At 40.1% G+C, this 288,358-nt stretch overlaps 5 protein-coding genes and 2 long non-coding RNA genes across 9 annotated transcripts in view; 3 read left to right on the top strand and 4 right to left on the bottom strand.

The window, feature by feature from the left end:
- sec24a (SEC24 homolog A, COPII coat complex component) overlaps window positions 1-17,938 on the bottom strand; it is a 51,353-nt gene extending 33,415 nt beyond the window's left edge. For 2 of the 3 annotated variants that reach the window (XM_052103748.1, XM_052103750.1), the window contains exons 1-3: window positions 17,694-17,938; window positions 12,223-12,657; window positions 9,275-9,391 (exon numbers count right to left, since the gene is read on the bottom strand). In XM_052103748.1, coding sequence (XP_051959708.1) covers window positions 9,275-9,391; window positions 12,223-12,657; window positions 17,694-17,748 — 607 coding nt within the window. In that variant the 5' untranslated portion in view covers window positions 17,749-17,938. The remainder of the gene's footprint in view (window positions 1-9,274; window positions 9,392-12,222; window positions 12,658-17,693) is intronic. The other variant, XM_052103749.1, reaches the window with a different exon arrangement.
- Window positions 17,939-20,484: 2,546 nt separating this feature from the next.
- LOC127627411 (GTP-binding protein SAR1a-like) lies at window positions 20,485-60,428 on the top strand. The gene is made up of 7 exons (XM_052103752.1): window positions 20,485-20,645; window positions 33,925-34,000; window positions 49,537-49,656; window positions 52,201-52,266; window positions 52,338-52,441; window positions 52,525-52,656; window positions 58,574-60,428. Exons 2-7 carry the CDS (start codon window positions 33,943-33,945, stop codon window positions 58,688-58,690), a joined length of 597 nt encoding a protein of 198 aa, XP_051959712.1. The 5' UTR covers window positions 20,485-20,645; window positions 33,925-33,942; the 3' UTR covers window positions 58,691-60,428.
- An 8,599-nt stretch (window positions 60,429-69,027) lies between these two features.
- LOC127627413 (uncharacterized) lies at window positions 69,028-118,245 on the top strand. Its single transcript, XR_007968546.1, has 4 exons — window positions 69,028-69,101; window positions 116,037-116,193; window positions 116,579-116,650; window positions 117,823-118,245. It is a non-coding gene; the product is annotated as an uncharacterized LOC127627413 (long non-coding RNA).
- A 6,647-nt stretch (window positions 118,246-124,892) lies between these two features.
- LOC127627410 (protein Jade-1-like) lies at window positions 124,893-257,646 on the bottom strand. Its single transcript, XM_052103751.1, has 12 exons — window positions 256,943-257,646; window positions 220,392-220,455; window positions 205,061-205,146; window positions 198,459-198,616; window positions 184,463-184,635; window positions 181,242-181,453; window positions 180,974-181,141; window positions 175,887-176,003; window positions 157,898-158,383; window positions 147,264-147,381; window positions 140,677-140,790; window positions 124,893-125,584 (listed from the first exon to the last, which is right to left on the bottom strand). The coding sequence occupies exons 1-12, from the start codon at window positions 257,027-257,029 to the stop codon at window positions 125,088-125,090; spliced, it is 2,280 nt and encodes a 759-aa protein (XP_051959711.1). The 5' UTR covers window positions 257,030-257,646; the 3' UTR covers window positions 124,893-125,087.
- LOC127627414 (uncharacterized) lies at window positions 252,588-253,249 on the bottom strand. The gene is made up of 3 exons (XR_007968547.1): window positions 253,100-253,249; window positions 252,890-252,953; window positions 252,588-252,769 (listed from the first exon to the last, which is right to left on the bottom strand). It is a non-coding gene; the product is annotated as an uncharacterized LOC127627414 (long non-coding RNA).
- Window positions 257,647-267,465: 9,819 nt separating the features above from the next.
- On the top strand, window positions 267,466-272,043 carry LOC127627593 (CDKN2AIP N-terminal-like protein). Its single transcript, XM_052104029.1, has 3 exons — window positions 267,466-267,736; window positions 271,830-271,938; window positions 272,032-272,043. The coding sequence occupies exons 1-3, from the start codon at window positions 267,489-267,491 to the stop codon at window positions 272,041-272,043; spliced, it is 369 nt and encodes a 122-aa protein (XP_051959989.1). The 5' UTR covers window positions 267,466-267,488.
- Window positions 272,044-274,583: 2,540 nt separating this feature from the next.
- ube2b (ubiquitin-conjugating enzyme E2B (RAD6 homolog)) lies at window positions 274,584-281,582 on the bottom strand. Its single transcript, XM_052103736.1, has 6 exons — window positions 281,453-281,582; window positions 280,005-280,085; window positions 276,547-276,572; window positions 276,178-276,267; window positions 276,004-276,092; window positions 274,584-275,398 (listed from the first exon to the last, which is right to left on the bottom strand). The coding sequence occupies exons 1-6, from the start codon at window positions 281,494-281,496 to the stop codon at window positions 275,270-275,272; spliced, it is 459 nt and encodes a 152-aa protein (XP_051959696.1). The 5' UTR covers window positions 281,497-281,582; the 3' UTR covers window positions 274,584-275,269.
- Between the last annotated feature and the right edge of the window lie 6,776 nt (window positions 281,583-288,358).

Below are 288,358 nucleotides of genomic sequence, written 5' to 3'. Positions count from 1 at the left end.
ATGTCCTGCTCTGATCTAACATTTGAAACAAAGTCAAACATCACAAAATAGGGGGTGGCTGTGGCTCAGGTGGTAGAGCGGGTCAGCAGGGTTGGTGGGTCGATTCCCGGCCCACACGAATCCACATGCCAAAGTGTTCTTGGGCAAGACACTGAACCCCAAGTTGCTCCCAATGGCAGGCTAGCACCTTGCATGGCAGCTCTGCTGTCATTGGTGTAAAAAGTGAGAATGGGACACAGTGTAAAGCGCTTTCGTAACCTCTAAGGTTAATAAAAGGCGCTTAATAAGTGCAGACTATTTACCAAATTCCAAATGAAACCTCAGGAGATTGGGGTTCTCCTACACTTAAATGACCGGAGGCATAACATCCAGTCTGGTTACATCCTTTTCTCACCAATCCAATACGAACAGGTTGGAGAAAGATTTGAGTTTTTACTCAGACTTTTGACAAGCCATGTAAGTTAATGCAACTGAAAACTGAAAAGAAATTAAGCAAGCCGTGAGCGGGGTGCAAAAGGTTTTAGGCAGTTGTGAAAAACATTGTTTAAAGAGGATGTTTTCAAAGATCAATGTCATGAATAGTTTCTATTTATTCTTTAACTTCATACTTCTTGTGCACAGTTTTATAAGTTGTTTAAGCATCTTGGAGATCTTGCAGAACACAGTTGTGTGTGTTTAGGCTTCTGTATCCTCGTGTAATCCCAGACTCAGTGATTCTGAGATTCATCCAATCTGTTGCAGAACTACTACTTCTATTCTATTTGCACAAGAGATGTTTGAAAATGAGAACATTTTGATTTCCTATTGACACACAAAGCAGAAGATAGAAATCACCATATTAAGACAAATGTTTTTGCCACACATCTATTGTGCAGAAGATGTTTATACTAGAGATGCACCGATTGCAATTTTCTTGGCTGATTCCGATTTTTTGCAAGTGTGACCTGCCGATACCGATTTTTTCAGATTTTCTAAGAACTATTATTGACCGCATTTACAAACAAAATCTACCTTTCTTCAATGCTAAATTTTATTTTCATAATTTTTATTTCAAAATAAAGTGCTCTGTGACTGGAAAGAGTTAGAAATAACAATTAACTGCAAATGAGTTGCTTTATATAACACCAATTATTCCAAGGTAGTCCAGTTGCCAGATCTTGAATGAAACGCATCCTACTCACACAATCGACATATCATACAAATTACAAATCATTTATGACCACAACCTGGCAACCTACAACCCAGTTGCGCTGTTGATATCTGCACAGGCAGTAGACGCGGGATGTTAAATCAAGCATCACTGGTAGAGGGGAGGAGAAGACTCAGCTGGTGCTCCGGTGAAAAAAAATAAATATACATGTACATTTAACAACGGCTGGATGGAAGAATTGAATTTCATGTCCCGAAGCCATATCGACAATGCCCACGCCTTTTGCAATGTGTGTCGCACTGATTTTAATATTGGACACGGTGGGAAGAATTACGTTAAATCACAAAGGCACAATTTGTATGTATTTAGCCTGCCTCTGCCATCCAGCACCCCATTTCCCCTCTCCCGGATTTGTGTACCCAAATGTTGACAGATAACAGGCTGCGTGTGTAACATGACACAAGATTAAACAACTCGGGCAACGCAACGTCAGAAAGTACCTCCTACTCTGTATCGAGGAAATTTATCAGATTTCTGATCCCTCTGTCCTCAACTATGGAGAACGGCTGGACATCCAGGGCCACGAATTCCATAATTGTCCTCATATTTGCTTTGGTCTTTTCGCTGCTCATTCCAAGGAATGATAGGAGAGGCTGCTGACTTGTGACTGGCTCTGAGCTCTGGCTAGCTTTAGCCGCTTCCACTTTTTAGCTTCATTTTTAAAATGGGCATTTTCAGCTGGGTGATGGTGTTTTAAATGTCTAATTTGGTTTGTTGATCCGAAAGTTATTGTGGTGGTTCCCCCACGGTTTACTTTGGCCTTACAATTATTACACATTTCGAACTTTATATATTCTTCACAGTAAAGATCTCCCACGCCAATGATATGTTTACGAGCGGCTGTGAAGTTATTCCCTGCGCCGCTGGCAACAAAACGGACCGGCTTGGAATCGGTAAGACGTGAGGCTGACCGGCCGGTCACCGATCCGGCAGAGCATGCGGAAAATCGGCTAATTCCGGTCCCTGGCCGGTTGATCGGTGCATCTCTAGTTTATACAGTGCTGATCCATGTAAATGACTTCACACTATTGTATGTGAGAGTCTACATTTGATTTAATAAATCACATTTCGCTATTCTGTTCACTTATTTGCTAAAACGATTTATTATAATGATACAAGCTGTTCACTGTTTGAAATGTCATGTCAGCTACACATGTTAGAACCTACAAATGCAAACAGAAGTCCATTTAACATTAAAGTGTAACTATTTTAAAAGTAAAAAAAATAGTTTGGGTCTTTGCATTAGTTTCACACTAGGAGCATACTTGTTATATTTATAAATATTTACAGAATTGAACTAAAATACTCCATAATGTAGAGCTGTCAACAGAGAACTGAGAAACTAGGCTCAATTTTCAGTGACATAAAACCAAAATTCAAATGATAAAAACACTTGTTTACTGCAAAGAACATATCTGTCTGTTAACAAGTGCCTAAAAATATCAAGTCAAAGGATTTAGCCAGTTCATATTCTCACATCTTTACGACTGCTACAACGCCACTGACACACAGCTCTACTTGTCTTTCCAGCCCAATGACACCACAGTGACTGCTGGAATCTTTGCCTGTTTGTTAGACATCTCGGCCTGGATGAAGGAACACCACTTGCAACTTAACCCAGCCAAGACCAAACTACTTGTCTTTCCAGCCAACCCTGCTGTTGAACACAACATCACCGTGAAGCTGGTGTATCTACTCATCTAGAGTAATGCCTTCCAAAATGGTCAGAAATCTAGTGATACCATCGATAACAAACTAAAGTTCACAGACCATATCTCAAAGACAGCACAAACATGTAGATTTACATTCTACATTATCAGGAAGCTAAGACCCCTTCCTCTATGAACATGCCACACAACTTCTTGTTCAGTCATAACTACACTGGACTACTGTAATGATCTCATTACAGGCCTACCTGCATGCAAAATTAGACCCCTGCAAGTGATCCAGAATGCAGCAGCACGTCTGGTCTTTAATGAACCAAAGATAGTGCATGTTACACCACTTCTCTTTTCACGGGCTGCCGATTGATGCACGTATTAAATTCAAGGCCCTGATGCTGGCATACAGAACAGTCACTGGGTTTGCTCCAGCATACCTAAAATCATTTTTGCAGAGCTACGTTCCCACCAGAAGCCTGCGGTCAGCTAAGGAACGTCACCTTGTTGTACCAACACAGAGGCACCAAAACTCTTTCCCAAAATTTTGCTTCATCGTACCACATTGGTGGAATTACCTTCCCAACTCCATCCGTGAAGCTGACTCACTTTCTGTCTTCAAAAAACGGCTAAAAATACATCTTTTCCATGAGCACTTAACCAGTCACTAATAATAAAACATGAAACTATTCTTGGCTTGTACTTTTCTAATACAATTGAAACTTTTTTGCGTTACCGTCTGCTTAAGATGCATCACTTATGTTGTCTCCTTCCTCTTCGATTTTGGACACCAATTTCAATACCAAAAAAAGGGGTAATATGCTATTGAACACACTCCTTTAGGTTATTTAACGAAGTTAAATGTATTAATGCAAATAATATATTAAAACAATTGCATGTTTCCTTGAAGACTTTCTCAATTAAGTGAACATTGCTTCAAGTTTTTTTATTTATTTATTAGTCTTGGCTAAAGTTTTATTCAAGTCAAGTGGTTTTTATTGTCGTTTCAACCATATACAGTTAGTACAGTACACAGCAAAACGAGACAACGTTCCTCCAGGACCATGGTGCTACATAAAAACAACAAAGGACCAACACAGGACCACATGAGACAACACAACGAAATAAAATACCTATATAAAAAAACCTACATATACCTATATAAAGTGCACGTGCAAACATGTGCAAAAAGTACAGGACAGTACAACAAATTACTGACAATGAACAGGACAATAGACAGTGCAGCGCCGACCAGTACTCAGTAGTGCAAAAAGATGACAGTTTCTAAAAATGTAAACATAACATACTATGAGATAATGTTCTATGCACATAGCAGTTATTGAGGTAGCAGACAGTTATAAAGTGACAGTAATTAAAGTGCAACTCAGGACACGTGTGTGTCAAACCAGTCTCTGAGTATTGAGGAGTCTGATGGATTGGGGAAGAAGCTGTTACACAGTCTGGCCGTGAGGGCCCGAATGCTTCGGTACCTCTTGCCAGACGGGAGGAGGGTAAAGAGTTTGTGTGAGGGGTGTGTGGGGTCAGTCCACAATGCTGGTTGCTTTTCGGATACAGTGTTTTTGTAAATGTCTTTGATGGAGGGAAGAGAGACCCCAATGAGCTTCTCAGCTGTCCTCACTATCCTCTGCAGGGCTTTGTGGTCCGAAACGGTGCAAGTCCCAAACCAGGCAGTGATGCAGCTGCTCAGGATGCTCTCAATAGTCCCTCTATAGAATGTAGTGAGGATGGGGGTTGGGAGATGTGCTTTCCTCAGCCTTCGAAGAAAGTAGAGACGCTGCTGGGCTTTCTTGGTGATAGAGCTGGTGTTGAGGGACCAGGTGAGGTTCTCCGCCAGGTGAACACCAAGGAATTTGGTGCTTTTGACGATCTCCACAGAGGAGCCGTCGATGTTCAGCGGAGTGTGTTCACCTTGTGCTCTCCTAAAGTCAACAACCATCTCTTTTGTTTTGTCCACATTCAGGGACAGGTTGTTGGCTCTACACCAGTTCGTCAGCCGCTGCACCTCCTCTCTGTATGCTGACTCGTCGTTCTTGCTGATGAGACCCACCACGGTCGTGTCATCGGCGAACTTGATGATGTGATTCGAGCTGTGCATTGCTGCACAGTCGTGAGTCAGCAGAGTGAACAGCAGTGGACTGAGCACACAGCCCTGGGGGGCCCCAGTGCTCAGTGTGGTGGTGGTGGAGATGCTGTTCCCAATCCGGACTGACTGAGGTCTCCCAGTCAGGAAGTCCAGGATCCAGTTGCAGAGGGAGGTGTCCAGGCCCAGCAGGTTCAGCTTTCCAATCAGGTGCTGGGGAATGATTTATTACTTTAAATAAGCGATTTATATTGGCATGGCTGCGCTTCAAGTTTCTTTGTCATGAGAAAACAGCAGAGAGTAATTAAAGAATCACTCATTCATGCAATTTGATTTCAATGGGCTATTTTCTCACACCACTGCTGCTATCCCAGGAAAAAACAAAGTCTCCTCACCTGCTAGAAGCCAAAAATCGAGGAGGACTGAGTGTTGCATTACTGAGTATGTAGCAGAAGTAGCAATAAATGTAATGTTTCTTTAAACGTAACTCTCTCTCTCTCTCTCTCTCTCTCTCTCTCTCTCTCTCACACACACACACCCTAATGAAGTGCTTCAGTAAAGATCTAATCAGTAAAGATCAAATTCTTCTGAAACACAAAGAATTTGACATTTTTGTCAAATAAAGTGCAGCACAAAAGAACATCATATTATAAATGAAAAAATTATTTTAAAAAAAAACAAATATTTAGATATTTAGAAAAAAAGCACTCCTGCTTGAGATATTTCTTAAATGTAATTATTATTACTACAGTAAATACTGCATTTTACTATACAGTAGTTATACATTTCTGTACAGAACTTTTATTTTCATGTGAAAGCTTTTCGGTTGTGAGTTTCACACCTCTTATATTGTGATTATTAAAGTGTAAAACGCTGTGATTTAATGGTATAAATCTAGTCTGCAGTTGCTGAGTGATTCATAGTAAATGTGTACAGTCTTCTACAACAAGCACAGCGCGTGACGTTCATTACAATGTCGGTGTTTTCAGCATATGAGCAGCTACAGTCAGGACACGACCGCCAAGACCATAACCTAAGTGGCCGTTCACTCCAAATGAGTCAGTCTTTGAAAAAAAAAAAAAAAAAAACACATGAAAGCATGCGCTAGAAGAACATCTTTGATTGTTGCACTGCGCCTTTTTCAGCGTCTTGTGCAGGAGCGATGCATTTTTTTTAGCTGCTGTCAGTTTAATAGGAAACCCAGCCTTTAAAGCATGTCTCGAGACACCCGTGTTGTGTTTTATGATTTAGCCCAAGAATGCAATCGGTCTGAACTTTAAATCCAAAATTCGACTGCTCATTTTACCATTCATATGTGCATTTTTTCTTCAATTCTACGAATATTCAACATTTTATTTGACAGTCTTTTCATAATGTATGATTGCACCCTTAACTATTTATATACAACCTCATTTTGTTACAGGTTTGTTGATTATATTAATAATTTGTGTTATTTACTCTCATATTGTGTCTTGACTTACAATGTTCTCAAATTTAAATATGCAAGCTCTCGACCACAAACACATCTGCTGTAAAACTGAGAAAGTTGTGAAACAGACGGTGGGCAAGTTTAACAAAATCAGCATTGACCTGTTAAATGTAGTGTAAATAGAACTATGGCATATGGAGGCACGGCAGCCAAATAATGTTTGTTTCCTTCAGAGTGAATTCTGAAGCAGCACAACACGCATGTCTCCTTCACAACTCACTCAAAGACAAGTGACATCTGAACTTTTACTAGCCCGTGGCTTATGACAGACATGTTTAAGTGACATTTGCAGAGAACTGCTGACTAGGGTTGCCAAACAGCACTGAGGAGGAAAAGAGCAACACGGTGATATTATACATCATCACCTTTACAAAATTATGTCACAATGTTATATTTTGACAAAATGTTTCAGTTTCAAAAGAAATAATCTAAAAGGTAGAATCTATTAGATCTCATTTTAGATCAACAGTGGCAGTTTTAGTTAATGTTTCAAGATGTGTTTCAGCTAGTATTTATTTTTCATAAATACATTCATTTATTATTACTATTATTTAAGACTAGCACACTGACCTAACCATGGTAATGAGGAGCCTTTCCTTCTGTGTAGGGCTGGGATAAACGATTATTTTTTAAATGATTAATCTAGCGATTTATTTTTCCAATGCATCGATTAATCTAACGATGAATTGTTTTTCAGTCCGATTCGATTTCGATTCGATTAATCGATTTGTGACAACACCGGTAATACCGGTTTCATCGGGGGTGGGGGTGTATAAAATGTAAAAAAAAACAAACATTTGCCGGGAGTTTGATTGACAGGCGATCTGATCAATCAATCATAATATGCCATTTTTGTCCGACAAAGTAGTCAGCAGAGAGAAGATTAACGTCGGTGGATTTGAATTTGAATAATGGATTGTAGGCTACCGTACTGACATCTTTCCGCGGATAAAACAACAGTCCTTCTGATGTAGGCTACATTCATGTTTAGCCTATTTGATGCTATAAATTAACCAAGGAAAAGATGATCGGTTCACGAGCAGCTTTAACTGAGGCAATCTGTCACGACACATTAAAGAGCCACAAAATAGTAGGCCTATTTATGGTTTAATTTTCTTTGAATGACCAAATTTGAAAGTTGAGACTTTATTAAATGTTACCTGCTTGGTCCTGTCTGTCCAGCGTTGTCAGTGTCCTCTATGTATTTTTCACGACATTCATAGCTATAAGCGCATTATTAATAGCTATAAGCGAAAACTTTAGGTGTCGACAACGTATTATAGCCTACTCCAACATCGAGTGCAATGTGGGGATTTGAAAAAAAACTTACGGTACTCTGTCATCTGCAGCTGCAACCGGGTGGCGCCTCTTAAGGTGCAGGTGCATTGCCGTGGTGCTAGAATGGAAGGCCATCTCCATTTTGCAAAGACGACATATCACGGAATTGTTTCCTTTTAAATTAAAGAATTCCCATACTTTAGAGGAACGAGTGCATGCCGCCTTGCACTTCTGATAGTCTGAGGAGCCACTCGTGTTTCTACTACTCGCCGGCGCCGTCATCTTTGTTTTGGGTCCGACGAATCGACGTCATTGCGTTGTCCCAGCCCTACTTCTGTGTTCTGTTTGACATTAGAAACAAACAGGATAATAATGGGCTCATTGAAGTAAATATGCTCTTTAATTTTTAAAAGGGGGGAGAGAAATCTTCCTGTAGTTTTTGACATCAACAACTAAAATAATGTAATTTGATGCATGTCCTTGAACTGGAAAACCATGTTCAAAACTATGCATCATAAAAGGAAATGCAACCCAGGATACATTAAAGACAGGTTCTGTTTTTACTATGGTGGTTATGTAAAATCTGTCCTGAAGCAAAAGCAGTTGAGAACCTCTGAGTTAAAGGTACACACAGGCACCTACAGTATATGTAATTATGAATAATCATAGGACATTACTTTAAAAGCTCACACAGCTCATGTTATTTTTCAATTAACATGCTTTAGTCATAGAATTTTATCATGTTTACTATTAGAATTCTGTTAGCTTTCTTATATATTCGATTTATTTGATATATTTTTTACACATACTTTCAAGTTTCAATTATAATAAAGTGTTTGTTCAACTAAAAAAAAAAAAAAACTTCTGTTTTCACTTCTTTAATGGTTATTGTAACGGATAATAATAATTGTGTAATATCGTATACTGTGATATTTTCTGAGACTGTTAGCGTATCGTGAAAATCTCATACCATTGCAACCCTACTGCTGACTGACATGTCTTCTCCATTGCCAATCAGTGAGTGTAACAGACCTTTGACTGAAGAGAGCGTTATTGTCGAAAAAACAGTCGGTGTCACCCCCCACCAAGATCAAAGGTGTACAAACTCTGGTCCACTACACAGCTAATTCTCCCCAAGAACTGCCCACTTAGATAGTAAACACGGTAGATTTTATTTTGACTTGCCATTTAGAGGCAGGCTTATTTCAAATGGGTTATACAACAAGACTGGCATGGGAAAAAATCATTTCATTGATGGTGCAGCAATTTGCATAGAAAAGAGAAACACTATTAAATCGGTACAGATCAGATTTTCTGTCCGTTTAAAATAAGAAAAAAATTTCACTAACATTATTCTTAGCCTGATTCATGATATCTAGACTATATGATATCTACTTTATTTGCATTTTTTTTATTTGAGAGCGTGCTGTACATTAGCATGCTAAGCCTCGCCGAGAAGTTGTCTCGCTAAATTCATCATCTTCAAAGAACCACCAAAAATAAAGTCATTACATTTCCTCAACTACGCACACTCTTACCATCGCTGTGTGTGGCGAGGGGTGGTGGTGGTGGTCCGGAGGGGGGTAAAGTTCCTCTCAGGGCTGCTTGTGGAGGGCCGAAGGACTGATGGGCCACAACGTTCACTGCAGGTGCTGCTGGGACAGATTACACAGGTCTCAATTCAAACTTTATAACCCATTCAATAATATACTGAACACACTGCGTCACATTACCCAACCATGCATACAAAATACATATTTGTACATAAAACCTCTTTGCAGACTTTTTTTTTTTTTTTTACGCAGGAATCAAGAATCATCAAAAAGCGAACAATTTTTTTTCTATATAATTTTAGAACAAAATTCACAAGTAATGCAAATCACAAATTGGCCAAAAAAATCCTAATCTTCCCATGGTTTTAGAAACATTGAATGTGTTAATCCGAGATGTTTTATATATACGTATTATTGTTAGAAATGAAATAACTAAATTCCCCTACAATAAGTCTTCATTCAGAGCGTTTTATTCATTGAGCTGTACGATGTGTCTTGAGGTTGGCACACTTGAGGAGTAACTGATTACAGATTTAAAATACAAATATAAACTGTATTCCACTACTGTTACAATCGAAATAATTGGTAATTAGAATAGTTACATTCAAAAAGTATTTTGATTACTGAAGAGATTACTTTGCATTGTATTGTCATTTGTGTCATTTAATATTTAGTCCTTTCAGATGGAAAACATTTATACATATAAATGATCTAAAGTGCATTTGAACAGCGGTGAAACACTTGTGATGTGTTCATTCATACGAGCAGACAGAGAAGTATGTTTGAAGTTTGGGGCAGAATAAATTGTCAGCTTTATGCTAAGCTAAAATGCTATTTCTAACCATTTTACATGCATGTGAACAGGCACGATCATATTTTTTTTATCAAGAAAATTCACGTTGGATAATATTTTTTTTTCTAGTAAGACCTTTGATATTAGGGCAAAATGTTTATTCTTGATAATAATTTTTGTATTGCTTTCCTGTAAAAATATCTAAAAATCCTTAAAACAAGATACATTTGAATAAACTTGTTTTAGAAACAACACTGCTTAAGATATTTAGGTTTTTCAGAGAATGTATTTTTAACATGTGTATTTTGTCTTACTGTACTGGCAGAGTTTTTAGTCAAAACAAGTGAAAAAAAAAAAAATCGCAAAGTAATCCAAAGTATTTAGAATACGTTACTGACCTTGAGTAATCTAATGGAATATGTTACAAATGACAATCTGTAGTGGAGTTCAAAAGTTACCCTCCTAACCTGCTGGCAGATACTGTATTGCTGCATGTGAGAGAGTGTGTAAAGAATAGAGATGTGTACAAGTAATCGATGAATCAAGTACTCAGATTACAAACACTACTGGAATATTGTAATTTGATTTTTCTATGTGCCATCACCTTCTGTGGGCAAAATTAAAACGTTTCTCTCTCTTAAATCTTGCCATCACAACTCAATGCATAGGTTGGCACTGTGGATGCATGACGTTGTTAAAGAAATGGTTTACCTAAAAAGAAAATGGTTTGTAATGCTTTAAAATACTTGGTATGATTCAATGTGTGAGTGCAAATGTTTTTTGTTGTCATTTTTTAATCTTAATGTTGTTGTTTATGCACAGTGCTCATTTTTAAATAAGAAAAACAGGTTCAAGGTTGAAGCTTGAACTTCAATTCTAAATTTCACACAATTGTTTCCTCATTTTCTTTTGTGTTAGTGCACTGAACAACAGAATTACTAATAATCCCAATCCCTAGTAAAGATACGTTTGCAGATCAAAACTAATGGCTGTATAGAAGCGGTTGTTAGGAAGGCTTTATATGGAGATTCCTGACCTGCACTGCACATAAAAAACTAATATTGGCATTATATTCATGATGTTAGCCAGAGGGGAACTGGCCCCCACAGTAAGTCTGGTTTCTCCCAAGGTTATTTTTCTCCATTAATCCACATTTTATGGAGTTTTGTGTTCCTTGCCACAGTCGCTTTCAGCTTGCTCACTGGGGGTAAAAATATAAATATAATTATAATTACGACTAAAAGACATGACTATATTACAGCTTTTTCTGTTAAAGCGTAATTTTCTGTAAAGCTCTCATAAACACTTCAGCACAAAACTGCGCATGTATATGCTCTGAGTTTTTGAAATGAATATCTCATGGCTGAATGTTTTCTTTTTGTATTATTTCAACCTGACTTGGAATACAGCACATGAGTAGTATGGACTACTTTTACAATGCTTCATTTGGGTTTGACAGCCCCTGGTCACTACATGCTTTGTATGGAGAAGAGCAGGATTTTCATGTTTGGATGAACTAGCTATTTCTTGAACAGGAAAATGCATTTTAGTTCAGAAATTGTTTTAGTGTATGTAAAGGCATTAGTGTGACTCTGGATTTAAACAGAGTTCCCAAATTTTTCTGACCACTGAATTGTATGTCAGCTACTAAACGTATGAATTAATAGATGTAAACAGTTCTACTTATTAGCATACAAATGTCTGTACTAAGACTGCCAACAGTCAAAATGCTTCTTACCGACTCGCAGGCAGGTTTTACTACTCGCAACATATCTAACCCCTGATGTATCCAGTCCAAGAAATCACAATTTTCTAAGTTTCCCATGACTGTTCCATGACATGTTTTTAAAATGGGCTGCTGTACATGTCGCCCATGCCTAAATCCCCCACTGGAGGTTTGTCTGAATGTACGGCTGTAGCGACAATGCATTAAAGGGATGCATTTTATGCCATAAAAACAGCTAAAGAATGCACGCCAATTCAAGCATGATGCCAAACATATCAAAAGTTATAATATAATAAGAAAACAAATCTAGACAAGTGAATTTCTTTAATCAAATAGTCTGCTGTTGGACAACTAGTTGCCCATTGTGACCCATCCCTACCCTGCATTCATTAAGTGATAGTGAGGCTGCTGTACCAGGCATATAAGCGTTGTTCAGAGAGGAGTATGGTGGCACCAGTGCGGGAGACTGCATAGTGTTCTGGAAGACAGGAGGCGTGCTGGTTCCTGTGTTGTAGGGCTGTGGAGGCGCTGGGCTCGGAGCGGGACTCGCCTGGTTCACTGCAGGGTGAGGCCAGCTGGGTGGCTGCTGCGGGTGCTGGTAGAAGCTATTGGCCAGCGGTGGGGTGTGTGTGGGCGGGACCAGGGCTGGTCTGTGGTTGGGAGATGCCGGCAGGGACAAGGGCTGCTGGAACATAGCGACTGGTGATGGCTGCTGCCGGCTGGGGTTGTAGTAGCTTGGCGCGGGTGGCGTCGGCTCTTTGGCTGGCATAGCATTCAGGTATCCTGGCTGAGGTGGTGCCATGTAGCCCTGATTTGTGGGGTAAAGTGCAACTGGATTCTGCGACGGACCTACAGATTCAAATAACCATAAAACAGTCAGTTACAAATGAAAACATCACAATAAACCTTATTCACAGTAGTGCGATCTTTGATTTTTGACATGAATGAAAACGAGGATGTGAGGGATAAACTTTCTGTTCTTCAAATGGTATGCACTGTATACGGCTAAATAAAACTTCAACATCACATCTAATTTTCACACAACTTTCCCACAAAAGATTTTTGTCTACTGAAATTCTTAGAAAGGTGTTTTTCCCCCTAATGTTTTGAACAATACAAAACAACACCACAACCCATTAAAGACACTAGAGGTAGACCGATATATCAATTTTACCGATACATTGGTGCAGATAGTTGCTTTTTGGAAGTATCGGCAAAAATCTGTTCCTAGTTGCCGATAGTTTTTTTTATAATTTCAAAATAAGGGTCCGCACTGTTTTTTGGGCTTATTCATACTTAAAAGTCCCACGTTATACACCATATCATCATCTTTTTTTGGTTTTGGTTATTATTGGGATTTTGGTTGAACAAAAACTGCATCTGGAATTTTATTTATTTTGGACTCTTTGTCTGTGCCCGCCATAGTAAATAAAGAAACGTTCCTTTTTCAGGACACTGTATTTTAAAGATAATTTTGTACAAATCCAAATGACTTTACAGATCTTTATTGTAAAGGGTTTAAACAATGTTTTTGATACTTCAATGAACCATAAACTATTAATGAACACGCACCTGTGAAACGGTCATTAAGACACTACCAGCTTACAGACGGGAGGAAATTATGTTCTCAGTTATAAAAACTTAGAACACTAAAGAAACCTTTCTACTGACTTGCTAAAACAGCAAAAGAAAGATGCCCAGTGTCCCTGCTCATCTACATGAACGTGCCCTAGGCATGCTGAATGGAGGCATGAGGACTGCAGATGTGTCCAGAGCAATATTTATTTAGTTTTAATACCATGTCAGCAACTAGGCTATTCACATGGCAAACAAGGGTTCGTCAATACATATTTGCAATATTAGATAAGATACTTGAAATTTATACAAGATAAAAACTGTAAAATCTGTTCAGATGATACTTTTTTTTAAATATCTATTACACAAGTCTCTGTAAAAAAGCGTTGTCTGATAGTTCTAAAAGTTTTACAATTTGGCCAGAGCAATAAATTGCAATGTCTGTACTGTGAGACGCATCAGACAGCGCTACAGGGAGACAGGAAGGACAGCTGATCGTCCTCGCAGTGCAGACCACGTGTAACAACACCTGCACAGGATCGGTACATCCGAATATCACACCTACGGGACAGTTACAGGATGGCAACAACAACTGCCTGAGTTACACCAGGAACGCATAATCCCTGAGAGAGGCTGGACTGAGGGCTTTTAGGCCTGTTTTAAGGCAGGTCTTTACCAGACATCAACAATCACGCCAATGGGCACAAACCCACATTCGCTGGACCAGAAAAGACTGGAAAAAATGTCAATCCCATTGAGCACGTCTGGGACCTGTTGGATTGGAGGGTGAGGGCTAGGGCCATTCCCCCCAGAAATGTCCGGGAAAGTGCAAGTGGCTTGGTGGAAGAGTGGGGTAACATCTCTCAGCAAGAACTGGCAAATCTGGTGAAGTCCATGAGGAGGAGATGCACTGCAGTACTTAATGCATCTGGTGCCACACCAGATACTGACTGTTAACTTTTGATTTTGACCCCCCTACCTCCTTTGTTCAGAGACACATTATTCTATTTCTGATAGTAACATGTCTGTGAAACTTGTTCAGTTTATGGGTTAGTTGTTCAATCTTTTATGTTTTTTTTGCTGAGTTTATATATTTGAAATTCTATAAATTGATTTTAAAAACTATTGGGTTTTTATCCATTTTAAATCCTCTATCGGTCGACCTCTAATAGATACCGCTAAGAAAATTCTGTGAATAAGGTTCATTAACCCTCGATTGCACACAAGATTCAAGCGGTGTTAATAAAATACTAAAAAAGTACTGCTAAATGACAGAATCTAATAGATTTGGCTTCCAAGTCAACTTTAAAGTTTACTTAATTGTTAAATAAATGCAAATCTAGCTATTTGATAATGGACAATAACAACATATGATAACTGCAATTTTTCTTGATGTCTATTCCACCATCACACAATATTTCTTCTCAGCAAACACAAAAGCAATTCTTGAGAATGTACAAATGATATAAGACTTGAAATGTCACTAACAAACAAACTTCTTACTGGATAGGTGGAAAAACAACAATTATTTTTCTGAGACAGTTCTCCAGAAATGTGTGGAATCCAGGTGTCTCAGAAACATTCCCCCATTATTAATGATTTAATTGCTCTCTCTTGTCATGTGATGTCAATTTAACACGGTAATTCAGTGTGATTGATTATATAAAAACACCAGGTTAAAAAAATTACGCAGTTAATCATGTCCTGAGATCATAATAAGAACTCTTGTTCAGCAGTGGGCAGTAGGTGCAACTCTAGCTGTACACACAACAAACCACACTTAAAGCCTGGTTTATACCATGAGTGTCCCTTGTTCACCATCCAAAAGTATAAACAAGGCTCATTGCCTGCAGACCGCACAAGATGAGAACGCGTTCTTGTGTTTAAACACAGCTGGACAGAGAGTCACTTATCACAGCGACTTAAAAATGCCGTGTTTCTGACATGATGCAAACAAAGTGAGACGTCCCAAAATTATTTTATTTGGGGGGCCTGTCTCTGCAAATACTGACATATGAGATCACTTTTTCAATTATTTATTTTTCAATAAATGTTACATTTTCTTTACCAAAAATGACTAGGTTTCGATTTGCAATAATAGCTAGCGCTGAAACAATTAGTCAACGGTATCAACAACGTCGATAAAATTTTTTTCCGACAACTTGTCGAATAGCCTAGTGGTTTGATGTCATTTAACGTAACATGAGATCATATGAAACTCTAATGATGACGCAAGACAGCAGCACTACAGTTCATGACTTACTGAGGAGAGGAAGAAAACATGTCCAGATGCTCTCTAAACTTTCCAAACAGCTTCAGGTGATGTACATTACAAAATATAACATGGAATATAACGCCACGTCTATGAGTCGCGTGAAGGGGGAGAGATTGAAACTTCACGTGACTGAGGCACCCTCTGGCGCGGGACGCCCATCCCTCGTGTGTGTTTGCGGTAGCTAGATTAATAATGTGATGGATTGCAACGTATTGAATCATACTATACTGTAGCTTTTGTGTCACGTGTGTATCTTACTGTTAAGTAAATCAGCGATACGCAGCTCTATTAAGAAGATGGGAGTTAAAGATGGATGGAAGTGAAAATAAATGTGAGAGAGAGTCTTAGGCCATTATACACTGCAAGTCTAAGATCAGTCTTTTTTAGCTTGTTTTCCAAAAATTATATCTAACCCTCCTTTAAAAGACATACATTTACATCAGTAGCTATACAGCTGAAGTATAACATATTATTGCAGAATGTTAATACAATATTTAATATCTAAATATTTTCAAATATCTAAAACAGCCTACTTAAGCAATGTAGAAGATATTTAGACTTGATTTTAGAGAACATGTGGAAAACAAGATAAAAACACTTGATAACAAGAGGATTTTTACTGAATTAAACTTAATATAAAAAATGATTTCCTTTAATTCAGTATTATTAAAAGATGATTTTGTCCTCTTTATTGTTAGTAAACATGTTTAATACAACCTTTTACGTGGAGACAGAAGTCGACTAATCGGTTGAGAGCTAACGTTTAACGTTGCAGTATACTTGTTCTAATAATCGATTATCAAAATAATCGTTAGTTGCAGCCTTAATAATAGCAGGAAATTATACAACTATAACGGATAGCTATGAATTCATAAACACACTTTTGCTGGAAAATGACAGATACGAATACTGCTTTTTTTTTTCCTTGGAGTTTTATAACTGAAACCACAGTCACCTTTTTATATCGCTGCTACTTGAACATGTAAAGAACAACCGCACAATCTGTCAGTAAAAGCTGCTATGAACTATAGCATACACAGATAAAAGAACAATCACTGCAACTCTGAAGATAACACTCAAGAAGCAACTTTGGCCCTACTTGCGCAGAATTAACAGGGAATAATCCACCAGTGCAAGTGAACGGATACTGATTGTCTGGAGCTTTCTGAACAGAGTAATGGTTTGGCTTAAAACAATTCTAATAATAATCATCCAACATGTGTGATTTCACTGAACTTGTATACACGAAGTACTGTTACTGGTACAACAGTATCTAATACTATGGCACTATACGGTTTTCATTTACATAGCACTATATGGTCCTTCAAAAGGTACTACCACAGTACATGTCCCAAGAAACAACACGTAGTAGTACTTGTTTTTGCTACTTTTTTACCCTCGCATGAACAAGTGGTATCCTCAGAGAAGCTTTGCTCGTGTGAAATGTGCCACATGTACATGCTGTCTGCCAGAAACACGGACAATCTCATGTCAACTGAGCTGAAGAGGAATCCGTTCATGAGAGTATCAGATCGTTCTGACAGAGAATACATGAGGGGACGAGATTCACAAGTCGGGGGACTTTGGCTGCACGTTTTGCATTTCTTCCACGATTTTAATCAAACGTTATTCTCTGAGTGTCTGCTGAGAGTTGCGTCACTATTATCCATTCAAGAAGCTGAAGTGAGTTTAACCCGTGGGCTCGGATTTACTCGTTAGTTATGAGCTACACTCGGGTAATCACACGGGATTTGACCTCACAACGCATCGATCACATTCCAATTTTTACACTGTTGTTTACACGGTCGCGTCTTTTGTTGATTAGAAAGGAAGCGTTATAGACGCGTCCCTTAGTGTTGACGCTACGTTCAAGAGTTGAAACTTAAGAGAACTCGGCCTAGAAGAAGAGGGTTGCGAAACACCTCACTGTCTACTGGCACCAAACATAGAAAGAGCCCCTAAGTGATGCGTACTATAATAACGCGTTAAAAATGAAAGTTACGTATCATACTGAGTAATCATTGAGTTTATTCACCGTTAGCGTAAGTCGCTCCAGCGCCGTTCTGTGACGCGAAGCCGCTGCTGGACATCGTGAAACTCGCGCAGATCAGTCTGATCGATAACGCAATGAAACGCGCTTCTCTTCTCTCCGCGCGGCTTTCCGGACTGTCGTAGAGTTGAGGTGAGTGTCGGGCGTGTGGATCACAGGCCCGTGTCTCCAGCCATTCCTCCGCTACTGCTGATAATCGAGCACCTTCCGCTCACCGGAAACCAGCTAGAGCTCTGATATCACGCATGCGCACTCGGTACACGTGGCATTTCCTGTGGAAGAGAACTTTCGGCCGTACTGGAAACACAACCCGATGAGTGATGACAGAGATAGTGTGATAATGCCCCTGAAACTATATTCCTCACGTACACTATGATTTCTTCAATTGGTGGTATTGCAGTCAAAAACTGTGTTACATATTTGGGTATACAAATAACTAAAGATAACTCTAGATGCACTGCTAACTTGAACCCAAGTGTTACAAAAACAATAAAATGGCTTAATTGCTGGCTGCAGAGAGATCTTTCTTTGAAAGGCAGAGGGTCTGTCTCGTCTAACTTATACCGCTCAGTCATTGTACGTAAGAAGCCCACATGTAAATTAATCGATGGAATCTTAATTACATTTTTATGGAAAAACAAATCCAAAAAAAAAAAGTCAGTGATACTAAATTCTCACAAAAAGGGTGGCTCAAAGTTCATTGATTTTAGCTCACTAAAAACACTATTAAAATAAACTGGCTTAATCGATTTCTCAAAAATCCCACCTCTATTTGGAATATTTTCACCCTCTTTCCAATTCTCACAACTTGGTGGGGCAAAGCTTGTTCTATTATTTTATTATGATATTCTGTCAAGCTATCTAACTTTCACCAACAAGTTCTTTTGCCATTGACTCTCATTTACAAGCATCATTTTTCTCCTCATCGGTGTTACATATGGAACAATAGGAACATTTTATTTGAGAATAAATCTTTGTTCTGTAATCACTGGTTAGGTAATGGAATATTTCATGTTAGACAGCTCTTTAATAACAAAGGTCTGCTTTTTAGGTATACTGAATTTCTTTCAGAATATAATATACCATTAACTCCAAAAGAATTTGCCACAATTATGGATGCTATTCCATCTGGCTTACACTTGATTTTCAAAAATAACACTCTCTTTAGGTTCATTACCCTCTCCCGAAACTGTAAACACACCTATTGGTGAGATATGTTTCACTGAGGAAAAAAGGAAGAAATCATAAAGTAAGAGCTCTATTCCTTGAGAACATTGTCTCTGCCCCGTCTGCAATCTCATATTGGAATGGACTCTTTGATCATTTAAATTGGAAAAATATATGGTCCATGCAACAAATATGTTTCCTCACAAACAAAGTAAAAGAAATATCTTTTAAATTAATTCATAATATTAACCCTGTCAAAAAAGTCTTAAAGAAAAATTTCAGATCTGATTTTGACACTAATTGCTCTTTTTGTCAGAATGACATTGAAACACATTTGTTTTGGTCGTGCAGTTATTCTCTGCAACTTTGAGAAGATGTTAGTGTGTTTATCTCAAGCAATAGTTCAAAGTTTTTCAATGAATCCCAAAACTGTTATTTTTGGATTTGTTGAAGCGGATCCAAATGCCTGCTTTATAATAAATCGAATTATTTTCCTATGTAGATTTTATATTCATAACTGTACGTTTTCGAATTGTAAGCCTATTTTTTTTTTATTATTATTCTTACCAGAGATAAAACAGTATTTGATTACAATTTCATCTTCTCTTAACAAAAAAGCATTCAGAACATGCACAGTTTGCACGGCCTACAAACGTTTTACTTTAATTAGAGTGTAATTTTCTTTTAATTTAAGTATTGCCCTCTTTCTTTAGCTTTCTTTATCTTTTTTTCTTTCTTTCTCGTTTATTATTTTAGTTACTGACTCGTTTTGTTTCCGTTTTGAGTTATGGTGTTAGTAAACTGTTTTCTTAATTAATTGATTTTGTTGTACCACACTGTAAACTGAATCAAATAAAGCATATCAGATCTATATTACGCACGTATTTTCAGCTTGTCCACAAGCACACGCACTTTAGAATTATGAAAATGCGTATCCAAAAACTATGATTCATTTTAAATCAATAGATACACGTTGAAGCATGTTCCAAATGCAAATAATGCACGTTTTGTGTTTTATGTGCCTTAATTAGGCTACTATAATTATTCGAAATCAAATGGAAAACATAATAGATATAACATGGAACACGTTTGCTGAGTGGGATTTATTTCACGACTCCGTTTGTTGTACTCAAAGTCGGTTTCATGAGAGAAAAAAACGAAATATAGTTTCCCGGGAAAATGTGTCGCTAACATTCAGCATGACAATCACTTTTCACTACACATGTAAGTAATGTCACAGGCAATACAAACCAATTATACAAACAATAAACTAAGTTTTTGGCAAGTCACTTTCCTGATCTTAGTATATCACTAAACAAAACTACAAAAAAACAACAACACAAAATAACCCATATTCAACAAATGTGTACATTAAATTGAGCAATATCAATTCACTATTTCAAAAACGAAAAAGGAAAAAACATTATTAGGAAAACATAAAATTATACAGAATGCAATTTTCTTTCAAAGATAAAGGATAATACAGACCGATAACGGCCTATTAAACAAATATGTTCTTTTGGTTCTTATGTACCAAAATGCATGTATATTGTATATTGTTTTCATCTTCTCCAAACAGCATTAGTTTCTGATGAAGTTAATTTCTTAGTGTTTCCGTCCGGTCGGGCTCGAGTGACACACAGGGCGGAAGTGGAGCCATTGCTGTGTGTCGTGGCTTTGAGCTGACAGGATCTTCGCTCGACTCTACTGTAAAACTCACTCATTGAACAGCACTGAGGAGAGCTCGACCCGTCTGTACACACATTCTAGGTATGTGTTTCTCTCTCAGTGTGTTGAAACGTGACGTGTATGATGTTTTTACTCGCGCGAAAGCTAATGCATCAGTGTAGTCACCTCACAACACACTCATATGAACATTCATCTATATTCAGAACGTGATTCTAGCATTTGAGGACTGTCAGTAGTTTGTGATGTTTAAACGGCTTTAGCTCTATTGAGCATCATCAACAGTGACACGTACATACACACACTACTCTGTCAAATAAAACCTCAACATTATTACAAATACACAGATTATACTGTCAGATAAACAGTACTTCCACTCAACAACAACCTCGAATAAGATTATTTTAGTGACTTTTGTGCATCATTTTTGGCACGTTTAATAGGTGCTTGTTGTTGTGATGTTTATGTTATGCTGTCACTTAAAAACTAGCCTAACTTTGAGTTTTGTTTTTAGCCCTTATGTTTCATAGAGGTCTGAGACAACAAGGCCAAAAAATAATAACATACATTGACACTTGTTCAAGACTGTTCCTATACTTCATAAACATGCAGAATGTTACATTACAGGTGTAAAAACCTGAATAAATGCAGTGAATTTTCACATGCTAAGATTTTAAGCTACTCCTGCCTGCAGTTTATTTTTAATTTTTTCTGTAATTTTGCTCAGAGTTTCTTCTTTTAGCCACTCTGATTTCCTTATTCAGTGTGTTCCTGGCCTGATTGTACAAGACTTTATCCCCACCCCTGTAAGCATCCTCTTTGGCTGACAAAGCTGCCTGAGTTCTGCTCTAAACCACGGTTTGACGTTGTTGAACTTTAAATAAGTCCTAGTAGTAGGGCTGGGCAATAAAACGATATCAATATTTATCGCGATATAAAAACTCCATGATATCGACGAAAAGCTTTTGAGTAATTTTCGATATTTAGCCTGTGTTCTACATCTAGACATGCGTGTTGCTAAAAACACTAGCAGTTTGGCTTTCTTATGGTATGTTTCACTGGCGCGTGCAGAACGAATGTGAGCGAGCGCTTTCAATTCCTACCGATGGAAGCCGAGCATCAAGCTCGCGAGGTGGATGGTAAAATTGACAGCAGTGTGGGGCAAGTGGTTCCCTAGCGTTGCGAGTGGCTTTGTGCGGATTTCTTCCACGTCAGTGGAAATGCAGCATCAGAGTGTAAGAAGTTGCTACTGCCCTGCTACGCAGGTCACTGCGTTCTGGATCCGGACCCCAGATTGATTCCATCTTGACTGCAAGACATCATGACGACGGTTACACCCTCTCATCGTCTCTAGTGAGCAGCGCGACAAAACAACAGTGCCGGTTACATCATATCTGATCTTTCTGCGCTGTATTCTTGAATATTTTTCTCTAGCTCTAAAACACGCTTCACTGATGCCCTATCCTGGTCCGCACCCGCATCCTCTTTTCCCCACATGTGCGTAAACATGAGGTGCATGTTTCCAGAGTGACTTTAGACCATAAAGTTTTTTCTTTCTAAATTATTTTTATTAATCAGCATGTTCCAAGACTTTAACCCTCTGGGGTCGACGGACGCGCCGGCGCATCCTGCTGGATATTTTCGTAATTACAGCGGAAACAACTTAAAAAACTCAGTCATTTTGGGGCATACAGATAAGTCTAAGACATCATTAGAGACTATAAAGTGTCTACTTAGTACACTCACAATAACAACAAAATCTTGTGCTCTTGTAAAATAAAGAAAATAAAAAGGGTGAGCTGTCAGCAGTCTCTGTGTTCACGAGCATATTTCTGAAACACGTCACAAAAATGAACTGAAACTCAGCGAATACTTATCACACAAACATGAAACATATGTCTAAAGAAAGCTTAAAATGTCTACTTTTAAATAAAACAATTCAAACTTAAAACAAATATTCTCCTGCAATGTAATCTGTATGAAACAAAGTGATGTACAGTTTCTTCTGGCTCAACTCATTATCTCTAATGTGACCACTCCCACCAGCAGAGCTCGCTATTCATACGCTAATGTGCTGAGATGATCAAGGGAAATGTGCATGCCCCCGACAGTGAGGTTGTAAACACAACACAGCTCAACTTTTCTGCACGTTTGTAATGATACACATTTGAGGAATCTCCTGGATATTAAGGAAGGGTTAACATTTTCCTCAGAAGAAGAGCGGGACTCCGATGAACGTTTGTATTTTGAAGAGCAATTTGATCCAGCCGAGGATACAATTTCAGACGAGTAAGTCCTTTAGTTTTCATTAGCTGTCATGCTATTTTATGAATGTTTAGATTATATTTTAACTAGCGTTTATGCCGCCTCATTATCATCAACAAAGCTTGTGCTTGCAAATATGTGTTCATGTTAAATGAGTAAAATGCACTTTAAATATGCCCATATTAGAAAATTAGCATATTATAATGATTTCTGAAGGATCATGTGACACTGGAGACTGCAGTAATGATGCTGAAAATTCAACTTTGATCACAAATTGCCTTTTACAATATATTCAGATAGAAAACTGTTATGAAATGAGTTATAAAAGTCTTTTAAATTGTAAAAAGGGTTCACACAATGTTTTTACTGTAAAATTTTTTACTTTTACTGTACCAAATAAATGCAGCCTTGGTGAGCAGAAGAGACTTCTTTTAAATGGTAGTGTAGGTCTAAAATTAAGTAAAGTCTTTATGTAAAGAAAATGTATAGTCAGACTTCTTTTAACTTAAAACTTGATTTTGATCATTAAGTCTCCTCACATTCATTCTCTTTCGGTCACATTCCTCATTGATAGGCCCAGGGGAGGCGTCTTTTTTCTCTTCAGGTGTAAATTACCATAATATTCATGATCGTTCACGCCTCCTCGCATATGACTTCCAACACGAAAAGTGTCTTACAAAAGTTAAATTAGTATATTGTTTTGTATGAATGAGTGATCAGGATGGTTTTCACATCATTTTGTAGCATAAACTCTAGGCTACAAGATCCAGTTCTCAAAAGTCTTGTGGACAAATGTTTAGAATGTGTTATATGACCTTATTTCAGTGACTTAAAATTTTAGTTTTTTCAAAAACCATGCATAAACGTTATTTTCTCAAAAATACAAACCTGTACACACATGTTGCTCACATATTATTGTAGCCCAGTTTGTGCTGAATACGGTGCTATCAGACTTTAGCCATTAGTGTGTTTTTAAGCAACTGAAAAAAGCACAAATATCAAGGCATGTCAAAATTTCTCCAGGGCCCAAAACACCCTCAGACCCCAGAGGGTTAATTGTAATGCTCCTTCCATCCGTTTTTTTTTTTATGTATAATTCTCCTCAGGAGCATTATTAAAGTATTTCGGGACAGGACCACAAACCACCTCCACCGATGACACTGCTAGTGAATGGCCCTTACTAACTGTTCTGGTAACTTACTGGTAAAATTCTCTCTCTGAAATGAGAGATTTTTTATTTAAAAAACATCTAATTTCTCTTCTTTTTGGCTGGTTCAGAAACCTGTAGGGCCCCAAACACAATGTTTAGGGCCCCCAAAACCCTAGGGCCAGCTCTGCATATTTGGTTCAGATGGTGTCAAGCGTGTGTGGCGGCAACCAGGTGAGGAGTACAAAAGACAAGTGTGTCTTGCCTACAGTCAAGCATGGTGGTGGGAGTGTCATGGTCTGGGGCTGCATGAGTGCTGCCGGCACTGGGGAGCTACAGTTCATTGAGTGAACCATGAATGCCAACATGTACTGTGACATACTGAAGCAGAGCATGATCCCCTCCCTTCAGAGACTGGGCCGCAGGGCAGTATTCCATTATGATAATGACCCCAAACACACCTCCAAGACGACCACTCCCTTGCTAAAGAAGCTGAGGGTGAATGTGATGGACTGGCCAAGCATGTCTCCAGACCTAAACCTTATTCAGCATCTGTGGGGCATCCTCAAACGGAAGGTGAAGGAGCACAAGGTCTCTAACATCCACCAGCTCCGTGATGTCGTCATGGAGGAGTGGAAGAGGACTCCAGTGGCAACCTGTGAAGCTCTGGTGAACTCCATGCCCAAGAGGGTTAAAGCAGTGCTGGAAAATAATGGTGGCCACACAAAATATTGACACTTTGGGCCCAATTTGGACATTTTCACTTAGGCTGGACTCACTTTTGTTGCCAGCGGTTTAGACATTAATGGCTGTGTGTTGAGTTATTTTGAGGGGACAGCAAATTTACACTGTTATACAAGCTGTACACTCACTACTTTACATTGTAGAAAGTGTCATTTCTTCAGTGTTGTCACATGAAAAGATATAATCAAATATTTACAAAAATGTGAGGGGTGTACCGTAATTTCCGGGCTATAAGCCGCAACTTTTTTCCCACGCTTTGAACCTCGCGGCTTATACAATGACGCGGCTAATATATGGATTTTTCCCGCTTTCAAATTTTATCAAAAAATGTTTTTAAAAAAAACATTCTGTGACGTGCTCAGTTTTTTGGCGGCGTGAAGCTTTCATTAGACCAATGAAATTGCCGAACGGGTTAAGGTCAAAACAACTTTTTTTGTTTACTGTTTAGATTAAATCGAGCGCGCTCAAACTTCCCATCATTATGATTACGGTAGTAATTTTGTCACCCTCACCATGGCAAAGACATGGAGAAACGCATATGATGCTGCTTTCAAGTTGAAGGCGAGTGATCTGTCTGTTGGAAAAGGAAATAGAGCTGCTGCACGGGAGCTTGGTCTTAATGAGTCGATGATAAGACGCTGGAAACAGCAGCGTGAGGAATTGACTCAGTGCAAAAAGACAACTAAATCTGAGGTTATTCAACTCCGACACCGAAGGAGATGACTTCAGTGGTTTCAGTGCACAGGACGAGGAAGATGGTGACCAATGACTTTCTTGGTAGGCTACTGTTTACTGCAAATGTTTTATTACAAGCCGTGTGTGGCAGCGGGCGTGGTCAAGCGCCGTCCGGAGAGAAAGCGGTAAGGCGCTTACACCTGCGCTTAAATTATGTCTAACACCGGTGTCTAATTTCAAGTGCCCTGCTTCACGTGTCCTTCTTGGGAAAACTGTCACACGGGCACCAGTGTGACAGTTTTCAGCAGGGCACTTGATGTTCCAGGTAAGGCTTTTAATGGCCACAGCAATGTTTAGAATCAATTTTATAAAGTTTCTCAATTCTTCTATGCGCCAACACTAGACTGACGTGTGTCACTCTCTCAGCTCTGTGGCTGCTGCCTTTTTATGCCGCTCTCCCCATGCTTACTGAAATTAGACACCGGTGTTAGACATGATTTAGCTCAGGTGTAAGCGCCTTTACCGCTTTTCTCTCCCGGACGGCGCTTGACTACGCCCCCGCTGCCACACCGTGTTTCGTTAAAGCCTATTTATTTTTGTTACAAGCCGTGTTTCGTTAAAGCCTGAGTAAAGTTCATTTGTTTCAATGTACCGGTAGGCACCTGCGGCTTATAGACAGGTGCGGCTTATTTATGTTCAAAATAATATTTTATTTAAAAATCAGTGGGTGAGGCTTATATTCAGGTGCGCTCAATAGTCCGGAAATTACGGTATTTAGACTGTTTAGGATTTAGTTTTTTCTTCTTTTTTTGGAAATTTGCAAATATGATTGAATATCGTGATAAATATTGATATCGAATTATGTGAAAAAGAATATCATGATAATATTTTTTGCCATATCGCCCAGCCCTACCTAGTAGGAATGCACATATCCTCACAGAAATTGTTATATGATGTAAGAGTATCTGTGAGCTCGTCCAGGTCTGTGGCTCAAAAACACTCCAATCTGTGCAATCGAAGCAGGCTTGTAGTTCCCGCTCTGCTTCATTTGTCCATCTCTGTACAGTCCTTTCTACTGGCTTGGTTTATTTTAATTTCTGCCTGTAGGTTGGAAGAAGATGAACCAGACAGTGATCAGAGATTCCTAAAGCTGCTCTAAGGACAAACTATAAGGAAAAATATGACTAAACACAGGACAAAGAAACAAAAACAACAAAAAAACTGAAGAGCTGCACAACGAGGCGGCCATCTTGTTACGCAGTCCGTATGTAGGCCTCAGTCAGGCTTTATGACTGTATGTAGGCCTGCTTTTGTCTCATATCTGAGTACATGAGACCCATCAGTTATAACTAATGTAGTAAAGCAACAGGCAATATATTCACTTATCTGGTATGCACATAAAAAAAAAAATATTCGAAGATTTACGCATTTTCATTTCATAACAAAATTCCATCAAATTGAATTGAGCAATCTTTAGTAAGAAATTAAATAAACCTTAAATATTTTTAAGTTGTATTAATAGTTTTATAAATTACTTTAAGTTAAACATTGCACAATTTATTTTGTGTGGCCACTAGGGCTGCAGGATTTGGACAAAAAGTCATATTGCGATTATTTTGAAAAAGTTTGCGATTTGAACTGCGATTATGATGGTGATGTTTTCCACATGTTCAACTGCAAAAAGGCAACTGGGGATTTCACACTTGAGCCCTCTTAAAAAGAACAGTTCACCCACAAACAAATAAATATATAAACAGTGAAACAAAGTCTTCTTCATATCCAAATGTTACCATCCACCGTGTACCTGTTTTTGTCAATTTTGTGACAGGATCTCAGCCCACTAATCATCATTATTAGTTTTTGAAATACAGTCAACTTGAATATTAGGGATGCTCCAATCAGGATTTTAACATCCGACACTGATCTCCAGTTTTCATCTCATCAATCGATGCTGATCATTTAACTTTTTATCAGCAGCTCTGTCAAAACTGGTTATATGTAAGCTTTCTGCTCAATGTCACTGTTACAGGGTGATACAGGGATAGAATCTGCAACCTAGTTGTGATTAGCACCAGGAAGGCTGTTGATAGTATAGATCAAGATGGCGGCGCGAATGCATCGCGATGCTCAGTGTCTCCAGATTCTGCAAATTAGTGGTAATATGCTTGTTTATCTCAAGTATTCTCAGTAAAAACAGTTTAGCGTACATTTCGTACACCCGACAGGAACTTTTGGTCATCGGTTCCAGCAATTCTGACATCGTTATTAGCGTATTTCCAGAGATCGCTAAACCAACGGGACCTCCGAACATCCCCACACCAACTGGAGGGCTCTTCAGACGGACACGCAAACAACGCCGTAGGGGATCACGTGGAGGAATTCGAGTGAGGCTAAAGCTAACCCCACATCGACTCGCTCTTTCAAGCCTTTTTGTCTCCAATGTTCGCTCGCTGGTGAAAAAAATGGATGAACTGCGGCTGCGGATCACCACACACAGATTGATTGCAACATCATGATTTTCACAGAAACCTGGCTTAACAGCGGAATACCCAACATCGCTATCGAGCTAGCTGGACGCTGCCTCCTCCGTGCGGACAGAACAGCTGTTGACTGCGTTAAGACCAGAGGTGGGGGTTTGTGCATTTATGTCAACAAAACGTGGTGCACGGACACCACCATCGCCGAGAGTAACTGCTCAGCTAACCCTGAGTATCTCATTAAGTGTAGACCTTTCTATTTGCCCAGAGAGTTTATATCAACTGTAGTAACAGCAGCCTACATACCACCGGATGCTAATGCAAAGATTGCCATGAAAGAACTGCATTCTGCTATCATTAAACAACAAACTCTGCATCCCGAGGCAGCCTACATTATCGCGGGTGACTTCGACCACTCGAATTTAAAGACTGTACTGCCTAAATTCCATAAAAATGTATCATGCCCCACAAGAGGAGGAAAGATTTTAGACCAAGTCTGCACAAATATAGCTGATGCATACAAAGCTACTCTCCTACCCCATCTAGGACACTCAGATCACCTCTCTTTGTTTCTACTGCCCAAGTATTTAGCACTCATCAAACGTGTGAAACAAACAATAAGGACAGTAAAAGTGTGGCCAGAAGGAGCTGACTCAGCACTTCAGCAACGTTTTGGAAACACTGACTGGAGAGTGTTCGCAACTCAGGCCACCCACGACTCCCACACGGACATTGTTTCAAATGCCTCCTCCGTTCTGACTGCATAAACTCAAACATCAACAGTGTCACCACCCTCAAACAGATTACCACTTTCCCTAACCAGAAGCCATGGATGAACAGTGAGGTCAGACTCCTGCTGAAGGCACGAGACATTGCATTCAGATCAGGTGATGCTCAAGCCTATAGCTCATCCAGGGCTAACCTGAATAGGGGCATCAAAAAGACCAAGCACAACCACACGCTAAGGATTGAGGATCACTTCAAGAACAACTCCGCATGTGGCAAGGCATCCAGGCCATCCAGACCACAGACTACAAAGCTACTAACTCCACCCCCGTCACTGACACCTCCTTGCCTGATGAGCTGAACCACTTCTATGGCTGCTTCAATAGGGACAACAAGGAAGTGGCCATCAAGGCTGTGGTCTCTGCAGTTCACCAGCCCCTCACACTCTCCTCAAACGATGTGTGTGTGTTCTGTTCTGAGCAGGATTAATGCACGCAAGGCTGCTGGTCCTGATGGTATCCCCGAACGCGTACTCCGGGCCTGTGCTGTGCAGCTGACTGAGGTTTGGACTGACATATTTAATCTGTCACTAGACCAAGCAGCTGTCCCCACGTGCTTTAAAACCACCTCCATCGTGCCGGTGCCAAAACACTCCAATGCAACAAGCCTTAATGACTTCCGTCCAGTTGCACTCACCCCCATCATTATGAAGTGCTTCGAGAGGCTGGTCCTGGCCCATCTCAAGACCTGCTTATCACCCTCACTGGACCCCTTCCAATTCGCCTACCATCAGAACAAGAGCACAGAGGATGCCATCTCTACGGCACTTCACTCTGCCCTATCCCACCTTGACAATAGCAACACCTATGTGAGAATGCTGTTCATTTAACTTTAGTTCAGCATTCAACACCATCATCCCCTCCAAACTGATCACCAATCTCAGTGAACTGGGCATCAATTCCTCCCTCTGTAACTGGATTCTGGACTTCCTAACCAACAGACCTGTTTGTTATGTTAGCTAACCACACCTCCTCAACCATCACCCTGAACACCGGCGTACCACAGGGATGTGTGCTGAGCCCTCTCCTTTACTACCTCTTCACCTACGACTGCACACCTGTACATGGCTCTAACACCATTGTCAAGTTCGCAGACGACACTGCGGTGATTGGTCTCATCAGTAACAACGATGAGATGACATACTGGGAGGAGGTCCAGCACCTATTATCGTGGTGCACTGACAACAACCTGGCTCTCAACACTAAGAAGACCAAAGAGCTCATTGTGGACTTCAGGAAGTCTAAAGCTGGCACACACACACCCATTTCTATCAATGGGACTGAGGTGGAGTGTGTAACCAGCTTCAAGTTTCTGGGTGTCCACATCTCTGAGGACCTCTCTTGGACCCTAAACACCCCTACCCTGATCAAGAAGGCTCACCAGCGTCTCTTCTTTCTGAGGAGACTCAAGAAGGTCCACCTGTCTCCTCAGATCCTGGTGAACTTCTACCACTGCACCATCGAGAGCATCCTCACAAACTGTGTCTCAGTTTGGTATAGCAACTTCTCTTCCCATGACCGGAAAGCACAGCAGAGGGTGTTGAAAACTGCCCAACGCATCACAGGTTCCTCGCTCCCCTCCATCGAGGCCATCCAGGGTAAGCGATGCTTCCGTAAGGCGCGCAGCATCATCAAAGTCTGTTCCCACCCCAACCACAGACTGTTCACCCCACTCCCCTCCGGGAGGCGATTCAGGTCTCTCCGCACCCGTACCAGCAGGTTCAGAGGAAGCTTCTTTCCTGCAGCTGTCACCCTACTGAACTCTAGCTCTGCATCCCGGTGACAATTGACTACCCACCCCCCGGACACTACCCTATTCCACCCATTCTGTTCTATTATTTATTTAAATGTACATACTGTAATTACACCTATACATAGTCATATTCTACTGCTCTTCATACTATTCATCCTGTACATACACTTATTCTTACTGCTCTTATAATGTTACCACACTGCACATAGCTGTACATACTGTACATATCTATCTGTATGGTTTATACAGATTATCCATATTTACTGTTTTTCTTACTATATATTCTGCTAATACACTGCATATATCTATATTATTCTACTACTATTTTAAATTTCACTGCTACTACATTGCACATATCTGTACATGTTGTTCATACACTGCTCATATTACATAGCCATATTTATTCTGCTCTTATAACACCTGCCTATGCACCACCTGTCTATACTTGATTATCACATTGCTTTTTTGCACTTCTGGTTGGACGCAAACTGCATTTCGTTGTCTTTGTACTCTGCACAATGACAATAAAGTTGAATCTAATCTAATCTTAACTACATTTCCCTGTTGGTAAAACCATAGATGTTGACTAGTTTTTGCTGTCAAAAATAATGTTGGTTGATTAAATAATTCAGTATACACAACACATAATTTTAAAATATACATTTTATTCCTTATACTAGGGCTTAAAAACTAGTTGGCTTATACAAACTATTCTTTACTGTATATACAGTAGTCCTAAAGAATGAGGCTTAATGTCAAACTGAAGTTGAACTGATAACCCATTGGTGTACTTAAATTTAAAGTGACAGTTTTGGTTAGTTTGTCACCATTTAATTATTTTATTATACTAAATTTAGCAATGCATTATATTATAGTAACTAAATATTTTATATAGATTTATTATATGTATGTTCCTTCCTTTTCATTTTGTTGGATGTTGGTAATATTAGTTCCGCTTTCACTTGTTTCCGCAGGGACTGTAATAAGGGCGTCACGTTCTCTCGTGAGGTAAACAAATGACAGGAGAAGAGATAAAGAGATGTTTCTGGACTCTACAGGTGTTCCTGTTAATGCTGTTTGCTCAATCATTTAATAAAGATATTTGAATTATACCCCATCTTGTAATCTGCGTTATTATTATGATGCCTGTTCCTTGCGGAGACCGAGATGCTGCTACAGCGGATAATAATAAAAACCGCTTCATGCAGGACGCGCATGTTTAGTGTAAATAAAGTGTTTAGCTCACATAAGCAAACGGAACTGAACTCGGAGCACTTCTGTTACTCTAAGCATGAGAGGGAGTTGTGGAGCACAGAACCGCTCTGAAAACACTGTAACAATGCGCTAATTTAATATAGACTGGACTGAGCAGCGCAAATAAACTTTGAATGGAGCAGACTATTTATTTATTTATTTAATTAAATCTCAGCCCTTTGCAATTTAATAATCGCACAAGTTCATATCGCGGTTTCGATTTTATTTCGATTAATTGTGCAGCCCTAGTGGCCACCATTATTTTCCAGCACTGCTTTAACCCTCTTGGGCATGGAGTTCACCAGAGCTTCACAGGTTGCCACTGGAGTCCTCTTCCACTCCTCCATGACGACGTCACAGAGCTGGTGGATGTTAGAGACCTTGTGCTCCTCCACCTTCTGTTTGAGGATGCCCCACAGATGATCAATAGGGTTTAGGTATTGAGACATGCTTTGCCAGTCCATCACCTTCACCCTCAGCTTCTTTAGCAAGGCAGTGGTCGTCTTGGAGGTGTGTTTGGGGTCGTTATCATGCTGGAATACTGCCCTGCGGCCCAGTCTCTGAAGGGAGGGGATCATGCTCTGCTTCAGTATGTCACAGTACATGTTGGCATTCATGGTTCCCTCAATGAACTGTAGCTCCCCAGTGCCGGCAGCACTCATGCAGCCCCAGACCATGACACTCCCTCCACCATGCTTGACTGTAGGCAAGACACACTTGTCTTTTGTACTCCTCACCTGGTTGCTGCCACACACGCTTGACACCATCTGAACCAAATACGTTTATCTTGGTCTCATCAGACCACAGGACATGGTTCAGGTAATCCATGTCCTTAGTCTGCTTGTCTTCAGTAAACTATTTTTGGGCTTTCTTGTGCATCATCTTTAGAAGAGGCTTCCTTCTGGGACGACAGCCATGCAGACCAATTGATACAGTGTGCGGCGTATGGTCTGAGCACTGACAGGCTGACCCCCCCCCCACCCCTTCAATGCAGCAATGCTGGCAGCACTCATACGTCTATTTTCCAAAGGCGACCTCTGGATATGACGCTGAGCACGTGCACTCCACTTCTTTGGTCGACCATGGCGAGGCCTGTTAAACCGCTGTATGGTCTTGGCCACCGTGCTGCAGCTGAATTTAGGGTCTTGGCAATCTTCTTATAGCCTAGGCCATTTCATGTAGAGCAACAATAATTTTTTTCAGATCCTTAGAGAGTTCTTTGCCATGAGGTGCCATGTTGAACTTCCAGTGACCAGTATGAGGGAGTGTGAGAGTGATGACACCAAATTTAACACACCTGCTCCCCATTCACATCTGAGACCTTGTAACACTAACGAGTCACATGACACCGGGGAGGGAAAATGGCTAATTGGGTCCAATTTGGAAATTTTCACTTAGGGGTGTACTCACTTTTGTTGCCAGTGGTTTAGACATTAATGGCTGTGTGTTGAGTTATTTTGAGGGGAAAGCTAATTCACACTTTGCTACAATGTTAAGTATTGAATGTACAGCTTGTATAACAGTGTCATTTCTTCAGCGTTGTCACATGCAAAGATATAATCAAATATTTACAAAAATGTGAGGGGTGTACTCACTTTTGTGAGATACTGTATGATGAAAATTGAGCCTAATGACACGTACTTTAGGAAACGAAATGGCCAAATAAATGGCATATTAAAATCATCACAATATTCACAATGTTTTTTATTGCCAGCAAAATTATCGGCAATCACGAACCATGGTTATTTAAAGACAGTCTAAAAGCTAGTCTGTTTGTGGTACTTAAAGCAGTACCTACTCAACTGCAACAACGATGGAGGCTAGAGTTTCCTTGAACTCAAGCAGTGCTTATAAACACCATCTATCCATATTCTTACACAATACTTATGTTTATAAGTAAATGATTAAAAAGAAGAGTTAAAATGAAAATCAAACAATACAAAAAAAATAGGATGGATAAAATAAACATATTTGCACAATAAACAGTTACAGTTATGAATTCCTAAAATACCTAAAATGATTTCTACCCACAGTTCTAAATGGTTACGCCCACTTGCTAAAAATGTGACAAAAATAATTACTTGGAACACCGTTAAAATCCAGTGATGAGAGAATACTTTACAGGCTTACCAACACAATCACCCGGCCCTGGTTTAGGTTACTGTAATCTTTTCTACAAGACCAAATGATGATTGTTGAAAATGCCAAGTTTTGTCCTGGATAATGTCTTCATATTTTAATATTTCAATACATTTGCTTTCAGAATTCCCACAGCCTGGATATGTCCTTCATATTTGACTGGATTTATAGTGGATTTAGTAGTGTTCTACAGTTCCTAGGTAAGTTCTTCTGTCACTTCCACAGTGTAATCCTTTAACATATTTGCTTGATAATTGAACTGAAGCTTTGTAGATCTGTACAATGCTGAGTACAGGATATCTTGTACTGCGCAATTATTGTTCCTATCAGTAATTATCAGCAGAAGTTAGGGCTGCACGATTATAGCAAAAATCACAATTGTCAATTATTGAACTTGATATTGGAATCGCGATTATTAACGTCCATAAAAATATAAAATTACCGTGATGTCACAAAGCAAGCAATCATGTGGTTCTTACAGTAGCAGATTTCAATGGTGGATATGAGCTGCGCTCCAGTTTCTTTTAAGCATTATATTGTATTGTATTTTATATTGTAATAATGTTTGTTAAGGTAAGGTGATTCTTTTTTTATTTTTTTTTTTTTTATGGATATCTATGGTATGGAATACATTAAATTATTGCTAAATTACTGCTTAAATTATCACGTACAGTAAATAATATGGCATATTCAATATTCAAACTTATTAACAGCTTTGCGTTCAGTAAGCCCTATAGTGGCGGGACGGGATATAAATTCTATCTATTCTAAATCCTATAAGTTCTACAAACAATACCCCATAATGACAACATGAAGGAAGTTTGTTTGAAATCTTTGCAAATGTATTAAAAATAAAAAAATAAAAAATTCACATGTACGTAAGTATTCACAGCCTTTGCATGACACTCAAAATTGAGCTCAGGTGCATCCTGTTTCCACTGATCATCCTTGAGATGTTTCTACAACTTGATTGGAGCCCACCTGTGGTAAATTCAGTTGATTGGACATGATTTGGAAAGGCACACACCTGTCTATATAAGGTTCCACATGTCAGAGCACAAACCAAGCCATGATTTCCAAGGAATTGTCTGTGCACTGTGACCTCCATCATCCGTAAATGGAAGAAGTTTGGAATCACCAGGACTCTTCCTAGAGCTGGCCGCCCGGCCAATCTGAGCGATCGGGGGAGATGGGCCTTAGTCAGGGAGGTGACCAAGACACACTGACAGAGCTCCAGCGTTTCTCTGTGGAGAGAGGAGAACCTTCCAGAAGAACAACCATCTCTGCAACACTCCACCAATCAGGCCTGTATGGTAGAGTGGCCAGACGGAAGCCACTCCTCAGTATAAGGCACATTACAGCCCGCCTGGAGTTTGCCACAAGGCACCTGAAGACAGACTATCAGACCATGAGAAACAAAATTCTCTGATCTGAAGATTGAATTCTTTGGCCTGAATGGCAAGCGTCATGTCTGGAGAAAACCAGGCACCGTTCATCACCTGGCCAATACCATCCCTACAGTGAAGCATGGTGGTGGCAGCATCATGCAGTGGGGATGTTTTTCAGCGGCAGGAACTGGGAGACTAGTCAGGATTGAGGGAAAGATGAATGCAGGAATGTACAGAAACATCCTTGATGAAAACCTGCTCCAGAGCGCTCTGGATCTCAGACTGGGGTGAAGGTTCATCTTCCAACAGGACAACGGCCCCAAGCACACAGCCAAGATGACAAAGGAGTGGCTATGGTACAACTTTTTGTATGTCCTTGAATGGCCCAGCCAGAGCCCAGACTTGAACCCGATTGAACATCTCTAGAGAGATCTGAAAATGGCTGTGCATCGATGCTCCTCATCCAACCTGATGGAGCTTGAGAGGTCCTGCAAAGAAGAATGGGAGAAACTGGCCAAAAATAGGTGTGCCAAGCTTGTAGCATCATACACAAAAAGACTTGAGGCTGTAATTGGTGCCAAAGGTGCTCAGAGGGGTTACCAGGATATCATGTTTGGGGGGGGCATTTGGCTTGTTTGGGGGCAACATAAACAATTGAAAAACCGGCGCAAAATTAGGCTATACTACACAATCTGTTTTAGTGCATATATTTTTCTAAGCCAGGAACCCAGAGATAGGCACAGGGCCCCTATTAGACTATAGGGCTTAAACTGGATTTTTGTTGTGTCAGACCTCACTCATCTGCTAGCGATGGAAACATATGCACAAAACAATCCACTTTTAAATTGTAATTTATCATCAGATGCAGAGGCGTTTCCAGCATTGAAGGACATCCGGGGCTTAGCCCAGACAATTTTATTTTCATTTGATTTTATTGAATCATCTGTGATGCAAAAGAACAGATACAGCACATAACTTATTGCAAATCAGCTTCAAACAACTAATTCATCAAGTGCTACATATGTCAAATTGTAGACCAATACCATTGAAGAAAATGTATTGGGAAGAACAGATCAGTGGGATTGCCCTAATATCTATCATGATTCTTGAATTATCATGTACATTAACATAAAGTCATCACAAAAGAGTTATATTAAAGTGAGGTAAAAAAAAATATTGAATATAAATAATTTATATTTTTTGACATAAATAGTCAAAATGATGTATATGATCCTAAGTTAAAGCAATACATGAATGACTTTAGTCTAAGTTCATTGACACACTATGGCATCGAACTGTATATAATTCTCATCATCTCTATGAGAATAATTCATCTGTCAAAATCCTTTCATTAGGATCATTCAGATAAATAATGTTTCACTTTTAACTTTCTCTAAAGTAAAGTGACTTATTAATTGTTACCAGTTTCCATGCCTGATTCTGGCACAGCTGCTGCTGCTGCTCCTCAGTCTGTAGCTCATCTTTGCTACACTCTACAAAACCATTTAATCAAATCAAAGTGTATATTTCCTACAAACTAATATCACAAAACAAGTCATACATACATTTTATGTTAATGCTTATTGGTTAACCTTAGCGAAAACAACACCTGATAAACAAGAAAAGTACGCTGCGAACGGGGCTCGAACCGTGGTCTCTGGCGTGAGAGGCGACTGCGTTAACTCGGAGCTACCAAGCAGCGTCAATTTAAACAAGCAGGTTAGAGGCTACAACTCTTGAGGTTTAGCCTACTGTGGGTGAAAGCCAGCTAGATGATGATCTTAAGACTTTAAGGACAAAAACAAATGTGAATTCTTACCCACTGACTTCTTTCGGAAAAATCCCCAAAGCCTCATTTGCTTAATTTTTGCTGTCTTTCCTGCTAATTGCCGTTAACTCGCCACTAAGTAACGTTAGTTGATGTCAACGACTGTGCAAGCTCCTCCTCTACCTGCTGCATATTCAACAGAGGAAGAAACGGAGTTGCCCATAGACTACTGACAGCAAAGGAACTTATTCTATAGGCTAGATTATGCCTATGTCTATTTTTACAGGCTGTATGCAGTATGTGCAAAGCCAAAGCAAAATGAAATAAGGCAACTTATGATTTCGGGGGTTTACATAGGCTTTTGTCCGGTTTCATATTTGTCAGTCAACTATTCAAAATACATTCGGGGCTACACTCAAAACAACAGATGGACAGATTATTTCTCAAATTCTCAGGGGAGGCAGAGCTTATCCTAGGGGAGGCACAGCCTCCCCCTAGACACGCCCCTGCAGGTGCTTCAACAAAGTATTGAGCAAAGGCTGTGAATACTTATGTACATGTGATTTTTTTTTTTTTTTTTTTTTTTAATAATACATTTTTTAATTTTTATTTTTAATAAGTTTGCAAAGATTTCAAACAAACTTCTTTCACATTGTCATTATGAGGTATTGTTTGTAGAAGTTTGAGGAAAATAATGAATTTAATCCATTTTGAAATAAGGCTGTAGCATAAAAAAATGTGGAAAAAGTGAAGAGCTGTGAATACTTTCCGGATGCACTGCATGTTCAAAGCGAGCAGTGCAATATGCGATGAATCCAAAGTTCTTTTCGCTCTTGTTCTACAGGTTATTTTAAAGTGTCAGGTGATGTTTCTTCATTATTAGTTTTTGGGTGCCATGTGAACAGAACTAGAACATAAAGCAAGCATCTGGGCATTAAGACGGGTTAAAACTTGTGCATTAGGATCAGTTGTCTTTACTGATGACGGAGGACTAATCTATGTGGCTCTGATTGGCCACTGCTGTTTCGTTGCTCAACAGACATGTTAGTGATTGGTTATAATACTCAAATATAAACCATTGATGCAGCAGGAGCAGACTTTAATTGAAAGCTGTAATCATCAGTTTTCACAATTACATTATCGTTGCAGCCGTAATCGTAATTGCGATTAGTTTTCGATTAATTGTGCAGCTTAAACAGAGGTAATTATCGAGAATCATCAGGCCCTCCATTTGTTAAATTACAGACATTACATTTTATTGATCTTCTGGTCTGTAGCCTTCTTCAGATAATGTATAAAACAAATCATAATTTATTGTCAAAGAATTTACAAAATGTTTGAAGTGAGAGAGTCAATGCCACCTTAAAGTGACTTGGATGTTCAAAAGTGTGGACGTATTTAAACAATATATGGTATTCTATTAAAGGGGTGAAATTATGGATTGAACATAAAATTGAATAAAACATGTGCAAAATGACTAAATTTATGAAAATGTCTCAAATTAATCTGTCTAAAAAGTATGAGTAAAACATGTGCAAAATGACTAAATTTATGAAAATGTCTCAAATTAATCTGTCTAAAAAGTATGAAATAGTGATCTCTGACAATGTTCACTGTATTTTTATTTTTATGGTAATTACCTTGTTTACTTTTTTTGATCTGTTAAAATAACTATTTACTATGGAGTAATACATTTATGCTGTATATCCACTTTGGGCATTCAACTGATCACAATGTATAGTCTGTTAATATTAATAATATTATTAATAACGTGAAAAATTACTATTACACTTTGAAAAAAAAATTCAGAACTTCTTAAACTACTTCAAAGCGTTATCATCAAAAAATCCTCCACGTGCAGCAATGACAGCTTTGCAGATCCTTGGCATTCTAGCTGTCAGTTTGTCCAGATACTCAGGTGACCTTTCACCTCACACATCCTGTAGCACTTGTCATAGATGTGTCTGTCTTGTCGGGCACTTCTCACGCACCTTACAGTCTAGCTGATTCCACAAAAGCTCAATGGGGTTAAGATCCATAACACTCTTTTCCAATTATCTGTTGTCCAATATCTGTGTCTTTGCCCACTCTAACCTTTTCTTTTTGTTTTTCCTGTTTCAAAACTGCCTTTTTCTTTGCAATTCTTCCCATAAGGATTGCACCCCTGAGTCTTCTCTTTACTGTTGTACATGAAACTGGTGTTGAGCGGGTAGAATTCAATGAAATTGTCAGCTGAGGACATGTGAGGGGCCTACTTCTCAAACTAGAGACTCTGATGTACTTCTCCTCTTGTTTAGTTGTACATCTGGCCTTCCACATCTCTTTCTGTCCTTGTTAGAGCCAGTTGTCCTTTGTCTTTGAAGACTGTATTGTACCGCTTTTGTAGGAATTCTTCAGTTTTTTGGCATTGTATAGCATGCATTCCTCAAAACAATGATTGACTGATGAGTTTCTAGAGAAAGTTGTTTCTTTTTTGCCATTTTTGACCTAATATTAACCTTAAGATATGCCAGTCTATTGCATACTGTGGCATCTCAAAAACAAACACAAAAACATTAAGCTTTATTTAATGAACCAAATAGCTTTCAACTGTGTTTGATATAATGGCAAGTGATTTTCTAGTACCAAATTTGCAATTTAGCTTGATTACTCAAGGATAAGGTGTTGGGGCACCTGGGTAGCTCAGCGAGTAAAGACGCTGACTACCACCCCTGGAGTCACAAGTTTGAATCCAGGGCGTTCTGAGTGACTCCAGCCAGGTCTCCTAAGCAACCAACTTGACCCGGTTGTTAGGGAAGGTAGAGTCACATGGGGTAACCTCATCATTGCTATAATGTGGTTCTCTCGCTCGGTGGGCTGCGTGGTGAGTTGTGCTGCGGAGAATAGAGTGAAGCCTCCACACGCTCTGTCTCCACGGTAATACGCTCAAGCCACGTGATTAAGATGCGTGGATTGACAGTCTCAGACTGAGATTCGTCCTCTGCTGCCATGAGGACCTAGAGCACATTGGGCATTCCAAATTAGGAAGAAAAGGGGGGAACATAAAAAAAGAAAAAGAAAAAAGGATAAGGTGTTGGAGTGATGGCTGCTGGAAATTGGGCCTGTCTAGATTTGATCGAAAATGACTATTTTCACTTTGGCTTTGACCACAGGGATATTTGTTGAGGGTTATGGTGGGGTTGAGAATTGGGAAGGGGGAAGGGAATAATTGGGGTTAAAAGTTGATTCTGTGTATATATGTTTTGCTTTTCTGTTTAATTTGTTAGAATCAATAATAAAAAAAGACTTCTTTCAAATAGTGATTGTGCAGTTTTTTACATCAGTAATGTCCTTACTGAATGCCACTTTGGTGAATTAAAGTACCAATTTCCTTCTGAAACAGTATGTATACATATAGTACTGTGCAAAAGTCTAATAAGGCACATAAGATGTTTAACAAAAACATTTGTCTTAAGGTGGTTATTTATATCTTTAGCTGTAGTGTGTCAATAGGAAATATACATTTTAGACTCCCAAACATTACTTTAGCAAAGAGAATAGACTTTAAAAACATGTAGCCCTTCAACAGATGGTATGGCTGGGATTACATGAAGAGACAGAAGCAATTGAGACAGCCGAACTTTAGCGAATTCTCCAAGAAGCTTGTTGAGTCAATTTTATTTGTATAGCGCCTTTCACAACACACATCGTTTCAAAGCAGCTTTACAGAAGATCAGCATTAACAGACGATAAAACTGTAATGTCTATAATGTCGATGAATCATCATTGTGTAATTAGATAAAATACGATTTGTTTATCATGTTAAAAATAATTAATTAATAATTGTATTAATAACCCAAATGAGCAAGCTGAAAGCAACTGTGGCAAGGAACACAAACTCCATAAGATGTGGATTAATGGAGTAAAATAACCTTGGGAGAAACCAGACTCACTGTGGGGGCCAGTTCCCCTCTAGCTAACATCATGAATATAATGTATTACTATATGTATAGTTATACAATAATATTACTTATGTATAGTTAACGTCATGGTTTAAAATGATTAAGCAAGTAAGTGTTAAGGGTCAGTGTTTAAACATCAATTTTGTTTGAACTGTAAGATTAATGACCACAGGCTTTGAAGTCCATACTGGATTAACTGCAGAAGTTCACATAGATGCAATTGTCCTTGTTAATTGGCTGATGAAGGCTTTTGTTGGCAATTGTTAGTCTATGCGTTCCATTTCAAGATTGTAGTTCATCAATAGACCGAGGTGATGCAGGCAGAGATCAGGGATGTGAAACGCATTTCAACCTGGCTGGTATTCAGACAATGACATATGAAGTATCCCATGTCTTATGGTTGGAGTTGGCATCAGTTCGTCCTCTGAAGTCCATCATAATAGACTGAAGTTATGTTTGACTGGCACCGGCTGCATTTAGTCATCATCATGTAGCAGTGGAGTCCAACACGAAGCATGAATGGTGCTGGATCCAGCCGGTTCTGGTGACCTCAGGATAGGAGTCCCGATGTTTAGACAGGGAAACAAATTAAATAATATAAACATAGATGCCATTCAATTTATTGCAGAGTTAGATCATGCTCAATGTTTCTGGTTCCGGCAGACCCAACTAAAGCAGCCTAATTGTGGGTTGGAGGATAAATTAGGTGTATGCCGGGCTAAATGGATGAGTCCTGAAGTGTCTTTAGTGTCTAAGTCCCGAACAGTGTTAGGGAGACTATTCCATAGTTTTGGAGCCAAATATGAAAAGGATCTACTTTTGTAGATTTTGATATTCTAGGAACTATTAACAGGCCAGAATTTTGTGATCTTAATGAACTTGATGGAATATAGCGTGACAGAAGATCACTTAAGTACTGCGGAGCTAGACCATTCAAAGCTTTGTACGTAGTTAACAGAATTTTAAAATGAATATGGAATTTAACAGGTCGCTAATATAATGATGATAAAATGAGGCTAATATGATCATATTTCTTGGTTCTTCTATCTATTTGATTTTCAAAGGACAGATTGGTATCAAATATAACAGCTAAGTTCTTCGCTGTTGAAGATGATGTAACGGTACATCCATCGAGAGTCAAATTATATTGTAGTGGCTTTTTTTTTTTTTTTTTAAAGAGTTTTTTGGTCCAATAATTAGTACCTCTGTTTTGTCAGAATTGAGTAGAGGGAAATTTCTGGCCTTCCAATCTTTTATTTCATTGATACACTGCTAATTTCAAGAATTGTGAAATCTCATCAGGTTTTTGAAGAAATATAAAGTTGTGTATCGTCAGCATAGCTGTGGAAACTTTCAGTCCCGCTGGCACAAGAAGCATGCCAGACAGACCTGTCTTGAGCTGGGGTCTCAACATGAAGTGGTATAAATGCCACATCATTTCAGGATGTTTCTGCTGCAGTCCTTAAAATGCCTCTTCTGTGCACCAACAGCACGTTTTGCTGTAGGGAGTTTGACATACAGGACTTGCAGTGGTAGCCAGTGTTCCAGCATGTAGATGACATGTCCAAGCCAGCGAAGATGAAGTCTGGCCAGCATTGCTTCCATACAGATGGTGTTATTTTTTACCAATATTTCTGTATGAGGTGTCCGATTCCCCCAAGACAGACCAAGGATTTTTTTTAAGACGTCATACATGGAAGGCCTCCAAGAGCACAATATGCCATCTGTATGGTGTCCATAGAGGAGAGTGGAAACACATAGCGTGTTAGCCACCAGGGTTGGTGTTTATATTCTCAGTTTTTTCTCTGGAGGCTTTGTTTATGCAGCAGTTTATTTCATGGGAAAGGGAGCAATTTGCGGAGAGTGTGGAGCCAAGATAGGTGAATCTGTCTACCACTTTCAGTGGAACAACATTAATGTGGATGCTCGGAAATATGGCTTGGTGTACTGAGAACTGTGCAATAATTTCTGTTTTCTGAATATTGATTTGGAGACCAAAGGACTGGTAGATGCTGGAGATTGTATTGAAGGCATGCTGCATGGATTGAGTGATATGGGCTATGACTGCACAGTCATCTGCATATTGCAACTCCTGTATCTGAAAGGTAAGAGATTCATTGAGGGCCTGAAACTGTCGAATATTTAAGAGGTTTCCATCCAGGCGGTATTGGAAATGAACACCATCTGTGTGTCCAAGTGCATGATGGAAAAGGTGTGTGATGGCTGAGAGCAGCAGGTTGAACAAGATGGGGCCAGTTGACCCCAACCTCAACACTCTGATTGTAGGCCTACAGTGATAATACTGACACACACACACACACATACATACATGTATGATATGTTTAAAAATAAGAGGGGAAGTCTTCCTTCAGGTCTCCCAAAGTGCAATAATGTATAAATATGTCATGTACATTTGTAAATTCACTCATATTTAATTAAATAACTGTACATACCCCTACCTTGCATATACATTACCACTTGCACATGTACATACGCCATTCATGTCTATTGTTATGTCTATTTATACTCTTACATTGATTTATATTCTGTGTCTCAGGGTAATGTTCTATGTGCACTTGCTTGTTTCTCCTATCACCAAAAGAAATTCCTTGTGTACGTGAGCATGCTTGGCAATAAAGGTCATTCTGATTCGGACTCTGAAACATACTGCTAATTTGGAGAATGGTGGAATTTTTTGGGTTTAGAAGAATTTATAGTTAGGGTCTCTGTTTCATGGCGACATGCATCAATTGCTGTCAGTGTGTTACTGCAGGATAATAAAGTTCAACAAAGTCAACAAAGCATTTTCATGCTTGTGTATGCATCCGCCTTTTCGCATTTTCCGATCAGATGGTTATTTCCTTTTTAAAGGGTAACTAAACCCTAAACCAACTTTTTTTAGTTAATGATCTGTAAGCATGGGGCTTTATTAGTACTGGTCATTGATTCAAGTAATTTTTTTGACATTTGTGTATAAAGTGTTTTAATTCTACAATATATGGTGTAAAAACGTCTGAGTGCTGCCCTCTTCAGGTTGAACGGTGGCTACTGCAGTTGAATTTTCCTATTGGCTGTTGCGGTACTCGTGACGTAGCGGTGACAGCTGACGTAAGCAGGTTCCAGCTCACCACGCCAGATTCATGTACATGTCGTCTTGCGACCGAGTGAGGAATAATAATAACATAGAGTCTGACTGCAGCTGTCAATTAATCCGTCACTACGAGTCTCAGGTGCCCCAAACCCCAAACCACCCAACCCCCCCCCCCCCCGCTCAGCCCCGCACTCGGTTCGTTCCCTCTATCCCCGCCGGGGTATGCCCACTTTTCCAGCATTTTCCGATATTTCTAGTGGGTGGAGTCAGACTCTGAGCAGGTGTTTAGTTACCCTTTAAATCTGCTTGTTACCAGAAAGGTTTAAACTCTTGTTTTAAGCAGTTTATTGACAGGTGAGAGGTGGTGCTTCGCTGTTGTCCGGGATGCATCCAGGATGGAAACCATTTACACATCAAATGTGGTCACATGCGTTCTTGCGTATATGTTTTTTGTGGTTGGATCACCCGATAAGCATCTTAATACCAGGTGGAAATGGGGTCATAGTTGTCTCTGCATATTAAGATGGGATAGGCAAAATTATCTGAACACTGAAGAAGTTACACATTTCAGCTTTAAGGGCATTTTACACTGTATCTGGCAAGCGACAAGCAGGGCACATTTGTGAGGTTGACATTCTAAATAACATAATTTTGGGGTTCTAAATAACATTATTATTTTTATACACAATTCACAATCATAATTAAATCAAACTATATGATGACTAAGACTTTATAGATATTGGTCTCATTTTCTGTTCAAGCTTGATTTTCTGTAAAGCTGCCTTTAAACGATGTTTGATGTGAAAAGCGCTATACAAATAAAATGGACTTGAATACACTGCGTGTCTCTCTCTGTTCTGTCTGTGTTCTGTGGGGGATGGATATTGATTAATTAGACCTTATTGATTGTCACAATTTGTTGATAACTTACTATAGGCTAGGTTTAGAGAATTAAAGCTAATGTCACTTTTTTTTTGGTGTTAAAAAAACTTTTTCTATCCCAGTTTAAAGGGGATAGTTCACCCAAAAATAAAAATTCTCCCATGATTTACTCACCCTCACGCATCCCAGATTTGTATGTCTTTCTTTCTTCTGCAGAACACAAACTAAGCTTTTTAGATAAATATCCATATCAGAAGATATGGATTTAACCACTGAAGTCTTATTGATTACTTTCATGCTACCTTTATTTGATTTTTGGTGATTCAAAGGTCTGGTCACCATTTACATGCATTGTAGGATTCCCTAAGTCATGTTCACTTTAACTGACTGTTAGATTAATACTTTGCCAAGACGGGCATTTTTTAAGTGTGATTATTAAATTATCATCTGATTGTATTTTATTTTTTTTTGTCTAACCACAATTATTTGAGAACCACAATTATTGTGCACTTCAAATTCCAATCACAATTTAATGCCCAAATAAGGGAATTTTAAGCTAATATTTAAATGCCACAAACAGTCTTTCAGTTTGACTCAGATCTTCACTGAGCCGCACTGTGGACGTCAACAGAGCAGCTCCTGACCGGAAGAGTGTGTGAACTGCTTCTCAAGCATTCTGATGCACGCGCCGTCAGCATAGGCTCACATTAAATTCCCGCGAAAACAAAAACAAACAAATATAAACTAGTGAACGCAAAGCTCCGGCTTCACTTTAAACAATCGTGTTATGGCAAATGTTTCTGGTCATTGTATGTTCATACATGCAGTGTCAATGTGCATGCCTATTTCTGTGGAGTAATAAAATAAAGGATTTTTCAAAGGTTTTGCTTACTGACAAAGGGCTCGTGGGTTTAATCATGCATTAAAATAATCTGTGAATGTGAAGAAATTAGGACAGAAATATAATAATATAATTTCATATTAATATTAATAAATATAATAAAATATGAATAATAACATATTTGAGTTCCAAAATACAACCGTGTAAATGTAAAAATTACCAAAACTAGAGTTGACCAAAAGGAGAGATACATATTTTAAGCATTTAGAAATATTTTGATATTTAAAACATTATTTTTCATGTTATTCATTAGTATTTCATAAGTGTTCCTTGCCACAGTCGCCTACAGCTTGCTCACTGGGGTTATTAATACAATTATTGTTTAATTATTTTTAAACACGATTAAGAATCGTATTTTATCTAATTGCACAATGATGATTCATCGACATTACAGTTTTATCGTCTGTTAATGCTGATCTTCTGTAAAGCTGCTTTGAAACGATGTGTGTTGTGAAAGGCGCTATACAAATAAAATGTACTTGACTTGACTTTTTAATACCTTAAAAGGAAATTCTCATTTTAATATTAGATTTGTGAATTTGTAGTACAATATGTAATGGCATAAATTACATCTTACGGTATATGAAGCACACATGCACCTTAAGAAGTATGACAATTTATATGACAATTAATCGTGAAAGTCCTATGTGGCAGGGCGGAGGTCGGGGCCGGGTTGTGATCATACACACCCGGTCCATTATCAGGCTAATCAAGCCTTCGAGAGGGATAAAGGCTGATTGCGGAGGATCGTGTGAGAGAGAGTTTACGGACATGTCTGTCATGTCTGTGTTTGTGTCTTTTTAAGTTTATCATTAAAACTATTATTTATATTGTCAAGCCGGTTCTCGCCGCCTCCTTTCCATTGACCGCTTTACACCCTAAAACAGATAATTAATCATAATCGCAATTATTTGTTTGACAATTAATTGTCAGCCATATTTCATAATCGTGACAGCCCTATCTATTTACTCTTTATTGACCTGTTATTGAGATGGACCAATGGTTGCCTTGCAATTGAATGGTCTATACAGTATATTCATAATGCTGTTATGTTTTTAGCAATGACGTTGCAAAATCAATGACAATAATAAATGAAATAGCTTAGCCTTTATCATGGCCAGTGTTTGAATATTTGTCATATTTCACACTGTAACCTGTACTACAAATGGTGCACTAGTGTACTGTGCTGCTACTTTTAACGTTTCCTACAGGTAATGTGATAACCATTGCTTTTTTTCTTACTGACAAGCATTGCTTGCGATCTGGGTAGTACAAGCACAAGAATGCTCTCGACTGCTGTAGCTCGACTTGAGTGAAAATATGTATCTCTGAATGACGCAATTACTGTGAATTTTGTATTCTGTGTTGCATGTATGTGATAACCAAATAAAATGGCTTTATAAAATATTTTAACAATTGTATGTAGATATGAGGTGAATATATTCATACAGTAGAAGTCGATGTTGATCATGATTTGAAGCTCTATTACACTGTCTAGCATTTGACACATGTGCAGAGGACTATACACATGCTCTATGCATGTATCAGTTGTCGGAGGATATTTTCAGGCAAGTTGAACAGCATTTGTAGGATTCCAATCGAAAAAACAATTGTCACAATCCAAGATGACAGCTACTGTAATTGGTGGAGTTTTAATTTAAGGGATTAATTACAATCATCATGAGAAGAGAAATGAGACAAAAATTATTGTTATTATTGTTTCTAGGCAAAATGGTTCAAAAGTTATGTGAGAAAAACTGGTGGTGGCACTATAGAGTTTGGCCTAGATAAACGAATACAATACGTGCTTGGCACCTAACAAAAACATCAAACCTCATTGGTTCTCATCACATCTCATGAGCAAAGTGCATCATGAGACTTTCTAAAGTTTGCCTTTTGTGTCTCATGGAAAAAAGTAATCCATATTGGTTTGGAGTGACATTAGGGTAAATAAATAAAAACAGAATGTACATTTTTGTATGAAGTATACCTTAACCTGTATTTGGGAAGGGAGGATGAGAATATGGGTGGGGTCAAACATGAGGCAGGTTGTCTGTATTGACTCATGTTTAATAAGATGGCACAGCATTATGTATAGCTGTTGGGTGGGATAGATGAGTCATATATCAAGTGTCTTCTGCTCATAGTTCAGTTTCTACAGCACACAATCAGAGTCTCATCTGCTCTTGCTGGCCTTGCTTTTCTTGTTCATCCAGCACACCTTCACGCAAGCCCTGTGACTGATTCTCATTTACAGTACTTGGTCAAAACTGCTGCAGTTATTCTTATTTTTTTTTTCTTCTGCTTTATCCTTTCTCAAGAATCTGAGTTTTTTTGTTTTCAGTTATCAGGGGGTTATCAGGGAGTCATTAGCTCATCTCTGTGTTCAGTTATCAGGGGTCATTAGCTCATCTCTGTGTTCAGTTATCAGGGGTCATTAGCTCATCTCTTTGTTCAGTTATCAGGGGTCATTAGCTCATCTCTGTGTTCAGTTATCAGGGGGGGTCATTAGCTCATCTCTGTGTTCAGTTATCAGGGGGGGTCATTAGCTCATCTCTGTGTTCAGTTATCAGGGGGTCATTAGCTCATCTCTGTGTTCAGTTATCAGGGGTCATTAGCTCATCTCTGTGTTCAGTTATCAGGGGTCATTAGCTCATCTCTGTGTTCAGTTATCAGGGGTCATTAGCTCATCTCTGTGTTCAGTTATCAGGGGTCATTAGCTCATCTCTGTGTTCAGTTATCAGGGGTCATTAGCTCATCTCTGTGTTCAGTTATCAGGGGTCATTAGCTCATCTCTGTGTTCAGTTATCAGGGGGTCATTAGCTCATCTCTGTGTTCAGTTATCAGGGGGTCATTAGCTCATCTCTGTGTTCAGTTATCAGGGGTCATTAGCTCATCTCTGTGTTCAGTTATCAGGGGTCATTAGCTCATCTCTGTGTTCAGTTATCAGGGGGTCATTAGCTCATCTCTGTGTTCAGTTATCAGGGGTCATTAGCTCATCTCTGTGTTCAGTTATCAGGGGGTCATTAGCTCATCTCTGTGTTCAGTTATCAGGGGGGTCATTAGCTCATCTCTGTGTTCAGTTATCAGGGGTCATTAGCTCATCTCTGTGTTCAGTTATTAGGGAGTCATTAGCTCATCTCTGTGTTCAGTTATCAGGGGTCATTAGCTCATCTCTGTGTTCAGTTATCAGGGGTCATTAGCTCATCTCTGTGTTCAGTTATCAGGGGTCATTAGCTCATCTCTGTGTTCAGTTATCAGGGGGGTCATTAGCTCATCTCTGTGTTCAGTTATCAGGGGTCATTAGCTCATCTCTGTGTTCAGTTATCAGGGAGTCATTAGCTCATCTCTGTGTTCAGTTATCAGGGAGTCATTAGCTCATCTCTGTGTTCAGTTATCAGGGGGGTCATTAGCTCATCTCTGTGTTCAGTTATCAGGGAGTCATTAGAGCTCATCTCTGTGTTCAGTTATCAGGGGGTCATTAGCTCATCTCTGTGTTCAGTTATCAGGGAGTCATTAGCTCATCTCTGTGTTCAGTTATCAGGGGTCTTTAGCTCATCTCTGTGTTCAGTTATCAGGGGGTCATCAGCTCATCTCTGTGTTCAGTTATCAGGGGGTCATTAGGGGTCAATTAGGCAAATGACAGTAATTAAAAAATTCACAATAATGGTTGATTGTATAGTATTGACTGCATTTTGAAGGAATTTTGCCTGATGCAGGTCTTGAAGTGTTTGCACTGAATTCTTGACTCTCTCTCTATTTCAGGGCTGTATAAGAAGTCTGGCAAATTAGTATTTCTTGGACTGGACAATGCTGGCAAGACGACGTTACTTCACATGCTTAAAGATGACAGACTGGGTCAGCATGTGCCAACCTTACACCCCAGTAAGTGCACACTTTCCCTCACTAACAAAACAGATTACTCATCAATACTTTAAACTGAACAAACATCAATAGTAGCGTAATGAATGTGTTGACCAATATCACCAATTTACGAATACCGAAATCGAAGATCGATTGGGTGTGACGTAATTTTGACAAAAATCTGGATAAAAATGTTTTTGAGGTTGTTTTCAGTGGTTCAAAACAGCTTGCCTGCGTGAACTCTTTGTGACCTCAAAACTTTGTACCAGCTGTTTAACACCTTACTGATATTTGTCCACCTCATCAATGGGTGTCCCCAGTTCACCTAAATATTTAAGCAGACTCTTAAATATAATCCTTACTCCATGTAGCTCATCAATGCCGGAAATGGTTGTCTCACTAGATGTTGAGAAAGCTTTCGACAGGGTAGAATGGGACTACTTATTCATAGTTCACAAAAATTTTGATTCGGACCTAAACTAATCTCATGGATACGTCTACTATACTCCGCCCCCTCACCCTGTGTGGGAAAAATTTCTGAAGTGTTTCCTTATTTTTCTGTCTTTTGTGGCATCCGTCAGGGATTCCCACTTTCACATTTACTTTTCGCTCTGGCTATAGAGTCTCTCTCTATTGCCTTAAAATCTACTTCAGTATTTTCAGGTAATCATAGAGGAGGAAGGGAACATTATGTCTCATTATAAGCAGACGATCTCTTCGTTATATGTTCAAGACCTGCTTAACTGCATTGATAACATAATACATCTGTTGAATGAGTTCGGTTTTATTTCAGTTACAAGTTGAACTTTGCTAAAAGTGAGTGTTTTCCCATAAACTAATTGGCAAAACAAATCCCTTCTTCTATGCTTCCCTTTCACATGTCTCCCACAGGTTTTCTTTATTTAGGGGTTCACAGCTCAAACTCACTCCAATCACTATACAAAGACAATTTACTAAATTAATGGATTGCTTTCAATTAGATCTTCAGTGGTGGAGCATTCTTCCACATTGCTTAGTAGGCAGGATTGAATCAGTTAAAATGAACATCCTACCACGAATCCTATGTATATTTCAGACCCTTCCCATTTTTCATTAATTCATTCATTCATTTCAAAAGTAATTTGATGCCATTATATCTTTGTATATCTGGGCTGGTAAACGTGTACAGAAGATAGCTCTGCAAAGAACCAAACTAGATGGGGGTCTTGCGCTGCCAAATATGCTTTTTTTACTTTTGGGCTGCTAACATCCAGAAAATATATGCATGGTGTATTTCCCCAGAGATTAACTGGTGTATCATAGAAGCTAACTCCTGTAAGTCCTCCTCGTTACTCGCATTGGTTCTTGACTCCAGTTCACTATGCCCCTCTAAGTACACCAACAACCTGATTGTGCTTTCCTCGCTATGAATTTGGGAACCGTTTCCTCAGCATTTAGGATTAAACACACTATCTGTGGTAACCATTTATTCGTACCTCCCACTTTGGATTAAACTTTTGTACAGTTCAGGGAGAAAGGCTTAAGAGTAATTTCATGTGATCTTTTTTCCAATCACACATTTGTGACATTTCAAAGACTTGTTAAGTATGTTTAATATTTCTAAATCCAATCTATTCAGATATTTTAAATTAAGGGACTTTGCTATAGTACAATTTGCATCCTTTCCTCAACATCCCAAAAAAACTTTGATAAAGGATCTAATATCACTTCTGAAATCACATAGCCACATATCTTCAATATATGCCCTGCTATACTCCTCACAATCACATTCTCTTTCTGGTCTCAAGGAAACCTGGGAGAAAGAGCTCACTCGAAACAAAAACACAGATTATGCAGTATACTCCACAAAATGCATCAGCACCATGGAAAGGACATAATGAAACAGTTATGCCAAATTAGACATATAAATGCTTTAACAGAGATCAATATATTAATCTCTAGCTCTGACTGCTGGGCAGGGCAGGAGACTGGTATAAATGTTTGTAGAAAGCAACAGAACAGCCTAATATACAGGTGGTGAAATAGTTTTTCTTTTCATTTTTTACTGTGTGAATAGACTTTTTGTCGTAAGTTCATCTTGTGAAATGGCTTGACGAGTAGAGTTTCTGTCCTTGCTGATGAACATATTGAATTTCTGACAAACTTTAGTTTACGGAACAGCCGTGAACCATTATTTTCTACTTGTTAATGCTACTCCGAGGCAGGTGGTATTAGGGGAGAGACATTCTGATTGTAGAGAGCATTTGATTGGGCAAAATTCTTTTTTTAAATTTTTTATTCTACTTTATATAAACTAGAAATAATTTTAGTTTAAATGTAAAAGTTTATATTTAAAAAAGAGATATTTTCCAGATAATATTTAATCATTTAGATTGTCTTCAGCACAATGACAGTATAAAAAGCCTGTTATTAAATTTTGCACAAAATGACACAAGTCTAATTTTGTTTTCATAGGGTCCTTAAGAGAAATGAACAGGTACATGATGAATTTCCAACATTGAGTGCATTTTTTTCATTGTTCATTGATTTTTGATGACTGTTGTTGTTTGATTTTTTTTCTGACAGCCTCAGAAGAGCTGACGATTGCTGGCATGACCTTCACAACCTTTGACCTGGGTGGTCATGCTCAGGGTAAGTATCCCACCTCACATGTGTTTGAATGAGATGACTCGTGTGCTGATTTGTTTTATCATTCTGAACAGCTCGACGTGTGTGGAAGAACTACCTCCCCGCCATCAATGGCATCGTCTTCCTTGTTGACTGTGTAGATCACCTCAGACTGGCTGAATCTAAAACGGAGCTCGATGTGAGTCATTTCAGCAGTTCTATCAATACTCATAATGTACAAATGAACATGATGTTATAGCTGAAATTGTGTTTGAATCCCAGGCGCTCATGACAGATGAAACCATTGGAAATGTGCCTATCTTGATACTTGGCAACAAGATTGACAAACCTGATGCCATCAGTGAGGAGAAACTGCGTGAAATCTTTGGACTGTATGGTCAGACAACAGGCAAGGTAAGACACAGCACCTCTTGTACAGTCAGCACAGTAACACGGTTCAATGCTGTTAATCTAGACATGGATGCTTTGGAGCTATAGGCCTGTTTTCTCAAACAGAAAGCGAAAGCAGTACATCTTTTTTTGGCACCTGTGTTAATAGGTTAGAGTATTCACACTGGTAACGCGAGCCATGCATTGCCACGTAGTGCAGGAGTGTCCCAGAGTTTTGGTGCTGACCCTATATTTTGCTGCGAGTAGCGCACCGAACGCAGCTGAAAATACAATGAAAATGCATTACAAACCTATTTTACCTCATAATCTTTTATAATATAGTGTTTTATAAAGCAATGTGAAATACTGGAGCAAACTACTTGCCTGTTGTTTGAAATCAGACATTTGTTGGGCATGCAGTGACATACAAAAACACCCTTTCTGTTCATTAAAACTGAAGAATCCAGATGATTTTAGTAGTTTAAAACTATGGTTTGAGGTTTAGATTTATCACCATTTGCTTGTGGCGTGATCCCTCACCTTGTGTAAATTAGATTACACAACAATCATGTTTGTAGTAATCCTCAGTGTTCAACTCCAGATAATCATTTTACAATTTGTGTCTTTTATTAAAGAAAATGTACATGTGGGGGCCTGGGTATCTCAGCGAGTATTGACGCTGACTATCACACCTGGAGTCGCGAGTTTGAATCTAGCATGTGCTTAGTGACTCCAGTCATTGCGAGCTCCGACACAACACTTTATTGTTTGTTTTGTTTACAGTTTTTTGTTTGTCTGCCTTATTGTATACGACAGACAAATGCTTTTGGACATTGGTTCTGCAATTACACACCGAAAACTGGACTTCAAATTCCTCAATGCCGACCCGCTGTTTACAAACACGCCAGCGGAGCCCTTTGTCTGGGCTGCCCGGCTGCGGAAACGCAGAAGGAACTGTATGGGAGCTTAAGTGAGCAGGAAACCGCGCACCCTGAGGCCGCGTTCATTGTTACTGGGGACTTTTAACAAAGCCAATTTGAAAACAATCGCACCAAAATACCACCAACACATCAGCTTCAACAGACGAGGAGACCAGGTTTTGGACTATTGCTATTCTCCTTTCCGGGATGGCTTCAAATCCCTCCCCCGCCCACCAATTTGGCAAATCAGACCACTCTTCCGTTCTGCTTCCGTCCTGCTTACAGGCAGAAACTGAAACAGCCTCAGAACGATCCAGTGCTGGTCGGACCAGTTAGACTCTACGCTACAAGTCTGTTTTGATCACGCCTCCTATGACAACATCAGGAAGTGCGTATAGGACGTTGTTCCGACCAAAACAAGACGGATCTACCCCAACCAGAAACCATGGGTTAACGGCGATGTTCACACGGCACTTAATGCGCGGACCTCCGATTTTAATTCCGGGAACGCGGAGTAGCATAAACAAGCCAGTTATGCCCTCCGTAACTCTATCAGAGCAGCCAAACGCCAGTACAGGTACAAAATTGAAGGACAGTTCAACACCACGACTCTAGAAGTATGTGGCAGGGAATTAACATCATCACAGACTACAAAGGGAATAAAAACTCTGCCGTGAACACTGCTGCCTCTCTCCCGGATGAGCTTAATACATTTTATGCTTGTTTCGAGGACAATAATACTGCCCTCGTGGAGAGAGCACTCACGGCTGATGCTACAGATGATGTTCACTCTCCGTCTCTGTTGTGGATGTAACCCGATCCTTCCGACAGGTGAACATCCGCAAAGCCGCGGGTCCAGACGGCATTCCAGGCCGCGTCATCAGAGCGTGCGCGAACCAATTGGCTGGTGTTTTTACGGACATTTTCAACCTGTCCCTCTCCCTGTCTGAAGTCCCCACATGCTTCAAAACGTCCACCATTGTGCATGAACCGAAGCAAGCCAAAATCACTTGCTTAAATGACTGACGCCCTGTTTCTCTGACCCCCATCATCAGCAAATGCTTTGAGAGGCTAATCATATATCACATCTGCTCTGTGCTGCCCACCTCTCTGGACATTGCAGTTTGCCTACCGCAACAACCGCTCCACTGATGATGCCATTGCATCTACAATACACACTGCTCTCTCCCACCTGGAAAAAAGGAACACTTATGTGAGAATGCTGTTTGTAGACTACAGCTCAGCATTCAACACCATAGTGCCCTCCAAGCTTGATTTGAAACTCCGGGCTCTGGGCTTAAACAGCTCACTTTGCTGCTGGATCCTGGACTTCCTGTCAGGCAGACGTCAGGTGGTTAGAATGGGCAGATTACCAGTCATGTGCTTACACCACCACCACTCGACTGTGTGGCAGTCACACAGCTTCAATGCCATCATTAACACACAGCTTCAATGCCATCATTAAGTTTGCTGACGATACGACGGTGGTAGGTCTGATCACTGACAATGATGAAACAGCCTATGGAGAGGAGGTGCACACTCTGACACGCTGTGCACTTTATATAGGTATATATAGGTAGTTTATATAGGTATTTTATTTCGTTGTGTTGTCTCATGTGGTCCTATGTTGGTCCTTTGTTGTTTTTATGTAGCACCATGGTCCTGGAGGAACGTTGTCTCGTTTTGCTGTGTACTGTACTAACTGTATATGGTTGAAACGACAATAAAAACCACTTGACTTGACTTGGTGTCAGGAGCACAACCTCTCCCTCAACAGAGAACACGGCCCCATCACCATTAATGGAGCACCGGTGGAGAGAGTCAGCAGCTTCAAGTTCCTCGGTGTCCACATTACTGAGGAGCTCACATGGTCTGTCCACATGGTCTGTCCACACAAGCCGTTGTGTAGAAGGCTCACCAGCGCCTCTTCTTCCTGAGATGGCTGAGGAAGTTTGGAATGAATCACCACATCCTCACACGGTTCTACACCAGCACTGTAGAGAGCATCCTGACTGGCTGCATCACCGCCTGGTACGGCAATAGCACCGCCCACAACCGCAAAGCCCTGCAAAGGGTGGTGCGAACTGCCAGACGCCTCATCGGAGGTGAGCTTCCCTCCCTCCAGGACATATATAACAGGCGGTGTGTGAAAAAAGCTTGGAGGATCATCAGAGACTCCAGTCACCCGAGTCATGGGCTGCTCTCACTGCTACCATCAGGCAGGCGGTAACGCAGCATCAGGACCCGCACCAGCCGACTCCATGACAGCTTCTTCCCCCAAGCAATCAGACTTTTGAACACTTGATCCCTCATGATCTATAATCAGCACTGCACTTTATTAATCTTATATCTCACAATGGACTGTCAAATATATTCTCCACAATATAACTACTGTATATATATTTTTTTTTTCATTTACTCTTTTATTTTTTATTTTTGTTGTATGTGTATTCTATATTGTGTATTGTTTATTGTACATTGTATATTATTATTATTATTGTGTTATTGTGTAATTATGTGTACATTAGATATGTAATTTGTGTTGTGTAATATGTTGTTTATTGTAATTGGTATATGTCTCGTCACTGTCATGACTGCTATGTTGCTCAGAACTGCACACAAGACTTTCTGTTGCACTTGTGTACATGGTAGTGTGACAATAAAGTGAGCTGATTGATTTGAGGTCTCCTAAGCAACCAAATTGACCCAGTTGCTAGGGAGGGTAGAGTCACATGGGGTAACCTCCTCATGGTGGTGATTAGTGGTTCTCGCTCTCAATGGGGTGTGTGGTGAGTTGTGTGTGGATCGTGGAGAGTAGCATGTGTCTCCACATGCTGTGAGTCTCTGCGGTGTCATGCACAACGAGTCACGTGATAAGCTGCACGGCTTAACGGTCCTCGAAGCTGAGGTGACTGAGACTTGTCCTCCACCACCCGGATTGAGGCGAGTAACCGTGCCACCACGAGGACCTACCAAGTAGTGGGAATTTGGCATTCCAAATTGGGAGAAAAGGGGATTAAAAAAAAAAGAAAATGTTCATTTGTGGCACTGAAATAATGACGTTCATATGATCCAGTGTTTACTATTTTAATACTATATGCATTTTTTTTTTTATAGTTTGTGAATATGTATCTTTGAAATCAGTCAAATGTTAATTCTGTAATTGCTCTGATTCAGTGTGTAATTTGTTTGAATTTCTTTAGACTGGAATCAGATAAAAGACTCGCAAACTCATGAGATTCCAAAGTCCCTTTAAAGAAAATCACGTCACTAGATGGGCATATAGGTATTGTCAGATGGTCTGTCAATTTCCTACTCTGGTCATACTAAGACTGTAGTCTCACAAACTGTTTGTCAACCTTACAGTTTATTGCAATTTTTAAAATGAGTAATTTCAGACAATAATGGTATCATTAATGTTGTTTAATCTCCCAAAAAATTATCATTCTCAGGCTAATGCACATGCAGTTTCTAGAGTAAACAGAGAGGGAATGTCTCTTTGAGCTGCTTTCCCATATAAAGCATTATGATTTCTTCTATTAATTTTTTTGAGGAGTCTGTATCCTTTAGAGCAATATTGTTGGAGCTCTAGACTGGTTAACCACTGAAGCTAAGCAGGGTTGAATCTGGTCAGTACCTAAATGGGAGACCTCTTGGGAAACCAAGGTTGCTGTTGGAAGAGGTGCTAGTGAGACTGGAAGGGGGTGCTCACCCTGCGGTCTGTGTGGTTCCTAATGCCCCAGTATACTGTAAAAAGGCACCATCTTTTGGATGAGACGTTAAACCGAGGTCCTGACTCTCAGAGGTCAATAAAAATCCCAGACACTCCTCAAAAAAAAGAGTAGGGTGTGAACCTGGTGGCCTGGACAAATTGGCCCTTATTAATCATGACCTAATAATCCCCATCCCTGAATTGGCTCTATAACTCTACTCTCTCCTCTCCACCAATAGCTGGTGTGTGTTGCGTGTACTGGCTTACTATGGCTGCCGCCGCATCATCCAGGTGGATGCTGCCCATTGTTAGTGGTTGAGGAAAGTCCTCTGTTCACTCTGTAAAGCACTTTAGTGTCAGAAAAGCATTATATAAATGTTACGTTCATTCATTCATTTAGACTGTGTCTGCTGATTCATTCCAATAAGCGCTTAAGAGCAGGGGTGAAAATTTCATCAAAATGTTGGGGGGGGGGCAATAAACATAACAATTCTCAAGAGCAATTTTTGAAGGGGACACCAAGGGGTTTTTTGTTGTTGCCCCGTTTGCATTTGTATTATTTTATTTCTTAAACAATTATTTTAAGAATATATCATTATATTATTTACAATACACATATTTTAATGATATTTTAGGGGGACAACCCTCAGATAGGGGTCAGTTTTGAGGGTTTAAAGACCGAAATGTGAAGCTTTTAATTTTATAAAAGCACTTACATTAATTCTTCTGATACAACTTGTGTATTATTTGAACTGTAAAGTTGTTTAAATTGTCATTTTATGGTTTATTTACATTACATCATCATGGTAGCAAAGCTGTAAATTGTCTATATCTTCACACAGATGTGGTCAGTGTGTGATTTAATGACAGTAAAATCAAGTTAACACACATATTGTTTATGTCTTGTGTCTGTACTTTTGAAACAGTGAGTATTTTAATGTTTACAAATTAAATCCCATTGACGTCTCACTGGAACACAGATTTTTGCTTTTTTTTTTTTTTAAGAAAAGGAGGGATGAGTTGAAATGCATTTTATTGTGCCACAAATGCTGTTGATTGAGCTGAACTTGTTTTAGACTCAGAATATTCCTTTAAACGTCTGTTTTTGCTGTTGCACCATTAGTGTCAGAGAGTGAAAAATAGTCATGAAGAACTACATTCACATTTTGTTTTTGTTTGCCAACACTCCCAGTGATTTCTGAGGGGAAATATAGTATAATATGAGCCGTTTAAATACATGTATCTGTTAGCAATAGGATGGAATTGTGCAGTGTATATTAATGTCTTATGGTGGTTTAATGTGTTTCAGGGCAACATCCCCCTCAAAGAACTGAACACGAGACCACTGGAGGTGTTTATGTGCAGCGTGCTGAAGAGACAGGGCTACGGCGAGGGCTTCCGCTGGCTCTCACAGTACATCGACTAGAACAACACACACACACACATGCACACACACACACACACACACACACACACACACACACACACACAGCCTGCCTTCACTCTCAGAAACACACAGATACTCACCTCCAATAGACTGTTATTGGACATGAGCGTTCGGTTCAGCAACTCTTTTCTCACATTAGTTCTTAAGAAAATAACAAACTAGCAGTGATTCTGCAAATGTGCTAAATCCAAAACCATTCATCTTTTCATTTACGTCACTTTTATTTACGCTGTAATTTGATGTTTTTTTCCATTCATCTGTTTTCTGTTCTCTCATATGAAGCTGCAAAAAACATGCAGCGACTGTAAATGATGCTACATGTGTACTGGCGAACACAGTGTAACTCTACACATCACAATACATACTTCAAACAGGAAATGCTTTTGACTTCTCTCCAGTGTTTGTCTTCCTGTCACATGTGGCCTCAGGCTTTGAGATCAGTGTCCATCAGTGTGGTCTGTCTGAACTCCATATGTTTTTGTTTCAGCAACTTTGGAAATTGTACTGCCACATTATAATCTCATTCCCAAAGCCTCTTTAAATGGATACTGAACTGTAGTTTTTTTTTTTTAATTTGATATTGAATTTAGAAAGTTATGGCAATAAACTGCAGGGCAGAGTAAATGGAAGAATATCATTCTGACCACAAGTGTCTGGTAGTTGTCAGGGTAGGTCAGAGGGGGGCAGTGCGCCTTTCACACAAATACATAATTATATTTAACCGCTAACAAAATACGTAGTAACAAAGTGGAAAATCTTATTGAGGCACAAATACAATGCTGATGTTTAAAGCTTTTCTATTGCTGGTTAACAGATCTTGCCTTGATGTTTTTGCATAGGGTGAGTTGTGGTGTGAGAAATACTTATGCATGGTTATCAATGACATGGACCATGCGTAATTTATATAAATGCCATACATGGATTTTTAAAAAAATCTGTCTTGAATGGCTCTTAATTTGATTAATGTGGATTAAAAAACTATTATGCATGCCTTGTTCCATGGTTATTGATTTTTTTTTGTTGAGTTTTTTTAATACAGAGAGTGCAAATCATCCTACGCAGGATGAAATGCCACAGTGCATCTTCATGCTCCTCTTCTATTGAGCTCTAATGGAATGGCACATACATCAATGCATTTGATTTAGTTTTTCTGTCCCTCCATGTATCATCTATCATTCCATGAGCGGTTCCATTTATGAGAGATAACATTGTTTGCATCAAAAATTGTAATAAATGTTTGCAATGAAAACAAACTCAGTCTGTAACCGTTTCTATAAATATTATTTATTGATGTCTCAAGAATGATTTAATTTTGGTTTCTGTTTTTTTTAATGGCCGTAGCAGCTGTTCGCCATATTACTTGTTTATTGCTGTACACAATCAGCTTGGGATGTCACGGTACCTAAATTTCAGTAGTCCATACCATGATAAATCATATCTGTAAAAAAACTAGATACATAATTGTCTCCTTACGAATACATCAGCCCAGCCAATGTCAGTAAAAAATATCCCAAGAATCTCTTTATTTTAGATGCAGTTTGGCTGGCAGCAGAAGGTAATAGCTGTTTGCCGATAGATGGAAGTGAATGGGACTGGTTAGCTACAAGATGTAAACATTATACTGTACATGTTAACATGATTTTAGTGTAATAAAATCTCATCTGTGTAAAATTACATTTGCAAGATAAAGTATGTGAACCATTTGAAATTACTTGCATTTTTGTATCAATTTGTCTTAAAATCTGGTTTTATCTTCTTTTAAGTTATAACAGTGAAGAGACACAATCTGTTTTAACCAATAACACGCAAGTTATTGAATTGTTCTCGTACATATTGAATACATCATTCAAACGTTCACTGGGTAGGTTGGAAACCGTATGTAAATCCCTATGCTAATGGTGTCAACAAAAACTCAGAGCCAGGAGTCGGCAAACCTGGGATCCAGTTAATGTAACCAGATTGGAGGTGTGGGTTAGAGCTACGTTGCCTTATAAAAAGCACTCAAACATTTTGTGTTTGCTATTTTATTTACAAGAAGCATCTGCTGACGAGAACCATGCCTTGCACAAAAGAGATTTCAGAAGACCTACGATCAAGAATTGTTTCTTTGCATGAAGATGAAAAGGGTTAAAAAGTTAACTCGAAGAGCTTAGATATTCATCTGTCCTTAGTTATACAAATTGTCTATAAATTGAGATGATTTAGTACTGGGGCTACTCTCACTAGAAGTGCCCATCCAGCCAAGATCCAGCTCAAAGTGCACAATGGTAAAAAGTACTCTAGAGTGACAGCTAAAGACTTGAAGGAATCAGTGGAACTGGTTAACATCTCTGTTCATGAGTCTACTATACGGAAAACATTAAACAAGCATGATGTCCATGGCGAGACACCACGAAGGAAGCCACTGCTTTCCAACAAAAACATTGCTGTGTGCCTTAAGTTTGCCAAAGACCACCTTGACGCTCCACAATGCTACTGGGACCGATGAAACTAAGGTTGAATTGTTTGAGGAAAACGTAGCAGTACGTATGAAGAAAAAAAAGGAAACCGCATACCAAAATGAAAATATCATCCCAACGGTGAAGTGTGGTAGAGGAAGCATCATGATTTGGGGCTGCTTCGGGGCCTGGACCATTTGCCATCATCAAAATAATTCCCAAGTTTATCAAGATATTCTACAGGATAATGTCAGTTTGGCTGTGTGCCAGCTGAAGCTCAGTAGACGTTTGGTGATGCCCCAGGACAATAGCTTAAAAAAAAAAAAGAATATCCACCTCTTGGAGTGTCCCAGTCAGAGCCCAGACCATAACCCAATAGAGATGCTGTGGAATGAACTCAAGAGAGCCGTTCACACCGGATATCCTAAGGATATGGCTGAGCTCAAGCAATTCTCTAAGAAAGAATAGTTCAAAATTCCTTCTGAAAGTTGTTCAGGTCTAATCCACAGCTTTAGGTAATGCTTGGTTGAGGTTATTGTCAAGGCAAGTCATTTTCATTTGTATAGCACCTTTCACAACACAAAGCAACTTTACAGAAAATCATGCATTAAAAGAACATTCAACTGTAATATCTATAATGTCTTAAGAGTCATTGTGTAGTTTGATAAAATACTATTTTGAATTGTGTGTAAAAATAAGTAATTCAATTATAACTGTATTTAGAAACCCAGTGAACAAGGGGGCCTAAGTAGCTCAGTGAGTAAAGACGCTGAGTACCACCCCTGGAGTCGTGAGTTTGAAGCCAGGGCATGTTGAATGACTCCAGCCAGGTCTCCCAAGCACCCAAACTGGCCCGGTTGCTAGGGTAGAGTTCTGACTCCTCATGAGGGTAACCTCCTCATGGCCACAATAATGTAGTTCTCGCTCTCAGTGGGGCGCATGGTGAGTTGAGAATGGATGCTGCAGGGAATAGCATGAAGCCTCCACATGTGCTATGTCTCTGCGGTAATGTGCTCAACAAGCCACATGATAAGATGCGCGGATTGACGGTCTGAGATGCGGAGGCAACAGATTCATCCTCCCAGATGGAAGCGAGTCACTACGCCACCATGACGACTTTGTGGCACGCATTGGGAATGACAAATTGGAAAGAAAAGGAGAGAGAAGGAAAAAAAAGAAACCCAGTTAGCAACCCAAAGGTGACCGTGGCAAGGAACACAAAACTCCATAAGATGTTGGTTAATGGAGAAAAATAACCAGATTCACTGTGGATCCAACCGCTTCTGGTGACCTCAACTCAATATAGGAGTCCTGAGGTTGAGACTGGGATACAAATAGAATAATATTATCATAGATTCCATTCAATTTATTGCAGAGTTATATATCATAATCAATGTTTCTGGTTCTGGCAGACCCAACTAAACCAGCCTAATTGTGAGTTGAAGGATAAATTAGGTGTATGCCGGGCTAAATAGATGAGTCTATAGTCTAGACTTAAACAGAGTGAATCTGTCTGCAACTTGAACAGTGTTAGGGAGACTATTCCATAGTTTAGGAGCCAAATATGAGGATTTTGATATTCTAGAAACTATTAACAGGCCAGATTTTTGCGATCATAATGCGGTAGAAGGTCATTTAAGTACTGTGGAGCTAGACCATTCAAAGCTTTGTATGTAGTTAACAGAAGTTTACAATTAATATGGAATTTAACAGGTAGCCAATGTAACGATGATAAAATGGGGCTAATATGATCATATTTCTTGGTTCTTGTTAGCACTCTGGCTGCTGCATTTTGAACCAATTGAAGTTTATTTATTGATCTTGCTGGACATCCTCCCAGTAATGCATTACAATAATCTAGTCTTGAGGTCATGAATTAGTTTTCGGCATCAACAACATAGAACATTTGTCATAATTTAATGGTGGAAGTATGCTGTTCTACAAACATTGGTAATTTGATTTTCAAAGGACAGATCGGTATCAAATTCTTCACTGTAGGAGATGATGTAACAGTACATCTATCGAGAGTCAAACAATATTTTAGACTTAATTTTAGAGGCTTTTGGTCCAATAATTATTACCTCTGTTTTGTTGGAATTAAGTTAAAGGAAATTTCTGGCAATCCAATCTTTGATTTGTGGAGAATTGTGAAATTTTCGTCAGGTATTGAAGAAATATAAAGTTGGGTATCGTTGGCATAACAGTGGGAATTTATTCCATGATTCCTGATAATATCTCCCAGGGAAGCATAGAAAAGCAGAGGCGCTTAATTTTTGTTTGGTTTGACAATTCCTCATTTACACATACAAAGTGGTAGCAATGATATTAAGAAGAGGTTCTGAGATTACAGGGAATACATCTTTTAAGAGCTTAGTTGGTATTGGATCTAACATATACACTCACCTAAAGGATTATTAGGAACACCATACTAATACTGTGTTTGACCTCCTTTCACCTTCAGAACTGCCTTAATTCTACGTGGCATTGATTCAACAAGGTGCTGAAAGCATTCTTTAGAAATGTTGGCCCATATTGATAGCATAGCATCTTGCAGTTGATGGAGATTTGTGGGATGCACATCCAGGTCACGAAGCTCCCGTTCCACCACATCCCAAAGATGCTCTATTGGGTTGAGATCTGGTGACTGTGGGGGCCATTTTAATACAGTGAACGCATTGTCATGTTCAAGAAACCAATTTGAAATTATTCGAGCTTTGTGACATGGTGCATTATCCTGCTGGAAGTAGCCATCAGAGGATGGGTACATGGTGGCCATAAAGGGATGGACATGGTCAGAAACAATGCTCAGGTAGGCCGTGGCATTTAAACGATGCCCAATTGGCACTAAGGGGCCTAAAGTGTGCCAAGAAAACATCCCCCACACCATTACACCACCACCACCAGCCTGCACACTGGTAACAAGGCATGATGGATCCATGTTCTCATTCTGTTTACGCCAAATTCTGACTCTACCATCTGAATGTCTCAACAGAAATCGAGACTCATCAGACCAGGCAACATTTTTCCAGTCTTCAACTGTCCAATTTTGGTGAGCCTCTTTTTCCTATTTGTAGTGGAGATGAGTGGTACCCGGTGGGGTCTTCTGCTGTTGTAGCCCATCCGCCTCAAGGTTGTGCGTGTTGTGGCTTCACAAATGCTTTGCTGCATACCTCGGTTGTAACGAGTGGTTATTTCAGGCAAAGTTGCTCTTCTATCAGCTTGAATCAGTCGGCCCATTCTCCTCTGACCTCTAGCATCAACAAGGCATTTTCAGCCCACAGGACTGCCGCATACTGGATGTTTTTCCCTTTTCACACCATTCTTTGTAAACCCTAGAAATGGTTGTGCGTGAAAATCCCAGTAACTGAGCAGATTGTGAAATACCCGTCTGGCACCAACAACCATGCCACGCTCAAAATTGCTTAAATCACCTTTCTTTCCCATTCTGACATTCAGTTTGGAGTTCAGGAGATTGTCTTGACCAGGACCACACCCCTAAATGCATTGAAGCAACTGCCATGTGATTGGTTGATTAGATAAATGCATTAATGAGAAATTGAACAGGTGTTCCTAATAATCCTTTAGGTGAGTGTATGTTGTGGCTTTTGATGTTTCAATAAGTTTTGTTAGCTCTTCATGACCTATGACAGTGAAGGATTGAAGTTGCATGTGAGGAAAATTTGAAACAATGTTTTCTGAGGTAATGTGACATTACTATTGTGCTGCGATGGAATATCTGGTTCAGTTGAGGCTTTATTCCCAACCAATTTAGCCACAGTACTGAATAAATACCTAGGATTGTTGTGGTTATTTTCTGTGAGCTTGCTAAAATATGCTGACCTGGCAGCTTTTAGTGCCTGTCTGTAGCTACAGACACTATCCTTCCATGCACCACAAAATACTTCTAATTTTATATTCTTCCACTTGCGCTCCATTTTCCGAGCTGCTCTCTTGAGAGCATGAGTGTGATCATTGTACTTGTGAGGCTGTTGTTGTGGCAAAAAATTATTAAACAACCATTATCACTGCGTAAGAGACACTCTGAATCAAACAGTCTTTTAAAAGAATTTATCCTTGCAAGAAGGACCCAGTCATTACACAGGAATTAATATATGCCATGAGTGAGACGCTGAAGGGGAGGGCTGACTTATTTTTTATACCTCTTTTCCCCAAGGTCTCTAACAGAAGCAGATCCTCCCCCTCTGCATTCCTCAGACACAGGGGCATTCCCTTGCAATGACTATTACTGATCAATGAGTATTAACATTTCTACAACAATTCACCGCTTTTTATCATTCAGATTACTCAATCGCAATAATAAACAATAAGACAAATTTTAAGTCATATCATCACACTTAACTCTTCTTCTCTGATTTTCGCATAAATGATCACTCTCTTAAACATTTGTGAAATAACATTTGGAAAAAGTATAAAAGCTTAAGCTGTTTTTTTGTTTTGTGGGGATAGTCCCTTAAGTATTAGCAAGCAAGTAAAGACTTTATCTGGAGCCGGGCTAAATGAGTAAACACTGTTACTGCACTTTTGACATAAAATCAGACCCTCAGAATAAACAAGAAATAGTGCACAGATTAAGTAGGAAAAACACATCAATTTAACATTTTGGTTATGTCAGCAGGCTATAAAAATACAAAGAATAAAAGTAGAATAAAATCCCTCATTTCAAACCCTCTCCTTGTACGTCATCTTGTAACACGGATGACCGCTGCTTATAACCCTCTTTACATATCAAAACATTCTCAGAAAAAAAGACATACCTTATTTTAACACATTTCACAGTAGCTCTCGCTACTTGTATCATCATATTTGTGTTCATCATCCTCTGGATAGACTGTCATTTTTACCAATTGAACAGACATCCCTGCTTTAACCAGTCTCTGTACTGAGCTGGAAACACATGTTATAATGCATGGTAAACATAACAATATCAACAGTCCTAGCACTGCAATTGGTAACACAGTTTGAATCAGCCAATACTCCCATCCTCCCCAAAGATTCATAAACCAAGTAAACCATGTACTCTCAACATGTTCTGGCTCCTGTATGGCTTTTCTCATGTGTTCAATTACATTCGTGATGTTGTCACTGTAATCTGGAATATTGAAACAACAAGACATTCCCAACATTGTGCAAGCTCCCCCTTTCTCTGCAGTTAACATATCAAGAACCAACGTGTTTTGAATGACCACATCTCTTAACTGTTTCATTTCATCATTTATCATTGTCAAAGCATTTTCTATGCTATTAGCTATTGCTAATACTGTCCATGCTAGCCCATTTATCTTATTAATTGTTACCGTTGTACCCACCCCTTAGAACAATGACCACCCCACATTTGCTGCATAGTGCTTTGGTAAAACCCCAGGCAAAATTTCAACATTTCTTTTTTCCCTTCCCACCCCAGGTGCCTTGTTTGGCAAATGTACCCACACAGATGTACCCACATTCATCAAAGCTGGATAACAACACCCTGACCATTTCTTTGGCATCCGATGAAATGCCTTGTTGCCACACACCCACACTGCTGCAGGTGAAGTTGCATGTGGCTTGCTGAATGGGCATGTGAAGTTGACTTCTTTGTCGTTGATGACGGCTGTACAGTTGTCCGCTGTTCTGTCCTACACGTTGATTCTGACCCTGCAGTCAAACCATCCTGCTTTAAACCGTCTCACATTGTTCTTGAATTCTATTCAGTTCGTACCTTTTCACGATGATTACTGCTTGTGACCACACGATGGGGTTCACTCTGCACACAGGCTGTGTTATTCTCTGTGGTTGGCCTTGCTCTTCCACTGATAGTGGTACTTGGTGTTCAAACTTGATCTCGGCATTTATTGACATTCACTCGGAACAATCTCCTCCTGTTGCTGATTCTCCTGCGATGTGGGCGGAACTTTCCTGCAGTGGTTGGCATGAACCCACGTAGCTCTCTCTGCGACCTTCACCGCCGTGTGAGTCGTCAGTAGTACTTGGAATGGTCCCAGCCACCTTTTCGCCTTCCAGCTCTTTCTCCTCAGGTCACGAATCACAATGAAATCGCCAGGCCAGATCTTATGCAGGAAGGTTTCAGCAACCTTTCTCTGAGCAGCTTTCACCTGAACACAAACATTGGACAACAGAGAAGACATTTCTTTGCAATAATTCAACATGTCATTCACAAATCTGTTGATGGCAGCCTTTGTTTCCCCCCCTCTATTCCCATGAATGGTGGTCTACCAAAGAGTATTTCAAATGGACTTAAATTTGTTTTGACTCTTTTTCTCATTCTGCATACATCAACACAATTGGGAGTGTTTTAACCCATGTGAGCCCAGTTTCCTTACAGCACTTAGCCAATTTGTTCTTGATCGTTTGATTCTCCCTCTCAATAGCGCCTCCACTGGCGGCGTGGTAACTGCAGTGTGTTCTAATGTCAATTACCAAAAACTGACCCATCTGCTTTATTGCGTCATTGACAAAGTCTGTCCCATTTTCCGAGCTGATTTTCCTTGGAATTCCCCATCCCAGAACAATCTTGGTTAAAAGAGCTTTCGCTACTGCTGCCGAGTCTTGTTTCGAGGTTGGGAAGGCCTCAACCCATTTGGACCACATGTCAACCATCACCAGGCAGTATTTCTGTTTCCCACAAGGGATTAACTCGATAAAATCCATCATCAGATACTCAAAAGCCCCCCCTGATGGTGGTTGAGATACTATAGGTGTTTTTATCCCTCTTGCCACGTTATGTGTGTTACAAATGTCACATCTTTTGCAAACATTTTCAGCAAATATCGTGAAACCCTTTGTAAACCACAATTCTTTCATTTGCGCAACCATCCCTGCTTTTGATACATGGTCTAACCCATGTATCAACTTTCCATAATGAGGAAAGAAGTGTTTGGGTAAACAAGGCATGCCATCACAGCTCATCCACACATTCTCCTTAAAGCTACAGCCAGCCGCCTTCCACTTGTTTTTCTCCTCGCCTGTGGAAAAAGTTTGCATGCTCTGTAAACAAGAAGAAATGTCGAGGTTATTGTCAGATATCAAAGCACATGTAGTTTCTTTTGTCTCCATCGCTGCCTCGGCCTTTGCTGCCGTGTCTGCTCGTGTGTTTCCTGTTGAGACTGAACTGTTATCGTTAGTGTGCGCTGCGCATTTGCAAATCATGAACTTGTCTGGTAAAAGAATGGCCTCCAAAAGCTCAGACACAAGAGATGCGTTTAATATTGGACGACCATCTTACTTCAAAAATTTTCTGTGCTTCCATAAAGCACCAAAATCGTGTGTTACCTCAAAGGCATAACGCGAATCTGTGTAAATTGTCACACATTTGTCTGCCATAAGTTTACATGCTTCTGTTAATGCAACCAGCTCAGCTGCCTGAGCTGAATAATTTGATGGCAGTTTGCCAGATGTCACGACCTCAAATTCAGTGGTTATCGCGTAACCAACCTTATTCTTTCCTGTTTGTGGATCTTTGGAAGCCGACCCATCCACAAAGAGGATATTGTCACAATTGTCTAATGGCATTGTAGCGCAGCCACATAAGTATGGAATATATATATATATTGCTGTTAAAAATCTAAATTGTTCTTAGAAAACAGCCTTAATTAATATATGTTATTTTCCTGTGTTTATTGCCAAGTTAAGTGTTTTGAGTTCCCGTTTTACTCACGCGAGAGTTCTGTCGCGTAGCTCCAGGGAATTCCCCGTGACGTCACTCCAAATCAGCTGTATGACTTTTTCTTCCGTTTAAGGCGTTCAGGAGCGACACGTTGATGCTCAAGGGGATTTGCGATCGATCGCGCGAAAAACCTCCACCATAGGCTGTTACAGACTGTGAATGAGAAGACATTGTGGGATTATCTTTTTTGTTGATTTTTCACCCTTGGATTTCTTCACAGAACAGCGCTGCTTCACAACGAGCTCCCGGTTTCAAAACATAACCACCGGTGAGGCCGATTCAACAACCACACACACACATAAACAGGACATTGTACGGGACTCGTATAGTCATTTAATCTACTTTTCATTTATTATTTATCTTTTTTCTTGCTTTCTTGTTTGTCTTTTGTACATTTGTATATATATATTTCTGGATTCACTTTGATGTTTTTTTCCTCTACTTATTGTAAATACACTTTGGGTTTAAATCGAGTTGTTGTCTTCCTAGCCTTTTTTTTTTTTTGATAAACTTCCCATCACCTTACAAACTTAGGGTCAAGACCGTATTTTTTTGTGTATCATCTCCTATAATCTAGGCTGATCGTTACAGCGTGTCTAATAGATAGTGGACGCGGTGTGCACACCTGTTCAAGCGCTGACAGACAACAGTGATGTTCCTCGCCATCCTGCTCTGTGGGGAGGAGGGTGGCAGGATTCAAAGTTGTGCATCTTTTAACAGTTATGTTTGGCATGTCCAATAAAATTGTGTGGTACCTCAGCCATCGGGCTGTAGATAAATGTGACGTTCTCTGTTCTTGCAAAATCATGGAGACTGCATGTGGAACCATCAAAGTTAAATCAGAATACCCCACAAATTCCCTGGATGCCAGTACTGCCAGTTCAGCAGCTGCCACAGACCTCAAACAGTGTGGTAGACCTGCTGCTACTGCATAAAGTTTGGTTGAAAAATATGCCACAGGTCGCAGTCTGTCTCCATGAGTCTGCAAAAGAACAGAAGTCATAACCCCATTTTTCTAATCCACCATCTGAACAAACGGTGTGTTTACATCTGGCAGACCCAAAGTGGGAGCCAGAACCATTTGTACTTTCATGTTAGCAAATGCCTCCTCGGCTTCGCTTGTCCAAACAAGCTTGTCACATGACCTCAGCCCTTTCCCTGTCATCAGGGCTCATAAAGGCTGTTCAAGAATGGCATAATTAGGAATAAATGTACGACAATAAGCACACGTTCCCAAAAATGACAATAATTGTTTTTTTCGTAATTGGTTTTGGCACATCTTTTATGGCCTGTACACGTTTGTCACAGATGGATTTACTGTTTGGTCTGATAACATGTCCCAAAAACCTTATTTCCTGTTTCACAAACTGCAATTTTGAAAGACTGACTTTGTGTCCCTCTCCTTCTAGGTGCTTCAAAAGGGACACAGTGTCAGCCACACACGTAGCTTCATCACATGCACAGATCAACATATCATCCACACACTGTACTTCAATCTCAAAATCATATTTTGACATAAATGCTCCTACACTTCTGCTGTGTTTCACTTCTGCACTTATTTTAGCCCACTCTGTTGCTTTCATGCATTCTCTCACAAAGGGGCCCAGATCTGTACATAGCTGCTCTTTGGCCTTGGTCGCTTATTAAGTGTGGCTCAGTGCCTCCTGCTATCAAATAGAACTGCATTTGTTTTTCTGTCAGGCAAGCTGAGAGCGCACACACATTTTCTGTCCAGAAAATCGTATCAAATTTCACAGTCTCATTTTCTACCCCGTTAAACCACCACTCCTCATATTGTGGTTCCCGTTAAATTACGACATGTGACGTGCAATGCAATTGGTCAGGCGTCATATTTTCTGTGTTAAATGACATTGTTCGATCCTTTGCCAATTTCAAGATCATTTTTGCCCAATCATCATTTTTCACACGCCATTCATATGCCCACTGCGGTTCAAATTTAGAACAACATATTTGTGGTTCTTCAATTTTGGGACACATGGCAAGTCACATGGTCGTATAGTAAAATTGCTAGCCCCAGAATCTACCAAAAAATGTACTAGTCTCCCATCAACAAACATTTGATATCTCAGCATTTGTAAAAACCATGAACTTTTGTACATTCTCAAACATTCATCCGAAACATTATCACATAAAGCTTCATCAGTCACACTCAAAGATTTGCAAGCATTGTCTTCATTGCAGAGAGCAGTATGTAAATCAGTGTATGTGTGTGTGTTGTATGTGTATGTGGTTAAAAAAAAATTCACTTCCCTTTTCTGTAGCCAACAGCTAATCACCCTCAGCTCGACCCCCTCCCTCGCTGCTCTCTGTTCTGCTTCAGTCCGCCTTTTCCTTTCCCGGACAGTCTGTAGCCCAGTGTCCCTCTTGTTTGCACAGTTTGCATTTCGTGCATTCTCTGAACTCATGGTCGTCAGTCTCACACAAGCTGCAATTCCACTTCTGCTGATTTCTGTAGCCTCTCTTCTTTTTGTCGGCCCATTTCTGCTGCGGTTTCGATGCGCTGACATTAGATTGTAGTCGCACAACTGCCAGCTGAAGATCTTTCTCCCCCTTTGCCTTGACTTTGTCTTTCTTTGTCAGCAGCTGTTCCTCTGCTTGCACAGCGTGTGCCAGGGTGGAGGTCAGCTGCCCGCTCTTCCATTCAATGTAACTTGCTTTCACCGCTTGTGCGATCTCAGGTCTCAGAAAATTTTTCATTCAGGTCTCCTTCTCTGTCTGAGTCAGGAGAAGCTGCTTGTGGTGCTTGTCTTCTGGGCGGAGAGCAGTCGAGGTCAGGGTTCAGTTTCAGGGCTTTCAGCTCCGCCACGGGATAGTGATGATTATACGCCGGCGGTGCTGGCACAATCACTGTTGCATGTGGGGAAATACAAACATAATTTTCATTAGTCGGTTCTGGTGGTGCTGACACACAAACAGATCTTTCACACATTTTATTTTTGTTTTTTCCTACACTTTTCAATACTACATACTAATTCTTTCTGCATTTGCTTTTGTTCTCTTCTATCTGCTTCCTTAAGCCAACAGCCCACTGTCTGTTCACATTTTTTACAAACATGTTGAACGCAGCCACAACAACCTTTTTGTGCCTCGCTGCCCTGTTCCACTGGCTCTCGCACCACTCTCAAGACAAGTCAAGTCAATTTTATTTGTATAGCGCCTTTCACAACACCCATTGTTTCAAAGCAGCTTTACAGAAGATCAGCATTAACAGACAATAAAAACGCAATGTCTATAAAGTCGATGAATCATCATTGTGCAATTTAGATAAAATACGATTCTTAATCGTGTTTAAAAATAATTAAATAATAATTGTATTAATAACCCCAGTGAGCAAGCTGTAGGCGACTGTGGCAAGGAACACAAAACTACATAAGATGTAGATTAATGGAGAAAAATAACCTTGGGAGAAACCAGACTCACAGTGGGGGCCAGTTCCCCTCTGCCTAACATTATGAATGTAATGTAAATATTACTTGTGTATAGTTAAAATCATGGTTTAAAATGATTAAACTAAGTAAGGGTTAAGGGTCAGTGTTTAAACATCGATTGTGTTTGATCTGTAAGATTAATGACCACAATCATTGAAGTCCATCTTGATTTATTGCAGAAGTTCACACAGATGCAATTGTCCTTGTTAATTGGCTGATGAAGGCTTTTGTTGGCAATAGTTAGTCTATGCATTCCATTTCAAGATCGTAGTCCATCAATAGACCGAGGTGATGCAGGTTGGAGTTGGCATCAGTTCATCCTCTTAAGTCCATCATAATAGACTGAAGTGATATATGGCTGGCATCGGCTGCATTTAGTCATCATCATTCAGCGACATGTAGCACTGGAGTCCAACACGAAGCAGGAATGGAGCTGGATCCAGCCGGTTCTGGTGACCTCAGGATAGGAGTCCCAAGGTTTAGACAGGGAAACAAATAAAAAGATGTAAGCATGGATGCCATTCAATTTATTGCAGAGTTAGAAATCATGATCACTGTTTCTGGTTTCTGGTTCTGGCAGACCCAACTAAAGCAGCCTAATTGTGGGTGGGAGGATAAATTAGGTGTATGCCTGGCTAAATACTGAGAGAGTGTGTCTGCATCTCGAACAGTGTTTGGGAGACTATTCCATAGTTTAGGAGCCAAATATGAAAAAGATCTACCTCCTTTTGTGGATTTTGATATTCTAGGAACTATTAACAGGCCAGAATTTTGCGATCTTAATGAACGTGTTGGAATATAGCGTGGTAGAAGGTCACTTAAGTACTGCAGAGCTAGACCATTCAAAGCTTTGTACGTAGTTAACAGAATTTTAAAATTAATACGGAATTTAACAGGTAGCCAATGTAACGATGATAAAATGGGGCTAATATGATCATATTTCTTGGTTCTTGTTAGCACTCTGGCTGCTGCATTTTGATCCAATTGAAGTTTATTTATTGATCTTGCAGGACATCCTCCCAGTAATGCATTACAATAATCTAGTCTTGTGGTCATGAACGCATGAATTAGTTTTTCGGCATCAGCAACAGAGAGCATATGCCTTAATTTAACAATATTTCTTAGGTGGAAGAATGCTGTTCTACAAACATTTGTAATTTGATTTTCAAAGGACAGATTGGTATCAAATATAACACCTAAGTTCTTCGCTGTTGAAGATGATGTAACAGTACATCCATCTAGAGTCAAATTATATTTTAGCGGCGAGTTTTTTGGTCCAATAATTAGAACCTCTATTTTGTCAGAATTGAGTAGAAGGAAATTTCTGGCCATCCAATCTTTTATTCTATTGATACACTCTGCTGATTTTGATAATTGTGAAATCTCATCAGGATTTGAAGAAATATAAAGTTGTGTATCGTCAGCATAGCAGAGGAAACTTATTCCACGATTCCTGATAATATCTCCCAGGGGAAGCATATACATGGAGAAAAGCAGAGGCCCTAAAACTGATCCCTGTGGCACTCCATATTTTACTTTTGTTTGGTTTGACAATTCCTCATTTACATAGACAAAGTGGTAGCGGTCTGCTAAATATGACCTAAACCATGCTAATGCAACTCCACAAATTCCAACATAATTCTCCAGCCTATTCAAGAGAATGTCGTGATCTATTGTGTCGAATGCAGCACTTAGATCTAAAAGCACTAGAAGAGAAATGCAGCCGCGATCAGATGATAAGAGCAAGTCATTTGTAACTCTGATAAGTGCAGTCTCTGTACTGTGATGAGGCCTAAATCCTGATTGAAATTCTTCATATATACTATTTCTCTGTAGAAATGAACATATTTGGGAGGATACTACCTTTTCTAGTATTTTTGACATAAACGGGAGATTTGAAATCGGTCTATAATTAGCAAGTTCTCCAGGATCAAGTTGTGGCTTAATAAGCGGTTTGATAACTGCCATTTTAAAGTTTCTTGGGACATGTCCTAAGCATAGCGAGAAGTTAATGATATTAAGAAGAGGTTCTGAGATTACAGGAGATACGTCTTTTAAGAGCTTAGTTGGTATAGGATCTAACAAACAAGTTGTGGCTTTTGATGTTTCAATACGTTTTGTTAGCTCTTCATGACCTATGATAGCGAAGGATTGGAGTTGCACATGAGGAAAATTATTAGACACTGTTTTCTGAGGTGCTATGACAGATGATTGCATAATTCTTTACTCTTGTGCTGCGATGTAATATCCGGTTCTGTTGAGGCTTTATTCCTAACCAATTTAGCCACAGTACTGAATAAACATCTAGGATTGTTGTGGTTATTTTCTATGAGTTTACTAAAATATGCTGACCTGGCAGCTTTGAGTTCGTATTTGTAGCTACAGACACTATCCTTCCATGCACCATAATTTTGTATTTTTCCACATGCGCTCCATTTTCCGAGCTGCTCCCTTGAGAGCATGAGTGTGATCAGTGTACCATGGTGCAGGGCTTATTTCTTTAATTTTCTTTAATCGAAGTGGGGCGACAATATCAAGAGCGCTAGGGAAGACTGTATATATATTTTCTGTTATTTCATCAAGTTTTTCTAGACTTTAGGGCTTATTGAGTGTATGAGATAGATCTGGAAGATTATTGGTAAAGCTATCTTTAGTGGTCAAAAGAATAAATTCTACGTAAGTGCAGATTGAGTAACATTAGCTGATTGCAGCATCCAAGAGACAAGGTAATGATCCGAGATGTTATCGCTCCACAGTAGAATTTTTATAGTGTCAACATCATGACATGACTGAATTATCTAGCGTATGATTATGGCAATGTATTGGTCCTGTCACATATTGTCTGACTCCAAGAGAGTTTAGAATATCAATAAATGTTAATCCCAATGTATTATTTTCATTATCTATGTGAATGTTGATGTCACCAACAATTAAAGCTCTATCTGCAGTAACTACAAGATTTGATAACAAAATAGCAAATTCACCAAGGAAATCAGAATAATGCCCGGAATAATGGAAATCAGAATAATGCTCGGGTGATCTATAGATTCATTTAAACTAATATATTCATCTGATTTAAGCCAAGTTTCAGTCAATCAGAGCACATCCAAACTATGATCTGTAATCATTTAATTTACAATTAGTGCTTTGATAGAAAGATATATAATGTTTCACAAGTACACTAAATCATTTAGAACATTTTTTATGATTTTTGATCTTTGTTTATTTTTAATTTCTTAGTTTTTTCAAACTTGACCTTAATCAAATTTTTTGTAAATGATTTAGTGAGAGTATTGTGTTTGGTAGTTCGGGGGACAGACACAGTCTCTATGTGATATCTAGGTGATACAGTCTCTATGTGTTGTTGTTTATGTGCCCTGTGTGACATCTCAAGAAAGCTAGATGACGTTCGGATTAAACAGTTTTGTCTGCTTTGTGACCTGGGCCCCAGTTAGTCAAATACTATCATTATTAAGACTTTGAGCCAAATTTCTATAGAGGAGAGTGGCACCTTCCCTGGAGGGATGGAGTCTGTCTCTCTTTAGCAGGTCAGGTCTACCCCAAAAACTCTTCCAATTTTCTTTAATTCCTATGCTTTTCTCCGGACACCACTCAGACATCCAGCCATTCAGTGACACTAATCTCCTATAAACCTCATCACCACGATGAGCAGGCAGGGGGCCACAGCATTTTACAGTGTCTGACATAATTTTTGCAAGTTCACACACCTCTTTAACATTATCGCTAGTCATCTCTGACTAGCAAAGCCGGACATCATTAGTGCCGACCTAAATAACAATTTTAGAAAATCTACGTTTAGCAATAGCCAGCTCTTGTAAATTTGATCTGATGTGAGATGCTCGAGCCCCGGAAATGCATTTAACAATAATGGCTGGAATCTCTATTTCCACGTTACTTACTATATAATCACCAATTATTAGAGCTTTTTCAACATGAATCTCAGTGGGTGCATCACTGAGTGGTGAGAATCGATTGGAAACCCTAACAGGAACAGCCGCAACCACAGTGTTTGTGCTGCTCACAGTTCTACCCACATCCAAAACCGTATCTACTGGCTTCTTTTTCTCACTGACCTCCACTAGCATTCGAATGTGGGTCTCAAACTCATTAAACTTCTCCGTCAGCCTGACTTATTCCTTATATTTATCAAATGTGAATCCCTCACTGCTGATAGAAGAAGCTATTGTAAACATGTGACATGCAATGCAGGAAGAAATAACATGAGCGGATGTCATGACTTACCGAAATGGATTGTTGCGTTGTTGTTGGTTGTTCCTGAGCGGTGAGGGTTTGAGATCGATGTGAATCCCTCACTCAATTGTTTGTTGTTATGGTTGTTCTTGATAAGTGGTGGTTTGAGATCGATGCAATAATCCATGTAACACAGAACAGAAAATGAGTTTTAATCACGATAAATATAGAAAGCGGATTCATGCGGAAAATGCACAAAGTTGAATCGCGTTAAGAGAATAACGTGGGGGGAAACCTGATACACACTGAAAAATGGCAGATGTTAAGTATTAAAAGCCTAAAACAGATGCTAAAAAAGCTTGAGCTAGGCTCCAACAGCAACAGTTATGAAACAGTAGAAAAGTGTAAAAACACACAGTAAAATGACAAAGGATAAAATTATGAACGTATAAGAATAAGCAGGCTTGCAGGCAACAAACACTCGTGTAGCATGCCGTCAGCAACAGGAAAAGGAAGATTTATTTATTGCTGTTAAAGGAGGATCGGCCAGTTAATAAATACAAGGGTTCATTACATTTTCAACAGCACTGTGAATGTTTAATGGGATAAAGACTTGAAAGATTATAACTGATTGTGTGTTGTTAGCTTAAACACATTGTGCTTTGTCTATACTTGTGACTTTGATGACGATAACATTTTATGACCAATTAATGCTGAAAATCAGCTAATTCCAAAGGGTTCACATACTTTTTCTTAACACTGTATATCAAATATTACAACTTGTTGCCAACAAAACCCTGTTATCCCAGTATTGAATATAATGTTACACAGATGATAATATCCATATCTGTGGTTATAAGGTTATTATAACTAACTGTAAGCAAATTTATCACACTAAAATCATGGCCGCATATGTATAATTGTAGCATCTTCTAGTTATTCTTTTGAACCTGTGTGATTTTAGCATTTATGTACCGGCCCCATTCACCACCATTGTAAGTCCCTTACTGTAAGCACTCTTTATTTTTAGTTTTTTATAAGGGATGAGTTTAAACAATTTTTTGTGTTAATCAAGATTATGCCACAAAATCTGTTGATAGAGGTTAACTTGAATTGAGCCCAGAACATTCCTTAAAGGACCTTTTTCTTTACTTTTGTTTACTTTTTGGGTCACCATAGTCTGGAATCAAATCATTGGATTAGGCTGTATTTTTCAACAAAAACAGAATAAGATTTCTCACAAACAAAAAATAGATATATTCCTTGACAAAGCCCTTTTGTATTGACGTAAATGTCACTGAAGGTATGCACATGTAAGTATATTGATTTGTATTGTAATGCATTGCAGAAATGATTGCAACATACTTGCAGTTGCTGTCTGTAAATTGATCACATAACATTAATGACTACTCCATCAGAGACACAATGACATCAAACTTAAAAACTGTCTTTTTGCAATGCTGTAGCACTGAGGGCTTCTCATTTCTAACCATAATGCCATTTATACAAACAATCAATTGTTCTTGATTTATCAGAATGTGTTTTCTGGAGTTAAAGTCCACTCTCACCCTCAACACAAGTTTCTGCTGGCATCATCTCGTGGCCATAACAGATCATTTTAAATAGTAACTAGAGTTTGTGATATTTCATTCCGACACTAGGTGTAACTGTGGTGCCATGTCTAAGGTAGTAAACTGAGAGCCGAGTTGACGAGTTTAGGAAAATAAAACAATTATTTAAGTTCATCGTACATTCTGTTGTCTTATTCATGCAACGAGGTACCTGCATCGAGTTGAGTGAGAATGTCTGCTGTTAATGCTGCATTTCCATGCCCATTCCTCCTATACCTGGGTGAGCCATACCATTCGTAACGTGAGAGATTTCTTATTTTTTTTGCAACTACAGTACCTACAAATCATCAATGCAACTGGAGATGACAAGCCAGAAGAAAGGAAACAAGCTCTCATTCTTCATTGTCTCGACATGGCAATCACTGCTTTGCAAATTGACTTCAACCCCAAGATTAATGTTAATGTGTAGCAGAGAGAAATGCATTTTGGAAGCATGCTCAAGCCCCAGGCAGTGAATCAGTGCTGCAGTATGTTGTCACTTTAAAGGTTTATAACACCCAAAACTATTTTTTGTTTAATGATATAACTAATCATGTAAAACCCTTAAAGCTCAAGCCCGCCGAGGAAGAAATAGTTATCAAAATATTAATAACTAATCAAACTGATCAAATAGCCATGTTTCATATGCTGTTGGAAAGTTCTCAAAGAGTAGAATACAAACAGCCAATTTGTTTTACTAACAGATAAAAATAAAGCAAGTAATGGCTAAGTATATATGTCTTTGAAATACATTGAAATTACTTGTAAACTGGTGTTGGTTATAAGCCACATTTTAACTTTTAATTTCAATTCCCGTTAAAATGAGCTCACACACAATTTAATCGAATGCATAGATCATTAGATAATCCACATGAACCACAATGTGCACACAGCACATAATGTGCTATATGGCTGAAAATAAGTTCCTGGATCAGATTTAATCGGAAATGATGTAGTATGTTGTCAAGCATCATTGAATGCTAAACCAATCGTGTTAGTATTCAGATCACTGCAACCAGGGGTGGAAGTCATCCAAAAATGGGCAGAGAGGAGAACGTTCACTGTAATTACATATGACCACTTGGAGATGGTGGTCACAGTTTCAATGATCTCTCAAATGACACAGAATGAACTGAATGAGTTCTTGTTACTCATGCCTGCATGCTTTGGCTGCCACACGATTGGCTGATTAGATAACAGCATGAATAAGTAAGTGTACAGGTGTTCCTAATAAAGTGGTCGATGAGTGTATATATCCCTTTATTCTTTGAACAGCAATGGTGATGTGATTAAACAAAATAATCAATTTATCTTAAAACATTGAGCACATAACCGAATATGGGCACATGCACATGAAACTCATGGCCAGTAGATGGCATATTTGCAATGCACAGATGGAGAATTTAAAAGAAGCAAAAATGATTATGTAGCAAGCACAAGTATTCAAAACGAAAACTAAATATATTTCATGATAATTTCTATTTAGTTTTATGCTATTATGTTAGTTCCCCGTCTGTCGCTCATTTCGACGTTGTGTCGAAGAAGCGACACAAGGGGTCTCTCCTGAGTGCCGAATATGCCTCTGATCTATGAAAAAAGGCCAATGAGAATTAGGCAGACAGTATTTGCATACCCGCCCCCGGACATACAGGTATAAAAGCGGAGAAATACGTCGAGTTCATTCAGAAATTTTCTTCGGAGCCGATGGTCGTACTGTATATGCAGTCAGCTGCGAGTCACACACCTGTTCCTCTGACGCTTTGCCTGCTGTTGGATCTACGGCGCACTTCAGTGGCTTTTCTCCTTCTCTGCACGGCCCCTGGGCGCTTCAACAGTGCAAAAAACTTAAAAGAGTTTATTTAAAAGAGTGATATTCTCTATAAAAGAGTATGCTGGATGTGGTAGAGTGCTCTCCGCTTCAGACGGCCACAGGCATTGTCTCGTGTGTCTGGGTTGCGATCACACCGAGGCAGCGTTTGTGGATGGTTCATGTTCTCACTGCGAGAGAATGACCATGGCAACGTTGCGGTCACGGCTCGCTTTCAATAGAAAGCATGCCACTTCAGAAATGCCCTGCTCCGCCTCAACCCAGCCCAGCTCTCAGCCCACGCGTCCAGCACCCCGCAGGAAGTCGGCGCCCCCCATCTCATGGACCCTCTCGAGGACCCACAAGGCTCCCAGGCGCTCCTGAGACAATCAACCCAGGGACCAAGACCTTAGTTCCGGAGTGGGTAAGCAGACCGCTCCGTCCCCCGGTGGAGGGCCGGGAGGAGAATCTTTTGTTGAATTTAGACCACTAGACGGGGCTGCGGTACCCATATTCTCAGTAAAAGAGCTATTTCCTTTGTCTCTGGGTCACCTGGCCCGCAAATGCCATTCTCACAGCACTCTGCCGCCGCACCTCAACAGTCTCGGCACGCTGGACGCGGACCCCCCCGCCCTCAGCCCCATGACTGTTCCCCGGTCGGACGGTTCTGACGAGTCCAGAGGACGCTGCTACAGGACCTCCTCCTCAGTCACTAACCCGCCCCCTGCCGGGTGTGTGGAGCAAGGTAAGTGCTTCAAGTCTCTTCTCAGCACCAGAGCCTTGGGAGACGTCCGCACCTCTCGACACCGTACTACCTGCTCCGCCCCGCTGCAAAGCCCCGCTGGGTACGTCAAAAATAATCATCCCTTTGGTGCCCCTAGCACTGAGCTTGGATGCATGGCTTTCACTTCCCAACCAGTCACGCTGGCTGGCCCGGACCATTCGACTCAGTTACGCAATTCAGTTTCTCAGACCTCCGCCACCCTTCGCGGGCGTCCACTTTTCCACAGTACTTGGCAAACATGCCAAATCCCTGCACGGGGAAATCGCTACTCTCTTATTCAAAGACGCGATAGAGCCTGTCTCTCCAACCGAGAGGAAGAAGGGTTTCTACAGCCCTTATTTCATCATTACTTACCTTACTTCATCAAGGCGGCAGCTTACGACCGATCTTGGCGAGTTTTCAACTGGGCCTTGCACAAACTCCCGTTCAAAATGCTCATGCAAAAACATATCTTAAATTGCATCCGGCATCTAGATTGGTTCGTAGCGGTAGACCTGAAGGACCCGTACTTTCACGTCTCAATTCTGCCTCGACACCGACCCTTCCTACGGTTCGCATTCAACGGCCAGGCGTATCAGTACAAAGTCCTCCCCTTCGGCATGTCTCTGTCCCCTCGCGTCTTCACGAAAGTCGCAGAGGCAGCACATGCCCCGCTCCGAAAAGCCGGCATCCGCATACTCAATTACCTTGATTCTGGCCCACTCCCGAGAGTTACTATGCACTCACAGAGACCAGGTGCTCAGGCACCTCAGCCGTTTGGGGATTCAGGTCAAATGGGAAAAGAGCCAGCTCGCCCCGGTTCTCTTTTCTCGCCATGGAGTTAGACTCATTCAGTGCTGGAATGCCTCGCCACCTTCAAGCCAGGCACAACGGTCCCTTTAAAACTTTTCCAGAGGCTCCTGGGGGATATAGCGTCCTCCGCGGTGGTCGCGCCGCTGGGGTTGATGCATATGAGACCGCTTCAGCACTGGCTTCAGACTCGAGTCCCGAGACGAGCATGGCGCCACGGCACACACCGTGTGATGGTCATCCCCGCCTGCCGCCAAACATTCAAACCCTGGACAGACCTCTGCTTTTTGCGGGCAGGAGTGCCCTTGCAGCAGGTGTCCTGGTCACGACTGATGCCTCCAGATCGGGTTGGGGCACTGTGTGCAACGGGCACGCAGCCGCGGGCCGTTGGAAAGGGGCCCCGCTGCACTGGCACATCAATTGCCTAGAGTTGCTGACTGTTTTCTTTGCCCTGCGTAAGTTTCTCCCATTAGTTTGAGACAAACATGTCCTAGTCAGGTCAGACAGCACCACCATGGTAGTGTACATAAATCGCCAAGGCAGCGTACGCTCCCGCCACATGTCGCGACTCGCCCGTTGTCTCCTCCTTTGGAGCCAGCGTGCCACTCACATCCCCGGCGACCTCAATGTGGTAGCGGACACGCTATCACGACAACGCTGGCCCGGTGGAGAGCGAAGGCTTCACCCCCAGTCGGTCCAGCTGATTAGGGAACGATTCGGCAAGGCCCAGGTAGACCTGTTTGCCTCCCGAGAGACCTCCCACTGCCCACTCTGGTATGCCCGAACAGAGGCTCCCCTCGGGGCAGACACGCTGGCACACAGCTGGCCCTCTGGGCTGCGCAAGTATGCATTTCCCCCACAGGTGCTGTGCAAGGTCAGGGAGGACAAGGACCAAATCACCCTAGTGGCTCCCTACTGGCCCACCCGGGCCTGGTTCTCGGACCTCATACTCCTCGCGACAGCCCCTCCCTGGCGAATTCCCCTGAGGAAAGACCTTCTTTCTCAGGGACGGGGCACGCTCTGGCAACCGCACCCAGACCTCTGGAACCTCCATGTCTGGCCCCTGGACGGGACGTGGAAGATCTAGCTGGTCTACCACCTGCCGTCGTAGACACGATCAGCCAAGCAAGAGCCCCTTCTACCAGGCAACTTTACGCCCTGAAGTGGCGCTTGTTAGCGAATTGGTGTTCTTCCCGGGCTGAAGACCCACAGAGGTGCGCAGTTAGGTCAGTGCTCTTATTCCTGCAGGAGAGGTTGGAGGGGAGGCTGTCCCCTTCCATCTTGAAGGTGTATGTTGCTGCTATCATGGCCCACCACGACGCAGTAGACGGCAAGTCTTTGGGCAAGCACGACTTAATCATCAGGTTCCTAAGAGGAGCCCGGAGGTTAAATCCTTCCCAGCCAAGCCTGTTCCCCTCCTTGGATCTCTCAGTGGTCCTCACAGGCCTTCAGAGACCCCCCTTCGAGCTGCTAGAATCAGTTGGACTCAGGGCCCTCTCTCTAAAGACTGCCCTGCTGATCGCGCTTGCCTCCATCAAGAGGGTCGGGGACCTGCAAGCGTTCTCTGTCAGCGACACTTGCCTGTTTTTATTTATTTTATTTTCAAAAAGGTTCCAAATTGTATCTGGTCTTTAAATGATTCAGTTCTCTTTTTTTGTTCAATTTAGTTTTCATTCACAGTTATTTTTGGAACCCATTCAATTGAAATATTGTTATAAATTGTAAACCAATACTAATGATGACAATAATAATAATTATATATATATATATATATATATATATATATATATATATATATATATTAAAATGCAACCGTAATATATTTAAGTTGTGCACTTTTTAAACCCTCATGCTTTTATTTTGACATTCTGAAGTCTCTATGAAGTCCTGTAAGTGTGTCTGTTTGTAGGCAAGTTCACAGTAGTTTAATTCACTTCTTATTAAAATTCTGGTAAAATGCTCCTCAGGTGCCGTTCTAAATGCATTTTGAGCATCTGCATCTGAGATGTTGTTCGGTAGTGGCGCTCAAATATTGCGCACCACTAAAAATAGCCGCGGGTGTGTGTGTGAACAGAGCAGCATCATTCACTTACGTGCTGGCACTGTGCGTGCATTTTATAGATTTACTTATTAAACACAGTCTTTTGTGATTCACAGAGCTATCGCACGTCTTCAAGTGGCTTTGAATAAAATGCACGAGTCATATGAACTACTTTAATGGTCCAAGTATCGGATTGGTGTATCCCTACTCAAAATGTATTATAATTAATTATTTAATTTACTGAAGGAAGATGTTATTTGTCACATATTCCCTGTTGTCTTTTGTTTTTGTGCTTTTATGTTGAAATTATTGTTTAGTTTCCTTTTTCCTGTGTTAGTTTTGTTGTCCTTGTAGTTTTATTCCTTGATTGTTTCTTATTCCCTGACTGTTTTCCTTCTTTTCCCTTGTATATTTAAGCCCTTGTTTCCCTCGGTTAGTTTGTCAGTTTTTGCATGTATGGTCATGTTCTGTGCCTGGTTTCCTGCATTTTGTTATATTCTGAGTTACTTTGTTCATCTTTTGTTTGCATTAAAGCTGCACTTTAAAGCTCCTCATTCTTTGCCTGCCTCGTCACATTATTGCATTTTGTTTATATAAATATCTCAGAGTGTGTAATGAATGTTCAGTGTATCTGTGTATTTTATGGTTTTGTAAGCCATTTGAAGGGAAAGTTTAAAGATAATTTGAAATTAGTTTAAAGATATTGCTATTTGAATGTTTATATTGTCCTAAACGTTTGAGTTTTCAACAATTGAGATTGTAGTTTTGATAGTTTTAAAAAGTTTGTTTTGGTTTCAGGAAATGCATCTTAGCAATTGAGGAAAAACTGTTAACCAAAACATTCCTTGAAAAAATAGATATCTATGAATTTATGTACAGTCTCTAAGCAGTCCTGGTTTTGTCTGCTCTGAGTGCTGTTCTCACTCTCAAAAGTTTGAACAAAACAACCAAATCTTTGATATATAACGGTTACATCATCTTCAAACATTCAGCAAAGTGCCCCAAAACATGTTCAGCCATTTCTGTGGTCTGTAGAGTGGTGGTGGTGTAGTGGGCTAAAGCACATAACTGGTAATCAGAAGGTTGCTGGTTCAATCCCCACAGCCACCACAATTGTGTCCTTGAGTAAGACACTTAACTCCAGGTTGCTCCAGGGGGATTGTCCCTGAAATAAGTGCACTGTAAGTCGCTTTGGATAAAAGCATCTGCCAAATGCATTAATGTAAATGTTCTGTTGTGTGTTGTGGAAGTGAGTTGTTGTGCTTGACCCCCTCTTATTAGGCATACAGAAGAAGATCCCTAAAGTTATTTTTTTAATTTTCTGATCAGAAGGTTATTTCCTTAAAATCCACACGTAACCGCAAACGCAACATCAAAATGCATCTTAAAGTTACAATTCCGACATTCATTCACAAACTCACGCAATGGGACTGTTTATTTGTGATAAAATGTCAACAATCAATAAATAATAATAATAATAAAAACAGCTGAAGTAATGATGGCAGAGCGGGTGGGGAGATGCAGGCGATTTGTTTTTATTACCATTTTTTGTCTTCTGCTTCTCAATGCACTGCTCTCTCTCTCTCTTTGTATTTCATTGGCTGTTGTTTATTGTCGGTCTCTCGCTCATCAAACACCTGACGACTTGTGGGACAGATTTCAAGCAGGTTTGAAATCCATGTCTGGGCAAGTCGCAAAAATGTGCACACTACATGACCATCGGTCCTGTAATGTGAGACTTCACACAGCAGACCAGACTCAAAACATCAAAGGAGATGAGCTTGAGTAGTGTAGCATGCGCTAGGCTTAAAAAGATTGGTCACTAAATATGAATTCATTGCTAATAGAGATGAAATGTTGAGATGCTGAGCATGTCATGAATAATTGCATACGCAAGAGACTGTTGCTTGAAACTGACCTGAATTTTCTTCGAGGGCAATTATGATTGCCACTCTGATTAAGGCTGTGAGTGAACAAGTCAAGTGTATTGCCATATGCAACCCGTTTAGTGAAACATCTAATTACACATCTAAAACTATGCTTCTCTCTCCACAGCCCCTCCCAGAGAGTCCCCCAAAAACACCAAATAACTGCCTGATTTCATTCACATCAGTCCCATAGGTAGGCTACACTCTGTGAGGTCACAGGTGGCAAGAGCGCTAAATGAGTAATGAAAAAACAACAAATTTGCTTCTTTTCTAATTTGTAGATTTGTTCTTGCAATGCCACAATAAATTACAGGGATGCAACCTCATGAGGCAAATGGTGAGACAATCACTGGTTCACAAAATCTTTTCAATTTTTTTTAAGAATAAGCTAAAAGCATCAATACCAGCTATTTTAGTGATTCAAGTTTATTCAAGTTTACAATTGTGCAAAATTAGCTGCAAAATAAAGAGTATTTTGGTGGGGCTTGCTTCTGTTTCACAAATTTGTTCAATTTTATGAACTGATTAGTTTAGTGACCCCATCTGGAAATGCTATGAGTGAGTCAGTGAATCAGTTCATGTCCGAAATCTTCCAAGAGAATTTATTGTGATTTAGCATTAACAGAACGGCAAATCTATAGACTTCCTTCAGTCTGAGCATTATTTTTCATCCAAAAACACAACAATAATAATCTAATAATAGTGAGTTTCAATAATGTCCTTACTTTCTCCTTTATTAAAACTTGCATGGCAACAAATCTACTGACTTCGGTATAAGAATTATAAACACGAAGCAGATCTACAGGATAATTTTCCTACAGTATTTAAACTGCTGAGAATGACTTTTATCAGAAAAGACCACAATAATAATAATAATAATAATAATAATAATAATAATATTGAGTTTCAATAATGTTCTTCGTTGTAAAGCACATTTGACATGAGTTGAGTCGAGGCGTCAACGCTGCATTCAACGCCAGCGTCAAGCGGCGCATTGCCCTCCACATGACAAGAGTTGCAGAATGCGTCACGGAGGGGTGAATTTACGAGTTTGCCACGTAAAAAAGTGGAGGTGTGCACAATAAACATTGAAAACTTATTTGGAAGAGAGAAAAAAAAGCTTGTTGTTGCTTTGATAGCAGAAAGTAATAAAATGACTCATTTATGTTTAGAAGCGTTTTCTTGATGAATTTAAATGAGTTCAATAAGTGGGGTCTCTGATATTCGTAAACGATAAGGTAATATTTAAATAAAAGAAATTATGAGACATTCAATGTCTCTTCACAAATTTGGACAGTTTTTAAATATTTCTTGTTGCTTAGTACACTCAAAGCCATTATTAGTGAAGCTAAAATGTGTGTGTGAAATACACTTTGGTGTGAAGTGCATTTTATAGACTTCAATGTCTGCAGCGAAGATGTGAAAACTCATAAATATCAGTCACTTTTACACATTAATCATTGCTCTTCACAATCACAAAATTGTCCGATTGTAGTTTCAAATAGAAAGGTGAGGAGTTTGATCCCTGAAATATTTTTTTTTTCATGCATTTATTTATTTTGTGGAATTTGATCATTTTTCAACCTAGTGTGCCATGGCATAGTGGTTGGGAAACACTGTTCAACATGATACCTCCTCAAAAGCTGCCACCCTCCCCATTTCCGCACACCACTCCCGAAATGAGGGTGATCCAGCTGACTTGGTAGCTCATTAAATAAAGACACTGTCTACAACACCTGGAGTCATGAGTTCAAATCCAGGGCATGCTAAGTGACTCCAGTCAGGTCTCCTATGCAACCAAAATGGCCCAGTTGCTGGGGTGGGTAAAGCTATGTTGGGTTCACTTCCTCATGGTCGCTATAATGTGGTTCTCGCTCTTGGTGGGGCATGTGGTGAGTTGTGCGTGGTTGCCGCGGAAAATAGAGTGACGCCTCTACACACGCTAGGTCTCTGAAGTAACACGCTCAATAAGTCACTTGATAAGATGTACGGATTAATTATCTGAGTCATGGAGGCAACTGAGATTCGTCCTCCACCACCCAGATTGAGGCGAGTCACTACGCCACCACAAGGACTTAGAGCGCATTGGGAATTGGGCATACCAAATGGCGGAGAAAAGGGGAGAAAAAAAAACCTGCCTGTCATTACACTGGTCAGGACCCAATTTTGTATGTTTTATCTCCTATATCGATGACTGCCCCATTGCCCAAATCACAGTCAGGGGCAAAATGAAACCCGAGTGCCCAATATGTCAAACACAAAACTCTGAACCTTCAACCAAATTTCCTGGATCTCAACACACCACCAGCTTACAGTTTCTGGGTCACACAGTTACAGTGCAAGGTATCTAGCCAGACAAAGACCACTTGTCTGCCATCCTACATACACTGGCTATGACTGCCACTGCCAAATGGCACTCTTTCCTTCGATTGCTGTCTATGTAAGTTAGTTCTTTAAGAATTGAGTATAAACACCCACTGTTATGATTGGCTCTCTGCTCATGACTTAGATACTCTCTCCTTGCCATCTCACTGGTCACTGCTACTGGGTGGGCTATGCAAGTAGGCGGTCAGATGCAAATGTGGCATTTATAATCGAGCTACCACTGGTTTTTGTGTAATCAGCTGAAGGATAACATCAACTGAGGAAATTATGTAGACCAGCTGTAACAGGTAGAATTTGGTACTGCCTCTTTGAGGCAGTTTCACGTGACTCAAGATGGTGCCGACACAATGCTGCAGTTTATTGTTTTTTTTGTTTACAGTTTTTTGTTTTTTTGTCTTGAATGGTGTCTGCCTTATTTTATATGACAGACAAACGCTTTTGGACATTGGTTCTGCAATTACACACCAAAAACTGGACTTCAAATTCCTCAATGCCGACCCACTGTTTACAAACACGCCAGCGGAGCCCTTTGTCTGGGCTGCCCGGCCGCGGAAACGCAGAAGGAAAAGGGAAAAAAGAGCTGGCGTTCTCATCAGAGTAAGACGACATGCAAATCGACCCCCACTACCCAGAATACTACTGGCAAATGTTCAGCTCACGGACAACAAGCTGTGAGCTGAGAGTGAGGATCTCTTTCCAATGAGAGATGAGGGATTGCTGCGTTATCTGCCTTATGGAAACCTGGATGTCTGCGGAGATTCCAGACTCAGCCATCGAGCGGACAGAGCAAAAGACCTCTCAGGTAAAAGCAGAGGTGGTGGTGTATGTTTACGCTGATAGTGTAATGTGTTTCATCAGGAAGTGCGTAGAGGACATTGTTCCGACCAAAACAATACGGATCTACCCCGACCAGAAACCATGGGTTAACTGCGATGTTCGTGTGGCACTTAATGCGTGGACCTCCGCTTTTAATTCCGGGAATGTGGAGGAGCATAAACAAGCCAGATATGCCCTCCGTAACACATCAGAACAGCAAAACACCAGTACAGGTACATAATTGAAGGACAGTTCAACACCACCGACTCTAGAAGTATGTGGCAGGGAATTAACATCATCATGGAATACAAAGGGAATTAAAACTCAGCCTTGAACACAGCTGCCTCTCTCCCGGATGAGCTTAATACATTTTAACACTGTCCTCGCGGAGAGAGCACTCGCGGCTGACGCAACAGAGGATGGTTCACTCTCCGTCTCTGTTGCGGATGTAACCCGATCCTTCCTACGTGTGAACATCCGTAAAGCCGTGGGTCCAGACAGTATTCCGGGCCGCGTCATCAGTGCGTGCGTGGCTGATGTTTTTATGGACATTTTAAACCTGTCCCTCTCCCGGTCTGTAGTCCCCACATGCTTCAAAACGTCCACCATTGTGCCTGTACAAAAGCAATCAAAAATCACTTGTTTAAATTACTGGTGTCCTGTTGCTCTGACCCCCATCATCAGCAAATGCTTTGAGAGGCTAATCAGAGATTACATCTGCTCTGTGCTGCCCACCTCTCTGGACCCATTGCAGTTTGCCTACCGCAACAACCGCTCCACTGATGATGCCATTGCATCTACAATACACACTGCTCTCTCCCACCTGGAAAAAAGGAACACATATGTGAGAATGCTGTTTGTAGACTACAGCTCAGCATTCAACACCATAGTACCCTCTAAGCTTGATGCGAAACTCCGGGCTCTGGGCTTAAACAGCTCGCTGTGCAGCTGGATCCTGGATTTCCTGTCAGGCAGACGTCAGGTGATTAGAATGGGGAGCAATATCTCCTCATGACTGACCCTCAACACTGGAGCCCCGCAGGGCTGTGTTCTCAGCCCACTCCTGTATTCCCTATACACACATGACTGTGTGGCAACACATAGCTCCAATGCCATCATTAAGTTTGCTGATGATACGACGGTGGTAGGTCTGATCACTGACAATGATGAAACAGCCTACAGAGAGGAGGTTGTTGGAAACTTTTTCTTCGTCGTCGAAGCAGAGACCAGGAGACGTTGGGATATCTTTTAAGCAGAATTTACTCTTTATTGAGAAGTCGCTGTTGCATCGCTGTAGTCATCCAAGTCTGACTCTATAACTCAGTACGATAGGGTTTTATACCTTTCAAGGGTGAGAGGACTTGATTATACATAGAGGTGGAGACACTCTGAAACAAAGCATGTAAATGAGGTACAGGAGTCAACTCGTTACAGGAAATTCCCCAGTCCTGATCTCATCAGCATAACAGTGTGATTCGAATGCACAGAAACTAATCTATTCAACGACTGGGTCAGGGGCTCCAAGAGTCATTTAAAGACAAAAGGTGATAGTCTCAGCAATCCGACTCATTTAACTTACAATAGAGAGATCAGGACAGGCAGGAATCTCCTGCTGGAAACCCTGACAGGCAGGTCAGTGACATCATTTATAACTCAAATAGTAAATTCAATCTACTAAACTTTCTCAGTTTATATACTATTGTATTGGAACCTAAATTAAACATTTAATAAATTTGTAATACAAGAGTCCCCTCTTTGAGAGTGCTAATAACTCTCACAAACTACAAATTTAGACACCTAAAAGTTCATTCATGTAACCTGTGATCCTTACAGGCACATAGTGCATGCTCGGTGTTGATTTTCTGTAATTGCATGCTGACACCGAAACAAACGTGCAATTAGGGTCCGTGAAGTTCTTACGGGTAATAGTCTTTTCTATTTGGAACTGTCATTTCTTCGTGATGGGCGTGATTCATTGGTTGAATGAAACACTTGATACTGTGGATGCATAGATAGTACGCCAGTAGAAGAAACAACAGCAGAATTTCTATTTCCTTGATCCACAGCCAGGGTTTACCTAACAAGTTTCCGAACCATGAAGAATTCTCTTCAGTCATCTGGTGTAATTTTGCTGAAAGATCAAGAATGTCTTGTTGGATGGTTATTAGTACGACAATCTTGATCATGTTGATGGATGACTGAAGGTTCCCGTATGTGAGTCTCTGCGTTGTGTATTTTTTTCCTTTTCTTTTGTGATAGTTGGCTTGGCAGTGGGACTAGTTGTTTTCTGGAAGGTTGTGGCTTCATACACAGATGAGGAGGTCGGTGCGTATGGGTCTCGGGACAGCCATCAAGTGGTACCTGCACAGAGGAAGAAAGAAAATAAAAAACAGTAGAGCAGTATTTGTTCAAACACTATGGTTGTATCCTTTTCCGAGTCTGCTATTGTTGTCCCTTCTTTCCCAATTTCTCAATTCCTGTGACACCTAAAGAACAGTGAGGTAAGGATGGACTAGTGGATGGGGGAGGTCTATGAGGGAGTCTTCACCACAGGGTTGGCCCCCGACGCCTGTTGCATTCGGTTCTTCTCTGGGCTCCTCACTGGTCTGTGTCCTATCCTATCCCTGTAGGTGGGGGAACAACTTTACAGTGTGACACATGAGTCCATGTTTTCCTTCCCTGACACAATACTGCAGCTGCTGTAATCAACATCACTTGATGTGGTCCGTGCCACTTAACACAATCGTGTGTCATTTCTCCTTCATCCTCTAACAAAACTTCAGTCATTGCAGACATCATACATGAGGATGGGTTTGTGACTGGTGCACACTGTAAAACAATGTTCGGGGCTGTGAGAGTTGCTAACCAATTTCCCCAACGAGAGGAAGTGACAGAAGTGGCTTGATTCATTAGTGCGAACACTGCGTGAGGGCATCTTACGTTTACAGTCTGTCCTAACACCATTCCTGATGAAGCCTGAAGCGCTAGATGAACTGCCTTTACTGCTCTGAGGCATAGGCCCATACCTTGAGCGACTATGTCAAGTTTACCAGAATAGTAATGAATTGGGCCAAATTGTACATCTATGGGCGGGGTTTCATACGAAACAGAATCTTCACCTATTACGCCAGTTAAAGAAAGTTTGGTTTTCTTGTACAGGATGTCTAAACCTTTAGCCAATTTTGTAGGAATTACTGTAATTTCTGTACCTGTATCAAGCAAAAAATCAATCTCTTTCTCTTGTATGCTACCTTTCACAAAAATTATTTTGTCATTATGATGGATTACAGGGGAAAGGTAGCTACTCACAGCCCCAACAATTAGTTTTTTCCTGGTCTTTTTGTGCTCATAGAAGAGCCTGAACGAGCTGTCCTAAAGTTTCAGTGGACACTTGCGGAACTGCTTCAGGATTGTAAGCAGGCTGAGAAGGAGCAGAATTATGCATAGCATTTCTTTTTGTATCTTGCAACTTCTTCCTACACTCTTTCTCCCAGTGTCCTAATTTTCCACAGTAGTGGCATTTGCCTTCTTTTTTAGACCACCGGTTTTCTTGTTTTGCTGTGCTAAATGTAGCTGCTGCTGCTACTCTCACTTTGGCTTTAACATCAGCATCTCTTTCCCATGTAGCCAACCTGTCTAAATTACTTCTGAGAGTTCTGTTAGACCAAGTTAGATCTAGGAATGGCAAAGCTCTTTTGTATTCGGCTACAAGGTCATCTGACCAGATACGAATTAGTGGTCCTTTGTCATCGAGCACACTTTCAGAATCATTCACTATTCCACTGTTATATACCTTTTTGTTATCTCTTATTCCACTTTTTATCTCTTATTCCGCTATTTGACCAATGGGCATGCTGCTCGTGTCCTTTCGTTTGCCACCATTATCTTTTACATGCCTTCCTTTTTAACTATTGGTGGAAAGTCCCTCACCTGTCTATTTTTTTGAATTTTAAGTATTTGCTGTATCTGTACCTTGAGCTGTTTTTCCATGCATTGTGCATATATCACTGTTTGCATAAGGGACCTGCAGCTTTAAAGTTGTCCTATCTGCCCATGGGTCCAATAGTATACATTGCATACTTGTGCCTTTTTTCACAATGTCATGTTGGTTACATTCATTTGCTCTCATATAATATCAAGTCAAGTCAAGTCAAGTCAATTTTATTTGTATAGCGCCTTTCACGACACACATCGTTTCAAAGCAGCTTTACAGAATATCAGGATTAACAGACGATAAAACTGTAATGTCTATAAAGTCGATTAATCATCATTGTGTAATTTCGATAAAATACGATTTTTAATAGTGTTTATAAATAATTAAATGATAATTGTATTAATAACCCCAGTGAGCAAGCTGTAGGCGACTGTGGCAAGGAACACAAAACTCCATAAGATGTTGATTAATGGAGAAAAATAACCTTGGGAGAAACCAGACTCACTGTGGGGGTGTAACGGTTACCCTGTCTTGTTTCACTGTTGCCCTCTTGTTTTCCATCTTGTCACTTTTGCACTTCTTAGTTTTCACTTTAGTCCCTTATGTAACTCCATAGTCCTCTGTTAGCGTTCGTGTTCCCTGTCATTGTTTTCACCTGCCCTTGTTAATTTGCCTTTGGTTTCTGTTAATCACCTTGTTATCTTGTTTGAGTTCTGTTCTTTCATTGGCCCCTTTTCCCATGTTTGTGTATTTATACCCCGTGTCTTTGTTCAGTCTTCGTCGATCATCGTTTGATGTTAACCTGATGTATCTTTCCTTCCCGAGTTCCCTGTTCGTGTCTACCTTGGTCAGCTTATTCAGTTTATGTTTCATTTCCCCATCGTGGGTTGTTCCTTTGTGTTTTCCTGTTTTATTCATTTAATAAAGTTCAACTGCGTTTGGATCCGCATCTCCTCGTCTGCCTCGTTACTCAAGCGTAACAGGGGGCCAGTTCCCCTCTGGCTAACATTTTGAATGTAATGTAAATATTAATTATGTATAGTTAAAATCATGGTTTAAAATTATTAAACTAAGTGTTAAGGGTCAGTGATTAAACATCGATTGTGTTTGAACTGTAAGATTAATGACCAAAGTCTTTGAAGTCCATCTTGATCAATTCAGTTGATTAATAAATGATAATACACTACATTAAAAGAAAATACACTATATATTTAAGGAAATACACTATATACAGTGCCCTCCACAATTATTGGCACCCCTGTTTAAGATGTGGTCGAGGACTTCTAAAAATTCTCCTTTTTTTTTAAACAACATAGAACCCAAATGCAAAAAAATAGAAAAATCCAACCTTTTATTTAAGTACATTACTTTGGTGGTAAAAAAAAAAATCACACATTTAGAAAAAAAAATAAAATTGAAATCATGTGTCCCACAATTATTGGCACCACTTATGTTAATACTTTGTACAACCCCCTTTTGCCAACAAGACAGCACTTAATCTCCTCCTACAACATTTCACAAGATTGGAGAACACAGAGAGCGGTATTGTAAAATGGCAGGCAAAACTGCTAAAAATACATAGATTTGCCCCTTGAAGGTCTCTGCGTTGTTCTGTCTTTTCTGAGCACTGAAGTAAAGCAATTATTGTTAATAATTTGCACTTTACAAATTCATCCCGTTATTAATTTTATCTGACTCCAATTTTATATTAATCTGACTTCAATTTTAAGTTGACCTCTGATTTACATTAAAGCTCTAAATTCTTTCTGATTATTCTTTTATTTTAATCATTTAAGTTATTGATTACTCTGAATCCTCTTCTATTTATTTACCTTTTGATCAGTTTCTAATGAGATTCAAACTGATAGTCTTTAAGTGGCTTCCTCCTACATTAAAGCTTCAGTTATGATAGAAATGATTCTTAAAATGGGATTCTCCTGCTCAGTTCCTCCAAAGCGGTATCTCCTATTTTAAAGACCCAGTATTGATATAAATGATTTCAGAGGAATACAGAATAAATCAAAAAGTAACACTTTATTTGCCAGGTAGGATTTAAAACACAAGTAAAAGAAACAAGTCAAAGAACATACCTGGCAGTTGAGAAAAGTACATGTAATTGCAAAGCATGGGAAATCTGAATGCAGATTCCAATTATTACAGTTACACACACTGAGGTGTGGGATCATCTGGCTACAGAGAACCATGAGCTCTGGGCCAGCTTTCCTTAAATACCCAGAGGGAATACACATTGTGTACCAAATGGTATTACCCTTTGATCAATGAGAATTTGGGGGTAAAAGGGTTCTTGGCTTCCTGGTGTTACACCTTCAAGGAGGGGTTAGACCTCCGGAATTATTCAGTATTTGGCAAAGACCTTATAACTTTGTTGTCATTAAGTTTTACAAACCTGGGGACCTGGGGACAAAACACTATACCAGATGCACCGAGACATTTTAAATGATACCAAACATGTTACACAAGCTACATTATTTGTATACATCAGATATGGTCTTTTGTTACATACAGATCTTAGGTGAGTTTGAGGTGATTCTGGGCTGGAGTGGAATGGATGAGGAGGAGAGGGGAGAGAATGGGACAGATATGTAAGGGCAACAACAAGGTGTGATTTTACAGTCTTCGCTCAGTGGGGTGTGATGCCTCAGGAAGAGTTGCTAATTGTGAGAAAGTTCATTTGTTGATTTTCTCAAAGATCATACATTTGCTCTTTGCCTTTGGATGTAAACACATTGGCACCCCGCCTTACAGTATCTTTGACCATTCTTCTTTGCACAATCTTTCTAGATCATCCAGTGTCCTGGGTCCTCTCTTATGCACTCTCCTCTTTAGCTCGCCCCACAGGTTTTCGATTGGGTTGAGGTCTGGAGACTGAGATGGCCATGGGAGGACCTTGAGTTTGTGACGGCTGAACCATTTTTGTGTAGATTTTGCCACATGTTTTGGATCATTATCCTGCTGAAAGACCCAATGACGACCCATCTTCAGCTTTCTGGCAGAGGCCATCAGGTTTTTATTTCAAATGTCCTGGTAGTTCAAAGTGTTTATAATGCCATGCACCCTAACAAAGTTCCCAGGGCCTTTGGAAGAGAAACAGGCCCACAGCATCACAGATCGTCCACCATACTTCACGGTGGGCATGAGGTGCTTTTCGGCATACTCATCTTTTGTTTTACGCCAGACCCACTTAGAGTGTTTGTTGCCAAAAAGCTCAGTCTTAGTCTCATCTGACCAAAGCACACGATCCCAGTTGAAGTACCAGTGCCGCTTAGCAAACTCCAGACGTTTACATTTGTGAGTGTTAGTGAGAAAAGGCTTTTTCCTTGCATGCCTCCCAAACAGCTTGTTGGCATGTAGAGAGCATCTGATGGTTGTTTTGGAGACTTTGTGACCCCAAGATGCCACTCTTTGATGCAATTCTGTGACAGTGAGCTTAGGACGTTTTTTACATCTCTTACCATCCTCCTCACTGTGCATTGTGGCAAGATAAACTTGGGACCTCTTCCAGCCTTGTTTGTCACTGTTCCAGTTGTTTTAAACTTCTTAATGATTCCTCTGACTGTAGATACGGGCAAGTTAAGGCGAGTGGCTATTTTCTTGTAGCCATTGCCTGACTTATGAAGGTCTACACACATCTGCCTTACTTGAATGGTGTGTTCTCTTGTCTTTGCCATGTTGACAAATGGGTAAGAGAATTAGGCCTCTGTGTCACGTCATATTTATACCCCAGGGAAACAGGAAGTCATGAATTACTAATTAAAAGTTCCTAGATACCCTGACCAACTTTAGCAACTACAGAAAAATATATTTAAAAAAAAATCAATTAAATTTTTTAGCGGAATTGTTAGGGGTGCGAATAATTGTGGGACACATGATTTCAAGTTTTTTTTTTCTAAATGTGTGATTTTTTTTATTTTACTTAAATAAAAGGTTGGATTTTTCTCTTTTTTTGCATTTGGGTTCTATGTTGTTTAAAAAAAAGGAGAATTTTTAAAAGTCCTCGACCACATCTTAAACAGGGGTGCCAATAATTGTGGAGGGCACTGTATTTCCCCCCTCTGAGACTTTACGTTGTCTCATCCTATTGCCCTCACCTAGCTAATTTCTCCCTGGGGGGGGGTTCTGAAAACAAATCTTGCAGTCTTGTAGCCTTGCGTAATGTAGAGTACAATTGATTACACAGTTTACCAGTTATTCCTACTTAACAAATTATTAATAAAGTTAACTCAATAATATTCATCAATTCAGCGTGTTGGATTAGACAGCGAGCTTTTAAGCCACCAGTTGAATCTTTTGCTCTTGTAGCAAGCACTGAGGTGCTCGGCGATCCTTTCTTCATAATTCTTTCTCACATGTCTTCTCTCTTGGCACTTCTTTCACATGCAGATTTTGCTTAAACATGATCATTAACATCACTACTTCTACTTGATTAAGTACATTGTTGTACATATATACTTCATTAGACATAATAATCGATTTGTTACATTGAAAGTATTAGGGGTATGTGTCAAAATAACAAACAAAACACCCTCTAACTCCTTTGCTTGAGTTGCTATCTATTTTGTTATGTAAATGAAAGTACAATAGTCATGCTATCTCCCTTACTATCAAAACCAGGAGAAAAGTTTTCAAAAAATAAAGTTCCCCTCTTTATTAAATTTTTTAAATTGATTGTCTAAAACTCTTCCAATTCATCCAGCCCGGGGCCGATGGTAAGCATTTTGGCCTCTACACTTGTTCCAGATGGTCTCATTGATACAGTTACCATTTGCTTAGCCACAGTCATTATGGATCTAAGGATGGGTATAATACAACAAAACAATAACGCAAATAGGGTCACTCATACCGCTACCATTATACCTATTTTCATTAGCCCTATCTTCCATGACCCAAAAAGGTCATCAAACCATTGTCCGAACATCTGATCTCTTCCCGCATTTGATTGAACTTCCTTTCTTAAATCATGTAATCTCTTCATTGCCTGTGTAAAAGATCCTACTGGGGCTGTATTATTTGGAATATACATACAACAATCAGTTCTGAACATTACGCACACCCCTCCCTTATCTGCTAACATCCAATTTAATACCTGTCTATTCTGCCATGCCATTTTACTAGTAGCCGCTAATTGGTCTCCCAATGCCTCCATTGCCTCATCCGTGTACTTTATAAATCTCTGCTGGTTATAGAAAATATAATTAATCCATTCCACATTTTTGTTAGCTGTTATCCATACAAACATTGACTCAAAGCCTGATTCTAGCTTTACATTTTTGAGGTATTCCTCTTGGTTGGCCAATTGAATCTAAATAGACATTAGGATCTGAAACATATGCCTTTTTTACTCTGTTTCTGTCCTGGACAATTTTCTTTGGTGCAGTTTGGATGTCTAGTTCAAAGGGGTCCCATGTTACCATATTTACGACTTGTATAAGCCTAACTCTGGCGCATATTCCTTTCCAGACTTTCGGTAGGGTAATTTTTAACTGATCTCCCCCACATAGCCAGAAATAGTCTGCTAAAGTTTCTGTTTGCTCCTCATGGACTCTTATTGCGGGAGAACTAGAGTCTGGTTTTCACAGCCTGTAAGACAATGTCCCATAACTACACCTAGACATCCGGGAGTTATATTTGTGGTAAAATTATGTTCCACTGTTGCCGTTGCATATTATGGCCCAGCAGATTTAATCACATTCCCCTTATAGTAAATTATTTCACCTAAGTGCCATGTTACTACACAATTTCCCTTAAACCTTCCTACATATATTTCCCCTTTAGATTTGTTAAAGCATTCATAATCCAATTGTCGATGTATTGTATAAGTTAGTGGACTCTCTTTTTTCTCATTATTTACACGGATGTCTGTTTTTTACATTCATCTCCCCACCCTATCATCTCATAGTATTTATATCATATTCTGGATGTCCCAAAAACGCCAAACATTCTGCTGAGCAAAACACCGTTCTTTCTGTCTTACCACAATTTTTAGCATAGTACCCAGCACAATGCTTGTAATCATACTGATTGGGAACTACTACTAGTTTTGTCAATGTAGAGGGTGAACACATTATGCAGCTCGTCATTTTTGCTTGTTTGGCTGTATATTCGGCCCATTTATACCAGTCATTTTGATTTGCATGCTCTAGTAGCCCTTGCTTTCCTACAAATTCTATGAGTATCATATTCTAAATCCATTGATGGGGTACTTTTTCAGGTATCTTTTTACACGGGTCATTCTGCTTGCCTTGTTTTGCTACATTTCTTACCCAGATTCTTTTCTTTTCAGGTTCATCCCTGTGTGGTGGTCCAAGTGCTCGCTTCTTTCTGATTACCTGTTCTCTAACTTCCTGTTCTTGTTCAGTCTCCTGGTGCATACCACTCAAGGTCTTCGAGGTTAATTGTAGGGAAGTCATCATATAGTGTGCCTCCTGAGTGTTGTTCACTTGAGGGTCCTGCTTCTTCCTGGGACGTTTCTCCGGTCTTTCTTCTGCTTCCCACAGCATTTCGTCCATCGTCTGTGTTCGTTGGCTTGTCTCATTTCTTGCAGCTGCTTCTGTATCTGATTCAGCACGATGATCACTTTCTTCCTGTCCTTCTCTTTCTTCATCTTCCTGGTCCTGTTCTTCTGTGACATGTGCTCCAGTTTCTCCTTCTTCGTTCTCCTGTTCCTGCTCCTCTGCGACATGTACTTCTGTTTCCCTTTCCGCCTCAGAGTGCTCTTCCCCTACATTCCCTTGTCCTTCTTCTACTTCCTCTTCTCTTTCCTCGGGTTCTTGATCCAATACTTGCGGGCCTTCTTCGTCTGCCTCCTGCGTACTCATTTAAATGATACCACGTGTTGCTGGCTCTTACTTTTACTGCTGTTGGAGTCGCCTGTACCACTTCGTAGGGCCCTTCTCTCCTCGGTTCATTCCACCTTCGTCTGAATACTCTCAGATGCACAAAGTCCCCAGGAACTATTGGACAAGGCGCGTTCTCTTCTTGTCTGGGTTGTCTTCTTTGTTCCTGCGAACAGATTTTTTAAAGTATGGCAGTCAGTTGTCTTATATCATGTTTTTATTCCATTTCTAACTGCTCCAAAGATGGACCCTCATATGGTCCACTTAGATAGGGCACTGGCATAGGTCTCCCTGTCAGAATTTCATGCAGGGTTAGATTGGTAATTCTGTTTGTTTGCATGCGATATTTCATTAGTGCCAGTCGAAGCGCATCAACCCAATTGAGCCTGGTTTCTTGGCAGATTTTCAAAATTTTTGCCTTGAGGTTTCCATTTACTCTCTCCACCATTCCCTGCGATTGCGGATGGTAGACACATCCTAATCGTTGTTTTATTCTCAGTTGCTGTATCACTGTTTTTACTGCTCTCTGAATAAATGCCGAGCCATTGTCTGAGCTAATTTGAGATTATGACTTCTCTTGTCAGGAATTTGATTACCGTTTGTGATCCCTGATCTGCTGATGGCACAGCTTCTACCCATCTACTGAATCTGTCTATTATGACCAACATGTATCTTTTCCCTCGGACTGGTCTTATCATATCCACATAGTCCATTACTAAATGTTTGAACGGCCCTTCCGGCATTAGTATGTGTCCTATGGGTGCAGATGTACCTTTCCTGACATTATGCTTTTCGCAAATTTCGCAGTTTGCTAAGAATTCATCTACCAAGGCATGCAAATATGGGGACCAGTAGCCCTGTTGTTTTATTTTCCTCATTACCTCCCCCCTCGTGCAATGGTCAAACCCATGCGCATCAGAAATCAACATATTAAGGAGTGCTACTGGAGCCAATATTGCCCTTCATGTGTTCTGCACGTTCCGTTCAAAATAACCACAATTTTGGGTATTCCTACCATCTCTGTAGTACACAACATTTTTAGGTATGTTTTGTCTGGTGATTCCAAAATAAGAGGATTTTCTGTCCCTTTCCACTTAACTTTTTCTGCTCTTTTCATCATTTGTCCTAGGTCTTTTTGCTCTCTTCCTTTGCTCACATGGAGTGTTACATGTGGGACAGAGTCTGGTATCTGAAACCATGTAGCTATGAAGTCATTGTTTTCTACCTTAAGTGCAGCCCCCTCTTGTCCCACAACTATGTATTTTGATGTTAGTGAGATTTTCTGCTGTCTTGTTTTATTCAGACATTCTTTTTCCAGGTCTGAGTTTCTTCATATATAAGTGTGCAATGGTGTTCTGCTCCTGGCACATTTGGCTCACCTATCTGTGCCCTGATGTATCTTCCCCATTTATCTACTGTGTCATCTACCTCTTTTCCTAGTTCTCCCAACCAATATACGTTCACTTGTGGATTCTGAGGTTCTGGTTGCTGCGTAACTGCCATTTGTTTTACTCCTCTATCATCTATGTAAATTCCCTCTGGCGTACACCATATCTGTAAGTTCATTTTGCATATAGCATCTCTTCCCAATAAATTGACCGCCGTATTTTCTGATATTAGGATTGGAATTTTTACTGCTTTCCCTTTTATTTCTATGTTCACTGGAGCCGTCATTGGAATCAGCTGCGTTTGTCCCGGGAGGTGAGAGGCATAATTTGGCATAAGTATACACGTGAACGTGGCTCCAGTGTCTAACATAACCAGTGTTATTTTGCCCTCTATTTTAACCTGCAGTATAGGTTGTTGATCAGCATCAGTTGATATTATTGGAAGCTGACCCCTCCCCATAGGATCCTCTGGGCATCCCTAGTAGCCCTGTGGTGGTCCACGCCATGGATTGAGTGGACCTTGGGCTTGCTGCTGTGGGCCTTGCTGCCAATTGTTGATATTTGCCAGGTGCGTCTGTGGCCAGGGATTCATAGGACAGTCTCTCTTCATATGTCCCACTTGGTTGCAACCCCAGCATATGTTCGCAATTCTACTGTCATTGATCTGTCTTCCTTGTTCTCTTCCCCTTCCTCCTTGAAACTGTCGATTCCAACCTCTGTTCATCTGTTCTGGAAAGTTATATACTATGGCTGGCATGGGCTGTTGAAATGTCTGTCCTTGAATTGGCATTAAGTTTTGAACATTTGGTACAGGAATCATTGGTGCCACCTGAGTTGGTGGTACAGGTTGGTACGTTTGAAACCATTTGGGCCTGTGCATTACTCAGGACCTGAGGTGCGGCTGCATTCACTGGTGCCATTACGGTGGTTGGTGCTTCCTTTTCTTTTAATGCTGTTTGAAGTTTTATCTTCTTTTCCTGTCAGCTCTTCTAATTGCAACTGTTCCAGTTTCTTGCGTATGTCTTTCTCTTGTTGTTTTATTCTCTACTCATTTCTTCTGTGCTGTTCCCACCGCATCTTCCAGTTTGTCTTTGACTGGTACAGGCATGGCCACTTGTAACACACTTTTTAACGGAGATAGCTTGCACATTTAAATGTAGCAGAGTTAGTCAGTGACTCACAACGTGGCTGGAATTCCACAGGTGGCATTTATTAGTAATAGTGAAATTTTCAGTTAGCAAGCACTCCACTGTCAACTGTCAACAGTGAGTTTCTTCATAAACAAAAATAGAGCAACAGAAATGTGAAAGGCCCCTGTGTCCCACAGACATGCAGTGTGCACAACTTGTGTTCACTACGTAGACTGAGCATTCAACAGAAAAGTAAACAGTAAAGAGCATGCTGCTCTTCAAATCAATCAAATCACTTTTATTGCAACACGACCATATACACAACTGCAACAGTAGGTGAAAGTCCTGTGTGCATTTCTGAGCAACATAGCAGTCATGACAGTGACGAGACATATACCAATTTACAATAAACAACATATTTACATGAAACAATTTACATATCAAAATAAAAATAAAGAGTATATATTAAAAATAATATATATATATATATATATATATATATATATATATATATATATATATATATATATATATATACAGTAGGGAAGAAGCTGTCATGTAGTCGGCTGGTGTGGGTCCTGATGCTGCGATACCGCCTGCCTGATGGTAGCAGTGAGAGCAGCCAATGACTCGGGTGGCTGGAGTCTCTGATGATTCTCCAGGCTTTTTTCACACACCGCCTATTATATATGTCCTGGAGGGAGGGAAGCTCACCTCCGATGATGTTTCTGGCAGTTCGCACCACCCTTTGCAGGGCTTTGCGTTTGTGGGCGGTGCTATTGCCGTACCAGGTGGTGATGCAGCCAGTCAGGATGCTCTCTACAGTGCTGGTGTAGAACCGTGTATGGTATATTTCCTTAAATATATAGTGTATTTTCTTTTAATGTAGTGTATTTTCTTTTATTAATCAATTGATATTTTATGTGAGCAAATGAACATAACCAACATGACATTGTGAAAAAAGGCACATGTATGCAATGTATACTGTTGGACCCATGGGCAGAAAGGACAACTTTAAAGCTGCGTGTCCCTTATACAAACAGTGATGGAAACCAATGTATGGAAAAACAGCTCAAGGTACAGTTTATGCAAACAGTGACATATGCACAATTTATGGAAAAACAGCTCAAAGTACAGATACAGCAAATACTTTGTAAGAATGAGTTTTTAAAAAATAGACAGGTGGGGGAATTTCCACCAATAGTTAAAAAGGAAGGCATGTAAAAGATAATGGTGGCAAATGAAAGGACACGAGCAGCATGCCCATTGGTCAAATAGTGGAATAAGAGATAACAAGTGAAATAAGAGATAACAAAAAGGTATATAATTGAGAGCTTGGGACAGTGTATTCAAAACAGACAGCTGACCGGCTCAAGCTTGTTGGTGTTTTCAATAAACTACAACTTTGGCATCAGGAACCCAAGACTCTGAGAGTTTTTCTTGCATCTTAGAGAGATTCTTCGCAATTTTCCACGACATATCCTGGCGACCACGAAGGGACTGGCATTAAGGTCGAGGGGAAGAAAGGCTGCTGAAAGGACCACCGACACGGGTTACACAAAACGACCGGCACCAAAAATCGATGTAAGCACTTTGCTTAAAGGTGTTTTTGTGTGATCTGAGGTGGCAGGTCCCAGTAAGTAGTCTCCCTGAGACTTTGCCAGTCCAGACATAGACTAAATTTGAACTAATTGGCTGAGAATAGAGGCGAGTTCCAGATTCCAAAACTGGGGGGAGGGATTATTTATAGAAACTAATAAAGGCCTGAGAGGTGAGTCTGTGAAGCGGCTGGCGCGTGAAAATTCCCGTATCTAGGTGTGTTTATGCCAGAAGAGGGCGGAAAAACCTGCGCAGGTGCAAATCCTAGTAGGGGTGTGAAATTCCTGACTCGCAGTGGGAGCAGGTTAAATTCGCGCAAAAATTCCTCCAGGTGTTAAATAAATTATTTAAAGTTTGAAGTATTTAACGAAACCCGGACTGTGTAAGAAACAGGGAGTTGTTAAAACGTGTGCATGAATGTGATAATGAGATATGTGCATGACTAACCATGTTGTCTGTGCATGTGTACTCATGGTACTAACCGTGCTATTTCTGTTTTGTTTGAAAACATGATTTCAGTATCGGTGAAACATTGTGCAGCAAGGGCAGAATAACAAAAGTTGCCAAATAAGGTTAAAAAGTAGAAGATATATAAAAAATTTGTCAATTGATAAAACACTTGTTAAAATGACAGAGACACGAACGGGGCCTGTTTCTCTGATTTTTCCCTGTCTTGCTTTCGCTCACTGACCGGCTGAACAGACAGCCCCATGGGTGAGAGGAAGAGGGGACTCAGGAAAAGGGGACAGTAGCTTGAAGGGACGAAACACAGTAGTTGGAAAAGAGATAAAGACAAAGAAAATGTTTTCCATTACAGTGATCAAGACTAGAGACAATGCGGAAACAAGCAATTTTTGTGAGACACGAAGATCATCATAGATCTGAAGAATGGGAGAGAGAACTGGAGAGAGTATTGATAGAGTCAAAGGGGATCAGTGATTATTTCTGGAAAAAGCAGTAGACAACCCAGCACTGGATGAGTTGCCATTCAACTGATGCCGAAATAACGTCTGGAAAATCCTAAGAGCAGAATTTCCCACAAGTCTAGATCCAAAGGCACTAAAAGGAGAACCACTAGGAGGAACTAAAAATCTGAAGGCTTATATTAACCGAGAACTGAAAAGATGGAAATTGGAAATGGAGAAGGACCCAGAAAAAGATCCCTTGATAACAGCCATGTTCCGAACCTTGTTCTCCTCTGCGGTACACAGATTATTGCATCGATCTCAAGACACCGCTTATTAAGAACAACCACCACCAACAACCAACAACAAACAATTGTGTGAGGGATTCAAATCAATCTCAAACCCTCACCGCTCAGGAACAACCAACAACAAACAATTTGCAGTAAGTCTTGGCATCCGCTCATGTAATTTGTTCCTGCATTGCATGTCACATGTTTACAATGGCCTCCTCCGTCAGCAGTGAGGGATATTCTTGTGATAAATGTAAGGAATTAGTCAGGCTGACGGAGAAGGTTAATGAGTTAGATACTCGCATCCGAACGCTAGTGGAGGTCAGTGAGAAAGAGAAGCCGGTAGATACTGTTTCGGATGCGGGCAGTACAGAGAGCAACATACACACTTTGGTTCCGGCTACAGAGCCCCTGCAGCAGGGCATTTGGGTGACGTCTCGGCGGCATACTCGGTCAGCAAAGAGATGCCACTCTCCAGTTCCTGTTAGGGTTTCCAATCAATTCTCCCCACTCAGTGATACACCCACTGAGAATCATATTGAAAGAGCCCTTGTTATCTGTGATTCTATTGAAAGGAACATGGAAATAGAGACTCCAGCCACTATTGTTAATTGCAAACTAATTGCATTTCGGGGGCCAGAGTGTCTGACGTAAATCTAAACGTAGATTTTCTAAAATTGTTATCCATGTCGGCACTAACGATGTCCGGCTTCGCCAGTCGGAGATCACTAAAGATAATGTTAAAGAGGTGTGCAAATTTGCAAAAACGATGTCAGACACTGTAATATGCTCTGGTCCCCTCCCTGCTCGTCGTGGTGACGAGGTTTATAGTAGATTAGTGTCACTGAATGGCTGGATGTCTGAGTGGTGTCTGATAAATAAAATAGGATTTATAGACAATTGGAAGAGTTTTTGGGATAGACCAGACCTGCTAAAGAGAGACGGACTCCATCCCTCCAGGGAAGGTGCCGCTCTCCTCTCTAGTAATTTGGCTCATAGTCTTAATAATGATAGTAATTAACTAACTGGGGCCCAGGTCAGGAAGCAGACAAACTGGTTAATCCGAACGTCTGCTAGCTGCCTTGAGACGTCACACAGGTCACAAAAACTACAACACATAGAGACTGTATCACCTAGATATCTCATAGAGACTGTGTCTGTTCCCCAAACTACCAAACACAATACCCTCACTAAATAATTTAGAAAAAATTTGATTAAGGTCAAACTTGAACAAAACAAATATATAAAAAATACAAATCATATAAAAATAGGGCTACTAAACATTAGATCTCTTTCTACCAAAGCACTAATTGTCAATGAAATTATTACAGATTATAGTTTGGATGTGCTTTGTTTGACTGAAACCTGGCTTAAACCAGATGAATATATTAGTTTAAATGAATCTACTCCCCCCAGGTTATTGTTATAAACATGAGCCTCATCTGAAGGGTTGAGGAGGAGGTTTGCTACAATTTACAGTGAAGTTTTTGGTGTTACTCAGAGGACAGGATATAAATTTAAGTCTTTTGAACTAATAATGCTTAATGTGACACCGTCAAATATAAATAAAAAATCTCGGTTTTCTTTTGTCCTTGCTACAATGTATATATAGATCACCCGGGCCTTATTCTGATTTCCTTGGTGAATTTGCACATTTTTTAATAGATCTTGTAGCTCCTGTAGATAGAGCCTTAATTGTTGGTGACTTCAACATTCACATAGATAATGAAAATGATACATTGGGATTAGCATTTATTGATATTCTCAACTCTCTCTTGGAGTCAGACAAAATGTAACAGGACCAACTCATCGCCATAATCATACGCTAGATTTAATTCTTTCATATGGAGTAGATGTTGATTATATAGAAATTCTGCAGCAGAGCAATGACATCTCGGATCATTACCTCGTCTCTTGTATGCCGCAATCAACTAATGTTACTCAATTTACACCACGCTATCGTTCAGGTAGAACTATTCTTTCGACCACTAAAGATAGCTTCTCTTATAATCTCCCAGATCTATCTCATACACTCAATAAACCCCAAAGCCCAGAAGAACTTGATGAAATATCAAAAAATATAAATGCAGTCTTCTCTAGCACCCTTGATATTGTCGCCCCACTTAGATTAAAGAAAATTAAAGAAATAAGCCCTGCACCATGGTACAATGATGCTCTCAAGAGAGCAGCTTGGAAAATGGAACGCATGTGGAAAAATACAAAATTAGAAGTATTTCGTGGTGCATGGAATGATAGTGTCTGTAGCTACAGCCAGGCACTAAAAGCTGCCAGTTCAGCATATTTCAGTAAACTCACAGAAAATAACCACAACAATCCTAGATGTTTATTCAGTACTGTGGCTAAATTGGTTAGGAATAAAGCCTCAATAGAACCAGATATTATGTCACAGCTCAAGAGTAATGACTTCATGAATTTCTTTACAGATAAAATTGAAATAATCAGAAATAAAATTGGAATTATGCAATCATCTGTCATAGCACCTCAGAAAACAGTGCCTAATAATTTTCCTCACGCGCAACTTCAATCTTTCTGTTATGATGAGCAGGAAGGCAGATGAGGGGCGAGGATCTAAGTGCAGGGTTAGCTTTATTGACAGGGTTGAAAACTAAACAAACAAAACCAAAACAAAGGAAACACCCGCAATGGGGAAACACAACAAAAACACGGAAAACATACAATGGGAACTGGCAGGATAAACATAAAGGAACACGAAAACAAGCATCCATATACATCGACGATCGACAAGGAAATGGAGAGGGAGGCTCTGGAGGCTGGGCCGAGGAAGGCTCAGGAGGCGGAGCCGAGGAAGGCGGCGCTGTAGGAAGCTTTAGAGGCAGAGCCCTGGAAGGCTCAGGAGGCGGAGCCGTGGGAGGCTCAGGAGGCAGAACAGAGTGAGGTAGCGCCGTAGGAGGCTCTAGAGGTGAAGACCTGGAAGGCTCTGGAGGCGGAGTCATAGGAGGCTCCGGAGGCAGAGCCGAGGGAGGTGGAGCCGTAGGAGGCTCGGGAGGCGGAGCCGAGGGAGATGGCACCATAGGAGGCTCTAGAAGCGAAGACCTGGAAGGCTCTGGAGGCGGAGCTGTAGGAATCTCTGGAGGCGGAGCCGAGGGGGATGGCGCCGTAGGAGGCTCGAGAGGCTCAGGGTGCTCGGGAGGTGGAGCCCTGAGAGGCTTGAGAGGCGGAGCCCTGGGAGGCTCGGGAGACTCGGGAGGCGGAGCCCTGGGAGGCTCGAGAGACTCGGGAGGCGGAGCTCTGGAAGGTTCGAGAGGCAGAGCCCTGGGAGGCTCGAGAGACTTGAGAGGCGGAGTCCTGGAAGACTTGGGAGGCGGAGCCCTGGGAGGCTCGAGAGGCTCGAGAGGCGGAGCCCTGGAAGACTCGGGAGGCGGAGCCCTGGAAGGCTCGAGAGGCTCGAAAGGCGGAGCCCTGGGAGGCTCGAGAGGCTCGAGAGGCAGAGCCCTGGGAGGCTCGAGAGACTCGAGAGGCGGAGCCCTGGGAGGCTCGAGAGACTCGGGAGGTGGCACCCTAGAAGGCTCGGGAGGTAGAGCCCTGGAAGGCTCGGGATGCGCTGGCTCTTGGACGGTCATGGCTACAGGTGCTGGCTCTGGGACGGTCGAGGCAACAGGTGCTGGCTCTGGGACGGTCAAGGCTACAGGCGCTGGCTCGGGGACGATCGAGGCTACAGGCGCTGGCTCACTGACGTTCGAGGCTACAGGCACTGGCTCACTGACGTTCGAGGCTACAGGCACTGGCTCATTGACGTTCGAGGCTACAGGTGCTGGCTCACTGACTTTCGGGGCTGCAGGCATTGGCTGGTTGGCCGTGGTTGGTGGAGGCTGGAGAGCAGAGGCCTTTCTTCTCCTCCTCCTCCGAGCGGATGAAGTTGGCAGCGCTGGTTCATTGACCACGGCAGGCGTGGGGGTTGGCTCACTCACCGTGGCTGGCGAGGAAAGCCCAGAGGCGGGAGCCGGGATCAGGAGAGGTGGCTCCCCGGCAGCGAACTCCTCCACGATGAGTCCCACATACTCCCGCCAGGTGCAGTCTCCGGTCTCTGGCAGTTCCCAACACCGGTGTTTGGGTACACCGAACCGGTACGCCACCTTCAAGGTATGGTCATCCCAGCCGGTGTAACTGGCCACGCTGGCAAAGAAGTGGGAGAATTCCCGGACAGACAAGTCCGCCTCCGTCAGCTCTTTGAGGAACCCTGCTAGATCCATTTTGAGTCGATCGTTCTGTTATGATGAGCAGGAAGGCAGACGAGGGGCGAGGATCTAAGTGCAGGGGTAGCTTTATTGACAGGGTTGAAAACTAAACAAACAAAACCAAAACAAAGGAAACACCCACAATGGGGAAACACAACAAAAACACGGAAAACATACAATGGGAACTGGCAGGATAAACATAAAGGAACACGAAAACAAGCATCCATATACATCGACGATCGACAAGGGAATGGAGAACAAACAGGGTTTATATACACTTGGAGACATGATGATGACAAACTACAATCAGGTGAGCACAATGACACAGGGCTGGCAGTGATGAGGGCCGGGGATCATGGGAAGTGTAGTTTTTTAACAAGGACAAGTGAAACCCAGGGCAGACAACAAGGGAATCGTGACACTTTCTCTGTCATAGGTCATGAAGAGCTAACAAAACTTATCGAAACAGCAAAAGCCACAACTTGTTTGTTAGATCCTGTACCAACTAAGCTCTTAAAAGAGGTATCTCCTGTAATCTCAGAACCTCTTCTTAATATCATCATGGAGATCTTGCTAATTATAGACCGATTTCAAATCTCCCGTTCATGTCAAAAATACTAGAAAAATTTGTATCCTCCCAAATATGTTCATTTCTACAGAGAAATAGTATATATGAAGAATTTCAATCAGGATTTAGGCCTCATCACAGTACAGAGACTGCACTTATCAGAGTTACAAATGACTTGCTCTTATCATCTGATCGCGGCTGCATTTCTCTTCTATTGCTTTTAGATCTAAGTGCTGCATTTGACACGATAGATCACGACATTCTCTTGAATAGGCTGGAGAATTATGTTGGAATTTGTGGAGTTGCATTAGCATGGTTTAGGTCATATTTAGCAGACCGCTACCACTTTGTCTATGTAAATGAGGAATTGTCAAACCAAACAAAAGTAAAATATGGAGTGCCACAGGGATCAGTTTTAGGGCCTCTGCTTTTCTCCATGTATATGCTTCCCCTGGGAGATATTATCAGGAATCGTGGAATAAGTTTCCACTGCTATACTGACGATACACAACTTTATATTTCTTCAAATCCTGATGAGATTTCACAATTCTCAAAATTAGCAGAGTGTATCAATGGAATAAAAGATTGGACGGCCAGAAATTTCCTTCTACTCAATTCTGACAAAATAGAGGTTCTAATTATTGGACCAAAAAACTATAAAAATAAGCCACTAAAATATAATTTGACTCTAGATGGATGTACTGTTACATCATCTTCAACAGCGAAGAACTTAGGTGTTATATTTGATACCAATCTGTCCTTTGAAAATCAAATTACAAATGTTTGTAGAACAGCATTCTTCCACCTAAGAAATATTGCTAAATTAAGGCATATGCTCTCTGTTGCTGATGCCGAAAAACTAATTAATGCGTTCATGACCTCAAGACCAGATTATTGTAATGCATTACAGGGAGGATGTCCAGCAAAATCAATAAATAAACTTCAATTGGTTCAAAATGCAGCAGCCAGAGTGCTAACAAGAACCAAGAAATATGATCATATTAGCCCCATTTTAACATCGTTACATTGGCTACCTATTAAATTCATATTCATTATAAAATTCTGTTAACTACGTACAAAGCTTTGAATGGTCTAGCTCTGCAGTACTTAAGTGACCTTCTACCACGCTATATGATTCATTAAAATTCTGGCCTCTTAATAGTTCCTAGAATATCAAAATCCACAAAAGGAGGTAGATCCTTTTCATATTTGGCTCCTAAACTATGGAATAGTCTCCCTAACACTGTTCGAGATGCAGACACACTCCCTCAGTTTAAGTCTAGACTAAAGACTCATCTATTTAGCCCGGCATACACCTAATTTATCCTCCAACCCACAATTAGGCTGCTTTAGTTGGGTCTGCCGGCACCAGAAACCAGAAACATTGAGCATGATCTCTAACTCTGCAATAAATTGAATGGCATCTATGCTAATATTATTTTATTTGTTTCCCTGTCTCAACCTCGGGACTCCTATCCTGAGGTCACCAGTACTGGCTGGATGCAGCTCCATTCCTGCTTCGTGTTGGACTCCACTGCTACATGTCGCTGATGCCAGCCAAACATCACTTCAGACTATTATGATGGACTTCAGAGGATGAACTGATGCCAACTCCAACCTGCATCACCTCAGTCTATTGATGGACTACGATCTTGAAATGGACTAACTATTGCCAACAAAAGCCTTAATCAGACAATTAACAAGGACAATTACATCTATGTGAACTTCTGCAATTAATCAAGATGGACTTCAAAGACATTGGTCATTAATCTTACAGTTCAAACACAATCAATGTTTAAACACTGACCCTTAACACTTACTTAGTTTAATAATTTTAAACCATGACTTTAACTATACATAAGTAATATTTACATTATATTCATGATGTTAGCCAGAGGGGAACTTGCCCCCACAGTAAGTCTGGTTTCTCCCAAGGTTATTTTTCTCCATTAATCTACATCTTATGGAGTTTTATGTTCCTTGCCACAGTCACCTACAGCTTGCTCACTGGGGTTATTAATACAATTATTATTTAATTATTTTTAAACACGATTAAGAATCTTATTTTATCTAAATTACACAATGATGATTCATCGACTTTATAGACATTACAGTTTAATCGTCTGTTAATGCTGATCTTCTGTAAAGCTGCTTTGAAACGATGTGTGTTGTGAATGGCGCTATACAAATAAAATTGACTTGACTTGACATTTGTGCTTTTTTCAGTTGCTTAAAAATACATTAATGGCTAAGGTCTGATAAAACTGTATGCAGCACAAACTGGGCTACAATAATATGTGAGCAACATGTGTGTACATGTTTGTATTTTGTAGAAAATAACATTTATGCATGGTTTATGAAAAAACTACATTTTTAAGTCATTGAAATAAAGCCATATAACACATACTAAACATTTTTCCACAAGCCTTTTGAGAACTGGATCTTGTAGCCTAAAGTTTTTGCTACAAAATTATGTGAAAACCATCCTGATCACAATTGTTTAGTATGTGTTATATGGCCTTATTTAAATTACTTAAAATTTAGTTTTTTTTCAAAAACCATGCATAAATGATATTTTCTCAAAAATACAAACCTGTACACACATGTTGCTCACATATTATTGTAGCACAGTTTGTGCTGAATACAGTGTTATCAGCCATCAATGTGTTTTTAAGCAACTGAAAAAAAAGCACAAATGTCAAGGCATGTCAAAACTTCTCCAGGGCCCAAAACACCCTCAGACCCCAGAGGGTTAACATTTGTTGGAAATCAGGATTTTTGAAGGGATTCATTGAAGCACCAACTAAATTATTTCTTTTTCACTATATGTGGCAACAACTCAACAGGGCATGATCTGAAAATAAGATGTATCCAATTGAGCAATCGACAACAGATGAGGGTCTTAAATAAAAAAAAGATATTCTAGAGTAAATCTTATGGACTGATGAAAAATGTATAGTCTCTACCAGATGGCTTCAAATGTCTCCAAATATCTGGAAGATTTTTACACATCCTGAGAAGCGTCAATGTTTCTCTAGGGCAGACTTGGGCAAAATACGCCCCCAGAGCCTGAATCGGCCCATGGACCATCTCTATCCGGCCCGCAACATCCTCAAAGGAAAACAAAACGACCCCCAAAAAATCTACAAAAGGACTATGTTAATGAATCTCGAGGCGAATGACTACAATGAGTCTGTACTGCTATTTAAGTCAATTCCAACAGAGGGTGCTGTCTACAGTTAGATTGGACTAAAGGCCTCAAGTTGACTCTTGCTCACCTCAATTTGGCGGCTGTGATGACAGAATCAGTTAGGATGAATGCTTCAAAAAAGAGAAAAGTTCACTCTAAATGTCGCATTTGTAACCAAGAATGGGCATCTAAATATTTTGTCACAAGTTTTGGTTCAAAAGCGGTATGTTTGATATGCCAAGAGAATATCACGGTGTTCAAGGAATACAACGTCAAGAGACATATTCGACCAAGCTTGCTAACTATGCCACAAACTTTTCATCGCGGGAAAGAGATGAAGAAGCCCTGAAATTGTCTTCCAAATTAATTGCAATGCAGAATATTTTTACAAAGCAGTTGACCATCCAAGAATCGGCAACGAAAGTTAGCTACATGCTGTCACACAAGCTGCCGAAACAGAGCAAGCCTTTCTCTAATGCTGAATTTTTGAAAGACTGTATGATAGAGGCGGCTAGCATACTGTGCCCTGACAAAAAAGATCAATTCGATAATATCCTCTCCCCTTTTATTTGATAGCGAGAAAGCTCCCCAGATGTGCAGCTAGAACTGGCTGACATCCAGTGCCAACATGTTCTCAAACAAATGTTCACTACATCCACACTAGACAACTTCCAAACACAGTTTCCAAACCTGCGCAGGCACGCACAGAACGCCAGACTTTGAGGGTCTTGCAAAGAGAGGTGACCATCTCAATTGTTCCCATTAGGCAAACAAATTACATGGGTAGGCAATGCTTTTCATGACACACAGTGTCATTCATAAATATCTTATAGTTATAATTCATTCTCATAGATTAGTTAGTTACACAAGTAAAACAAAACAGAAAATTATTTGAATAAGTAATTACTTTACCGATGTAAAAAAGTCAATATTTTCTAAGAGAAAGTTCTTATTTTTTGAAACAATGACCTATGCCTTCTGGCCTGGGAAATAGTGTATTGTAAAGCAATCTGTCATTTCTACAAAATTCATGTAGTTTAACATGATTGAAACATGTTTCAATTCAATTGTCCAATGTGTGGCCACCCCTGCTCTAGGAAGCTTACACACGTTTGCTTCACTCTGATCAAGGACTAAAATCTCCTCCCAATATTATATCATGAGAGGTGCCAGTGGCTTGCAGCATCCTTTCAAGATCTATAAAAAAAGCCCTGATCATCAGTGTTAGGTGCATAAATATTAGCCAAAATCAACCTTTGCCCCTGAATTTCTGATAAAACAATAATGACTCTTCCTAATTTATCTTTAATCTGTTTGAGACATTTGAATTGTAGATGTTTACTTTTCAATGTAATGACTCGTCTGCTCTTATGAGCCAGCACTAAAGAAAACATGTCCACCCCATATCTTTGACATTTTGAAATATTAGAAAAAATATATGGTGTGTCAAAAACTAAATTATAAAGACCACATTCCAACATTAGTGCAATAATCAAACCACTAACTTCCCTCAGAACCAAACAAACAGAAAAAAGAAAAATATGCACTTTAACTCCACGCACGACAGCGCCAACCAGCATCCTTCCCTCTAAACTCAATTTTAAACAGATTTTGAGAGACAGAATTACATAACAGAAGAAAATCTATAGAACAAATTCCAGCCAATAGGCAAAGAACATGTAGATTCATCCACTTAACTGTCCCGAAGGTGTGCTCCTCCAAAAAAACAAACTCCAGCCGCTAGCGGAACCAGCACACACACACACACACACACACACACACACACACACACACACACACACACACACACACACACACACACACGTTGTGTTTCCATGTTTTATGGGGACTTTCCATAGGCATAATGGTTTTTATACTGTACAAACTTTATATTCTATCCCCTAAACCTAACCCTACCCCTAAACCTAACCCTCACAGAAAACTTTCTGCATTTTTACATTTTCAAAAAACATAATTTAGTATGATTTATAAGCTGTTTTCCTCATGGGGACCGACAAAATGTCCCCACAAGGTCAAAAATTTCAGGTTTTACTATCCTTATGGGGACATTTGGTCCCCACAAAGTGATAAATACATGCTCACACACACACACACACACACACACACACACACACACACACACAAAGGTCCATTCAGTTTCCTTGGATAGTCAAACAAATGTTCAGTGAGCTGGCTGTTATATGAGTGCAGCAGATGACCTAATCCTTCCAATGTCCTACAAAAAAAATTCTACAAAAAAACTAATTCCAGCCAATAGGAGGCACAAGTCTGTTGGGGACAAGTAAATTATTTGCGGCCAAACTTAACATCCATTCCCAGCCTGGACGAGAACGTCAATGCAAATGTTTCTTGAAGGAGTGTTGTTCCACAAAACAAACTCCAGCCGTTAGGCGGAACAGCACAAAAAGAAACACAAAAGGTGCCAAGCTTCCTCGGACAGTCAAGTGAATGTGCAATGAGTCAGGCTCACTTGGCAGCAACATGAGAATCATACCATGGCTTACTCATTACAATGACTTTATGAAGGACAATGCTTGTTGTGGACATGTAAATATTTTATCCTTAGTATCTATTCTCAGTTTCATCATCAGAGAAAAAGCGACCTTCCATTGATGTAAGAATTTCTTGCATTCCTAGATCAAGTTTCTCTCTTGTCGAATTCGCCAGTTCTTTGGGACCAGGAACGTAAGCAATTCACTGGCTTTGTTACTGATAAGTTATATGTTATAATGTATTGTTCTTGATGTTGGGTTGACATTTTTTACTGTTGCGGAACTCGATTCCGGCGACTAGGCAAGCTGTTCCTCAACGCAAAGAGTTCGGGGGTGGGCCAGCAAAGTTCCATAATCAGGCTCTTTCGAGAAGTCCGTGGGAAGTGTTTAATTGGGGAAGGGAAGAGGGTATTTTGTTTGGGGAAATACCTGTTAGTTGGCTGACTGTTCTGTTCGGCTGTAATGTGTCTATATATTATGGGTTTTCCTTTTTGTTTTTTCTCTCTCCTTCACAAGAAGAATATATATGTCTTCTTTGGTATTAATCCTCTCTACAAGACTGGTAATATGTATATATTGTAATAATGGTTTCCCTATCTGATATTCAATTTACTTCCTGGAACGTGAGAATTCTAAACAAGATTGTAAAGTTAAAGCAAGTGATAAACAGAATAAGACAAATGAAAGCTAAAATACTGTTTCTTCCGGAAACTCACTAAGTTCCAGGGGATGTTGCTATGGTGAGGAAGAGTGGCCAGGGCAAGTGTTTCAGCCTCCTTTAATTCTCATTCTAGGGGGGTTCTTACCCTTATACAGGGCGGCTGTGGCTCAGGTGGTAGAGCAGGTTGGCCGCTAATCGCAGGGTTGGCGTTTCGATTCCTGGCCCACATGACTCCACATGCCTTTTCCTGGATCCTGGATGTGGATGTGGATGTGGATGTGGATGTGGAGGTGAGTGTGAGTGTATGTCTGTCTATGTGTGGCCCTGCGATGGACTGGCGACCTGTCCAGGGTGTCCCCCGCCTTTCGCCCAGTGTTAGCTGGGATAGGCTCCAGCCCCCCGCGACCCTGTACACAGGATAAGCGGTTGACGATGGATGATTACAAAAGCCACCAGGGTGTTTTCTGCATTTCAGCAAATTACACATTTTGACATTAATATCTGTCCCGACCAGTCCATGATCAACATATTAAAATGCATTTCTTATGTTAAAGAACAGAGCTCATCTGTGAATGGGTAAAATATGTCAGTGTCCCTTGCGTTCATTTACAATGTGACATTGGCAAATTAATCATTTTTTTAATGTCAGTGCTGATATGGGGTTTCTTTGTAAAGTTTCAGGTGAAACACCGGGAAGATGTATTCACCACTGGATGATCCGCCTTGAGGGGCACATCATTTGTGAAGGTATCCATCCAACTTTTCTGTCTGGGCTTGCTGCTGCCTTTTCTACTAACTACACCTTAAATCTTCAGTACCAAGATTATGCTGCATGCACACTAGAATTCATTCAAAGTTTAGCTGTTTAGATGCTTACATCCTTCAGCTGTGTGATGTGGGTATTTTGAGGACCTTGTGTTGCTCACGTCTCATTTCACTGGTCACGTACAACTGCCCACAGATCTAATTGCTGGAGCTTTTTAAAGAAACTTTTTACCCAAAAATTTAAATTATCTCATTATTTACTCACCTTGATACTATCCCAAATATATATGACTCTTTTTTTTTTTTTTTTCTTCTTCTTCAGCAGAACACAAATGAAGACTTTGAGAAGAAAATCCAAGCTCTGAGGGGCATAAAGTGCAAGTGAATGGGTGCCAAAACTATGAAGTTAAAAAACACAGAAAAGCAACTCAAACGACTCCAATGATTTATTAAATGTCTTCTGAAGCGATCTCATCAGTTTTGGGTGAGGACAGACCAAAATTTAACTTCTTTTTTACTATAAATCTTGACATCAGCAGTCTCCTTGGCGATCATGATTTCAAGCTTGATTAAACGTCCTAGTGCTTGACACATGGGTAGAACCGCTAGATGACACAAGGAAGTGTAATCAAGCTTTAAATCGATCATGCCTGTAAGCTGCAAGATGTACAGTGAAAAAGGAGTTACATTTTGGTCTGTTCTCAACTAAAACCAATGATATCACTTCAGAATACATTTAATAAATCATTGGAGTCATTGAATTGCTTTTCTATGTTTTTTGAACTTCATAGTTTTGGCATTCATTCCCTTACATTGTACGCACATCAGAACCCTATTTCCTTCTAAAAACAAATCAACATTTGTGTTCTGATTATGATAGAAAATCATACACATCTGGCATGGCATTAAGGTGAGTAAATTATTTTTGAATTTGTACCTTTGGGTGAACTATTCCTTTAAGAAAACTCTCCTGACACTAATCAGTGCAAAGCTTTATGTTTATATATTGATTTACCAGTGACAATGCATAACTCCTAGAAAGATGCTAAAATGTAACATTACTGTAGTAAAGGGCAGTTTTCTTGATACAAAATTAGACTTTGCTATATTTATATAATTATCCATACTAATTATGAACACACATTTATTTTCAGGCGTTTCATCAGGATAAATCCTGAGAGAAGCATCAAGGATGGCAGAGGCAAAGTCCTGTCAAAGCATACGGGGAAAGTTGCCCAGAAAAAGATGACATCAATCAACCCTCGTGTCTCCAGACTAAAGAAACAAATGGACTTTGAGTGGGACTTTATATAAGTCAGTGAACCCAGTCTCACACACACACTTTTAGTCATTCATTCAGCCACTTTCTCAGTTATTTACATTATTTGTTATAATATATATGTATTATTTATATGGCTGAAATGTACGTTTATTTACCCCAATCAGTAAAAAAAGGTTTAGAAAAAAAAGGTAAACAAATTGTAGTCCTTTTTGCTAGCAATCCATTACTCAATAGCTCATACAGTGGCATGTAGTGTATTTGTACTGTAGATTACAGTAAAATCCTGTAAATATAACTCGAGGAAAAAGTGCAAATAAATCGTAATTAACTGCTGATCCTTTTGTCAGTATTTTACTGTAAAGGTAGTAAAATAACAGCTTTATGCTTTATTTGCAAAAACAGCAGGAAATTGTAAATTTCAGCTACAGCAAGATACCGTCAATTTTACAGTAACTTGCTGGCTAACCTGCTGCCAGTTCTTTACTGTTTTTTTTTACAGGAACATTTTTAACAGTGTACGGATGATGGAGGTCACTGTACTCATTGGGACCTTCAATGCTGTAGACATTTTTTTTTGTACCCTTCCCCAGATCTATGCCTCAATACAATCCGGTCACTGAGGTCTACAGACAATTCCTTGGACATCATGGCTTGGTTTGTGCTCTGACATGCACTGTTAACTGTGGGACCTTATATAGACAGGTGTGTGCCTTTCCAAATCATGTCCAATCAACTGAATTTACCACAGGTGGACTCCAATCAAGTTGTAGAAACATCTCAAGGATGATCAGTGGAAACAGGATGCACCTGAGCTCAATTTTGAGTGTCATGCAAAGGCTGTGAATACTTACGTACATGTGAATTTTTTTTATTTATTTTTTTTTTATAAATTTGCAAAGATTTCAAACAAACTTCTTTCACGTTGTCATTATGGGGTATTGTTTGTAGAATTGAGGAAAATAATGAATTTAATCCATTTTGGACTAATGCTGTAACAACAAAATTTGGAAAAAGTGAAGCGCTGGGAATTCTTTCCGGATGCACTGTATAAAGACTAACAATTCTTTTAAAAATACGGTACTAACTTAAAGGTGCTGTAAGATACCATTTTGCACATGTCTGCCAAACTGAATTACACGAAGACTGGTTTCTTTACATTCCCTGGGTCATGCAAAGTAAAATAATACCCATTTTGCCACAGTCAGCCATACTTCCTGTCTGCCATTTTTTTTATTTTATTGAAACTTTATCAATTAAATATCCATATCTCTATGTAGCTCCTACAATATTTTGATCAGATCATCTTCAGACATGCTGGAAAAAACTTTATTAAAAGCATTTTGATAGACCAAATCGTTCTTGCGTAATACATTATTGATGCCAAAGGATCTGAGGCTGTATTTTTGCACTGCTTAATGTACTGACATGAAACTTTGCATGTCCTTGCAACCATGGCCTGATAATACCATATACCTTTTGTGACAGCGCCATCTATTGATCAAAATTTACAAGCAGTTTTATGTATGTTTTAAGAAATTCTACATATGGCTTTTAAACAACCTTGATTATACTGGAGATCCTTTTAGGCAAACAAACATTATTGCCATTGGTGTACCCCATAATTGCTGCTTGCAGATATATTTATACTTTATTTCTAATACAAGCAAGCATCCCATTTCTGTTCATAAAAATATAGATTACTGCTGCAATTTATAACCCTTGGGTCTAAAGTTGAACAAGTCATGCTTTAGTGTAAACCGCAGTAATGTGTGGGGTGCGTGATGAGCATGTTGTGCAGTGACTGCAGCAGCACGGGTATGTGAGGATTTGAAGCACAAATTTATTGACTGCACTGGTCGAACACAACTGAGTGCTGCCGATGATTAAAGCATCATAAAGAGCATGCAAATACAGTCACATGAACATTATATTGCTCTATACGACTGCTTAACATGGAAACATTTACAAAAAGAGAATGTTTTTTTTTTTTCACTGAAGAAAAATACTTCCAATACAAGAAAATAAATATAGCAAAAAACTAAAATAATTTAAAACAGCTCTTCTTTGTTCTATGTTCATATATGTTTCAACGAATGTTGAAAACTATAAGGATAAGGAGAAACTCCTGCAACATTCATATGATAATCCTCTCCAGATCCTGATCTACTCCTTCAAGAAGAAAAACAAAACACCAGAATGCTCCTGATATTCAATATTCAATATTAAACAGGCGGGAGAGAAAATGGACCTAAAGCCCACTATCATATGACAACAAAAATGTGTTGGAGCAGGTAAATCTCTCTCCTGACGAGCACACAACATTACCGGCGGATGAGCCTCCAGTTCATGGAGGTTTATTGAGACTGGATTAAATCCCGCAAAGAAAAGAAACATACAGGTCTATAGTTAACCCCACTTTTTTTCATTTCTGGATTACAAGCATTATGCTAATGATATTTATTTTGTCACAAAAATAATGTATTAATGCAAAACATATTTTTAATCACGGGCCATTTTTTGACCACTTTATTGAAATGGTCCTGCGGTCTAAAAAATGAATTTATAAAATAAGAGTCTGTCAATTAATGTGAAAGCTGCATGAATAAGGATTATACCAGAGTTAGAAAATGATTTTTTTTCCTTTTGATTGTGAGGTGAATAATAAATTCCATCAGAGGAATGAATTGCCGTCACTGACCTCATTTGGCCAATAAACATCTCCTATTAAACTTAAACCCATGCTGTGGTTATAACGAAGTGATCAAACCCGCAGAAAAGATTTCATGATATTCTGCCTTTCTACATTGCAGGAAAAAGTAAAAGTGGTGATCTAAAGACTAACATGTGCAGTAGTTAGCCTTTGTGTTCGGAGCCGTCAGCACTCTCCACAAATACACGTGTAATGATGGGATTTTTCATGTTACTCTATTCTGGTACAGCAGCGGTTTGAGGGTTTGTGGGTAGAAAAACTTGTATTGACAAATGCTAAACACGTACAGTGGTCAAGCAGTAATCCGAGTATATGTTTCAGTTTTGGTACTCAAACGGCAACTGGGCATGAAAAAGCAGCATGAACCCTTACAAATGGGTTTAAACTAGATCACTAAAGGCACAGTATCCATGTCTGTGTGCGGTGTATACATGAGATATGAACAGAGTGTTTAACCACTGTAAGACAAACTGAAGGAAGAGTCAGAGAGCCGCTTGATTCGGCTGGATGAGTCAAGCAGTTTAAAGGGATAGTTCTGCCAAAAATGACAATTCTGTCATCATTTACTCACCATCGGGTTGTTCCAAACCTGTATGACTTTCATATGCAATACACAAAACAAGACGTTAAGCAGAATGTTCACACTGCTCTTTTCCATACAATGAAAACATACAAAAAGCACCACAGGCCTTAGTCAGGGTAGATGAAATATTGAATTTAATGCAAATTAAAACAAGGCTGTTCACTGGATTAAGATACCAGCAACCAACTCATTGAACAAACGTCAAAATAAATGTAGATACCCTGATAGGTCAATAAGACTTGATCCCGGTAGTTCAAGTCCTCTCAAGTCACACGACAGCGCTGTGTGCTGAAGAGTCTAAGATATGACACATGCTAAATGTCATTTGGTGACATTGGCAATGTTTCCATCCAAGTTAAGAATTTCATATGTGAGAAATTCGGAATATCACAAAACAATTTGCGAATAAAGCAGCATTTCCTTGCCATGTGTTCAAGAGGACAAAATCGTCACTCCTGGGGAAACTGCACAAAATGGAAGTTGTTTTCCAAGTGGCTTCCACGGTGGCTCTTTTCTTTAATATACACTGCCTGACCAAAAAAAAAAGTCACATATTCTAATATTTTGTTGGACTGTCTTTAACTTTGATTACGGTGCGCATTCATCGTGGCATTGTTTCGACAAACACATGCAGCATCACAACATTTATTTCCATCCAGAGTTGCTTTAATTTTCAGCCGAGATCTTGTATTGATGGAAGAATAAATTGATCATTCAGTACATTCAGGAAGTCAGAAGACCCAAAAATCTGATTAAAATATGTGAATGGAAAACCGACTATTGACATCAAACTTACCATGACATGTCGTGTTTAAATATAAACATGCACAAATGTATTTATTAGAGCTGCTGTAGCTGGGAAAATGACTTCAGAAGACACAAATCTTATGGACTACTTCTATGATCCTTGTATGGTGCTTTTTCCATCGCCTAGTTAGCATTCAATTTCATTGTATGAAAAAAACAAAAGCAGCATAAACATTCAGCCAAACATCTCCTGTTGTCTTCTACTGTAGAAAGACATATGGTTTGGAATAAATCATTTGTGTTCATCATTTTTTGGTGAACTAACCTTTCCGTATGTTTAAGGGTTGACAACATCATATCTGTTTGTAATAAACGGAGCATATTTGAAAATGAAAGACATCACTGAGCCTCTGATCGATGATGCGTCCAGGAGTGTTTACATCCTTTGCATTCCATATACATCCATCTACCAGGGTCACAAAGCTGTTCACTAGGCATGATAAGAAACACTGTACACTTTGACATGAATATGATTCCCATCATTTCTACTTTGTAACCCTGAGATAAACACAATGGGTTGATTCATTACATCAGCCGTATATGAATTAGCAATGACTGACAATACTTTGGAATTGTACAGTTCAATAAAGTACTCATTGAAGCTGGTTAACGGTCTGGTATTTGTATTTCTATGATTTTCTAGGCACTGCATTAAACCTCAACACTTCAAATGAAGATGTTCATCAATGTATTGAATAGGTTAAACGAGCCGATTGTGACCTTATTTTGGGGAGCTAAAGAAGGCACGCTTATTTTACAGGAGATTGTGGATGATTTTTTCCGAACAAAAGCCAGTGTTCACACCGCAGCTGAACGTGGCCAAATCAGATTTCTCTCCCTCAGGTGTTACACAGAACTGGTTTTGGATGACAGTGTGAGCTGTATATTAAAAAAATATAAAAATAATCACATCTGACATTTTCAATTCAGATCTTGTCACTTTCATATGCAGAAATAAATATGATATGTATCTTATGTTTTGCACTGTGACTTGAATGCAAACAGTCCAGTTGCAATTCATGTCATTTTTACGTCAATCCAACGTGATATTCATCATAATTGTGCACTACATTTACCTTTGGCATGAAGATGTACTAAAGGCTTTTTTCACAGGCATAAAAATCTGTTTTTTTTTAGCATACATACAACTTAAATCCATTTAGTTGTTTTTAGTCTGGACAGCAAACTCAGAGATTCCTGTTTTTACAAACTCAATCAAAACTCCATCCATATGTGGTTTGAAATCCAATTAAAATCAGTTTCAAGTGAGTGGTGGTGGCGTAGTGGACTAAAGCACATAACTGGTAATCAGGAGGTTGCTGGATCAATTCCCACAGTCACCACCATTGTGTCCTTGAGCAAGGCACTTAACTCCAGGTTGTTCCGGGGGGATTGTCCCTGTAATAAGTGCACTGTAAGTCGCTTTGGATAAAAGCATCTGCCAAATGCACAAATGTAAATGTCGTTTTTTTTTGTCATTCGGGAAATGACACCCATGAAACATCATATGAAGTGCGCAAGAAAGTCTTGAACTGTCTAAGTGCAAAACATTTTGCTTACTTTTTCCTCAAATTGTGAATTATAAAATAACAGTATTACACAGTATAATAATAGTGAATAATATTTGAATTATTCAATATTCAAATGTAATGAAAGTCACATGTTTAGGTTAATATGTGTTGCGGTGGTGGCGAGAAGGGGTCGTGTTCATCGCATTAGATTCTACGAGGAGATTGTGTTTATATAAGATCACCATTAGATCTTATTTGGCCTCATATCTGTCAAAGCAATTGTGATTTAGAAATTAAAAAAAAGATTCAGATCAAGATTATTCAAAATTTACCAACAGCAGCTGCAGGACAATCAGGTCTTAATAGTGCAGAGGCGCTCACAATGATGGTCATCTGCCACATTTCATAATTGATGAGTTTGTCCTGGTCCACTGGTCCTAACTGAAATCTAAAGAAGGCCAAACACAGGGGGTTTCAAACCCACAAACAGCACTTTTTGGTCATTTTGAATGAAGTGATCATCTAAAACTACTCTATACCAGAGGGCTATATGAACCTTGGAGCGTTTGTTTGTCAACAGTAAATGCATCTATAAAGATGGTGAAGATCTCATAATTAATCCACATGCAATTTATCGGCAGTCTTTAGCTAAATCTAGTCTAGCATTGACTCCATTTGTTTACCTCTGATAAACATGTCAGATTAGCAAATGGGTCGTTTTAGGAGTGCATTTAAATCAGAAATGGACACCTTGGATTGCGGTGTGAATGAAGCCTTAAAGGGCTGCACTGGCGGTGGTCTAGTGTGTATTGGGCTGGAGTGTACACTTGGTACACTGGTATGTCTAGTCCTGTCTCAGTCATTGCAAATGAAGCACTTGGGTATGACAGGTACGTGTGTGCTACATTCCCCATCACTATTTGTGCTTTCAAAAATGCACCATACACCATTTCTCTGTACATCATTATAAAATGAGTGGCTGTATAAGCCACATCCTCTGCAGACAAACAACATATTCATTGAAAAGCAGACTGTGATAATGCCCACGTCATCAGCCCTAATCCAGGACAGATCCCATTGGTTCACAAAACGACACATCCCACAGAGATTTCATTTCCACAAACCAAGCATTGTTTTCGGTTTTGTTTTGTCAAGCGCAAATAGTAATGCTTGCAGAAATGTAGGGAACTGACTTACAAAGAAATAGAGAAAAAAGATTTCACAAGCTATTACAGTTTATGTATCTAGAAATTGGCATGTCCTATTGATGAAGTACTGCATATACTATAGTAATGGTACCGTGGCATCCAAAAACAATGTCAGCATTGTGTGATTTGATGGTTTTAGGAGGCGAGTATGCTTTGCCACACTACTTCCTCATTCCCTGCATGCAGTTGGGGCAAGCTAAATTTTCGGCTGTTGGAGCGCAAATCTGGGTCACTGTGTTCTACGTCGGAGAAATATGTCCGTTTCAGTTTCCTGTACTGACAAGTTGTTCCCAGCACCATTCTGTGGCGAGACCACTGTCATGTGACTTTTAAAGCGTGACTTGCCCTGTCTCGGCTCTTGCCAACATCTGTGTCAGGGCGTGAGGAAGTGGTCCCAGTGCTCACAGCAGCATCACAAGAGCTGCAATCCTCAGAAATGTGACAAGAGTCCATTTTGGAGCAGGGAGGCTGCAGAGGGTCATGTTTGCCCTCGCCGCTGCATGCGCAACGGTGACGCGATCGCTCTCCTTGCCGGCCCCCGGCTGAAATCTTGCCTGTAACGGTGGATCTGGTCCGTGGAAGCGAGCCGGTCTTCCTGCGGCCCCTTGTCCTGCGGCCTAACTGTGGTGTCTTCCAGGTGGATTTGATGGAGTGGTCCATCATGAGGCTGAGCAGGTTCTCCTCACGTTGCAGCAGCTGGTCTGACCTGGTCTCTCCTGACCAGCGGCTTAACATGTTGTCAGCACTGATGTGGACAGACTGAGCCAGCCAGCTGTCAAACAGTGAACCTTCCAAAGGGAATGATTTGGAAAAACCTGTGGAAGAGACAGCAGACACTGAGGATATACTGTACATTCAGGAATTTATGTCCAGGAAGTTAAGTTCAATACCTAACTGAATCATGTCTACTTCAAACATTTCTTATACCAGTTTTTCCTTCACCACAGCAAAACAAAGGATATTTTAGTTGAGAGCTTGCAGTCTGGATTACATGTGATGGGATAAAAACACCAAAACAACATGTCTTTCTATTGCAATGTATTTGCTGACTGTACTCAAAAGTAAACATACAGTGTGACTAGTATAGTCCGATTTACAAACAAATGACTTGTATGAGCCAGTTCTTTTAATAATGAATGAATCCTTCACTGAATGAATATCTGACTTTCAGACAAGCGGACTTAAAACAACTGCTATGTGTACTTAAATCAGTCCTTACTCTTGATGTTTAAATGTCAACTTGCAGCCCAAAATACACATTTGAACAGTTTTTTTTATAATGTTATATTTTCATTATTGCATGAACTCCGAAATATCAGAGGAATTCGATCTACCAGACTCATATCCACCAAAAGAGCAACTTCAATTGGCATTTGGGAGCATTTGAATGACTGAGGTTTAGGGCTAGGCAACATGGCTTCAAAAATGATATCTCGATATTTTTCAGCCTATTTATGAACTTCAATATTTATCTCGGAAATATGTATTTGCTCTGAAACGGCTAGAGGAACCATCAGAGGAACCATCAATTCATCAATATTTTTGAAGGCATTAAATAAAAATCTATTTCAAATGTATAAAGGCATGTTTCCCACACTTTTTCCACAGGAGAATAAGACTTAATCATTTTCGTTGCTATGTACTTTTATATTTACATTTCAATTTACAATGATAATAGTAGCTTGACAAAAATCATTATTTACCTTCATATCATTTTAAGCATTTTTGTGCATTAAAAATGCATCCAAAGATTTTTTTAGAACCCAATTTAATACTCTATAATAAAAAAAAATATATATATATATATTATTATTAGAATATAATACTTATCAATGAGTATTATTATCAATATTATTAAGAAGATTAGATTTGTATTATGCAAAAGTAATATATTTCTGTCCTATTTACTTCACTATTAGTGCATAAGTAGTGTGGTGCCCTATGCTGGAGCATCTCTTATTATACACCACCTATTTATTTGGATTATTGCAGGGACATTTGCAAAGTAAACCCAGCTACACATCTGAAAGAACCAATTACTCAATGGTTAAACCAGACAGTTTAATCATGCGCAGACAGCATAGTTTAGAACATATATAATACAGTATGTCCATACCACACCAACCTCACACATTATCAAACTAAATCACAGATTCTTTAATTTAATTGTCATGAATCCCCCCTAACTCAGCACCAGTCGTTCACACCTCAGACTTGAAATAGGCATGAAAATAAGTAGAAAGGTGGGAGATTAGTTGGTGGGAATGAGGAAGACAGGAAAATGTCAAGCACAGCCACTCATGCTCACTCACAATAGAGATGGCTCAACATTAACATATGTGAAGACAAAAATGTTTTCCGGAACTTTGCTGTATATCAATCATGGAACAAAGTGGGAATGTGTGAAGAGTGAAGACGATAGAACTGTTTGCAACGATATCCTTTTGAGAATGAAGAACAGCACTATGAGCAAAGACTTTTTATTACAAAGATTGTTTTGTGTTTAATACAAGTTAACGTGCAACATGTACAAAACTGTTAGCATCTAAAAAAATGTTTTATGCCTCTGTACTGTGGTTGTCAAAATGTTGATGATATACACAAAATTGAAAATGTCTTATTGATGACACTTATATCTAGATTGAGTACCTGGCAACCGTGTGCTTTATCAGAGCATCATATTCTTGTAGCCTGCACTGTTCCTCTCGGCCCAAATATCAAGATGTATAGTGAAAAAGGAGATGCATGTTGGTCTGTTTCTCACCAGGAAATGACTATCACAAGATATGAGCCAAGATGATCAACAAATCAACTGCTCGTCCAACCACAGGTTCAATGGTAAGGATTTTTTCTACTGGCCCAGTTGGTCCAGTGCTTCATATTTTTACTGGTCCTGCCAACATTTTCACTGGCCCCAACACAATAATTATGGCTTTAAAAATGTGTCAGATAATAATTTTTTACATAATTATTCATACATGTGTTTTTAATACAATGTCCCCCCAAATTGAATCACATTTATAATTTGCAAGATATGATTTATACCTTATTCCATTTAAGTGCTTTATAGATATAATTCATAAATACATCATATTAACCTCAGCCGTCCTGCCATTAACACATGTGTTTTTAACCCTCTGGGGTCAATATACGCAAATTTATATATATAAAAAAAAAAATAATTAAAAATAAAAATCACATGTACATAAGTATTCACAGCCTTTGCTCAATACTTTGTTGAAGCACCTTTGGCACCAATTACAGCCTCAAGTCTTTTTGTGTATGATGCTACAAGCTTGGCACACCTATTTTTGGCCAGTTTCTCCCATTCTTCTTTGCAGGACCTCTCAAGCTCCATCAGGTTGGATGAGGAGCATCGATGCACAGCCATTTTCAGATCTCTCTAGAGATGTTCAATCGGGTTCAAGTCTGGGCTCTGGCTGGGCCATTCAAGGACATACAAAAAGTTGTACCATAGCCACTCCTTTGTCATCTTGGCTGTGTGCTTGGGGCCGTTGTCCTGTTGGAAGATGAACCTTCACCCCAGTCTGAGATCCAGAGCGCTCTGGAGCAGGTTTTCATCAAGGACGTTTCTGTACATTCCTGCATTCATCTTTCCCTCGATCCTGACTAGTCTCCCAGTTCCTGCCGCTGAAAAACATCCCCACTGCATGATGCTGCCACCACCATGCTTCACTGTAGGGATGGTATTGGCCAGGTGATGAGCGGTGCTTTCAGGACAAAGTTTTCAATCTTTGTTTCATCAGATCAGAGAATTTTGTTTCCCCAGGCACAATCTGGTAATCAGAAGGACACTGGTTCGAGCCCCACAGCCACCACCACCATTGTGTCCTTGAGCAAGGCACTTAACTCCAGGTTGCTCCAGGGGGATTGTCCCTGTAATAAGGGCTCTGTAAGTCGCTTTGGATAAAATGCATAAATGTAAATTCTCCCCCGATCGCTCAGATTGGCTGGGCGGCCAGCTCTAGGAAGAGTCCTGGTGGTTCCAAAACTTCTTCCATTTACCCTCATTGGGACCTTCAATGCTGTAGACATTTTTCTGTACCCTTCCCCAGATCTGTGCCTCGAGACAATTCCTTGGACATCATGGCTTGGTTTGTGCTCTGACATGTGGAACCTTATATAGACAGGTGTGTGCCTTTCCAAATCATGTCCAATCAACTGAATTTACCACAGGTGGGCTCCAATCAAGTTGTAGAAACATCTCAAGGATGATCAGTGGAAACAGGATGCACCTGAGCTCAATTTTGAGTGTCATGCAAAGGCTGTGAATACTTACGTACATGTGATTTTTTATATTTTTTTATTTTTAATAAATTTGCAAAGATTTCAAACAAACTTCTTTCACGTTGTCATTATGGGGTATTTTTTATTTTTTTTTAGAATTGTGAGGAAAATAATTAATTTAATCAATTTTGGAATAATGCTGTAACATAACAAAATGTGGAAAAAGTGAAGAGCTGTGAATACTTTCCAGATGCACTGTAAAATACTCCGTCATTTTGGGGCATACAGATAAGTATAAGACTATAAAGGGTCTACTTTTATTTGTGTTCACTCACAATAACAACTAAATCTTGTGCTTTTGTAAAATAAAGAAAATAAAAAGGGTGAGCTTTCAGCAGTCTCTGTGTTCACAAGCATATTTCTGAAACACGTCACAAAAATGAACTGAAACTCCGTGAATACTTATCACACAAACATGAAACATATGTCTAAAGAAAGCTTAAAATGTCTACTTTTAAATAAAATAATTCAAACTTAAAACAAATATTCTCCTGCAATGCAATCTGTATGAAACAAAGTGATGTACAGTTTCTTCTGGCTCAACTCATTATCTCTAATGTGATCCCACCAACCAGCAGAGCGCGCTATTCATATGCTAATGTGCTGAGACGATCAATGCAAATGGTAAACATCCCCGACTGTGTCTTAAAAACAAAGTTCATTCACTTTTCAGCATGATACACAGGCAAGGAAAGTCCTGGATAGTGACGAAGGGTTAACATTTTCCTCAGAAGAAGAGCGGGACTCCGATGAACGTTTGTATTTTGAAGAGATTTGATCCAGCCGAGGATACAATTTCGGACGAGTAAGTCATCTAGTTTTCATTAGTTAACATGCTATTTTATATAAACATGTACATATTTTACTAGTGAAACTGTTTCCAGACTTGCCAGCCAGGATTCAGAGTACTGAAATTTGAAATATGTCCTAATAAGCAAGTTTTAGTTACATTTAAATGCTGTTTAGGCTAAAGCAGGTATTTACATTGTATGCTGTATGATATAAATATGATATGTAATATGATGTAAAAATAATATGAATGTTTAGAATATATATTAACTAGTGTTCATGCTGCCTCATTATCAACAACAAATCTTGTGCCTGTAAATATGTATTAGGGTGTAAATGTGTCAAATTTGATGTAAATATGCCCATGTAGGGCCTCACCCAATCAAAATGGCAGCGGAGACCTCATGGCCCTTTGTTCTATGATCAAAGGTGAGACATTGAACTCGGTTTCCCAGAATGCTTCACAGCTGGATGAGAAGTCCCGCCCATGGACCCAACCCAAATGGAATTAAAACAGACAACCCTACTGAAATCACACAGGATTTCCCAAGGCACAGAGTCAATAAAAGTGATCAGATCAGCCTCACCGGGGTTTTCGTATAGTCCGATGAGCACGATCTTGTGTTGAATGATGATTGAGCAATGTCCTCAGAATAAAAGTAGAGAATTGTCTTTCATGTCTTTGGGAGGAGGATATTCAGCTACCGCTCTGGTCTTTTCAGGATCGACCTCCACTCCTTTCTCTGAGACTATATGTCCAAGAAACTTCAGCTGCTTCTTAAAGAAGTGACACTTCTTCATGTTCAGTGTAAGCGAAGCTTGGTTTAGTCTTTGCAGAATGGTGTTCAGATGTTGTACATGTTCTGGTAAAGACCTTGAATAGATTATGATGTCATCAATGTAAACGAAACAAAACTTCCCTCTCAACTCTGCTAGGACCTTCTCCATCAGCCTCTGGAAGGTGGCAGCGGCATTCCGTAATCCATACGGCATGGAGCGGAACTGGAATAGACCTTGGGAGGTGATGAAGGCTGTTTTCTCTTTACTACTTTCCTCCATTTCTACCTGCCAGTACCCTGACTGCAAATCTAATGTGCTGAACCAGGAGGCGCCTTCCATGGATTCTAAGATGTCATGAATGATTGGCATTGGATAAGTGTCAGGTACGGTCTTACTATTAAGCCTCCTATAGTCCACACAGAACCTGTAGGAACCATCGGGTTTGGGGACCAGGACTACAGGTGATGACCAAGGAGAGAAGGAAGGCTCGATGATATGGTCTCGTAGCATTTGTTCTACTTGCTCATCGATAATCTTCTTTTTGAACGGTGAGACCCTATAAGCTCTGGATCTCATGGGCATTTCGTCAGAAAGTATAATTTTGTGCTGTTCCACAGATGTTTTCCCAAGATTTGAGAGGTGGTACGAGGCCAATTTTCCATCAGCATTTTTAATTCCTCCTGATTGTCGGAGTCCCATCTGGGAACAACTTGTGTGTGTAAGTCAGGAATGGATGAATTCAAGGTTGGAGGTAAGGCATAATATAGACTCACCGCAGCGGTCATACCTAGGTTTTCAGCCATCAGACGTGAAGACAGCACAGGATTTAGAAGTGCAGTTAGAAATGGATAATAAATATATCCTTTGCCCATTTTCAGTCCATATCTCCGTGCTGACAACCCTACTGAAATCACACAGGATTTCCCAAGACAGACTTGATATCTGGGAGATTTAGGTTTGAAACTGTGACTTTTCTTATAAAACTAAATCATATATTTGATGCTGAATGTTTGATGTTTTGATAACAATTGTATGCTTAACTACGATCGCTGATTGCTGTTTTGATTTATGAGATCGTAATTTTTTGGTAAAATGTTATTTTATTGAGTCTTGATCTGTCACTTACTATCATTTTTCTCTTGTCAAAGAGTGGGTGCCCAGAGGATAGAATTTAATGAGTTAAATTCTTTAATGAATAATCATTAATTTGTAACACTCCACAATAATATTTAAGTGGAGTTTCACACTATAATGGGATCAAACATCCAGTTTCTATAGATAGGTTATGGTGTAGAAAAAATCTACTCTTCCCAGATGAAACCAATAAACTCAAGTGTATTTACAAACCCAATATAATATTTACAATAACTACAAGACATGAAGTATTTATGTGGAAAGGTGAAGTCCAGAGTGCACAGAGTCAATAAAAGTGATCAGATCAGCCTCACCGGGGTTTTCGTATAGTCCGATGAGCACGATCTTGTGTTGAATGATGATTGACCAATGTCCTCAGAATAAAAGTAATCCTGGCAGCGAGCCAAATGTATATACTTCCAGAGGATCGGCGACCTCGCGCTTCCAGGTCAGTCAACAGTGTAAATCCAATTGTGAATGAACGATTGATAGAAATGAGCGTACTCGTGAATGAGCGTTCTCGTAAATGAGCGTTCCCCCCGAAAACCGGCATACCGGTTCCTTAAATAGAAAAGTCACAGATTGTTCCTGTTTACGTGGCGATTAAACACGTGATGCAAATCCACGCGAAGTTCTCGCGTGAACAGAAATCAGGGACAATACACACCAGATGAGGGAATAACAGGTATACAGGGGAAAGCAATATAACTAATAGGCAACAATGACTCAACATAATTAGTTTGATGTCATAAACCATATATATAACATCCCCTTATGTGGCCACGCTACAAATTATTAGTTATATCTGATAGTAAAACTGATCTAAACAACCAGTGCACCCTACACCCATATTAGAAAATCAGCATATTATAATGAATTCTGAAGGATCATGTGACACTGAAGACTGCAGTAATGATACTGAAAATTCAGCTTCAATCACAAATTGCATTTTACAATATATTCAGATAGAAAACTGTTATGAAATGAGTTATAAAACTCTTTTAAATTGTAAAAAGGGTTCACACAATGTTTTTACTGTAAAAACTGTTTTACTTTTACTGTATCAAATAAATGCAGCCTTGGTGAGCAGAAGAGACTTCTTTTAAATGGTAGTGTAGGTCTAAAATTAAGTAAAGTTTTTATGTAAAGAAAATGTATAGTCAGACTTCTTTTAACTTAAAACTTGATTTTGATCATTAAGTCTCCTCACATTCATTCTCTTTCGGTCACATTCCTCATTGATAGGCCCAGGGGAGGGGTCTTTTGTCTCCTCAGGTGTAAATTACAATCAATATTCATGATCGTTCATGCCTCCTCGCATATGACTTTCAACACTAAAAGTGTCTTACAAAAGTTAAATTAGTATATTGTTTTGTATGAATGAGTGATCAGAATGGTTTTCACATCATTTTGTAGCAATAATTCTAGGCTACAAGATCCAGTTCTCAAAAGTCTTGTGGATAAATATTTAGAATGTGTTATATGACCTTATTTCAAGGACTTAGAATTTTAGTTTTTTCAAAAACCATGCATTAATGTTATTTTCTCAAAAACACAAACATGTACATACATGTTGCTCACATATTGTTGTAGCCCAGTTTGTGCTGAATACGGTGTTATCAGCAACTGAAAAAAGCACAAATGTCAAGCCATGTCAAAACTTCTCCAAGGCCCAAAATACCCTCAAACCCCAGAGGGTTAAGCAAAGAGTTCTGTTGGCAGATGTTGGGTTTTCGGACACCAGTTTAGTCATGCTGTCATGCAACATTTGGCCATGTGTAGTGTTTTCATAAGAAGGATCAATGATTTAATCACAGAGTTAAAGATGTGATTATTGAGAGAACAGACTTGCTACTAAATGGGTTGTGATGTGCAATATACAGTAGGTAGATATTAGGCCTAAGTTGTGAATTAAGAATGTGCATATAACATGAAATCAGACCCAAACAAGACCAACACTGACTGATATATAAAGATCAAAAACAAAAATACCTGTATGGTCCAGAAATGAGAAATATAACTGGTGTTTCATCAGGATGATATGAAGTAGACTGTTTTGAATATTCATAAAAAAAAAAACATTCATCTTCACCCTGCAGCTAAACAACTCTGATGATAATAATAGCCATAGTGATATTGCTTCTTTTCATATTAAATGCCATTATCATGTCGAATTAATGATTATGTTTTGAAACCAACCAAATTAAATGTATACTTACATTTTGAATATTGAACAGCTCGTGATTTCCAGACACGTGTATATCTGGGGTTTACAAAGTTTATTACGTCTCATTCGGCGCTTCATCTCTAAAGGCGAATTAATGAGAAAAAATGTGATTTGTTTTACAGTGGGAAGAAAAAACAGACTACGCTGAACAGAGAGAGAGATGATGATGATATATTATGTACGGAGAGACATGGATTTTCAGTCCTATAGAAAGAAACTGTTGATTTCTTGTGTTCCAATGTGTGTATTACTGCTTTTCACCAACATGTAAAAATGTAAAACTTTGGGATTTCGCGCACTGTGAACACTGAATGTGCAGGGATACTTAAAATGTTGCGTAAAACGTTCAATCCCGCTATGAAATTCATTAAGTGGGTTTTTTTTCCTTCTATTTTCTACACATTGGCAATAGTTGTTGTTAAGACACTTGAAAACAGCAAGGACAGTGCTAAAAGAGTGCACTCGATGTCTGCATGATCTTGTGCATGCACACGACTGTACCTTGGCGCGTCCAGTACATTATGCGCTCGTGCATCTTTCATCTTTGTGAGCTAAATACAATCGCGGTCACTCGGTTAGAAGACTTCGTTCGCTCCATGTAATTTTTGTGCTCTCTCGCTTGTTTGCTTGCACTGATGTTAGAAATACAACACTGGCCCGATCGGGCAAGTGACAGTTCCTGCAACTGGCCAGAAGCTCTCTCACACTGGCCCCGGGCCATCGGACAGTCCTTAACCCTCTGGGTTCTGAGGGTATTTTGGGACCTGGAGAAGTTTTTACATGCCTTGACATTTGTGGTTTTTTCAGTTGTTTAAAAACATATTAATGGCTAAAGTCTGATTACACTGTATTCAGCACAAACTGGGCTACAACAATATGTGAGCAACATGTGTGGACATGTTTGTATTTTTGAGAAAATAACGTTTATGCATGGTTTTTGAAAAAACAAAAATTTTAAGTCACTGAAATAAGGTCATATAACACATACTAAACATTTGTCCACAAGACTTTTGAGAACTGGATCTTGTAGCCGAGAGTTTTTGCTACAAAATGATGTGAAAACCATCCTGATCACTCATTCATACAAAACAATATACTAATTTAACTTTTGTAAGACACTTGTAGTGTTAGAAAGGTCATATGCGAGGAGGCATGAACTATCTTGAATATTGATTGTAATTTACACCTGAGGAGACAAAAGACCCCTCCCCTGGGCCTATCAATGAGGGATAGAGAATGAATGTGAGGAGACTTAATGATCAAAATCAAGTTTTAAGTTAAAAGAAGTAATCTGACTATATATTTTTTCACATAAAGACTTTACTTAATTTTAGACCTACACTATCGTTGAAAGAAGTCTCGTCTGCTCACCAAGACTGCATTTATTTGATTCAAAATACAGAAACAACACTGATATTCTGAACTCTTTTCATTGTAAAATGCAATTTGTGATCAAAGCTGAATTTTCAGCATCATTACTGCAGTCTTCAGTGTCACATGATCCTTCAGAAATCATAATATGCTGATTTTCTAATATGGGCATATTTAAAGTGCATTTTACTCATTTAACCTGTACACATATTTGCAAGCACAAGCTTTGATGATGAAAATGAGGCATTATAAACACTAGATAAAATATAATCTAAACATTCATATTTATATCATACAGCATACAATGTAAATACCTGCTTTAGCCGAAACAGCATTTAATTCTAACTAAAACTTGCTTTGGAGTCGGGTGCGCTGCCATATGGGTGGCAGTGAAGGCCGTGGGCCTCGACGGACCAGACCCGGGCAGCAAAGGCTAGCTCTGGGGACGTGGAATGTCACCTCACTGGGGGGGAAGGAGCTGGAACTAGTGAGGGAGGTGGAGCGTTACCAGTTGGATCTGGTGGGGCTTACATCGACACACAGTTTTGGCTCTGGATCCGTACTCCTGGATAGGGGATGGACTTTATTCTTCTCTGGAGTTTCCCAGGGTGTGAGGCGATGGGCGTGTGTGGGGATACTCACGAGCCCCCGGCTGAGCGCCACTACGTTGGAGTTTACCCCGGTGGACGAGAGGGTCGCCTCCATACGCCTACGGGTTGTGGGGGGGAAAACTCTGACTGTTGTCTGTGCATATGCACCGAACAGCAGTTCAGAGTATTCAGCCTTCTTGGAGACCCTGAATGGAGTCCTGAATAGGGCCCCAGTAGGGGACTCCATAGTGATGCTGGGTGACTTCAACGCACACGTGGGAAATGACAGGGACACCTGGAAAGGCGTGATTGGGAGGAACGGCCTCCCCGATCTAAACTCAAGTGGATGTTTGTTATTAGACTTCTGTGCTAGTCATGGATTATCTATAAAAAAACACCATGTTCGAACATAAGTTTGCTCATAAGTGTACGTGGTACCAGAGCACCCTAGGCCGAAGGTCGATGATCGATTTTGTAATCGTGTCGTCGGATCTGAGGCCATATGTTTTGGACACTCGGGTGAAGAGAGGGGCAGAGCTGTCAACCGATCACCATCTGGTGGTGAGTTGGGTCAGGGGGTGGGGAAAGACTCTGGACAGTCCTGGGAAGCCCAAGCGAGTAGTGCGGGTGAACTGGGAACGTTTGGAGGAGGTCCCTGTCCGCGAGATCTTCAACTCACACCTCCGGCAGAGCTTTTCAGGCATCCCTGCGGAGGTTGGGGACATTGAACCGGAGTGGGCAATGTTCAAAGATTCCATTGCCGAAGCCGCGGTGGAGAGCTGCGGCCTCAAGGTTTTAGGTGCCGCAAGGGGTGGTAACCCTCGAACACCGTGGTGGACACTGGTGGTCAGGGAAGCCGTCCGACTGAAGAAAGAGGCCGTCCGGGATTTGTTGTCCCGGAGGTCTCCGGAGGCAGTTGCAAGGTACCGACAGGCCCGAAGGGCTACGGCCTCGGCCGTTAGGGTGGCAAAGCAGTGGGTGTGGGAAAAGTTCGTAGAAGCCATGGAGAAGGACTTTCGGTCCGCACCAAAGTGCTTCTGGAAAACCGTCCGCCACCTTAGGAGGGGGAAACGGGGAACCATCCAAGCTGTATACAGCAAAGATGGGACGCTGTTGACCTCAACCGAGGAGGTTATTGGGCGGTGGAAGGAACACTCTGAAGAACTCCTAAATCCCATCACGCCCTCTATGCTAGAGGCAGAGCCGGAGGCTGATGGGGGATCAGATTCTATTTCCCTGGGGGAGGTCACTGAGGTAGTCAAACAACTCCGCAGTGGCAAAGCCCCGGGAATTGATGAGATCCGACCAGAAATGCTGAAAGCCTTGGATGTGGAGGGGGTGTCATGGATGACACGCCTCTTCAACATTGCGTGGAAATCTGGGACAGTGCCTAAGGAGTGGCAGAACTCCTTAGAGTGGTTCCCCTCTTCAAAAAGCGGGATCAGATAGTGTGTGCCAACTACAGGGGTATCACACTTCTCAGCCTCCCTGGTAAAGTTTACTCCAAGGTGCTGGAGAGGAGGGTTCGGCCGATTGTCGAACCTCGGATTGAAGAGGAACAATGTGGTTTTCATCCTGGCCGTGGAACGACGGACGAGATCTTTACTCTCGCAAGGATCCTGGAGGGGGCCTGGGAGTATGCCCATCCGGTCTACATGTGTTTTGTGGATCTGGAGAAGGCGTATGACCGGGTCCCCCGGGAGAGACTGTGGGAGGTGCTGCGGAGTACGGGGTGGGGGATCCTTCTTAGGGCGATCCAATCCCTGTACGTCCAAAGCGAGAGCTGTGTCCGGTCCTCGGCACAAAGTCGAGTTCATTCCATGTGGGGGTTGTTCTCCGCCAAGGCTGCGCTTTGTCACCAATCCTGTTTGTGATATTCATGGACAGGATATCGAGGCGTAGTCGGGGTGGGGAAGGTGTGCGGTTCGGTGGGCTGGGGATCTCATCGCTGCTTTTTGCAGATGATTTTGTCTTCATGTCATCATCGGTCCGTGACCTTCAGCTCTCACTGGATCGCTTGGCAGTTGAGTGTGAAGCAGCTGGGATGAGGATTAGCACCTCTAAATCTGAGGCCATGGTTCTCAGCAGGAAACCGATGGAGTGCGTACTCCAGGTAGGGAAGGAGGTATTGCACCAAGTGAAGGAGTTCTAGTACCTCTGGGTCTTGTTCACGAGTGAGGGGACAATGGAGCGGGAGGTTGGCCGGAGAATCGGGGCAGCAGGGGCGGTATTGCACTCGCTCTATCGCACCTTTGTCACGAAAAGAGAGCTGAGCCGAAAGGCAAAGCTCTCGATCTACCGGTCAATTTTTGTTCCTACCCTTACCTATGGTCATGAAGGCTGGGTCATGACCGAAAGAACTAGGTCACGAGTACAAGTGGCCGAAATGGGCTTCCTCAGAAGGGTGGCGGGCTTCTCCCTTAGAGATAGGGTGAGGAGCTCAGTCATCCGTGAGGAGCTCGGAGTACAGCCGCTGCTCCTTTGCGTCGAAAGGAGTCAGTTGAGGTGGTTTGGGCATCTGGTAAGGATGCCCCCGGCCGCCTCCCTAGGGAGGTGTTTCAGGCATGTCCAGCTGGGAGGAGGCCTCGGGGAAGACCCAGGATTAGGTGGAGAGATTACATCTCCACACTGGCCTAGGAACGCCTCGGGATCCCCCAGTCAGAGCTGGTTAATGTGGCTTGGGATAGGGAAGTTTGGGGCCCCCTGCTGGAGCAGTTGTCCCCGTGACCCGACTTCGGATAAGCGGTTGAAGATGGATGGATAAAACTTGCTTATTAGGACATATTTCAAATGTCAATACTCTGAATCCTGGCTGGCAAGTCTGGAAACAGTCCCACTAGTAAAATATGTACATGTTTATATAAAATAGCATGTCATAACTAATGAAAACTAAATGACTTACACGTCCGAAATTGCATCCTCGGTTGGATCAAGTCTCTCTTCAAAATACAAATGTTAATTGGAGTCCCGCTCTTTTTCTGAGGAAAATGTTAACTCTTCCTTAATATCCTGGAGCTTTCTGGTCTGTGTATCGTTGCAAACGCGCAGAAAAATGAATGAAATGTGTTTAAATCAAACCTCACAGTCGCCCGTGTATCATTACAAACACGCAAAAAAGTTGAGTTGTGTTGTGTTTACATTAAACCTCAGAGTCGGGGGCGTTCACCATTTGCATTGATCGTCTCAGCACATTAGTGTATGAATGGCGCGCTCTGCTGGTGGGAGTGGTCACATTAGAGATAATGAGTTGAGCCAGAAGAAACTGTACATCGCTTTGTTTCATACAGATTGAGTTTCAGAGTTTGTTCATTTTTGTGACGTGTTTCAGAAATATGCTCGTGAACACAGAGACTGCTGAAAGCTCACCCTTTTTATTTTCTTTATTTTTCAAGAGCACAAGATTTAGTTGTTATTGTGAGTGTTCACAAATAAAAGTAGACAGTTTATAGTCTCTGATGATGTCTTACACTTATCTGTATACCCAAAAATGTATTTTAAGTTGTTTCTGCTGTAATGGCGAATATATCCAGCAGGACGTGCCGGTGCATCCGTCGACCCCAGAGGGTTAATGTCAAGCCCTGAACAACCTACCTGTAGATTAGTGGGGTCAACTACTAAAATTAATAAGCACATCATTCTACGTGTCATTATGCATTTAGATTGCTATAGTTATAGTTATTTAGCCTATTTATTTGTTAAATATCCTTTAGTTACCACATTGAAGTGCTGTGATTAGCTTATATATTTCCCACTGAAATGTGTTTGATCATGGTCATGTGAATATAACAGACTAATTATACTTTTATGGGTTCATTAACAAAGACTTGATGACTTTTGCCCGACCGATATATTGGTCGGCCGATATTAGCCTTTCACCGATATATCGGTCTCGGCATATATTTTCATATCTGATATCTGATATGCACAGATATGAAAACTTTTTTCAGAACATTTTCAGACGGTGGCTCTGCACACAGGGCGGAGTTAAGCAGTGGGGTGTCTTCTCGGTAAGTTGCTAACTAGTTTGTGAAATACATACTGGAAAGTTAATAAACAATGACCCTATCATTTTTCCTCTTCAATATAACTAATATAACATTAACACTAATATAATTACATTAACTAATATAATTTCTGGCGAGATTCTGAAGTGGGTGTCCAATGGACTTTGTAATTGAAATGTCATTTTCAAAACCCTGAACAAAATGTTCTTTTTTTTCAGAACCACGAGTTGAGCAGCTGTTTTTAAATGCAAGTGCAGTATATTGTATACCAAGAAAGTTGTTTCTTGTGCTTAAATTGATCTTGCTTAACAATATGAGTCATGTTTAGTCATACAAGATTGAGACGGCATGTGGGTGAGTAAATCAAAGAGAATGATAATTGTTTTTAGACTTTTATGGCTTGATAGTCACATCGTGTTCATGAACTGACAACTCATGAGTTGTTTTGAACAATTTTGGAATTGGACTAATCAGGTCATGCTGTGTGTTTTTGTATGCAATAGAAAATGTTGTGGATTTATTCTCTTGGTATTATTTCACAGATCCCAGTCTTTTTTCATTCAATTCAGACTGCAAACTCCCAACTAAATAAAATAATCTGAATCATTTTGCTGTTGCACTGAAGATTCAGTAGTGGCACAGGAAAAACTGCAGTCATGAAGCATCTTTGCACATGTGCATTAAGAACATTTCTGAGCCCTTACCGAGCTGTCTGAAGAGAGAGTTGGTGTCTTTCTTGTCTGGACTTCTTTTCCTCCGCTCTTTCCCACGCTCTCTGACCCCATTACGATGACCTCTTTCACCTCTCAGAATTCTTTCTACAAAGCACAGATCACATATCACTCATTACACTTTAAATGTTTAATAACATGTTGAGTAAGGAGATATATTTCCTCATTGTGAGGCTGGACTGATGCTTGAACATTTTTATGGAGGTGTGTAGTCTCTGCCAGCCTCATTTAAACTCATACCTACAAACTCAGAACAGTTGATAAAGATGAATTTTTCCTTTGCCAAAATTCGTTCCATAATAATGACAATGAAGTGCACCCTTATTATAGAGACTTTTCTTTTTGGCAAAACAACACCAAAGCATTCAATTCTGGTGACTTTGAGAAAAGCATTTTTTATTATCATTATTTATTGAGTATGTATAACATTTAAGTAACTATTGACTAAAGCAATTTTAAAAGAGGCTATTTAGACTAGTGTTAGAATTTAACATTTCTATTAAGAGGCAACATTTTCATTTTCAGGGCAGTTATTGACCATTATGAGGGCATTGTTAGGGCATTTTTTATAACCATACAAAATGGGACCAATTCATTGTGTTTTTGCAAATACTTCAAATGAATCAATTCCTTAAAATACACATTCAACCTGAATAACCAGATAAGCGGTTACCTATAAATTTAAATGAACATCAAATAATTTCATGTAATATGTATATATTAGGTCTAGAATAGAAAAAGTAACACATCCAATGTTACAAATAAGAAATAGAAATCATAAGTGAAATTTGTTTTTTTGCTCCCACGTTTTTACTTTCGGGGACTTTTTTGTCACCTTCAGTGGCATTTTTGCCCTAAACCCTTGTTCATTTCTGACCCTGGTTCAGACCAAATGCGTTCTTGCACTCAAAAAAGCAAGATGCAGCCCAATGAATAAGGCAAAACGTCTCGAGACGTGTTTTTAACAGTTAAAGTTCAGACTGTCCAAAATCACAGCAATATGTGGCAAAAAGACATTAATCTAGCACATTTATATGAAAAACTATTGAAACGATGACAGTGGAAGCATATTGAGGAGGCATGAGCGACGATGCACAGGTGGATTCGATTGAAAATCTTTTGTGTCAAAGCATCTTACGCACACATAAATACTCCTCCCACTTCACATCTGACACAATAGTTCTAATTCATGTTTCACCACTGATGACCATTGAAAACTGAATATATCAATAAATCAAATTTGAACAACATAATGGCAAGCGCTCTGAGGGAAAGCAGCTGCACAAAGGCGATGCTCTGAATTGACGCTTAAATAAGCAAATTAATTTCACTTGGATTCCTCTGTCCTCGTTTCCTTTCCTTGCATCTTTTCATCGTACCCAGCTGACAGGATGCAAATAAAAGAATGCAAGTAAATGGGACAGTTTTAGAAATGAGAAGCCATAGACGAGAGAGTAGCTGAAATGTTTCTTTGCCAGTTCTGCACTATATGTGACTGCTTTTAATGTCTTTTTTTAATCAACAACTGACAGCAAAGAACACAAGAGATATTCAAACAGACATCATAAAGCAAGTTCATGTGTTACTAAAAGCCAAATATTGTGGCCATTTTACAACATTCACAGAGACATTCGCAAGTGGTGTGCGGCGTGCAGTGAATGTCAGTTGGTGAATCCACTGGCCACCACAAAGCATCCTTGTGCCCTCTTCCACTAATTGAGGTCCCCTTCGAAAGAACTGGCATGGACCTCATCGGGCCATTAGAATGGACCGCGCATGGGCATCACTTTGTATTAGTTCTGGTGGACTATGCAATGCGATATTCGTAAGCAGTGACCCTGCGCAACATATTCAGAATAATCTCCCAAATGGGGATTCCAATAAAATCCTCACTGATCGAGGCACTACATTTATGTCATGAACACTATGCAAACTGTAAGAATTGTTAAGTATTACATTTATTCGTACCAGTGTTTACCACCCACAAACAGATGGGTTGGTGGAACGATTTAATAAAACCTTACAAAATATGATTCATAAGTTCATACATGAGCATGCTAGAAATTTCGAACCCCTGATATTTGCAATGCGAGTGGTCACACAAGCCTCCACAGGATTTTCCACATTTGAGCTGCTGTATGGGTGTCGGCCGTGCAGCATGCTCAACATGATGCGGTAAGCTTGGGAGGAGGGACCTTCAAACAGTAAAATGAAATTCAGTACATTCTTGATCTTAGAGCAAAACTCCACACTTCAATTAACACAGGAGAATTTGCTCTGAGCTCAGGAACGTCAAAACTGACTGTATAACAGGGCTCCTGACTTCGGTAATTCACACCGGGAGATAAAGTACTTGTATTACTGCCCACCTCAAGCTCTAAATTACTCGCCAAATGGCAAGGGCCCTTTGAGGTCACACGGCGAACCGGAGATCTCGATTATGAGGTTAGGTGAATGGAAAGGGGCAGAGCACGTCAAATTTACCACCTCAACCTAAAATCATGGGGGGAGATGGTCCCTGTGGCCATGGCAACATTAGTTCCATACAGGGCGGAGCTCGAACCAGAGGTGACTCTCAAACTAAATGCCCGAGGCCCAAGACCAAATGGGAGGTAAGAACGTTTCTGGGGCTGGCTGGCTACTACCGAAGGTTTGTGCCTAGTTACTCTGATGTCAGATGTACTCTGACTGATCTTACTAGAAATGGGTCCCCCGATCCGGTCCAGTGGACAAAGTCGTGCCAACAGGCTTTCCTAAAAGTAAAGTCTGCGCTTTGTGGGGGGCCACTTTTACATGCTCCTAACTTCTCTCTCCTCTTTATTTTACAGACAGATGCATCCGACAAGGGGCTGAGGGTGATGCTCTCACAGGAATTGGGAGGGGAGGAACGGTCGGGACTGTTCATAAATCACAAGCTCTCCTTGATGGAGAAAAAGTACAGTACCACTGAGAAGGAGTGTCTTGCGATCAAGTGGGCTGTCTTCACACTCCGCTACTACCTGCTAGGGTGGGCCTTCACCCTAGCAGGTATTCATCAATGCATGGATCACCCGTTGGTACCTGGCACTTCAGCAGTTTAAATTCAAGGTGATCCACAGACCGGGTGTGTAGATGGCTGTGGCTGACTTTCTCTCCAGAAATTGGGGGGTTGGCAGGCCGGATGTTGCCCCAGCCTGAGTCGGGCAGTGGGGGTATGTGGGTATGGTCATGTGTCTGTCTGCGGGAGTGTGGTAAGGCTCGTCACCTGGGCTGTAATTGTCATTAACACCTGTCTCTTGTTATAGTGATGGTGGAGAGAGACCTGAAAAAGCAGACAAAGAGCATCAGTCGGCAGAAAGAGAGGAACCACAGAGAAACTCTTCTTGTGTGTGCAACAAGACTGTTTCACTCGTTTGCGTGTGATTATTTGGCCACTGAGTGCCCTTTTTGTTTGAGTTTTGTGAAAGCTGCTGCAGAGTAATAAAATACTCACGTTGACCGTTTCCGCTGCCTCCTGGCTCCTCCATTTGCCCTGAGAATACAATCTCTGTTACACTCACTTTTGCGAATATGCACTCGTACATTTGAGTTTTATGCAAGAGGGAAACCCCACTATTGAAGCGCAAAACAACAGGGAATAAAAATAGTGAAGTCTTCCTCTGATACCATTGTGGCAGCAGGGGCATAGTCAAGCATTCGTCCGGAGAGAGAGAAAGTGGAGAGAGAGAAAGTGGTAAGTGTGCATACACCTGAGCCAGATAATGACTAACACCTGTTTCCAATTGCAGTAAGCTTGGGGAGAGTGGTATAAAAGGGACCACACCAGCGGCAAGACGGGGAGAGAGTCTAGAGTCGCTACCTGGGTGCTTGATGTTGTGAAGCTGATGTGTTATTGTGAAGCTGAGAAGCTGATGTGTTAATGTGAGGCTGAAAGCAGATATTTTGTTGAGAGATGAAGACACATTAAAGGTTGACTCACGTAGACTTTGAACTGCCTCGTGTCCTGCCTGCTTGAACCTCTTTACACTGGTGCTGAAACCCAGGAAGGTTGGAGGAAGTACGCATCATGGATTCCTCGCAGTTGGCAGAAGTCCTCAAGTCCCTCACCGGCCTACACCACACCCACCATCAGGCCCTGCTTGAGCTTTGACAAGACCAAGATCGGCACTTTCATGAGATGCTCAGAGCTCAAGCAGGGCACTGGCATGTCGGAGGGGAAGTTGGAAGGAACCAGCAGCCCATTTGCCTTCAACCAAAGGCTCCGAGACGCCTGCTGGAAGTGGCTGCTGGTGGAGGACCGTGACGTTGAGGGAGTTATCAACCAGGTGGTGCTCGAGCAGCTGATCCGTCGGCTACCGAAAGGAACGGTGGAGTGGGTCCAGTGCCACCACCCGGAGTCACTGGAGGAGGCTGTACAACTGGGGAGGACCATCTGATGGGATATCAGAGGGCGGAAGAGCCCTCCCACTATCTCTCTCCTCGCCCTGTGTTTTCCCCGATCTCTTCTACCACACCCCCCCTCCCCCCTCACTCTCTCTCTCCACAGCCCATCCAAGTACCACAGAGGCGTGGGATTTCCAGCTTCTCGTTTGTTCTACCAATGTCTGGTTCAACACGGGGCTTTGGACGCAAACAAAAGGGTGTGGGTGAAATGTATGCATGGGGATATTCACAACTACCCTGTAATGACCCTCGTTATCAAATTTCTTGGGAAAAAGCATAGAGTGGAGGTGGCAGTTAGTTCCTGTCTCACCCATCTACTAATTCTGGGGACCAATTGCGGATGGGTCCTGCAAGAAAGCGGCTAGATGTGAAATGTGCGATGCTTTGGCAGGGGAGGCGGAGCCAGGGATGTCTTCGTCAGCTCCACGTCAGGCAGCTCACTATAAAGTCATGGCAGGTCACTTAGGGGAGAGAAAAACACTGAACCAACTAATGGCAATATTTATTGCCCGTGCATTCACGGGGATGTTCGCAGGTGGTGTGCGGCATGCCGTGAATGTTGGCTGGTGAATCCACCGGCCACCCTAGAGCACCATTGCGTCCTCGTCCACTGATCGAGAAAGTCCTGGTGGATTATGCAACGCGATATCCGGAAGCAGTTCCTCTGCACAACATCTCAGCATGCAGTGTTGCCGAGGCACTCTTCAAAATAATCTCCCGGGTGGGGATTCCGAAAAAAATCAACACTGATCAAAGCACTACATTTATTTCAAGTACACTCTGCAAGCTTTATGAATTAAGTGGATTCGCACCAGTGTTTACCATCAGCAAACAGATGGGTTGGTGGAGCGATTTAATAAAACTCTAAACAATATGATTCGGAAGTTTGTGCATGAGGATGCTAGAAATTGGGATAAATGACTCGATCCCCTGTTATAGGCAGTGAGAGAGGTCCCGCAAGCCTCCACAGGGTTTTCCCCATTCGAGCCACTGTAAGGGCGGGGCCCGCGCTGCGTGCTCAATGTCATATGGGATGCTTGGGAGGAGGGGACTTCAAATATTAAGAATGAAATTCAATTCGTTCCTGATCTTAGAGATTTGCACCGGGAGACAAAGTACTTGTATTACTTCCCACATCGAGCTCCAAATTACTCGCCAAGTGGCAAAGGCCATTTGAGGTCACACGACCAGTGGGGGATCTTGATTATGAGGTGAAAGAACCGATAGAGGGTGCACATGTCAAATATACCACCTCAACCTCCTGAAATTATGGAGGGAGGAGGTCTCTGTGACATTAGCTACGGTAGTTCAGGAGAGGGCGGAGCTCGGGCCTGAGGTGATCACAAAACCCAATCATATCACCCCAGTCACTTGTGGGGTCTGCCTCTCACTGTAACAAGTCACAGAGGTGGCCAAGTTGCAGGAAGAATATGCAGACGTGTTTTCTCCTCTGCCGGGTCTTACAAACCTCATACAGCACCATATCGAGACTGAGCCAGGGGTAGTGGTATCTAGCCATCCCTACCGACTACCCGAACACAAGAAAAAAGTAGTCCGGGAAGAAATAGACTCAATGCTCGAGATGGGAGTAATAGAGGAATCCCATAGCAATTGGTCCAGCCTGGTTGTTCTGGTTCTTAAGAGCGATGGGTCTGTATGGTTCTGTGTGGATTATAGAAAAGTCAACACGGTATCTAAATTTGACGTTTAACCAATTGATGAGTTACTCGGTTGGTTGGGCACCGCTCAATTTTATTTGACACTGGATTGATGCTGAGAAGCTGATGTGTTAATGTGAAGCTGAAAGCAGATATTTTGTTGAGAGCTGAAGACACTTAAATTAAAGGTTGACTCACGTAGACTTTGAACTGCCTCCTGTGTCCTCCCTGCTTTTTACAACCATGTTGGTTATTTACTCAAGAGTCATGAGGAATTTACATTGCTGTGGAGAAAGCTGCTTACTGACTGTGCCACATTTACAGGAGTAAAGAGTATGCCGCTTAAACAGTGCATGTAAACAGGAAAGCTCTTTCTCGCAATAAGCTGCTTTCTGGTGTCCATGTAAATATAGTCAGTGTAAAAACAATTGTGTCTGTGTGTGTGTGTGTGTGTGTGTGTGTGTGTGTGTGTGTGTGTACCTCCATTCAGGTCTTCCTCTAAGAGTTGGATCTGCAGGTTAAATATCTTCTCCTGCAGGTTGCATAGGGAGTGTTTGATTTTCTCTCGCCGTGTCACCATGTAGCACAAGTTCCTGACCTGAAAGATAACAGCATTTTCAGAGAAAAGCTTTGACTTGAAACCATATCACTTGAAAGATAAACATTTATTGAAAGGAAAATAACAATTTGTCTCCGGTAATTAAACAGCAATATACATTTTTCAACATTTATAAATAGAAACAAACATTTTGCTGCCTTTTTGGCCAAACTGCAGCACACTGAAGGTAAGTGAAGTTTTTGACAGAGCGGTCATACAGCCAGACTTCACAATAAACAGGTCAAAAGCTCAGACAATGCACAGACTAGTTGATTATGTAAACTGGGGATTTTGCACATCCCTGCCTTTAACCACCAAATTCTATATTACAGAGTGAAACAAATGTCATGTCAGACACAACTGTTCTTCAATAAAAATTTCTTTCTGAGAAAAAGGGGTTAACACAGCTAAATATATCCAATCAAATTACAATACATACAGAATTGCAATATAAATTGAATTGGCAATTAAATATTATTGTAAGGTCGAATCTGACAATTCCTAGCACTAATATTTAATATTTTGTAATATCTTTCTTAGAAGGTTTTAACTTAAATGTGCATGGGATACTATATGATGCACTCACAAAAGATGCAATATGCAACCTTTAACTGATGGAGTGGCTTGAGTAGGGTTGAATGATTAATCAAAATAAAATTTAAAATCAAGATATGACAGTACAATTATGAAAGAGCAAAGGCGGTGATTAAATTAAATAAATAGCTGCACGCTGTAAGTGCGCAGCCCTGTTCTCTGAGGTTAGGTTAATGAGCTGAGCGAGATATATTTACAGTGCTCTAGGTCCACTAACTGCACCTTTGCGTAATTCCAAATATACTTGGAATAATGCTGCGGATCAGCATCTGTCCCAGCCACCATAAAGCCAAATTGATGATAGCTAATATACTTCTGTTTTTTACAATTAGAGGTTTGTGCTGACGACGCATCATCGCCACAACTCCTTTTGGCACATGTGATGACCATAAACGTCTTACCAATACGGAATCCGTTCGGCTGACATTCTGAAAAGTGTCTGCACTGACAGATAGATAAAAGGCAGGCTAAGTTCTGCCTCTCCTCATCAAAAAGAAAATGCAGAGGGTGAGGGAACGTAGCTTTTTTTTAATACAGAGCGTGTTTTTTTCATTTATGTACATTCTACTTGAAAAGCAATAAAATGCACTGAGTACCCAAATGATGCCCCGTCTCTTTTTCTTGAAACCAATTTGCGCCCCCCCCTTCCGATCTCTCCACGCCCCCCGTGTTGAGAACCACTGGATTACGGCGATGGAGGCAAAATTCTCAGAATTGGTTAAAAGAAACAGGGATGTCGAGAAACGAATGGATTATCTGGATTCATCGGAGAGGGAATTACCTGCTAATCTGCTAGTGACCAAAGCAGATTTGCAGCATGTTTGGGTAAAGATGGAAGACCTCGAGAATTGTAATCGGTGAAACAATGTCCGAATTGTAATCGGTGAAACAATGTCCGAATTGTTGGAATTCCTTAGAACGAGGAAGGCCGTGATATGGTGAAATTCCTAGACAAGCTCTTCCCGAGTCTGCTTGACATAACAGGCCATAAGCTGGAAATCGAGCAAGCTCACAGAGTCCCCGCTCGCAGATCCGCTGAGGGAGACAGGCCCGATCAATTCTGGCCAAATATCTGAGATCATCCGATAAATATGTACATGCCACACAACTGCTCGTTCAGTCCCTTGTCATAACTAGACTGGACTACTGTAACGCTCTCATTGCAGGCCTTCCTGCATGTGCTATTAGACCTCTCCAAATGATCCAGAATGCAGCAGCACGTCTGGTCTTTAATGAACCTAAGAGAGCACGTTACACCACTCTTTGTCTCTCTCCACTGGCTGCCGGTTCATGCCCGTTTTAAATTCAAGGCCCTGATGCTGGCATATAAAACAGTCACTGGGTCTGCTCCAGCATACCTAAAAACATTTATGCAGAGCTACGTTCCCACCAGAAGCCTGCGGTCGGCTAAGGAACGTCGCCTTGTCGTACCAAAACAAAGAGGCACCAAAACACTTTCCCGGACTTTCAGTTTCATCATACCACGGTGGTGGAATGACCTTCCCAACTCAATCCGGGAAGCTAACTCACTCTCTATCTTCAAAAAACGGCTAAAAACACATCTTTTCCAAAAGCACTTAACCGGTCAATGAAAAAATAAATAAATAAAAAAATAATAATATATATATATATATATATATATATATTTACATTTCTTGTTGCGCTTAAATCTGTTTTGTATACTATTATGATGATAGCGAAACTTTGTAATATGGCACTTTTTGTACCACCGTCTCCCTAAGATGATTCGCTGATGTTCTTCCTCTTTTTTGTAAGTCGCTTTGGATAAAAGCGTCTGCCAAATGAATAAATGTAAATGTAAATGTAATATCTTGTGCTATTTTTTCTGACATGTCAAAATGTCAAATGTTAATATGAGTGGATTATCTCTCTCCACGTGGAATGGGTTGGGCACCCCATAAAAAGAAGGAAGGTTATTTATTTTCTTAAACGTAAGAAATATGTAGTATTTCCTGAAGAAATGCATCTTTCCCTGCATGAAACTGAAAAATGTGGGACATGTTTTCTTTAGTGCTGGCTCAAGTAAGAGCAGGAGAGTCATTACATTGATAAGTAAACATATACAATTCAAATGTCTCAAACAGATTAAAGATAAATTAGGAAGAGTCATTATTGTTTTAGCAGAAATTCAGGGCAAAGCTTGATTTTGGCTAATATTTAGGCACCTAACGCTGATGATCAGGGCTTTATTATAGATCTTGAAGGGATTTTGCAACTGGTCCTCAATACCCTCTTTGGGCATGGCTTGGGAGGCACTAAAGGTGGTTCGTAGGGGCCGGATGCCAGTATGCCTCATTAACCAAAAAATCCAAAGCCCAAGAACTTGTGGAATTGGAAGGGAACTTTAAAAGTGCCGAGGCAGGGCTGAAGCGCTGAGCTGAATGTCGTATAATGGCCTCAGAGAATTGACCCGATTGAAATACATATAATACAATTTTGTCGCGGAAGGTGGAGTGTAGGGTATTACATATATATTTAGAGATGTGGACGGGATCAGTTATGTAGGGTATTTTGCACGTATTCAACCACCATTATATGTAAGATATTTGGTATGCTAAATTTAGAAGGGAATCTAGAGTCTTGAAATATGTGAGCTATGGACTTAATTAAACTGTCCTTATTGTACCTTATTAGGTAAGGAAATGTATAACAGAATTAGTCGCAATTATGATTAATTCACTTATTGGAGTGATATTATTCTCATGGCTTATTGAAAGAAATATAACATGTATTTAGGTACAGCTTTGAAGCTAAATCTTTCAGAAACAGGGATGAGATTATTTATCAAAATATAGCACAGTCACGTCGTCTTTGAACCCAGACAAACTTTATTATTATTCTAAACATAAATCTAATCTAACACATATACATGAGACAGGTTGGTGAAAAGAGTGATCAGTACAGTGAAAAGGGACTTTATGGAGTCTGTTGACAATACCTTAAGAACCATTTATCCTTCTTTGAGTCTACATCGATTTGCTATCGGATTACCCAAATTATTTAATTAATACACCAGCACTTTGAGCACAATACTGGAGATGTACTTGCGTTCTTTGTGTTGCTTGGTTCTCATGGGTTTGTGGACCGTAGAGTGTGACAAGCTTTCTAGCTCCCTTGGGCCTCACGTGGCATGGACCTGGCAGTCAGCGAAGCGAAGATGAAGCACGTGAAGGCAGAAGAGCAGAGAGGAGGGAAGACAGCGTGTTCTTCATGTTTGGAACTATTTTAACTGAAATTGGCCGCATGCCCCAAAGGTGTCCTGCGCCAATCAGAAGTGACTTTTCAGAGTCACATGGTCAACTGGGGTGTCTTTCGCAACAGTTGAGTTATAGTCCTTTGTTTCAGACTCTCAAAATGTTCCCGCTCAAAAATAGTGCATTTTTAATCATGAGCTTTTATATCTTGAGAATGGTACAAGAGACATGATATTCGTTGTCATCAGCTTTCTCTGCAAACGCCAGCGAATGCTTACATACTAAGCATGAAATTTTTTCATGGATGTTATACGTGTAGGTAACAAAACACTAAAATCCCTGGTTATAAAATCATATTGGTTTTACACATCATTGCATTTTATCAAGTTAAGGCTTATAGTTACCATTCTTAGTAGAATGAGATGAATCATACAAAATTAAAGATTCAATTTATCAATTATATGTGATTGCACATCGCTACACGCATTTTAAAGAGTTCCATCAGTCTATAATCATTAATTTGTCAAGTACAAACTTCACCACATTTCAAAGTGATTTTCAGCATTATCTAGCCAGGCTAGATTAAGATGAAATGTCTTCGAGTTGTGCAAATCTGATGGTTCTTGTAACATTACACAGAACAGCCTGGTGTACCTGTGTGGGGGTTCTTGTTGAAGGCCTGTTATTTATGATGTTGCAACATTCCAAACTGAAAAACTGGGTTTTTTTCTTGTTTCACATAATGTTGCTGGAATTCTTTTGCATATTTAATCTTAGATGGAGTTTAGGCAAATTCAGGGCGAGACAGTCATACGTTGAGTCGGGGGACAAGGCAGGGAAACCTCTGGCTAGATATATAAAACAGAGTCTTTTTCTACCATGAAATCTGCTGGTGGTGAAATATGTACCTCAGCCATTAATATTAATAATGCTTTTAACCCTCTGGGGTCTGAGGGTATTTTGGGACCTGGAGAAGTTTTGACATGCCTTGACATTTGTGGTTTTTTCAGTTGCTTTAAAACACACTAATGGCTAAAGTCTGATAACACCGTATTCAGCACAAACTGGGCTACAACAATATGTGAGCAACATGTGTGTGCAGGTTTGTATTTTTGAGAAAATAACGTTTATGCATGGTTTTTGAAAAAACTAAAATTTTAAGTCACTGAAATAAGGTCATATAACACATACTAAACATTTGTCCACAAGACTTTTGAGAACTGGATCTTGTAGCCGAGAGTTTTTGCTACAAAATGATGTGAAAACCATCCTGATCACTCATTCATAAAACAATATACTAATTTAACTTTTGTAAGACACTTGTAGTGTTAGAAAGGTCATATGCAAGGAGGCATGAACGATCATGAACATTAATTGTAATTCACACATGAGAGACAAAGACCCTCCCTTGGGCCTATCAATGAGGGATAGAGAATGAATGTGAGGAGACTTAATGATCAAAATCAAATTTTAAGTTAAAAGTAGTAATCTGACTATACATTTTTTTTACATAAAGACTTTACTTAATTTTAGACCTACACTACCGTTTAAAAGAAGTCTCTTTTGCTCACCAAGTCTGGATTTATTTGATCCAAAATACAGAAACAACATTGATATTCTGAAATCTTTTTACCCAATTTAAAAGAACAGTTTTCTATCTGAATATATTGTAAAATGCAATTTGCGATCAAAGCTGAATTTTCAGCAGCATTACTGCAGTCTTCAGTGTCACATGATACTTCAGAAATCATTATAATATGCTCATTTTCTAATATGGGCATATTTAAAGTGCATTTTACTCATTTAACCTGAACACATATTTACAAGCACAAGCTTTGTTGATGATAACGAGGCATTATAAACACTAGATAAAATATAATCAAAACAATCATATTATTTTTATATCATATTACGGATCATATTTATATCATACAATGTAAATACATGCTTTAGCAGAAACAGCATTTAAATGTAACTAAAACTTGCTTATTAGGACATATTTCAAATGTCAATACTCTGAATCCTGGCTTGCAAGTCTGGAAACAGTCCCACTAGTAAAATATGTACATGTTTATATAAAATAGCATGTCAGCTGATGAAAACTCAATGACTTACTCGTCTGAAATTGTATCCTTTGCTGGATCAAATCCCTCTTAAAAATACAAATGTTCATTGGAGTCCCGCTCTTCTTCTGAGGAAAATGTGAACTCTTCCTTAATATCCTGGAGCTTTCTGGTCTGTGTATCGTTGCAAACGTGCAGAAAAATGAATGAAATATGTTTAAATCAAACCTCACAGTCGCCTGTGTATCATTACAAACACGCAGAAAAGTTGAGTTGTGTTGTGTTTACATTAAACCTCAGGGGCTTTCACCATTTGCATTGATCGTCTCAGCACATTAGCGTATGAATAGCGCACTCTGCTGGTGGGAGTGGTCATATTAGAGATAATGAGTTGAGCCAGAAGAAACTGTACATCACTTTGTTTCATACATATTACATTGCAGGAGAATATTTGTTTTAAATTTTAATTGTTTTATTTTAAAAATTTAAATGGATTTTAAGATTTCTTTAGACATATGTTTCATGTTTGTGTGATAAGGATTCGCAGAGTTTCAGTTCATTTTTGTGACGTGTTTCAGAAATATGCTCGTGAACACAGAGACTGCTGAAAGCTCACCCTTTTTATTTTCTTTATTTTACAAAAGCACAAGATTTTGTTGTTATTATGAGTACACAAATAAAAGTAGACACTTTATAGTCTCTAATGATTATCTGTATACCCAAAATGACGGAGTATTTTAAGTTGTTTCTGCTGTAATGATGAAAATATCCAGCAGGACGTGCCGGCGTGTCCGTCGACCACAGAGGCTTAAAGAATTATGTCTTAATCTCCATAGTTCCACGTCTTTGTCTACTGAAGACATTAGAAACTTTGTGGAACTATTAGAACTTAAACTGACGACTGAGCAAAATAATTATCTTGATTCTGAGATAAACTTGGAGGAGCTTGTCAAGGTAATTAAGCCCTAACCTGCAGGCAAGGCTCCGGGGCCAGATGGCTTTGCCACAGATTTCTTAGATCTTATTCTACAGAACTGGCTCCACTTTTGCTAGAAGTTTATACAGAATCATTAAAGAATGGAAAGCTTCTGCCAACCATGACACAAGCCCGGATCAGTCTGATTCTTAAAAAGGACAAAGATCCAAGTGAGTGTAAGAGTTAGTCCAAATTCCCTGATCCAGCTAGATGTTAAAATTGTCAAATATTTTGGCAAACCCATTAGGTTATGGCATCTCTTATATATACAGTATATGAGGTGGGGTGGTCTATATCAGGTGGTGTTTATTCGGGGCCGTAGCTCTTCTGATAACATTAGGTGTTTTATCAACATCATGTAGTCAGTGGGGAATGATCAGACTCCAAACAGGGCATTAAGCATTTGGGTATTTTATTCCCAGCAAATTGGTGTGATTTGGGTTAATTTTGACCCTTTAATAAAAAGGTTTGAGCGATGTGGGAAGGTTGGCTCCATTACATTTATCTATTATTGGGAAGGTTAATGTTATTAAAATGAATTGTATTCCAAAATTCAACTACCTGCTACAGTCACTCCCTATAGATGTCCCCCTCTTTTATTTCAAGCAATTTGATAGCATAGCAAAGTCCTTCATTTAGAATGGTAACCGTCCCAGATTGCATTTCAATAAATTACATATGTCGATTGACAAAGGTGGACTAGGCCTTCCCAAGATTTTGTTTTATTATTATTCATTAGGTCTCAGACAATTGGCTCATTTGTCGCTTCTACCTGAGAGAGGTTGCTAACAGACTGTCTAATTAATATTTAATAACTGTTACACACATACAGTCATGTGAAAAAGCCCTCCTTGAAGGAGGGAGAAAATGCAACCTCCCATACCTATTCCGTAGGTAATCACAGCAGTGCTGGGCCATTTAGCATGATTGCAAGTGTGATACTGATAATATACAACAGTTGAATGAACAAGTAAATAACAAAGAAATGTGGAAAAACGGAGTACGTTCATAAAAATGCATTTGTGCATGGAACTACTTTATTACGCAGCGGATCAGAATCTGCCATTGCTGGTTCAAAACAAATGATGCGTCCAAGCCTTCGTTAGTAATTCAAAAAGTAATCTATGTCCTCATTGTGAGATTTCAACAATGTCTCAAAATGCTCAAATTTGTCAAGAAGTCAAGAGATCCCAATATGAACTCAAACATTACTCATCAAATTCTTCCAAGACCAAATCATCTGAGCTATACTGTCCACATAAATTTTGTAGCGCCATTTACTCAGAAACTGTCTCATCTATTTGTCTTTATCTATTTTTATTTCTCCTAATGCATTTCAGGAGTAACATCTGAGACAAAGTTGATATTTCAGTGAAATACTAGAAAAGGTAGTATCCTCACAAATATGTTCCTTTCTAAAGAGAAATAGTATATACAAAGAATTTCAGTCAGGATTTAGGCCTCATCACAGTACAGAGACTGCACTTATCAGTTACACATGACTCTTATCATCTGATCGCGGCTGCATTTCTCTTCTAGTGGTTTTAGATCTAAGTGCTGCATTCGACGCGATAGATCACGACATTCTCTTGAATAGGCTGGAGAATTATGTTGGCATTTGTGGAGTTGCATTAGCATGGTTTAGGTCCTATTTAGCAGACCGCTACCACTTTGTCTATGTAAATGAGGAATTGTCAAACCAAAATATGGAGTGCCACAGGGATCAGTTTTAGGGCCTCTGCTTTTCTCCATGTATATGCTTCCCCTGGGAGATATTATCAGGAATCGTGGAATAAGTTTCCACTGCTATGCCGACGATATATAACTTTATATTTCTTCAAAACCTGATGAGATTTCACAATTCTACAAATTAGCAGAGTGTATCAATGAAATAAAAGATTGGATGGCCAGAAATTTCCTTCTACTCAATTCTGACAAAACAGAGGTACTAATTATTGGACCAAAAAACTCAACAATATAATTTGACTCTCGATGGATGTACTGTTACATTATCTTCAACAGCGAAGAACTTAGGTGTTATATTTGACACCAATCTGTCTTGAAGACCTCAAGACTAGATTATTGTAATGCATTAATGGGAGGATGTCCAGCAAGATCAATAAATAAACTTCAATTGATTCAAAATGCAGCAGCCAGAGTGCTATCAAGAATCAAGAAATATGATCATATTAACCCCATTTTATCATCGTTACATTGGCTACCTGTTAAATTCCGTATTAATTTTAAAATTCTGTTAACTACGTACAAAGCTTTGAATGGTCTAGCTCCACAGTACTTAAGTGACCTTCTACCACGCTATATTCCATCACGTTCATTATGATCGCAAAATTCTGGCCTGTAAATAGTTCCTAGAATATCAAAATCCACAAAAGGAGGAAGATCCTTTTCATATTTGGCTCCTAAACTATGGAATAGTCTCCCTAACACTGTTCGAGATGCAGACACACTCCCTCAGTTTAAGTCTAGACTAAAGACTCATCTCTTTAGCCCGGCATACACCTAATTTATCCTCCAACCCACAATTAGGCTGCTTTAGTTGGGTCTGCTGGAACCAGAAACCAGAAACATTGAGCATGATCTCTAACTCTGCAATAATTTGAATGGCATCTATGCTTATATTATTTTATTTGTTTCCCTGTCTCAACCTCGGGACTCCTATCCTGAGGTCACCAGAACCGGCTGGATCCAGCACCATTCCTGCTTCGTGTTGGACTCCACTGCTACATGATGATGACTAAATGCAGCCGGTGCCAGCCAAACATAACTTCCGTCTATTATGATGGACTTCAGACGATGAACTGATGCCAACTCCAACCATAAGACATGGGATTCTTCATATGCCATTGTCTGAACCTTGGATTTAGGATGGACCACACCGAACCTCACCGAAATTACCAGCCAGGTTGAACTGCGTTTCACATCCCTGATCTCTGCCTGCATCACCTCTGTCTATTGATGGACTACGATCTTGAAATGAAATGCATAGACTAACAATTGCCAACAAAAGATTTCATCAGCCAATTAACAAGGACAATTGCACCTATGTGAACTTCTGCAGTTAATCCAGGATGGATTTCAAAGACATTGGTCATTAATCTTACAGTTCAAACAAAATCGATGTTTAAACACTGACCCTTAACACTTACTTAGTTTAATAATTTTAAACCATGACTTTAACTATACATAAATAATATTTACATTATATTCATGATGTTAGCCAGAGGGGAACTGGCCTCCACAGTAAGTCTGGTTTCTCCCAAGGTTATTTTTCTCCATTAATCTACATCTTATGGAGTTTTAGGTTCCTTGCCACAGTCGCTTTCAGCTTGCTCACTGGGGTTATTAATACAATTATTATTCAATTACTTATTTTTAAACACGATTAACAATCGTATTTTATCTAATACACAATGATGATTCATCGACATTATAGACATTAGTTTTATCGTCTGTTAATGCCTGATCTTCTGTAAAGATGCTTTGAAACGATTTGTGTTATCAATGGCGTTATACAAATAAAATTGACTTGACTTGAAATACCACCATTAAAAGGTATAATTCACCCAAAAATCAACTATTCTTTAAGTCTCCTGAGCAATGAAAGAGAAACCTCTAAACAATACAATAATTCAATTTTGGGTACTCACCCGCTCTAGATCCTGTCGTAAATGAGTGAAGAGCTTAAGTCGGCGATACAAGATGTCCTGCTCCTGTTGGGCCAGATTGTCCACCTCATCTCTTTTCGGGGTCACCAGTGGCTGGTTGAAGTTGGCCTTCCGCCGCAGTTTCCAGTATTGATAGAGGAAGTCCAGGTGCGCATCGGGAAGACAAAGACTCTCGGCCACATCCTTGGGGTCCACTAATGTGTAGAAGTCATCTTGAAGCTCCTGTAGCTTCTGCTTGCGCTCACAGCTCTTCTGCAGCTCTGTCTCGGACGGATTGGCCCTTGCGTGACGGGATTCGACTCCATCTACAGTCCCGCCACAGCTGCTGGAGTGAGAAACACTACTATGCTCCAGACAGTATGATTTGAAGCGCACTTCATCATTCTCTGCCAGAGTAGTGCGCATCTCTAGTCCACGCTCAAACGCACAGGTAACGTGGAAGGCGACGATGCAGGATGGCATGGAGCACTGTGCAACGAACAACAATATTTAGAACAGAAAAATTACCCTCATGTTGTTACAAAGAATGTTAACACTGCTCTTTTCTTTGTATTGAAAGTAAATGAGGACCGGGACAAAAAAGTACCATAATATTATCATTTAAAACTTCAGATTTGCTTCATATTTTGGCTCCACATACAGTTGACTAATTGTAAAATGTTGTTCTTATTTTACAGAAAAGTCCTAAAAATTTTAAATAATATTGTTTATGTTCACAATCTTATGATGAACATACATCGTTTTGTTTTTTATCCTGTCTTTGAAAGCCTGTGATTCAGGCTGTTTACTCTCAGTCCCTGCTAAAAGTGAACAATATATATATAGATCTGAAATTAACACTTGTCAGTAGACCAGTAGTTACCAAACTGGGTACCAACTGGCCAGGGGTGCCGCAGAATCTCCGCTCAGTTCAATATTTTAGTAGCCACCAATGAAAAAAATACTGGCGCTACAAAGAACTGAATGAATTTGGTACAGAGTACTACAGCCAGCAACTTTAAATTGCTCACGTGTAGAGTATGTCTGCATGTGCTCTATAGAGTGCTTGAGTTTCACTGTTAATGCAGCTTCATGCGTGAACAGTCAACAGCGCTTCTTAGTCAAAACACTCCTCTTGATGTGATATTAAATGTTAGCACAGCCATTAATATATTACAAGAGTGAAAACAGCTGGGACAAAATCTGCTATCGACGCAATATTACATTGTTTAAGCAGACAGGACAAAAAAAAAATCCTATCAGTGAGATGTGTAAATGCAGCCTAATAGAATAATGTTATCATTATGTTTTCATATCATTATTATTCAGATATAATCGGTATAATTATTTGTATTTTAGATCTGTCGGGATGCTTTGGTGAAAAATTGCATACTTCTTTGAAATTGCGTGTTCTCTGTTCATATCCATATAGAAAAGAATGTCCATGCTACTACAGCGCATGTATACGTGCGGTGATAGGCGTGGTAGTAGTTTGAAGCTAAAAGCTTGTAGCCAGAACAAATGAGGGATATTGACCATGAATCATTCAAAAAGGTAACCCTCTGGGGAATCACTCTTTTTAAAAATAAAGAAACCTCAAATGGAGAAGAGTCTGCAAGCAAAAAGGGAAAGTGACAGAGCCCGTAATAAAACATGAAACAGCATCGGATTGGCTTTTCAGAGGTGGCAACAACTCAGAAATCTTAAAAGTATTTAAAACCGACCCAGATATGGAGATTTTCTTGCTGGACAGGCAAGATATTTTATTAGACCGATAGTTAGCCAAATAGCTCTCTTAGCGTGGTAGCGCATTAGCTAGCGTTTGCCACTCTAATGGGGCACTTTATTATGGAATGAAATACTGCAGTGCTTTCAATTTCTTTTTCGAGGAAATTTTTACTTTTATGATGGTAACAAAGCCAATCTCTAAACCATTAACTACCTTGGCCTACTTGCCAAGGTTATAATAGTTTCCACCATTTGATTTGATCTAAATCATACATAAAACAACATAAAGGGGTGCTGTAGTTTAAAAAAGTTTGGGAACCACTGCCATAGACATTGCACCTTCCCCATTGTTTCAAAGAATAGTTTGACCTTTGAGAGGATGACAAGCTTGATCTTGGTGCTGTTGGAAAACTGACATTCATTATTTATATTTATATACATATATTTATTTATTTATTTATATATATATATATATATATATTTATATATTTATTTATTTATATATATATATATATATATATATATATATATATATATATATACACACACACTCACCTAAAGGATTATTAGGAACACCTGTTCAATTTCTCATTAATGCAATTATCTAATCAACCAATCACATGGCAGTTGCTTCAATGCATTTAGGGGTGTGGTCCTGGTCAAGACAATCTCCTGAACTCCAAACTGAATGTCAGAATGGGAAAGAAAGGTGATTTAAGCAATTTTGAGCGTGGCATGGTTGTTGGTGCCAGGCGGGCTGGTCTGAGTATTTCACAATCTGCTCAGTTACTGGGATTTTCACGCACAACCATTTCTAGGGTTTACAAAGAATGGTGTGAAAAGGGAAAAACATCCAGTATCGCGGCAGTCCTGTGGTGAAAATGCCTTGTTGATGCTAGAGGTCAGAGGAGAATGGGCCGACTGATTCAAGCTGATAGAAGAGCAACTTTGCCTAAAATAACCAATCGTTACAACCGAGGTATGCAGCAAAGCATTTGTGAAGCCACAACACGCACAACCTTGAGGCGGATGGGCTACAACAGCAGAAGACCCCACCGGGTACCACTCATCTCCACTACAAATAGGAAAAAGAGGCTACAGTTTGCAAGAGCTCACCAAAATTGGACAGTTTAATACTGGAAAAATGTTGCCTGGTCTGATGAGTCTCGATTTCTGTTGAGACATTCAGATGGTAGAGTCAGAATTTGACGTAAACAGAATGAGAACATGGATCCATCATGCCTTGTTACCACTGTGCAGGCTGGTGGTGGTGGTGTAATGGTGTGGGGAATGTTTTCTTGGCACACTTTAGGCCCCTTAGTGCCAATTGGGCATCGTTTAAATGCCACGGCCTACCTGAGCATTGTTTCTGACCATGTCCTTCCTTTTATGGCCACCATGTACCCATCCTCTGATGGCTACTTCCAGCAGGATAATGCACCATGTCACAAAGCTCGAATCATTTCAAATTCTTGAACATGACAATGAGTTCACTGTACTAAAATGGCCCCCACAGTCACCAGATCTCAACCCAATAGAGCATCTTTGGGATGTGGTGGAGCAGGAGCTTTGTGCCCTGGATGTGCATCCCACAAATCTCCATCAACTGCAAGATGCTATCCTATCAATATGGGCCAACATTTCTAAAGAATGCTTTCAGCACCTTGTTGAATCAATGCCACGTAGAATTAAGGCAGTTCTGAAGGCGAAAGGGGGTCAAACACAGTATTAGTATGGTGTTCCTAATAATCCTTTAGATGAGTGTATATATATATATATATATATATATATATACACACACACACACACACACACACACACACATACATATACACACAGTATCTCACAAAAGTGAGTACACCCCTCACATTTTTGTAAATATTTGATTATATCTTTTCATGTGACAACACTGAAGAAATGACACTTTGCTACAATGTAAAGTAGTGAGTGTACAGCTTGTATAACAGTGTAAATTTGCTGTCCCCTCAAAATAACTCAACACACAGCCATTAATGTCTAAAATTTCCAAATTGGGCCCAAAGTGTCAATATTCTGTGTGGCCACCATTATTTTCCAGCACTGCTTTAACCCTCTTGGGCATTGAGTTCACCAGAGCTTCAGGTTTCCACTGGAGACCTCTTCCACTCCTCCATGACGACATCACGGAGCTGGTGGATGTTAGAGACCTTGTGCTCCTCCACCTTCCGTTTGAGGAAGTTTCCGTTTAGGTATGGAGACATGCTTGGCCAGTCCATCACATTCACCCTCAGTTTCTTTAGCAAGGCAGTGGTCGTCTTGGAGGTGTGTTTGGGGTCATTATCATGCTGGAATACTGCCCTGCGGCCGGTCTCTGAAGGGAGGGGATCATGCTCTGCTTCAGTATGTCACAGTACATGTTGGCATTCATGGTTCCCTCAATGAACTGTAGCTCCCCAGCTTGACCCTTGACACCATCTGAACCAAATAAGTTTATCTTGGTCTCATCAGACCACAGGACATGGTTCCAGTAATCCATGTCCTTAATCTGCTTGTCTTCAGCAAACTGTTTGCTGGCTTTCTTGTGCATCATCTTTAGAAGAGGCTTCCTTCTGGGATGACAGCCATGCAGACCAATTTGATGCAGTGTGCGGCGTATGGTCTGAGCACCGACAGGCTGAAACCCCACCCCTTCAACCTCTGCAGCAATGCTGGCAGCACTCATACATCTATTTCCCAAAGACAACCTCTGGATATGATGCTGAGCACGTGCAATCAACTTCTTTGGTCGACCATGGCGAGGCCTGTTCTCTGAGTGGAACCTGTCCTGTTAAACTGCTGTATGGTCTTGGCCACCGTGCTGCAGCTCAGTTTAGGGTCTTGGCAATCTTCTTATAGCCTAGGCCATTTCATGTAGAGCAACAATAATTTTTTTCAGATCCTTAGAGAGTTCTTTGCCATGAGGTGCCATGTTGAACTTCCAGTGACCAGTATGAGGGAGTGTGAGAGCAATGACACCAAATTTAACACACCTGCTACCCATTCACATCTGAGACCTTGTAACACTAACAAGTCACATGACACCGGGGAGGGAAAATGGCTAATTGGGTCTAATTTGGACATTTTCACTTAGGGGTGTACTCACTTTTGTTGCCAGCGGTTTAGACATTAATGGCTGTGTGTTGAGTTATTTTGAGTGGACAACAAATTTACACTGTTATACAAGCTGTACACTCACTACTTTACATTGTAGCAAAGTGTCATTTCTTCAGTGTTGTCACATGAACAGGTATAATCAAATATTTACAAAAATGTGAGGGGTGTACTTACTTTTGTATATGAAGTACCCTCAGATCATCACCGATCCTCCACCTGGTCATCTAATGGTTAGAGGGAGACTTAGAGCAGTCTTCAAGCTACAGAGTCTCATACCCAAAATTTGGTGGAGGATCAGTTACTGTTCCCTGAGGGAGGGAACGAGACGTTGTGTCGAATGAAGTGACACAAGGGGTCTTCCTTGGGGGCCTTGCATACCTCTGAACTTGAGAAAAGGCCAATGAGAAATTGGCAGACAGAATTTGCATGGGTATAAAGGGAAGCCCGGCATGTGTCTGCCAGTCAGGTTTTTGCACTGAGGAGCTGAGAATAAGGCAAGGCCGTTTACAGTGGTAGGTCTAGTGCCATGCAGGAGGGACACAACGTCTTGATCCCTCCCTCAGGGAACTGAGGTTACAACAGTAACAGTGACGTTCCCCTTCTGTCACTCACTTGACGTTGTGTCGAATTAAGTGACACAAGAGGTCCCATTCAAAAGCACCACACAATGGTGCAGGCTGCTGCGTGCTAGAGACAACTGTATCGGCCGCACGTAGCCCTCCCCAATGCCCCCAAAAGAGATGTCATATAAAGACCTTAGGTTCCTAGCACCCCTAAGGTGGGAACAGGTGCTACATGACTAACATGGGAGCAAGCCCAGCAGCCACGTCCTTTTCTCTCTAGCATAGTGTGTGAAGCGGCTGGGGCTATCTTAGCGCGATGAAATGTGTTGTGGAAGGTGGTCTTTCCCGGTCCTATTCTTTCAGGGGGAAAAGACCCTGCAGAGGCCACATCCTACTCAGACTAGGGGGAGGTAACATGTGGCAAATACCTCACAAGGATTGTGGGAGCAGTGCAGTGGTAGGTCCTGCCTGATGAGACAGGAGCTCTACAAGCACGGTGACCAGGGGCAGTGGGACTGCCCAAGGGAGAGGGACCGTACCACGAAAAATACATCACAGGGAGTTGCCTGAAGAGGGAATTAAGCCTGTGGAGCCCTACCCCAGTACAGAGCACTTGTGGCTCGTAGTGGGTCTGGCCACAAATTGCTCCATTGAATTCGCAGGCCAGAAGGCTAGGGAGGAGAACATCCAGGAAGCGATGCTTAGTGGCTAACCTGGGAGAGAAGGCGCACTGGATCAACTTGTGCTGTATGTAAGCGGAACACCCGGTCGGCTGTTCTGCATTACCGAGTTCTACCGGCTTGGACCTGACAAAACACGGGACAAGACTGATTCAACCCTGAGATTGTAAAATCTGGCAAAGGTATTGGGTGTTGCCCAGCCCGCTGCTCTGCAGATGTCTGCTAGGGAGGTGCCATTGGCCAGTGCCCATGAGGATGCCACACTTCTCATTGAGTGTACTCGAACCCCCAAGAGGGCGAACACGGCCTGGGTCTGGTAAGCCAGTGAGATGGTGTCAACGACCCAGTGAGCTAACCTCTGTTTGGAGACAGATGCTGGAGGGGGGGGCGTGGCTGGTAGCGGCGCCCTGAGCCGGGGTACCAGTCGTTGAGCCGCGAAGGCTGTGGGGAGGACTGAAAGTTCCAGTCCAAGCATATCGGTCATCTGCGCGTTAGCCTCAGACTGGGTGGGCTGGCCCGAAGGAGGCAGCCCAGTCGAGTCCTCCGCGTCAGATGCCTGGACGCTCTCCGATGCAGCGGCGATGTCATCCTCAAATTCCAGGTGCTCAAGGTACAATTACCTGGCGAAACAGCCCGTCGTCGTCCCCAAATCGCCTTCATCGCCAGCCGGGTCATCCTCAATCCCGTGGGAAGAAGGAGCGACGCAGGGGGCGGCTGAAGTGGCATTCACCTTGAGGAAAGAGAGCCACAACCCCAATGCTGCCATGGTCATGTTCTTGTAGTGAGTGCATGAACCATCCACAAACGCCGCCTCCATGTGATCGCTGCCCAGGCACATGAGGCAGTGTCTGTGGGCGTCAGTCTTGGAGAGATATTGACCACATCCAGGAACTACACAGAGGCGGAAGGGCATCTTGAAAAAGACACGTCCTGACAAGGACGTTCAACGCCTGTTTGTGTATTGCTCTTTTATGAGTGAAAACTCAAACTCTTTTAGAGAAAACTAATTCTTTTAGGAGAGGAAAACACTCTTTTAGGCAGTGAAAGGGCTGTGGACTGCACAGCGTACAGAGAGAGACAGAACACCAGCTTGAAACGAGCCGTAAGATCCAACAGCAGTGCTTCTTGCCAGCAGAGGAGAGTGGAACAGTGGTGAACTCAGCTTGCTGTTGCACAACCGCTCGGCTCAGAAGGAAAAATCTGACTGACAGACGCAAGCCCGCTTCCCTTTATACCCGTATGTCCAGGGACGGGACATGCAAATTCGGTCTGCCAATTTCTCATTGGCCTTTTCTCAAGTTCAGAGGTACGCGAGGAGGGCTCCCAAGGAAGACCCCTTGTATCACTTCATTCGACACAACGTCGAGTGAGTGACAGAAGGGGAACTTGCTTCCTTCTGCTCTGACAATGTTCCCCAACTCTGAGGATTGTTTTTTCCAGCAGGACAATGCTCAATGTCACACAGCCAGGTCAATCAATGTATGAATGCTGGACCACCTGATCAAGACCCTGTCATGGCCAGCCCAGTCTCCAGACCTGAACCCCATTGGAAACTTCTGGAATGTGATCATGAGGAAGATGGATGGCCACAAGCCATAAAAAAAAAAAGCCGAGCTGCATGAATCATGAAACGAACGCATGAAAGCTGTGATTGGAAATCAGGGTTATTTCACTAAATATTGATTTCTGAACTCTAAGTTAAAACATTAGAATTGAGTTGTTAAAACATTTATATGAACTTATTTTCTTTGCATTATTTGAGGTCTGAAAACATGGCATATTTTTAGTTATTTGGACCAGTTGTCATTATCTGCAAATAAATGCTCTAAATTACAATATTTTTATTTGGGAGAAATGTTGTCAGTTCTTTATAGAATAAAACAAAAAAACACTTTTCATTTTACTCAAACTGCTAATTTTGCAATGGTCTCTGAATTTTTTCCAAAGCTGTATATATACACACGATCAGCCACAACATTAAAACCACCTGCCTAATATTGTGTAGGTCCCCCTCCAGCCGCAAAAACAGTGCCAACCCACATCTCAGAATAGCATACGAAATATATAAGATATTAAAATGAATAAATGTCTATTTTTCCAGCCTTTTGTATTAGCATTTATTTATCACCCCTTATTTATTTTAGATACAGTTCTTATATATTGTTATTTACACAGGGCAAATATACAATTTATTAAATCTACTTTTATTACGTATCATATTTTAATATTTAGTTTTATCTATATGTGAGATGAGTGAAATATAATGTAACTAAAATGATAAATCTCTCTTTTGGTTAGACTAGATTGACCAAAATGCTAATCAAAATTATTCTAAAGTATTAGAAAAGACAAAAATTACTGTCAATGACTAAAACTAGACTAAAATTCTTTTGATTTTCTTTTGACTAATATAAGACTAAAATAGCATACGGTTGACTAAATATGACAAAAACTAACATGGACATTTGACACAGGACTAAGACTAAATTTAAAAATGGCAGACAAAATTAACACTACATGAAACTGGTGTTGAGCGGGTAGAATTCAATGAAGCTGTCAGCTGAGGACATGTGAGGCATATATTTCTCTGATGTAGCAGTTGTGCTTTGTCTTTGAATACTGTATTGTATAGCTTTTGTAGGAATTCTTCAGTTTTTAATAGCCTTCATTCATGACTGACGAGTTTCTAGAGAAAGTTGTTTCTTTATTGCCATTTTTGACCCAATATTGACCTAAAGACATGCCAGTCTATTGCATACTGTGGCAACTCAAAAACAAACACAAAAACAATGTTAAGCTTTATTTAATGAACCAAATAGCTTTCAACTGTGTTTGATATAATGGCAAGAGATTTTCTATGATCAAATGATCAATGTAGCATGATAACTCAAGGATAAGGTGTTGGAGTGATGGCTGCTGTCTAGACTTAATCAAAAATGACTTTTTTCAAATAGTGATGGTGCAGTTTTTTTTACATCAGTAATGTCCTGACTATACTTTGTGATCAGTTGAATGCCACTTTGGTGAATTAAAGTACCAATTTCCTTCCAAAACGGCAAAATCTGTACATTATTCCAAACTTTTGGACACCAGTGTATATCATCGTAATCATTGAGCATTGTCCTGCTGGAAAAACCAATCCTCAGAGTTGGGGAACACTGTCAGAGCAGAGCAGGCTTGTTAAATTTCAGAGGTCAGAAGAGATTGGCCAGACTGGTCCAAGCTGACAGGAAGGTGACAGTAACACAAATAAACACGCATTACAACAGTTCTATGCAGAAAAGAATTTCTGAACATACAACACGTTGAACATTGAGGCAGAGGAGCTACAGCAGCAGAAGACCCCTCCGGGTACAACTACTGTCAGCTTAGAACAGGAAACTGAGACTGCAGTCGCAGAACGAGGTGGTGGCGAGGAAGACCACCTCTCCTCCCAACGACCAGGTGCTCTGTCTTACCACGGCTGATGTCAAGTCAAGTCAAGTCAAGTGGTTTTTGTGAGGAAAACTCTATGTAGAGTCATCACACGGAAGGCTGCTGGACCAGACAACATTCCTGGCAGGGTGCTCAGAGGATGTGCAGACCAGCTGGCAGACTGTGGAGCGGAGGGGGGCGGGCTAGAATGTTGCACACCCAGTCCCCAATCGGCCTGATGGGGCACGCGAGGGATAAAGGCGGCCGGTGACAACGGTTCGAGAGAGAGAGAATTACGGGCATGTCGTCAAATGTGTGTTTGTCTTCTGTTTTAAGTTTACCAATTAAACTATTATTTACATAGCCAAGCTGGTTCTCGCCGCCTCCTTTCCAATGACTGCGTTACACAGATGTTCTTACTGACATCTTCAACATCTCTCTGAGCAGCGCCGTCGTTCCAACGTGCTTCAAGGCCACCACCATCGTCCCCATGCCAAAGAAGTCTTCAGTGTCCTGCCTCAACGACTACCATCCCGCCACACTCACACACATCATCATGAAGTGCTTCAAGAGGCTCGTCATGAGGCACATTAAGACCCAGCTGCCCCCCGCAATAGACCCACTGCAGTTTGCATATAATCCCAACCATTCAACAGACGACGCCATCACCACCACCCTCCATCTGGCCCTCACCCACCTAGATAAAAAGACCTCCTACGTTCGAATGCTGTTCATAGACTTCATCTCAGCATTCAACGAAATCATTCCTCAGCACCTGATTGGAAAGATGAACCTGCTGGGCCTGGACACCTCCCTCTGCAACTGGATCCTGGACTTCCTGACTGGGAGACCTCAGTCAGTCCGGATCGGGAACAGCATCTCCGCCACCACCACACTGAGCACTGGGGCCCCCCAGGGCTGTGTGCTCAGTCCACTGCTGTTCACTCTGGTAACTCACGACTGTGCAGCAATGCAGAGCTCAAACTACATCATCAAGTTCGCCGATGACACGACCGTGGTAGGTCACGTCAGCAAGAACGACAAGTCAGCATACAGAGAGGAGGTGCAGCAGCTAACAGACTGGTGTAGAGCCAACAACCTGTCTATGAATGTGGACAAAACAAAAGAGATGGTTGTTGATTTTAGGAGAGCACAGAGTGAACACTCTCCGCTGAACATTGAAGGATCCTCTGTGGAGATCGTCAAGAGCACCAAATTTCTTGGTGTTCGCCTGGCGGAGAACCTCACCTGGTCCCTCAATACCAGCTCTATTACCAAGAAAGCCCAGCAGCGTCTCTACTTTCTTCGAAGACTGAGAAAGCACATCTCCCACCCCCTCATCCTCACTACATTCTACAGAGGGACTATTGAGAGCATCCTGAGCAGCTGCATCACTGCCTGGTTTGGGCAGTGATGCAGCCGACTTGGTTTGACAACTTGCACCATTTCGGACCACAAAGCCCTGCAGAGGATAGCGAGGACAACTGAGAATATCATCAGGGTCTTTCTTCCCTCCATCAAAGACATTTACAAAAAACACTGCATTCGCAAAGCAACCAGCATTGTGGATGGCCCCACACACAAATCTTCACCCTCCTCCCATCTGGCAAGAGGTACCGAAGCATTCGGGCCCTCACGGCCAGACTGTGTAACAGCTTCTTCCCCCAAGCCATCAGACTCCTCAATACTCAGAGACTGGACTGACACACACACACACACACACACACACACACACACACACATGTCCCGAGTTGCACTTTAATTATTGTCACTTTATAACTGTCTGCTACCTCAATAACTGCTATGTGCATAGAACACTATCTCATGGTATGTTATGTTTACATTTGGCATTTTTACAAACTGTCATCTATTTGCACTACTGTGTTCTGGTCTCTCACTGTGCCTATTGTCCGGTTCATTTTTAGTAATTTATTGTACTGTCCCGTACTTTTTTGCACACGTTTGCATGTGCACTTTATGTAGAATTATTATTTAGTTGTGTAGTCTCATGTGGTACTTTGTTTATCCTATGTTGTTTTTATGTAGCACCATGGTCCTGGAGGAACGTTGTCTCATTTCACGGTGTACTGAACTGTATATGGTTGAACGACAATAAAAACCACTTGACACTTGACTTGACAGTGGGCACAGGCTCATAAAAACTAGACAGTAGATGATTGGAAAAACATTGCCTGGTCTGACAAATCTGGATTTCTGCTGAGGTACACCAATGTTAGACCCAACTGCAGCCTCAGTTTTCTGTTCTTAGCTGACAGAAGTGAAACCCAACGTGGTCTTCTGCTGTTGTAACCCGTCCACCTTAAGGTTCGACATGTTGTGCATTCTGAGATGCTGTTCTGCTCACTAATATTGTACGGTTACAGTAGCTTTTCTGTCAGCTCTATGCACTATTACACTACATGCATTGACAGAAAATACATTTCAAACTCTACTGCACATACTGTACACTGATCAGCCACAACATTAAAACCACCTGCCTAATATTGTGTATAGGGATGAAATGATTAGTCGGTGTTATCGACAACAAAAATATATACAAAAATAAATTATTGAATAGTTGTTAGATCGCATTTAATTTAACACGAGATAACTTTATACTCTAATGATGAGCACTACAGTTTGTAACACTCTCCAATATTAAAGTTGAGTTTACACAATTAGGGGATCGACCGTACTGTTTCTAATGATAGGTTGAGTGGAGAAAATCAATAAACCCAAGTGTATTAACAAAACCAATAATATTTACAATAATAACAAACAAGGTGTATATACAAGTAAAAGTGAAGTCCGGAGTGCACAGAGTTATATACAGTGTTCAGATCAGCCTCACCGGGTGTTTGTATAGTCCGTGAGCACGATCAAGTGATGAAGTGATGAATGATGAATGACCAAATGTCCTCTGATAAAAAGTAATCCTGGCAGCGAGCCAAACGAAAATACTTTCAAAGAAGAACGGCGTTTCAGCGCTCCCAGGTCAGTCACCAGCGTAATCCAATGTATGTATGAACGGGTTTGTAATTGGGCGTACTCGCAAATGAGCGCCGACAACCGGCATAGCGGTTCTTTAAATAGAAACTGAAAGTTACTTCCTGAATACGTGGCAGGAAAACACGTAAGATGAAACCACGCGAAGATCTCGCGTGAACAGAGATGGGGAACAACACACAACAGCTGAGGGATAAACAGGAATACAGGGGAAAGCAATATAACAAATAGGCATTAATGACAAACATAATTAGTTTAAAGTCATGAACCTTATATAAATAACATCCCCTTATGTGGCCACGCTACATAGATCCCCCCCCCCCCCAGCCTTCGGCATAGGAGGAGACGTCCGTACCAGCGTTTCAGGTTAACCACATTTAAAATATCTGTTTTACATGCGTCTCCCCAGCGAACGGTGTAATTTATTGGCCCCATTTTTTTTATTACTTCAGCTGGACCCTCCCACTTGGGCGCTAGCTTAGCAGAGTATTTATTCGAGGAAGACGAGAGAGGGTGAGTTTTAACCCAGACTAGATCACCCGGCTGGAACTGCGCATCTTTCCGTCGGGCATTATAGTATCTAGCTTGTCTAGATTGTTGTACACCTACTCGGTGCTTTACCTCCTCTGCCATGATGGTCTGTCTTTCAACTTTATTATATGAGGTTTGGTCAGGAGTGGGGTTTTTGAAGATTAACCTCTCCAGTGGACCATGTAGCTGTCTGCCCATCATTAATTCAGCAGGTGCTCTACCTGCAGTTTCTTGATGTGCTGTGTTGATAGCGAATCTTAATTCAGGCAACCACTGGTCCCGTCTCTCATGATGTTGTCCCACATATGACGCAATCATTGTTTTTAACATCCTGTTTACTCTTTCTGTCAGGTTTGTCTGAGGATGATAGCTGGTAGTAAGTTTTTGGATGCTTCCCCAGGACCTGCATAGCTCTGCGAGCACATTGGAGGTGAATTGGGCTCCCCGGTCAGAAATGAGGTACTTTGGCACCCCCCATCGGGTAAAGATCTCTTCCCTGAGAATTTTGACAATCCTAGGGGTCTTACTATCTCGAAGGGGAAACAACTATACCCACTTGGTGTAATAATCGACTAACACCAGTAAGTAAGCGTTTTGTTTCTTACTGGTCGGGAAAGGTCCCATGAAATCCATCCCCCAAGTGTGACCTGGTTCTGTCACTTGTGTATGCTGTAGGAAACCACTTGGTTTGGTATTTTCGTGTTTATATTTTTGACAGGTATCGCATCCTTTGACATACTGCCAGACATCCTTACGGACAGTAGGCCACCACGCCACCTCCAAGAGCCTCAGCAGTGTTTTTAGTCGTCCCAGATGTCCTCCCAGTGGGTTATCATGAAAGTAATGTAAGAAACCAGGAATTAATGCCTGAGGAACAACCAGTTGGAATTTATTTCCATTGTTCTTGACAGGAACCCGGCGATATAACACCCCCTGGTGGACTTCAAAGGTTATTTGGTTTTCTTGAACCTTTCTGGTTTTTTGGGCCAGTTGGAGGAGAGACACCGTATTGTCATGACTTTGTGCTTGTGAGATTTCCTGTAACGTGTGGGGTATGTCAGAGGCACATTTTGATTTGATTATGGCTAGACAGGGCACACCTTCACTTTCAGGAGCTTCACAGACTCGTGACAAGGCATCTGGTCCTAGGTTCAGACATCCTCTTCTGTGATGTACTTGGAAGATGAATTGAGTCCACCGGGTCAGCCAAGAGGAGGTTTTAGGGCTGTTGAAGGCCCAAGTTAAGGCAGCATGGTCACTGTAAACGTCGAACTGTCTTCCTTCCAGGTAATGTTTCCACTTTTCCACCACCCAGACTACAGCTAGACACTCTTTTTCAGCCGTTGAATAATTCAGTTCAGGTCCACGCAATGTTCGTGATGCGTATGCTATTACCCGTTCCCCCTCAGAAGTTTGCTGGGTAATAATGGCTCCTAAGCCCACATCACTGGCATCTGTATGAACCTGGAAAGGTTGGTTGAGGTCAGGTTGCATCAATACTGTGGGGTTCTGTAATATTAGTTTTATATTCTCCAGGCTGGTTTGGCACTCAGGCGTCCAATCCCATTTAACTCCTTTCTTTTTTAGATTGTTTAAGGGAGCTGTGATGTCGGTAAAATGGGGAATGAACTTGTGGTACCACCCGGCTAATCCCAAGAAGCGTTGGAGGGCTTTAATGTCTTTGGGAGGAGGATAGTCAGCAACCGCTCTGGTCTTTTCAGGGTCGACCTCCACTCCTTTCTCTGAGACTATATGTCCAAGAAACTTCAGCTGCTTCTTAAAGAAGTGACACTTCTTCATGTTCAGAGTAAGTGATGCTTGGTTTAGTCGTTGCAGGATGGTGTTCAGATGTTGTACATGTTCTGATAAAGACCTTGAGTAGATTATGATGTCATCAATGTACACGAAACAAAACTTCCCTCTCACCTCTGCTAGGACCTTCTCCATCAGCCTCTGGAAGGTGGCAGCGGCATTCCGTAATCCATAAGGCATGGAGCGGAACTGGAATAGACCTTGGGAGGTGATGAAGGCTGTTTTGGCTTTACTGCCTTCCTCCATTTCAACCTGCCAGTACTCTGACTGCAAATCCAATGTGCTGAACCAGGAGGCGCCTTCCATGGATTCTAAGATGTCGTGGATTATAGGCATTGGATAAGCATCAGGTATGGTCTTGCTATTCAGCCTCCTATAGTCCACACAGAACCTGTAGGAACCATCGGGTTTGGGGACCAGGACTACAGGTGATGACCAAGGAGAGAAAGAAGGCTCGATGATCTGGTCTCGTAGCATTTGTTCTACCTGCTCATCGATAATCTTCTTCTTGAAGGGTGAGACCCTTTGAAGTTCTGGATCTCAAGGGCATTTCGTCAGAAAGTATAATTTTGTGTTGTTCCACAGATGTTTTTCCCAGGACTTGAGAGGTGGTATGAGGCCAATTTTCCATCAGCTTTTTTAATTCATCCTGATTGTCGGAGTCCCAGCTGGGAACAACTTGTGTGGGTAAGTCGTATGTGGCTGGATTCCAGGTTGGAGGTACGGCATAATAGAGACTCACAGCAGCAACAGTCGTGCCTATGCTTTCACCCATCAGACGTGAAGACAGCATCGGATTTATAAGTGCAGTTAGGAATGGATGATAAACATATCCTTTGCCCATTTTCAGACCATATCTCCATTGGCCTACATCCACTATGGCTTCAGCGGCTCTCAGGAAGTCCAGACCAGCTATAAGGGGAAAGGCCAGGTGAGCATCCTTCATAATATAGGTGTCCAACCTGCATACCTTGTCATGCCACTCATAACAGACTGATCTCTTGTTGATCGCCTGGTGCATTTTTCCATCAGCCATAATGAACCGTTGAAGAGGGCCTGAAGGGTCAGGTTTCGCTTCCCCTCCTAACTGTCTCCACAGGCTTTCCTGCATAGGGAACCAGATCTATGTAGTGTGGCCACATAAGGGGATGTTATTTATATAAGGTTCATGACTTTAAACTAATTATGTTTGTCATTAATGCCTATTTGTTATATTGCTTTCCCCTGTATTCCTGTTTATCCCTCAGCTGTTGTGTGTTGTTCCCCATCCCTGTTCACGCGAGATCTTCGCGTGGTTTCATCTTACGTGTTTTCCTGCCACGTATTCAGGAAGTAACTTTCAGTTTCTATTTAAAGAACCGCTATGCCGGTTGTCGGCGCTCATTTGCGAGTACGCCCAATTACAAACCCGTTCATACATACATTGGATTACGCTGGTGACTGACCTGGGAGCGCTGAAACGCCGTTCTTCTTTGAAAGTATTTTCGTTTGGCTCGCTGCCAGGATTACTTTTTATCAGAGGACATTTGGTCATTCATCATTCATCACTTCATCACTTGATCGTGCTCACGGACTATACAAACACCCGGTGAGGCTGATCTGAACACTGTATATAACTCTGTGCACTCCGGACTTCACTTTTACTTGTATATACACCTTGTTTGTTATTATTGTAAATATTATTGGTTTTGTTAATACACTTGGGTTTATTGATTTTTCATCAGTGTTGCTATTTATTTTCTCCACTCAACCTATCATTAGAAACGGTACGGAAGATCCCATAATTGTGTAAACTCCACTTTAATATTGGAGAGTGTTACAAGTTCACAACTGACTGAGGTGATGAAGAATTACACAGATCACACATGCACTGTAAACTTTCCAAACAGCTTCAGGTGATGTAGTGTCAAGTATTTACTTACCAAATAAGTAAATACAGAAGCACTCTCGTTGTGGAATAAGCAGAGTCGGAGCTCTTTAAAGGAAACACCCCGGCGTTATATCTTTAATGCAGTCACATTTAATGCGCTATAGATTAATGTTCAAATAATAACCAGATCATGTAAATGACTACAAACTCTAAAACTGGCATTTCTCTGTGCGTTCAGCTCCTCTTCTATGAGTTGTGCAAATGTCCCGATCTAATAGGGAGAGACTGAAACTGCACCCGGCTGATGACACTCATCCCCAGAGCATGCATTTGCTGCAGCTGGATTATAACGTGATGGCTCACGACTTATATCATAATAAGAAGCTTTATTAATAAGAGGGAGTTTTTTTTGTGAGTTAAAGATGGATTGAAGTGAACAGAAAGGTGAGCGAGGTGTAGTCTTTGCCCCATTATACACCGCAACAAAATCAGTTTTTGAATTGGGTTTGCTTGTTTTCCAATACAAATCTAAAACTCCTTTAAAACAACGAATATTTTCTTTAGCAGCTATACTGCACAAGACATTTTTTTTTATCTGAGAATGCTGAATATAATATTACAAATATTTTATAATATTGAAAAACCGCATTGACCTGAGAAGCAGCACATAAGATATTTAGACTGGCTTGTAGAGAATAGATCTTGAATAGAAGTATATTTTGTCTTAACTGCACTCGCTGAAGTATAACCAAGTGAAAAAAAAAACACTTCTATTAAGATACATTCTTTTAAAGCAAGTCTAAATCTCTTATATGTTGCTTCTCAAGTAAATTGATCTTGTTTTAAGGATTTTTAGACAATTTTAAAATGGAAAACAAGACAAAAACACTTGATAACAATAGGATTTTTTACAGTGAATTTCTTTACTGAATTAAACTTAATAAAAATTTAATGAGACATCTGTCTTTGTTATATTACAGAAATCATATTTCACTTTGAGATTCTTTTGATAAAAAATAAAACGGGTTATTTCAACAAAACGAATTCCTGAGAATGAGAACTTATTTAAAAGTCTTTTAGTGTCCCATGGTGGAAAGAAGTAAAAAAGGTGAGTAAATGGCATCATTTTTTATTTCTGTCATGTTATATTACAGAATTCTTGACTTCATTGTGGGACTGCAGATGATAAGTTGCTAAACATTTATTCTAATGTCTCTACTTGAACTGTGATGTGTGTATGCATGCATGTCTCTCACCTGTATGCATGTGCCAGTTTGTTCGCTGCACAGACTGCAGGACAGGGCCCATCGGCTAGCTGGGATTTGAGATACTTTTGTAATGGGCTCCATCTTCTCAGGGCAGCCAATACTCACCTTCAGCAATATAATAAACATGTCACAAATGACCAATCAAAGGTTTATCACACTGTTCACTGTTGAGAACATGACGCTTCTGTTCAAAATAAGGATTTAACCCTAAAGCGGAGTAATGTGAGAGCTAAACTGGGAGGGAATTAAAGCCATAGAACTGACAAATAATTATCCTGAAGACATAATGGTCATGAACACGTCTGGTTCATTTTCCACCACAAAATCCAAAAAAAAATTTTTTATTGTAAAACCTATTTTCAAGATTTTTTTTTTTTTTGCATTGCGTCACTATTTTCATGACAAATTCATATTACTGTAATGTGATGAAATAACTAAGTCTCATTACTGTAATGACATAAGTTTTTATATCATGGTAGATTTTGTTGTGCTGCTTGATTATGCTAATTTTGATTAAAACAAAATACAAATAGTCCAATTACTGAGAATATTGAAAGAATTACAAAACACTTCAAAAGTCAAATGACTGAAGTAGGGCTAAATGTTTAATGAACTTTACACAACTAAAACTGTAGTCAGTTAAGTCATATTTTAGATTACACTTTTAGGTAATCCCCATAAGTCTACCCCAGGCAAGTTGATGAACTCTATATGCCATTATGCCATCAATTTTGCAATACAGTATCCTAAATATTATATATGACACAGAGTTTCACCTAAATATATATGAATATATCAGACATGAGGTGCTAAATATTGTTGTACAGCAGCAGCTCTTTCTCTTTGAATTAAAGTACATGACTGTTACAGATGAAATACATGAGGAACAGCTGCAGCTGGTGTGCTGTTCAGTTCAACAGCGCTTTCACTCATTTCTATGCCATTCCTTCTCACTCTTCAGTGTCAAGATGTTACTGAGCAGCCTTTCCTCAATTTACTCCTTCAATCGGTCTCTTCATGCCAATTCTCCTATTGTCCTCTTTTCAATGAAATATTCTGTAGAATACGTGTGTGTGTGTGTGTGTGTGTGTGTGTGTGTGTTGCCCTCCACCTGGCTGAACAAGTTTCACATTTCCAGTTGAAAAGCTGTACTTGCAGAAACATGACAAAACAAAGAAAGCCCTGGAAATTTTACAATTACAATTCATTATTACATGCTAATTGAAAGTTTACAGTAGGGCAGCGCAATATGGTTCATGAAAAGATATCTCTATATTTGACAGCATATATCTATCTCAATACTTATGTGTTTTCTCTGAAACAGCATAAAAGTGTCTTTTATCAGAGGAACATCTAAGCAGCTTAATATATCAAAGGCATTAAATAAAATCCATTTAAAAACAGATTTACACTACACGAACATAAGGGGGAGTAAAATGTAATCATTTTTATTGATTTGCATATTTATGCTTATAACATACAATTATACACAGTCAGGTCCATAAATATTGGGACATCGACACAATTCTAATCTTTTTGGCTCTATACACCACCACAATGGATTTGAAATGAAACAAACAATATGTGCTTTAACTGCAGAATTTCAGCTTTAATTTGAGGGTATTTACATCCAAATCAGTTGAACGGTGAAGGAATTACAACAGTTTGTATATGTGCCTCCCACTTTTTAAGGGACCAAAAGTAATGGGACAGATTAACAATCATAAATCAAACTTTCACTTTTTAATACTGGGTTGCAAATCCTTTGCAGTCAATTACAGCCTGAAGTCTGAAATGCATAGACATCACCAGATGCTTGGTTTCATCCCTGGTGATGCTCTGCCAGGCCTCTACTGCAGCTGTCTTCAGTTCCTGCTTGTTCTTGGGGCATTTTCCCTTCAGTTTTGTCTTAAGCAAGTGAAATGCATGCTCAATCGGATTCAGGTCAGGTGATTGACTTGGCCATTGCATAAAATTCCATTTATTTCCCTTAAACTCTTTGGTTGCTTTCGCAGTATGCTTCGGGTCATTGTACATCTGTACGAGTTCTGAAGCATTTGGCTGAATATGAGCAGATAATATTGCCCGAAACACTTCAGAATTTGTCCTGCTGCTTTTGTCAGCAGTCACATCATCAATAAATGCAAGAGAACCAGTCTCCATTGGCAGCCATACATGCCCATGCCATGACACTACCACCACCATGCTTCATTGATGAGGTGGTATGCTTTGGATCATGAGCAGTTCCTTTCCTTCTGCATACTCTTCTCTTCCCATCACTCTGGTACAAGTTGATCTTTGTCTCATCTGTCCATAGGATGTTGTTCCAGAACTGTGAAGGCTTTTTTAGATGTTGTTTGGCAAACTCTAATCTGGCCTTCCTGTTTTTGAGGCTCACCAATGGTTTACATCTTGTGGTGAACCCTCTGTATTCACTCTGGTGAAGTCTTCTCTTGATTGTTGACTTTGACACACATACACCTACCTCCTGGAAAGTGTTCTTGATCTGGCCAACTGTTGTGAAGGGTGTTTTCTTCACCAGGGAAAGAATTCTTTGGTCATCCACCACAGTTGTTTTCCGTGGTTTTCTGGGTCTTTTGGTGTTGCTGAGCTCACCGGTGCGTTCTTTCTTTTTAAGAATGTTCTAAACAGTTGATTTGGCCACACCTAATGTTTTTGCTATCTCTCTGATGGGTTTGTTTTGATTTTTCAGCCTAATGATGGCTTGCTTCACTGATAGTGACAGCTCTTTGGATCTCATATTGAGAGTTGACAGCAACAGATTCCAAATGCAAATAGCACATTTGAGATGAACTCTGGACCTTTTATCTGCTCCTTGGTAAATGGGAACAGCTGAGCAGCCAATTGTCCCATTACTTTTGGTCCCTTAAAAAGTGGGAGGCACATATACAAACTGTTGTAATTCCTACACCGGTCACCTGATTTGGATGTAAATACCCTCAAATTAAAGCTGAACGTCTGCAGTTAAAGCACATCTTGTTCGTTTCATTTCAAATCCATTGTGGTGGTGTATAGAGCCAAAAACATTAGAATTGTGTTGATGTCCCAATATTTATGGACCTGACTGTATAGAAATCTTATTTACCCTAATATATTTGAACTAAAACATTTTTCTTTGAGGATGAAAAAGGTGTGCAAAAACTACTTCACTTATTTTTTTGGAAACCAGTGTAGGGTTGCACCAGCTAAGTTCTCACTTGAGTTAGGACGTAAAGTTCACACTAAGGGCTTAGTATCTATTAGATAGTCGTGCTTAATTCGGTTGAACCACCTGTTCTTAAGGCAAGACTTAACTTGTAAGTCGTAAACTCTCTGTAAAATTATGTGCAGTCGCACAATATGACGTTTACCTGTACTGACCCAATAAACAGCCTTCAAATTTATACACAAAAGTGTTAAAAATACGTGAATTTCAGTTTTATCTCGCTACTGTTGATGTTCAAACCTTGTCTGCTCATATAACTGTCAGCTGTAATAAATTATATCCCCATTAAAATACCATACGTAATAAATCAAGATTTCATTAATTGTATATTTAGCCTATGTAAATAACAATATTTAATAGCTGTATCTGAAACTAATAAGGGACAATAAATATAGAATTTCATCTACAACAGGCTGGAGAAATAGACATTTATTCATTTGAATATTTGATACATTTCGTACACAGGAAAGTGCACCGTTAGATTGGTTTCCTGCTGAAGAACTAGGTTTTAACAATGTTTTTTCAATGTTTTAAGTGTAAATATCAACATAATGTCAAAAGCTGTCAACAAAAACATCTGCTTTTTTATTGTGGTCTGAGGCTTCCTTAAATATTTTGTTTATACGTAGGGTTATGTTCTACTTAAGTTTAATGGTGCAACGCTCAAATATTTAGTAGTGTGTAAATTATGATTTAGTGCCCCTTTAGGCTTAAGTTGTAACGTACGTATAGCTGGTGGAACCGGCCCAGATGAATATAGCAAGTTTATTATTATAATACTGAATTATTATTATTTTCAGGATAAAATTAGTTAAAAGATAAATTCATGTATATTTCAGCTTCACCAGGAGCTTTTATTATGAAACACAAAGTGCAATGTTTGTTTGACAGTTATGAGTTTCGCATCTCGTCAAACTCTCCTTTACTGTTTCGCGTTTGTAGATTTGTACAGTAACTTTATAGTGGTTACTAATGTTTAGAATTGCGTGAATGCTAGAACCTGCAGTACTTCACAACACAGACGAACTGCCCTACAATCACGAGCCCCCGCACATGCACACAGATCATTCTGAAGCACACACGGACCATGTTTGCCTTCGGCAGCTAAATAATCATATCTCAACTTTGATGTTGCTTTGATTGATTTCACAGCCCTGAAGGATCGTGAAATTAGTCTACTGATGCACACTATGAACCTTAAATGACCAAATGAAAGGCTCATTAAATTCATCACAATATTGTTGAATTAGATTTTCATTACAGTTATACAATTGTCATATCATTTAAATTCTTTTCACATACTTATTACATTCAAATTATATACATATATATCTTTTTTTATTATAACAGTTGTGGTAATTAGATTTTTTTACATTAAGGTACGTAAATACATTTGGATAGAGAAAATAATCATGAAAATAATGTTAGCATGCAAAATATAATTTTTATTTTATTTTCTTCATGCAAAATATAATTTTTTATTTCTTTTGATTTGGGTGAACTATAACCCAGACATCATGAGGTTCAATTGGTCAAACTCGAGGAAGGAGAAAAAGGTGAGAAAGTCATAGCAGGTGTTCCAGATGTATATTTTCAGTTGATTTCTTTGTTGTATTAATATGCATTTTTATTGTATTTAAAGCTTTTTACATTACTAAGCTTACGGGAACCCTTTCAAGTGATTTTAATAAGGAAAATGTAGAAAACTTTTCAAAACAATTTGGGCAAATTAGCTTCAGAAAAGGTGACTAGCTGAAAGGCGAGTAGTTTGCAGAAATTTTTATTGTTCATTTATATGAAACACTATTTTTAATCTTCACCGAGGTTGTAATGAGTCATCAGTTTGTACCTCTGGAATCCATAAGGCACAGCTGACGTGGACCCACTTTGTTCCACTGCGAGTAGACTTCAGAGCTCCTCCTCTCTTGGGACACAGCAAACATTTGGGCTGCAATCCGAGGGCACACGTGCGGCACAGCCAGTTACCCAGCGGCACCTTCAAGATGCCATAGCACGCCTTCAAGATGCAAAAACAATACCAGTGTCAACACAAAAGCCAATGGTTTCAGACTCTGTCTACTAGCAAATGTTTGCTCATATTTTCCTGGTTCACACACCTGGTGCACACATATGTTGCACTTGTCACAGAACACCATCTCGTTGCCATCCTCGCCCTCGGGTGAGTGGCACACGTCACACACCACGTCCTCGTCATACTCTATTCCGAGCCCCTTTTCCGTCTCAATGGCTCGCTGCATGTTCTGCTCACACCTGCTCTCCAGCTCCAGCAGCGCCTGCTCCATACTCAACTCATCCAGCTCCGGCAGTGCTGACAACACACAAAGGTACACGTTCTCATCCAATCAAAAGGCACCATACACTTTATACTGTCCGTACAGCTTTCTTGCATCGCGTCGTTGTGTCACATTTCTTTTCACTCATTTAATTTGTCCCATGTTCTGTTCCACTCCTCAACGTAGCAAAACAAGCTCAGTTCTGGGGGAATTTTGCCAGTGGCATCTCATGGCGTTTTAGAGCAGGGCTTGCGTTAACCCACAATTCGACGTCATTTACAGATTACTTGAAAGATTGATGGAAAAATTCAAATGCGGTCCGTCATTTTGACAGATAAAAAAATAAGAAAACATTTTGACCGTCTCTCACACACTCCCGCTGCATGCGTGTGCGCTGTTCCTTGTATTAAGATGTGTATTAACATCATCACCAAGTAGTATGTGTCTCTTTTGGAGAGTCATTATGTAAGTGCGACAATTCTGGCAGCTAAGTGCAAACATTGGCCTACGTTTAGAGCAGAACTGTCAGTCGTTTAGAGCTTCAGAGATGAGTGTGCTTCTCATCTGTGACTTTATTGTTATAGGCAATCAGGCATTTTGAAGAAGTCAAAATCTTTTTAGCGAGTCAGTCCACTGTTGGCCATGTTTGGAATGCTCTCGGGAGGCTATTTCCAGTCATGCCAGTTTAGCTCCTATCTATTTGAAAGGGGAAACACCGAAATCTCAAAAACTGTTGGTCAAGATTACGATCAAAGAACATTTCAAATCAGCAATAAAATCTGACAATACTGGAATCATACATTTTGATTCTTTAACCTCATATTACGCTATAAAACAAATTTTTCCAGGCTTGTATAACAAATGCGCATGTGCGTTCTAGAGTTCATTGACTGGTAATGTCTGTATCTAAAAGGTGATTGGCTCTTTAACCTGTAAGGCGGGACTTCTTTTACATCCGCTGACCGTTCCAATTTCTCACATTCAAATTTTAAATTTTTTAATTTTAAATTCTGTTAAAATGAACAGAGGTGGCCCATCTGCACTAAATAAATCCTGAAGAAGTTTTGTGAACCTTTGCATTTTCCGATTGGACGTTTCATCAGACTTGTGCTTGGGGGAGTCAAAAAAATCATTAAGCCATTATAATGGATGCAAGCCCCTGAATGTACTTATAAAATTCAAACAAGTATGACGGATAAAAACAGACCATGACATCAAAGTGACGGACACAGATTATTTCTAGGGTATTTATGCTTTTCTTCTATTACTGTTTATAATGTAACTGTCTGTTATACTCGTTATACTGCATCCTGTAAACCAATGCTTTCTCATTTGCAGGAGTAGTCCACTCATACCGATTCATCACACGAGATGTGAGAAAATGTTGCCTGACTCACAAAAGTGCTGCGACAGCAGAGCATATTAGCATGGGCAAGCCAAATAAAAGTTATAGTTCCATCTGTAACTGTTCTTTCATGCTAAAGTATATTCATGCTTTTAAATTCTCGTAAGTTATTCATCATGCCCATTGATTATTATGCAAAATAATTACTACAGGGCATGTGTTCCGGATAGTCATTTCTCCATTACGTTACAATCACAAAACTTACATTCATCTGCTTTGTACAATCGCATTTCTCCCTTTTTAAAAGGGAAGTATCATATCTTAAGCCGTTTTCCTAATGACACCTAGAGGTAGATAACAGAGTACCAAAACTAATAAATTATAAATGAACCCAGAAATCTCAGAAATGCTGCACAAATATGAAAAAAAATTTTTTTTTAGAAATGAATAGGGGTGTCTTATTTCTAGATATTCCCCACACTTATTTGTTAATTAGTTTCAGTAATCAGAAGTCAATATTGCAAAATGTTCAGTTTTATATATATATACACGAGTTGAATGGTAATCTACTAATATAGCTAGGTATGGAAATGTATTTTCTTTATCTGTATATTTGTGTATTTATAATATTTCCAGACCATGCACATTTTGCCCTTTTCAAACCTTTTGAAAGTTCTCAAATGCATAAATAAATTTTTCATGGAAATCAATATTATGCCACATATGCTGTTGATTGAGCTTAACTTGTATTGAACCTGGAATATTCCTTTAATGCTGCCTAAAGAAAATACAATAGAACACAATTTTACGTTCAAGGTGAACTTTGTCTAACCGTTATTTTATGATTTAATCACGTTCATCTTTGTTTCTTTAATGTTGCATTCACAATGTGTAAACACATACTGCTTTGTGGAAATTAAGCAAACTAAACTCACAGCACCTCCTGAGATGGTAGGAGATCATTTGCAGCATTCTCATAGATGACACTATTCTGACAAACAATTTTCAGACGAGTTAAACAGAGAAAAATATCTATTTACATGCGTGTGTTCTCTGAGAAAGGCTTGTGCTGCAAGCCTTTGAACAAACAGCGAATCAGACACAGGCATTGATGGCTTTTCCTTTGTCTGTTCTTAAAAATATAATAAAGTGTGTTTATCAAGCACTTCTTGTCATGTGTTACTCAACGACAGGTCACCCACCACTGTTGTGGGTAGATTACCTGCACATGAAATACCCATATTTGGACAAGGAGCTTGCAAATAAGGAGCTGGATTCAGCCTCGTCGCATTTGGTGGGTGGCAGGTGCCAATTTAACACCCCTGGCGACTTCCCAGATCCATGGTTTTGCCATTTCCCGATATTGTCGATCATTATATGTCAATGAGTGATGCAATCGCCATTTGTATATTTGTAAGACTTAGTTGATATCCGATTACATCGTCCAGTCGCCCAGCCCTATTAGTCCAATGACAGGATTAATTTTATATTTATTTTCCGCCTTCTGAAGACCTGGTCATTGTTCTTAGTTAACTAATTAGATTCTAATTTCCTTTTGGGGTCATTTTCTTCCGGCAGGCTCTGACAGCTCAAGGAAGGGTCTTGCAAGAAAGGAAAATATCCTATCACTAAATTCATGTCAATACAAAACAACTTCCTTACATTATGAAAGAAACATTACCTCATAAGTCAATCTTACCTAGTTGTCTGAATTCAGCATTAACCTGTTCAAGCCAGGACACGTCCAAATCATCCAGATCATATCGATTCATTTGTTCAGTGAGCCCACGTGACTCTCCAAACCCAAATACTGCCTGTCCTCTGTTATATGTGGGTGAGAAGAATGGGATCCCACTTGCCTCTGGAAGCATTCTGAAAAACAATCCCATATTTATCCTCAAATGATTAACACACTCGGCACTAGCTGTTTCTTCAAATGCAAGCCAATTTTATTTTGCCAACTATTACACCATGGCCTTGTTTTACAATAACAACTGATCTTGTTCTCCATCTTATTTTTTAGCCAAACTAGGGCGCCGCCTACATCAGCCTTGAACGTGGATCACTTCCGGTATAAGCCACTTCCAGCTATTTTAGCTATACAAAAATACTACATTATGCTTCTTTATATTACAGGCTGGCAATACAGTACTGTGCAAACGTTTTAGGCACATAAGATGCTTCACAAAAACATTTGACTTAGTATGGTTATTTATATTTTCAGCTATAGTGTGCCAATAGGAAATATACATTTTAGACTCCCAAACATTTATTTTGCAAATAGAATAGAATAGAAGAACAGGGAGCCATGAAAAAGATGGCATGTTGCCCACAGAGCCCCCAACTGAATATGGAGTCAGTCTGAGATTACAAGAAGAGACAGAAGCAATTGAGACAGCCGAATTTGACTTGCAAAGGTAAAGTAACTTTACTGTAATGTAACTAAAAAAGCAATACCTCAGCTGGAAAAAGACACTACATTTGCGATTTCCACACTTCATTAAGTAGCACAAACATTTTGAGTAAAGTGACACCATGCAAGGATCGGACGTGTGAACAGCGAGCTTTGCGCACTTTGTAAGTTTTAACACTTTTCGATTTGATACACCCTGTACCATAACTGTTCTAAGAGGACAATATGTGAAAGAATTAAAAATCCCTGGTCTCTGGAGACATTAAAAGACAAGTATGTGTTCAAGCTGACGCCCCTGTGCAGGCCGCGAGCCTGAGAGACGAATTAGCCAGAGAAGTGTGGGAAATGCGGTGAGAGATGCTGAACATGTCAGCAATACATTCACTTGACTGTTTGAAGAATCTGCGCACTCTTTTTGTGATGGTTCCACCTAGCGGATGGAGTTTATTTTGTAGAGAGTCACACCTTCAGGACAATTTTGTGGATGATGCTATGCACTCTTTGTGTTTATTCTGCCAACTTTCTGGCACCCCATAAAAAGGAAGGTTATTTCTTTTCTTAAACGTAAGAAATTTGATTTAGTGTTTCTTCAAGAAATGCATCTTTCTCAGCAGGAAGCTGAAAATTTTGGAAAGATATGGGGTGGCCATTTGTTTTATAGTGCTGGCTCGATTAAGAGCATGGGAGTCATTACGCTGATAAGTAAATATCAGCAATTAAAATGTCTCAAACAGGGTAGGGATAATTTAGGAAAAGTCATCATTGTTTTAGCTGAAATTCAGGGACAAAATCTTATTTTGGCTAATATATATGCTCCTAACATTGATGATCAAGCCTTTTTTATGTTGCAAGCCGCTGGCACTCCTCATGATATAATATTGGGAGGAGACTTTAATCTTTTGATGGACTCCGTCCTTGATCATAGTGAAGCAAAAAAGTGTGTAAGCCCCCAAGAGCAACATGGACGATTCACAGGATGTGTAAAAATCTTGGTGTTACAGATAATTGGAGACTTTTGAACCCATCTGGTAGGAACTATAAAAAAAATTGTATCCATCCAAAAGATAAGAATAGATTTTTTTTTTCTCATTTCATCTGTCATTGATTGCTCAACTGGAAACATTTTAGTCTCGGATTACATCTTGGTGTTTAGAGGTGTTGCCAATTATGAAGAAAAGAAAATCATATAGTTGGCACTTTAATGTATCCTTCTGGCAAAATCTTCAATTCCAACAAATGCTAAAGGCTGAAATTAATGTCTATATGGAGACCAACTGGCCCTCAGTATCCTCTGTGGGCATGGCTTGGGAGCCACTTAAGGCGTTTCTTAGGGGTCGGATCCAAAGCACAAGAACTCGTAGAATTGGAAGGGAATATTTAAAGTGTCAAGGCAGAGCTGAAGCACCGAATGTCGTCTAATGGCCTCAGAGAATTGACCCGATTGAAATTCACTATTATTGTATACTATTTTGTCACAGGAGGTGAAATTTTGGCTATTCAGGGCAAGACAGTCATACTTTGAGTTGGGGGACAAAGCAGGGACACTCCTGGCTAGATATATAAAACAGAGAGAGTCTATTTCTACCATTCCCTCAGTTAAATGTTTACCTCAGCCACTGAAATTAATAATGCTTTTAAAGATTTCCATCTTGATCTTTATAGTTCCACATCTTTGTCTACTGAAGAGGATATTAGAAACTTTGTAGAACCATTAGAACTTCCTAAACAGTCGGCTGAGCAAATAAATTCCCTTGATTCTGAGATAACCTTGGAGGAGCTTGGTAAGGTAATTAAGGCCTTGCTTACAGGATCTTATGCTACAGAACAGTCTCCACTTATGCTAGAAGTCAGTGGCGGCAGGTGATAATTATTTGGGGGGGGGGGGGCGCTTTTTTGTGGCCGAAAATAAATACAAAGCAGTACCAAAAAGCATGTTGACTACTTGAACATAAATTTTGCTCTCCTTTCTTTCTGGCCAGCAAATTTCTCAATGACTCTCTGATTAAATCAGTCATCTCAGTAACAAGTCTCTTTCCCATGGAGAGCAATGCCAGTGCATTCAGCCTCTCCTGGGTCATGGTGTTTCTGAGAAACGTTTTTATTCTTATCAAGGTTGAGAAGCACCTCTCAGCTTCAGCCGTGGTCATGGGTGTGGTAATGAGAACTTTTAGGAGAGTCACAGATTAGGAAAAGACTTCTTCGAGATTATTCTCCATAAACTTTGATTTGATTTGATTTGAAACAGCTGGAAGAGGTCCACAGCACCATGGCAGGCTTTGAATTCTTCCTTGCTGTAGATGAGACTGAGCTCTGTCTTCAGCTTGCTTCCACTGAGCATCGGGTACGCTTTCATGGTGCTGCTCAATGCATCTTCAGGAAAGGTATCCTTGTACTCATCAAACCTGTCCCCCTGCAACAAGGTGGCACAGACAAGGTGGTCTGTGAAGGAGAAACGCTCCCTAGTGTGTCCCAGGATGATGTCACAGACCTATAGAGTTAATTAAATATATATGTATAAATGTAAGGTAGTAGGAGTAGGCCACTAGTTGTCACAGTTGCAATGACTCTCAAAATAAAAATAGAGCCATTAGAGTTTTTGTCCCATACAAGACAGTAGTTTTTGGTGGCTATATATTTCATTTAATCATTTATTTTTATGTTGCCAATTTATTATTTTTGGGATGCTGTTGTATAATATTAAAATTATAATTTTTGTAAGGATTTATACCAAACAAAAATGTTTTCTTGAGTCTGTAGAATATGATATGTGGGCAGGACATATCTGCAGCACAACAATAATGTAAATTGATAATTTGACTAATTTCTATAAGAAACTCACCTCTGCTGCGATTCTTTCGTGCTTTACTGGACTAAGCGACCGGCGCATCTGTATTGGACAAGAACCACTGCTTTGCTCACCAATGTTTTTTTTTTTTTTTGTGAAAGTTTTTTTTTGTAAATCAATGACAGAGTTTGGTTTAGCTGCTGCCATTATCTCTGCGAAAGTGATCATCCTAGCAAAGTTTTGGCGGAGTCGCCTGTGCACTCGCAGAGCATAGAGCATTAAGTTGAATGACAGGTAACGAGAACCAATCAGATTGGATAAAATAACATGTATCCAATTCTGATTCGCCAGGGACGCAGCGACCTGCGCCCGGAGGAGAATCTTTAAGAAACCAATAAGAGACCAGCTTCAGGTCACATGCTGCTAAATTTCAGGTCAAATTTAAGGACTCAGATAGACATCCATTTGTCCGGCGTCCCTCGCCCATTAAACCACATGAAACATATTGAAAAACATAGAAAATAGTTAACCGATTAAAGCCAGTTTTTATTAAATGCTTTATTTCCATTTTTATATAATTTTTGTATTCATGTGTATTTCTGGAATTTTGATGGGGGCGGCGCCCCAGCGCCCTCTATTGACAAGCCGCCACTGCTAGAAGTTTATACGGAATCATTAAATAATGGAAAGCATCCGCCAACCATGACACCCGCCCAAATCAGTCTGATTCTTAAAATGGACAAAGAGTCAAGTGAGTATAAGAGTTACCGTCCAATTTCCCTGATCCAGCTAGGTGTTAAAATATTGTCAAACATTTCGGCTAACCCATTAAGTTAAAACATCTCTTATCCATATAGATCTGGTGGGGTTTATTCGGGCCGTAGCTCTTCTGATAACAGTTTCATTGGAAAATGTACAGGCTCGGGAATACTTTAATTGGATGGATTAAGTTACATTATAGACTTCCGGTAGCAGTGGTACAAACAAATGGATTAATTTCAGATTATTTTACTCTGATAGGGGCACCTGGCAGGGTTGCCCTCTTTCCCCATTATTGTTCTGTCTTGCACTGGAACCATCAGCAACTACGATAAGGAGGATGATTTTTCAGGTGTGATGGCTGGAGGTGTGCCGCATACACTTTTGCTTTACGCATATGACATTTTATTATTTGTATCCTGCCCAACTAGATCTATGTCTTGCCTCTACAGAATTATTAAATCCTTATCCAAGTTCTTAGGATACAGAGTTAATTGGTCTAAATCCAAAGCGTTGCCTCTGACAGCGTACTGCCTTGTAACGGCTTTGCAGCTGGGCACTAAACAGAGTATTAAGCATTTGGGTATTTTATTCCCAGCAAATGTGTGTGATTTAGTTAGAGTTCATTTTAACCCTTTAATAAAAATGTTTGAGCGATGTGGGCAGGTTGGCTTTATTACATTTATCTATGATTGCGAAGGTTAATGTTTTTAAAATGAATTGTATTCCAAAATTCGACCGGCTACAATATCTCCCTATAGATGTCCCCCTATATCTCCCTATAGATTCATTCGAAATGGTAAGCGTCCCATTTTACATTTCAGTAAGTTGCATAGGCCAGTTGACAAAGTTGGGCTAGGCCTACCCAAGATTTTGTTTTATTATTATGGATTCAGTCTCAGACAATTGACTCATTAGTTGCTTCTACCTGAAAGAGCCCCTCCCTGGTTTTGTATTAAATAGGAAATTTCGCCATTGCAAAGCCTTTCTATCAAACTAACCAGAGAAGTTAAGTTACACCCAGTTATCTCGCATTTGCACTTGGTATGGACAAAAGTGTTCAAAGTGTATCATTCTGACATTTATTTAAATTTAGCCTCGAGCATATGGCTGAACTCAAAATTATACATTAATAAGTCCTCTTTCTGCTGGACAGAGCGGATTGAGAGGGAGGTTATACGCTTAGTGACCTATATGAAAGTGCATTATTGAGATCCTTTAAAAATATGGTTCAACATTTTGATTCCCAGATCGCAGGTCTTTAGGTATTAACAGCTGTGCCACCTGGTCTGTACTATTTTTTGGAGTAGCATACACCCCTCCTAAAGCAGCAGATACTATGGGAGTGGTGACTACTGCTTTTGGAAAAGTGCATGGGGCATCTGTGTATTACTCCCTGCTAATTCAGAGCTTTGGCTTCTCTCAAGAGATTATGTGAGAAAGATCTAAAGATCTTGGTATTTTAGGAGGGTGTGTGGGTTAGGATTCTAAGAAACAAAGTCTACATCTATAAATGCAAGGGTGAGACTTATGCAATTTAAGATTTAACGTTGATTTTATTGGACCCCCCTCTAGATTGTATATGCTTGGTCTTAAAAGACACACCCACCTGCTGGCGATGCCAATCAGAAGATGGGGACACAACCCATGTTTTTTTGGTGGCGTGTTAAGATCCAAGAATTTTTTGGTGGAGGGTTCAGAGTTTTATGTGTGACGTATTGGGCACTCAAATTTCATTTGCCCCAGGACTCTGTATTATAGGCTATGGGGTGGTCAATAATAAAGGGGATATATACATAAATATTTGGTGTTATGATCGGCAGACAGATTGTGCTTTAGTCCGCTGGAATGCCTTCATTTCAAGAGTGGTGCACAGAGATGGGGAGGATGGCAGCATTCAAGGAAATGTCATGTAGAAGGCTAGGCAACTTAGATTCATTTAATAAAAATTGGGCAGTTATTTGGCCTTAATGGAGGGCTCTTGGGGAGGGGCAGTGGAGAGAGAATTGTAGATGTAGAGTTTAAATTATGTGTGATTGTTATATATATATATATATATATATATATATATATATATATATATATATATATATATATATATATATATAGGGCTGTCAATTGATTAAAATCTAATGAATTACATGGTGTCCCGATTAATTAAACGCAATTAATTGCATTTAATCACATATACAAATATTTGCTGAGAAAGCCCATTATATAACAATAATTCAGTATATAATGATGAAATAATTATACATAGTTATCTTTAAATATAAAAAAATTATATATATATAAATAATAAAAAATATTCATATAATTAATATTCTTGTGGCAGAAGAGTTAATCATTGATAAAACAATATAAAAGGGGCTTTAGAATACAATGTATTGTTTACTACCATACTATTGATCATAAGTCAATCATTGGCATACAGTCTATTCTGAATTTTTCAATCAGTTGGAGATTTACGAGGGACCCATCAATGTACACCTGCGTAAGTCTTTTTTTAAATTTTTGTTTATTGATGCTCAAAACAGTACATAATTAATAACAGTCAACAACAAAATACATTAAAAAAAGAACTAAACTAAAAGCTGAGGTGCACATAATATAAATTTTACATATTGACAAATTATGAGAATTACATGACACTGAAAAAAGGAAAATAATTGCAAACAGATAATGATAATGGTGAGTGGTGGTGGTGTAGTGGACTAAAGCACATAACTGGTAATCAGAAGGTTGCTGGTTCAATCCCCACAGCCACCACAATTGTGTCCTTGAGTAAGACACTTAACTCCAGGTTGCTCCGGGGGGATTGTCCCTGAAATAAGTGCACTGTAAGTCGCTTTGGATAAAAGCGTCTGCCAAATACATAAAAGTAAAAGTAATGTTTTTAAGGCTTATTTGTTCTCAGACAATTTAATTGAAATTAGTCAAGTTCTTTCATAAAAACAAGAGATGTTTAGATTTATGAATGTGGAACTTGGCGAGCAACAAGATCAGATTAATTACATAAAATTGACCTTTTTTTGATTGATCATAAATCAACAAAGCCTAGTACCAAATCCTTCCAATACAACTGTAACGATTGAGCAGAGAGGCAGACGAGGAGATGCGGATCCAAATGCAGTTAAGAATTTATTAAATAAACAAACAAGTAAACACAAAGGAACAACCCTCAATGGGGAAATAAAACATAAAACTGAAAACTAAACACGATGAACACAAACAGAGAACTCAGGCAGGGAACACATACCAGGCTAACAACATACCTCCATTAACAAACAACGACTGACAGAGACTGAACAAACAGACAGGGTTTAAATACAAGAATGTGAGACAAAGGGGCCAATGAACAACCAGAACACAAACTAGATGACAAGGTGATTAACAGAAGCAAATGACAAATTAACAAGGGCAGGTGAAAACAATGAACAGTGAACACGAGGGAAAACAAGACTATGGAGTTACAAGGGTGCCAAAAGTGAAAACTAAGGAGCTACAAAAGTGACGAAAATGACAAACAAAGGGCAACGAAAAAACAAGACAGGGTATACATAACAGAGCCCCCCCTCAAAGGATCGGCTTCCAGACGATCCTAAAAACCCAAGACAAAAGACAGAAAACCCACAGAGAACAAAATGATGGCACCAGGGGCAGACAGGCAGACCAGGGGGGGCACAAGAACAAGGAGGCAGTCCAAGGGGCACAGAGGGCAGGCAGGAAGTCCAAGGGGGCACAAAGGGCAGGCAGGAAGTCCAAGGGGGGCCACGAGGGGAAATGAGACAGTCCACGGGGGCACAAAGGGAGATGAGACAGTCCATGGGGGCACAAGGGGCAATAAGGCAGTCCACGGGGGCACAAAGTGACAGGTTTAGGAGGCAGGGGTGGTATTGACCGGGCAGGGACAGGTTTAGATGGCCCGGGGGCTGGCCATAAGGCAAGGGCCGGTTCAGGGGGCCTGGGAGGAGGCCGTGGGCCAAGGGCCGGTTTGGGGAACCTGGGAGGTGGCCACAGGACAGAGGCCGGTCTTGGTGGCCTAGGAGATGGCCGTGGTGCAAGGACCGGTTCAGGGGGCCTGGGAGGAGGAGTGGCCACTGGGGAGGCCGGCGGAGCCGCGAGGGGCGGAGCCAAAGGGGACTTCTGAGGTGGAGCCAAGGGAGGCTCGAGAGGCGAAGCCGAGGGGGGTGATGGCTTGGAAGACTCAGAAGGCGGAGCTGAGGGAGGCGGCGCCGTGGGAGGCTTTAGGAGTGGGGACCTGGAAGGCTCTAGTGTCTCTGGGGGCAGAGCCGTAGGGGCTCTGGAGGTGGAGCCGTAGGAGGCTCGGGAGGCAGAGCCGTGGGAGGTTCTGGAGGCAGAGCCATAGGAGGCTTAAGAGGCTCTGGAGGTGGAGCCGTCGGAGGCTCTGGAGGCAGAGCCGAGGGAGGCTCGAGGAGAAGAGCCGCAGGAGGCTGAGCTGAAGGAGGCTCGGGAGGCGGAGCCGTGGGAGGCTCGGGAGATTCTGGAGGTGGAGCCCTGGAAGAGCTAAGAGACGGGGCTGAGGAAGGCGGAGCCGATGCTGGCTCAGGAGGCCCAGGAGGCGGAGCCGTGGGAGGCTCTGGAGGTTGCGCCGAGGAAGGCTCAGGAGGCGGGGCCAAGGAAGGTGGCGCCGTAAGAGGCTGAAGAGGTGGAGACCTAGAAGTCTCTGGAGGCGGGGCCGAAGGGGGTGGCGCCATAGGAGGTTTCAGAGGAGGATCCCTAGAAGGCTCGAGAGGCTTGAGGGGCGGAGCCCTGGAAAGCTCGAGAGGTGGAGCCCTGGGTGGCTCAAGAGACTTGAGGGGCGGAGCCCTGGAAGGCTTGAGAGGCGAAGCCCTGGAAGGCTCGAGAGGCGGAGCCCTGGGTGGCTCGAGAGGCCTGGGAGGTGGAGCCCTGGCAGGCTCGAGAGGCTTGAGGGGTGGAGCCCTGGAAGGCTCGAGAGCCGGAGCCCTGGGTGGTTCGAGAGGCCTGGGAGGTGGAGCCCTGGCAGGCTCGAGAGGCTTGAGGGGCGGAGCCCTGGAAGGCTCGAGAGGCGGAGCCCTGGAAGGCTCGAGAGGCTTGAGGGGCGGAGCCCTGGAAGGCTCGAGAGACTGGAGAGACGGAGCCCTGGAAGGCTCGGGAGGCGGAGCTCTGGAAAGCTCGGGAGGCGGAGCTCTGGAAAGCTCGGGAGGCGGAGCTCTGGAAAGCTCAGGAAGCTCAGAAGGCGGGGCTCTGGAAAGCTTGGGTAACTCGGAAGGCGGAGCTCTGGAAAGCTCGGGAAACTCGGAAGGCGGAGCTCTGGAAAGCCCGGAAGGCGGAGCTCTGGAAAGCTCGGAAGGCGGAGCTCTGGAAAGCTTGGGTAACTCGGAAGGCGGAGCTCTGGAAAGCTCGGGTAACTCGGAAGGCGGAGCTCTGGAAAGCTCGGGTAACTCGGAAGGCGGAGCTCTGGAAAGCTCGGGTAACTCGGAAGGCGGAGCTCTGGAAAGCTCGGGTAACTCGGAAGGCGGAGCTCTGGAAAGCTCGGGTAACTCGGAAGGCGGGGCTCTGGAAAGCCCGGAAGGCGGAGCTCTGGAAAGCTCGGAAGGCGGAGCTCTGGAAAGCTCGGGTAACTCGGAAGGCGGAGCTCTGGAAGGCTCGGGAGGAGGAGCCCTGGAAGGCTCGAGAGGCGCTGGCTCTAGGACGGTCCTGGCTACTGGCGCTGGCTCTTGGACGGTCACGGCCACTGGCGCTGGCTCTTGGACGGTCACGGCCACTGGCGCTGGCTCTTGGACGGTCACGGCTACTGGCGCTGGCTCTTGGACGGTCACGGCTACTGGCGCTGGCTCTTGGACGGTCATGGTTACTGGCACTGGCTCTTGGACGGTCGAGGCTTCAGGCACTGGCTCTGGGATGGTCGAGGCTTCAGGCACTGGCTCTTGGACGGTTACGGCTACTGGCACTGGCTCTTGGACGGTCGAGGCTTCAGGCGCTGGCTCAGGGATGGTCGAGGCTACAGGCGCTGGCTCAGGGACGGTCGAGGCTACAGGCGCTGGCTCATTGACGTTTGAGGCTACAGGTGCTGGCTGGGTTACCGTGGTATGCGCCAGTTTGGGTTCGCTGGGCGCTGAGAGCAGAGCCAAGAGGGGTTTAGGGCACGGGGCTGCGGCAGGCGGAGGCTGGAGAGCAGAGACCTTTCCCCTTCTCCTCTTCCTCCGGGCTGATGCGACTGGCGAAGCTGGGACACTGTTCCTGGTCAGCGTGGCCTCAGGCTCGCTGGCCGTGGCTGGCGTGGGCGCAGGCTCGCTCACCGTGACAGGCGTAGGCTCTGGCTCGCTCACGGTGACAGGCGTAGGCTCTGGCTCGCTCACGGTGACAGGCGTGAGGCTCTGGCTCGCAGACCGGGGCAGGCGTGAGGCTCTGGCTCGCAGACCGGGCAGGCGTGGGCCGGGAGGCGGAAACCCGTCTTCTTTTCCTCCTCTGGGCGGACGAGTTGACCGTGTTGGCTCATGGACGACGACAGGCGTGGGGCGAGCTTCGCTGACCGGTGGGGCAGGTGGAAGAGGACGAGCCAAGGACGACTGGAGGGTCACCGCCGTGGGAGTAGAGGCAGGATCCTCAACCACACCCACAGTAAGCAGCGAGCCGCATACCAGAAGTGTCTCCTCCATGAACTCGCCGAGCGTCCAGCCACGCGTCGTCGTGGGCAACCGCTCTTGGAGCGAACCGGTCAGGCTAGCCTGGAAAAACACCACCAGGGAGGAGTCAGGAAAGTCGGTGGCGCCCGCCAGGTACAGGAAGTCCCTAATGTGATCCTCCACCGGGCAGCTTCCTTGCTTCAGGTCCAGGAGGCGGCAGCTTGCCCGGAGAACCGCTGGATCCATTGTTGGTTCAGTCGTTCTGTAACGATTGAGCAGAGAGGCAGACGAGGAGATGCGGATCCAAATGCAGTTAAGAATTTATTAAATAAACAAACAAGTAAACACAAAGGAACAACCCTCAATGGGGAATAAAACATAAAACTGAAAACTAAACACGATGAACACAAACAGAGAACTCAGGCAGGGAACACATACCAGGCTAACAACATACCTCCATTAACAAACAACGACTGACAGAGACTGAACAAACAGACAGGGTTTAAATACAAGAATGTGAGACAAAGGGGCCAATGAACAACCAGAACACAAACTAGATGACAAGGTGATTAACAGAAGCAAATGACAAATTAACAAGGGCAGGTGAAAACAATGAACAGTGAACACGAGGGAAAACAAGACTATGGAGTTACAAGGGTGCCAAAAGTGAAAACTAAGGAGCTACAAAAGTGACGAAAATGACAAACAAAGGGCAACGAAAAAACAAGACAGGGTATACATAACAACAACACACATTCATTATAAATGTAATTCCTAATAAATCCTAAAACGTCTTGCCAGAACATTTTAGTAAAGGGACAATACCAAAAAAGATTAAGCATGGTTTTGTCAGAGTTGACACAGAAAGAGCAACTGGACGAAAGATCCTTTTTTAACTTTTTTATGTAGTGGTTTGCAGGGTAGCACTTATGAATTATTTTAAAAGAAATCTATTTTACATTATTGGTTATGTAAAATAGCATCCACACTTCCAACAGATATTACCTACTGCATTATTCCAGTAAGCAGTAACAGGTGGTACCTGCATCAGACATGCTTGTGTAGCGTCTCGAGTGCATTGTGTCATAAACATAAAATGTTTAGTTCACTGTGTCAAGTTAAATATAGTTTAATACTCAATCCTTAAATACATCTTGAGATCTCTTAGATCGCATTTGCGCTCCTTCATGTGTTTAGAACGCAAGAATGTAACGCATGTTTGTGTTGTTCTGCTGAAGTGTTTCTTCACTGTATAAACTGTGTGTTGCTCATACAGCTGAAGTTTCACTTACTGCCCTCTGGAGTAAACAGGTGGTACTACAAGCTTGCATTTCTCCGGAATCTTCCTTATTATGGTCAAGGGGCAGTGCGATTAATTGCGTGAATGTTTTGTAAAATTAAACGCACTGAATTAACACGTTCTGAATTATTTATTTTTTTGTGTATACTTAAGTGTGACCACAGGGATATTTGTTGAGGGTTAGGGTGGGGTTGGGGATTGGGAGGGGGAAAGGGTGTCAAATGTTTATTCTGTGAATATATGTTTTTCTTTTCTTTGTCAATTGTTGAATCAATAAAAAGTGTTAATCAGAAAATAATTAAATGAAGAGCATTGTAACCGAGCCAAGTCTACGTCATTTCAAACCAAGAGTCTGTGGTATGTTTCAAGTTAAAGTCCCATACTTTGCACCAAATCTTCATTTTTTCTGATTATTATTATGATTTTGGTAGAACAATAAAACTGGGATTTAAAAAAAAAAAAAAAAGCACAACAATTTTAACCGTTCTAACAAAAATAAATGTACATTTAGTACCAAGTTTAAATATTAAATGATTTCTTAAGGATTATGTGACATTATTTTCTTAGTAGACGAGTAATGGCAACTCAAAATTGGGCATTGCCATCATAGATTAAAATTAAATGTTATTATAAATAAAAACATTAAAATTATTTCAGATCATAGAGATTATATCTCTGTAGTTTATAACCACATTACACTTGAGAAATTAAAATTCTTGGTCAAAACTGAATATTATATTTTTTTCTATATTTGTTCTTAAAAAAAACATCATAGCCAAATCTACTGGATATTTCCCTTCATTGTAATGAATGGGCATTTGCTGTCAGCCATGCTTAACCACGCCCCCAGCATTGTGCGTGTTTCAAGACTGCAGAACGGTCCTTCTCGAAGAAGAATGCCAATACATATGGCTCAGCATTTATTTGTGCATTAAATTACACACACACACACTTATGTAATGGTAGATGATACTCTGAGCAAAGAAAAACATATATTTGTACATTCTTCTGGTGCGTGGATTTGTAAATTGAGCATGTGTGGAACTGTTGCGTGCAAGTGTGAATCTGCTGCCTGTAGATTACCATGTGCATCTGTCGATCTGTTGCATGAAAGTGTTCTCTCCACTCACAATAGTCAACATTGCACAACCACAGACACAGAAGATGTGCGGAACCTGCAAAGCTTTCGTAGGCCATTTAGTGGACAAAAGATAGAAATTCTCTTTATTTCCTTAGCAAATGTAGCCTGTTTGAACACAGTACCCCCACGAAATTCACTCCGGGAACTCCGTGCCCCTGTCTTCCCACCCATTTCCAGCCCTGGCTGTACATCCTGTGTTTGTGTGATAGTGTGATAGATATTGTCATATCACTAAATTCAGCTATTATAACATCTAGTTATTTACACTGTGGTAAATGACAGAGGAACTTTGTCACATTCACTGGAAATGCAGCTAGAAATGCATCGCGAAATGATCTAAAATCTGATGAACAGCAACTTGTAACTTAATATTATATTCTTTTGTAACATTACAGTATATGTTTTTATACTATGTATTGCTTAAATGCAGGGACTAATATAAATCAGCATATTGTTGAGCTATCAATAGTTTATTTATATAAACTGTCAAAAAACATTCAAATGGATCAGAATTCACAATGCTTCATATGAGGACGAGAGAAGACATTATTACAAGAACGGTTGATCATTGCTATTATATCAAAAACAGCAATGTTATATTTTGTCAGAATGTAATATTAAGGAACAAGCTACACTAAACTACTGTCACACTGTGATGATGCTCGTTTGGTAGAGCTGAATCTTACCTGACCACAGGCTCAGGAATGGCTTCCACATTAGCTGGGACTTGAACACCCTTCTCCCACTCCAGCCTCCATGGGTCTGACAGGATATAAAACTCTTCAGGACTCAACTGTGTTGACTCGGGCAACTTCATGGCTGTTATAAAGTCTGTCCGAAACACCTGAAAGAACATAAGTCAAGTCATATTTATTTGTACTCCAGTGGGCCAGTGACTTAAGATCTTAAACTGAATAGTAAATCTGATCGTCTGGCCCTCGCTGACGTAAGTGTACAAAAAGAATACAAACATGGCGCAAAAGAGTACTGACACGACAGACGTCAGCTAACGACTTTTCCCTTTTTCTCCAGAACTCCATGTGGCAACACATATATGGAATATTCCTCACATTAATCCAGCAAAACTAAATTATTGGTAGCAAAATCACAATGTGTCACAGAGACAGAGACTGACTCATCTAATATACGTATGATTTTGCAAGTGACACAATCGCATTGTTTGACGCTCATAATCAAGGAACAAAATAGCTCAATTAAAGCTGCAAGCAGTGATGAAGGGACCCTCACACCCTGCTGCACGTTGGGGCTGCTGTGTCAGGGGAACGGCATTCAATTTTTATGTTATAATGCATTTCATTCTTCAGGTCATGTATTTGTATGTCATTTTGTGAGGACAGGAGAGTAAAGGAGGTAAAGGCTTTTTATTTCACAACAAATTTTGATAAAAAATATGGAAACAACATAAGAATAATGATACTGACATATAGCCTGACAGATTCTTATATCACAGCAGATATTTAAACAAGACAACGTGTTTTTCTCAGGCAGTTTAGTAGGCCTACTTCAGCTGCGTCTGACTGGAAAGTTTTTCCTGAGGTAAGACACTTATTACTTTACAACAAAAATTACTTTTAGAACTATACATCAAAACATGTCACTTCCTGTTACCAGTAGGGCTGCACGATTTGGGGAAAATTACATATTGTGATTATTGAGGTAGATATTGCGATTGCGATATAACAAACAAATGGTATCATGAGTCAACTTGCTTGTTTATCAAGGAAAATGCACAAATAGATTACCGATAATGCTGAAATGTATATTTCTCAACTCAAACATACAAACTAGCAACAACAACTATAAATGCAGTGTTTTCAAATTAAAATTATATTTTTACAAAATTAAATAATATCTTTGCATTACTGCAAACTTGTTATTTTCTCAATATTACACCTAAATAAAATAGAACAATAAATAATAACATACAAATTTTCATGAAAATAAGATAATCCAAACAAACAGGGACATTTAATCAGGATGTAACATGTACTTTCTATAAACTCTTTTGAAAAGGAAACTGGATATAAAAGTGTGGTTCACTCAAACCACTAAAACTGTTGTTGTTATATAACAACAACAGTTTTAGCTGACATCACGAGATTATATATATATATATATATATATATATATATATATATATATATATATATATATACATACATACATACACACACACACACACACACACACACACTGAAGCAGCTCTTGTATTAAATTAACTTTAATTATTGATATATCGCTGTTAGGAATGCAGACGAGGGCAGACAAGAAGTGGGATCTAAACGCGGTTTATTGAACAAAAGTGAAAATAAGACAAAACTGGAACAAATGAAACATCCACGAGGGGAAACTGAAACTAAAACAGGGAGACATCAAAAGGAACACGGAACGGATAAACATGGCAGGATAAATATGGCAAGACAGGCAGCAGAGTGAACATCAGGACAGGGAAACATCAAAACAGTCAGAACATCAACATTCAAACAACAAGGAGTGGAGAACAAACAGGGTTTATATACACAGACACAGGAGGATCACAAACGACAAACAGGTGTGAACAATGACACAATGATGGCAGTGATGAGATCCGGGAATTGTGGGAAGTGTAGTTTTTAGACAAAGACAAGTGAAACACGGGGCAGACAACAAGGGAATCGTGACAATCGCCAAGCTGTGATTATTTTTTTTATAATCGGTGTTATTTTGTCTGCCCAACAGTTCAGTGTCGGTCTGCTCGGCATCAATCTTCACCTGATTTCCACGCTGCACACTCACATGACCACACGTGCCACTCCCTAAACTGAGACTGACTGGTCATCTTTTTATTAGCGGTGTAGAAAATTGGCAAACAGCTCTCAGAGAGAATGGGCTGTCACGTCCACACATGCACTTATTTATTTAATAAAAAAAAAAAAAAATAATAATTCGCAGCATTTGCCGTCATATAATCGCACAGGCTGACATCACGATTGCGATATGATTTATCGTGCAGCACTAGCTACCAGTAGGTGGCGCTATGAATATAACTTAATATTGGGATGTAGGTGTATTCAGGCTGGGACTGCTATCAAACGTGAAGTTTGGGGCATATTGGACATTGTATATTTGAGTTACAACAACTTCCTCTTTCATGGTGAAACATCGAAATATGCCAGGCCGTCACGGACACGCTGTTCAAAGAAAACTCAAAAGCAATTTAGCGTCGCAAAGGCCTTTCTTAGATTCGCCAATGTTGAGGTGTGTGCAAAGTTTCATGATCTTTCGAGCATGTTTAGGCCTCAAAGATATGATTCGTTTCACATAGAAATTTGTCAGGCCGCCACTGACACGCCTGTGACACAGTTAAAGGATGGAACGAAGACGCAGATCTCTTCAGAAGTAAGGGTTCTTTAATAGTCACAGCAATATCCTACAAACATTACGTTCCCATGAACAGAATAAAACTTCACTGCATAACATAAATCTCTTAATATGGTTTGTCTTATGCCAACATTAGATTGGCGCGTTGTTCTCTCTCCCTCGTCTGGAGGTTCTGTGCCCGTTTTATGCCGCTCTCCCCATGCTCACTGAAATTAGAGACAGGTGTTAAACATAATTTAGCTCAGGTGCAAGCGCCCTAACTGCTTTCTCCCTCAGACCGGCGCTTGACAACGCCCCCGCTGCCACAATGCCTTTTAACGAAGATTTTACTTCACCAAGGCTATTGGATTAGACGGACTATAACTGAATATTGGCACGTAGATGTGTTCAGTCGGGACAATTATCAAACATGTGACATTTGGTGCAGATTGGACATTGTATGTATGAGTTATAACAACTTCCTGTTTCATGGCAAAACATCGAATATTGTCAGATTGCCATGGCCGCTCTGTGCAGTGAAAACTCATAAGCTTTGCAATTTAGCATTGCCAAGGCCTTTAGATTAGACTGACGGAATATGATATATAAAAATGACTGACTTCCTGTTGAGTTTAGGGCATGGGTCCAGAAACTTATTTGTAAGTCTTGGCATGTTACACATATGTACCAAGTTTCGTACATGTAGGTGAAACGTAGCACGGGGCGCACAATGTTGAATTTCTGAAGGTGGCGCTATTGAGCCATTTTGCCACACCTCATTCTGTGTCCAAAGTTTTGTGAGTTTTTGCGTATGTTTAGGCCCTCAAAAATGCGATATGAAAAAAAAGAATACATAATACAAAAAATAATCCTTAATAATAATAATAATAATAATAATATATATAGCTGCAAGCAGCAATGATGGGCCCAAGCACCATGGGTCCATTTCCACCCGGTGACTTTCGGAAACAAAGCATGATGGACACAGCAATAGCTCAGCATTAATGTAAACTTGGACCCTAAAAATACATTGTATATTATATATATGCCACCATTAAAGTTTGACTACAACTTCATGTAATTTAATCCACTGCCATGACAACACTATTAAAGCTATCAAGCATCCCTTCAAAATTTTCCATCAGCAGTGTCTAAACAATTTAAGGAATTTGGTTAAATGTAAGAGAACTTTTTCCAAGTCTGTTGTAATTGCCACACTTGCTGCTGACAGTTGGTGGTGCTAAGATCGCACAATAGCTACGTCCATGTGATTAGCCCCCAAGAAAAAAAAAAGAAAAAAAAACACATACAGCTCAATTTTTATCTAAATCCCACAGAAGATATGAGATACTTCCTGTTTGCCTATTATCCGTTCATTTAGTGAATCGCCATGGCAACACTTTCGATATTTAAAAATCTGAAAAATCTAAATTAATGTAGGGCAAATGAGGACATAACTTAGTTTAGAATACTGCACGTTCACACGGACCACATATTATAATATACATTATAATATTATAAAATATTTCTTTTTCTGTACATAACAAACACCGAAACGTACCGAAACAGTGACTCTAAAACCGTGATACAAACAGAACAGTGACAAATTTAAAGCGTTACACCTCTACTATCTATCTATCTATCTATCTATCTATCTATCTATCTTGCTGCAAATATAGAAATAGAAACCATTGATGCAACAGGAGCAGACTTAAACTGAACGCTGTAATCGTCAGTTTCCAATTGGTAGCCAAGTGTATTTTCACAAAGCCATACACTGAATAGTACACTGAATAAAACATTTTGACTTTCAATAGGCAATGTTGACAACGCATGTTAAATAACGTGTCTTACCTTCAAAGATTTATCTCCCGGGATATCCCCTCTGTCTCTTTCCATTCAAATGAAGGATGACGATACATTTATTATTCACGCCCAGTAACCCCTTAACCAATCACAACCTCTATTGGACATTTCTTGTAATTGCAAGTCAGAGAATTAATAGACAGAGGATTAGACATTGGTTTTCTAGTATTTTTACATTTCAGTTGATATTTATACTATATTTTATTTATATTAAATGTAATAAATATGTTTATTAATATTAAACTTTAAAATGTAATTATGCCAAATACCTCAAAACATGTGAATACGCACAAAAATAAATTATTACATGTAATACGTTGCCATGCCAACGGTATTTAATATATCAAGAATACCTCCGGAATTTAAAATGTGCAATGTCTTGACATTAATCTGTATTTTTTTTTAAGCAATTCAGGCGAACATAATAGGGATTTTTCATCATCTGTTAAAAGTGACACACTTCCTTCCGCCAGTTGGTGGCGCTACGACTGTGACCCACATTAGTCACAGCAAAGTGATCAGCCCACAAGGACAAACATTTGGCTCAATTTTGATGAATAACCTTAACTTAACTTTTAACCTTAAATTAAATTTCAATTAAAAACTTAAACATGTTCATTCATTTGATTTTCTGTAAAGCTGAATAAATCATTCTTATTCAAAGAAATGTCCAGCATCATGCAATCACTGCCAACCATGTTAACATAAAATGTTGCATTATAAAATTGTGAATCTGTGTACTGATTATCATTGTCCCATGTCAGTCAGACATGTTGAGTGATCCAAATGGTAAATGGTCTGCACTTATATAGTGCCTTTTTAACTAGGGATGCACCGAAATTTGTTTTGCATATAATAGTTTTCTAAAACTTTACATTATTTGGATAATTGTTAATAAAACAGAACTGAAAGAAGAATATTTAATATAGTTTTAATATATTTTTTGTCCAATATTGGTGTGTTACTTTCAATAAAAGTGTGATTTATTTTATTGGTTTGTAGTTTTTCAATTCAGATTCATTAATTCATGAAATTAATGAAAAAGTATAAAATTAATACAATTATACACATTTTTTTTATTTATTTTTTTAAATAGGTAAAAATTTCGGTTTCGGTTTTCGGCCAAGAGCATCCTGGATTTTCGGTTTCGGTATCGGCCCAGAATTTTTATTTCGGTGCATCCCTATTTTTAACCTTAACGGTATTCAAAGCGCTTTACACTGTGACACATTCACCCATACACACACACATACATACACCAATGACAGCAGAGCTGCCATGTAAGGTGCTAGCCTGCCATTGGGAGCAACTTGGGCTTCAGTGTCTTGCCCAAGGACACTTCTGCATGTGGAGTCATGTGGGCCAGGATTCGAACCACCAATCCTGCGATTAGTGGCCGACCCGCTCTACCAACTGAGCCACAGCCGCCTGAAACTAACTTTTAGTTGGATTTTAGGAGTGAATGCAACCGATTTATTGAATGACTTGACCCTCCAGTGTCTGTCTTTAGTGGCCTCAGAACAGTTTGAAATGCACCTTATTTTCATCATAACTTTTTCAGCTTTTTGAATGAACTCAATGTGAAAATGCACAGAAAATACAGGAATGCATTTACTAATGTTAATGAATAGAATCGTATTGCAGAGATAACAAAATTAAACATAACAAAATGTATATTCAAATGAAGGATAAGCATCAAAACCGACTTGCTTTAAATGACAACTTTGTGACATAAGTATGTGATTTTTTCATAAGTATGTGATTGTTTTTTCATTTCTCTTAAGTTTTGCACATGCTCCCTGCTGTGATCAGCTCAACATCAGCTCACAAGATGCTGTTTCTCTGCTGTCAGAATGTTTCTACTACTTGCAAGGGACAATATGCTTCATATCGGAGTGTTTTGCTCAATTTGTACTTTCGCTTTGATGCAAATAAAGGCTGCTCCTGTGGAGCCATTAAAATCCTCTTGTAAAGCTTGTGTTTTGCCAAGTCATCATTAAATAAAAGTGATGCAGTTTCTTTTTGTCTGAGTGAACTTTATGAATGAAACAGTATTTCTCACCTCTGACGGTTTATTCTGTTCATGGTGAATCCATGTGCTTTTGGTCCCCATGTTCTTTGATGACCATGACCAGGTTGTCACACGACCTGCAAGAAATTGAAGTGTCATACCTGAAATCCCATCCTGTTAAACACAATACAATTTAGGATTTATTTTATGGCACTAGTTCCTTACAAATGAAATTTTAGTAATTTAATATAACTGTATTGGATAACAATATTGCATAACTATGATGGGCAACGTTTCATTTGATATATTGCTATATTGGCTTTAAAATAGAATCATGCATTACATCAGAGGAGGATCCAAATGATTTTACCTAATCCTGGATTGATATAGCACTTATCGGATGTGTTGCACTTCTCATAGCAACAGGTGAAGAATGAGTAAATGTAACTGTAACAATAAGATGGCTTTACTTTGTAACTTTTCCTGCAAGCCTATCTATTGTTTTTAATTATAATGGAACTTATTCACATTAGCACCATCTTTAAATTTTGACTGGAATGACAATAAGGCTGAGCGGGATAGTTAAGGCCAGATGACTGGGTCAGAGCATCTCTGAAACAGCCAGGCTTGTGAGGTGCTCCCGGTCAGCAGTGGCGAGTACCTACCAACAGTAGTCCGAGGAGGGACAAGCCACAAATCGGCGATCGATGCACAAGGGCAATGAAGGCTATCCCGTTTGGTCTGAACCGATAGGTGTACTGTGGCACAAATCACAGAAAACCTTTATGATGGTTATGGGAGGAATGTGTCACAACAACACACAACACCCATGATGACCCCGGTCCACCATCAAAAGCATCTACAATGGGCACACAAGCGTTGGAACTGGACTTTTGAGCAGTGGAAAAAGGTTGCCTGGTCCAAAGAGTCCCATTTTCTTTTTAATCATGTGCATGGCTGTGCACGTGTGCGCCGTTTACCTGGAGAATTGATAGCACCAGGATGCACTGTGGGAAGATGACAAGCTGGTGGAGGGAGTGTGATGCTCTGGGCAATGTTCTGCTGGGAAACCCTGAGTCCAGCTATTCATGTGGACGTCAATTTGACATGTGCCATCTACCTAAACAATGTTGCAGACAAGGTACACTACTTCATGGCAATGGTATTCCCTGATGGCAGTGGCCTCTTTCAGCAGGATAATGTGCCCAGCCACACTGTACGCATTGTTCGGGAATGGTTTGAGATGAACATGATAAAGAATTCAAGGTGTTGCTGTGGCCTCCAAATTCCCCAGATCTCAATCAGACTGTGCATCTGTGGGAAGTGCTGGTCCAACCAGTCTGATCCACGATGGCTCCACCTCCAACATACAGGACTTGAATGATCAGATGCTAATGTCTTGGTGCCAGATACAACAGGAAAAGTTCAAGGGTCTTGCAGAGTCCATGTCTCGGTGTGTCAGCTGTGTTTTGGCAGCATGCGAAGGACCAACAGCATGACATAAACAGTTTTTAATATAGGATCCTGTAAACGCATCATTATCAGCCATCGCTAGAACCACAGATTTTGGTAGAGTTCCTAAGAATAAGATCTTGATTGCAGACACGTAAGCCTGCGGGAAAAACTCCTTGGCAGTTGTTGAGAGCAGTGCTTGTGCATGGCTCAATCTCACAGCTGGTGACACAGACACATTTTTCACAAATAGCGAGGCTGACAGGATGTTTAATTTATAGGCTATAGTGTCTCTCCTCATCAAGCAGAAATCATCTTTACCTCTTGTCATACAAATTGTAATGTCCACCCTGTTAAGCATCAGTTTTTCTTGAAAGAAAATATCACTGTGAATGGGTGAGAGTAGCTCAACCAAATTACTGGCGTTGAAAAAGCCGCTCTCTTTGTCAGACCGCGATTACCCCCAGGGGTCTGCCACATCCATTTGTCCAGCCATGTCTTTGAAATGCCTTTCTCTGCAGGGCTCTTTTACAAGGGCATATTTACCATTATTGGTAAGACATTCTATTATGCAATGATAAGAATGGGTGCTAAAACTCTTGTGATATAAGACGGTCTTTAAGCGACACATCCACTTGTGAAAATATTGTTGCCCCTGCATAGTTAATAAGACCCAATGGGGATCCGTCTGCAATGTCTGTGCTGTCAGCATTAGTAATTTTGAGATGCAAAAACACTAGTGTTGTTTTGGCCAACATAATCCTCTCCAGTCCCTGCAATGAAAAACTCCAAAGGTGATGAGTCCGATATCGCTGATACTGGTGGTACTTCTATATAAGTATTTTTTTCAATAGCAATTTGAGTCAACAGCACTGTGAACAGATCCAGTTCGGTTTTTAAACACTCTTCTGACATGATGTGTAGTAAAGACATGATCAAAAATATTGTTTTAACAGAGCTCTTTGGTCTTTTGATGAAGCACATTTTGTTGTCTCCTTGCACTTGTCAAACACATATCTTCCTACACGATTACCAGACAATGAGAAATCACGTTTCGCAAAATCACATCTTCATGAAGAATCTTTGTCAAGCTAACATTTAGTTTTTTCCTTGTCAGTTCCTCTCTCATTTCAATAGGTCCTCTTGTGTGTGAAATACACATCACTCTTCTGATGGACAGATGTTGTCTAGACAGGTTGTTAAAGTAGAGCTAAGTGTGTCTGTGGCAGTGTTTACATCAAGCATGGAAAATACATTTATTGTTTATATTGTAATATGCTGAACCACAGACACTCGTAGCTTCTTTAGAACATTCAACACACTTCTCTGCCCTCCCCCTCCACCACCTGACACATCACTGACAGCAGATATCTTCGCCACATTTTTTACTGATAAGGTTACAACCATCAGCAATACATTCATTGCACCACACCATGTCAAACACCTGGCTCCTGTATGCAACTCTTCTTTCTCTACGTTCTCTCCTTTAACTGACACGGAGGTCTCTAAACTCCTCCTCTCCAACCACCCCACAACCTGTTCCCTTGACCCCATTCCATCACACCTTCTCCAGGCCATCTCTCCGTCCATCCTACCGGCACTTACACATAATTAACACATCTCTTCTTGCAGGCACTTTTCCCACTACATTTAAGCAGGCTCGAGTAACCCCACTGCTGAAAAAACCTGCAATTAACCCCAAAAAGATAGAACACTACAGACCAGTCTCTCTCATCCCATTCATGGCAAAAACACTTGAAAGGGCAGTTTTCAATCAGATCTCTGCCCATCTCTCACAGAACAAGCTGCTGGATGACAATCAGTCAGGCTTCAAAAGTGGACACTCCACTGAGACTGCCCTGCTGTCTGTCATGGAGTCGCTGAGACAGGCGAAAGCTGAATCCAGATCACCCATTCTGATTCTGCTGGACCTTTCTGCTGCCTTTGACACAGTCAACCATCAGATCCTACTCTCCACCCTCTCTAAACTGGGCATCACTGGAACTGTGCTTGGCTGGTTCAACTACTATCTCTCAGAAAGGTCCTTTGAGGTAGCCTGGAGAGGGGAGGTATCCAAGCCACATCAGTTACTCACTGGGGTACCTCAGGGATCAGTGCTTGGGCCACTTCTCTTCTCCATTTACACAACATCACTGGGACCATCATCCAGTCACATGGTTTCTCTTACCACTGCTACACTGATGACACGAAACTCTACTTGTCTTTCCAGCCCAACGACACCACAGTGACCGCTCGAATCGCTGCCTGTCTGGCAGACATCTCAGCCTGGATGAAGGAACTCCGAACTCCTTGTCTTTCCAGCCAACCCTGCTGTTGAACACAACATCACCGTGCAGCTGGGTCCAACTACAGTTTCGCCTTCCAAAACGGTCAGAAATCTAGGGGTAACCATTGATGATGAGCTAAATTTCACAGACCACATCTCAAAGACTGCAAGATCATGTAGATTTACACTCTACAATATCAGGAAGATAAGACCCTTCCTCTCTGTACAGGCCACACAACTGCTCGTTCAGTCACTTGTCATAACTAGACTGGACTACTGTAACGCTCTCATTGCAGGCCTTCCTGCATGTGCTATTAGACCTCTCCAAATGATCCAGAATGCAGCAGCAAGTCTGGTCTTTAATGAACCTAAGAGAGCACATGTTACATCACTCTTTGTCTCTCTCCACTGGCTGCCGGTTAATGCACATACTAAATTCAAGGCCCTGATGCTGGCATACAAAACAGTCACTGGGTCTGCTCCAGCATACCTAAAAACATTTATGCAGAGCTACGTTCCCACCAGAAGCCTGCGGTCGGCTAAGGAACGTCGCCTTGTCATACCAAAACAAAGAGGCACCAAAACACTTTCCCGGACTTTCAGTTTCATCATACCACGTTGGTGGAATGACCTTCCCAACTCAATCCGTGAAGCTAACTCACTCTCCATCTTCAAAAAACGGCTTAAAAACACATCTTTTCCAAAAGTTCTTAACCGGTCACTAGAAGAAAAGAAAAAAACTGTAATGATATAAACTCAACTTAAAACAACATAAAACACATAGACGCACAGACACACACTGTGTCTCTCTCTCTCGAACTGGTCCCTCCGCCTCGTCTTTATCCCCCCCTCCTGGCTGATTAGCCCGATTCAGCGCCGGGCGCATGTCCTCACGCCGGGTGCAGTTTCAATCTCTCCCCCTTAGATCGGGACATTCGCGCAACTCATTGAAGAGGCGCTTACCACACAGAGAAATGCCAGTTTTTGAGTTTATAGTTATTAACATGATCTGCTTCTGTATTATTTGAATTTTAATAAAGCTATAACACATTAAAATAACTGCATTCAAGATGTAACGCATGTTTCCTTTAAAGAGCTCCGGCTCCACTTATTCCACAACGAGAGAGCGTCTCAATTTATTATTAATTTATTTTTTAATAATTCCCTAATACTTTGGGATCTACATAAAATGAAGCTGTGAAAATTTAGAGTGCATCTGGACTGTGATCTGTGTAAATCTTCTCCTCCGTCAGGTGTGAACTGCTGCTCTCACGGTTCATCATTAAAGTTTAATGTGATTTCATGTTACATTAAATGAAAATACTCTCGACTATATTTTATTTTCGACGTTGTCGATAATGTTGACTAACCATTTCAGCCCTAATGCAAATGATAATATGCTTTTAAACTCACCTGATTTATTTGCTTTTATTTGCTCTGTCTTTCAGGTGCTTTATTAAGTTTGATGTGTTTCCTCCTTTCGTCAGAAAATTGTGAAAGCAGCGTTTACAAATAGGTTTTTGCTGATCTATGATGTTTCCCTTTTCATCAGCCTCAAATCCAAAGAATTTCCAAACCTGACTTTTTCCACTTTTCTTTTCGACAAGATTAAGTTCAGACTCCGCAGCAGCAGCTACTTTGCTTGTCGTCATCTTGTTGTGAGCGTTTGAAAGTTCCCGACTCCGATTCGGAACCGGATAGACCCGGTACCTTCAGAAATTATGGTATCATAAAACAAATTTTGTTTGAGTTCCGACTTGGTTCCGGAGTACCGGTATTTTTGACAACACTACAGTGTCTCATAATTTTCCTCACGTGCATCTTCAAACCTTTGCTGTCATAGGTCATGAAGGGCTAAAAAAAACGTATCGAAACATTAAAAGCCACAACATGTTTGTTAGTTCCAATACCAACCAAGCTCTTACAAGAGATATTCCCTGTAATCTCAGAACCTCTTCTTAATATTATTAACTCCTCGCTATCCTTAGGATATGTCCCAAGAAACTTTAGAAGGGCAGTTATCAAACCGCTTATTTAGAATCCACAACTTGATCCTCGAGAACTGGCTAATTATAAACCCGTTTATGTCGAAAATACTAGAAAAGGTGGTATCAAGCAAAATATGTTTCATTTCTACAGAGAAATAGTATATATGAACAATTTCAGTCAGGATTTAGGCCTCATCACAATAGGTAGACTCCACTTATCAGAGTTACAAATTAATTGCTCTTATCATCTGATTACGGCAGCATTTCTCTTTCTAGTGCTTTTAGATCTTAGTGCTGCATTCGAAAAGATAGATCACGACATTCTATTGAATAGGCTAGAGAATTATGTTGGCATTTTTAGGAGTTGCATTAGCCTGGTTTAGCAGACTGCTACCACTTTGTCAATGTAAATGAGGAATTGTCAAACCAAAGTAAAATATGGAGTGCCACAGGGATCAGTTTTAGGGCTCCTGCTTTTCTCCTTGTATATGCTTCCCCCAGGAGATATTATCAGGAATCATGGAATAAGTTTCCACTGTTATGCTGACGATACACAACTTTATATTTCTTGATGAGATTTCACAATTCTCCAAATTAGCAGCGTGTATCAATGAAACAAAAGATTGGATTGCCATAAATTTCCTTATACTCAATTCCGACAAAACAGAAGTACTAATTATTGGACCAAAAAACTCTAAAATATAAATTGGACCGCTAAAATATAATTTGACTCTCGATGGATGTACTGTTACATTATCTTTAACAGCGAAGAACTTAGGTGTTATATATGATACCAATCTGTCCTTTGAAAATCTAATTACCAATGTTTGTAGAACAGAATTCTTCCACCTAAGAAACATTGCTAAATTACGAAACATGCTCTCTGTTGCTGATGCCAAAAAACGAATTAATGCGTTCATGACCTCAAGATTATTGCATATAGACTAGATTATTGTAATGATTACTGGGAGGATGTCCAGCAAGATCAAAATTTTTTTTCAAAATGCAACAGTCAGAGTGCTAACGAGAACCAAGAAATATGATCATATTAGCCCCATTTTATCATCGTTACATTGGCTACCTGTTAATTTTCGTAGTTAAAAATTCTGTTAACTACATACAAAGCTTTGAATGGTCAAGCTCCGCATTACTTAAGTGACCTTCTACCACACTATATTCCATCACGTTCATTACGATCGCAAAATTCTGGCCTGTTAATAGTTCCTAGAATATCACAATCCACAAAAGGAAGTAGATCCTTTTCATATTTTGCTCCTAAACTATGGAATAGTCTCCCTAACACTGTTCGAGATGCAGACACACTCCCTCAGTTTAAGTCTAGACTAAAGACTCATCTATTTAGACAGACATAAACCTAATTTATCTTCCAACCCACAATTAGGCTGCTTTAGTTGGGTCTGCCGGAACCAGAAACAGTGATCATGATATATAACTCTGCAATAAATTAAATGGCATCTTTGCTAATATTATTTTATTTGTTTCCCTGTCTCAACCTCGGGACTTCTGTCCTGTATGATAATGACTAAATGCAGCCGGTGCCAGCCAAACATCACTTCAGTCTGTTACGAGGCACTTCAGAGGATTGACTGATGCCAACTCCAACATAAGACATGGGATACTTCATATGCCATTGTCTGAACCTTGAATTTAGGATAGACCTCACCGAACCTCATCGAAATTACCGGCCAGGTGGAACTGCGATGCACCTAACTGATCTCTGCCTGCATCACCTCGGTCTAATGTTGGACTACACTTTAATAATGCAATGCATAAACTATCAATTAATTGACAACAAAAGCCTTCATCCGCTAATTAACAAGGACAATTGCATCTATGTGAACTTCTGCAGTTAATCCAGGATGGACTTCAAAAGACATTGGTCATTAATCTTACAGTTCAAACACAATTGATGTTTAAACACTGACCCTTAACACTTACTTAGTTTAATAATTTTAAACCATGACTTTAACTATACATAAATAATATTTACATTATATTCATGATGTTAGCCAGAGGGGAACTGGCCCCCACAGGGAGTCTGGTTTCTCCCAAGGTTAATTTTCTACATTAATCCACATCTTATGGAGTTTTGTGTTCCTTGCCACAGTCTCCTACAGCTTGCTCATTTGGGTTATTAATACAATTATTATTTAATTATTTTTAACATGATAAACAATCGTATTTTATCTAAATTACACAATGAAGATTCATCGACATTATAGACATTACAGTTTATCGTCTGTTAATGCCTGATCTTCTGTAAAGCTGCTTTGAAACAATGTGTGTTGTGAAAGGCGCTATTACAAATTAAAATAACGTGTCTTGACAGTAGTTGTACCCAGAGGGGTCTTCTGCTGCTGTAGCCCCTCTGCCTCAATGTTTGATGTGCCGCATGTTCAGAAATGCTTTTCTGCATAGAACTGTTGTAGCTTGTGGTTATTTGGGTTACTGTCACCTTCCTGTCAGCTTGGCCATTCTCTTCTGACATATGTCATTAACGAGCCATTTTCGCCCACAGAACTGCCGCTCACTGGATGTTTTTTTGTTTTTAGTGCTGAAACAATGACACGACATTAATCACCAACATCGAGAATAAAAACAATTCTACAAAATGTTTGTTATAGATTTGTCGTTTGATGTCATTTGATGTCATTTACCGTAACATCAGACCATATGAAACTATAATAAATGACGCGCAAGAGCAGAAATACAGCTCACACCTGATTGAGGAGAGGAAGAATTGCACAGCTCACAGTCCAGATTCACTTCAAACTTTCCAAAAGCTTCAGGTGATGTAGATCATGAAGTATGAGGGAATAATATAAAAATACCAAATAAGTAAATACACCCCATTGTGGCATAGGTGCAGTCGGCGCAGGCAATAACATCACAGCCGCACGTAAACCTGTCATTGGCGTGGAAGATCTTCACTGTGAAGAATACATAAAGTTCGAAATGTGTAATAATTGTAAGGCCAAAGTAAACCGTTGGGGAACCACCACAATAACTTTCGGATCAACAAACCTAATTAGACATTTAAAACACCATCCCCCAGCTGAAAATGCCCATTTTAAAAAAGAAGCTAAAAAGTGAAAGCGGCTAAAGCTAGCCAGAGCTCAGAGCCAGTCACAAGTCAGCAGCCTCTCCTATCATTCCTTGGAATGAGCAGCGAAAAGACCAAAGCAATTACGAGGAAAATTATGGAATTCATGGCCCTGGATGACCAGCCGTTCTCCATAGTTGAGGACAGAGGGATCAGAAATCTGATACATTTCATCGATTTTCCGACGTAAATGACATAAACTATCTTTGGAAAAAAGATATGTGAAGTTTAATTTAATTGTTTAGTTGGTCTCACGTCCCATTGAATAACATGGGGAGGCGGGTTTATGACCTATACTAGGACCAGTCACTGGGGGACGATCGAGACGTTTTGGCTTCAATTTTGAGGGCTTGTGTGGCACACTTGGTTTGGGCCATACAAATTACAGGAGTTTTTTTGGGGAGAAATAACAAAACGGGAGACTCCCAGGAAAACCAGGAGTGTTGACAGGTATGCAAGCCATTCCTGAAGCAGTGCTCAGTTTTACAACTGATATTTGGACATCTAACATAAGTTGTTATATAAAGCAACTCATTTGCAGTTAATTGATATTTCTAACTCTTTCCAGTCACAGAGCACTTTATTTTGAGAGTTGTTTAAGTGAGAGAAGATCCTGTAACTTAGTGCAGTTTGGGGGAAATTGTAATGTTTAATAATTTATTTTATTATGAAAATAAAATGTTGCATTGAAGAAAGGTAGATTTTGTTTGTATATGCATTTCTAAATCGGTATCGGCAGGTCACACTTTAAAAAAAAACAAATCGGAATCGGCCAAGAAATTTGCAATCGGTGCATCTCTAATCATTAGACTATAAAGGGTCTACTTTTATTTGTGTTCACTCACAATAACAACAAAATCTTGTGCTTTTGTAAAATAAAGAAAATAAAAAGGGTGAGCTTTCAGCAGTCTCTGTGTTCACGAGCATATTTCTGAAACACGTCACAAAAATGAACTGAAACTCCGCGAATACTGATCACACAAACATGAAACATATGTCTAAAGAAATCTTAAAATGTCTACTTTTAAATAAAACAATTCAAATTTAAAACAAATATTCTCCTGCAATGCAATCTGTATGAAACAAAGTGATGTACAGTTTCGTGTAGTAATGTGATCCCACCCACCAGCAGAGCGCGCTATTCATAAGCTAATGTGCTGAGACGATCAATGCAAATGGTGAACGCCCCCGACTGTGTCTTAAAAACAAAGTTCATTCACTTTTCTGCACGTTTCAAAGACAGCATGATACACAGGCGAGGAAAGTCCTGGATAGTGACGAAGAGTTCACATTTTCCTCAGAAGAATAGCGGGACTCCGATGAACGATTGTATTTTGAAGACAGATTTTATCCAGCAAAGGATACAATTTCTAATGAGTAAGTCATTTAGTTTTACTTAGTGGACATGCTATTTTATATATACATGTACATATCTTACTAGTGGGATGGTTTCCAGACTTGCCAGCCAGGATTCAGAGTACTGAAATTTGAAATATGTCCTAATAAGCAAGTTTTAGTTACATTTAAACGCTGTTTCGGCTAAAGCATGTATTTACATTGTATGCTGTATGATATAAATATGATATAAAAATAATATGAATGTTTAGATTATATTTTATCTAGTGTTTATAATGCCTCATTATCAATCAACAAAGCTTGTGCTTGCAAATATGTGTTCAGGTTAAATGAGTAAAACGCACTTTAAATATGCCAATATTACACTCTAAAAAACGTTGGGTTATTTATTTTACCCTATAGATGGGTAAACATATTGGGTCGTTCTGTTGGGTTATTTCTAACGTTTATTGGGTTGTTTCTATAACAACACACCCAGTTGGGTTAAAACTGGTCTTGCGAGGACATTTTAAATTTCAACGGTCGACCAGTGCCACAGCCAACAGAAGATACAGCGGTAAGTTAATAATATCACGTTATATGAACGCTTTTCATTTCTTTATCAACATAGAACTTATTTAATAAAATAATTAAATAAGTTCCCCTTAATTTTGGGTCTTCTATATTGCTGCTCACTTGGCTACCGACATAACACTTGCTATAAAGGCTATTTTAAACTGTGGTGTAGAAACTATTCATTGGGATGCTCCCCCTCACTTTCTGTGTTCGTCCCGACACTTTTTTTGGAAATTATACATAATATTTAATATATTTGGCCAACGTAAAGAAATTGTAAGACGCCTCAGTTTTAAGACTCATTATCAGGTGTTGCAGACACTACTTTATTTCATCAACTGAAAGAAAAGTATATTATCATTTTTATGGTGTGACTTCAAAGCGGAAACATTAAACATTTTATCTAGAAAGTTATATCCGCAAGGCACTAAATTATATGTTACACAAATTGGATTCAACAAGATATTACACCAGGGATCGGCAACCTTTGACATGGAGTGCCATTTTTTATTTAATAGTGGTGTTTTCCTTATTACATGACGTGTTGTTCTGAAAGCAAAAGAAACAAATGAAACACGGAATGTAGGCTGTCACCCGCACAGTCTGACCGAAGCAAAGCGGGGGCATTTACTTCCGTGATTAATCGAAAGAGAAGTGCTGCTGGCTCGTGATGTGCAAATGGCTTGCATGCGCAGCGCAAGTTTCATCACACTTTAATAGTGTTTAGCTTCCCATTCAGCTGATGAAAACACGCTACGTAATCATGAGGAAGGATTATATCAAGATGTAGATTGGAATACTGGTGCGGAATTTATATAAATATAGTCTACTCCTCTCTCGCCGTTGCTGGCATGCCAATGATTACCCCTCCGGGTGCCAATGCTGGCACGTGTGCCATAGGTTGCCGACCCCTGTATTACACAATACCCAGCATCTACGTGACATTGGGTGATAGCCTAATCAGAAGCCACTTTACAGATAGTTCTGCACCCCTGAATTCACGACGGTTATGACTTTTTCACGTCGTGACATTTAATCACATTTATTGTGACTTTTTAATGCCTAAAAGCAGCAACATTTTGATGGTGTTCTTTTACCATTGCAGGTAGGTGCCTGGCTATGCCAGACTCAGCTCCATGCCATGTCACAGCCAAGCTTCAGTCTGCTCCATGCCATGTCTCAGTCGAACCCTAGACTGCTCCATGTCACAAGAAAACCTCTGCTCACCTCTGGGTCCACCCCTCGAGCCGGTCCAGGCCCACCTCCATCACTATGACTACACCTTGGCTCCACCCATCGAGCCTCTCATAACCTATACCTAACCAATGTACACACATGTTGCTCAGATTTTATTTTAGCCCAGTTTGTGCTGAATACAGTGATATCAGACTTTAGCCATTAATGTGTTTTTAAGCAACTAAAAAAAGCACAAATGTCAAGGCATGTCAAAACTTCTCCAGGGCCCAAAACACCCTAAGACCCCAGAGGGTTAAAGGAAAAACCCTGGCGTTATATCTTTAATGCAGTTATATTTAATGCGCTATAGCTTTATTAAAGTTCAAATAATACAGAAGCAGGTCATGTAATTAACTACAAACTCCGAAAATGTAATTTCTCGGTGCGGTCATCTCCTCTTCTATGAGTCAAGTGATGTGTCCCGATCTAAGAGGAAGAGATTTAAACTGCATCAGACTGATGTGCTCTCTCGCATGGAGATGCTCGTCCCTCGAGCACATGCTCTTGCTGCAGCTAGATTGTAACATGATTGCTTGCGACTTATTGAATCATAATATATGTGTCACGGTGTGTATCTTATCATAAAGAAAAACTGACAATATGCTTTATTAATAAGAGAGTTTTAAGTTAACCCTCTGGGGTCTGAGGGTGTTTTGGGCCCTGGAGAACTTTTGACATGCCTTGACATTTGTGCTTTTTTCAGCACAAACTGGGCTACAACAATATGTGAGCAACATGTGTGTACAGGTTTGTAAAATAACGTTTATGCATGTTTTTTGAAAAAACAAAAATTTTAAGTCACTGAAATAAGGTCATATAACACATACTAAACATTTGTCCACAAGACTTTTGAAAACTGAATCTTGTAGCCAAGAGTTTTTGCTACAAAATGATGTGAAAACCATCCTGATCACTCATTCATACAAAACAATATACTAATTTAACTTTTGTAAGACACTTGTAGTGTTAGAACGGTCATATGCGAGGAGGATGGAACGTTCTTCATGAACTATCATGAATATTGATTGTAATTTACACCTGAGGAGACAAAAGACCCCTGCCCTGGGCCTATCAATGAGGAATGTGACAAAGAGAATAAATGTGAGGAGACTTAATGATCAAGATCAAGTTTGAAGTTAAAAGTAGTAATCTGACTATACATTTTCTTTACATAAAGACTTTACTTAATTTTAGACCTACACTACCACTTAAATTCCATTGATATTCTGAACTCTTTTTACAATTTAAAAGAACAGTTTTCTATCTAAATATATTGTAAAATGCAATTTGTGATCAAAGCTGAATTTTCAGCATCATTACAGCAGTCTTCAGTGTCACATGATCCTTCAGAAATCATTATAATATGATGCTTTACATGATTACATTGTACAGCATACAATGTAAATACATGCTTTAGCCGAAACAGCATTTAAATGTAACTAAAACCTGCTTATTAGAGCATATTTCAAATGTCAATACTCTGAATCCTGGCTGGCAAGTCTGGAAACCATCCCACTAGTAAAATATTTACATGTTTATATAAAATAGCATGTCAACTAATGTAAGTAAAACTAAATGACTTAATCATTAGAAATTGTATCCTTTGCTGGATAAAATACAAACGTTCATCGGAGTCCCGCTCTTCTTCTGAGGAAAATGTGAACTCTTCGTCACTATCCAGGACTTTCCTCGCCTGTGTATCATGCTGTCTTTGAAACGTGCAGAAAAGTGAATGAACTTTGTTTTTAAGACACAGTCAGGGGCGTTCACCATTTGCATTGATCGTCTCAGCACATTAGCGTATGAATGGCGCGCTCTGCTGGTTGGTGGGATCACATTACAGATAATCAGATGGGCCAGTAAAAACTGTACATCACTTTGTTTCATACAGATTACATTGCAGGAGAATATTTGTTTAAAGTTTGAATTGTTTTATTTAAAAGTAGACATTTTAAGCTTTCTTTAGACATGTGTTTCATGTTTGTGTGATCAGTATTCGCAGAGTTTCAGTTCATTTTTGTGACGTGTTTCAGAAATATGCTCGTGAACACAGAGACTGCTGAAAGCTCACCCTTTTTATTTTCTTTATTTTACTAAAGCACAAGATTTTGTTGTTATTGTGAGTGAACACAAATAAAAGTAGACCCTTTATAGTCTCTAATGATGTCTTACACTTATCTGTATGCCCCAAAATGACGGAGTGTTTTAAATAGTTCCGCTGTAATTACGATTGAAGTGGATTGAAGTGAACAGAAAGGTGAGCGAGGTGTAGTCTTTGCCCCATTATACACCGCAACAAAATCAGTTTTTGAATTGGGTTTGCTTGTTTTCCAATACAAATCTAAAACTCCTTTAAAACAACGTATATTTTCTTTAGCAGCTATACTGCACAAGACATTTTTTTTTATCGGAGAATGCTGAATATAATATTACAAATATTTTATAATATTGAAAAACCGCATTGACCTGAGAAGCAGCACATAAGATATTTAGACTGGCTTGTAGAGAATAGATCTTGAATAGAAGTATATTTTGTCTTAACTGCACTCGCTGAAGTATAACCAAGTGAAAAACAAAACACTTCTATTAAGATACATTCTTTTAAAGCAAGTCTAAATCTCTTATATGTTGCTTCTCAAGTAACTTGATCTTGTTTTAAGGATTTTTAGACAATTTTAAAATGGAAAACAAGACAAAAACACTTGATAACAATAGGATTTTTTACAGTGAATTTCTTTACTGAATTAAACATTTAAATAAGTTTAATAAGTCGGGGCACAAGCTGAATAGTCGATTAAGAGCTAATGATTCATCGTTGCAATAATCATTCTAATAATCGTTATCAAAATAATCATTAGCCACAGCCCTATTCTCTTTACACTCTAGAGACTGGTGTGTGTGTGAAAATCCCGGAGACCAGCAGTTACAGAAATACTCAAACCAGCCCATCTGGCACCAACAATCATGTCACTGTTTAAATCACGGAGTTCAAAATATTTCTCCATTCTGATGGTTGATGTGAACATTAACTGAAGCTCCTGACCCATATCTGCATGATTTTATACATTGCACTGTTACCACATGATTGGCTGATTAGATAATCACATAAATAAGTAGATGTACAGGTGTACCTAATAGAGTGGCCGCTGAGTGTATAATCCAAAGTCAATCGATAGCTTTGTGTGAGGAAGACAAAAATGAATGATTAATTTATAACCCAGATCACAGATACATTGAAAAGATGCAAATCAAAAGAACGATGTTGAGAACTGAAGAGAGAAAGTAACACTGGTTTGGAACAACATCAGGGTGAGAAAATGACAGAATTGTAATTTTTGAAGATTTTCTCCTAAGTGTGTGTATGTGTGTGTGCGTATTACTCACCGTCAGTGGTATCAGAGTCATTGCTGCTGGTGGAGTTTTTTCTCCTCTTCAACTCAGTCTCCATCTGTCAGAACAGAAGACATGAAGCTATCATGCACTGAAGGACTCAGGGCTCGACATTAACTTGTGTCCGCTAAAGAGGCAATTGAAAGAGTATTTTACTTGCCTGAGCAGAAAAGTAGCCCGATTAAAACGTTAATAACGCAAAAATAACCCAAATAATATCTGTGAAATAAACTAGGCCTGTGCCACTTATTCCAAAAGTTCATATTCTTATTCGGCTGTTGAAAATAATCAAGAGCGCATAGGCTGCAGCACAGAGCGGAAGCTAGAGGTGTCTTTTGAACGTGCAGGTTAGAACTAGCAGTTGCTTAGAAACAACAATGCCTTGCTTGACCAATCAGAATTAAATCGACATTGTTCAGGCAGCAGCAGTGAGCCACATATTTGACATTTTCTAATTAGCTAGCGATCTAGTAATGGGCAGCAATGTTTCTTAAACCTCTGCAGCCAGTCCAAGCGCTTGGTAAAGCCACAAAACCCCCAAAAGATAACCCCTGAATTGAACAGGTTATGAATCTAAATGGGAGAGAAAATTCATACCCACCAGTAGGGGTGGGCAATATATTGGTAGACATGATAAACTGGTAGAAATTTGCCAACCGGTACACATTTTGGATTATCGTCTCTACTGCGGTAACATGTGTACAGCACATAAAACATCATAGAAATGGAGGAAGGCTCAAATTCATTTGAATGAGAAGATGAGGAGATTATGAAGGAAAAGTGTGTCATCTGTGGTTTGGAATTGGTTTGGCTTTAGAAAACGCAATACAGAGCAGAAAACAGTCATTAGCAAGGATGTACATTGTGTATGTCGACATATCAGTGGTCAGGTCTTCACGTGAGACTGAGAGAAATAATGAAATGCAGTTTTTCACTGACAGCTGCACGTGTCTTTAGAAAAAAGGCTTGTCTAGAACGCGATGAAAAAAAAATGAAATTTCACTTGAGCTCCCATCAAAGCAAATTCAATGACATTCATCCCGCGCTGCAAACACGTGCGGCTGTGTTTTGTGCAAGTGTTGTGCATGCAGTCTGAAACGAATCCTGAAGTCATTCTAGTCCCTTCATTTGCGCTCCTGTGCAGATCACATCCGCTACTCATTCTGGTTTCTCTCCATGTCAAGAGGACTTTTTAAATGCACATCAGAACCCTTTCTAAAATTCTGTTCCAATGATGTTTGATATCAGGAAAAAACCAAGCATATTTTCCTTCAGATAATTTATATAGATTATTAAAAAGAGCCCAATTACGGGTTTTAATTATGGATTTGTATTTTATTTGTTATTTTACTTGTTGCATTGCTTTGAGAAGATGTTAAGTTTCTTGAGGAAAGTTATAACAATAACAACAAAAATAAGTTTTCATTTATAAAGTATTTCATTCACTGACTTGATTACTCAAAATGACACATTGCAACATGGCTTAATATATAATAGTATAGATTTTTCAGAAACATTTAACTATATCTTGATATATATCGTTATCGTGCTATTAAATTACTCATATCGTGATAATGGATTTTGCTCACATCGCTCATATGTGAAGAAAGACAGAGTGATGTTCTGCACTGTCTATCAGATGCATTTCAACTTGACTGACAAGTAAGTTGCTATCACGTTAATTTTAGTTGTGTAGATTTGCTGATTGACTAGGCTAGAATATGTTCTCAACTTGGTAATATAAGGGGCTAACTGACAATTGAGAATCAGACCCAATTATATGTTCACAGTGGCAAACGTCAATAATCATGTTGAAATTGTGGCAGCTAGCTAGCTTCATTGCCTGGTTAAATGTTGCAGAGCTGGGGGCACAGTGGGACCAGAGCCATATAGAGAGAGAGTTGCGACAACGGAAGTTCTAAATGCTTGATCGTCACGTGATTCACGTAGACTTCAGATAGTTCCAGGAAGTGCCTTGGCGGGCATTTCAAACTGTTAGAGTAGAGTGACAGAACTGCGATTTCTGGTAATTAGTAGTCAATAAATGCATTTATTTTATATATTTATGTAACACACCGACATATGTATGTAGCATGAGTATGTTGTTACAGCGATGTTGTTTTTTAAAGATCAAATCAGCTAATATTTGAGGATTAGTGTTCAGCTACCGTTATTTGCCTCAACTTATTTCAGGCTAGGGTTTCTGTTGCCTTTTTATGTTACCTCATGTTCATTGTTTTCACTAATCTCATGGTAACTAATGTCATATTTATGACTTTTCAGATAGTACAGAGACAGGCTGGTGACAGGTGATTTCCAGCTCGCACCGCACAATGGGTCAATGAACTATTAAATATTAGCAGCAGTTACGCAAATGTAAAATTTAGTGAAATGAAGCTTATTGTTTACAATTCTTACAATTCTATAAATGCGTTCTTACCGGATTTAGTGAATCTTGAGATTAATTTTTTTTTGTCTGATCTGGCTGCTTCGAGTAGGGCCTTCTCATTCATTATGACTGTAGAACTCCTGGCAGGTGTAGGTGTTCACTTTCACCAGGAGTTCACTTTTGATAAGGTCCACAGATGCTCAGTTCCTTGTCTCTGTCCACGCAGCGGTCATCAGTGAAAACATCCTCTCCACGAACGCGTTGGTGACAGGAATGCTCAAAGTCAAAGATATCAGAGCTGTCATGTTTGGGGCACCGAACTGCCTTAGCAGAGCTGTCTGTGAAACTTCAGTGGCACACCCTGCACTCTCCTTTTTTAGGGTCACCTGTAACTGGTTTTAACCATGTATATATTTTCTCCAATTCTTTATTATACGAACAATGACCTTTTTTCTTCTCGGGAGCTCCAGATAAACCCATTTTTCTGTTGCAGTTTTTTTTCCAGTGTTTTCCCGCTCTGGCAAGAAAAAAAGGCTGCGCATGTTCAGTATTTTCTTATTAACTATTTTTTTAGGGACGTGGGACAAAGCTTCCAATTTCGGGACTCATACGACCTGCGTCAGACATGCTTGTGTCGCACCTCGGGTGTGTTGCGTCATAAAAATAAAATGTTTAGGTCACTGTGTCAAGTTAAATATAGTTTAATACTCAATCTTTAAACACATCTTGAGATCCATTAGTTCACATTTGAACCCTTAGTAACGCATATCTGTGTTGTTTTCTTCACTGTATAAACTGTGTTGCTCACACAGCTGAAATTTCACTTACTGCCCTCTGGAGTAAACAGGTGGTACTACAATCACGTTATTAACTCGTTAACCCTATATATATATATATATATATATATATATATATATATATATATATACTTAATACATATTTAAAGATAACTATGTATAACTACATCATATTGTTATATGATGGGCTTTCTCAGCAAATATTTGTATATGTGATTAAATGCGGGACATCGTGTAATTAATTCAATTAAAAATTGGAATCAATTGACAGCCCTACTTTAAACATAATGTGATATCAGGTTTGTTTTTTGTTTTGTTTATTTTGCAATCAATTTTCTGTATATTCAAGTTTCTATTTGCTCAATGATGTTACATTTAGTTTGCAAATCTACAGTATATTAAACTTTTGTCTGCATGAGGCTAATTCGATTGACATTTTTTCACCTGGCAGATACTCATCTTCAACTGCTGCTCAGGGCCTTCACTTACAACTCCTCAAACTCAGCAAACAACAGCTAATTCCAGTAAGTTCATTGCATTTCTACACCAATTTAAAATGTTTAATGCAAACTTCAAATTGACCAGCTAACGTTTTCTGAGTGTTGGTTTATATTCAGCTTTATCAATTGTGTCTACAGTTTTAATGCTAATGTCAATTGGCCTTCTCAAAGTCACATGACATTCTGTCTTCTGCGGAACACAAAGTAACATTTCCACTCAAGACATATGGATTAGATTGATGCTGCCTTTATGGATCTTGAAAGTTTTTAACCTCACTGACTTCCATTATATGGACAAACACACATCAATGAAAAATCTTTGTTTGTGTTCCCCTGAAGAAAGTCAAATGAGTTTGACATGGCATAAGAGTGCAGAAATGATGAGAGAATGATCATGTTTGGTTTTCCTCAAGCAGACACCCTGATATCAACATGTGCAAGTTGGTTTGTAAAAAAAGAGTCACATTATAAGTAGAATACTGTTGCAATATGTAGAATATGTATTATGAATATGAATATGAATATGTAGGGTTTGCAGCAGCTGAAAATGGTCTTAAATGTAAACTAGCCATACATGTTGCTTATCTTGTCAGTTACAATTATAATTTCTTTTTTTTTTTTTTGGATGACCATTTGAACATATTGGCTGACATTCATATAAATGAATCCTTAGCCGACGCACCAGAAGCCTGCGGTCGGCTAAGGAACGTCGCCTTGTCGTACCAAAACAAAGAGGCACCAAAACACTTTCCCGGACTTTCAGTTTCATCATACCACGGTGGTGGAATGACCTTCCCAACTCAATCCGGGAAGCTAACTCACTCTCTATCTTCAAAAAACGGCTAAAAACACATCTTTTCCAAAAGCACTTAACCGGTCAATAAAAAAAAAAAAAAAATATATATATATATATTTACATTTCTTGTTGCACTTAAATCTGTTTTGTATACTATTATGATGATAGTGAAACTTTGTAATATGGCACTTTTTGTACCACTGTCTCCCTAAGATGATTCGCTGATGTTCTTCCTCTTTTGTAAGTCGCTTTGGATAAAAGCGTCTGCCAAATGAATAAATGTAAATGTAAATGTAAATGTATGTGTTTGGTACAGTGGTTGAATAGCTGTGTGCTTGAAATGAAAATTCTCTCATCTTTTACTCTCCCTCATGCCATCCCAGATGTGTGTGACTTTCTTCTGCAGTGCACTGATTTTTGGGCTACTTTATGCCCTTCATATCAGCTACCCAAAGAAGCGGACACCTTTTCTTTCTTTTTTTGAGGTGTTTTTGTATTATTTTACAGGCTGAAGAGTTGCATTCACAAAGAACTGCTCTGTGGAAATAAAATGAACTGATTCAATGCACTCATAAAAACAAATTTAATCTGAAGTCAGAAACAAAGTGTGAGACCCTTAGATGCGCATCCCCCTCTGTATCAGCGCGTCATATATGCCCATATACGGCTTTTCTGTCATCTACGGGCAAATGATTTGTTATATTAATAATATCGAGCCAAACATCGTCATGACATGGTCAAAGGCATCAGCTATTGGCGATCACTCTGAGCATTATTGATCCCGAGATCATCGACTGTCGACACAACCCGAATGTGTATTTCTCTCTATAAATGAACTAAATGTTCAGACAGTCTCTTGCTGGTTTTTCCCACACATTCAGGATCATTACCGATTTTTCCGGTGTCGCTGCGGCTCGCTTTGTGCGTGCACTTGTAAAATGTATATTTTAAAGGCTCATTATTAGGGTTTAGTAGTTCTCTGTAATGTAGAACAGTGTTAGCAATGTTACTGAAAACATTCTTTCTCAGTCCTGGAACTCAAACCATTTTCTGAATATCATAAACGTGTGACAACTACTGACTCCTACTAGTCGACTAGGAAAAACTTTGGTCGGGGGCAGCCCTAGTATAAATGCAGAGGATACATTAACGTTACTTACCTCAAAGATTTGTCGTTCTCCTCAACCAAAAAAACGTTAGACAGATCCAGGAATACTCCAGTTTACAGCAGCGGGTGAGGAGCTGACTGGAACGCGAAACAAAACCTTTTATTTTATTTTATTATGAGACTGAAAAGTGCAAAAATATTTTAAATGAGAAGTGTAAAACTTTTTTGGGTTCATTACGAGACCGTGGTGGGGCAAATTAGACTGTGGCGGGCAATTAATAGGAAACACTGTATACTGTATATAATATTTAATAAAACATTTTAAAAATCGATTCTTTTGCAGACTCCTTCACATCAGCATTGAGATGCATCGTAAAAACTATTAAATTCCCCAGCTCTTGATAAGTATCCTTGTAATTCAGCGAATGTCATTTAGAGGTATTTCTAAAAGATGGTTTTGTCCTCTTGTTAGCAAGCATGTTTAATACAACCTTTTGTGTCGAGACACAAGCTGAAAAGTCAGTTAAGAGCTAATGATTAATTGTTGCGATAATAGAACGAATAGTTGATTATCAAAATAATCGTAAGTTGCAGCCCTACTTTAAAGTCCCTGATGTGAACATAATGTGGAACATGAGAAGCACATCTGTGAAGCTCAGTTAACACAGGTACTCCACTAATATAAACGTGATGTATGTACTTATAATAAATGTATGCATAATTGGCTAAAATGATGCACTGCTTTTTTGTGTTTTCTATTTTTTAATGCATTAACACACTGAAGTAATGACTGATGTATGCTGTCATGAAATCAGATACCCTCTACTTAAAATCACAACACAATAGAGACTAGGGATGGGCATTTTTGTCAATTTCTTATTTCGATCATTGATAGGTGTCAATAAACGAGTACTCGGCATGTCCGTCATAGAGATATGAAAATTAATGTTAAATAAAAGAACATGAAAACATGAACGTATGACTATAAAAAAAATAACACTGCTTATGCTGCATCAATGTTATTGAAAAAGAAACATCTGAATGAGATTAATCACATATCCTAGATACACAACATAAACGTAAAATTACAACATGTATCTGCACAAAAGGATGCTAATGCAGTTACGTGCTTCAGCCAGTGCGTGTAAATCCTGTTGTGGATGTGCTCTTCTAACATCGCGCTGAAACACGGGCAAGCAAAGTAAAAGTAATTCACAACATTCTATGGTGTTCTCATAATGTTATACATATTGCTGATTACATTACAGTATTTTCATCTACTTTATCAATTGATTGCTGACATCACCTATATATTGCCTAAAATTTCGACATTTTAGTCCGAGTAAAACTGACTTAAATTACTGAACAACACATGATGATTATTGATGAATTATGAATACAATTTAAAGAATATTTTCATCACAAGATAAAAACTGTGACAAAAAAAAAAGTGTTGATTTTCATTGTCTCTTGTCTCTGTGTTTTTATTATCAGATGTGATTTAAATATGAACACACATGATTGCTTTTATGGTAAATGGTAAATGGTCTGCACTTATATAGTGCTTTATTTAACCTTAGGGGTTACCAAAATGCTTTACACTGTGTCCCATTCACCCATTCACACTCGTACACCAATGGCAGCAGAGCTGCCATGCAAGGTGCCAGCCTGCCATTGGGAGCAACTTGGGGTTCAGTGTCTTGGGGACACTTCAGCATATGGAGTCGTGTGGGTCACAAACCCTGCGATTGGCAGCCGACCCGCTCTACCACCTGAGCCACTGCCGCCCAAGGCTACTTTATTCAACTGTACCCTAACCCTAACCCATATTTCAACTGTGCTTTTGAAACAACAACAAAAACGAACAGCTTAGTTTTTATTTTCAAAGCTAAAGAAAAAAAGTTTAACCAAATGACTGCTAATGGTAAATAAAACAGATGGAATTATTTCTAAAACTCAACACAAAAACATCCTGTATATTTACCACGACTGATGAAACTTAAACATAGGCTACATCCTACATATTTTTGTTCAAAAAGAAGAGCCAGTCTACGTGCACAGATGAGGCATGTGCGGAGTCTATTCACAATTAGGCCGGCAGTGGAAAAAACACGCTCCGCTGGAACAGATGTCGCAGGAACAGCGAAGTACAATGCTGCAATCAGAGGTACAGCCACTTTCTCAGCATCCTCGGCAACAGAGGATGTACTTCCTGCGGCAGCTGAAGAAATTCAACCTGCCAAAGACAATGATGGTGCACTTCTACACAGCCATCATCGAGTCCATCCTCACATCCTCCATCACTATCTGGTACTCTGCTACTACTGCCAAGAACAAGGGCAGACTGCAGCGTGTCATCCGGTCTGCAGAGAAGGGGATTGGCTGCAATCTGCCGCCACTCCAGGACCTGTACGCCTCCAGGACCCTGAAGCATGCTGAAAGATTGTGGCTGATCTCTCCCACCCCGGCCACAATCTCTTTGAATCACTCCCCTCCGGCAGAAGGCTGAGGTCCATCAGGACAAAAACCTCACGCCACAAGAACAGTTTCTTTCCATCCGCCACTTGCCTTATTAACAATGCCCGGTACCCACCCTGACACTCTACACACTCCACCTCTGGCTCTACATGCCACTGTACTTACTCTGCTGCACTTTTATTTAAATTTTTATTCTTACTTTTAATATGTGGACATATTTATATTGCTTATATTTTAATACTTGTTTTTTATATTTCGAGAATGTGTGACGCGCCTACAACACCAAAACAAATTCCTTGTATGTGTAAAAAAAACATACTTGGCAATAAAGCTTTTTCTGATTCTGAACAGTGACTATGCGCCGTTTCAGTGGTTCTGCCACGGCTGCCTTGAACTCTGACACTCTTGGAGACTCACCGGTCTGTGTGTTTATGTGTTTAGTGATGAGGCTATGTATGATCGGATAGACCATCAAAACGCAAACATGCGTCTCACTGCACATTGTTGTTGTGGCGCACTTCAGAGACTGGAGAGCGGGTATCAGTTCTTCTTCAATCTGCCAGTGCTCATCTTTCAAGTCAAGTGTCTTCGCATTTTGCGATTTGACAGAACAGCGCACACAGTTCATGTCTGTTCCAAAACACGTTTGAACATATCGCACACATAATTCCACCGTGTGCGACAGTACTGGGTATGTTTGTGTTTGGGTACTTTCTGCCGAAGTGCCACTGTAACCCCTGTGCTGTGGTGAAAATGTGTCACCAACCGGCAGCGGGCAACTATCACGCTTTTACAGAAGCAGCGCTGAATCCTTCGTTTATGGCTAGCTGCAGGGGGTGTGCGAAGCAGGGCACTGATTCCCAAAGACTTCGATTCGCCAAAACCATGTTACCAGCGTATCATGAACACACACAATTACTTTCTCCGAGCTTGACAGCTACTGTTCTGTTGCATCTTTTAGGTAGTTGGCTATGTTCACAGTGGTGTGTTGTTTGCCGAAACTGCATCTCTAACACTGAACTATGTATATCCCATTCAGCAATGTAATGGCAAATTAGTGTTATATAGGATTCCGTGGTCAGCGAGGTCCATGTGTCCGTAGTGATAGCCATCTTCGCTGTCTTTGACAGTCTGTCTTTCAGTGAAGAAGCAGTCTTTTCATATATAGTATCTAATCTTCCCGTGACTGTTTTGCGCGATGGGACGTTATACTGGGGCTCAACGTAATGCATCAAATCTTTAAACCCTTCTCCTTCGACGAAACTAATGGGCAGCAAATCTTTCGCTACCATTTCGGTGATTAGTTGGGTAATCTTTTCAGCTCTGGCTGCGTTGCATTTCTGTCTGACGGTAAAATATGCAATGCCCGCCTGAGTTGCCTCTCTGGTATCGCAAGACGTTTTATGTACAAATACTAGATGATAATGCATTGTACTTGTGGTAGATTTGTGCGACAGCTTGGCGTTGCACATCTTGCATTGAACTATATTTTCATTCATTTTGTCGAATTGAAGCCAGATATCACTACGCAAATTTGAAGCCATGTTTCTCCCTGTTCTTCGGTCTGGACATTGGACCACATGCTCTGGCAATGCTAACCAATCAGAGCTCAAAATTGTGCTATAACCAATCAGAAAAAAAGACAAATAGAGACATATATTACCAGGTGTAAATGATGTTGCCTGTTAATGCGCTTCATAACACATATTAATACCAGGGAATAAACGGAACATGCACAGCTGGAATGTGAGGGACAGAGAGTGAAGTAAAAACTGATGCACTGGGTTAAATTATTTTTCATGTTTCTTTTTTTATCTGTCAAATGATGGACAGAATTTGGCATTATCTGTCAATAATTGTTAAGAGATTGTTTGTGCCCCACACTAAATGAGGACCCTAAGATGCCACTGCACAGTACGTCAGGCTATTGAATGTATAAATGTCTCACTGCTTCTAACATGGGTCACACTCTGTTGGGCCTCTAAGTTCAACTTCACTAACACTCACTCTTTGGTCAAACTGTTTAAAATATAACACTGCCACACTATGTCGAGTTGATTGAGTTACTTTAGAATCTTTCACATAATTAAAACAACTCCATGGCAAGTTTCAGTTACTTCAGAAATTTAAAAATTAAGCACTTCATTTGAATTACTTACAATACAATTATTCTGATACAATTCTGCCAGTACTCTGCTTCAGGCTTATTCCATTCCTTTAGAATCTTAACAGAATTGTTAAGAATTAGGCTTCAAATTTAATAAGAACTTCTACTAATACTGCATAAAGCTGAATACAATTTTTCCTCTTTCTAAATGAAGTGATCAACTAAAACAAAAACAGCATAAAAAAAAAGTAACTTGCGTTTTTTTCTGCATTTTTTACAATAATCCCTCCTGGCTGGCTCACAGATGTAAGATAAAAATACAAAAATAATGGAAAAATAATTTGCAAATTACATGCTTATGTTAAACAATAAAGAGAGAAGCCTAATTATTTCAGGCAACAGGAAGTTGTGTAATACCGAAAGTTTACTGTGATAAACCCTTTTAATGAAAACTTATCGGAACAAAATAACATCAGTGTTTCCCTGATAATGCAGGAAGTTTCATAATTAACTGAAAATATTTTGACACTTCTCGTAATAACATAAAAGATCTTGAATGTGGTTTTTTAGGCCGTTGCTTCAGCAAACTAGCATCTCTCACTCTCAGTCTGTCCGCTCCCCACTCTCCCTTGCTGTACGGGCGCATGCTTGCACTCTGAGACACCAAGGCATTTTGAGGACACAACATCTTTTGAGGTAAGTAACGTTAACTAATGTTACAGTATTGTGATGGAAATGAACTTGTAGAATGAGTCGGGCCACTCCAGTGGTAAAACTCAACCAAAGAAAATCTTTATTCTTACTAGCCTGGGTAGCCCTCCTACTACCAACATATACCTCAGAGAGCTACAGATGTTAGTTCCAAAATATTGAATATTTATCCAACACAATCATGCATATTCATTTTTTAAAAGACAAAGAATCAACTAATGATTGGCTAAATGTAAAACGTAATTACCATAGAATCTCCTATCTTTCTTCACCTTACAAGGATAAGGTTCCTGTCCTAAAGTGCTATATTCTTCATCAGCACATTCCATAAAAATTACTCTTCACTCTTCAGCTGTGTCCTCTTATAAGGCACAGCTCTCTGCATCCCTTTTCCTCTCTGACCCTGCCAGAGATGACTGTACAAAGAAACTTCAGTCAACTTGGCTACAAAAAGAGAAACTATTTATCCAAGCATTTGAACATGTTTGGTTCATTTACAGAAAGAATTTGACAGTTAATAAGAAATAATAGAAAATAAACTAAGCATAATAATTTCCACAGTATCCACTGCTGTTATCCACTGGTCCAAACACAATTTTATCATTCGCTAAGCAGAACCACTGAAACGGCACATGGTCAATGTTGCCGAGGATGCTGAGAAAGTGGCTGTACCTCTGATTGCGGCAACACTGGATCCAAAAAGATGTTTAGACTTGCTTTCACAGTATGGATCTTGAATATAAATGTGTTTTTTTCTTGTACATACTTCAGTACAATATGAAAAAAATATACATATATTCAAGATATATTCTCTTAAAGCAAGTCTAAATATCTTACATTTTGCTTGTTTTAAGGCTTTTTAGACATTTTAAAATATTTAAATATTAATTATAATGAAATATTAAATTTAACATTCTCTGATAATACTTTTTCTTCTGCAGTATAGTAAAATGTATGCAGGGCTCGACAATAAGGACTGCCTGATGGCCCGGGGCCAGTGTGAGAAAGATTTGGGCCAGTTGCAATAACGGTCTCTTGCCCGATCTTCTAACGTCTTCTAACCGAGGAGTGAGCGCGATTCTATTTAGCTCGCAAGGATGACAGATGCACGAGCGCATAATGTACTGGACGCACCAAGGTACAGTCGTGTGCATGCACAAGATCATGCAGACATCGAGTGCACTCTTTTAGCACTGTCCTTGCTGTTTTCCAAGTGTCTTAGCAGCAGCTATTGCCAATGTGTAGAAAATAGAAGGAAAAAAACCCACTTAATGAATTTCATAGCGGGATTGAACGTCTTAAGCAACATTTTAAGTATCCCTGCACATTCAGTGTTCACAGTGTGCGAAATCCCCAAATTTTACATTTTTACATGTTGGTGAAAAGCAGTAATACACACATTGGAACACAAGAAATCAACAGTTTCTTTCTATCGGACTGAAAATCCATGTCTCTCCGTACATAATATCTCATCTAGTGTTGTCAAAAATACCGGTACTCCGGTACCAAGGCAGTACTGAAATTATTATTTTTTTTTTATGATAACAGAATTTCTGAAGGTACCGGAGTACCGAGTACCGGGTCTACCCAGTACCCATGCAGAGTCGGGAACTTTTGAACACTCACAACAAGCAAAAGATGACAAGCAAAGTAGCAGCTGCTGCAGAGTCTGAACTTAATCTTGTCGAATAGAAAAGTGGAAAAAGTCAGGTTTGGAAATTCTTTGGATTTGAGGCTGATGAAAAGGGAAACATCATAAATCAGCAAAAACCTACTTGTAAACGCTGCTTTCACAATTTTCTGATGAAAGGAAACACATGAGAGAGACTCTGCCGGACGATTAATGCAGATAGATCAGAACGCGATGGCTCGCAACTTATTTAATCATAATATATGTCACTGTGCATTTATTATCATGAAGAAAATTGGCAATATGCAGCTTTATTAATATGAGAGCACTTTGCACATTAGTTTGGAAATTGTTTTTTATTAATTCTATTGTATGCTTGTTTATTTAGTTTTTTTAGTACTTGGTAAAACTTAAAGTAAAAGTTGCAAAAGTTGAAGCAAATCTTATATAAGTGTTCAAAAATACTTTAAGCATTATGCTGCGTTCACACCGGACGCGAATAGCGCGGTGATTTCAAATGTTAAGTCAATGCAAAGACGCGTTACGCGCGTAAAAAAATTCCTGCGGCGCGAATGAGGTGTAGAGCGCGGCGCGGTAGACGCGAATACGCCTCATTAGCGTCTGGCGCGTTACGCGCGAATGGTGCATTTTGTGCATTCACGCGTTTGACGCGAATTCGCGTCTGCCGCCCCAGTTGAAAAATCTGAACTTTGCCGTCAATTCGCGCCGCGTTAACCAATCAGGAGCCTAGCTGCCTGCTGTCACTCAGGAGGTAAAGTGACGTAAACTCCCGCTCAGAATCTTTTATTCCAAAATCACTGACAGCTAACTTATGGAGGAAAAATTAATTGTTGCTGTAAGCAATCACCCAGAATTGTACGATTCCACTTCATATTTTTACAGAGACAGGAACAAAAAGGACCTCGCTTGGAAGAGGGTCAGTGAGGAGATTGGGCAACATAAATAATAAATCATAAATTCTCCTCCCTGACGACGACCCATACGCCGCTGTTCTGCTCTCCAGAGCAAATACAGAGCGGTGACTCTCTCCACGAATGCTCGATCAACATCAGCCATCTTGTAAAAAGATGGCCGTCAACGGGTTTCGCCTCCGGAGTTTCATCGGATTTCGCCTCCGACGCGCGTAAATTTCGCTTCAAACTTTTGTTTTTTTTACGCTCGTCAATTTCGCTCTTGACGCGCGAATGGATTCAAAGTGGTCAAGCGTATAACTAGATGCAGTAGGCGCGAATTTGACGCGCTATTCGCGTCCGGTGTGAACGCAGCATTACAGTTTTGTTATAATTCAAAAATAATATATTTAACTTGAAGTGTTGCTCAATGGTATATTTTTGTTTGGTTAATTTGTTAACTTGTTATTAAAAGAGTGTTGTTTAGTAACCTGTTTTTGCTTTGGTACTGAAAATGATATCGAGTACCTTGAAATTTCACTGATATTGGTACCGACTACTGAAATGTTGGTACCGTGACAACACTAATCTCATCATCATCTCTCTCTCTGTTCAGCGTATTCGGTTTTATCCAAGTGTGCCGCACAAGCCCTCAAAAGTGAAGCCAAAACGTCTCGATCGCCCCCCGGTGACTGGTCCTAGTATAGGTCATAAACCCCGCCTCCCCATGTTTTTCAACGGGACGTGAGACCAACTAAACAATTAAATTACACTTCACATATCTTTTTCCAAAGATAGTTTCTGTCATTTACTGTAGTTTATATCACGTTGATGTAATTTCAAGTGTTCGTTTTCAAAATAAGTTTGTTTTTTGTCAGCATTCGGCCAGGGTTCTTCTGGTTTTGGCCACTAGAAGCCCCCATCATGCCTTTTGTCTGATCCAGTTATTATTTGCACCTGTGCCTCGTTTCCCTTGTATGTATTTAAACCCTTAGTTTTCCTTAGTTCTTTGCTCTGTGTTTGAATGTTAGCACCCAGCCTCAGTGAAGCTGTGAACGTTTGTGGCTCCAGTTGGATTCTCTTGTGGTACTCTGTTTTGGTACTCATTTATTTTTTGGATTATCATTTGAGGCCTTTTTTCTGCTGTACCTTCTTACCTTGCGGATTTACCTTTTGACTTGGTGTATTACCTTTTTTCCTGGAATGACTTTTGACGTTGTGGATTTATATTTTTTGCCTGAAGATCTTTACTTTTTACATTATTAAAACAACATCTCCAGTACTGTGGTGTCTGCCTCATCTTCTGGGTTCTGCTGACCACTAGTGGCTCAGTTTGCTAAGTGACTGTTTCTCACACCAGAGACGCGGGTTCGAGACCGGGTCCTGACAGAAACACAGAGCCAAGATGAACCCAGAGGCAGTCAGTCCACAGGAGCTTTTTGCCATGCTGTCCCAACACGAGGGGACTGTCCAACGCCACGATGCCACTCTGGCTCAGCAAGAGGCCTTGATGGTTAGACATTCTCAACTCCTATCGGAGATGCTGACTTTCATAAAGCAGATATATTATCGACTTCCCCCAGCAACCGCTCCCGCCCCAGTACCTAATATTCAAGTGCCCGTAGCAGTTAACCCTCTGGCTGAACCTCGTCTTCCGCCTCCCCAACGGTTTTCAGGTGATCCAGGTGCTAGTAAGGGTTTCTTTACCCAATGTTCTCTCTCCTTTGAGCTGCAACCCTCGTCATTTCCCACCGACCGGTCCAAGATAGCATACATCATCACCCTACTGTTGGAAAAGGCCCTGGCCTGGGCCACTGCTGTGTGGGATGCCCAAAGTTCCTGCTGTCCCAGCTACTCTGCCTTTACTGAGGAATTCAAGCGAGTATTACAAGATCCTACCAGTGGTCCTGACTCAGCCAAAAAGCTCCTGACTCTCCACCAAGGTCAGCGCACTGTGACGGACTATGCCATCCAGTTCCGCGCGGTAGCAGCAGTGAGTGGCTGGAACGATGAAGCGCTCACGGTGTGCTTTCTGAAGGGTCTCTCTGACGCCATCCAAGACGAACTGGCTACTCGGGAACCACCGGGCAATCTCGAGTCCCTGATCAAGTTGGCCTCACGTATAGACCAGCGCCTGAGAGAAAGAGAACTCAACCGAAGACCTCTCGCCCTAGCTCCTATCGGTCCCATCTCCGAGTCCCCACCTTTATCCCCGCTGGCTCCACCGGAATCCATGCAGATTGGACGCATCTCCCAGGCTGAAAGAGACCGCCGGATGAGGGAGCGATGCTGTCTATATTGCGGCAAACTGGGCCATTTCCGCTCCGTGTGTCCCGGGCTCCAGGGAAACACACTGTCCCGTGCAGGCCTGGGGGGACCTCCTCCCATCCGTCCAACTCCTGTCTGTTCATCCCAGTCACCCTTTCCTGGGACAACCACGAGCTGTCCCTTCAAGCCTTGGTAGTCTCTGGAGCCGCAGAAAACTTCATGGACGGAATCTGGGCAAACGAGAATGGCGTCCCCTCTGAACCGCTCACAGACCCCATGAGGGTTACTACGTTGGATGGAAGCCCTCTGGGATCTGGACTTGTCACTCGCGTCACTGCTCCCTTGCAACTTTCAGTTTCCCAACACCAGGAAGTGATAAACTTTCATTTGATCCCCTGCTCCGAGTTCCCTCTCGTCCTAGGCTACCCCTGGCGGCACAGCCATAACCCTTACATCGACTGGTCTGTGGGCACTGTCAAGCAGTGGGGTCCTACGTGCCAAGCCATTTGCATCTTCCAGAGTTCCCCAAGTTCTCGTCCCGAGTCTCTAGAATCCATCGACTTGTCCCAAGTTCCTGAGTGTTACCATGACCTCAAGCCGGTATTTAGCAAACAGAGGGCCACCACGCTACCACCCCATAGACCGTACGATTGCCCCATCGACCTGTTTCCGGGCTTCTGCCCCCCCAGGGGTCGGATTTTTTCCCTATCTCCTCCCGTAACGAGCTGCTATGGATACCTACATCAAGGACGCATTGGCAGCAGGCCTCATTCGTCCATCCACGTCGCCCGCGGGAGCAGGTTTTTTCTTTGTGGCCAAAAAAGGTGGTGGATTACGTCCATGCATCGACTACCGGGGACTCATGCCATAACAGTCCACAACCGCTACCCCCTACCCCTTATGGCCACAGCGTTTGCGCTGCTCCAGGAAGCAGCCATCTTCACTAAGCTTGACCTGCGGAACGCATACCATCTTGTGCGGATCAGACACGTGACGAGTGGAAGACCGCTTTCAACACGCCTACTGGTCACTACGAATACTTAGTGATGCCCTTTGGCCTGACCAACGCCCCAGCTGTGTTCCAAGCACTCATAAACGATGTACTTAGGGATATGCTTAAAATCTTCATGTTTGTTTACTTGGATGATATCCTCATCTTTTCAAGCTCCCTTCAAGAACACACTAAACATGTCAGACAAGTACTCAAATGCCTCCTAGACAGCCATTTGTACGTTAAGCCGGAAAAATGCGAATTCCATTCCTCCTGAGTACAATTCCTGGGATTTGTAGTGGAACCCGGTTGAATCCAAATGGACTCCAGGAAGGTAGAGGCGGTAGCGGACTGGCCCACCCCTAAGTCCGTTAAGGAAATTCAACATTTTCTGGGCTTCACAAACTTTTATCGCAAGTTCATCAAGAACTTCAGCTCGGTGGCAGCTCCTCTCTCAGCTTTAACCAAGGGTGGCAACGCAAGGTTTCTGTGGGGAAAAGAAGCTGTGACGGCCTTCCAAGGACTCAAGCAGCGCATCCTCTCTGCTCCCATCCTGACACTACCTATAGCGGGTGAACCTTTCGTGGTGGAGGTTGATGCCTCAGAGGTTTGTGTTGGAGCTGTCCTGTCTCAGAGGGGTGAAGACAAGAAGCTCCATCCTTGTGCTCTCTTCTCACACCGGCTTACACCGGCCGAGAGGAACTACGTTGTGGGGGATCGTGAACTCCTAGCGGTTAAGCTGGCATTAGAGGAATGGAGACACTGGCTCGAGGGGGATTCTCAACCCTTTCAAGTGCTTACGGACCACAAAAATCTGGAGTATATCCAGCAGGCTAAGCGGTTGAACTACAGACAAGCTCGATGGTCTCTTTTTTCAATCGATTTCAGTTTATCCTCACCTATCGGCCCGGGTCGAAGAATCTCAAACCGGACGCCTTGTCCCGAGTCTACGCTCCTGCCGTTCGAGAAGATACTGACATGCCTGTCCTTCCTGGCAAGTTGAGGACACCGTGAGACGAGCTCAAGCTACAGAACCGGGTCCTAAAGGAGGTCCTGCCAATCGGTTGTTTGTCCCCAAGGCAGTGAGGTCCTAGGTCCTTCTGTGGGGACACTCCTCTCACCTCACCTCACGTCGCACTTTGGAGTTCATTCAGCGAAAGTTCTGGTGGCCCACCATTAAAGACGACGTTGGCACCTTCGTCAAGGCCTGTCCCGTGTGCTGCCAGGGCAAATCTTCTCATCTCCACCCTCAAGGACTCCTTCACCCTTTATCTATTCCCATATCTCGTTGGACTTTATCACAGGCCTTCCTCCGTCCCATGAAAATACTACTATCCTAGTCAACATCAACAGGTTTTCTAAGGCGGCCAGGTTCATCCCTTTGACTAAGTTACCTTCTGCAAAGGAAACAGCTGAGCTTGTAATTAAACACGTGTTCCGAGTCTTCGGCTTCCCTCAGGATATGGTTTCTGACAGAGGCCCCCAGTTCGCCTCGAGGTTTTGGAAGGCCTTCTGCCAGCTCATAGGAGCCACTGCCAGTCTTTCTTCAGGGTACCACCTGGAGTCCAACGGCCAAACCGAGAGGATGAATCAAGAGCTGGAAACAGCCCTAAGATGTATGGTCTCCAACAACCCGTCCACACCGTCGTCCTTCATCGTTTGGGTCGAGTACGCGCACAACACCTTGCGCTCCTCCTCCACTGGTATGTCCCCGCACGAGAGTCAGTTTGGCTATGCCCCCCCATTGTTCCCTGACCAGGAGGCAGAAGTCGGAGTGCCTTCAGCCCTGAAGTTCATCAGACGCTGTCGGCTTACATGGAGGAAGGCCCGTCTCAATCTTCTACGTTCCTCACAACGGTACCAACTTCAAGCCAACAGACGTCGCCGTCCCGGCCCCACCCTGTCCCCCGGGCAGAGAGTCTGGCTCTCCACAAAAAACTTACCTCAACGGGTGGAGTCTCGCAAGCTGTCAGTACCAGAAGTACATTGGTCCCTTTAAGGTTGCCAGGAGAGTTAACCCCGTTACATATCGCCTGCACTTACCCAGATCCCTTAAGATTAGTCCCATGTTTCACATCTCCTTATTAAAACCTGTTGTTTTTTCTCCCCTTGTCCCGGCTGGCAGACCTCCCCCTCTGCCCTGTGTCATCAGAGGCCAGCCGGCTTATACCGTCCACCGGATACTAGACTCTCGCCGGGTGCAGCGGTCCTGGCAGTATCTGGTGGACTGGGAAGGCTACAGTCCCGAGGAGCGCTCCTGGGTTCCTGCCAAGGACATACTGGACCCTGACCTCATTCGACAGTTCAGGGCCCTCCACCCCGAGAAAGCTGGTAGGAACGTCAGGAGCCATTCCTAGAGGGGGGATTCTGTCAGCATTCGGCCAGGGTTTTTCTGGTTTTGGCCACAAGAGGCCCCCATCATGCTTTTTGTCTGATCCAGTTATTATTTGCACCTGTGCCTCATTTCCCTTGTATGCATTTAAACCCTTAGGTTTTCCTTAGTTCTTTGCTCTGTGTTTGAATGTTAGCACCCAGCCTCAGTGAAGCTGTGAACGTTTGTGGCTCCAGTTGGATTCTCTTGTGGTACTCTGTTTTGGTACTCATTTATTTTTTGGATTATCTTTTGAGGCCTTTTTTCTGCTGTACCTTCTTACCTTGTGGATTTACCTTTTGATTTGGTGTATTACCTTTTTTCCTGGAATGACTTTTGACGTTGTGGATTGATATTTTTTACCTGAAGATCTTTACTTTTTACATTATTAAAACAACATCTCCAGTACTGCTGTGTCTGCCTCATCTTCTGGGTTCTGCCGACCACTAGTGGCTCAGTTTGCTAAGTGACTGTTTCTCACACTGGAGACCCGGGTTCGAGACCAGGTCCTGACAGTTTTTAGTTAGTTATTTGATGCTATAAAAACAGTGCTGTGACATCATGACTGACAGCTGTGATTGACAGGTTCTCTGAGCGAAGTAGTCACTGAAGCACCAACTGACTTTTTTTCGGGATCTTAGGAGGACTGAGGAGATTGGAGCTTTAAATTTAATATCTAAATTTCTATAATTAATTATTTCACACCGTCATAAGTCAAAAGTGCAGGGGCGTGTGCTTGCGATTGATTCAGCGAGAGTGAGGGCGGGGCCTTGATTTTGCGGCTTTACTTCCTGCTCACTACTGCGCAGGTCTGGTCTCGAAATCGCAACTGTGCAGACTCAAGTCCCAAGATGTCAGCGACATATCGGGACACTGGCGGCTTCAGTTCTCACCAATGGAAAAGAGGGTGCGTTGTCCATCTTTTTTTACAGTCTATGGTTTTATCCCACTGTAAAACAAATCACATTTTTTCTCATTAATTCACCTTTAGAGATGAAGCGCCGAATGAGACGTAATAATCTTTGTAAACCCCAGATATACACGTGTCTGGAAATCACGAGCTGCTCAATATTCAAAATGTAAGTATACATTTCATTTGGTTGGTTTCAAAACATCATTAATTCGACATGATAATGGCATTTAATATGAAAAGAAGCAATATCACTATGGCTATTATTATCATCAGAGTTGTTTAGCTGCAGGGTGAAGATGAATGTTTTTTTTTTATGAATATTCAAAACAGTCTACTTCATATCATCCTGATGAAACACCAGTTATATTTCTCATTTCTGGACCATACAGGTATTTTTGTTTTTGATCTTTATATATCAGTCAGTATTGGTCTTGTTTGGGTCTGATTTCATGTTATATGCACATTCTTAATTCACATCTTAGGCCTAATATCTACCTACTGTATATTACACATCACAACCCATTTAGTAGCAAGTCTGTTCTCTCAATAATCACATCTTTAACTCTGTGATTAAATCATTGATCCTTCTTATGAAAACACTACACATGGCCAAATGTTGCATGACAGCATGACTAAACTGGTGACCGAAAACCCAACATCTGCCAACAGAACTCTTTGCTTAACCCTCTGGGGTCTGAGGGTATTTTGGGCCTTGGAGATGTTTTGACATGCCTTGATATTTGTGCTTTTTTCAGTTGCTTAAAAACAGATTAATGGCTAAAGTCTGATAACACTGTATTAGCACAAACTGGGCTACAACAATAGGTGAGTAACATGTGTGTACATGTTTGTGTTTTTGAGAAAATAACGTTTATGCATGGTTTTTGAAAAAACAAAAATTTTAAGTCACTGAAATAAGGTCATATAACACATACTAAACATTTGTCCATAAGACTTTTGAGAACTGGATCTTGTAGCCGAGATTTTTTGCTACAAAATGATCATGAATATTGATTGTAATTTACACCTGAGGAGATAAAAGACCCCTCCCCTGGGCCTATCAATGAGGAATGTGACCGAAAGAGAAAGAATGTGAGGAGACTTAATGATCAAAATCAAGTTTTCTTGATAAGTCAGTAATCTGACTATATATTTTCTTCACATAAAGACTTTACTTAATTTTAGACCTACACTACCGTTTAAAGAAGTCTCTTCTGCTCACCAAGACTGGATTTATTTGATCCAAAATACAGAAACAACATTGATATTCTGAACTCTTTTTACAATTTAAAAGAACAGTTTTCTATTTGAATATATTGTAAAATTCAATTTGTTATCAAAGCTGAATTTTCAGCATCATTACTGCAGACTTCAGTGTCACATGATCCTTCAGAAATCATTATAATATGCTAATTTTCTAATATGGGCATATTTAAAGTGCATTTTACTCATTTAACCTGAACACATATTTACAAGCACAAGCTTTGTTGATGATAATGAGGCATTATAAACACTAGATAAAATATAATCTAAACATTCATATTATTTTTATATCACATTTATATCATACAGCATACAATGTAAATACCTGCTTTAGCCGAAACAGCATTTCAATGTAACTAAAACTTGCTTACTAGGAGTCATATTTCAAATGTCAATACTCTGAATCCTGTCTGGCATGTCTGGAAACCATCCCACGAGTAAAATATGTACATGTTTATATAAAATAGCATGTCAGCTAATGAAAACTAAATGACTTACTCGTCCGAAATTGTATCTGGATCAAGTCACTCTTCAAAATACAAACGTTCATCGGAGTCCCGCTCTTCTTCTGAGGAAAATGTTAACTCTTCCATAATATCCATAAAATTAATTAAATGTGTTTACAACCTCACTGTCGGGGGCGTGTACCATTTGATTTGATCGTCTCAGCACATTAGCGTATGAATGGCGCGCTCTGCTGGTGGGTGGGATCACATTACAGATAATGAGATGGGCCGGTAAAAACTGTACATCACTTTGTTTCATACAGATTGCACTGCAGGAGAATATTTGTTTTAAATTTGAATTGTTTTATTTAAAAGTAGACATTTTAAGCTTTCTTTAGACATAAGTTTCATGTTTGTGTGATAAGTATTCGCTGAGTTTCAGTTCATTTTTGTGACGTGTTTCAGAAATATGCTCGTGAACACAGCGATTGCTGAAAGCTCACCCTTTTTATTTTCTTTATTTTACAAAAGCACAAGATTTTGTTGTTATTGTGAGTGAACAAAAAATAAAAGTAGACCCTTTATAGTCTCTAATGATGTCTTACACTTATCTGTATGCCCCAAAATGACAGATTATTTTATGTAGTTTCTGCTGTAATGACGAAAATATCCAGCAGGACATGCCGGCGCGTCCGTCAACCGGGTTAAAAATACATGTGTTAATGGCAGGACAGCTGAGGTTAATATGATGCATTTACGAATTGATATCTGTAAAGTGCATATATGGGATTACATAAGGCATAAATCATATCTTGCTAATTATAAATGTGATTCAATTTTGGGGGACATTGTATTTAAAAAATATTTTCTCCACTTTTTCTCCCCAATTTGGTATGCCCAATTCCCAATGTGCTCCAAGTCCTTGTGGTGGCGTAGTGATTCACTTCAATCTGGGTGGTGGAGGACGAATCTCAATTGCCTCCACGTCTGAGACCATCAATCCACGCATCTTTTCATGTGGCTTGTTGAGAGCGTTACCTCGGAGACATAAAGCGGAGTGGAGGCTTCATGCTATTCTGCACAGCATTCACGCACAACTCACCACGCACCCACCCAGAGCGAACCACATTATAGTGACCACTAGCAGGTAGCGCCATGTGACTCTTCCCTCCCTAGAGTCAACTGGCATGGAAGGACCTGGCAAGAGTCACTCAGCATGCCTTGGATTCGAACTCACGACCCCAGTGGTGGTAGTTAGCGTCTTTACTCATAGAGCTACCAGGCCCCTGGGGGACATTGTATTAAAAACTTAAGATAGGTAAAAAAATATTTATCTTCAGACACACTTTTTATAGCAATGATAGTAAAAACAGCTATTTGTCATTTTTGTGTTGGGTTTAGTGACATTTTTGGCAGGGCCAGTAAAAATATGAAAATGTCCTTAGCATTGAGCCCTGGTGAGTTTTAGATACAATTTTGGAAAACCAGCCAAAAAAAGACTAATCAACTGATTAACTGATTTTGTTGCAGTGTATAATGGGGCAAAGACTAACCTCTCTCACCTTTCTGTTCACTTCAATCAATCTTTAACTCACAAAAAAAAACTCTTTCTTATTAATAAAGCTTCTTATTATGATTCAATAAGTCGTGAGCCATCACGTTAAAATCCAGCTGCAGCAAATGCATGCTCTGGGGATGAGTGTCATCAGCCGGGTGCAGTTTCAATCTCTCCCTATTAGATCGGGACATTTGCACAACTCATAGAAGAGGAGCTGAACGCACAGAGAAATGCCAGTTTTAGAGTTTGTAGTCATTTACATGATCTGGTTATTATTTGAACATTAATAAAGCTATAGCGCATTAAATATGACTGCATTAAAGATATAACGCCGGGGTGTTTCCTTTAAAGAGCTCCGACTCTGCTTATTCCACAACGAGAGTGCTTCTCTTGTGGATCAAACGACTATTCAGCAAAAACATTTTTCAAAACGATGTCGATAACACCAACTAATGATTTCAGCCATAATACATACAGTATATTATGAGTTAATACGTCGCGAGCCATCACATTACCTAATCTAGATGCAGCAAGCGCACACGATGGACGAGTGTCCCCATGCCAGAGTGTGCATCAGCCGGATGCAGTTTCAATCTCTCCCCTCTCACTTCTACATTAAAGACACACCAATCAGCCACAACTTTAAAACCACCTGCCTAATATTGTGTAGGTCCCCCTCGTGCCATCAAATCAGTGCAAACCCATATCTCAGAACAGCATTCAGAGATGATATTCTTCTCACCACAATTGTACAGAGCGGTTATCTGAGTTCCATTAGACTTTGTCAGTTCAAACCAGTCTGGCCATTCTCTGTTGACCTCCATCATCAACAAGGTGTTTCCATCAGCAGAACTGCCACGCACTGGATGTTTTTTGTTTTTGGCACCATTCTGAGTAAATTCTAGAGACTGGTGTGTGTGAAAATCCCAGAAGACCAGCAGTTACAGAAATACTCAAACCAGCCCGACTGGCACCAACAATCATGTCACGGTTCAAATCACTGAGATCACATTTTTCCCCATTCTAATGGTTGATGTGAACATTAACTGAAGCTCCTGACCTGTATCTGCATGATTCTATGCACAGCAGCCACACAATTGACTGATTAGATAATCGCATGGATGATTGTTGGTGCCAGATGGGCTGGTTTGAGTATTTCTGTAACTGCTGATCTCCTGTGATTTTCACACACAATGGTCTCTAGAATTTACTCTGAATTAGAGGTTGATCGATATATCGGTTTTGCAGATTAATCGGCACTGACAACGATTTCTGGAACTATCGGTTATCATCAAAAATCCACACTGATAATTTTCCCCCGTTGTGTCCCATTGTGTTCGGTGCTGGAGCGGCTCGGAAGGGCACGTTGTCATTATACAGTGAGAGACTGGCCTCTAGATGTGAAATAAAAACTATCAATGATGCCTCGTGGTGGTTGTTTTGACACGTGAGACTGCACGCTGAATGCAGCGGAACACTGCACGGAGCAGAACAATGCAGATTTAAAACACCAACAACTAAAAGGTATGTATACAGTACATGTTGTCATATCATTATAAAGTCATTCATTTGTTGACTAGATGCTGCATTAATAAAGAACAGCAGTATGTTTGCAGACAAGGCTGAGAGGACGCCAACATTAAAGCTAACCTCAAGCGATTAGAACATTGTGACAAAAAAAAACACACTAGTCTTACCCAAATGTTTAAATAAAATGTATTACCATCTATTTGCATTAGTTTATATCCAGTCACGTTTATGCTTTAGCCAGCTAAGTTGTATATTTAAAGGTAGTGAGAGATTTGAGAAAAATATCTTCACGCAGTCAAGAAAAACATATAAACAAATCAGAAACGCATCTGATATTAATACATTTTTTATCCTCACAGTAATACGTATTTTTGTAATTATGATTAGATAATCATCAAGTGATCGTGTGTGTGTGTGTGTGTGTGTGTGTGTGTGTGTGAGACGAGTTTCTTGGAGAATTTAAACGAGCATAACAGTGCAAAATACAAACAAAAATATCCCCAAATCTTCTAGAAGTGTTAAAAAAAAACATTAAATACTAGTTTCTTTAGTTAATTGCAACAATTTCACCAGAAGTGAAGTTATCAGCCACTTGAAGACGTGCGATAGCTCTGTGAATCACAAAAGACTGTGTTTAATAAGTAAATCTATAAAATGCACGCACAGTGCCAGCACGTCAGTGAATGATACTGCTCGGTTCACACACACACCCGCGGCTATTTTTAGTCTTCACGGTGGTGCGCAATATTTGAGCGCCACTCGCGAACAACATCTCAGATGCAGATGCTCAATAGTTCGGTTCACTTATAAAATGCATTTAGAACGGCACCTGAGGAGCATTTTACCAGAATTTTAATAAGAAGTGAATTAAACTACTGTGAACTTGCCTACAAACAGACACACTTACAGGACTTCCTAGAGACTTCAGAATGTCAAAATAAAAGCGTGAGGGTTTAAAAAGTGCATGACTTAAATATATTACGGTTGCATTTTAAAATATATAATTATTATTATTATTATTATTATTATTATTATTGTCATCATTAGTATTGGTTTACAATTTATAACAATATTTAAATTGAATGGGTTCCAAAAAAACAACTGTGAATGAAAACTAAATTGAACAAAAAAAGAGAACTGAATCATTTAAAGTCCAGATACAAGTTGGAACATTTTTGTACTGAAGACTTGAAGACTGGAATTACTGTTCATTTTGCTGCTACATTATCCAGTATACTAGTTAATAATAGTGTTTCTTAATAAGATATACATTTATATTGAAATAATGTGTAGTTAGAGCTTTGTGTTACTTTTCATATTAAAGAGTACTCCCAATTAGTTCCACACAATAATGTAAAGATATTCTAAACTGATTATGCAAAAAAAACAACAGTGGTATTGGATCAGGATCGGCCGATACTGAGATTTCCGGTATCGGAAGAGAAAAAGTGGTATCTGTGCATCCCTACTTTAAATGATGTTTTTTCATTCAGTATCTATTTTAAACTATCGGCCGATTAATCGGTTATCGGCTTGTCTCTACTCTGAATGGTGCCAAAAACAAAAAACATCCAGTGTTCTGCGGACAGAAATGTCTTGTTGATGAGAGAGGTCAACTGAGAATGGCCAGACTGGTTCAAGCAGAAAAAGTCAACTCAGATAAACTCTGTACAATTTTAGTGAGCAGAGAACAGCATCTCAGAATGCACATGTCGAATCTTGAGGCAGATGGGCAACAACAGCAGAAGACCACTTCAAGTTCCACTTCTATCAGCCTAGAACAGAAAGCGGAGGCTGTAGTGGGCCTACCATTAGTGTACCTCAGCAAAAATCAAGATTCATCAGACCAGGCAATGTTTTAGTTTACTAGACTAACGGTCTAGTTTTGGTGAGCCTGTGCCCACTGCACAGTGGGTTTTTAGTTAGGGGTTTGAAACTAACATTCAAAACCTCACACACATTTGTGCAATTACACTTTTGACACCAAATCTTATAGTTACTGAAATATACTGTAGACTTTGTGACAAATCCCGTTACAACTAGAACCGTTCTTGCCTACATACAGTAGGCTAATCAATGCACAAGTTTACATGTTGTTATAAATACAATAAGTAAATGTGTTTTGTGATTAATAGACATCAACTGATATATTGGTTTTGCTGATTAACTGGCACCGATAACAGATTTCTGGAACTATCGGCTATCTGCAAAACTCCACACCAATAGTTTTTCCCTGTTGCATCCGGTGCTGAAGCGGCTGGGAAGGGTCCGCTGTCGTTATTCAGTATGAGAGCGGCCTCTAGAGGCGATCACTTCACTGATGCCTTGTGGCGTTTGTTTTGACATGTGAGACTACACTCTGCATGGAGCGGAACACTTCAGATGCGGATTTAAAACATGTATACAGTACACTCTGTCATATCATTATAAATTAATTAATTTGTTGACTAGATGCTGCAATAGTAGAGAACAGCAGTATTTTTGCCGACAAGGCTGAGAGGACGCTAACATTAAAAATGTTTACATGTCACGATTATTACAATCTATTTGTATTAGTTTATATCCAGCAGCTCGAACGTTTATGCATTCGTTAGCTAGTTAAGTGTCATATTTAAAGCTAGTGATGAAGCAAATGAATATCATGCAGCCAAGAGAAACGTATAAACAAATCAGAAACGCATCTGATTTCAATTAAAAAAAAATTCTCTCACTGTAATACTATGACTTCAGATCGATCACATTCTTGTGCTAAAAATAGCTAGATGCAACGCAATCAATACAGTTTAACAGACAACACGTATCTCAATATGCAATATATAAGTTATTTTTAATTACACACATATATAAAAAAACAGAGCTCCTGCATGAGGCGCTGAATAAACAAAAACAAAGCAAAACAAAGACTAGAACGTTTACACTGAAATACAATGCAAAAGTGTTCGGTGTGAACAGCCTCTTACAGTTGGTGGAGGTCTTTGGCCGTTGCATCTTGCTCTCTTATTAGGATTTCTGAGATTATGAAATGCAGAGCTCCAGACTAAAAAAAAAATACTTTTTTGCCATTGGCTCCTAAACGGAAACACAAAGGAGCCAAAGTAAGGCTTTGATAACCGATTAATTGAATGCAGAAGTAAACGTTTGCAGAAAAAACTTCGACATCAGTGAATGGGAGACCACAGCAAATATTATTTTCACTTACCCATTTGCTCAAAGTCCAAAGAAAAAATCGTATATTACTAGAGATGCACCGATCGACCGGCCAGGGACCGGAATTAGCCGATTTTCGGCATGCTCTGCCCGGACCGTTTTGTTGCAAGCGGCGCAGGCAATAACGTGACAGCCGCATGTAAACATGTCATTGGCGTGGGAGATCTTCACTGTGAGTGAAGAATATATAAAGTTCGAAATGTGTAATAATTGTAAGGCCAAAGTAAACCATGGGGGAACCACCACAATAACTTTCGGATCAACAAACCTAATTAGACATTTAAAACACCATCCCCCAGCTGAAAATGCCCATTTTAAAAATGAAGCTAAAAAGTGGAAGCGGCTAAAGCTAGCCAGAGCTCAGAGCCAGTCACAAGTCAGCAGCCTCTCCTATCATTCCTTGGAATGAGCAGCGAAAAGACCAAAGCAAATACGAGGACAATTATGGAATTCATGGCCCTGGATGTCCAGCCGTTCTCCATAGTTGAGGACAGAGGGATCAGAAATCTGATAAATTTCCTCGATACAGAGTAGGAGGTACTTTCTGACGTTGCGTTGCCCGAGTTGTTTAATCTTGTGTCATGTTACACACGCAGCCTGTTATCTGTCAACATTTGGGTACACAAATCCGGGAGAGGGGAAGTTGGGTGCTGGATGGCAGAGGCAGGCTAAATAACATACAAATTGTGCCTTTGTGATTTAACGTAATTCTTCCCACCGTGTCCAATATTAAAATCAGTGCGACACACATTGCAAAAGGCGTGGGCATTGTCGATATGGCTTCGGGACATGAAATTCAATTCTTCCATCCAGCCGTTGTTAAATGTACATGTATATTTAGTTTTTTTCACCGGAGCACCAGCTGAGTCTTCTCCTCCCCTCTACCAGTGATGCTTGATTTAACATCCCGCGTCTACTGCCTGTGCAGATATCAACAGCGCAACTGGGTTGTAGGTTGCCAGGTTGTGGTCATAAATGATTTGTAATTTGTATGATATGTCGATTGTGTGAGTAGGATGCGTTTCATTCAAGATCTGGCAACTGGACTACCTTGGAATAATTGGTGTTATATAAAGCAACTCATTTGCAGTTAATTGTTATTTCTACCTCTTTCCAGACACAGAGCACTTTATTTTGAGAGTTGTTTAAGTGAGAGAAGATCCTGTAACTTAGTGCAGTTTGGGGGAAATTGTAATGTTTAATAATTTATTTTATTATGAAAATAAAATTTAGCATTGAAGAAAGGTAGATTTTGTTTGTATATGTGGTCAATAATAGTTCTTAGAAAAAAAATCGGAAATCGAAATCGGCCAACAAAATTGCAGTCGGTGCATCTCTATACATTACGTTTGAATGACTTTCCAGAAGAAGAAAAAATAGAGTGGTGGATTCAGATTAAGAGAAGAGAGTCACTCTCTCATCAGCTGTAATAGAAACCCCCTCACAGCTGTGGTCATTAATTTTTTTTGAATGCTGTTCTGAGATATGGGTTGGAGCTGTTTTGCCGGCACAAGGGGGACCTACACAATATTAGGCAGGTAGTTTTAATGTTGTGGCTGATCGAGGTGTATATATATATATATATATATATATATATATATATATATATATTATACATACATTCATACGTGTGTGTGTGTGTGTTTAAATTGTTTTAAACATTGCCTTAGTCTTTCTTTACTGTTACTGGATGGCCCCAGACAAAGAGACTACAAGATTGCAAACTGATTGTTTATTGTGGTACTCTAATCCCAATCAATAGCTACCAGAAGAAAAAGAAAAAAACTGGTACACAATACTGGACCTTTATAAAGAAGCCTGAAATACACATTATGGGAATCTTATTTTGAAATGTCTGCAATCCCAGTTTTGAGCTCACTAACGGCTGATTCGTTGAGAAAGTAACAACATTTGAACTGTCTATTGAAGTGTTTTCTCCCCTCATTTTACTTTTGACTTAACATTTGAGAATATCGACCAACTAAACCTTTTTATTAATTTATTTTATGCACATTAGTTGAAAATGAAATGCCATCATTAGGGCTGGGATAAACGATTATTTTTTAAACGATTAATCTAGCGATTATTTTTCCGATGCATCGATTAATCTAACGATTCGTTTTTTCCAGTCCGATTCGATTTCGATTCGATTAATCGACTTGTGACAACACCAGTAATACCGGTTTCATCGGGGGTGGGGGTGTATAAAATGTAAAAAAAAAATAAAAAAAAAAAACATTTGCCGGGAGTTTGATTGACTGGCGATCTGATCAATCAATCATAATACGCCATTTTTGTCCGACAAAGTAGTCAGGAGAGAGAAGATTAACGTCGGTGGATTTGAATTTGAATAATGGATTGTAGGCTACCGTACTGACGTCTGTCCGTGGTTAAAACAACAGTCCTTCTGATGTAGGCTACATTCATGTTTAGCCTATTTGATGCTATAAATTAACCAAGGAAAAGATGATCGGTTCACGAGCAGCTTTAACTGAGGCAATCTGTCACGACACATTAAAGAGCCACAAAATAGTAGGCCTATTTATGGTTTAATTTTCTTTGAATGACCAAATTTGAAAGTTGAGACTTTATTAAATGTTACCTGCTTGGTCCTGTCTGTCCGCGCGTTGTCAGTGTCCTCTATGTATTTTTCACGACATTCATAGCTATAAGCGCATTATTAATAGCTATAAGCGAAAACTTTGTGTCGACAACGTATTATAGCCTACTCCAACATCGAGTGCAATGTGGGGATTTGAAAAAAAACTTACGGTACTCTGTCATCTGCAGCTGCAACCGGGTGGCGCCTCTTAAGGTGCAGGTGCATTGCCGTGGTGCTAGAATGGAAGGCCATCTCCATTTTGCAAAGACGACTTATCACGGAATTGTTTCCTTTTAAATTAAAGAATTCCCATACTTTAGAGGAACGAGTGCATGCCGCCTTGCACTTCCGATAGTCTGAGGAGCCACTCGTGTTGCTACTACTTGCCGGCGCCACCATCTTTGTTTTGGGTCTGACGAATCGACGCGCGTATTTTGCGTCGACGGTCATCTCATTTTTTTTTCCGACGCGTTGTCTCAGCCCTAGCCATCATAGGAATGTTCTATGCAATAATATAACAGTGCTATGGTTTATGCATTTATTGCATCCTTTTGTGGACTAAAGAAACAACATCAATTTAAAAATCAGCTGACTTTAAAATTTGAATATTAGTTCATATATATTAATATTTATATATTTGTTTCATTTAAAAAAGCTCAATGAAAGCTACATTTTCATGGTTCACTCCGCACTATTTTACTTCAGAGTGTTATTTGAATATCATTGAAGATATTTCGGCGGCCGCCCTAGTGATCGACTATGTAGGACTGCCGAGGCAGATTTAATGATAATCTCGCAAACAGCTAAAGACTTCTCATCTGCACTTTCGCGAGTGTAACGAGCTCGTGCTAATGATCTGTGCCCGGTTGCATAAAGCACCTTAAGTGTAATTTTCCCTTAAGTTCGCCCTTATGTTTACCTTAAACCTAAGGGTGTTGCAGAAAATAACCCTTAAGTGTTACTTAAGTTTCTTTTTACTGAAACATCATACACCCTTAGAATTACCCTTAGGTGTCTATCTTTTACTTAAGTAATCCCTTAAAAACCGTTAAGTGTTGCATAAAGCCCCTTAACTGTCATTTTCCTAAGTACGGTTTAAGGTTAGGAAAACTTTACCTTAAGAGTAACGTGGACAAAAATAAGACGACATGGCTGAATCTATCATAATGAAAGATCATTATGTGCCAAGAAGAATTTTTAGGGATAGGGAAAACCCTTTGGACCATTTTAGCGATGAAAAACTGCTTCGAGAATATCGATTTGATCGCCACGGAATTTATGAAATTGCAGAAAAACTGGAAGGCGACCTTGACCATGTTACCCAGCGCAACCACTCCTCTGTGATTCAGTTGCTTATAGCACTTCGGTTCTAAATGATACAATATGTAGGCCTATAGTAGGCTAGCAGTTGCAATTTAAAGTAATGTAATTTATAGGCTAGTGCTATTTAGTATTAATATTATATATGAATGTATTAGCTATATTGTATTTTGCTATTATTATTGGTATTTTGTTAATATATCTGTCCTTGTAATTACATAAATAAATACAAAACTTTTCAGATCTGTCATAAAATATATTTATTCGTCAATTGATGTGATTGTTATTTTCCCTTCACTTTGTAGCTGCAAAAGTTTGTTATTATAAGAATGATGTTGTAAATGTCTTGATTTTCCTTCTCCTTTTTAAGTTTTTCGATCTCTAATTGCAGTTTTTTCTTTTGTAGCTGTAGGACGTCTCTCTGCAGTTCCAGCACTTCTTCTCTTGTAGAGGCTGGAGAGGGTATTTGCATCTTTCTGCAATTCACAAGTGTTTTGGAGGAAATTATGAAATATAATATAATAAATAATATTGGGGCTGTTCTAAGTCAAATTAACAAAACTAAAATAATTGTTAACAAATAAGCAATAACTTACTTTGCTGCCTGGTTTGGCGTAGCTACTCTGTCGGTGTTGAAGCTGCTTTGATTGCTGGAAAGGTCTAACGCGTGAAACAAAGAAATACCAATCAAAATGTATATTTATTTACAAATAAAAAAAAAATTTATTACGCCTGTCGTGATCTTCATATCGTTTATCCTCATAGTGATACATTTTATTTGATTTAAGACAATAATGTTCTCTCACTCCGTGTTATATTCCTCTGGTTGAGTCGCTTCACTCTCTAAGCCGCCAGTGATGCCAGCCAGGACAGGTGAGTCCTCCCCAAGGATGTCTTGGACCAGTATAGTAGTGTCTGACAATTCTGTTGGCGGTGGTCCTCCACCTGCAGTTTTGTTATCGTTAGCTCTCTGTGATATGGTAACAAAATGCACTCGGTGCGTCTTGAAGAAAATAGGGAAAAAACTAAGAGCGTTTTTTTCTTACCAGTTTTGTTGGACTCCCTCTTATGAAGGCTTATTTCTTTTTTTGCCCCCACAGAGACGTTTTCATATTTTTTAATTACCTCTGAAACAGTCCTCTTTACTCCTAAGTTCCGTGCGTTAATTTTCTCGGTTATTTCCTCCCATTGATTATTTTTTTTGCCAGCAGTTATAACGGGATTAAATTTGCTTCTTAAAATTGCTTTTCTTTTCCCATATTCATCAAGAAGAATAGGCTACACTTCTCATCCTCTGTCCAATTTGGCTTTCTTTTTTTGTTTTCCTTATCCATTTCTTTATCTATAGGCTATTCGTTGTTTTAAAGCTCCTAGGTTAATGTGTATAGTAGCGTATCTATGGCAACAATAGATTTTTATAACGGCAAACCTGTATCGCTGCCGTGAAACACTTAACGGTTTCCCTTACCTAAGAGAACCGTTTAAGGGATTATAAGCAACACCCTTAAATCAATCCCTTAGTTAAGGGGAAATCACGCCTTAAGTCCCACACTTAACGGAAAAAACTTAAAGTGCTTTATGCAACCGGGCACTGCTCTTCTCAATGGAGTGCGCGCTCATCAACTGGGCTTCCCTCGATATTGCGGAGCACAGACATCAAAACTGTGACCAATTTCAATTCTACCGAGACTTTTCTTTAGTTTATAGTGTTACGGAGATTGTCAATTTGAACCTTTCAAATAGTAGCAGCCCTGACAAGCCAAACAGCACTGAGGAGGAAAAGAGCAACTGTGCTATGCACCAAAAAAATAAATAAATAAATAAATAAATTACACACAATCACCTTTACAAATTTGTTTCAGGATTTTTGACAAAATGTTTCAGTTTCATTTGAAATAATCTAAAAGGTAGAATCTATTAGACCTCATTTTATAATGTTTCAAGATGTTTTTCAGCTAGTATTTATTTTTCATAAATACATTCATTTATTATTACTATTATTTAAGACTAGCACACTGACCTAACCATGGTAATGAGGAGCCTTTCCTTCTGTGTTCTGTTTGACATTAAAAACAAACAGGATAATAATGGGCTCATTGAAGTAAATATGCTCTTTAATTTTTAAAAGGGGGGAGAGAAATCTTCCTGTAGTTTTTGACATCAACAACTAAAATAATGTAATTTGATGCATGTCCTTGAACTGGAAAACCATGTACAAAACTATGCAACATAAAAGGAAATGCAACCCAGGATACATTAAAGACAGGTTCTGTTTTTACTATGGTGGTTATGTAAAATCTGTCCTGAAGCAAAAGCAGTTGAGAACCTCTGAGTTAAAGGTACACACAGGCACCTACAGTATATGTAATTATGAATAATCATAGGACATTACTTTAAAAGCTCACACAGCTCATGTTATTTTTCATTTAGTAATTCATTTAACATGCTTTAGTTATATAACATGTTATAGTTACATGCTATTTTTTATCATGTTTATAATTCTGTTTATTATAATTCTGTTTTCTTTCTTATTTTTTCTATTTAATTTATTTTCAAAAGGGAGACTTTTTTTTACAAATACTTCAATAAAATAAATGGTTTCAAGTTTCAATTATAATAAAGTGTTTGCTCAAAAATAAATAAATAAAATAACCCTTCTGTTTTCACTGAGAATAGTAATTGTGTAATACCGTGATATTTTCTGAGACGGTTATCATACCGTGAAAATCTCATACTGTTGCAACCCTAGTAGAGAGAGTCAGCAGCTTCAAGTTCCTCGGTGTCCACATTACTGATGAACTCACATGGTCTGTCCACACTGAAGCTGTTGTGTAGAAGGCTCACCAGCGCCTCTTCTTCCTGAGACGGCTGAGGAAGTTTGGAATGAATCACCACATCCTCACACGGTTCTACACCAGCACTGTAGAGAGCATCCTGACTGGCTGCATCACCGCCTGGTACGCAATAGCACCGCCCACAACCGCAAAGCCCTGCAAAGGGTGGTGCGAACTGCCAGACGCCTCATCGGAGGTGAGCTTCCCTCCCTCCAGGACATATATAACAGGCGGTGTGTGAAAAAAGCTTGGAGGATCATCAGAGACTCCAGTCACCCGAGTCATGGGCTGCTCTCACTGCTACCATCAGGCAGGCGGTAACGCAGCATCAGGACCCGCACCAGCCGACTCCATGACAGCTTCTTCCCCCAAGCAATCAGACTTTTGAACACTTGATCCCTCATGATCTATAATCAGCACTGCACTTTATTAATCTTATATCTCACAATGGACTGTCAAATATATTCTCCACAATATAACTACTGTATATATATTTTTTTTTCATTTACTCTTATTTTTGTTGTATGTGTATTCTATATTGTGTATTGTTTATTGTACATTGTATATTATTATTATTATTATTATTATTATTGTGTTATTGTGTAATTATGTGTACATTAGATATGTAATTTGTGTTGTGTAATATGTTGTTTATTGTAATTGGTATATGTCTCGTCACTGTCATGACTGCTATGTTGCTCAGAACTGCACAAAAGACTTTCTGTTGCACTTGTGTACATGGTAGTGTGATAAAAGTGATTTGATATTTGATCTTTTTCTCACCTTTACTGTTATGTTGTTTGCAAACTCTGCTTAGGAAGATAACGTGGTAAAATAAACATGTTTGACAGGTGAAGGTGAAGTACCAGGTTGGACGTAGTAAAAAGATTCCTTAAACGTCAGAAGGAGATGTCCGGACGCAACAACGTTTCTGCAACATTGTAAAAATACGCGAAAAGAAAAACCCGACGTCGGATATAAACGTTAAAAGCATTAAGGTAATTGTGTTTGCAGGGTAGTTTCCATGTAAAAAGTTAAAACTTATATTTGTATAATATTTCTCAACATTTTTTTCCCCAACAACAGATGCATACAGTATGTTTAACAATATGATTAACATGTATACATATATATATATATATATATATATATATATAAAGTGTAACTGAACAATGTTTATTAAGTGAATGTACAGGATGCTCCTCTGCTCGGTCACAGGCAGTATATGAAGGTAAACAATAGCCACGCCCCGCTGTGTGCAGTGGCTGTAGGAGGCGTGGTTGACGAGTGACGACATGCAAGGTTCATCCTTGTTCATAAATCCGTCCAGTGATGCACGCAAAACCAATGATTCAATGTCAATAACTTCACATGTCATTAAAATGCACATCGACTTAAAACTAAACAAATAATGTGAATTAAAGTTGCGAAATTCCCTGAATGCATTGGACTTCGATCCATTACACTATCAAGCAACTTTATCATGATCAGTTGTATAGTTTGAGCAAAGAGCTCTAGCCACGACGGAAACCAGTTGCACACAAGAGTTTAATAATAATAACATGACGGATGAGTCTAGATCAGACTGAAAAATACAAATGTAGAAATAATTGCTAAAATGAATATACGAGTTACTAGCATATTTTGTGAAGATGTAATCCCGCTGAACCGTCGAAATGAATCTGCACTTGACAGCATGCACGTCACACACCCCCTGGATGTAAAACACACATCTGACCTACATGAAACGCAAGCAGCCAATCTCAAACTGTGTGTTGCGATGTGTGCAAGAAAGATGGCACATTTTCCATTTACCTTATTTTCGGTTTGCTCAAGAGGGCGTGATGTCCTCGGTGCACACCGATGGACCGAAATCAGGAGCTCATTTGAGGCCAAACACATGTACTTCACTTCATCTCACTGTATGCATGTGACAGCAGCACAGCACGGCGGATGATTTCCCCTCCGCAGCCTGAATTAAACTTCCTGAAGAACGATGGCGTCCTACGCAGTCCTCTGCAGACTTCCTTAAATTGTTGTTTCCACACTTGTGACAACGGTTATCGGTTCGTCATCCAAAAAAGTCAAGTATTTTCCTCACGATCCTGCAAAATGAAGCGCTCTAACTGAACGACTGTCGTGACGACACATCGGTTTGAATTTCCAAAACCATTTTGAATTGCGACGAGCGTCTAAATCCAGTTCCAAATGAGGCGTTTTACATGTGTTTGTCCAAAGGTGATTTTCCCTCTGCGTACACCGGACAGGAAGAGTTGAGGGATATCTCGGGCTAATTGGCTAGATTTTCTCTACATAAGCAACACTTATAACTCTTTTGGCGCCATATTAATGACGTACTAAAAAATGTCCGTTACCAGCAAAGGTGAAAAGCATATTTCTGCTTTCGAGCATCACGCACGGAGGAAAACCCTTCAGCGAAAGCCTTTCACAATACCTGTCAAGTTTTCAAATGGCCATCAAGAAGCGAGCGAGAAGAAAAAAAAGTGAGCGGCTTCTTTCCTCAAATGAGGGAACGGGGCGGTTCACAAAAATAATCGAACGTTTTACAGTGAGTCCGATGGGGGGAGCCCAGAACAAACAAGACAGAGGAAATGTTGTTTGAAATTGATACAGCAAATATATGACAACTTCACTTTCACAATGAATGATTCCTACAACAAACACTCTGTTCGGGAACACAAATACTGAAGTCTACCTCACTGTCTGATGTGTCTTCCAGCATTAGTCAAAGGTAACGAATATGAGTTGCTATAACTAATATAATTCGGGAGCTGACATATAGCATGTCCATTCATTTTCTGCAACATCAAGATTTTTGGTGGTGAAACCATTTTTTCCTACAGTTTTCAACCAATATTTTCAATTACTTATTTCACCTAAATGGCGAAATTACAATAAAAAGGCCACAATAGACAGATCAATGAAAAGAAATGGGCTGGTTATCAGACAGTTTTCTAGGCTTACAAAAGATTATTTAATAACCAGTTAACTCTTATACTTGCAATAATTATCATCTGACGAGGCATTTCCCCTGTTTCATTCCCATTCATCCCACCTCTGTTGGCACAATGATAACTTATACAGTATATTATTCTGATGTTCAGACTTTTGTGATAATTGAATATTAATGTAAATTAATAGTGATAAATAATAATAGCAGTATATAACGTTTCACAGAAAATATCTTGAATAATGTATCAGTCATTTGATCAACAGCACAGATTAGGACAGCTTCCAATCTAACCATTAAGTTTAATTGAATATAGTTTGATGTTCATTTATGAGGCATATTGTAAATAAACTTTTTCTTTAGACCCAGGACCACAAAATGTTTTTGCAACAGAAGCACATTTACTTTTGAATTATAGTGTTCATCTCACTAAGCAGACGACTCATCAGATGTTTTCCACTGTAAACCATATAAAACCTCCAATTATTTCAACACAGTCATCAGTTTCAATGTCTCAGAGGGATTAAGAGAAACAGGCAGGGTGCTTACAAACCTCAGGAATTATCTTGATGAGCTGTGTTAGATTATTAAAAGTGTTTTCTTCACATTCAGTGTGTGTTAAACACTTCATATTAGCTGCACATATATCAACATTCACCTCAAGAGACAGTGAGTACAGATGATATGTGGCATTTTTGCAAGGAGTCCTGGTTATTTTCTGAACATGATAAATAGACAGGTGGTGAATTTACCCACGCAAATACACAGATTCACTTATGAAACTAGATATATTTTCAATTAACCATAACAATACAAGCAGGCAATGGTAGCAAAGATATAAGAAATCAATAAGAATAAAAGTACATTACAATTTACACTTTTCCCATTCTTCATTAATTTGAAGTTCAGTTAATTACAAAAAGCCTTTAAAATGAAAGAGATTAAAATGTTCTACCATTGTGACTATAGAATGACAAATTATGCAGTTTAAGGAGTTATCAATTTATACAGGTCTTTAACAGTTAACTTTATACTTAGATTATATTTATCAGACCAAAAAGATGCATTCTTTAAATCTCTCTCTCTCTCTCTCTCTCTCTCTCTCTCTCTCTCTCTCTCTCTCTCTCTCTCTCTCTCTCTCTCTCCAATTACAGCTACAAGCTTGGCACACCTATTTTTGGGCGGTTTCTCCCATTCTTCTTTGCAGGTTGGATGGGGAGCGTCAGTGCACAGCCATTTTCAGATCTCTCCAGAGATGTTCAATTGGGTTCAAGTCTGGGCTCTGGCTGAGCCACTCAAGGACATTCACAGAGTTGTCCCGTAGCCACTCCTTTGTTATCTTGGCTGTGTGCTTGGGGCCGTTGTCCTGTTGGAAGATGAACCTTCACCCCAATCTGAGGTCCAGAGTATTCTGCAGCAGGTTTTCATCAAGGATGTCCCTGTACATTGTTGTTCAGAAATGCTGGAGCTCTGTCAGAGTGACCATCAGGTTCTTGGTCACCTCCCTGACTAAGGCCCATCTTCCCCGATCGCTCAGTTTGGCCGGACGGCCAGCTCTAGGAAGAGTCCTGGTGGTTCCAAACGTCTTCCATTTACAGATGATGGAGACCACTGTACTCATTGAGCCCTTCAATGCTGTAGACATTTTATTTATTTTTTATTTTTTTTTGTACCCTTCCCCAGATCTGTGCCTCGATACAATCCGGTCTCTGAGGTCTACAGACAATTCCTTGGACTTCATGGCTTGGTTTGTGCTCTGACATGCACTTCTTCTTCTTCTAGGATTTAATGGCGGTTGGCAAACCAACTTAAAAGGTGCATTCCCGCCACCTACTGAAATGGAGTGTGAAGCGCATATTGGAAAGGAAGTTTAGACTAAATCTACTCTTTCAAAAAAAAAAAAAAAAAAACACAATACATAGAAGGGATTTTTACATCCTATTATATAATCCTGTTTCCTTTAAAAATATAAATAACTCATGATAAATTCTTGATTGCTTAGTACCTTCTCCTAGGAGAACCTGAAGTGTCAGCTCATTGATTTCTATATTTCTTAAAGCATGTTTTAGCTGGAACCGCTCTCTTTCATAAGCTTCGCATTCTATAAGCACGTGTTCTACAGTTTCAGCTAACCCACATTTATCACAATTTCCATTCTCATGTTTACCAATTCTTTGTAAGCATTGATTTAATAAACAATGTCCAATACGCATTCTTGTTATTAATACGTCCTCTTTCCTGTTTCCGAATCTTCTTCTCTCTGAACCTACTTTTCCTTGAATGCAGTAAAAATGTCTACCTTTTGTTCCTTCATTCCATTCCTTCTGCCAAATTTCCTGTATTTGTTTCGCTATTATCACTTTAATTTCTGTTTTACTTAATGCCACTTCAATGTCAATTTGTGAATAATTTAATGCCCGTTTAGCCAGATTGTCAGCCTCCTCATTTCCTTTCACACCCATATGCGATGGAACCCATACAAGATTTACCAGAATTCCATACTGTTTTGCTCTGTAAAGACTCTGCATTACTTCAATTATCATGTCTTGCCTTGCTGATGATGTTCCACTTTCCAAACTATTTAGAGCTGATAGAGAATCTGTACAAATCACTGCCCTTGTTGGTTGTATTTCTTCTATCCACTGAAGTGCTAGACATATTGCTGTTATTTCTGCAGTGAATACCGAAATATGATCTGATGTTCTTTTGGACATTCTAATGTTAAAAAGTGGAATATATACCGCTACTGCTGTTTTCCCAAATTCTGGGTCTTTTGAACCATCAGTATATATTTGCACTGCACTATAGTAAGTTTGATCTATGTATTGCTGTATACCTAGATTTTCTAATCCATTTCTATCCTTATGCTTTTCTTTAAGCAATTGGATATCAATCAAAGGCATTGGGAACAACCAAGGAGGAATTGCTGACCTAGCTACAGTAGGGGCAACATTGAAATCACTTAATCCCATTCTCCGGGCTTCCTCACTAGCCTTCCATCCAAAACTTGATAACTTTTTATATCCATATTCCCAACAGTCCTCCAACACCATTTTAACTGGGTGACTGTCCGAATGTCCCTTTATGCTTATAAAATACCTCATCTTTAACTTGAGCCTACGAATTACTAGAGGCATTACACCCATCTCTACTTGCACTGCTGATATTGGGGAGGATCTAAACGCTCCACAACAAATTCGCATAGCTTGTGACTGAATTGCCTCTAGTTTTACGAGTTGTGTTTTGGATGCAGTGCCATATACCATACTGCCATAATCTATTGCCGATCTTATTAGAGCACAATATATTATTTTAAGTGACTGGCGACATGCTCCCCAATCAACTCCAGCTAGACACCTCATGATATTTAATGCTTTTTTGCATTTGTCAACCAGTTTCTGGATATGTATACTAAAATTCAGTTTCATATCCATCCATATACCTAGAAACCTCACAACTGCTGTTTGCTTCACTTCTTGTCCATACAATTTAATATTAATAGTAAGGTTACTGTTCCTTTTTGCAAAACAAATTACCTGAGTCTTATCTACTGAAAACCGAAATCCCCATTCATTTGCCCAGTTTTCTACCATTTTAACAGCATTCTGCAAACATCTTTCCACATACTTTACATTACGCCCTCTTTTCCACAGCGCTCCATCATCTGCATATAAAGATCTTCCAATGCCCCTATCAACCTTTGAAAAGATGTCGTTAATCATAATATTAAACAGAATTGGACTGCTTACGCTTCCCTGAGGTGTTCCATTCTCTATTGTGTGTATCTGAGAAAAAGCATTACTTACTCTTACTTGTATAGTTATGTTAAACAGGAAATCCCTGATCCAGTTATACATTCTTCCTTTAATTTCCATTTTTTCTAACTTAATTAAAAGTCCCTCTTTCCACATCATGTCATATGCCTTTTTGACATCAAAAAATACCCCAAATAAAGCTTCTTTATTTACCTGAGCATTTCTTATTTCAGATTCCAGACACAGTACTGAGTCCATTGTATTTCGTACTTTCCTAAATCCACTTTGGCAAGGTGATAAGATATCATCCTTTTCAATGACATATACCAATCTACTCATAACCATACGCTCCATTATTTTGCATAAATTAGATGTTAAAGCTATAGGTCTATAATTATTTGGCTGTGTGTTATCCTTGCCTGGTTTTGGAATAGGCACTATGACCCCATGTTTCCAGTCATTTGGTAACTTTCCTGACTCCCAAACCTTATTAAAAAGCCTCAAAATTGTCTCTAATGCTATCTCTGATAATTGTTTTACCATCTCATAACAAATATCATCTCTGCCTGGAGATGTTTGCTTAACCCCTATAAGTGCTTTTTTCAATTCATACAAGGTGAATTCTGAATCCAACGTACTACCCGAAGGTCCTTTTTCCTCCAATAAATTAGGATATTTACTTAATATCTTGTCCCTAGTTTTCCTAACATCCTCTGATAAATTTGAATTACTATGAACTTTAACAAATGTTTCTGAAAACACCTCTGCTTTACCACTTTCAGATATAAATTGTCTATTATTATATTCTAGTACAGGTATGTTGTAATCTCTTTGTATCCCGCCCATCTTTCGTATCATATTCCATAACTCACTTATTTCAATGTCTTCCCCTATTCTATTACAAAATTCCCTCCAATAATTTCTTTTAGACGTCCGAATAACTCTTCTCACTATAGCTTGTGCCCTTTTATAGCTAACTAAATCGTTAAAATTAAGTGACCTTCTTACCCTCTTGAGTTCTTTATTTCTCCTTTTTATTGCCTCACTACATTCCTCATTCCACCATGGCATAGCTTTCCTCCTGCTGCCTGCCTTCCTCTTACCTATTACTTCTTCAGCTGTACTCTGAAGAACCTTGCATATTTCCTTATTAAAAACATCAACATCTTCTATACATTTACTTATTTCCTTCATTTTGCTTTCACATATCTCCTTATACTTATCCCAATCCGCTGACTTGAACCTCCACCTAAGCATTTTTTCCCCCACTCTTTGTTCTATATCTACTCCAACTTTACTGCAAATAGGAAAATGATCACTTCCTATTGTACTTTGTTTTAGTACTTTCCATTTACATTTACTTGCTAAGCTTTCAAAGACTATTGTCAAGTCTAATGCTGAATGCCTTCCCTTATACAAATCAATTCTAGTATGACTTCCATCATTAATGCACACTAATCTTCCCCAGTCTAGCATATCTTCAATGATCTCACCATTATAATCTGTTTTTGCGCTTCCCCATATTGAACTATGAGCGTTAAAATCACCACACCACACCGTTTTTTGACTTCCATTCCCTCCTATACTTTCTAGAACATCCTTTCTTAACTTATCACATGGATTGTAAAAATTTATTATTCTAATACACCGTGTTCCTTCCCATATTTCCACCACCACAACTTCTATTTCCCTATCTACCTCAACTGTTTTATACCCAATTCCTTGTTTTATAAAAGTAGCTACTCCACCTCCATTCCCTTGATGTCTATCCCTCCGAATAGTAATATAGCCATGTATTATAAAGTTATATTGTGATTTAAGCCAAGTTTCCTGTATACATATAATATCTGGGCTTTTCTCTTGGTTTTCTATAAATTTCTTAAACTCCTGTCCATTTGCAATCAAACTTCTTGCATTCCATTGTAAGATATATAACACCATTAAGATCCACCACATGTTGTCTGACTATTTTCTGCTTGACTATTTTAAGCCTTTCATTTATCATGTCCACAGTAACATTCCCCAGATCCAAGTACTTTTCTGCGGCTCTGATAATGATTTTGATTCTTTCAGTCCTGCTTTCAGTTTGTGCTGAACAGTTCACTACTTCAGCTATAAATGCTACAAATGCCACTTTATCATCCACTACTACCTTTTCATCTCTTCGCTCTTTCCTCTGTTGTTTTGAATTAATTCCTTCATTCCTAGTTTCATTTGTTTTAGGAGTCTGGTTTACTTTCTTCAATGCCTCAGCGTATGTTATCCCTTCTGTCATTTTAACATTTTGAACCTTGACTGCATTTTTTCTTACCTGACAACCACCATATCCTGCACTATGGTCTCCACCACAATTGCAGCATTTAGGATTTACACCTTGCCCACACTTGCCATACTCATGCTCGCCTCCACACCTCGCACATTTCTGTTTACCTCTGCATACTGCCGCTACGTGACCGAATTTTTGACATTTATAACATCTTAGCGGAGGAGGAACGTATGGTCTTACCGCATACCTTACACATCCAAGATAAACTTTCTCTGGCATTTTATTTTCATCAAAGTTAATCATTACTGAGAGGCTGTCTGTCTTTTCATTATTTCTAACACACTTGAGCCGTCTAACAAACTTTACCGCTGCTCCCGTGATATTCTTTTTAATCTTCTCCTCCGTGACATCTGTTGAAATCCCAGATACAACTCCTCTAACCCAATTATTTTCTTCTGGTATCGAGCATATCACCTTATGTCCAATCATCGATTTTACACCAAGAGCTGATTTTTGCTGCCTACTGTCTTTACAAAACAACATCAAATTGCCATCCCTCAAAGTCCTAATGCTTTCAACCGTCCCTATCATTTCTTTCAATGTTTTCGTCAGCTTCAACGGATTAATCGCTTTTACCGAATCAACAAACTTCAACAGTACCTTATACTCCTCTTTCCTACTTTTAGCCTGGAGATTTCCTTTCTCACTGCCCGAATCTGAAGATTGTCCCCAATTCTTCTTTCTTTTCCGATTTTCCACTACACTCCACTTACCACTTTCATTCTCACCACCTCCTCTATCCACATCCTCCATTTCCAGATCACTTCCGGAATCTACGCTACTTCCTTCCATCATCGCTCCAGTCAAAATCCAGCTGTCGCCAACCGTCCACCTAGCGTCACCCACAGCCGCCCCGACAGGGAGGTACCCTGACATGCACTGTTAACTGTGGGACCTTATATAGACAGGTGTGTGCCTTTCCAAATCATGTCCAATCAACTGAATTTACCACAGGTGGGCTCCAATCAAGTTGTAGAAACATCTCAAGGATGATCAGTGGAAACAGGATGCACCTGAGCTCAATTTTGAGTGTCATGGCAAAGGCTGTGAATACTTACATACATGTGATTTTTATTTATTTATTTATTTTTTAATAAATTTGCAAAGATTTCAAACAAACTTCTTTCACGTTGTCATTATGGGGTATTTTATTTGTAGAATTTTGAGGAAAATAATGAATTTAATCCATTTTGGAATAAGGCTGTAACAACAAAATGTTCTTTTCCAGCATCTGTAAACTAAGAAGGCAAAATATGTGTGGATGTTGTATAAAATCTTTAAATGCAAAAATGTGTAGGGCAGCATCCAGGAGAAATAAGAATGGAATTCCAATCAAATTTCCCTTTTAGGGGGGTTATTTACTTCCTGTCATAAACACTTGCTGATGTAAAATGTATTCTTATCCATAACGAGGACATCACTGTCTTTTTTCTGCCCCATTATAGGCCATTATACTCATAAAAACTCATAAAAACACCCAGAAGAAATATCTTTGATCACAGTTATTGCTTTATAGCAAGGGTCTTCAACAGTGGGTCTGCCATTTATTGTTTGAGCTCCTATAAATGTTTTTGGTAAAAAATAAGACAATACGCACTGTTTTAAACAAAGAGCCCATTTTATTTTCTTGTGTAGCTGTACAATAAATACTTTCTAAATATTATCTTTAAAATAAACATTACATCAAATACACCAAATCATATCATACATCCCAATTTTCTATCAATATAAGTTTCCAAATCTTTCCAAATCAATCTTGCAATAGTTCTAAATATTAAGAATAGTTCCTTTCACCAATCCACAGAATCCACAAGCATATGAAATGCTCAGTTTAAATCTTTCCAAGACACGTTTGAGTAGATAAATGCTATGCGATATTTTGTATGATTCTTTTTAACTTTGTTAATGATACAACAGTGTGCTGTAACAAGATATATTTCCAAATTAAGAAGAGCAATACAAGCGGGAACTGAAAAAAAGTCTGACGTTATTACTACACTAAAAAACTTTTGATAATCCAACATATCTACAACATACACTCACCTAAAGGATTATTAGGAACACCTGTTCAATTTCTCATTAATGCAATTATCTAATCAACCAATCACATGGCAGTTGCTTCAATGCATTTAGGGGTGTGGTCCTGGTCAAGACAATCTCCTAAACTCCAAACTGAATGTCAGAATGGGAAAGAAAGGTGATTTAAGCAATTTTGAGCGTGGCATGGTTGTTGGTGCCAGACGGGCCGGTCTGAGTATTTCACAATCTGCTCAGTTACTGGGATTTTCACGCACAACCATTTCTAGGGTTTACAAAGAATGGTGTGAAAAGGGAAAAACATCCAGTATGTGGCAGTCCTGTGGGCTGAAAATGCCTTGTTGATGCTAGAGGTCAGAGGAGAATGGGCCGACTGATTCAAGCTGATAGAAGAGCAACTTTGCCTGAAATAACCACTCGTTACAACCGAGGTATGCAGCAAAGCATTTGTGAAGCCACAACACGCACAACCTTGAGGCGGATGGGCTACAACAGCAGAAGACCCCACCGGGTACCACTCATCTCCACTACAAATAGGAAAAAGAGGCTACAATTTGCAAGAGCTCACCAAAATTGGACAGCTGAAGACTGGAAAAATGTTGCCTGGTCTGATGAGTCTCGATTTCTGTTGAGACATTCAGATGGTAGAGTCAGAATTTGGCGTAAACAGAATGAGAACATGGATCCATCATGCCTTGTTACCACTGTGCAGGCTGGTGGTGGTGGTGTAATGGTGTGGGGGATGTTTTCTTGGCACACTTTAGGCCCCTTAGTGCCAATTGGGCATCGTTTAAACGCCACGGCCTACCTGAGCATTGTTTCTGACCATGTCCATCCCTTTATGGCCACCATGTACCCATCCTCTGATGGCTACTTCCAGCAGGATAATGCACCATGTCACAAAGCTTGAATCATTTCAAATTGGTTTCTTGAACATGACAATGAGTTCACTGTACTAAAATGGCCCCCACAGTCACCAAATCTCAACCCAATAGAGCATCTTTGGGATGTGGTGGAACGGGAGCTTCGTGCCCTGGATGTGCATCCCACAAATCTCCATCAACTGCAAGATGCTATCCTATCAATATGGGCCAACCTTTCTAAAGAATGCTTTCAGCACCTTGTTGAATCAATGCCACATAGAATTAAGGCAGTTCTGAAGGCGAAAGGGGGTCAAACACAGTATTAGTATGGTGTTCCTAATAATCCTTTAGGTGAGTGTATGTTGACAAATCTCCTGACGCTCGGTGGCAGTGTGTCGCGTGTCTGTAAATGCGGGTGACGTCATATGTTGTGGTCAGTATACACATGGCGAGTGCAGACGCTGAAGACTTCATTGGGCAGAACCGTCAGCTGTCGGACCTCGTCGAGACGTTTCGCAGTATCTCTGAGAGCCAGAAACACTGGAAGAGCAGGAGAGAGTTTATCTTCAGAAACTTCAATGACTATGAAGATTCTCATCTAGATCATCTGCTCGCGCTCTCCATGATGTGGGTGAATCACGTGTTCCTGGGCTGCAGGTCAATAACGACACACCCCTGGTTCTCTCATTTTTTTTTTTTACAACGTTTTACTTATGTATACAATATTATATTGATATCTAGCGGTAGATCTATACAATTTGTTTTTAGACATGGGACTCTTTAAGCCTCATGAGACTGTGGTGGAAAGGTTTTTTTGTGTGCGCGTGCGTGTTAACGTCTTATAATTAGGGTGACCAGATTTCAGCTTATGGAGAATGGGACAGCCCCATACCAGCAAAACTGAAATGGACTATCCTTACCTAGGCGCAGATCAGTGCGAATTAGAGGGTGCATCTGTAACCGTAACTGTTGTCACCTTGTCCTTTTCGCTGGCAGCTATATTTCTCAGCGTATGCAAGTCTTTCAAGAGTTTAACATAAAATGCAGAGTAGTCCAGTCCAAAATTGAAAAGCATTGCCTTAATGACCGTTACACTTAGTCAAGATTTATCCAGTATCAATGCTGCGTTCATTAAAGAAAACACATGTTGGACAGATGCAGGTGTCCCAAGCAGGCATAAAACAAACTCCAAGACCTTTGATGGTCTTGATAAGTGCAAATTCCAACAAAAGTGGCTAGAAGACAAAGAAATTAGGACATGGTTGCTTACATGGTTGGTTGTCAACATGGAGCCGTTAAATCTCATATGCAGTCCGATGGCCACAAATCGGCTGTAAAAGGCAGACAGCAATTAACTATCTTAAGTTACTTAACATGATAAACAATCGTATTTTATCTAAATTACACAATGATGATTCATCGACATTATAGACATTACAGTTTTTGTTGTGAAAGGCGCTATACAAATAAAATTGACTTGACTTGTGTGTGTGTGTGTGTTTGTGTGTGTATATATGTATACGTGGTTAGTCATGGGTAATGTATGGCATTAAAAATGTTAAAAATGGCATTAAAAAGCATTAAATTAGATTTGATGATACCTGCAGAAACCCTGAGTTACTATAATATAATGCATTGCTAAATTAATATAATAAAATAATGAATAAAAATAATTAAATGAAATGGTGACAAACTAACCAAAACTGTCACTTTAAATTTAAGTACACCAATGGGTTATCAGTTCAACTTCAGTTTGACATTAAGCCTCATTTTTAGGACTATTGTATATACAGTAAAGAATAGTTTGTATAAGCCAACTAGTTTTTAAACCCTAGAATAAGGAATAAAATATATATTTTAAAATTATATGTTGTGTATACTGAATTATTTAATCAACCAACATTGGTTGACGACTATGGTTTTACCATCAGAGAAATGTAGTTAACAGTGTCATTGAGCAGAAAGCTTACATATAACCAGTTTTGACAGAGCTGCTGATAAAAAGTTAAATGATCAGCATCGATTGATGAGATGAAAACTGGTGATCAGTGTCGGATGTTAAAATCCTGATTGGAGCATCCCTAATATTCAAGTTGACTGTATTTCAAAAACTAATAATGATGATTAGTGGGCTGAGATCCTGTCACAAAATTGACAAAAACAGGTACACGGTGGATGGTAACATTTGGATATGAAGAAGACTTTGTTTCACTGTTTATATATTTATTTGTTTGTGGGTGAACTGTTCTTTTTAAGAGGGCTCAAGTGTGAAATGCCCAGTTGCCTTTTTGCAGTTGAACATGTGGAAAACATCACCATCATAATCGCAGTTCAAATCGCAAAATATTTCAAAATAATCGCAATATGACTTTTTGTCCAAATCGTGCAGCCCTACAGTCAACCATCCGAAAACTGGCCGTGCACAACAGAATAAGCGAAAAGTCCTTCACTTGCATGCACCTTGTCAGATTCGGAACTTTGGCACACATACTTTTAACAGCATCCGCATGCTTTTTTTGTATGAACATGCTGCGCTATATCGATGCACCCTCCATGTCCGATGGAAAAGCGAGCACCACAAATCTCACACCTCACTTTACTAGGCTCTGTCTGTGACTCCTTTTTTTTAAGAAATGTAAACTCTTTTTGAAGATCCTCATTAAATGCATATGCGCGCTTGCTTGACATTTTCCAGCTGCAAATTCATCAGTGTGCTCTTTCAAACTGACTCTTAAATCAGTTCACTAACAGGACATCTACTGATGGGGGATTGGATAGTTTAATCCAATCATGTACTTCAAATAACAACTGTTTATTTTTTACAAGCCGTATCCTTGGCTATCTCAAGGTTAAACAAAAAAGTTTAGGAAAGTTTAGGTGAGGGGAAATACAGGACAAAACTAGATTTTTTTCAGAAACGTCGGGACATGGGAAAAACGGGATGTCTGGTCACCCTACTTACAATACATGTCACTTTTTCATGTCCTGGGGTATCTTAAAGAGGACACCCTGGGCTGTTATGACAACAAATGTCATATGATGATACAATTATTTTATAATATTAAATAAGCATGATTAATGAATAAAAATGACTCTCACAATCGAAACTGCAAAAATATTTTAATGGTCCTCAAAAAAGCCTAATTTGCTTGAAATTTAATCTACTTTTTTCTTTTGAATTTGGGGTGAAATTTGACTGTGGAGCGGAGGGGGGCGGGGCCGATCGGAATATCGTGCGCCCGGTCCCCAATCGGCCTGATGAGGCGAGCGAGGGATAAAGGCGGCCGGTGACGATGGTTCGAGAGAGCAAGAATTACGGGCATGTCCGTCATGTGTGTTTATGTTTGTGCTTTTGGTTTAAGTTTACATTCAAATATTATTTATGTTGACAAGCCGGTTCTCGCCTCCTCCTTGCCCATCCTTTAACTGTTTTACATTGGTGCCGAAACCCGGGAAGGAGGAGGGATGCCCGTCGCAGAGTCCTCGACACTGCCGTCCACCCTGGGGAGCGCCGCTGCCATCTTCCGGGTGACGGAGTAGCCCGACCGCCCGGATGCGGGGAACGGCCGTCGTCCGCGGGGCAAGTGGGGACTGGATAACCCGACTGCCTGGAGCGAGGGAGCCGCTGCCGGGGGCGGAGGAGTGCCCTGCCATCCCCAGAGACGCGGAGGGGTCGAGGGAGACCACCGTCCGCGAGGGGAGGAGGGAAGAAACTCTCCGACCGCCCGGAGCGGTAGAGCCGCTGCCAGGGGCAGAAGAGTGTCCCCATTTGCTGCCAGAAAAGCGGAGGCACGTTCTGCCCACTGGGGGTCGAAGGTTTCACTCCGGTTCGCCCGGGGTTGGAGCGGCTGTCGTCCGCCTGAGTGTGGAGGAGTGTTCGAGGACCACGCGACGGTACATCAGAGAACCGGTGAGTGAGCTTTTTCTCTCTCTCCTCTCTCTCTCTTTGTCGCACCGTGTTGGCCTTTTCCCTGGCCTATTTTGTTTTTGTTTTAGTTGTCTTCTCCACCCAGGGCGAGGAAGGCGGGGATGACCACGCGGGACGCAAGATGCACCCCGCCGCAGGGATAGGGGGGTGTACGTCATGCCGGTGGCACCCCGGCCTGAGATAACGCCAGGAGAAGTGTGGAGCGGAGGGGGGCGGGGCCGATCAGAATATCGAGCGCCCGGTCCCCAATCGGCCTGATGAGGCTGCGAGGATAAAGGCGGCGGTGACGATGGTTCGAGAGAGAGAATTACGGGCATGTCCGTCATGTGTGTTTATGTTTGTGCTTTTGGTTTAAGTTTACATTAAAATATTATTTATGTTGACAAGCCGGTTCTCGCCTCCTCCTTGCCCATCCTTTAACTGTTTTACATTGACATCATGAGATTCATCCTGTTAAATGAAAATGGCAACCCTGTTCACCTTGTTTTGAGGTCTCGGGAGGAGGTGCTTGTTCAGGTACAAAATTGTATGGTAAAATGGCTATAGAGTTACAGGGACTGGAATATCTCTCAACATGTTTGGTAAACATTGAATTGCAAGATACTGACAGAGGATTTATTTTTCAGCACAGATGTATGGTTTAGGTGGTTGATCACATATCAGAGTGGATCTGACTAGCTTCACCTGTGGTGACTCAGGGGAAAGCAGGGACATGGTTTTGAACAAATTCAATTTATGTACAGGTTCATTTTCAATGAGGACACCTCATAATGTTCTTTTAAAAAGACTTTGGTCCTCAGCTGTTGATTTGTGAATGTGCAGGTATAATCCAGTGCTGCTGGAGAAAGTGAAGGAGATGGTCGAGGGGATTATTGTTGAAGATGCTCCTATTTTTAAAACCAGAAATGAAATCATAAAACAACAGCAGAAGGTAAACTTTGTTAGCATGTGTAATGAGTGGCGAGTTTGTTTTTAATGTTCAGCTGTGGTTGTCATCAGTGGTGGTGGTAATGTTCTTTCACAGCTCTCATCTTAAAGTGGTCATGACATGAGGAATCACATTTTCCTTTTCTTTTGACATATAAGAGGTAGGCTGCCCCCTGATAGTCAACCAAACATTAGTCAATGAGAAAAGTCTTGGTCGACCAAGTTTTTATTGGTCGGTCGCAGAAAAATAAAAACTACATAGGAAAACGACAAACACCAGTATTGGCGCTGGTTGGATGCTAGGTGGTACTATGGGGTCATTTTCATTAAGCAGGGTTGGGCTTAAGCTACACAATAAAACAAGACACTTTGATTTCAAACTTTGAACTTATTTGAACTAAAAATACAAATGAAACTAGTGCAATTTCAAATGTAAAGTGTTGTTCAACCTTTGAACAGTTGTGAACATCTCTCTGGCAAAGAAGCTTCATCTGTGCATTCTCTACCAGTCGGGTATTTGTTATCGGGAAAATACATCATGTGTGTGAATAAATTTATTTTGTTCCCTCCTTCACGATATATATGCACTGTGTGTGTGTGTGTGTGTGTGTGTGTGTGTATATCTCGCAATGTCCAATTACATCAGGGGGATTGGTGAATATTCTTGCGTTAGTGATTTTACATTGAAAATAACCCTGGAACACCCCCCATAATAAATATATTTCAGAAATTAAATAAATATCATAAATGTGCAACTAGTCGACTAGGAAAATCTTTGGTCGGGGGACAGCCCTAATAAGAGGTCATTGTACTATAAAACATTCTGTAAGTTTCAGAACTGAAAACTTCCTCCTTAATAGAAAACAAGCATTTAATTAAACCAAGTTGCAATAACATCTCGTTTGGAATTCATGGAACTTGTGATATCACAAGGACCAAATACATCTACATCTGCAAACCTATTCTTGTAGACTCCCAAAATACAATTATGAACCTGTAAATGAGCATAATATGGGCTCTTTCACAGTTGTGCTTGAGATAAACAGTTTCATATATTTGGATGCAATGTGTTGGTGAGTTATGTGTAAACCCTGAAATTTTGATTTATAATGTTGTGGAGCTTGTTCATTCTCTTCCAATGGAGTTTCAAAAATGGCTCTATTCGAGTGGCTGCACTATGTTAGCTATCAATCGTATGCTAGGGTTGCAACGGTATGAGATTTTCACGGTATGATAACCAAAAATATCACAGTATACGATATTACACAATTATTATTATCCGTTACAATAACCATTAAAGAAGTGAAAACAGAAGTTTTTTTTTTTTTTTAGTTGAACAAACACTTTATTATAATTGAAACTTGAAAGTATGTGTAAAAAATATATCAAATAAATCGAATATATAAGAAAGCTAACAGAATTCTAATAGTAAACATGATAAAATTCTATGACTAAAGCATGTTAAATGAAAAATAACATGAGCTGTGTGAGCTTTTAAAGTAATGTCCTATGATTATTCATAATTACATATACTGTAGGTGCCTGTGTGTACCTTTAACTCAGAGGTTCTCAACTGCTTTTGCTTCAGGACAGATTTTACATAACCACCATAGTAAAAACAGAACCTGTCTTTAATGTATCCTGGGTTGCATTTCCTTTTATGATGCATAGTTTTGTACATGGTTTTCCAGTTCAAGGACATGCATCAAATTACATTATTTTAGTTGTTGATGTCAAAAACTACAGGAAGATTTCTCTCCCCCCTTTTAAAAATTGAAGAGCATATTTACTTCTATGAGCCCATTATTATCTGTTTGTTTCTAATGTCAAACAGAATTTGCCAGGGGAAAGTTGAGGAGTCCGACAGGCAGACAAACGAGGAGGAAAGGAGATGAGCACATGCAGGTTAGGTTTTCCTCAATACTGTAGATAATCAAATGTACATGCTATTATAACCGTCAATTTTCATACCATGGTATACCGCTGCTGCAATCCTAGTGTACGTTTACGTTGAAGATTTAAGTTGGTGCTTAGGCCAAAATAAGCATTTCAGACAGAACGCCAGAGATTGGGTTCAAAATTATCATATATTAATAAATTGATATATAAATTGAAGCCAAAAAAACTTCACTAACATTATTAGTGGACTTAATGAGAGAAAATAAACTACAAAAATAAGAGCATTTCATGACCCCTTTAACACAGACAGAGTGCTTGAAAGCATTCATTTATGTCTTGTTTTTCATTACCATGGAAAAAGCAGTGTAGTTCCTAAATATTTGCTTTAGATCATTAAATAACAGCTGCCTTGGGTGTTGGATTAGTGCTGTGTGAATTGTGATTGTTAATATTGTATATGGTCAGATTCTGGAGGTAAAGTTTGGTGTATCTTTCATTTCTTTGGTATTCAAGATTTCATTTATGTAAACATCAGGTTTGGCAAAAGTATTTGCCCTGATTTGTGATTTATTTAAAACAGACAATTTGTCCTAACATTAGAACTATAAATAAAATGGAGCATATCAAAAAAGTATGATTGCAATATATATATCATTAATTTATTTTGCTGCAGAGGTGATGTCTGGAGAACTCGAAATTTTTAGGCAGTATCATGAAACCACATGAATGAGGAACATGGGAAGAAATCAAGAGAACTGCTGCACACTTTTAATTGACCTCCCGGGAATGGCAAGCCTTGACTTGTGCTGTTTTGTCCTTGGTGTATGCAAGATTAAACATTTTTTAAACACTTTTAAAGTGTTTCTATTTTTGCAGTCTTTTGGCATAATTGTTTTTAGTCTGGTTTATCAGTTGGATTGGCAATGCTGTGTATGTACTTTTCTATATTAAAATGATATCATTCTTTAATGAAAAATGTGTTTTATTTTTTTCTATACAGCATATTAGAAGTATAAATTCTTATAAGACAAATTCACAAAAACTAACTTTCAAAACACTAACTTTGCAATCCTTAAAATTCTCATCCAGATATCCACACATTCTTTGAAAAATGACCGTAACTTCAGAATGTTATATGTACATGCCCTCTTATTCTATCTGAAGCACAAACACGTCAACCCTTGAGATGTTTTATCAAATACATATGTGGTGGTTTTCAGAGGATGCTTATTGACAACATTTGTGCCAACATTCAGCATTCCTTTAAAACATCAACTGCATCAATCCAACTATATTACATGTCAAATTCTGTTAGCAATAACTTATCATGCAGCTAAAAACAATAAATAAGCACACAAATATTGTTGGTTTTATTCATATGAATTGAGTGTTGTCTTAACGGGTGGCACTTCTTAGAGATGTTTGCTGATGTGGGACTACGAGTCGACCCAACTTTGCTCTACGATAGCAGACACTCTCTTCTCATACTCGCGTTTGTTCTCCTGATAGAGCTGTGCGGCCTGACTGTTTGCTGGGCTGTTCGGGTTTGGCTCATCCAAAAGAGACTAAAAACAATAACAACAATTACTGATTAATGGAATAGTTCACCCCAAAATTATACATCTCTCATCATTTATTCACCCTTATGCCGTCTTAAACTTCCTTTAAGATCAAGATATTTTGAATAATTTCTCAGCTGTTTTTTTTTTTCATTCAGTGCAACTTTAAAGCAGCAAACCTTTTGATTTCACAGGGTCTTTCAATTGTAAAATATCATACATTATGGTAGTATTGTATGCTGAACACTTTTAAATATAAATAAATGTATTGCGAATCATTATTAGAATAATGGAAAGTGAAAATCTCATAGACGCATTACAGTCATGTGAATTTATGCTTCAACTTTTTTTCCCTCATCAGTCAATTTTCCTGAATCACACACTTTCCAATTAACATAATTTGTGCAAAGTTTTTATAGCAAGAAAGTATCTAAAATATACTGGACAAATAATACATTAAAAATAGATTCAATATGTAAATTAACAATCCATCCCAGATAACAAAGTGACATTTTAACCGGTAGTTAATACAATGAACTAAATGAATAAGAAGTGAATGCAGTAACTGCAAATTGCAGGTGTAAACAGAAGCACATGAATCCGTCACAGACCTGTATGGACGTCAGTATGGAGGAAACATCATATGTGGGACTCCAGCGATTCTGCAGAATGTCTAAACAAATACTGCCATCTGCATACACTAATATATGACACAATATCATTAATATTCAACGTGTGCAAGAAACATGGCAAAGTTCATGATCATTTAACTGTTAGCAGCCCACCATTTGGGTGAAACATTTTGGAGATGAAGCGAACTGTAGGAGGTTTGTTGGGATACTCTTCTGAAAATTCAATAACTAGCTTAAAAGTTCCTGCAGGAAGACACAATTGACATCTTATTATTGACAGCAACTATCAGCACATTGTTAATTAACAGACTGATGGTTCAAAACTGCTTTTAACAAATTGAAATTAAGAGGAATTAGGTGTGTTATCACCAGTGTTATAGCTGAGCCACACTAAAGGATATACAGAGCTTGAATGAACCTCTTTCTGGTTATTATTGTATGAGTGTGTGTGTGTGTATATATATATATATATATATATATATATATATATATATATAAGAAATGAAAGAACGGCTGACTCACCATCTTCAAATGGAGTTCCTACAGGCCTGTAATGAAACACAAAAAAGATATAGAAGTTATGCATGATACACAGCTCATGATATGTACAGCAAAGACTGCAACACACATTTTTGAGTTTTAATATATTGGAGTTAATTATTTTCCATTCCTGTCATTTTGGCAACTGTATTGTCATGCGAACATAACCATAATGGTAAAAAAAATATATAACATGCAAATATACATGTAATATCAATTGTAGAGTCAAGGGGACTTCTAAGAAGAATTATTTCATTTCCATATAGAGCTAGCTAAAGCAGACCTGAGTGCAGACCCCTGTAATGAAATTTGCCACCTTATATTACAAAAAGTAATAAATTAATTCACTGTATGTTGTTTGTTTACAGCAAAACTGCTCAGTGTGAAAGATGTGGGGGTACCTTTTGGGGATTAGAAATACACTGATGGGGGGTGTCCCCACATAAAGTTTTGCTTAAGGGCCCCAAAAAGACATTGAAAATCAATTGAAAAACGCATTCTGTTTGAACAGCCCATTAACAGTGGTATAGCCACGGGTGTGCCAGGGTGTCCTTTATTCAATCTTAATGATTACTCTATTTTTCACCCTGCTTAATAGTAGAGGTCGGAAAAAATGCATTACGAGGTAAAATAATGCGGTTATGAAAATTTTATTAATCTGTAACAAAATATAATAATCGATTATAAAGACTATAATATACTTACATTTTACAGAGGTCGTCTCAGATTACATGCGCAGTCTTGCAACAGTTGCGGCACGCGCAAGTCTAAGGACACAAGTGCGCACTATAAGAAAGTTCATACTCCAGAGTTCGACTTTTCTGCATCATTATTCATAAATGCGTGCATCCATGAGAGAAATATGTTTATTGTTGTTCTTTTCCTCCCCGTCATATAGGCCAATTAGACTCGGAAAGGTACTGTACCGCCTTGTTAATGCCGTGACCCTGCTTGGTTTTAAGATGAGATGTATCTGCCTATATACATGACAGATTTCATTTCAAATACTGGTTGAGTATATGTTCCCATTAGATGATATGAAAATATAACAACCGTCTTACCATCTGTATGTATTAGTTTGCATGAAGCCAGAAACGATGTTATCCTTTATTAGGCAAATATTGGCTCAATAATTTAACATTAGTATTCATATTGTTTAAATGTACTGTCACATATAAAACCTCCCTCTACTCCCCAAATGCGTGTTCTTCTGTTACACGATTCATCACATATTTATTTCTTATCCAAAATGATGGTATATTGTTTTTGTCAATATTCCTTTATAGTGTAAACTGTCCCTCCATTTACATTTGTCATTAACATAATTGGGAAAAACATAATAAATTGTTCTAAAACAATAAAATCCTAATAAAATGTCCGATATCATGAGTAAAATGTAAGTCTAATATTTGGATAAATTAACAATCCCACCAACACCAATGATAAATGTGTCATTCGTTTGTTCAGTGAAGTCATTATAAGGTAAGACAGAGCTACCAATAAATGAATGCAATGGTCGTGACGGCAGGCTACATGTCAGTTATTGTGCTAGTTTTTGCACACCCTGTTTTCCCTTGGCACACCCAGAGGCTTGTTTCTAGCTACGCCACTGACCCTTAGGTGGCGGTCTTTGGCTATTGCGTCTTGCTCTATTATCAGCGTCTCGCAGCATAAGAAATGCCTTTTTAAAAAACTGAAAGGAGTTTAATTTTTAAAAAGTGCATCTTGATCCTGGCATTCTATTGGCCTCCTTTTGCATCCTGTTTGAACAGCTCCTGTTCCAGCACTGGGCTCAGACACATGTGTTACCACGATGAGGTACAGCCGCAAATGCAGCTTCAAATGGAGTTCAATGGAATACCATTACTATCTGGGAATATTACTACCGTACATACAGCTTGACTCTGGGGTAGCACCATGGATCCGGCATACTATGCAACACTAAATTAACATAGAAATGTATATTGAAGCATTTCTTTTTTTTTTTCCCTTAAAGGGGACCTATTATGAAACATTCACTTTTACATGGTGTTTGTACATAAATGTGTGTACACACAACCACCCTACATGGTTAAAAAGTCCACCTACACCTCTTCCTTATATTTACATTCATCTAAAACTTTCTGTTCTGTGACATCACGTTAGAGCAGTCCTCGCCACGAGTGGTGACTGACTCCACCCTATTATCATAGCTCCTCCCCTGAGTGATCTACACACAGTCTGCCATTTTTTTCCCATGCTGGAGCAGCTACAGTGAGAAGAAAAATGTCTCATCTTCGTAAGCATCACAAGTGATGTTGGCCGTAAAAGTGAACATAAGTGTCTTCATGTACTCCCGACATCAAAGTCACTGAACAGGCAGTGGACAAGTTTTGTTTTTGAAGCAAATGTAAATGAAGGTCAATATAAAGCAGGATTTGCAACAAATGTGATTCAAGCATGGATCAGTACCAATTGTTCATGTTCCAGCTTTGTATCCTGAAGATGTAAGTATCGCACTTTTTGTGAATGTTTTCTAATCTCCTTTCTGAATGTGCTTGTTATCTGATTCCATGGCTAATGCAGCTAAAGTTACCATTGTCTCTGATTGTATTCACGGAGACCAGATATACAGATATATATTATGGCTGAACTGGTAATCTGGCATACGAAAACAGCACATTTTTGATTCCACCAAAAAAAAAGGAGGCATTTATAACATGGTATAATAAATGATCCGTGGGTATTTTGAGCTGAAACTTTACAGACATCCTGGGGGCACCTGAGACTTATATTACATCTTGTAAAAAGGGGCATAATAGGTCTCCTTTAAGGCTTGAGAAAATGAAAACGTGAAATCTTTAGATTAATTTATTGTATCCACTTTTGTTAACAGCCTGGTGTGTTTTTGCAATTACAAGCAATATAACACAGTACTGTTTGGTTGTAAATGTATTCGCTGTGCCCTCTAGTGCACTTAGGAGACAAGTCAATTTATAAGTCTGGTGATCACTGAGGTACTGTAGCGATCTTCCTCTAACTGAAATAATGTCTTTAAAATTTAAATAAAAAGTGAAGTTCTTTAATATTTAAGTGAAAAATTTCATTCATTATGAAAATAATTAACGTAGCACAAAACTTACAGTTAATAGTACAAATATCTAATTATGAAAGCTGAAATAAATGTTACATAAGATTGCAAATAACTGTGCATGCATCTCTGAGCCGTGGAACAATCTGGGCTCGACAGGTGATTTTACATTTCATACACTGTCAATCACATTTATCACTGTTTGAGTTATCAAGTTCCTCTCATTTGAGAGCTTGACCAATCAATATAATTTATTGAAATGCACAAAGAGTGATATGTAATTTAGACTGAACTAATCATGGCAGAATTTCTTTTAAATCTTAGGAAAAGCTGCAAAGTCTTAAAGAAATCACTACTATAATTAACTAACCCAAAAATCACAGCGTTCCACAGCATGATGTTATTTTCTGAAGGTGCACCACTCACACCGGTTGGAGGGTCTTCTTGAAGTCTGACGAGATAAAGAGACATGCGTTAAATCTGTCATACTCTCAAACAACTCCACCAATATACACGTGATTTATTAGAAAGCTTCAAGAATAACATTTAGAGAAAGGTGTACAGCACATAAAACATCATAGAAATGGAGGAAGGCTCAAATTCATTTGAATGAGAAGATGAGGAGATTATGAAGGAAAAGTGTGTCATCTGTGGTTTGGAATTGGTTTGGCTTTAGAAAACGCAATACAGAGCAGAAAACAGTCATTAGCAAGGATGTACATTGTGTATGTCGACATATCAGTGGTCAGGTCTTCACGTGAGACTGAGAGAAATAATGAAATGCAGTTTTTCACTGACAGCTGCACGTGTCTTTAGAAAAAAGGCTTGTCTAGAACGCGATGAAAAAAAAATGAAATTTCACTTGAGCTCCCATCAAAGCAAATTCAATGACATTCATCCCGCGCTGCAAACACGTGCGGCTGTGTTTTGTGCAAGTGTTGTGCATGCAGTCTGAAACGAATCCTGAAGTCATTCTAGTCCCTTCATTTGCGCTCCTGTGCAGATCACATCCGCTACTCATTCTGGTTTCTCTCCATGTCAAGAGGACTTTTTAAATGCACATCAGAACCCTTTCTAAAATTCTGTTCCAATGATGTTTGATATCAGGAAAAACCAAGCATATTTTCCTTCAGATAATTTATATAGATTATTAAAAAGAGCCCAATTACGGGTTTTAATTATGGATTTGTATTTTATTTGTTATTTTACTTGTTGCATTGCTTTGAGAAGATGTTAAGTTTCTTGAGGAAAGTTATAACAATAACAACAAAAATAAGTTTTCATTTATAAAGTATTTCATTCACTGACTTGATTACTCAAAATGACACATTGCAACATGGCTTAATATATAATAGTATAGATTTTTCAGAAACATTTAACTATATCTTGATATATATCGTTATCGTGCTATTAAATTACTCATATCGTGATAATGGATTTTGCTCATATCGCCCACGCCTAGTCAAGGTACTATTCAAAATAAAGACACGATACTGCCCGTGTACTTGTGTTATTATTTTAGGTAGGCAGCTCTGTGGATATTTGAAACACAGCCAGAATGGCAGTTTGCTGTATACAATTCTTCTTGGCTCGTTTGACATCAACACACTCAATTTACTAAACATCTAATCTATTCCTGTCTTTCCTCATAACACGTACAGAGTGAATGACGTCAAACCGAATGTGCATGGACCGAAATTAAGTGTTTTCATGCGCGAGCTTCTGAAGGCCTGGCTAACGCGGCTAACGGCTAGTCGTGCGTATAAACACATATTTAATGAACATATAATACACATGTGAAATTTAAATGACACAAACCTTTTAAAATCTCTCATGAGTCGTCGTCTCGCTGGAGTAGACATGCTTTAATGTCGCCTTATTGTGTCACAATACGAGCAAGCACCCGTGAGATTCAGGACGGGAGGTGCGATGCGCTAGTGACGTAAAGCATGTGACACCATCAACCTGGCTGGCAACAGCCGCAGTGACGTCAATTAATTTAATAAATAATCCAAATATTTATAACAAAATATAATAATAAAAATAATATTTTAGATAGTTTGAAAGCATTATATTATTGTGGTGACGAGTAAAGGAAGTATTAGCAATACAAAAATGGCATCTGGGTTCCTGTAGTAATTTTTTCGAATGCTTTTAATAAAAATCCGTCATATAAGAATTCAAAGTCATGAATCAAACCAACCAGCTCTTGGGTGAATCACAACATTACAAACTTTGATTTGAAGCGAAAAATTATTTGAAAATAGGTCAAAAAGACAAGTTGCAAGACTGTGTACTTACCTTCTTTCACAACGGGATGAACCACAATCCCATGAAGCATTTTGAATAGTGTAATCTAATACAAATTATTGTAGTATACAGCATACTGTAGTTTCTGAGCTGGAGGAAAAAACATTGCGGACAAGGCGTTATCAATAGCTTAGCTTATAAGATTGCTTATATTTATTGATATATCTACATTCGGTCTATCAGTGATATTTATAGGCCTACCTGCAGAAATGTGGCTGTGTTTATTTTATAACTATTTTTCTAATATATGGCGGTATGTTCTGCACCTGCCAGTAGGCTAATTATCCATTACCACGATGGGGTGTTGCCTTGTTTTTCAGAGTTTCTTGATTAAATGATCTAATGCTTTATTGTCAGTATGTTGCTTGAATTTATGTAATAAAAACAAATATTCAATATTGAGTTTAAAGTGTGTTCTTTTATCTTATCTATCAATGCCATTACTTTTTCAAATTATAATTTGTAAAACTGCATGCATATAAAAATAAATGCCTCATCTGATTGAAGTCTTGAAGTATGTCCCAAATGCACATTTTTACCACTCATTCCCCCACATGGACTTGCTGAGTAACACACCATTGGTCTGCACTTGCTTACATCACCAAAGTCTGCACTCAGAGGAAGACCGCAAGGGCGGAGAGTGCTATTTGGGGCAGGGCATAAGTGGGCGATCGCTGCAGGACTTCTGGCTTTGTTGGCCATAAATCATTCTCTGATTGGTGGATCTTTCTCTGCTGGACCATGGGTAGTGTAGTTATTCACCAGTAATACCATTATTAAATACGATTTTTAAACAATGAAGTTGAAATAACGTGGACTGAAGGGTTCAACAATGGCATATCCCATCAATGAACAACCTTTGAGTTTATGGTAGGTCTGTCTTTAAAGGTTCATAAGTTGTCTGTAAAGTGATCAATGGAAAGGAGGAGGCGAGAACCGGCTTTTCAATATAAATAATAGTTTAATGATAAACTTAAAAGACAACATAAACACACACATGACGGACATGTCCGTAAACAATCTCTCTCTGCGCCTCTCCGGGCGGATCAGAGGCAGTCCTCCAGCCCCTGGCGGACGGAACACCCCGCCACGTTCTCGGGGAACAGAAGGGGTCTCCCCCGCCCCTGGCAGCGTTTCCTCCGCTCCAGGCGGTCGGCAGTGAGCCCCTCCCCGCTCGCGGTCGGCTGTCTTAAACCTTGCTGCGTTTCAGCGGCCAGTAGGCGACTCCTGCGCCCCTGGCAGCGGCCCTGACCGCTCCAGATGGTCGGTTAGGAGCCCCTTCTCCCCTCACGGTCAGCGGCCATTGTCCTCTTTTGGGCGGCTGGGCTCCTCGTCCCCCGGCAGATGGCCGCCGACCGTGAGCGGCTGCTCCGTTGGGGTGGATGGTAGTGGTGACAACTCTACTACGGCGTATCCCTCCTCCTTCCCGGGTTTCCGGCACCAGTGTAAAGGGATCAATGGAAAGGAGGAGGCGAGAACCGGCTTTTCAATATAAATAATAGTTTAATGATAAACTTAAAAGACAACATAAACACACACATGACGGACATGTCCGTAAACAATCTCTCTCTCCCGCACGATCCCCTGCAGTCGAGCTTTATCCCTCACAGAGGCTTAATTAGCCTAATACGGGACCGGGTGTGTAGGATCACGACCCGGCCCCACCCATTTGTCATTGAAAATCAATTCTAATTTGGGGATTTTTACTTTGGGAACCAGACTGTTGTGCTTTATACCAGCAAACACCGTACTTTCTGATGATGTCACCAGTTTCCAAACGCCTCACCTTGAAAGTAGATGAGAGTCGACTGCAGTCAGGAGCGGAGTGAAATAAGCGCTGTTAAGCTGGACAGTTCTCACTTCTTGTAGTGGATAAAGCAACCCACAAGATCAAAGGCAGATGTTGCACGATTCGCGAAGAGAACAAAACATCACGGTCAGGGATGGATCTAGGGGGTGCAGGGCTGGGCTTTGCCCCAATTATTATCCTTCTACCACCCCACAGTTAAATGCATTTCTTTCTTTTTTTTTTTACTTCAGCTGGCCTAATTTCATTACTGCAGTTTAAAATTAAGGTTATATTACATAGACAATGTATAATTGACAGAGTTACCTCCTATTATAATTGTGGCTGTATGCTCTACTCACTTCTTTAAAAAGACTTTACTATGAGACCAATCAGTCATTCTGACACATTCCTTACTGATCCATGTGTTTAACCACTGACTAACAAAAACCCAGTTCTGACAGTGTTACCAGCATAGATAAAGTCATCAAGTTAAGGTCCAATATTTTTAATTGTTTATTAAGAATGACTCTTTATCAAAACTGTAAAAGATTATTTGTTATTATCTTCACATAACCTAAGGGATATTCATTAATTTTACCACATTGTGACCTCCATTAAATTAATTTAAATAAGTAAATTGCAAAAAAACTAAACAAAAAAACTACTACATTCAATCAAATGAATAAGTTACCAAACAAAGAAAAAATAATAATATTATTAGGGGTATGTATTATTGTACTTTATTTAATGTATTAATTACCATGCCCTATAATAAAGAGTATTTATATTAATAAAGACTAGATAAGACTATGAAAAATATGTATCCAATATATATATATATATATATATATATCAATCACTTTCAGAAATACAAGCTTTTGAATCTTTTAAATATTGAATCCTCCAAGTAAGATTTCGCTTAGAGACAGACACAGTGGGTGTGGCATCAAGCCTCAGAGAGGTGTCTATTGGAAATAATTATAAAAATAAAATGTTCATAAAAGGAGAAAAGGAAGTGGCCAGGGGGAATCTGGCATCCTTGTGGTGAGACAGGGTGGAATGGCGGGGAAGTGTACGTAGAATAGCCCAGGAATAAGTGGGGTCTGACGCCCACACATGCTCCCCTCCTGAGTCTGCGGCGCATGGGCGGCAGCGTCCTTGGCGGCCTATCTTCCTAGGCCTGCAGAAGGTGAAAGGGGAAGGAGGTCCTCACTCTCCTATCCAAATCCCGTCGTGAGTCTGGCAGAAGCGGTGCAAGGATAATGAGTGGGAGGGGTGGGTCGTTCTGCCACAGGCCCCAAGTAGGATTACGCTGAGGACACCCATATGCTTAGAATCCATTATATCAAGCTTAACTCAATAATAAGGTGCAGAGAGTGAAAGTAACCCTTGTGCAGGAGGTACAATAATCTATTTTTACATTTAACAATTTTTCTGATAATATCACTGTAATGGCTTTGTATTTATTAGATTACAGAAAATAGCAAGAAATGAAAATAGAACAGTGTGTAGAAGTAGTTGCAAGTGTAAGTCAAAATCCCACTCCCCTTGCCCATGGGGGGGGTCGGGGTCAGGACCCCCCCATCTGAGGGTTGTCCCCCCCTAAAATATCATTAAAATATGTGTATTGTAAATAATATAATGATATATTCTTAAAATAATTGTTTAAGAAATAAAATAATACAAATGCAAACGGGGCAACAACAAAAAATGCCAAATTGTTATGTTTATTGTCCCCCCAAACATTTTGATGAAATTTTCACCCCTGCCCTTGCCACATAACTTCCTGTTTAAAATGATGCTTACAAGAAAAGCAAAAGCAGGTGCAACACATTCTATCAACCACAGGGGGAGCACTGAAATCTAAGATAATCAAACTGTGTTATGAAGAAATTGATACATTAGTATCAATACTACCTCTATATATAACTTTATGGCACCTACATCCTGGCCCATTAATTTTCCATAATGTCAATTAAAATAATATATTATAATATATGAAATAATTATATTGAGGAGTAATGAAAAATGTCCCTAAAGATCCTCAAAAATACATAATCCACAGGAAAGTGAGAGAAAAACAAAAATGTCCAATAGAAAAATACGAGATGAGGAGTTAAAAAGTTCAAAGGTAATTTATAGAAAAATATTTTAAAATGCTGAAAATAGTCTATAGATCTAATTAACCCCATAAGTTACTGTGTAAACTTTTGAAGAAGACACAGCTTATTGATTTGTCTCTCCAGTGTGTTGGACTTTGTTTTGACATGGACATGATGAACATGCCCTCTGCTGTCAGGTAAGGTCACTGTGAATTCGTTCAATAGGCCAGCAGTTCCTTGGTGAGGTGTCGTCTATGACAAGAACTATACAGTAAATCCCTGCTTAAAGGTCCCCTGACATGAAATTTTCACTTTCTGAGGTTTTTTAACATTAATATTAGTTCCCCTAGCCTGTATTTGGTCCCCTCGTGTCTAGAAATTTCAGTCGGTGTAAACCGAGTTTTGGCTATCTTTCTTTGCCTGTGAGAAAATGAGATCTCAGACGAGCTGATCTTGAATCTCCCTTGTATGACGTCATACGGGGGAAAGGTTACCTCCCCCTTCTCTGCTTTGCCCGCCCAGAGAATTCGAGCTAGGAAGTATGAACGCGCGCGATTTTAGTTTATCCTCGAGAGATATCATGGCGTGTGACCGATCGAAGCACAAAAGTTTCAAATTGTAACAAATTCCTTGATTTTTTCACCACAAAAATAACTACCATCCGCGCTAACCTAATACAACGCAATGTCATTCCATCCATCACCCCAACCTCTGTACCAATACTCTCTCATTTCACTCTTCCTACACATAGACAGGTTGAGACTATCATACACAGTATGAGACCCTCAACGTGCTCATTGGACCCTTTTCCCACTGCCATGATCAAATCAAATACTAATTCTTTAAGTCCTCTCATCACTACTATCATTAACTCTTCCCTGCAATCGGGTCATTTTCCAATCTCGCTTAAAACTGCGCTTATCAACCCTCGGCTTAAGAAATCATCCCTCGATCCGGATATCTTCTCAAATTATCGGCCCATTTCCAACCTTCCATTTCTCTCTAAAGTCATTGAAAAAGTTGTTTCAACTCAAATTCATAATCATCTTCATTCATATAGTCTCTATGAAAAATTTCAGTTTGGTTTCCGCTCCGGCCACAGCGTAGAGTCAGCCCTGGTCAGAGTCACAAATGATCTTCTTGTGGCTGCTGACCAGGGCTCTCCATCTCTCCTTATTCTCTTGGACCTCACAGCCGCCTTCGACAGTGTTGACCACACCATTTTACTCCATCGTCTGCAACACTTCATTGGCATCTCACATACAGCACTTCAATGGTTTCGATCCTATCTGACTGATAGAGTTGAGTATGTCATTTCACAGACGACTGTTTTCACAACATGGGTCAGTTCAGAGCTGGGCATGCTGAAAGTCTGAAACTGAAGTCTGGATCAGTACCAACTCTCTTTGGCTCACCTACAAACCTCGGACAAGTAAGTCAACTAATTATATAAAATTGTGTTGCTTTACTATTTATGGTTACCTAGCTTGTTACACGTAGAATGTGGCTGTAACATTAGCTATGCAGCTAACAGCCGAGTTACTGTCGCTAATGTAAAGGTAGATAGCATCAGGTATATGTGTGAATACACACACTGTAACGCAAGTGTTGTACACTCCTTTGTTATTTGGATATCCGTTCTCCTGTTGGTGATATGTTTACAAAATTACAGACGTTTCAGATCTCTGCGTACTAGAACATCTAACGTTAGGCACAAAAAAACAGTTTTTTCCCCATGCTATCTGCACACACTTGGCTAATGAAGCTCTTTCTGATTCTGATTCAAACTGAAACGCTTGAACGATTGCGTGTCTAAGTGCCATTGCAATATATCCAATGTAAACATGCATGGTACCGTTGCGCAAGCTGGTCAAGACCACACCCACACTACACCTTGCCCCGCCTTTCTCCTCCTCATTAGCATTTAAAACTACAGACACCGAAACGGCACGTCTGAAGGAAAGCTCATTATGGGTTGGCTTGTAGTGGCTATAATTCTGTACCAAGGCTGAATTTTGTAAAAGAGATTTCAGATACAGTACTAGGGACCACTAAGGCCTATATCAAAGCCTACAAAAAGAAGCCTGTCAGGGGACCTTTAAGATTTCTTCTAACGTCATGCCATTTCTGCCTTTCTTGCATTAATGGCAGGTATTCTCTTGTCCACTTCTTCCAATAGAGATCACAGATATACTGGACTTGTCTCCATCTCCAGTCTTGAATAGGAATCGTCTTTTTGGAAACGATTAGGTGTGAGAGGCTCCGGATCATTGGCGTCATCAGATATGGTAGTATCAGGACAATCGTTGACAATTATTTTATTTCTTAAACAATTATTTTAAGAATATATCATTATATTATTTACAATACACATATTTTAATGACATTTTAGGGGGGGACAACCCTCAGATAGGGGGGGTCCTGACCCCCCCGACCCCCCCATGGGCAAGGGGAGTGGGATTTTGACTTACACTTGCAACTACTTCTACACACTGTTCTATTTTCATTTCTTGCTATTTTCTG

The sequence above is a fragment of the Xyrauchen texanus genome, chromosome 34 (genome assembly GCF_025860055.1).
Source record: "Xyrauchen texanus isolate HMW12.3.18 chromosome 34, RBS_HiC_50CHRs, whole genome shotgun sequence".
NCBI classification, from domain to species: Eukaryota; Metazoa; Chordata; class Actinopteri; order Cypriniformes; family Catostomidae; genus Xyrauchen; species Xyrauchen texanus.
The sequence above is the reverse complement of the archived record's forward strand: the minus strand, read 5'-3'. Positions and strand labels throughout refer to the sequence as shown.

Bases quoted from the DNA above. Each gene is read 5' to 3' on its own strand.
- LOC127627411 (XM_052103752.1), top strand. From the start codon at position 33,943: ATGTCCTTCATATTTGACTGGATTTATAGTGGATTTAGTAGTGTTCTA. The intron at 52,442-52,524 runs GTGAGTCATTTC...TTTGAATCCCAG, and splicing joins AATCTAAAACGGAGCTCGAT to GCGCTCATGACAGATGAAAC. The intron at 52,657-58,573 runs GTAAGACACAGC...AATGTGTTTCAG, and splicing joins ATGGTCAGACAACAGGCAAG to GGCAACATCCCCCTCAAAGA.
- LOC127627410 (XM_052103751.1), bottom strand. From the start codon at position 257,029: ATGTGTTTGGCCTCAAATGAGCTCCTGATTTCGGTCCATCGGTGTGCA. The intron at 176,004-180,973 runs GTACAAACTGAT...ATATTGCTGAAG, and splicing joins GTGCCTTATGGATTCCAGAG to GTGAGTATTGGCTGCCCTGA. The intron at 140,791-147,263 runs GTACACACACAC...TGTGCTTTGTAG, and splicing joins AGAGGAAGACCTGAATGGAG to AAAGAATTCTGAGAGGTGAA.
- LOC127627593 (XM_052104029.1), top strand. From the start codon at position 267,489: ATGCGGGTGACGTCATATGTTGTGGTCAGTATACACATGGCGAGTGCA. The intron at 267,737-271,829 runs GTCAATAACGAC...GTGAATGTGCAG, and splicing joins CACGTGTTCCTGGGCTGCAG to GTATAATCCAGTGCTGCTGG.
- ube2b (XM_052103736.1), bottom strand. From the start codon at position 281,496: ATGTCTACTCCAGCGAGACGACGACTCATGAGAGATTTTAAAAG. The intron at 280,086-281,452 runs GTTTGTGTCATT...TTATCTCGTCAG, and splicing joins CTCATGAGAGATTTTAAAAG to ACTTCAAGAAGACCCTCCAA. The intron at 275,399-276,003 runs GTCTGTGACGGA...TATTGTTTTTAG, and splicing joins CCATACTGACGTCCATACAG to TCTCTTTTGGATGAGCCAAA.